At 39.7% G+C, this 288,358-nt stretch overlaps 2 protein-coding genes across 4 annotated transcripts; one reads left to right on the top strand and one right to left on the bottom strand.

The window, feature by feature from the left end:
- Nucleotides 1–88,973: 88,973 nt before the first annotated feature.
- Nucleotides 88,974–138,589, bottom strand: cerk (ceramide kinase). Its single transcript, XM_023952621.1, has 13 exons — nucleotides 138,303–138,589; nucleotides 121,930–122,061; nucleotides 119,288–119,410; nucleotides 115,731–115,856; nucleotides 113,654–113,720; nucleotides 112,824–112,969; nucleotides 107,983–108,057; nucleotides 107,627–107,779; nucleotides 103,857–103,962; nucleotides 103,302–103,378; nucleotides 98,809–99,014; nucleotides 92,701–92,915; nucleotides 88,974–90,063 (listed from the first exon to the last, which is right to left on the bottom strand). Exons 1-13 carry the CDS (start codon nucleotides 138,463–138,465, stop codon nucleotides 90,000–90,002), a joined length of 1,653 nt encoding a protein of 550 aa, XP_023808389.1. The 5' UTR covers nucleotides 138,466–138,589; the 3' UTR covers nucleotides 88,974–89,999.
- A 1,008-nt stretch (nucleotides 138,590–139,597) lies between these two features.
- tbc1d22a (TBC1 domain family member 22A) lies at nucleotides 139,598–282,720 on the top strand. 3 transcript variants are annotated; one of them, XM_023952361.1, is made up of 14 exons: nucleotides 139,598–139,851; nucleotides 140,287–140,343; nucleotides 151,440–151,623; nucleotides 151,786–152,032; nucleotides 157,301–157,483; nucleotides 178,036–178,106; nucleotides 197,276–197,404; nucleotides 199,992–200,054; nucleotides 201,006–201,071; nucleotides 207,720–207,834; nucleotides 237,467–237,573; nucleotides 253,082–253,157; nucleotides 263,150–263,277; nucleotides 282,463–282,720. In XM_023952361.1, the coding sequence occupies exons 1-14, from the start codon at nucleotides 139,790–139,792 to the stop codon at nucleotides 282,703–282,705; spliced, it is 1,731 nt and encodes a 576-aa protein (XP_023808129.1). In that variant the 5' UTR covers nucleotides 139,598–139,789; the 3' UTR covers nucleotides 282,706–282,720. The 3 variants fall into 3 exon arrangements, with proteins under 3 accessions (XP_023808129.1, XP_023808131.1, XP_023808130.1); XM_023952363.1 differs by lacking the exon at nucleotides 201,006–201,071; XM_023952362.1 differs by lacking the exon at nucleotides 199,992–200,054 and having other exon boundaries at nucleotides 139,605–139,851.
- The last annotated feature ends 5,638 nt before the right edge of the window (nucleotides 282,721–288,358 follow it).

Here is a 288,358-nt window from a genome sequence, read left to right as displayed (position 1 = left end):
CATCGTTCGCTCTCAGAGTGTAAAAACCGCCGCTGTGCTGAAGGCCAATGCTGCTGCTCACCCCCCCCGACCTCGACATTCCTCGGAACTCACCCCCCCACCCCCGAGTGAGCACTCCTGGAGGCGCGAGAGCCCGTGAGGAGCAGCTGCGACCGGAGTGTAACACAGGGGGGGCCCCACCCCCCTATCCAACCTTCCCAGTGATCCTTGTGTACTGCGTCGCTGTGAGAATATGTGCTTCTGTGTTCAGACGGTGTTTTTTTCTTGTATCTACACATTGTATCACAGTGTTGAGATACGACTTTTTTTGTCACCAATCATCACCCTACCCACCTATTGTAACCATCTTTACCCATCCTAAGAAAAAGGTGCGCAGTCGCTGCAGCTGCCTCAGTACAACTCGAACTGTATGTGTATTTGTTGTATGTCTGATCTTGTTCAGGTTGCACTGGAAGTAATTTCGTATGTCGGTGTAAAAGCTGTGCGTATGACAATAAAGGATTCTGAGATCTGAGACAACGTGAAAAACCCGTTGCTGATGAGACGGAGGAAAGTACAGCCCATCGGCCGGACAGGATGGTGGTGGAGCCTCAGCAGCGTTGTTTTCCATCAACTTTATCATTATTTCCCACTGTACAGTAACAGTAGCTACGATCAATGACTATGGCAATGGCAAGACGGGTTCTGGTTTCGTGCGCCGAAAAGTCATACGGATGAGACAGTACATCGGCCTTTCTGTTCTTGGAGCCAAGACGATATGTGATCTGGAAACGAAAGCGTGAGAAGAATAAGGACCAACGTGCCTGCTGTGGGTTTAACCGTTTGGCGGACTTTCTGTATTACAGGTTCTTGTTTTGAGAAAGAACCAGGAAGGGTTGAGCCGACCCTGGCCAGTGTCTACACTCAGAGAACGCCTCCTTCTTGGCCAGCAGTTTCTAGGGAAAAGTAGGCGCATGGGAACATCTTAGCTGGCCGGCCATGAAGTTGTGAGATGACGGCTCCGACCTCTGTGTTGGAGGCATCCAACTCCGCAATAAATTGCAAGGCTGGGTCTGGGTGATGGAGGATGGGTGCCTGGCTAAAGCGCTGTTTAAGCATCCAGAAAGCTTCTGTGGCTGCCAGAGTCCAGAGCAGGCGTTTGGGAGCGCCATTCAGAAGAAACGTTAGAGGAGCCCCCACCGCGCTGAAGCCACGAATGAAACAGCAGTAAAAATTGGCGAATCAGAGGAACCGCTGCAGCTCCTTCACTGTAGTCGGCTGCAGCACCGCCTCCACCTTGCCCTGGTCCATTGCCACGCCCCCCGCACTGAAAAGAGAACCCAGAAAAGAGACAGAGGTTTTGTGGACCTCACATTTCTCTCCTTTGGCATACAGATTATGTCAAATCAGCAGCTTTAACACCTGACATATGTGCAAAGTCCTCTTCCAATGTGTCCAAATAGATCAAGATGTCGTTGATGTAGATGACAGCGTAGCGCTGCATGTCATGGAAAATGTAGTTTACAAAGGCCCTGGAACACAGGCATGACCAAAGGGCATGACGAAAAACTCATAGTGTCAAGAGGTGGTTGAAAAGGCGGTTTTCTATCAATCCCCTTCTCGAATGCAGATGAGGTTGTAGGCACTCCTCAAATCCAGCTTCATGAAGAAGCGAGTTGTGCGGAGCTGCTCCAGAGCAGAGGGACACAGAGGTATGGGGTAACAGTAGTTAACAGTCATGTTATTAAGGCTGCAGTAATTAATACATTGCCCAAGACCACCATCTTTCTCCTTGACAAAGAAGAAGCAGAATCCAGGAGGGTGAGATAGTCAAATAGTCAGAAACATGGTGAGGAGATGGGAGATCAGGTCCAAATATGACACTCAGTAAGGAAGGCAGATTGGAACAAACAATACCTTGCACTGATCTTAGCTCGGTGCAGTGCTTAGGTATGCTTTGGTTGATTGAGTGAATGAGAGCCCGGTGTGCAGGATCCAGGTAGTGTGGTTAGAACTGGAGATGGTTCCCGCTGGTGACCAGAGGGGGAGACAAAGTTCTGACTTCTGACAGTCACCATGCAGTAAACAGACGGACACATTTGATTGTTTTTTTCTTGCAGCAGGCTGTGAGATCGGTTGCTCTGGATCTGCAGGAGTTCAGATGTTTGTTTCTACTTATTTTAAGCCATTCTAAAAAGGTACGTTTTTCATTGACACTTAAAGCTGGTCTGATAACATGCACAGTTCTGCAGGAATGTTATTCCTGTACTAAGGGCTGGCAATGGAAAAAGCGCGGTCACCCCAGTATTTCTGTTTTGCCCTGCAGGCACATCAAGCAGATATTGATTGGCCTTAAAGCTCTAGAATGGCTGCAGATAGTTAAAAGCTCAGTTAAGTAAACTGGTGCAAGACCATGAAGAGCTTTAAAAACAAACAGTAAAATTTCAACTGAATTCTAAAAGGAATAGGGAGCCAGTGAACTGAATAGTACCAGTGATGTGTGCTTGTCTAGATTTTCCAGTTAACAATTGTGCTGCTGCACTCTGGACCAACTGGAGACAATACAGTGACACTAAAGTACAGAGACTTACAGTAATCTATGCGAGAGGTAATCATGGCTTAGATTACTTTTTTAGATCACTGCGACTCAGGGAAGGTTTAGCTTAAGGTGAAGTATGGGCACTCCTGCTTTAAAAAAACTGTGATAAAAGGTAATTTTGAAGTGGTAAATCTTCATCACTTTTATCGAAACATTGTGACATTGATGTGTACTTTGTAGTACACATCATGCTATCAGGTTTAATGAGCGACTGGTGGACCCCGAAAACAGGCACTCAGAAACTAGAGGAGCTCAGTTGTAGACATCCTGACAGACTGGTGGCAGTAAGGATCACTCTGGGAGGGAGATGGAGATTAATGTCTTTGCTTAATAAGAGTAAAAAGTCTTTGCTGTAGGCAGAGTCTAATGGAGGGGTTCTGACTGTCTGACTTGAAACGTGATGGAAAAGAGATATTGGTCTGCACGCACCCACCTTTTGCAGCCAGGGATCGCAGAGACGGCCAAAGGTCAAAACCATGGAGGCATTCATCAAGGCGGAGAAACCAATAGGGCGAGACGAAAGCCGAGGGAGTGAAGACAGGTGAGGTCAAATCCAGATCAGACGAGTAGGCGAGGAGCCAGACAGGGATGAGACAAGAGCCGTAGAACCAAGGACGTAGCAAGGGTCCAATACCCAAACTAGATAGACCATGAACTGATTAGAGCACAGCTGGTTTGCAACAGAGTCCTTAAGTACTCAGGGCAACAGGTGAAAGCGATGATGAGTAAATCCAGAACCTGAAGAATGCCAGAACCTGACACAAGCAACCCTTTTTCAGGAAGGTGTGATGTAACTAACATCTGTTTCAGTAAGTCTCGACCCCTCAAAAGACCTTGCACTCAGAGAGCAGGAACAAAGGGCAGGAAGCGCCCATAATAATCCAGGCTTTGTAAATGTGCTGTACTGCATCTCTTAATAGGCTAGTGTGTTTGTTTAAACGCTAACAGGTCCACACACACACACACAAAAAGGAAAAAAATAACAGATAGAGGTGAGAGTCCACACATATACAGCCGCATTTCTTTATTAGCATAGACATCACAGCATTTATTTTTAAAATTAAATAACGCGCATAAATGTATCTACAGAACCCAGGGATGTTAGTAGGCAGGGGGTCTCTTCAGTTTCACACAGATGGTGCGATAAGTTTAGACAATTCAGGTCTTTGTAATTACTTTGTTGCTTTTGGGGGTGGGTTGGGGGTGTTGAAGCTCTTGTTGCCAAAGTAGACTCTCACACACGTTCCACTGAAGCTTGGCATTTGGCTTAGTCGCTCAGCAGGCTTTATTTTAGAGCATGCCCACCCGTGTGCCATTGTTCAAGGATTCATGTTAAGCGCTCAGTGCCAAATTCAAACCATAACACACAAAATGTTTCCAATTTGTCTACCATGGGATAAAAGAGTGGGAAGCCTGAGGCTAGGAGATCTGCTATGTTTGACAATTTTACAAGTCTCTGTCAGCCATTTCTGCTCCCTTACACTCCAACGACACTCCCCAACTCTCTTTGGAGGACTGCACTTTAAAGTGCCATCAAATTAAACAACACGTTAGCTTAAACCAAGGACATAATTACTGCTGAGTCACAAAAAGATCTGGTATTCAGATTTTACAGTAATAATTTGTTTTAGCTAACTTCTCGAATCTTTAATTCCTTCAGAACATGGACACAAAAGTAAGCAAAGAAACACTATACCCAAAGTTTCAGCACTAAATCCTCTTCAACTAACACACTAACAGCTACTAGATGCTACAAAACATTTTTACATTTACAAAATTACAAAAACTCTTATCCAGGTTGTACCTTGGTTTTCAACTGTAATAGAAGGATTAGTGATCTATCCCCCTGCATGTCAAGAGCCAGCACTTGTTTATGAACAACAGAGCTTAGACGTTCACGAACGAACCAAATCTTTTAAATGGCACATTAACATGAACGATGGGAACTGAGTCACAACTGGGTAAAAGTCATTCTTTTTTTTCTTCTCTTCCCTGACTTCACACCATTGACTGTAAATAAAGATGCACAAATGGATAATGTGTCAATCAAACATACGAGGTGGAGGACAGCAGGCACCACATGCTTCTATTGAGGTATCTGAGTGTCAGTTTATAACTTGAATAACTTAGAAAGGAAATATATCATAAAAAAATGTTTGGATTAGCAAGAATATATTAAAGACAGGTATCGTATCAAGAATGGTTATTCTGACCAATAGAATGACAAGGAGTTGATTGTACTCCAAAGATGGAGGTGCAGGTTGAACATGGGGTTGATAACCACATTAGAAATGTATGTTGTACCCTTTCTAATCAGTCTGTGTAAGTTGTAGCTGCTAAATTCCACACAACACTGCAGACTTTTAAAATAGACCTCACATTGGCACAGTATACAGCAATCAGAGCTTTGTAGTCAAACTTGGTCATGTGCCCAGATCGAAAGGTTCGCATTTTGACACCAAGAGCCCTATTGGCTCTGCAGAGAATGTAATTTATTATGATCTGAAAGGTAAGTTTACTCTCTAGGGTGACACCTAAATCTCTCAAGGGCTTTAAACAAACGCCTTTTGTTACAAAAGTCACTCTTATTTTCAACGTTTGGATTTCTACGCTTCTTATGGGAGGCAGCTTCTTTCTTTTGCAGAGCTTCGTACAGTTCTTTATCAAACCATGGCAGGTATTTTCATTAACTTTATTTACTTCATAAAGTTTACTTCATTTACTTTATTTGTAAAGTTTCATTAATAATAAAGAGAATAACGGTTTTGCTTTCAAATACGTAGATTACATTTTTTTTTCCAGAGAAATGTTTGGCTAGTAGAAATGTAATTTGGCCACCCTGGCTGGTAATAAAAAGACTTAATTTAGAGCGGTGCTTTTACACACATAAAGGTTGTATAAAGGGTACATTGGGTGACAAGAGTAATTGACAACTATCTTGTACTGAGAATGTTGTGGCAATGTCTTAAATAGCAGAGCAAACAGGTGATCTGCATCTGCTAATAGCTGCATGATGAGGGATGAATCCTGGCATTGACCCAAGTAATATCATAGTTCTTTGAAAACACTACTATATTCTTACACACATTTATATACTCTTACACAATAACCATTATACTATGAAAATATATATAATTATTCTCTTCCATACATGATAAGATACTCTTAATGATTTACAAGTACTATTATACTCTTACAGACCAATTTATGTACAGTGAGGTTTACAGGTAGTGATATACAAACCCAACATATTTGCCAACTACTGATTGTGTTTCATGTGTCATATCAGAATTCTTTTTATAAACATAAGATATACATATTGGGTCAGGGTAGAATGTAAGATGTAGAGTGGTTCAGTATGCCTTCCAAAAAACAACAAGGTGAAAGACATAGATAGAATGTAACAGACACAGGAGCACTGAAGATTAAGTTGAACAGACGTTGCATAGTGTTCTAACCTTTACTTGTAAATGAAGTCCATACTCCTCTCCTTCTTGACAAAAATATTGATGACTTTAGTTTAAAAGTTCTTATCCTCTTTTAGTTTCAGAAGTCTCTCAGTCTCATTACTTTACATTTTGATTGAAAGTACAAGTTCTCAATTTTTGCTATCAGTCAGAGCAAAACATAAAATAACAGACTTCTGTTAAACTTTATTCGCAACCACATAAGAAGAAGAACAAACTTTTCTGTCTGTTAGAGCAGTGCAGGACATGTATGAGGGCTGTAAGACAGTGGTGAGGTGTGCTGTAGGGGTGACAGGGGAGTTCAAGGTGGAGGTGGGATTACATCATGAATCAGCTCTGAACCCCTTCCTATTTGCAATGGTAATGGACAGGCTGACAGATGAGGTTAAACAGGAATCACCATAGACTACGATGTTTGTAGACAATTGTGTGATTTGTAGTGAAAGCTGGGAGCAGGTGGAAGAGAAGTTCGAGAGGTGGAGGTTTGCTCTGGAAAGGAGAAGAATGAAGGTTAGACGCAGCAAGATGAAGTACATGTGTGAGTGAGAGGAACCCAAGTGGAAGAGTACGGAGCCCTCCAGGTGCAAGTGGTAAAAAAAAGGAAAAAAAAAATCAAATAACCTGTGCGCACAGATTGCTAAACCGTGCGCACGGATTATTCAAACGTGCTAGTAATGTTGCGCAATCGTGAGCGCACATACATTGCATGTCATGTGCATGTCTTTGAGCAGAGCAGCTGGACTCATGGCTTCGTGTTTGCAGGCAGAGGAGGGTGCTTTGTTACGGCGTGCACAACGAAGGTGTCATGACTCTAGCGAGGCTAACAGACCCAGACGCTGGAACCCGGAAGGAGGACAGGAGATGAGTGAAAGTAAGTAATGGATTTAATGTTACAGGGAAATGAGCAGTCCTGTTGTGGCAGGGGATGGTGAGACCGACGACCCGTCGGCGATCCTGAAGACGAGTCTAGGAATCCTGTGACTGCTCCGGGCGAACCTTGGACGAGGCGGGTGATTCGGCTGTGGCCTGTGGCGTGGCTGGAGGTTCGGCTGTGGCTTGAGCTGAGGCCTGGAGTTCAGACGGCGCGCTGGAAGGAGGTAGGTTCTCTGGGGGTATCCTCCGCTTGGGTGGAAGTAGATTTGGACGTCCACTCGTGGGTTTAGATGATCCTGAAGACAAGACAAAGGTTCGTGAGGCGAGAGCAATAACATAGAGCGAGAAACTATGATGACCAGACTAAGCCCAATCAGGGGCAACGAACTGGCGATGAATGATGATCCTGGAGCTCCTTAAGTAGGTCTGGCAGGGTGATGAGTAGAGTGGACGCAGCTGGGAGCAATCAGAGGCCAAGCAGAGAGGAGAGGGGGAGGAGTCCGCCAGAGGCACCATGACAGAAGGAGCCTTTTCTTACTCCAGTCTGTCCGGCTGTTCTGCGTGAGCTTTCTGCCGGACTCAGAAGAACTGTGTCTCCCGAAAGATTTGTATCTCCAGTCAGAGGACGGACTTTGGGATGGGCGGAGGTGGCTTTTGAATGAACAGTCCTGAGAAACCGTGCAAAGAATGATGTGAATTTGTCAGGTCCAAACAAAATAAAGGCTGATGGTTATTTCAGTTTAAGTTCACGACTAAATATTGTTAGCACGTATTAACCTAATCCTAACCCTTCTTCCGGTTAGGATGGTCTCTTAACCAAGAGACCATGTCAGAGCCAACTATTTACACAAATTTGTTTGATAAGTCACTTATGATTTCATTGCACCATAATGTGAGTATTGAAGAAATGAGGGTTTATGTAGTCTAGTAATTGTTATTTAATTTCTGAAATTTGAACCGCAATTCATTACATTGCTCTGTTACTCACAAGTAATTATTATGAAATTCAAGGATTTTGTTTTTCTTCGTCCAGAGGGGTGACCGAATTTTTCACATACAAGGTCTTAAAAAGTCTTAAATTTAACTTAGAGCGTAGGAACCCTGTTTTTTCACAATTTGATAGGATGGTATTATATTGTTATAATTTGCTAACATGCAATAATGATGCCGATGTTGCATCGATTTGGCTTTCTTGTGCAACCAAAGCTTGAAAGCAGGCATGGTCACACTTATTCCATGCAATGCATACTATCACAGAATTATTATGGGTTTTAAAAAAGAGAACTCTGTATTTTTGGTTTGTACACTGATGTAATTATTAATATTTTTTTGGGTGATGCTGTAGGTTTTTTTTCTTTAAATGGAGTGGCACAAAACTAAGAGCTCTAGATTTCACCCTCTATACATGTTTACTTGTTAAATAATAAAGTCTTGTGAGGAAAGAAATAGAATTTTAGGAGTCAATATGGCTGAAATCAAAGAATAAAAATCAGAGAATTGGTCTGCAAGTGTTTCATCACATAACTATGTTGTTTTAAAAACAAAGAACATTACAATGGAGAGCTGGTTGTTGTTTTTCAAATGTCTTGTGCGTCTTGTTTGTGGTGTTTTAGAGATTAGAAAATTCCAAAAGTTGGTTAAATGAAAAACATAAAAAATGCATAATGTCAAAAAATCTAATTTTTTAGACCTTGAGTTTGTAGTAATACAATTCTATTCTAGCGATGAAATGAGAAAGCGGGTCATGTTTGTGCTTCTTTAGTGTGTCTTCTCAGTGTTGCTGTTTGTCTGTCTGTGAGCGTGTGACAGCCTTGAGTATTGAAACCAATTAAAGTCTATAAAGATTGGCCTGTCAAACACAACCCTCCAGAGCCCTACTGCAAAAAAAAAAAAAAAGTTGAATGACATTTCTGGAGCTCAGCTGACCCCAGGGTCCAAGTTTTAAACATCAATTAGCCTGTTTTGGTTCAAGGATAAGATTTGACCTTGTAAGGCTGATTCATACTCCACTAGAACCAAGATGTGTTTTTTGTGCAAACAGCTGATAACCTTTTCTTTTCTGGTTTCTGACTCTTTCCCCAAGTCAATATGACAGTGGGACCTGCAATTGAAGGTGGGAAAGACCATTCTACAACTTTTACGGTCTGAACAATAAATGGTTTAGGACAGCTACATGTATCTATAATTTTGATAGTGTTAAAAACTAAAACAGTAAAAGTGTCATTGTTGAAACTGTAAAACCTTGACAGTTCCTGTCCCTTCGCTGCCCTCTCCTGTTTCTTTTTAGTGTTTTTTTGGTTTTGTTGCTCACCCTCTCCCTGTCTCTCCTCCACAGGTGTCCTGAGGCAGGGCATCCTGACACACCTGCAACTCATCACCCCAGCAGCATTTAAGACCGGTTCCTCCAGCTTTTCCATGCCAGTCCATCTTCTTTCCTCAAGTAGTATTGAGCTCACATCAGCTCATCATCTCTATCAGAACTAAATGAAAGAGTTTAGGGAACAACAGTAACTCAGCCACTAAGTGGTAGGCCACATAAACTGAAGGAGAGGGGTCAGCGGATGCTGAAGCTCATAGTGCAAAGAGGTCGCCGACTTTCTGCACAGTCAATTGCTGCAGAGCTTAAAACTTCACGTGACCTTCAGATTAGCCCAAGTTCAGTACGCAGTGAGCTTCGTGGAATGGGTTTCCATGGCCGAGCAGCTGCATACAAGCCACACATCACCAAATGCAGTTCAAAGTGTCAGATGCAGCGGTCTATTCCTACGATCCAACCAGTTCGATCTGTATGAGGCAATTAGTTAATTACATAAAAACAGATCGACATTAAAAATTGTTTAAAACTAAATAAATCGCCTATATTGATCTTAGAAAATCCTATTTTAATTGAGGTTTGTTTTGTATAAGGTAAAAATGACCAAGTGTGTCACAGCGGACAATACACATGTGCTAGAATGTTCTAATAACGTTCTCTTTGGACTCTTTGGATTTGGAAAAACAATAGTCTGGTGATCCTTAGGAAAATAAAATGTGCATGGATTTGACAGTCATTATTGTTTGCTCGTTTGTATACATTTCATTTACACATGATAATCAAATATGTGTCCACCGTCTCTCTTTTGATGTGCGTCTAATTCACTGCCTGACTGTTGCTCAAAATGTGTTAATAAACTTGATAAATCTTATGTGTGTGGGAGGAGCTGCAGTCAAAAGTTTTCAGGCTCATCATCATGACTGTACATCTACAGTATAAATCTCATACGCAGTCAATGTATAGAAGACACAAATGACGTTGAGAGATCACACTTATTTATGTTGAAGTGCTCTACAGAGGCATTGATATTCATGTCTCCATGTCTGGGTTCATGACATCATTCAGAGTCTCTTCTGGTACAGTGAGCTTCACCACCTACTGTAGGGGCTACGTCTGAATGACAGAGCTTTCAGTGGTACTTCCCTCCCTCTGTGACCCAATTTGATAATCCAAAAAGGGAAGAAAAAGAAATAAAATTAGATGACCTTTTTCGTTATTGTCTCAATACAGATTTTAAAAACTAACCTGTAAAGTTCAGGGGGAGCACCAACGGCAACGATCTGCTTCTCCTTCAAGAACCGCTGACCATGTCATCAGCATGTCACGAACCGAAACTGAATCTATGATCGGTATGATTGATACGACGCGAATTCTACACCACAATTTGTGCCTGAATCATGCTGCTACTAGACCACCATGCCATGCCTGATGCTCAAAACGTGTAACAGGACCTCTATTTGCGTCTGTAAATTTTCCTAAGATTGAAACTGGATGCAACCCCAAGCAAATCAAGTTTAGTGTGAACGTAGCTTTGAATTTGAAAGCAGAACAAAATTTAAGGAATATTGGATATCAGTGAGAAGACTGTATTTTTCAAAGCAATTCAAAGATGTAAAAAACAAAATTGATTGTTACCTTGTGAAAAATAGTAACAAGGAAATAAGAACTGCCTTGAAAAATACAAAAAACAAAAACGTTTTCAAAAGAAAATTGGAATAGGCTGGCATTTATCTTTGTATTCACTAATTCTATTGTGGTCAGTTTTTGTAATTAGATGTTGTTTAACATAATAATAAACACATGAACAAATCATATAAAAATATTTAATTTCTATAAATATTGTATTCTTTCAGTTTTTGTCAAGTTTAAAGGAAATTGCACTTGTTTCAAATAGTTACGTTTGCGTAGATTGTGCCCTTTGTTTCTCTGTGCAGGTTGGCTGTGGCTATCCTGGAGGACTCCGCGCTCTTCCTGGTGGCCCTCCATGGAGTGGCACAAAGCTGCCAGCACTTTAGGTGAATTTGTTTGAGCTGTATTGAAGTGGTTCTGTTTCTGCACTCTGTATCGCTATGCAGCTTGTTCAATTCCAGCTCTAGCTTTTTGAGTTGATTTTGTAGTATGGGTTTTGTTATTAAATACTTTAGTTCTCACTGTGGCGTGTCTTCTGGTCCTGCATCTGGGTCATCCTGATAGCCCCGTGACACCCTTGGGTTGAGTTTTGGTCCATCCATCTATTTTCGGAACCTACTCAATCCCTTTTGGGGTCACAGGGTTGTTGAAGCCCATCCCAGCTACAGTAGGGGGGGGAAAGGCAGGGTAAAACCCTGGACAGGTTGCCAGTCCATCCCTAGTGCTTTGTTTTGGTTATGTTTCTTTTATGGGTTTTTCCGTGTCAGTCACATCAGGTTCAGATTGATGATCACCCACACCCAAAACTAACGGCAAAATCTGTACCACTTCCTGAATCATGCATGTGATAATCCCCGGCAGCGAAGCTTTGGACGCCATCATTTTAAGCTCCTCCCCTAAATGAAACAAGCCTAGATACATGCATTGGAGAATTGTTCCCTCTCCTCAACAAATGCTTCAAAGCCTTGATAAGGGATGTCACATCAAAATGTTTCGTCACTCTTTTGTCCTGCCTTAGTTTTTGTCAAGTTAGAGTCTAATATTATTAAATGTTTACCTTTCTACCACTAAGTCTGCTGTCCTACATTTTTACTAACAAAAACTAGAGCCACTAAGGGCAAGGAGCACCTCATCTAAGTATAATGGGTATTTCTTATTTTTATTAATTTGCATTTTTTCAGATGTAGAGAAGGGATAAGGAAAGATGGGTGACCGGTTTAGTAAACTTCCTTGCATATAATATCACACATTCTTTTATTCTGCCAGAGCTAAGGGGAATTTAAAATGTGGATCCCAAGAGATTATCAAAAGATCAAATAGAAGACAATTTATTCAAGACAGATATAAATATAACTTTATTCCCTGGATCTTCTCACATCCCCCATTCCATCTTTATGTCTATTCCATCCAACCTAAGGGATTCTGTCCTAATTAGAAATGTGTCCAAATCATCAAAACGAGAGAGGTGGGATCTTGCTGTATTAATAAATGGATCTCTCTTTCTTTGTCTCTTTCTATTTTATCCGTCCCCGTAACCAAGGCACCTCCCTTCTCATCTAACTTTGCTCTACCATTCCTTCTATGCCTCTATGCCTTCAGTATATACCATTTAATTTCTCTTTCCATGGTTGTAAGAAATGTTTTTTTTCTTTGTAATTTATTGTCATGTTTGGTTTGTTGTTTGGTGTGGTTTTGCTTTTCTTTTGCACTTTTTACCAAATATGGCCCACCATAGATAGGATTTATCCTCTCAGATTGGACAGACTGTTGTTTATGTATTGTGTTCACTAAAGCCAGGAAATAACAAAACTGCTTTCATTATTGTTATAGGCAATAATTAATAATAATAAGAATAATTGTTATTGTCATGTTATAGGCTAGTTCTGGGGTGAAAAAAAATTCGGAGTAACACTTTACAATTGGGCGGCCGTGGTGCAGCGGTAGGGCGGTCGACCCATGATCGTAATATTGCAGGTTCGATTCCCACCTTGCACGCCCATGAGTCGAAGTGTCCTTGGGCAAGACACTTAACCCCACCTTGCCTCTGGTGGGGTTAAGCCTGTGTTTGGCAGCGGAGCGGCCACCAGTGTGTGAATGTGTGTGTGTGACTGGGTGAATGGGTCCGGGACTGTAAAGTGCTTTGTCCTTGTAGGAAGAAAGGCGCTATATAAGTATACGCCATTTACCATTTACAATCAGTGTCACTTTATTAATATTAGTCCATGCATAGCTAAACATCAATTAACCATTAAATATTTATCTTCTGCAGAGGAGAATCCGTCTGATAGCCAAACCTCAGATCCATGAATAACAGTGCGGTTTCTGTCCTGTCATGGAACAGTGGACCAGCTATACACCCTCTTTAGAGTGCTGGAGGGTTCGTGGGAGTTCACTCATGCAGTGTAGATGTGTTTTGTGGATTTGGAAAAGATGTTTGTCCACATCCCCGTGGTGTCCTGTGGAGGGTGCTTGGAGAGTATGGGGTCCAGGAAGCTTCACTGAGGGTTTTATAGTCTCTGTATAACCCGAGCAGGAACTTGGTTTGCATAGCCGGCAGTAAGTTGGACATGCTTGCCGTGCATGTTGGACTCCAGCAGGGCTGCCCTTTGTTACCGGTTCTGTTCATAATCTTTATGGACATAATTCCTGGGTGCAGCCAGGGGCTGGAGAGGGTCTAGTTTCATTCTCTCTCTGCACTTTGAAGTTCATGTTGAAGATGATGTTGTGCTTTATAAAGCCAGGATCACCAGTATCCAGTGGGGCAGTTTATAGCTGAGTGTGAAGCAGCTGGGATGAGGGTCCGCAGAGCTAAGTCTGTGGTCAAGTTTCTTGACCAAGCAGGTCAAAGGTAATGTGCCCTCTCTGGGTGCATGGAGTGCTCCCCCAGGTGAAGGAGGGAGCGTGAGAGGGAAGTCTGGGCATATTTACTTATCCTGATGCCCCTGCAACCCGGACCCAGAGGAGCGGAAAAAGATGATGGATAGATGGATGGATGGATAGATAATGTGTTATCAGCCACTTTTATGCATTACTTTGCATTACTCATTGCATTACTTAGTGCATTTGTTAGCCGTTAACTGTTTATTACTGAACGTTACATAATTCATTTCAAAGCATTAATAAATGTTGCCTAAAGCAATTACATAGCATCACACAATAACCACATGATAGTTAAGATATTTGTAAACCTTTAATAATTTCCAAAGTAAAAATTGTTTCTATATATAAGTTCTATAAATAAATCGTGTTCTAAAACAAAATGCATGTAAGTTGGTTATTTACATACAGAATGGGGATTCTCTTTACATCCACTGCATACTGAATTACTTCAAATCCATCTAAAGGTCAAGGGAAAAAAGCCGGTGACCTTATTGCACAGGCCATCTTAGCACAACCTTCTCCTACATAAATATCCATAATTGGGATAAAAGAATAAATGTATGTGGGGGAAGCACATTGCCCTTCCAACCTTTTTGGATTTCATGTGACCTTTTCCCTAAATAGATTGTGGTCAGGGCAAAAAGAGAGGTTAGGGTTAGATTAAGCACAGGGGTTAAGGTCAGAAAATTGAGGGGGAGGGTGCATGGGGGTAGAAGAATTGTAGATGAAATATGAATTTGAATATTGAGGTCGTTAAAGACTCTTTGAGTCCTTTCAGATGAGTAGTTTCTATTTCTGTTATCCAAATTCGTACAGCTCTCCGTCTCTGAGCTTTCGTAAATCTGGGGTTGGTCTGGATTACTGACTCACTTAAACATTCCTTACCATTGGATATGAAGTGTGAGACAATGTGTACGTGGGTGTTTTTGTGGGTATGTTGTGTCTGTGTTGGATGAACCTGACAAATACGGTGTTTCCTGTTTCCCCCACATACTCCAACCCACAGGAGTGCCCCTCGTTGCTGAGGGGTAAACATTTTGGTTGTGAGAGCTGTAAAGCCACTTTTTTTGGGCTGAAAAATTGTGAGCGACCCCTGGATAGGGTTTAATTTCAGAAAGAGATTTTTTACCTTAATTGGTTCCAAAGATTTTTATTTTTTCTGAAAGTTCCAATGACTGTGTGGTCTCCTGAACGAGATTCTGATGACTTAACAGCTACAATGGAGAAAATGTTACTTGATAATAGGTGAAAGATTTGCATCCAGAAAGATCTGGCTTCAAGAAGAGAGTTTGAACACTTTCTTAAAAAAGATCGAGAGTGCCCCCTAGTGGCCAAGGTTGCAAACAATGTTTTTGTATATGGCCTGAAATAGAATTGCTGGTTGCTGATTCTGTAAAATCTTAAGACCTGCGATTTGATTAATCCAACCAAAGTATCTCTTGGATGAAAACTGGGTTTTATGTAAGAGAGCACACGTAACTGTAGGTTTGAAAAAAAAAATGTTGTCCAGTCGGTGAGTGTTGCGGAAAGTTTCTCCTTTAAATTTTGTGTCCAAAAAATCAAAAGAAAATTTGTAGCCACGGATTTTAATTTTATAGATGCATTGTGACTGTTAAGTGTCTTCAAAAACATCTCAAATCCCGCTCAGAATGGGTCCATACTCCCCAAATGTCTTCCAGGTATGTAACAAAATGGTATCAGTAAATATTTTTGCAGTGCTGAAGTTTCCCATTCTTCCATAAAAATATTTGCATACGCTAGAGCAAATTTCTTATCTGTTGCAGTCCCTTTAATTTGTAAGAAGACATCATAATTGATCTTGAAAAAAATTAGTTTGAGGTTCATTTCTAAAAGTTGTTGCTGCTCCTTGTCAGGTCTTTTATGATCAGGATATTTCAAAAACATACTTCTGATAGATTTTATTCCCTCCACTATATTTGTTTTGTGAACAGGCTGTTTATTTTTATTATGAATAAAATTGAATCTTTTGGAATGATGAGTCAGGGTTAGGATTGGGGTGGGGGGGGGGGGGGGGGGGGTTAAGGGAAAAAGGGTAAGAATAGAGGGGAGTGTTGTTAGTAGTCTGTGGGTTGGGTCGTGGATGGGTTGGGTTGTGGAAATTGATTGAAAATCACATTGCAGAAGGTGGCGTGATTTTGTTTTTCAGGCCATCTTGACACCCAGTCTACAGGTCATCCTCCCTCCTCGCAAATAAGTATCAATATTTGGGATAAAATAATACATGTATGTGGGGGAAGGGGAAGGGGAAGGGTTAGCGGTTAGGGTTAGGGAATTTAGAGCTCCATGGTGTGTCCACAGCTGAAATATGCATGGCTGTTTTTGTCTTACCCTCATCTCCTTTTATTTTAATTTTTTTCTTTGGTTAAATTTAGGGCTATATAATGGAGATGGTTAAGATTAGGACCAAATGAATAGATTGTTAAATTGAGGGTCAGATAAAAATGGTGCCGTTTAAATAAAATAACGTTTAGAATTAGAACATTTAAAGGTAGAATTTGGTTACTCATCACCTCCCTCTGCTGGACAGAAAGGGAGAAGGAGCTAAACCTCATGGAGAGGCACTTGGATTGTTCAATGTCTTCCTTGTTCCCTTTCAGTGGAATGAAGGTAAGTCTTCTGTTAAGCAGGAGGAGTTGTCCCAAAAAAAGAACCTCTGGTTTAGGTGAAGAGTTCATTTAACCCTTGTACTATCTTAGATGACCCCACCCTTACATTGACGTGTTATTACTACCATGACAAAGGTGGATAAAGGTGGATAGATTTCATGTAATCCATGGACACCAGTGAAGATCACAAATCATTGAAGAAAAAAGGTTCAGCGCACTGTCTAGTGGGTCTAGATGACCCAACTCCCGATGTTAAAGTGCCTAGGATAGCACAAGGGCTGCCCATGAGCTCCAGTGCCTTAGCATCTTCTTGGCTGTATCTGCAGTCTAGTGGCGCTTGTCCCTGTCTGTCTGAAAGAGGTTACTTAGAAGAGGGATGTGTGTTCCAATTCGTAGATATGATGGAGGGCGGCTTTTTCTTGTAGTGGGCTGACCATAGGGATGACGATTTTGGCTTCTGTAACCTCTTGCTGTGCCACAGTCAGGTTTTTTAACGTTTCTATCACTGGGACCTTTTTATCCAGGTGGCATTCTTATCTTTTCACAACTATAGTCAGACCTGTGTGTCACTGACAGCAGGTAAATATTGGCCAGTGGATTCTCTCAGTTATTGCAGATCAGTGATTGGATGCAAAACAACTTCCTCCAGCTAAACTTGGAGAAGACTGAAGTCATCGTCTTTAGTCCAAAGAAACGAAGAGATGATTTCAGGATTTACCTTCACTGTCTGTCTCTGAAACCTTCAAATCAAGTTAGAAACCTAGGAGTAATCCTTGACTTTGACCTGAACTTTAACAGCCATGTCAAGTCAGTAACATCAGCAGCATTTACCATCTAAAACACATTGCCAAAACAAAAAACATAGTGTCAATGCCAGACCTGGAGACACTTATTCATGCATTTGTCTCCAGCAGGTAGGATTACTGTAACGGCCTGCTCACTGGCTACCCCAAACAAGCTGTAAACCAGCTTCAGTGTATCCGTAACGCTGCTGCTCAAGTCCTGACTAGAACCAGGAAGTCAGGAACCAGGTCTCTGCACTGGGTTCCTGTAGCTCAAAGAATAGACTTTAAGGCAGATCTGCTTTTTTACAAGTCTCTCCATGGCCTTGCACCATCTCTGACATGTTATATGTATGTATGCTATATGAACCATTTCTAACCAAAACCTTAACCCTAATCAGACAGACGCAAAGTTCCACAAACACAACAAAGTCCCACTCTGATACAAACAAGATACCCAGAACAACAAGAAAGAACAAAACAAAATACAACCACAGTTGCAATAGAGGGTAAAACCATGAAGCAGCATTAAGCAACAAGTTGCTGGATGTTTATAATCATTACAGTTAGGTTCAGCTCTCATCTGTTTGCTCAGCTGTTGGATAGGACAAGTTTAAAAAAAAAGTCACAGCTGATATATTCCCCAGATGACAAAAGGACAAAGAAAAAGATGACCTATAGAGGAAAATGGTGGAAAAACAAACTTAAGAGGTTGGTACCATCTGGTGGCAGAGAAAGGGCAGTGCTCCCTCAAGGCAATTGGGTGTTTGTTCAGCAAAAGTCCAAAAGGGTGACTTGCAGAGGGTACCCGCATATGTGTCAGGGTTGAACAAAACAGACAAAAATGGTGCAGCTTGACGAACAGACTAACATCCCAGAGCAGTAAGAGAAAACAAACAGGAAAAGAAGAGCGATACTTTAAGAGAAGAACAACAGGACTACTTTAAACAGTGGAGTAAGGAAGAAAAGTAGGTAGACACAATAGATAGACACAGAGTCAGTGACAAACTGGTGCAGAAAGAGAAAACAATAAAAAATGAAAGCCGCAAGCAACGTTGTATGGCCCGCAGGCGCTACCCGCCCTCGCCACCCGCCTCTACTCACCACCGTCCTTCGCCGTCCGCCTCTAGGCACCACCGCCGCTCTCACCACTCTCACCACCCACCTTATCCATCCATCAATCCATCCATCCATCTTCCTCTGCTTATCTGGGACCGGGTCGGGGGCAGCAGTCTAAGCAGAGATGCCCAGACTTCCCTCGCCCCAGCCACTTCCTCCAGCTCCTCTGGGGGTACCCCTAGGCGTTCCCAGGCCAGCCAAGAGACATAGTCTCTCCAGCATGTCCTGGGTCTTCCCCGGGGGGCCTCCGCCCAGTGGGACATGCCCGCCACACCTCTCCAGGGAGGCGTCCAGGAGGCATCCAGACTAGATGCCCGAGCCACCTCAACTGGCTCCTTTCGATGTGGAGGAGAAGCGGTTCTACTCCGAGTTCTTCGCGGGTGACCGAGCTTCCCACCCTATCTCTAAGGGAGCACCTGGCCACCCTGCAGAGGAAGCTGCTTGTATTCGGGACCTCGTTCTTTTGGTCATGACCCATAGCTCATTACCATACGTGAGTATTGGAACGAAGTTTGACCGGTAAATTGAGCTCAGCTCTGTCTTCACCACAAAGGACCAATACAGCGACCGCATATCTACGGACGCCGCTCCTATCTTCCTGTCAATCTCACACTCCGGTCTTCCCTCACTCGTGAACAAGACCCCAAGGTATTTAAACTCCTCCACCTGGGGCAGGGACACTCCACCAACCGAGAGATGGCAAACTACCTTTCTCCTGTCGAGAACCAAGTCCTCAGATTTAGCGGTGCTGCTTCACACTCTGCCGCAAACCGCCCCAATGCATGCCGGAGGTCCTCGCTCCATGAAGCCAACAGGACAACATTATCTGCAAAAAGCAGAGAGGAAATCCTGTGGTCCCCAAACCAGACCCCCTCCGTCCCCTGGCTGCGCCTAGAAATTCTGTCCATAAAAACTATGTACAGAACCGGTGATAAAGGGCAGCCCTGCCAGAGTCCAACGTGGACTGGGAACAGGTCTAAAATACTGCCGGCTATGCGAACCAAGCTCCTACTCTGGTCATACAGAGACCGGACCCCATACACCCTGGGGCACCCTCCACAGGATACCACGGAGAACGCGGTCAAACGCCTTCTCCAAATCCACAAAACACATATGGACTGGATAAGCAAACTTCCACAATCCGTCCAGCACCTTAGATAGGGTGTAGAACTGGTCCACTGTTCCACGACCAGGACGGAAACCGCACTGTTGTTCCTGAATCTGAGGTTCGACTACCTCAGATTCAGGAACCACCCACCTTGAACCTTTCAAAATGAAGTGCCAGAACTTTAGTGAACTACAAGATGAATGCATGAATCTTGTGCTTGTGTTGGGTTTATAGTGTTAGGACAGAGTGTATTATTGTTTCTGCCCCGGTCATGAGCATGTACAATACTTTGTTTTAAACATTTTAATTGAAAAAAACAATGATTGACCTGAGAATGTGCTTTTTATGTTGCAGTCACATTTTTATTAATCAAGTGATTATTTTTTGGATTCTTTTTATTTTGATGCAAACATGAACATTCTTGATCTCAAGCTATTTTGTCTGTGCTTGAAGAGGAAAGCAAGTCCACGGCTGAAGCTCTGGGTAGAGGTCCATGTGCTGGTTTTCGATAATGGGAATCAAAGTTCATTTTTAGATCTACAGATCTGAAGAAAAAGAATGGCCAGAAATTACATTCATGTCCCAGGTCAATATTTCTGAAATGACAATCAAGAGTAGGTGGACTGGCAATTTCTAAAGAAAATACACAAGCGTTGAACAATTTACAGCAGTGAATGACATATTTAGCAAGTGTTTTAATGTAATGTTAGTAATATTGGGGAATGATGAATCTAAATTGTTCTTAAATCTTTACATGTCTAAATGAGGGAATGCAAAGTTTAAAGTTAATCCAACTCCTAATGACTAATCCTTGTAATACTGACACGAGAAAAACAGATATTCCAAAGTTTTATCAATGGAATTACAAGGTTCAACATGAAAATGGTATCTATTTTAAAAATTCAGCAAATTCATTTATTTTGATATCACAAATAGCAAAAAAAAAATTTTCCGAGCAAAACAAAAGTTTTTGAAAGAAAATATTTAATATTTACATTCGCTACTTAGAATGTTTTGTTTGCAAGGTGGTGGCATAGATATCACTTTATAGAGGAAGAGGAGGAGGAAGAGAAGCCAGAGAAGAAAATGGCCCATCAGAAGATACTTTCAACTTTAGATGAATCCACACGTCATGCACAATGCTGTTTCGCTGAACAAAGTTTCTATGGAGCGGCAAAAGTTTAAGAGAAATTCACCTCCAGGTTGTGGGCAGGACTGTTGGCACTGGGCAAGCCCGCACTCACTCCCCGTCATCCATCTGTTTGCTCTCTCTCCTGCTGGCTTACAGGCCCTCACAAACACATCTATTGTTATTCGTGCAACAAAAATGGCGAACAAATATTGGTGCTGTCCTGCTGTGCAGTTTTGAGCCAGTCGGGGAACACAAAGGCGTTCATGGATCTATGTGTCTGCAAGTGGATGCATCAGAATGTAGCGGAGCTTGTGCCCTGCTGATAGCTTCTACATAACAACTACAAGCTTTTTCTAACAGCATTCATTTAGCCTGTTCTTAATTTACAATCATTTAAATAAAGCAATCGTCCAAAACCCAATTGAATCAGTTAGTTCAAAAGGGGCCCAAGTCCACAATTTTTTAAAATAGAGATATTATATGTTCTATGGTCTTCAAGGGAAAAGCTATCTGATTGTGTGCAAAAAAGTCCCAAGTCCATTGTAATGTATTGACTATGCTTGACATTTAAAATGCATTAATACAAATTCCTGGACTTGTGCCTCTATTTCATGGGTTTTGCTTTATCCCATAGATGGCAGTTTTAGTTATCCAATATGGCAGCGCCCCTGTTTAAGTCAAGAAGGGCCCAAGTCCAGAGACTTTAGTTTGCTAGTCCTCTGAAATTATAAAAAAATTATGAAGGTAAAAATGCTCCAAAAAGAATGCACTTGTAGATTTGATTTGAGAACTTGTAATATAGAATGTGAATACTTGTGCATCAAAAATACGCATCAGTGTGTAAAAATCTTCTGCTGTGAACTGACAAATTTCCATTTGCATGTGTTCATTTAGAGTTACAACTTCAAATCTGTGATTCCAACTGCTCAAATGTGCTTCTGCGTGTGCTCGAATCTGCTGGCGCAAATCACAGGTGCGATACAACTGTGCTCTGAATTTTGACACATTCCTTGCGAGAAACTTGTGTCTAAACTGATCTGTGTCCGATAATGGGACTGGGGGGGAGGGAGGGTAAGAGGAGGCAGAGTCAACCAATCAGAGTGCAGAATTCGGAGAACTTGGTAAAGTTAGAAATATCTTCACAGATTCGGACTTCCTGCTTCAATAAAGCTTCTGATAAACGTTCAAATGTGACAGCAAGTTGCTCAATCATTTTGTATTAACACAGAGGGTGAACTAAAAATGGATTTCTAAAGAAAAAAGTCAGTTTTTTCCTGCATTTTAATGACAAATGATCTCTTCGTGCTTTAAATGCAGACATGCAGATAGACGGCTGCGAACGGACAGTGTCAGCAGGAAGATCATCTTTGTTGTAGCAGGACAACAGGGCCAGGGCTATTGAGCAGCTTTATTATAAGTCATATGGATTAACATTTGAAAAAAAAATGTATTAGATTAGATCAACACGTTCCCTGCGACGTTCCAGGCGACGGCATGGCGGAGCGCGGCTGTGGCGGACTAAGCTCACTGAGCGACGGTGGGTCTGCGCTAGCGACAGGCATGCTCCGCCGTCGGTAGTGCGGTGTCACACCGCTGCCAGCCGCCAAGCTCCGCGGAGGAAGGACAGGCCGAGGATCCCGCTGGCGTAGCGCGGTGTAGTCCAACCAGCATGCAACTTAAAATGATCAAATAAATTAGGAATAATTGTCAATCTATTAACTTTTAAAACTATCACACGTTACTAGGGGTGTGTATTGGCAAGAGTCTGGTGATACGATATGTATCCTGATACGTGCCCCGCGATACGATACATATCCCGATATTTTACTGAAACATATTTCCTTTCTGTTTTTTTAATTATGACTTTGAAAAAACTAAACCTGAACTTTAATGTCTTCCACTGTAATAAAATGGTCAAATTCAGTTTATTTAATGATCACAATGTTGAGCACTGCAATTGTATCTCATATATAAGTTGCGTTTACCAAAGCAAATTCATAGTGCTTTTATTTTGGTAAGATAAAATATAGAAAGGGAACAGTCAACATTATATATATTTTTCAGTGTAAGAAAAAACAAATAATGAATGAGCCTTAACCAATAAGTTTATTTTGGGAAAATAAAATGCTGTTTATTTTCAGCATTAATATAGCTTCTCTAGTGCTTTTAAACAGTTCAGGAGCCTGAATGGTGCTTCAAAAATAAAGGGTGGGGTGGGGGGGACACACTGATTTTTTCCAGAAACAATATGATGTGATGATGAGGCAGCATTACAGAACGAAGGAAAGTTGCTTTAATGTGACAAAAAAGGGGCTTTTTATGTTTACAATCTGCTCTGCTGCACCTGCTGCAGCCACGTTTCTCACACACAGAAATAACTGGTAACGCTCCTCGCCACGATCTGGCGATGTCGGCCTTTTTTCAGAGCGTAGTACACATCCCATTGATCCAACAGGTCGCTAAACTAGAATCTGTTGCTGGGAGGTTCTGCAGAACTTTGGCCCGCTTTGCCGATAGCATTTTAGCCGATGCTAAGCGCATTCAATGATGAAAGTCAGGCAAGGAAAAAATCCCTGAACTTTTCTTTGAGCGATATGGCGGGCACGGAGCGAAATTTTTGAAAAATCTTAGATGCATTCTGGTACATCTTAATCAAGAAACTAAGACTAATTGGAGCATCATGATTTAACATTCAAACTCCTAGTTTGACTTGCTGGTCCTGCAAAAGAATTTGGATAATTGCTAAAAGTAACACAATCCTACAATCTAAGCTTTTCCTAAAAACTACAAAACATACAATTGCTAAAATGCAGTAACATCAAAGCCCCAAATGGCAAAAAGAACACCAGTAACTATGATATTCTATGAAAGTCCCTTATTTATTTGAACGATTTCTGCTTTAGAAATACTGTTCCCTCAAACTATAATTACATCAAAATATGGGATCTGCTTTAAACTATCTTTCTATAACATAATACATCAATTCTTTAACACCAACACTTAGTAATCTGGGAAATATCAAAACAAACATACAAACAAAATTAAACATTGTAAACATTCTTTTTTAAGGGAGTGTGGGTCCAAACCACCAAATACTTATAATTATAATTACTGTCAATAATATGTTTTTGAGCAAAACTGAACTAAATATTGGTCATTAGGAAATACAAATAAATTAGATAGAGAAATGTATTCAAATGTTTCAGTTTTGATCAGTGTGGTCGGTTATTCTGCAGTCAGATCAAGAAAATCTACAAGGGGGGTTTCAAACAATGTATAAGCATGTTTCATACCGTGGTCCGGTTGAATACTCGATTCTGATTGGCTGCTGGGTGTGCATTAAAACCATATTCCGGTCACCTAGCTTAAATTATTGTATCACTGTGCCGGCTTCTTTAAAACAACCTTTTGCTTCATCATTTGGACAACAACAAGCAGTAAGAGGTAAACTTTCTCTCTGAACTGATGCTTTATTCAACCCATCGGGACGATCAGCATATATAGATATCGTTGAATCTTGACTACAGCGGTGGTGCTGTGCGACGGACTATGTGTTACGTGATGCGGCGCGATATAGTCCGCTTTTTGTGAAAAAAGCAATCCAAATCAAAAAAACAAAACAATTAAGGACTAAAAACTGGTTAATATGTATTGCTTTCGTAAGTGACCATGGTATAAGCGGGTTAATGGCCTAAGTGTGCGTTATTACTTTAACGCACTTCGCAGAGGCAACCGTCCGACGCGAAAAAAGTAATAACGCATACTTCATCAGCCATTACCCTTACTTAATCTATGCATAATTTCCACCGTAATTAATTGTATTAGAACGGAGAGTGAAATTCTGAAATTAAGAACATACGTTGAAAAGAAATCGCCACATTTGTCTTTTTCCTCCAGCCAAGACCACTTAAATTTGTTTTTATCTTCTTCTCACAACTGAGGTCATGACCGCGCTCAATAAGGACGATGCCCGCCATTATTTTAACACAAATTTAATCGCAAACTCTTCAGATTTGTTTGTGAAAGTTTAGCGTGGGTCCGCTGACCAAGTGGTACACACAGAGCCAATCAGAGCCATCGACGCATCCGAAATCAACTAAAACGTCCCGTCATTGGTCAATTAGGCTGGGAAGACAAGTTAGCCGCGCCCATAGAGAGAGCGATCCACGGAGTAATATATGGAAAATAAAGCAAAAATTCGCCAATGTCAGACAATTTTTTCATCCGGAAAGCGATTTGTCCATAGAGATCAGGGGCCTCATTCATAAACGTTGCGTACGCACAAAAGAAGGCGTACGCCACTCTCTACGCAATAGTTGAGATTTATAAAAAGCAAACTTGACGGGAAAATGTGCGGTCCTTCACGCAAGCTCTGACCCAGGCGTACGCACAAAAACGGGGGAAATGAGAAACGGCGACGCCGTCGGCAGATGGAAGAAACACGTGAATGTGAAAATGACCATTGTGCCTCTCATAAATAACATGAAGACTTCACAAAGCAAGTCTTACAATTAACAGCCTACATGAACACCCGTTTGATCGATAAGCAGTGAAACAAATAAAAAAAAAAACGAAAATTACAACAGAAATTCAAATGAACACACAAATCAAAAATTACGCAAAGTTTTATAAATGAGGCCCCAGGGGCCTCATTTATAAAACTTTGCGTAGGATTTGCGTCAGAAGTGGCGTACGGATGAAACGTAGGTCGTGCGTACGCACAGAAATATTCAGAGTTATAAAACCGTGCGCACGCACATCCTACGCATCTTTCCCTTAATAAATCACAACCAATTCTAAATGCAGCGCAGCTTTTGCGGCCTCATGACACGCCCATAGTTGCCCATAAATAGTCCGTGAAACGCCCACAAATGAATATACATTGATTGCGAAACCAAACACGGAGAGAAAATCAAAAAAACGTAACTTCACTCAATGTGAAGTAGAAGTTATCGTTGGCGAGGTGGAAAAGAGGAGAAAAATGTTGTTTGGAGGGCACAGTGTGGGCATTACTAATGCCAAAAAGGCACGTGAGTGGCAGACGGCGGCAGACGCCGAAAATGCTGTAGCCTCACAACCTCGGACCGTGGCCGAAATAAAAAAGAAAAGGTCGGACATCAAAGTCAAGGCAAAAAAACGTCTAGCGCTGAACCCCCCCCCCACACACACACACACCCGTGTCTGCCACGGGTGTGTGTGTGTGGGGGGGGGGGGGACACCCGAGCTGACCCCTCCTGATGAGAGACTGGCGGCAATAATTGGGGAATCCCTTTTAAGTGGAGTGGTGACTGAGGCGCAGGGGGACGCCGACGCGCCAGATGCACCGGGTGACACACCCCCAAAAGCCTGCAGAGGAAGTCGGAACCGGCTCATAAGCCACTCGTCCTCGTTTGCCAACAAGTCTCTTTGCTGTCTAAAGATGCGTTCACTCCGAATTCTTCCATTTGCCACATCTTCTAAGAGTGCAAGATCAGCCATTGTGCGTCATTACGCATTGTGATGGGGCATCTATTTAATTGCATCTGACAAGCTACAGATGTCGGTAATAATCGACATGGAAATGAGAAATTGTTCAGCGCAAATGTAATTTCTTGTTGCTTTCTGAATGGTCGAGACATACGTTGTTTTATCAAAAATAAAACAAACTAATTAATGCATCTCTCTCTATCTATCCATCTGTCTGTCTGATTGCACCTATATCTGCTCCGCCAGACGGACACATCGACGGGAATGTCAGTTTTGTAAATTATTTCGTTCTGTTAAATATATTATTTATGAGGATGAATTGCACAACATGCCAATATTGCAGAACATATTTCACTTTTCTTTTTGCAAATAAGTGTTCATTTGAATTTCTGTTGTAATTTTCGTTGGATTTTTTTTGTTTGTTTCACTGCTGATCGATCAAACGGGTGTTGGTGTAGGCTGTTAACTGTAAGACCTGCTTTGTGAAGTCTTCATGTTATTTCTGAGAGGCAGTATTGTCATTTTCACGTGTTTCTTCCATCTGCCGACGGCGTCGCCGTTTCTCATTTCACCTGTTTTTGTGCGTACGCCTGGGTCAGAGCTTGCGTGAAGGACCGCACATTTTCCCGTCAAGTTTGCTTTTTATAAATCTCAACTATTGCGTAGAGAATGGCGTACGCCTTCTTTTGTGCGTCATCATGTTTATAAATGAGGCCCCTGGTCTTTATTTCCCGGAAGATACGATCGATTTGCTCAAAAACCCGGATTTCCGGGAATTCCCAGAAGACTTTCATCACTGCGCATTAGCCTATTAGCCGCTGCCGTATTTATCTGAGCCGCTAAAAAGCACAGCAATCCACGTTTTATATCTTACTGGCAGCAACATGGCTCAGAGTTTCTGTTTGGTATCCATTTCAAGTAAAAACAAAGTAGTTCATGTTTCATAACAACAGAACAAGCTGCCTCTGGCTGCAGTCTTCCTGTTGTTTTATGTGGTGTAGAGCTCAAAGAGGCTCCATGTGCTCTCCTGCCAACTAGCGGTCGGAGGGTGAAGTGGACAACAAGAGTCAGACACTGAAGGACGCTCAGAAATAATTAAATAAATATCGTCCTGGCAGCATTTTGAATCGATACAAATATTGCCAAATGAAGTATTGTGAGATACTGCCGAATCGATTTTTTCTTACACCCCTACACGTTTCGTGTTTTTGTGTCACATGCTTGTTAAAATACTTATAAAACATATCTACAGTGTTTGCACATCTTACAAAAAACAAAGCTCAAATTCAAATAGTTCATGGAGTGGACTATGGGACACATACAACAAACCCACTGTTTTTAAAGTCGGGTTTATTGAAATTAGGGGATCTAGTGAAACTGAAGACAGCACTCATCATGTTTCAAGCCAGAAACAACTTACTTCCAATAAACATGCAGCAAAAGTTCAGAGACAGAGACGGGAGTCACGATCTAAGAATTTCAAAAAGCAGTCATTCGTACTACAAAAAAAGAAAATGTGTTCATCGAATTGTGGTGTGGATTTATGGAATGGATTGGATGAAGGTTTAAAACAAAGCAAAAGTTGAGATGTATTAAAAAAAAACCCTACGAGAATTCACTAATAGAACCTTATAAAGCCAGAAAGGTTTAATAAAACACTTTTACAGAGTTGTGATGCAGAATGTAATGTGAATGTTATGTACAAATCTGTAATTAGTATCACGCCCATTGTACATCTCTGTAAACGGAAATATGTGCATCATCAGGTGTTATAAAAAAGGGGTGGGATCACACAGGATTTCTCTTCAACCCACTCCTTTTCAAGCACACTGCATTACTTTATATGTCTCTTTTAAACTCCTGTGTTTATGTTTTCATTTATATTTGAAAAGAAGAAACTGAAACTGAAAATACAGTAAAAGAAACCAAACATCTTGTAAAAAAAATGAAAATTTACAAGGAAAGATGAACTTTTAAATTGAACACAAAAGAAAACCTATCCTAAGGGGGCAGATTTCATGAAGAACCCCCCACCCCCACCCCACCTTCACCAGAAAAAACAATTGTTTCTTTTCGAATGAAATCATTGCACAATTTACAAAGTATCTGTGTGGGGGAAAACCCCCAATTTTTCTTTTCACACAAAATTAAAATTTTACAGAATAGAAGAAGAAAAATGATGACCCTATAAACTTAAACTTTTTTTATTTTTTGTGATTGCTTAGTTGTTGGGTTTTTTTCGACAAAAACACACCTTAATCACTTCCAGAATCCATATTGAACTAATGTGCTACAAGAAAACGCAAACATTGCAGACCAATAGTATATACTTTTTAATCCAAACAAACATGTCTTTAATTTAAGGAAACAATAACCCTCACAAAAAACATCAGATTACAGTAGCTCATCATCTAATCTGCTGTGATCATTTGGTTAACCCAATTTAGAAAATCACTCTCACTAAAATCATCAACAAAAGAAGTTATCCAGTCTGGTTGTTCTTCTGGGAGTAATGTCTTGATGGTGGTCCAAAGAGGTCCAGAGTTTATTCATTCGAGCAGGATTTCCAAATCTCCAATTTCTTCTTGGGTTGATGAGGTATATAGCTATATTCATTTGAGGATACTTTTCTTTTAGAACCCTCAGCTTTCTGCCATCTGACTTGCAATCACCGTTGGAGGAATTGTTTCCAATTCATCACCTTTTCCTTGGAGATTGTTTGATTCTTTAGCAATGTCCTTCCAGCACAAGTGTTTATTTCCAATCCACTAAACGTTGCAGTTGAAATGAAGCTTTGCTTCTGAAATGTAATGTGAGCCAATGATCCAGACATCAGGTGCTCCTACTAAATGATGTGTTTTGGTTGTTGGTGAGCTGTCCCGTGTAATGCTAACTTGAGGGGAGCCAGATGTGTCCTCTTCCATCTGATCAGATTGGATCACAGTTTTTGGTAAACTGGCAAAAGGACAAATCCAGTTCCTCCTCAGAGACTAGAGCCAGATTTTGGCTGTTCCCAAGGTCAAAGGTCAACGAAACTTCCTCCATCTTTGGTGCAGGCAAGGAGCTTTCAGAGTCTGTTTCTGAAATGTGTTTCCTTTTTTAGACTACACTTTTTGTGCTTTAGCAAGGATGTCTCCACTCACTGTTGCAGACATTTCATTGACAAACTCTATTGAGGGGTTTTCTTTCTCTGGTTTTGTTACCTGCACCTTTGGAACGATGTGGACGTATGGGGTGCTGTCATTTGACTCAGGTTGGCCTCTTGAAAAAGTCGAGTTGAGAATTTGCTCAAGGGTGTCATAGATGGAGCTTACAAACATTTCAAGTCCTTCTATAGTAAGTTTTCTTCCATTTGGTTTAAACCTATGGCTAAACGGTCTCAGTTATGGATGCTCTATCACGAAACCATTGAATAATTCAAAGCTGCTTTGAACTTTTTTGTTGACCGTAATCCTGTCGTAATCTATTCCCCCTGTATCAAGATTCCGCCAGGAGTTATGAAGGAATACACAATTTTCATTCTGGGAAAAGTATCAGGCAGCCATTTCAAGTCCTTCACCATTTCACAGAGAAGATAAGATACATTTGTGTTCCCCAAGTCGTTGCTGCTTACATGGAGCATTAAATTGTCTGGAGAACTCCTTTGTCGGGAAACCTCACTATTGAAATGACGCAAGACATCCCTCCAGCGCATGTTTACTTTTCCAATCCAATTTACTTTTGAATCGAGTCCAAAGTTTTCTCTGTGGCATTCATTTGCTTTATTTTGTGCTCCATTGATGTAATATTCTGGTCCTATGATCCAGACAGTGAGCAGTTTTCTTTCTTTACCAGAATGGCACGGTATGTCTTTCACTTTTATCCTTTTTGATGAAGACAGATTTTGCTGGCCAGTAAAACTATTATTTCCTACAGAGCTTCTTGGGAGATCCATGTTACCTGCTACAAATGGATGTTGAAGCACCTAATGGTTTGGCGGATCCAATTACGCCATTCTCTCGAACAGTTCAATAAATTGTTCCAGCTTCATCTGTTTGGTCTCAGAACAGATTCCCGACTTCTGTTGGCGTTTTCTGAAATCATCTGGTGAAACAGACCTGACATCTTAAAGGATAGTTTGTATCTTCCTTTGGTGTCCTAAGAAGCCACTGCTTTTTCAAGGGTTTGAAGTAAAAATCTTTGGTTTTCGCTTGCAATAACAATTTGGACGTTTTTGCGGTGATGTTGTGTATGTCTGTGTTTTTTTTTTTTTTTTGCTGTGCTACACAGTTGTAATGTCGTTTTAGGCATTTGACAAATTTTGCCTTTTTGTTTTTTGGACGTTTTGACACGTATTTTTGACTTTCTAAACTTTTTTTAAGTGTTTGACCCTCGTTACGAAAAACAATATGGTCCTTGCAGTCAGTGACTGGTGCTGCGGGCCATAAAAAGAAGAAAAAGTAATATATTCCTCAGGTGAATGGGGGGAAGTCAAAAAAAGACTACCTCTGGTAAATAAGGGTGGAAAAGCGAACTGAGAAGGTGGTGCCATCTGGTGGAGGAAAGAATGCATTTACCCCCAGAATGCTGGGAAGACAGTAAAAAAATAAGTAGATAAAAATAGTCAAGGACTGAAGGTCAGATCTCAGTGCAGAAAGAAGGGTAAAAGAGCAAAGAGCTGAGATATTCCTCAGGTGAATGAGAAAAATGGGAAAAGGTGACCTTTGGGGGTGATGAACAAACTGAAAAGTTGGCACCATCTGGTGGCAGAGAGAATGCATGGCACCCTCTTGTGGAAGAAGACAAAAAAAAGACAAGAAAAAGAGATGAGGGGTCCTGAGTGCCCCCGGAGGCAGTGGGTGGAAGTAAAAAGGGCGAACAGGACTCCTGGTGGCCAAGAGGTCGTGGTGCTGAGTACTCCGCTAGCCCTGGGGTGGAAGTGAATGGGGTAAAACAAGACATCTGGTGGCAGAGAGGTGGAACAAGATTGACAAAAATGGCGCAGTCTTGTGGGCAAAGAAAAAAGACAAATAGACATGGGGTCCTGCGTATCACTGGAGGCAGGGCTGAGACTGAATGGGGGAACATGACTCCTGCTGGCCGAGAGGTGGAACATCCCTCTTGTGGATGAAGACAATAAATTGTTGTGGGGTCCTGAGTTCCCCTGGAGGTCAGGGGTGTAAGTGAACGGGATAAAGGGCACCCTCTGGCACAATGAAATTCTTACTTTGCTGTCTGCCCCGAATGCCAAAAAGTAGGAAACTGAAAATTTACCAATTTTCTCGTATGTTCCATTTTCCTTATGCAATGGTCACAAATAACAAATGCCTTTGCACCACGGGGAGGCATCAGCAGCTAGATTGCCGGCTGGCAGCAGCTCTGAGTGGAAGAGAGTAGCTGTCTCCAGATGACGGCTGTCCATATTAACCCTTGTGCTATCCTAGGCACTTTAACATTGGGAGTTGGGTCATCTAGACCCACTAGACAGTGCGCTGAACCTTTTTGTTTCAATGTGTGTACAATTTGTGATCTTCACTGGTGTCCATGGATTACATGAAATCTTTCCACCTTTATTCACCTTTGTCATGGTAGGGAGAACATGTCAAAGTAAGGGCAGCCCGGTAGCCTGAGGGTTTATAGGGTTTATACAAAGTAGATAATTCTGCACCACTGGGCACTCGCTTGTAAAAAAACGTCTCCTGATTACAAAGGGTGGTCAGGGTAGCCACCTCCCAAAATTGCTGAAAAACCTATCCCATGCATTTAGGTCGCTGCACTGTGGCATTTTGAGATGTGTGATAATAGACTTAAGATGAACTGCAAGACTGATAGAAATTTTAGAAATTGGTTTTATTTTTGGAGCATCTCCTCATCACCAGATCTCCCTCTGAGTAATTTTTTTTCTCATAATGGTGGACCTCAATGTTGGATCATAAGACGCCTTATCTTAACCTTTGTCTTTCTGAAAAGCTGCATGTTAAGGCAACAGTACATCAGTGTCCAAACCACGGCGTTCAGCACCTTTAGGTCTTCCTCTTTTTTGGAGGAAGGCAAGCACAGGACTCAGGATTTTTGCTGACTTAGGACTCAGCAGATGATGGCAGTAAATGATCTCATGCAGAAAAAAAATCAACAATCCACCACCAGCTTCTTTAGTTTGTGTTGCTGTTTTTCTCTTACATCATCTTCCTATTGTCTCTTCTTCCTCACACCAGCTGCTAGGATTCTCCATGACAAATCAACAGCAACTGATGTTTACGTTCTCATTCTAATCCTGACCGATATTATGTAACATAAAACACAAAAGCTGCAGGATTGATGCTCATTCCATCCAATGGATGGCAGTGTTGGAGCACAGAAAGACTTTGCTTCTCTGTCCAGCAAATGTGTAGCTAATGCATGCAGAGAATGCTCTGTGATGCCAACTAAGCTTTACATTTATTTAGTTTAATAAACAGTTATGGATAAAAGTTTAATTCTTAGCTCTATATGTCTTTTATTTGCATTCAAAAGTCGACATATGGAGCTAAGAACATCAACTGCAACCAGGACTGCAACTTTCTAATTTATTTATTTATTTATTTTTCACCTGCACGGTGGCGCAGTGGTTAGCGCTCTTGCCTCACAGCAAGAAGGCCCCCGGTTCAAGTCCCGGCTGGGGGACCTGAAAAACACATCAACAGGGGACCTTTCTGTGTGGAGTTTGCATGTTCTCCCCGTGCATGCGTGGGTTTTCTCCGGGATCTCCGGCTTCCTCCCACCGTCCAAAAACATGCTTCATAGGTTGATTGGCAACTCTAAATTGTCCATAGGTGTGAGTGTGAGAGTGAATGGATGTGTGATTGAGGATATTCTACCCTGCGACAGACTGGCGACCAGTCCAGGGCATCCCTTGCCTACGCCCAAGTGGCCGGGATAGGCTCCGGCAACCCCGTGACCCCGAAAGGGAATAAACGGTAAAAGAAGATGAATGAAAAAAAAAACTTTCTAATATCAAACCAAATCCCCTTTGGATGACCTTGTTCAGAAAATGAAGTTTGCCTAAAAATGAGCTCATTTCCCATGAAAGAATTCATGCTGCCAAATATGGCATCTGCTGATTAAAGATCCATACTTGTAGAAGTAAGGTTTGTCTGCTTACAGCTTTTGAAAGCATTATTTTTGTTTACCCATTATCCTGCTAAGAAAAGATTGAAAAGGTTGAGTTTGTAAAAAAAAACCAAAAGAAATAACATTTGATTTTTCTTTTATTTCTTTCTTATTTCTTTGCGTACCTTTAACGAGAAGTCCTGGTTTTACTCTTGGAAATTAAAGTTCTTAAGGATTTATAGTATCGTTGGACATCAGCTGCACTTTGCGTTAAAGAAGTTGTTCTCCAAAAAAGGTATTGACATCTTTGCTGCCAGATATTGGGACAAATAAAAAAAGCTGTCAGTGTGATGTCAAACAGGTCTAAACTGAGTTTTAAATTACTTTCTTACTTAATATTTATGAAAAATGTGTCAAAAGTTGCCGATCTTTTAGCTCAGTCAGAACTGCCCTTATGGGTGGATGTGGACAATCTGAGATGAAAAATGGGCAAACCTGTACAGGGCACACAGATGGTCCAGACAAAATTTTTAGATCGTAGATCACTCTGTGATCTTGTAAAGTGAAGATGTGCTCTTTTTTTTGTACGGGCACGCTGTGGAGGAAGATGGAGGAAGATGGATCCATATAGAGAGTTTAATGAATAAGGGGACTTGAGTAGATGAGACTGGTAGGTGTCGGTTTTGCACTTGGGCAGGAAACGGGGAAAGCGCCGAGTTTGAGCAGATGAAGGTGGCAGCCGTCTGCTTTGGGCTCAGACGAGGATGAGGCAGGTGAAAACAAGGCGGCAAACCGGGACTGAGGTCCAGTGAAGATCATTGACACAGCTGAGTAAACGTAGGGCATGAATATAAGGTTAGTAGATACGATGCTTCACACTGAGCAGAGCTCAGTGCCCTGAATATATAGAGGTTGTGTGATTGCAGATAAGAGACACGTGAGTAATGAATGAGTGGAAGCAGCTGGAGAACATCCTGATATTGAGGGCAAGGGCTGATAGGAAGTGCAGTATGGAAACGAGGAAGTGGTCAATAATACGCTGATTGTTCTCACTGATGACCAGAGGGGGAGGCATGGGACTGGTTCCTAACATAAGTTAAGTGTGACAAAATCTGGAAACTGGAGCAAGACAGTGTGATGTCAACCATAGAAAATGGCTTACTTTCAGCTCCAATGAAGTTAAGTGTTATGGATGTTGTCATGTTTGAACTAGACAAGATCAGTAAGCAGTGATTGGTCTGAGTCGGTCTAAGCCAACGTTTCTATGGCAACCACCATTGGAGCACTATTCAGGAGTGAGTAGGCAGACGGCTGGATCCAAGTGAAGCTGGACAGAAGGGTTGACAAGGTAGGAGTCAGACAAAACCATAAGTCAGTGAAGCTAAGGCAGGTTTGGGCAGACAGAGGTCAACAACTAGCATAGAAAATTCATGGATTAGACTTTGGATAACATAGTTCAGGCGTGGGTCGGGGCAGGCGGCAGACAGAGAGAGTCGGAACAAAATTTTAAAGTTGTCCAAGCACATAGAGATTTCCTCAGATGCTTAAACCTTTTTTTTCTGCACAAATCAAAATTTTCAGGCCTTTTTCAGTTTTCTATTTTAATCACAGTACTGTACTATAAAATCACCTTTATCACCATTTATATAAAAAAAAATGACATAGTGGCTGGATGGCTCAGGTAGCTGCATGTAGGACTAGTGTATGAAAAACCAGGGTTCATTGCCCAGGGTGCGCAATAAGTTTCATCCAGTGTGGGTCCTTAGGCAAGACCCTTCACGCTACTGCCTAACTATTTAGCTACAAGGGCGCCCAAGTCTGGGTCCCCCTGTGCCGGTCTCCAGCCCGGATAAAATACGGGCTGGAGACCGACCGGTACGCAAAGAAATAAGAGAGAAATAAAAGAAAAATCAAAGGGCATCCAGTGTTAAAATCTCTACCAAACCAAAATGTGTAGATCAGTGAAAGCTTAATCACTGTGGTGACCCCTCAAGGAATATGCTAAAAGGTGAACAACAACTATCTACATAAAAAAATGCAAACGCTGCCGTCTGTTTTTCCTAGGTCTAAAGGGGTTTTGTTGGGAAGTCTCTTTGCGGTAAAAAACATAATGTGAACAGATTTTGAAGGAAGTGTTTGAGGCTGCAGAGTGGAGCTGAAGTTTGAGGAGAAATTCCCTGCTGACAGGTGGGCTGGCTACTCGAGTGAAGCGTGGCTATGTGCTCTGAGAGCAGCTGGAGCAATGGGAACACAGTCACATATTTGTTTTTCACAGTTAAAGCTGAAGGTCTGTAAGGGTTTAGCATTTCAGCAAAGGTCTAGGATTGACAAAACGTTCAACAACCATACAAAAACTGTCAGTGAGTCTCAGAATTGTTCCTGAAATCCACCTTTTTCGGTTCCATTTTCTGACTCTGACTATTTTAAGCTAACCAAAAATTGTGCAACTGTTATAATCCCAGTAATAGAAAAGAAGAAAAAAAAGAAAAAAAAAGAAAATTATTGTCTCCATCACCTCTTTTGTTTCAAGTCAATTATTGGTGAAGCAATAATAACAATAATATAACAAGAACAACAACAATAGTTAACAATATCTGGATGAATTGTGTAATTTTGCTTTTTCTTTGCTTTAACACTGAAATGTAAAAAAACACCAAAGTTGTTAAACACAAACATTTAACAAGTGAGCAACTGTAACAAGTGTTAAGTTTCTGGTAATCTAATTCCACCAAATCCTGGTAAATTTTCTGTCCAAGGGTACTGAACTCACAATGCTCACTCAAGCAGGTGCTGTTCAACATGCACACTTAGACGGCTGCGAGCCGTGGCTCAGGTAGGACGTACACCAGGCGTGTCAATCTCATTTTCACCGAGGGCCACATCAGCATAGCGGCAGTCCTCAAAGGGCCAGATATAACTTATACATGTAACTAAAGATAATGAAAAATAAAAGTAACCCCTCCTAATGTTAAATAACTCATTATTTATTTATTAGTTACAGTTGCATAGAAAACACATGTTTGCTTGTTACTCTATCATAAATCCTTCAAAATTTGATTCAGTCAGGTTAGGTTACATGGACAGTGTTTAAGTCCTAATGTATAGTTGCCCAATCCGATATTTCAAGTCCGATTCCCCCTAGATATGAATAAATACACACCACTTTTTTATTTTATTTTAAGAAATTAATGTTTATGCTCTTGCAGGCCACATAAAATGACATGAAGGGCTGCATCTGGCCCCCGGGCCTTGAGTTTGACACATGTGACGTATACCATCCTGTGGCCACCCTTACTAGTTGTATTATTCATTACATTGGTTGTTAGTTTATTGCAATTACAACTTACAAAAGGAGGAATTGTGCGTTGTCAATTTTCCGTAGTTTGTGTTTTATTTATTTTCAGCCGCTCTAAACAAGTTATAGTGCACTGCTTCTTGAGAACTAGTTAAGGTTCGCGCCATTTTTTGTGGATTTTCATGCCAACTTTTCTTTCTTTTTGTGCATTTTTCAATTGTTAAGGGGGAAAAAACGGAGAAAGCTGGACAGCGTTGTAAATTTTGTTTTCTGTTAACCAGGCACAATTTGTCCCTTTCGGGGTCACGGGGCTGCCGGAGCCTATCCTTGTAGGCGAAGGCGGGGACACCCTGGACAGGTCGCCAGTCTGTCACAGGGCCGCACAAAAAACAGCTCAATAAATTTAAAAAACGCCTAATTTAAAGGCAAAATGTCAAATATTAAAAATATTTTTCAAAATGCTACAATTAGGTCTAAATGCTGAAAAAATGAAATCCTATTATAAACTAAACTAGATATATAGCATTACCTGCGATAACGCTAGAGTGAATGGTGTCATCTGAATATTAATGATGAAAACGCTTAAACTAATTGCTAAAAACACTAAAGCTGATAGATTGCTAAACTATAACCTAGCTTCTAGGTTACATCTCTGTAACCTAGCAGCATGGAAGAGCCACTGCTGGGAGACCGCAGCAGGTGGGTGTGGAGCTTCGCTGTGACTGTAGCATGTCTTCTTGTCGCCCTGACTTTCCTTGCGATGGAGAAACCAGGGGAAGGCGGTACCAACCTAGCCCGCAGGTCATTGGATCTGTATGAAAAGACAACACCCCTCAATGTTGCCGCCCACGATCATTCCTATACTATCAACCTCCCATGGCCTCTGCCCAGGCAAAATCACCAGGAGACAACAAGATTGCCTGTATGAACTCTGCACACATCCTGGCTACAACCGATCTAACGGAGACGCATCTTCATAAACATAGCTGTCCCTAACCCTCACCCCGCACAACGGAAAAATTCCACACAGGAGTTCCACATGAACACCCTACAAATGACCACCAATACTGGAGTCCCATGGGAGTTCCGCATCTGGGGTGGTGGAGCAAAATTCGGACAATCACTCTTTCCATGGATGGGAGTGACAGAGGTAAGGGACCACATCAAGATCAACAGGTAAGCATTGCTGAGACTCCTTAACACCACCTACAAGTTTTCCAATGTATCAGCAGCAGAGATGTCGGCCATAAGAACTATGGTTCTGCAAAACCGTCTCGGCTCAACCTCCTAACTGCATCATCGGGAGGCGTGTGCAAAATGGTTGGAGACACCTGCTGCACTTTCATCCTGGACGGCACCAATGATGGACAGGACATTTCTACCGCACTGCACGATTTAACGGAGCTGCAAGCCTACGTTGAGTCTGCGACTCGTGGTGCCAGTCCCATCAGTGACATCTGGCCCATTGTGGCACCACCTGCTGAAATTATTGACACCTATACTCATCGTTTTGTGCATGTTTTGTCTTTTTACAACGTGTGCTCTGCCTTGTGTCATGTCTATGATCACAAAGGCCACCATGCAGGCTTTCATTCGTTACCAGCTTGTCCAACAAGCTGAAGAGGACCCCTCCCCTTGTGAATACTCCTACTTCAGAGGCATCGTCTGAATCTCTCACTGAAAGTGCCTAAAGCAGGTGGTTAAATTATGTTTTGATGCCTTGTTACTATGATTAAATAGCCATGTTTCACATTTGTACCTTCCATTTATTTGTGTTTACTTATGACGTGTTTGAAATGATAAAAAGGGAGGCATTTTAGGGTCAGGTAATTATCATTTGCTTACATGCTAATATCACCTTAATATGATTGTCTCAGTTCTATCTTTCAGTAAGAAAACAATAGCGTGAAAAGTGCTGACTATACAAGAAATGATGAATGGAAGCGATTCTGTAGCATAATTAAAAATAAAAGCCACTTATGGGCAAAGGCAAGGGACACCCTGGACAGGTCGCCAGTCTGTTGCAGGGTCAAATTAGACATTTCTAAATGGATTTTGCTACACATTTACCAGAGAACTTTTGAAAATCCATCCATCCATCATCCATCTTCCTCCGGTCGCGGGGGCAGCAGTCTAAGCAGAGATGCCCAGACTTCCTTCGCCCCAGCCACTTCCTCCAGCTCCTGTGGGGGGACCCCGAGGCATTCCCAGGCCAGCCTAGAGACGTAGTCTCTCCAGCTTGTCCTCGGTCTTCCCCGGTGCCTCCGCCCAGTGGGACATGCCCAGAACACCTCTCCAGGGACTAGATGCCCGAGCCACCTCAACTGGGTCCTTCGATGTGGAGGAGAAGCGGTTCTACTCCGAGCTCGTCGCGGGTGACAGATCTTTTCACCCTATCTCTAAGGGAGCGCCCAGCCACCCTGCAGAGCAAGCTCATTTCAGCCACTTGTATTCGGGACCTCGTTTTTTCGGTCATGACCCATAGCGCATTATCATAGGTGAGTATTGGAACGAAGATCGACCGGTAAATTGAGAGCTTTGCTTTTTGGCTCAGCTCTCTTTTCACAACAATGGACTGATACAACGCCCACATAACTACGGACGCCGCTCCAATACGACTGTCAATCTCACACTCCTGTCTTCCCTCACTCGTGAACAAGACCCCAAGGTATTAAACTCCTCCACCTGGGGCAGGGACACTCCACCCATCGAGAGATGCCAAACTACCTTTCGAGTGATCCCAAGAGCTAAGCTGTCTGGGGCTTAAGCCCCTGGTGGGGTCTCCCATGGCAGACAGGTCCTGGGTGACGAGCCAGACAAAGAGCGGTTCAGAACCCCTTGAGGAAAGGAAAGAACAAGGACCCGATTACGTCGCCCAGATTGCCGTGACCGGGGCTCTTCCCACGTGCCCCGGTCGGGCCCAGCCCGAAGGAGCGACGTGGGACCACTGTCCTAGGGGCTTACCACCCGTAAGAGACCTCAAAAGAGGCCGGTGCAATGTGGTTTGGGTGGCAGTCGAGGGCAGGTGCCTCGGCGGCCAAAGCCCCGGCCATGGAACTTTTGAAAATGTAATGTCAAATACCACTTTCATTATCATTTTAATTCAGTGACAGAATAAGCACTGATGAAGGAGAAAATAAAAAAGAATTTTGGCGGATTGCTTTTCATTTTAATTTTGAGTCAAAAAATGCAGCTTCATTTTGAAAATGAAAAAGCATTTCTGGCATTGACTTCTATTTTTAATTTTGTTACAGAATCGCTTCCATAATGATGTTCCTGTACTGCTTGATTGAACGACCCACTTTTATGTTATCAACCCTGGCCACCAATACTGGATACACTAGGAAGGGAGAACTCCTCTGTGACAGTTCACGCTGTCACAGACCGATTCTCCTTCTGCAGAAGTCTAGCAAAATCTCTCATCTACTGTGTGGTTCTTCTCTTTATTAAGGAAAAAGTCAGAACCCTGACATCAGACAAAAAACTTGAAAAATGTCTGATTTAGCCAAAAAAACTAGCATACTTATAAAAGATGAGCTAAACTCAAAATTAGACAAAAAAAGTGTAATTTAAAACAGATAACATGAAGCAACAGCTAGCATGTTGCTAAAAAAATGCTTACTGCCAAATTTGCCTAAGAAAACAGCAGTGGTTACCAAATTACCAAAAAAAATAGATAGCAAGTAGGTATAATAATAGCTTATTGTGAAATTATCCTTAAGAAAACCCCAGTAGTACCAAATTACCAAGTAAATACTATTAATAGTAGCTGAGTGCCAAATCAGCCAAAAAACAGAGTTAATCGAATCAAACTTTATTTATAGGCTATCACCTTTTCCCTCTCGTGGCGGGCGCAAGCAAAGCAGTGGACGATCCAGGCAATTGGGCCGGCGCCGTGGTTCCAGGAAGATGCGGCGTCGGTCTTGCCAGTTCCAGCAAAGCAGGCCCTGTAGCAGCAGCAGACGCCACTGGACCCTGTAGAGGTGGAAACAGGAGTCGTCGCGTGGCTGAAACCAGCAGCGGAGCCAGATGTCACGGTAGCAGTTTCGCCAGATGTCAGCACCAGGGAACCCGCTGGAGTCGCTGACGCCGCGGTGAGGCTTTCAGCCAGCGGGGCAAAGCGGTTGGTCAGCGCTAGTTTCCCCGAGTTGGCAGTGTCGGGTTTGGATCCATAGTACCTCTGGCCGCGAACTGTCACCTCAGCCCACAACTGCTTGGGCGTAGAGCAGAGTGCTGGAGCCCTGGGTCCAGCACAGGTTTGGTCTTCATAGAGGTCCTGTGGACTCCTGTTCTCCACTGCAGAGCTGGTGTTGATGGTGCTCGGAGCCCCGTCCATCCGCTCCCACCAGTTGTTTTTAAGGCCACATATTTGGATGAAAGTACCCTCTGTGATGGTGGAATGGACTTCCACTGGAAGTTCACCAAACCACAGAATGGTTTGAGACAGGGATTGATTGGTGTTAATGGAATACTGCAGTTGTTGAATATACTTCGACTGGGATTCCGATACTGAGAGGATTTTCTGTATCAGGTGATGTTTTTCTCTGAGCTCCAGTCTAAGCTTCTGAACGGTTTTCCTGAAGTTGGCAGTGTCCAGGGTTGCAGCTTTCACACATAGGAGTGCAAAAAACTCTGTCTGGTGGAGCGGCAGCCATCTTGTTGGGGATGAGGACAATACACATCTTGTCCAACAAATAATGCCAAATTAAACGAAAGAGCTAGCATTATGCTAGTGTAACAGCTAAATGTCAAGTATGCTTTAAAAATGCATAAAATGTCATTTTAGTTCAAAAAACTAGAATGATGCTAATACAAAGGCTTATTTAATGTACTTAAATCAACTCATACAGAGTGAATTCAGGTCAGACATGTGGAATTAGGTGGATTTGTAATGAATTTAAAGCACACATTGAATAAAATAAAACCTTTCACAGAGTCTAAAAACCTTTGGACAGCTTTTGGAAACCTGGAGATGTTTGTGGATGGTGTGTCTATGCACCCCGTGTTTGAGATGGAATGTTCTGAGGTCGTCATAACAAGCAGGCAGAGGGAGCCGCGTGGTTGCGTCCTTCTTTAACCTTAAAAAATATAGCTGTGTACTTGGCTCAGTCAAAAGCTTGTATAACTCTTTTAAATCATTTTCCTCAAAGCAAAAGTAAAAACACCAACAGAATCCAGAGATGATGGACTATTTTGTGTGGGATTTTCACGTTTTTATACCGAGGTACATGCATATAACAGTAGTCGCAACTTAGCTTTTCACTGCCAAAAATGCATTGGGTCAAAGAGAGAACTTATCACCTTTTGCTGCTATTTAGGGCTACTGATAGTAAACTACATGCCTGAGTGATTTCAGTATTGAGACTGTTTAAAGGCCAAGTCAAGTCCAGGTCAAGAGCCCAAAGTCTACTGAAAAGCTCAAAAGTTGAATGGTTTCTATTGACCTTTTTTTTATTTTGTAGAGCTGAAATTTCTTGTTGAAAAAGGGGCATTTGAAGATTCCGTAAACCATTTTTAATGGAGCTAAAGAAAAAAGTGGTAGTAGGTACTTTCTAGCAATCATCTCCTAAAAGAGCTGAACGCTATGATAGTTTAATGAGCTGAATAGATGAAAGGATTGAAGAGTTAGGGATGTCTAAAAATGTACAGAAGAAAACAGGAACACTATTGTGTGAATGCTCTGCAGCATTTACACAGGGAGTTAAATAGTGGATAAAAAGACTGTAGGCTAAATAAGATTGAAAAAAAGGAGAAATGCTGAAGGTAGCTAAATTGTATTAATAGTAATAAATTAAACAAATGCTAAAGAAGAAAACGTCAGAAAGGCAAATATTATAAAAGTAATATTTGTTTTAAAAAATGTGATAAAAGCCAATATTAGTTAAATAACAAAACAAAAAATATCTGCTAAACTGTTGCACTTTGCTAAAGAAAATGGTTAAAAATCATTTATGTTTCATTTTGTCCTGTCCCTCATCTGAGTAAACAAATGTTAAAGATAATTACATTAGCTGTACATTAGTTTTCAAATTAGCCGAATACTTTTGAACCTTGCTAGTGTGTAAATAAGCTAAAAAATAAAATAAAAAATTATAAAAAATTTGATATTAAGACGTTATTGAAACGAGGTGTAAATTAGCTGAAGAAACTAATATTTGCTAAATAACAAAGAGCCAAACAAATAATAAAGCTAATTGTTACATTAGCTGAAGCGAGCAGGAGTTCTAAAATTAGCTAAACATTGTCAGTTGATATTAGCATTATAATCTTTAGCAATCTTACTGAAGCAAAGTGTTGAACTAACTGAGTAGATTGTTAATCGCTCAAAACTAGGTGGTTTATTTTAAAGTGTTCTTAATACAAGTTTGTAAATATGACTAAATTTGCTAGAGAATTAGACGTTGATAGAGCACAATAGATCAGGTCATCAAGGAGTGTGCATTGTGACTGCAGTATATTGACTGCATCCTGCACCTGCATGCCGCGTGGTGCAGCAGCCTCCTGCCATGCCACGCTTCGGTGCCCGCGTCCCCAGAGAGGTCAAGCTGAAGTGAAGTAGGGGAGCAGATGCAGCACCTCTACGCCAGCTGGGTGTTGAGTCCAAACAAGATTAGTCACTATTAAGGAAATTAGAGTGTGTAAATTTCTTAACAGGAGACAAAGGCAGTTGTTGTTTTTTCTGCTCCAAAGCTGTCCAAGACGGTTGTTTACAGTATAACTCTTGAAAGAATGATGCTTTGTGCTGAGTGTAACACTTACATTTAGCTGTTTGTTGCTGAGCAGCAGTATTTCCATACCTTTTTTAATAAACATTTGTGTGTGAGTTTACATTTGTCCTGAGATAATAATGAAACAATTACAGCTTGGGAAAAATCAGAGAGCCTACACAAAGAAATATTGAAGATGAGTTAATGAAATGCAGACCAAATAAACATAAATAGCAAATTAAGTGGATTAAGTTTTTATGTCTCAGTGTTTTTTATGTGACACAAAACATCAGTGTTGTTAGAAGTGTTTTTGGAAGTGTTTTAAGGCACACTGGACTATTAAATGAGATAAAAGAGGCAGAGATGAGTCCCTAAGTCAGTCTGACTTCCTTATCTGTGTTCACAGTAACTCTAGAGATTGTCACATGCAACATGTGAATGACTTTAGGATATTCACAACCTCTGTAACTCCTAACCTTGTTTGAAACACTAAAGATACAGTTTTTCTTTCTAGTAAACTAGTGAGACCTAAAAATCTTACTAGTTTACTATTTATTTGAAAAATGTTTTCTAGTTTGCTTTAAATGTGAACTTGTTAAGCCAAAAAAGCATACTAGATAACACGTCACTGCAAAATTGTGCACTTAGCAACTAGCTGCCCCATCTTAAGCATAACATGTTTACCAGTGAAGTGTGATTCGACCCACTAATAGACATCGGCATTGAACTAGTGAACTAATTGGATAAGTAATTGTTGGAGTCAAATTCAATGTTTATTATTAATTGTTATTGTTGGAGCCAGATTCACTGTTTACATTCAATAGTTCATTCATTCATTCATTCATTCATCTTCCAATCCGTTTGTTCCCTTTCGGGGTCACGGGGATGCTGGAGCCTATCCCGGCCACTTATGAGCGAAGGCAGGGGCCACAATCATACACCCATGCATAAATAATTAACCTATAAGGCATGTTTTTGGACGGTGGGAGGATGCCGGAGTCCCCGGAGGGAACCCACGCATGCACGGGGAGAACATGCAAACTCCACACAGTAAGGTCCCCCATTGGTGTTCTTTTTCAGGTTCCCCAGCCAGGACTTGAACCAGGGGCCTTCTTGCTGTGACCGTGCAGCCCATTCAGTAGTTGTTAAGTTAAAAACAATCCCTGTTTGAGCTTCCAATTAGATAACGCAACTTCACAGAGATGCTGGTAGCAAGACTGCATTGTTAGATTGAAGCCTGAGAAGTTGGAAGCAACATCGTTTTTGACCATGTGTTTGTGTAAATTTCAGTTTTGGAATAAAAAGTGTGAATGAAGAACACGTCTCACTCGCATTTCAAATAACAGCTGTCGGACAGACTTCAAACTGTGGTACAGGAGAAAGTCGCGCAGAGTGCCACTAAAGGGAATTTCTTATACTAGAAAACATGAAAGACTGCAGCATACAACTAGTTCACAAGTTCATTGTTGTTAGCAATGATTCTGTGATATATCCAGAACTTTACTGAGGTTTTGCACAGCTGTAATTCCTAAAATGGTCACTAGATTGACCACAACAGAGCGTAAGCACATGTACTCCAGAAAACCGCTGTCTTCATTACCTATGCAAAGGGTATTTTGTTTTTACCAGAGTCTGACTGTCTGTCTAACTTACAGCACATTGTCTCACAATCATTAGATCCCCGCTCCCCCCCAGCCAGCTGTCGTTGTGTCCTTGGGCAAGACACTTCACCCTCCCTGCCTCCACTGTGGCTCCACTGGTGTGTGAATGTCCTGGTGATGGTTAGAGGGGCTGTAGGCGCAAACTGGCGGCCACGCCTCTGTCAGTCTGCCCCAGGGCAGCTGTGGCTACATTAGTAGTTACCATCACCAAGTATGAATGACGAGTGAATGAATAATGGACAAATTGTAAGCACCAAGAAAAAGCGTAGATAAATCTAATTCCATTATTATTATTATTATTATTTCCATTAGTTTTTTTATGTGCCAAATAAGAACACTTTAGCTTACGCCTTTGTTTTGTTTGAGATTGAAGAATTACGCCTTAGTGGTACAGAAGTAAAGGTTGGAAAAGTCTGTTATAGTAAGAAAACCTCATAAAGCCCCCTCTTTAAATAGTATTTTACATTTCTTTTACAGTGCCACAATCTCGCAAATTTAAATTGATAAATAACCCCAAAATGAGGCTTTTCACAGCAAAAACAACCTGGAGGCTCAGTCCCTTGAACTCTGCAATGCAAAACATAGCCCTTCAATGTGCCTATGTTTTTATTTTACAAAACGACAGACATTTTAAAATCGCTTCAACATTAGTAAACACAATCAGAATGAATCCTGAAGCCCTCTGGATTACAAGATACAACGGAGTTTTAAGGCCAGTTTACAAATAGCTTTTAAAAAAATTTATTATGACTCTAAAGTTGTATATTTATAAGAAAAAAGTCCTAAATTTACTAGAAAAGGTAATAAATTAACAAGAAAAAACATCAAAGTTGTCTGAGCATTTTATGAAATGTTATTTCCGGAAGGGTTTGAAAAACAAAGAAATTCTCAACATTTGGGCAACTCAAAATCAAGTTACTGTTAGTGTAGGTAGCTTTTCAGGGTTTGGTGTTGGTAAAACTGAGTTTCATATGTTAAGGAGCTCAGAAACACGTTTGGGTGGAGAGCAGTGCTTTTTAACCTGTGTGCCGTGAGAGATGGTCAGGTGTGCCGGGGGAAATTCCCCTCTTTCATTGATCTAAAAACATTTACTATCACCAGGATATCAGCTCTGTGTTCATCCAAACAGGCCCTGATAAAACACTGAGTAGTTAGGAATACAAAAGATCATAAAATACTTTTTTCTTTGTGTTTATTTGATTCTATTAAAGACATTTTGATAAGAATGGAGGTACCGCGATTTAGCCGCAGCTGCAGCTCTGTTTTCGGAAAAGTCTCGCCCCTTTAACCGTCTTCAACAATCATTCTTGTACCCCTGATTATACGCCATCAGTCTGACCAATCAGAAGTGGTTAAAGTCTTCACTTCCTTGTTCCAATTTAGCTCGTAAAGTCTCTCAGTTCCAACAAAAATACAGCTAAAGCTTGTCTTTAGCGGTGTAGCTTTCCGCGGGATCCGGTATCAGACCGTGGAACAAGTAATCAAAATAATAAAGCTCAGAGACGCGAGTCTTCCTGAGTCTTTTGCACTACATCTCCCATGATGCATTGTGCCAAAGTGGCAGCATCTCTGCGCTACAATGAGTCTTCCCTATTAAATGTCTTGAATCTACAAGAAACACACATCAAACCGTTTTTAAATCTTCCTGATGAAGTTAAAGGTCAACAGTTTAGTTCTCCTTCAAGGTTTGTGTTTATTAACAGTCATCTTTCTAACCGAAACCCTTTTCTAATAATGTCTGAATTGAAGGACAAATTTAGTTTCAGACTTCAGTCACTTTTGAAAAATGGAAAGTTAAACTTAAACAGAAGTAATAAAAATCTTTTAAGAAACAGGATTAAGGTGAAGTGGCCAAAAGACACGATTAAACTTAATTGAAACAATTGAATTATCCAAAAAGAAATAAAACATTTTTGTTAAAGTTTTCGAAGACTTCATCTTTGATTAAGACAATAGAAAAACTAACAAAACTTCAACATGTTCACTTTTTGTGTAGCTACAATAAACATAAATATAAAGTTAGTTTTTGTGTGCAAAATTGATCAAAAATATAGTGATCATATTGTTCAAAATGATAGTTGCTTTTGCACCAACACTGAAAAAAAATATTTAAAAAATAAATCACTATTTAGAAAGAATATATTTGTTTTTTTGTGAGGTTACATAAAATTGCATGTTAATAAACTGGAGGAAAATACAACTACCAGGGTAAAATTTTAAATAAATTAGTTGAAAATAATTACTAAAAACTAACTTAACTTTTATTACATCTTTTAGAAAAAACAGCTGCAAATTCCAGCTTTTTCTGCCACAACTGTCAGGCCATACAGGCTGAGGCTGACGCCACACTCCTCCCTGCTCGCCTTTTTTTTCCTTTTCACCACCACCCTCCCCATACCCTCCTGCCTCCGGTGCTGATGTACTCATTCTATTGTTTTTTTTTTTGTTTTTTTTATTTAAATTGCGGATTTTACCTCCACCTCTGTCACCCCACCGACGTGTCAAAGCAGCCTTTTTTTTACCTGCTCCCTGCCAGGAGAGCCATGCCTGGAAATTATAGGAGGTGAGATTTTAATCACTGCCCTGTCGTAAAATGACTGTTACGTTAACAAGTAATAAAAGAAAAAATTGAAGTTTAAACATTTTCGAAGGCTGTGAGGTACTTTCAAAGTTATTTCTAGGCCTTTTTTAATAGCTTCTGAAAAATGTACATCTCCTGAAGGTCGGTACCTCACATGGGTTCTAAAGTTCATCATTGATGAATTCATAATTTATCAGTAATGGATCTCCGAAATTCAATCTGATATCAATGCCTACAAATGTTTAGATGTTTCTTGTTTGAAAACTGATTTTCTTTAAGGATTTACTCAAGTATTTTGAAAGTATTTTAATAAAGAAAACAAAATAACCATGTTTAAGATGCATTAAAAATGCATCTTAAATTGAAATTATTTTATTTTATTTTTTTAAGCAAAATTCATTTGCATTTTTTATTACTTATTAAGCCCCACTCTGATGAAAATGGTGTTGTGGTGTTTGTCATAAGTTCTTGTGTGGTATTTGTTGGATGATGGGCAACATACGTAAAATAAAATTAAGTTTAAAATTGCATTTTTTTATTTTTCTTCATTCAAATCATTGTGATCAGGAGGAGATGAAAAAAATGCTTTGGAAAAGAACATATTTGTGATGTAGAAAATACGATGGGCGGGGCCACAAGCTCCTTGACCTGACTAGATCCATGTACTTCTTTTTTTCACTCGTCTAAGCCGGTATCTGGCTCAAAACTCTGCAAATGTACAACTGCCGCTCTGCAGAAACTATATCCTAAGACACCACAGTTTTTGAAAAAGGTTTGCCTAAAAAGGGCATAAACAACTAGCGGGTTGCAAAAATAAATCTGTTCTGTATCTGTGGGCCGCGAGGTCCACGGGACCTGAATGTAGCCTCCCACCACTTGGTGGCTGTGATGCGTCAGTCAGGTGTTGTAGCATGCCCCATTATGTAGTGTAGACAAAAAAATATCTCTGATTTCCCACACACCCCTGCTGGATAATTTAAAAAAACCCAGAGAGAGCAGACAACCACAGTGCCTAAAGGCCTGTTCACACCGGGACGAATTTCGCCGGCGATTTTCGCCGACGTTAAACGCCTCGTGACTAAACAAAGGGCACCAACGAGAGTGTGCACACCGACGCGAAAAAACGGCACGCGTTAAAGCGTCAAAAAAAAAAACGCCTCGGGTTCGTTTTTTTTTTTCGACGCGTCGCGTCGAAATCTACTCGACCAATGAGAATGGCGCTTTTGCTCACGTGTCTGGAGCTTCTGAAGTTACAGTAAAACACAACTTGGGGGCGCTCAAACACAAAACTGCCTTGCTGAACACACATACCAGCGAAGAAGATAGACGCCAAGTAGCGTCTACACAGCCGCGAAGCAATAATGACGGACATTCTAAAATATCCCCGAACCAAGCACCAGTTGGAGCTACTGGTGCTTGAAATATTCATGTTTTCTTTGTTTGATTCTGACAACGAGTAAATACTTGCTCTCTTCTTCTGAGTGAAAAGCGACTTTAAGAAGCGTAAAGTTGCGCAGCGCCACCTTGTGTACAGGAGTATTTCTGTTTTACATTAAGCGCCATCTAATGTCAGGGAATCAAATTGCATGTTCACTCCACTCATCGTCAGCGAAAATCGCCTGGGTGTGAACACAAAAAACGTGGCGAAAAACGCTGGCGAATAATGCCTGGCGAATATTCGTCCCGGTGTGTACGGGCCTTAAGAGGTCGTGTTTTTTCATCTCTCCCCTTTTGCAAAAGGTTTAAAAAAAATTGTGCAGACTCTTGTGTGTATTTTCATTTCCCAACTGCACATTTCATTTTGTTTGGACGTCCTGAACCATCCGAATCTGCGAAGGCCAGACAATGCTGTCATAACTTTGACGTCTTAGTTCCTATCGAGCCGGTGTAGCGGAGAAAGGGGGGCAAACGCGCCATGAATTTCTGACTCACGACGTCTCGTGCTGCTGCAGTTTCCGGGGATAAGGCAAGGTGATCGAATTAATGGTAAGATGTTAAAATTTGCTCTCTGTTAATAACAGCAACGTTAACTAAAAGTGAGCCTTTCCCCCATTCCACCCAGACTGGATTTGATCATGTCGAGAAGACAGGCCCAAGTGTCTCATTAAGAGGTGAACATGAAATGGGATTTGTAGCAAAAAACAGACTGTTGTTAATTTGTGTCAGATTTGGAGAGTTAACATCTAGTACAAAAATTATGATTACTAATTTGTCTAGTTCATCAGTAGGTTATAAGGTAATATTTTAATTAACACTTTATTTAAATGTCATTTACAGTTTATTTAATTGGAACTTTGAAACTTTTATTTTTAAGTGTGCTTCTTTTGTTACCACAAAGAGTATTTTTGGAATTCTAATTTGTGTTAAGCATGATGACCCTGGTTTACCTGTTCTATGTAAAATAAATGTCTTTGAGATGATCACATTGTATCATATTTTTTGTTTTACTTTCATAAGCCATAAATGGACCTGATTCAATTATTAATACAAATCAAACAAGACATAGATCAATTTAAATCAACATGTGAATTTGAATGGGCCTCAAATCACTTTGTACTGGGAAAAATGGGCCCCGGGGTCAAAAAGTTTAAGAATCTCTGTTCTAACCCACACAGATGACCTTACTATATTGTTGAAACAAACCCTGTTTTATTTTTAACCTCACAATGCCTAAAGGTTTATGAACTCTGCAAACGTTTTGCTTAAATTTAACACTTCTGCATGAATTCCCAGAAAACTGTTTGTGCTTTTGCTCGCATTTGCAAAACAATGTAGAAAATTCATCAGGGTTCACAACCTGCCAGGCACTTATGTAAATGAACCCCCTCCAAAAAATATATTCTATTCTGCTCTTATACTCCTCTGACATTATTCCTGTGTATCCACAACATTCCTGCTTTTTTTTACTGCAAAAGTTACATTTATGCCCTCAGCCATGCTGTCTTTCTACTTTACTATCACATCACCGTGGAACTATTTCCCAGGCTGCATGCAGGCTTTGGCACAATGCTATTACTGAAGAGGCCCATAGGAAATAGAGTGAGTAGAGAGCTTATTGATTGTCTCTGTGTGAGAACTGGTTGATTTTACTTCTCACCTGTATCACCCCTATGATTGTGTTGGGGGTGAGGGATTGTCACAATGACCCTGAACTTGAACAAAGTCCTCAACTTCGCCACATCCTCCACTGGGGCCACTCTTAGTCCAACCACGGAGCTGGCCTTATGGGTTATTTGTTCAGCCGGGAGATCTTCACACCACAGCATAGAGGAGGGCACTTGCTACCACAGAAAACGTGCAGCAGTTTGGAGCAGCTGTTAAATGAGCACAGCCTGTTGAGAAAGTACAGCCTGGACTGGCTCTTCTTGTAAAGGTGGTCTGTATTGGTGGTCCAGTCCAGCTTGTTATCCAACATGACCCCCCAGGTGCTTGTAGGACTGGACCATCTCCACGTTGTCTCCCTCAATGTGGATGAGCTGGGGTGTTGGAGAATTTCTGTCGAAGTCAGGGACCATTGCCTTGGTCTGCTGGACATTCAGCTGCAGCTGATTCTTCCTGCTCCTAGGCCAACAAGTCCTCCACCAGCTGACTTTTCTTCCTCTCCTCTCCCCCTTTGATCCAGGCCACAATGGCTGTATCGTCTGAAAACCTTTGCATGTGGCAGGTTGAGGTGTTATGGCAGAAGTCAGACGTATACAGCGTGAACAGAGCAGGAGACTGTACAGTTCCCTCCGGTGCCCCGACACTGCAGCTGGATGGAAGGTTGTGTTAAGCCAGAAATGATGGCAAAGTGGAAGACGATAAACGGGCAAGGCGGATGCAGGGATCAGAGGAGCAGGTTTGAAGGAGGAGGAAAAATGTCATTGAAAGTAATCACAGGGATGGCATAGAGGTAATTCAGACAAGAAACAAAGAGGAAAATGAAATAGCAGGGATGTTGGCTCATATGAGGTGGAAAGAAAAACATAAAAGGAAACTAAGTCATATTTTAAAGGATATATATTTCAGTGAAATTGTTTATTTTGTTAAGTGTTCAGGTGCTTATACTGTTGTGTGGTGTTACTGAACTTTTAATTCGGTGTCTGTAATTGAAAAAGTGAAACATTAATGTGACGGGGTCCCGCCAGGAAAGGATGCAGAGGAGCCAAGGTGAGGAGGGTCGTTCTTTATTCAGAACCAGTTGACACCACAGTTTCTCAACGCAGGGCCACACAGCGCATGGCACCTCCGTCACTCCTCATTTCACTACCTGTGGTGCTCCCTTTTAAGCGCTAAGCCACGCCTGTTGGGCGTTGCTTTCAATTATTGTCCAGGTGGCACCACAGGTAGTAATTTTAAAACATAAAACACATAAATACACAAACAATAAAATACGGTGTGGCCCCCCCCTCGTCATCTGACGGTGCCACACCGTCACACCATCCCCCTCCTCTGAGGGATCAACGATGTGCGGCGATCCAAAAACAGCAGCCCGCCGCCGAACCACCAGACAGTTCTGCAGGCGCCCCTCGCCCAACGTAGAGGCCCTGCAGTCCAACCGCCAGGCATCAATCAGCGAGACCGTCCTCTGGCTCGTGCTCCTCCACCCACGTCCTTGCGTCGGATGGATGCACGGGCTGTGGCTGCTCCATGACGGCGACCCCTCCGATCCGCTCCTCGGTGCCCGCTCCGGTCGTTCCCAACCCCGGCAAAAGGCCCTTCCATCGGCCACACGCCCCCGCTGGTCTCCTTCCGGATGGCACCTTAGCTGATCGGAGCCGCTGACAGCAAGTTCCAGGCGAGATTTTGCGCCTCTACCGGAGTACTCCGCTGACGGCCCGGTAGACATGGGTCCGCCCCCTGTCCATCTCCGCGCAGGCCTCCAACGCCTGCGTAGGCGGCAGTGGAACCGGGCGGTGTGCCCATCCCGCCTCCGGCCGTCTCTGTACTCCGGCGGTCCGCCCTTGCTGTCCACGAGGTCCGCCGCTCGTCATGGGCGCTGAGCTGGACGCCGGGCCCCTGGCCAGGCATGAAGCACCGCCAAGGCCACCCGGATCCACCCCCTCTTCCATAGAGGACGGACTTCCCAACGGAGGAGCTGTGCCTGTAGGTCTTTCTCACCGCCTCTGCGTCCTCACCTTTTTGTGGCCCCCTCTGCGATCCCACTTCTGACACCATATGTTACGGGGTCCCGCCAGGAAAGGATGCAGAGGAGCCAAGGTGAGGAGGGTCGTTCTTTATTCAGAACCAGTTGACACCACAGTTTCTCAACGCAGGGCCACACAGCGCATGGCACCTCCGTCACTCCTCATTTCACTACCTGTGGTGCTCCCTTTTAAGCGCTAAGCCACGCCTGTTGGGCGCTGCTTTCAATTATTGTCCAGGTGGCACCACAGTTGTAATTTTAAAACACAAAACACATAAATACACAAACAATAAAACACGGTGTGGCCCCCCCTTCGTCATCTGACGGTGCCACACCGTCACACCGAACTCAAAAGGATCATGAATACAAAGAGTTCAATAGGAAAATACTAAAATGAACTAACAAACTGCCTAAGCTATACTGGCATCCCTGCCCTTAGACCCCCCTTCGCAGTAAGGAAAAACTCCTAAAAAAACGGATTCCGGAAAAAACGAAGAAACCTCAGGGGTGCCCACATGAAGGAGGGATCCTCCCCCAGGACTGACAGGCGATTTACCAGAACTCCTAGAAGCATTAACTTATCTAACTCTACAACTACATATTTAAAGTCCAGCAGACGAGCTTCATCCAGACGGAGTTGGGGGGACAGTCAGGGGCGCGAGTCGAGCCAGAGGCAGGATCCACAGCCAGGTATCAGAGCAGGAGCAGAGACGAGGTACACGGTCAAGAACAGGAGCACGGATGAGCCAACTGGAATCTGGAAGCACTCCCATTTCCCAGGAGGGGAGAGGAAAGAAGGACAATACATGAATCGCACTGCACCAAACAGAGGCATGGAGAACTAAATGATGAATAATGATCAAGAATAGAGAAGAGAGGAAGAGTAGAAGTAGATGAGAAAAGAGGACAGAACCCCAGTGCACCATAGTTACCCCAGCTTCAACTTCTAGCAGCCTTTTAAAACAAAAAGTTATTGTTATTAAGTTTAATTTAAACACATTAACATTAAGTAAAATAATCTCTGAATACTAGCTAGTCTGATAATAAGCCTGTCCAAAGAGGAATGTTTTCAGTCTAACTTTGAATGTAGAAACTGAATCGGTCTCTCTTACATGAGCTGCGAGTTTATTCCATAAGACAGGGGCTTGGTGGCTAAACGCTCTACCTCCAACCGTACTTTTACTAATTCTAGGAACCACAAGCAGTCCTGCATTTTGCTAGTGATGTGTTCTGTTTGGATGGTAAGGGACTATGAGGTCCTTAATATAGGCTGGGGCCATTCCATTTAAGGCCTTATAATTTAAAAGGAGAATGTTGAACTTGATTCTAGAATCAACTGGGAGCCAGTGAAGTGAAACTAACACAGGAGTGATGTGATCTCTTCTGCTAGTTCCTGCTAATAATCTAGCAGCTGCGTTCTGAACAAGCTGGAAACTTGTTAAGGAAATCTTAGGACACGCTGCTAACAAAGAGTTACAGTAATCCAGTCTAGACGTAACAAACGCATGGATGAGTTTTTCAGCATCACTCTTAGAAAGTATATTTCTGATCTTAGCAATATTCCGCAGGTGAAAAAAGGCAGTTCTACACGCCTGAGATATGTGAGCCTTAAATGATAAATCCTGGTCAAATAAAACCCCATGGTTTCTAACTGTGGAATTGGGGGCTATACTTATGCCATCCAGGGAGACTATCTGAGCAGACAGAGCATCTCTGAGGTTTTTAGGACCAAGTATAATGACCTCAGTTTTTAACTGGGTTCAAGAGGAGGTAATTAAAAAAAATGTTGTCCTGTAGGTGGCAGTGAAGCTGCTTAACTACAACTCTTTCTAGGATTTTAGAAATAAAAGGGAGGTTTGATATTGGTCTATAGTTGGCCAAGTTGCTAGGATCCAGGTTTAACAACTGCATATTTAAAAGACTGTGGCACGTAACCTGTTTCCAGAGAGGTATTTATCATTGTTAATATGGAATCATTAATTAGGGGAAAAGTTCCTTTAAAAAGTCCAGTGGGAATTGGGTCTAACAGACAGGTTGAGGATTTGGAGGACGTAATAATTGATGCTATTTCCGCTTGATCCACAATAGTGAAGCAGTCTAATGTTACAGAGATCTCTATGGAGGCCTCCACTTCTACCGCTTCAGCCTGCTCTGGGCTGATAGTAGGAATAACTTGATTTAACTTATGTCTAATATTTGAGATTTTACTATCGAAAAAAGTAAGAAAATCTTCAGAGCTGAGAGAAACAGGAACATGTGGTTCTACTGAGCTTTGACTGCGAGTTAATTTAGCAATAGTCCTAAAAAGAAATCTTGGATTATTTCCATTCTCTGATATTGAGGTTGAATAGTACTGGGTTCTAGCTCTACGCAGAGCTTTTTTATAATTTAATAGGCTATGTTTCCAGGTATTCAGAGACTGCTCTGAACCGGAGCGGCGCCATTCTCTTTCCAACTTACGGGTTTCTTGTTTAAGAGAACGTGTTTCAGCATTAAACCAGTGTGCTACTTGGTTATTTCTGACGAACTTAGGTTTCAGGGGGGCAACAACATTGAGTGAACTCCTGAGGGCTTGTAAGGCATCATTAACAAAATGGTCATTTACACTAGGACTAATGCTATGGGAGCTGGACTCAGAGTATTTTCTCGGAATGTCACTAAGTACTGGCTGAACTGTGAGTTTAAACTCATCTCTGATGAGATGGACAAAATAGTTGGGGCTCAGTTGCAGAAATAAGGCGTGATCGGAACAGATTGTGTTATGTACAGATAACGTACGGCAAAGAACGAGGCAGAGAATGAGGTTAGAAAGGAACAAGAAGTAAATAAGATGCAAAGTGAACTATTGAAGTAACTAAATTGAAGGATGAAAGGGAATAGGATGTTTTAGAGGTGGTTATTGATGCATTAAGCTGTATTGTTCAGATAAAAATGGCAACGGGGGTGGTCAGGCTGCTGCTCCCCCACATCCACTTTGAGATACAGACACATTCCAACAATCAGGAACTTAGTGAGAGGAAGGGTGGAGAATCAGAGCATCCTGGATTCCCGTATCCATGGTGGATACCAGGCACCGACTGGTTAATAGGTGTACTACACCCCTACTGGACATAAAGGGGGTAGCAGGGTTGTTTCCCTCCACTTCACACCAGCAGGAGGAAGGGGATGGTGAAATATGACCCATGTAGCTTTGGAGATGTGATGGCTCTGGTGGAGTGATGCTCCCTCTTCAGAGGGGGGTAGATTGTGGAGGAATGGGTTTAATGTGTCAGCACAGAGCCATAGGCTGACATTTGGAGTTTGGAGAACCAGAGGAAGAGGAAAGCTGTAAGGGGTAGAAAGCACAGCAGGCATTCCGCACAGACCAAATGTTGATCATTTTACCACACATCATGGGCAAATTTCTGTTGATTTGCCTGAGAGCGATTCAGTTGTCTCACACACCGCAGGAATTTGCGTAAAACTGAATTTGATAAACACAATGCTGAAGTCGATAACTTGAAGCTCCAGCTGTTTAAATTACTGTTGCATCATTGCGACTATAAAGTGCGTTTACCCAGACAATGCCTATGAGAGGAGGAAGGAAGCAGTTCAAGAATGGATGAGCAACAACTGTCGTCGTCCCAACTCAACTGCTTCCCACTTTCTGTATATGTAAAAGGAGCAGGTCTATGATTATTGTAAAGTTGGGATTTTATTTCCCAGAATTAATACTTCTTCTTACATATGTTCCACACCGTGCAGCGGTAGGGTGGTCGAGCCCTGATCAGCAGATTGCAGGTTCAATTCCCGCCCTGCCCACCCATGTGTCAAATTGTCCCTGGGCAAGACACTGAACCCCACTTTGCCTCTGGTGGAAGGTCGGCGCCAGTGTTGGGTAGCGGAGCCGTGTGTGTGAATGGGTGAATGAGTTTGTGACTGTAAAGCGCTTTGGGCCTTCAAGGAAGGTAGAAAGTGCTATAAGAGTTTACGCCATTTACCATTTACTAAGTCGCTCTGGAGTATAAGTTGCAGATGTCAAAAAATGCATAATAAAGAAGAAAAAATACATATAAGTCACACTGGAGTATAAAGCTACATTGACATTGGCCTCTACAACACACGTTCACGCATAGCTACACAAGTTTTTATGATTGTTTTTGGGCTCTACGTATAAAATGTGCAGCCATGGAAGATCCAAAAGGTAAACTGCGAAATAGCTGACTTCCTCCATCGAGGACAAATCCTAATACACTGACAACACACGCTGCCACATCTTTCCCCTGCTTCAGTGTGAGATGTTTTCCAACTTTTTCTTCATTTTTTCTACTTGAAATTTATGTCACTTCATGTCTTTGATCACTCAGTGGATCAATCACACTTCAGGCCAATCTGCTTTTGCTCAGTTTGCACCAGAGTTTAGATGAGCTGTCTGTTATGCCTTAACAAAACAGTAAAAAAAAAATGAATCCAGACTAGGCAGTTCATCCACCACCACCACCACCATTCTCAAAGGAGCGTCTTTTTATTATCTTAATAATCTATTAATAATTAAACAAATCCCTTTCAGAGCTTACCACCTCTTATTTTTTGGTAACAAGGAACCGTTTTAACGGAATGGGATCTTCTGATCTGATCTCCATTTTTGTGTCAAAACCATGACTCTTCATGACTCTTTGCTTTAAGCATTATCTGTATCTCTCTAGTGTGTGGTTCACCGAGTCATAAATTCAGTCTGCAGATACGGCTGGTGATGGGGGTACTTTTGCATCTCCTGAAGTGGCATCTGCCCTGCCTTTTATTGACCTGGTGCCTCCTTCAGGAGAATGCAGAGAAGGAGATTAGAAGCTGCAGAGCATCCAACATATGTGAATGCCAACAGCAGTAAATAACAAGGTCCTTGCGGAGCCTGGGAAGGAGCGCATGTCATCTGTAACACTTTGGGTGGAAGACGTGGATTTAGTGTTTGTCACTGCAGAACAGGAAATATGTGCATGTGCTATATCTGTGTTACTTGAGTGCAGGTTTGTGGGTATTTAGGGATGGGTCTTAAAGACCCACTCCAATGGTCTTTTGATCTATTTGATTCAAGTGTTCCCAATGGTCTTTTAAATATGAGCGTCGTTTTTAGCCAAAATCACACAACCTGTGTCGCTTTTTAGGACAAAGTTTCTGCAGGGCGGCAGGAGTTCATTAGAAATTATTGGTGGGCGGATTGATCTGAGTCTTGATAGAATTAATACCAAGGAGAAATATTGATACTAGCGTGATGAGATTTATACTTTCGGTGCAGTCAATCCACGGCAAACGTCTGTGCAGAACCAGGGTTGGTGATCGGTACGGATCACGGATCACCCGTGTGCCCCTAGTAGCTTCATATGGATCCAGTGTCAGACTGTGTAAAAAGTAAAAAAAAAATAAAGCTTAGAGACTCTCGAACAGTCTCTATTTCATTCACTTTGCATTTGTCCGGAATGGTACTAGTTCTTTCACTTCAACTCCCATGTCGCATTGGGTTAATCGAGAGAGTAACAAGGCAGGCTGTCCAATCTCCCCCCTTATGTTTGCGTTACATGTTGAACCCCTCGTTCAATTAAGTCAAAAGGGAACAAAAAGGGCCATTTTTGGAGATGAAACTCATGGAATTGATGATGTTGTTAAGCTGCGTTCACACTGAATGTGATTCACACGTCAACTTTGCGTTGACCGCCCTTCTGTGTATAGGAGGAGCTATTGCCAAATGTTTTTAGCTTGATTGTGATACATGGAGCAGTGTCTGTGTATGTCTCATTAACAATGCATGAAAGACCTAGATGATATTTAGAGCCCAGATTTATTTACTTTATTACGAAGAGCTCTACAAAACCATTGGTAATCATGTCTTCACATGAGATCTATCATCTCCCGTTATGGTGACCTTCATTCCTGCATCGCCCGCTTTCCGCAGCTACTTCCGTGTTTCTGTGATAACTTGCTGTCCCGTATTAACCGGGTTAACGAACACGATAAGCCCGGTAGCTCCACATTATTGTCAGGGCCCATCCAGCCCAGACCATGGTCTGGGCTGGATGGGCCTGTGGCTGGTGCAGGGCCAGCTGGTTTGACTGAGGGGATCCTGTAATCCTTATCTGCCAGCTCACTTTGGGTGAGGTGGGGGAGTCCATAGCATCTGAGCGGGGGGGGGGACCGTGTCCACGGAGCGTGGGCTTGGCCCCCTACCCAGCATGTTCTTTGTTCCTTTTGCCCCTCAGCCTCCCAGCATGACCTCCTGCTCCGTTCCCATAGTGCGGGTCTAGTCCCTGCTGTCACTGGAACATTCAATGTGATCAAGTAAACATCAGCGAACACACACTCATTTAATTTACCTGCTCATTACTTCTGTTTGAATATAGAGGATGTTTTGTTTGTTGGACGTGCAATCCCATGTATTCATGTATGTGTGCACGAGGAAGTGCCGGTCAGAGTGATGTGTATGGAGAGAAATTAGACTCAGTCGGATTTGTGCGTGCGTAATTCTTGATTTGTGTGTAAATTAGGATTTGTGTATGCATATTCTTGCTTTGTGCATGCGTAAATTAGGATTTGTACATAAATTTGGATTTGTGCGTGATTTATTACTCACATAATACGTTTTGTGTATAAGTTAAAAAATATAAAATGAAAAAAATACAAAATGCAATTTACGTATGCACAAATTAAGATTACAACAGCTTGAATCTACTTACACACACACATCTTTAAAAAACACGCACGAATCCCTTTTTACGCACACATGAAGCCAAAGTTACGCACGGACCTACCGTGAGACTGATTTCACGTCTCACAAATTCGTCCGTAAGTTCTGCGTTTAAATACCAGTGGAATGCTCGGTCATTAGAATTTTCCTATCAGCCTTCCCTTAACAAAAGAAAAAAGCAATATAAATCCACTTTCAACAAATATTTACTTTATTTTAGCGTGATATGACTGCCACTGGCATCGCCAAAAAGAAATTCGCATGCGTTGTGTGTCATCTCACTTTTTTCCTATCTTTGCTAAGTTAAGTTTCGGTATGACGTGACCAAGCTGCCATCAAACAGCTGCTGATTGGTCCAGATTCTAACCAATCAAATCGCCATATGAATTTAACATGGTGTCTGCTGCCGAGGCTCAGAGGCTGAACCAGCTCTTTTTACACTCATTTTTGGATGAAGACGTTTTCATTTTTTAAATAATTCATAATAATTCATACTTTCTTTTTTTTTAGCATTCGTTCATTTTTATGAAGTCAGATTTGTGAATTTATGGCTGAGGATCTCCTGAAACTGTAAAGTTTATCTGCTGACATTACATCAACAGGTCTGTTTATAGTGCTCTCATCAGGACGTGTGAATCCTTAGACTTAACACCAAGCTTAACTCCTTTCAAAGAATGAGATGAGTCGTCGTAGTAAAGTTTAGCCGTTTTACTGGACTCTTTCAGTGAACAGGGAGTAAAAACTAAAATACAAAGGAAATAATAAAAATCAATGTACAGATTCCAACTTCCTTGTAATAAGTAGCAATACTTCAATTTAACATGTAATCAAACAATAAATCACACTTACGACATTTGCGTGTCAATCTTAACTGCAGATGGCATTGGATGAAGAGAACCTGTGATCCATGTGCCTTTCCTTCCCTTTCTGGCTTCTACAGGAAGTGACCTCACTAACTTAAATTAACTTTATGAATTAACTTTATTAACAATGACAACATGTCTTTTCAAAGAGAAACACATAAGTGGGGCATAACACTGTTTGATCTGTGAATCCTGCAGAGCAAAATATTAGTGAAAAGTGTGATTTTCTTTAAGGTCTGTTTGTTAAAACAAAACAATAAAAAATTATAAGCACATATTATTTTATGCTGCACACGTGTTTGGGATCAGATGAACAGCAGTAATAAGCAGAAGAATGATGGCTCACCACAGGAGACTCAATGCATTTATCAGAAGAAGCATTTTTAACTTTTATGTAAATTTTCACCAGTGTCTCATGTTTTAGAACTTGTGAGCGTTTGTCCAAAGTTTAAAAATATTAGTCATCAAAAATGCTATTTTCTCTTAATATTTCAACAATTATTTATTAAAATAAAACAAAAGTTCAGATACAAATCTTAAAAAGTTTAACTTCTTCCGGCTGGATGGAGTCGGAGCTCGGACGTTTTTTTTGTTTTTGTTTTTTTTGCTGCAGACGTTTTAAACACGTTGGTCTCTACACAGACATGAATAAATACTAAACTCTGTTTTATTTTGTAACACTCAAAAAAACCATTTACAAGGTCTTCTGATGGTTACATTACCAAGGGGTTCCTCACCATGTAATGCAAGCCAACACACCCAGATACACACAAACAAAATAAACCAGCCACTACATCTGCTAGTCACAAAACGACGTTTTTATAATGACAGAAAACTGAAATTGTCTTTGACAATCCTTTGACCAAAAAAACCCAGAAGAAACACAAAATACTCCCACAGGAAAACCCCTAATAAATAAACATCCTTTTTCCCGCAACAAACGAACCCGTTGAAACAAGAAGAAAGAAAAAAAAACAGAAAGAGAGATCCACAGTCAATAGTTCTCCGTCCGCTCCTGGTATGATGCAAAACAAAAAAATATAGAATAATCCGGTGGAAAAAAAAAAAGTTCCTCCAAAACGGAAAAATGAAGTCTCAATCTTCACATGGTACCATGACTAAAAAAAAAGTACATCCAAAAAAAAATGAATATAGGGTCGATCTCACCGCTTCCCAGAGGGAATCCAGAACTGCTCCTTCGGGTACGCTCCTCCCGTCCAGAACGCCGCTTCCGGGACCCGGTCCTCCCGCAAGCGCTCCGCCAAGATGAAGGTTATATTTAATTAATCTCCCGCTATTCTTCCACTACTGTTGGATGAAAACGAAGGGATGACAAGCTGCGGCTGCAGACTTTCCGCGTCTGGCACCGCCACACCCCCCTCCTTCAGCGTCTGACGTCCCTCTTCAGCGTCTCCCGCTCCTCTTTTTTAAATCACCTCTGGTTTCCGCCTCTTATGAAGGTTCACCCAGTCAAAAGCCCCATAGTCAATGACGCCGATTTTCATATTCATAGGCAGTGTACACAGGATTTTTTTTGTTATAACTCCCACATTTTCTTTTCATATGCATTTTCCCTTTCGTTTCTCCTTATATTTTTCATTTTCATTCATCATACTTTTCATTACTTTTTTCAATGTGACGGTGTCACATATCCCCCCCCCCAGCCTTGGGTGAGAGAGGCTGCACACCATAATAAGGTTTCAAATTTACCACATTGACAGTATCCACTTTTTTATTTTGGTCTTTCCACTGCACCACATATGTAATGGGTCCTACTTGTCTCAACACCATAGCTGGTCCTGACCATTTAGGCGCAAGCTTAGCTGAGAAATTTTCTGATGCTTTAGATAGGGGATGAGACCGTACCCAGACCAAGTTCCCCGGTAGAAGCTGTACACCTCTCCTACGAGCATTATAATACTTGGCTTGTCTGGCCTGTCTCACTCCTACCCTCCTTCGCACTTGTTCGATCATTTCTGTCTGTCTTTCCATGAGTTTGTAATGAGGTTGGTGAGGGGAAGGGGAAACGCCGATAAGACGTTCAAGGGGCCCTTTCAACCCTCTACCCAACATAAGTTCAGCTGGTGACCGGCCCGTGGTTTCGTGTTGGGCCGCATTAATGGCGAATCGAAATTCTCTAATCCACAAATCCCAGTTTTTATGTTCAGAACCAACGTAAGACGCTATCATCGTCTTTATAGTTCGGTTGGACCTTTCCGTAAGATTAGCTTGTGGATGGTAACTGGTAGTAAAGCGCTGGATCACTCCCCATGTTTTACAAAGGTTCAGCATCTCGTGGCTAGTGAACTGTGGACCTCTGTCAGATACAAGCTCCCTAGGAACCCCATACCTCGTAAAGATGTCATCTCTCAGGAAAGTTACGATGCGGTGCACTTTACTGTCTTTAAGTGGAAATACCTCCACCCATTTCGTGAAGTAATCCACCAAGACCACCAAGTAAACATTCCCCTTCTTACTCCTGGGGAGAGGCCCTAGTAAATCAATCCCTAACTTCTCCCATGCAGCCTCGGCCACAGTTGACTGCATAAAACCTGCAGGCTTCTGGTTCTCGGCCTTGTGAGTTTGACACGTATGGCAGACTTTGACGTGGTTCCAGACATCTTTCCTCACTGACGGCCACCAGGCTACTTCCAGCACTCGTAAGAGGGTCTTGAGACTTCCTAGATGCCCACCCAGAGGATGATCATGGAAGTATTTCAGGAAAACAGGGATTAGGCTAGATGGTACAACCAACTGAAATTTATCACCACCATCTTTTACTGGAGACCGACGGTAGAGCAGACCCTGCAGTACCACCAAACCTATTCGGTCTGATCTTATGTCACTGGGATTGGTGGTGACCCCCTGAATTATACTAGAGAGGGATGAGTCTCTTTGTTGTGCCTCTTTGATTTCCACCAAAGAGCATGGTAGATCTGCAGAACATGGATGGACCTTGTAAGTTGCACAAGTGGCTATGTCTGAAGGTGAAACCATAGCTCTTGAGAGGGCATCAGGCACCACATTATGCAAGCCCTTTCGATACTGCACTTTGAATTGAAATCGTTGTAACCGTAGGGTCCAACGAGTCAGTCGAGACGAGGTCTTGGGGCAATTAAAAGCCCACGTAAGAGCAGCATGATCTGTGAACACAGTGAATTCTGCTCCTTTCAAATAATGCTGCCACTTTTCAACAGCCCATACCACCGCCAGACATTCCTTCTCAGATGTTGAGTAATTACGTTCTGCCCCCTTGAGCCCTCTAGAGGCATAGGCTATTACCCTTTCTCCTTCGCTGGTCATCTGTGCCAACACTGCGCCCAACCCCAGGTCACTGGCGTCAGTGTGCACCTCGAAAGGCAAAGAAAGGTCAGGCTGTACTAATATGGGAGCTTTAGCGAGAGCCTGTTTCAGCTGATTAAAGCTCCTCTGGCATTCTTCCGTCCATCTCCATTCTACACCCTTCTTCCTTAAATGGTTCAGGGGAGCGGCAAGGTCGGAGAACTGGGGAATAAACTTGTGGTACCAGCCCACCAAACCCAGGAACCGCTGGAGAGATGGTACATTCGTCGGCTCTGGATAGGTCATAACAGCCCGAGACTTATCAGGATCAACCTGCACCCCGGCTCCAGAGACAATATGACCAAGAAACCTTAACTGCCTCTGGAAAAACGTACATTTTTTCAGGTTGAGCACCAGGTTGGCTGAGTGCAGTTTTCCAAAAACAGCCTGTAAATCCTTCAGATGTTGTTCAGCTGATGGAGAGAAAATGATGACATCGTCGATGTAAACACAACACAGTCTCCCCCTTAGCTCTCCCAGTACCTCTTCCATTAACCGCTGGAAAGTGGCTCCCGCATTCTTTAATCCAAACGGCATGGATTTAAATTAATATAGGCCAACGGGGGTGATTACAGCAGTTTTAGCCTTGCTGTCTTCCGCCATCGCCACTTGCCAATACCCAGATTTTAGATCTAGGGTGCTGAAAAATTCAGCTCCGTGCATTGACTCCAGCAAATCATGGATCAGTGGCATGGGATAAGCGTCAGCCGTTGTTTTGGCATTCAACCGACGATAGTCCACGCAGAATCTCATGGACCCGTCTGGTTTAGGGACCAACACTACGGGTGCCCCCCATGCTGACTGAGAGGGTTCAATGATGCCATCCTTAAGCATTTGATCAATGTGTTCTGTTATAATCTTACGCTTGAATGGCGAAACCCGATAGGCTTTACACCTAACTGGTACCTCATCAGTGGTGAAAATGTGATGCTCTTCAGCTGAGGTTATCCCCAGTTTACTCGAGCATACTTTAGGCCAGGCTCGCAAGAGTTCGCGAACTTCCACTGGTTGGTCCATAAATGCAGGGGGTGCTACCTGCCAACCCGGATTTGTAACCGTTGGTGGAAGAGCCATATAAAGATGAACAGAACTGCTACTCTCCCCCTGTCCATGGTGGTTGTCTATGAAATGGTGGAAGGCATAACCAGAAAGGTTTTTGACACCATAGGTTTGATTACCCAAATTCAAAATGGTAGATGTTTTCCTCAAAAAATCCAAACCCAATATGATGGGGAATGCCAAATGAGCATCTGCCATGATGTAAGTGTCCAGGGACCACAACATGCCATGCCAGTTGTACAGTAATTGTACTTTCCCCAAAGCCCCATGGGTTTTCCCATCAGCCAGAGCAAATGTCTGGCTGTCACAGGTTTTCAACTGTTCCCCCTCGTGAGCGATTTCAGACCACTGGCTCTGTCTCATTAGGGAATATGTACACCCGGTATCAAACACTGCATGGCATATTTTTCCTCTTACTTCAATTGGTACATGAAGTAGGGTTGCTGGAAAAACCCTCTGTCCACCCTGGATGATGTTAACCACATCCATGTTCTTCCGCGGACCCTTATCATAAACTCGTCTTTGACCCTTCTCCTTGGCTTTCTGCTGGTCTACCTTACCCCAGTATTCTCTGGAGGAAGTGTAGTCCTTTTCTACAAGGGTGCCAATCCTCACCAACTGATCCACTGTGGTAACGGTACCTCTTAAGCAACCTGCTATCTTGGGATTACAGTTGTTTAGGATTTTCCGGACTAGCTCTGACTCGGTTATGTCAGGTTTCCACCTCAAACATAGGGCTCTATAGTCATAGGCAAAATCCCGGAGACACTGGTCAGGTAACTGAACCATATCCCTAAGCTTCTCCTCTACCTCCGTAAGATAATCCGGAGGGAGAAATGCAGTGTGGAAAGCCTCTTTGAATTCCTCCCAATTCCGAATATTGTTTTTTTCCACACACCACCAGCTGTGAGCTGGCCCTTTTAGAACCCCAGAGATAGCGCCAAGAAGCTCAGTGTCCGTCAACGGACGCACGGCCAGAAAAGTTTCACACTGATCCACAAAATTTAGGATATCTGAAACTTCTCTAGACCCACTAAACGATGGAAATTCCATTTGGACGGCTGGTTTAGAATATACTACTGATGGTCTTGCAGCAGGAGCACATGACATCTCAACCGGTGTTAAAAGGTTGGGAGTATTTGAGAAGACATGAGGTACAGACTGAGCCTGAGACAGGGGTTCAGGAGGAGGAAATCTATAACTCTGTGATTTAGCCATGACACCAGATTGTTCTATCACACGCTCTTCTGGGGAAAGACGAGAGCTTTGCGCTAAACCATCCCCTCCGGTGAATAAGTTCGATGAAGGCGTGGGAAGAGTTAGAGAATGTTGTAAATCATAGTCAACGGATGGAGCTGACCTTTGCATGGAAGTGCCAGGGAGGTCCTGGATTGACGTCTTGGGGTTTCTGAAACCCTGAATTGATCTGTCACCACCCTTAGCAACAGTTTCTGAGGCGAAGTGGACGCTTGACGGGCGACTCATGGTCTTAGTTCTGAAAGAATCTGGAATAGCAGAAAGGTTGGCGCGCTTCAACCTTTGAATTTCTGTTCTCCATTTTTCATCCCGTCTGTATAAACATCCAACTATCTGTTCTTCAAAATGCTTTAAACTGGACATCATGATATTCTCCATGGTTTTCATATTATTATCAATATAATTTCTGATCCCTTCTTCCCTATTCAGAGCACTGGTAATTGAGTCTCTAAAATCTGACTCAAGTGAATTTATTTTGTCCCTCAAATGCCCCAATTCGGTGTTGAGTGAGGCAAGAGCTGGCAGGGTTAAATAGGAAGTAGTCTCGTCTTCAGCCTCTGAATTCTCTTCCTCTGGGTCTGATATATAAAGTGAGCTAATTAAAGATGCGACTTCACCAATAGGATTTCTTCTGGTAACCCATGCATCTCCCCTTTCAGATCCCTGCTCACCACTCAGAGGTGTGGAGGAAGGAGATAAACCTCCGGTGGCTGGTTCTGAAACCCCTTCATCTTGCTCAAACCCATCTTCCAAACTCGGGATAATGCTCTCTGATGCCATGATTTATGGTTGATTGACTGATGAAATTCTGATTTGTTACCAACAAAGATTAAGCCAGGGGAACTTGTCATGAACAAAACACAGAAAAGAACCCTGATATCTTTAAGAGGCTGACCCCCGAGAAAAAACAAAAATGTCCAAATATATACAGAAAAACAAGAAGTTATATGTTACTCTCAAGAAAAGAAAACAGGTGTGTTTACTCCTAGATGATCCCCATACTGGCCACCAAAATGTAACACTCAAAAAAACCATTTACAAGGTCTTCTGATGGTTACATTACCAAGGGGTTCCTCACCATGTAATGCAAGCCAACACACCCAGATACACACAAACAAAATAAACCAGCCACTACATCTGCTAGTCACAAAACGACGTTTTTATAATGACAGAAAACTGAAATTGTCTTTGACAATCCTTTGACCAAAAAAACCCAGAAGAAACACAAAATACTCCCACAGGAAAACCCCTAATAAATAAACATCCTTTTTCCCGCAACAAACGAACCCGTTGAAACAAGAAGAAAGAAAAAAAAACAGAAAGAGAGATCCACAGTCAATAGTTCTCCGTCCGCTCCTGGTATGATGCAAAACAAAAAAATATAGAATAATCCGGTGGAAAAAAAAAGTTCCTCCAAAACGGAAAAATGAAGTATCAATCTTCACATGGTACCATGACTAAAAAAAAAAGTACATCCAAAAAAAAATGAATATAGGGTCGATCTCACCGCTTCCCAGAGGGAATCCAGAACTGCTCCTTCGGGTACGCTCCTCCCGTCCAGAACGCCGCTTCCGGGACCCGGTCCTCCCGCAAGCGCTCCGCCAAGATGAAGGTTATATTTAATTAATCTCCCGCTATTCTTCCACTACTGTTGGATGAAAACGAAGGGATGACAAGCTGCGGCTGCAGACTTTCCGCGTCTGGCACCGCCACACCCCCCTCCTTCAGCGTCTGACGTCCCTCTTCAGCGTCTCCCGCTCCTCTTTTTTAAATCACCTCTGGTTTCCGCCTCTTATGAAGGTTCACCCAGTCAAAAGCCCCATAGTCAATGACGCCGATTTTCATATTCATAGGCAGTGTACACAGGATTTTTTTTGTTATAATTCCCACATTTTCTTTTCATATGCATTTTCCCTTTCGTTTCTCCTTATATTTTTCATTTTCATTCATCATACTTTTCATTACTTTTTTCAATGTGACGGTGTCACAATTTTAGCTGCTTTGCTGCTCTTTCTGGGTTTTACTCTGAGACAAACGGGCCAGAGTGGTTGAAAACGACAGAACCCCGTACGAACAGAACCGACACAAAGTCCAAAGTCAATGTCTGCCTCGGAGTACCGTCAATATGAGACAGAGACACTTGATTGGTTAGAATCTGGACCAATCAGCAGCTGTTTGATGGCAGCTTGTCACATCAAACCGAAACTTAACTTAGCAAAGATAGGGAAAAAGTGAAATGACACACATTGCGAATTTCTTTTTGGCGATGCCAGTGGCAGTCATATCACGCTAAATTGCGCTCAAGGTAGTCAGCAAAATCAAAGATAATACAAAAGCGAGATTTGACACAATGCACCTAAAAAAAGGTGTTTTGCAAACGCAAAAAACGTTTTTGAAAGCAAAAAAAAAAAAAAAATTGAGCAAAAAAATGATTTTGAGCAAAACATTTAGAAAGTTTGGTGTTCAACTTAGAAAGTTTTGTGTGCAACATGGTGGCAGAAATATCACTCCATACTTGCAGTCCGCGTGCCCGTTTCATCCGGCAGACAGAGCCCACACCACCCCTCCCCTTTCTTTCTCACTCACGCAGCCGCGTGTGACACGAGACGGGAGCAGCTGCACGAACAAGGATTCAAAGGTTTCTGGCTGTTACAAACTATGATAGAACAGATAATGGGAACCGAATAGTGGACCAGATTTTTTTTCCAAGCACTGAGCCGCTGTCACCACCGCCCCCACGTTAAATTTGCGCACCGGACAATTGCCCGTATTACCTGTGATTAAGACCGCAACCACCGCGCGCCCCCCCTGACATCGCTTCGCGCCGCCTACAAATGGTATCAGAATAGAGAGGAGTAGGGAACTTGTGAGCCGACCAGCATGTTTTCTAGGTCAGAAATTTCTTTTTATTTTCAGTAATTTTGTATCTCTCCTGATAAAAAAACGATTTGAAAAAAGAAATGCACATATATGTCCTCCATCATCAGAAAAATGCCAAAAGAAACGTGTTAAAAACACCAAAAACACAATTTTCATTGGAGTGGGTCTTATGAGGCTGCATGCTTAAGTCCAGCCACCCCACTGAGGGCGAAAACTGCGGCAAAAACTACCCCTGACAAAGCCGGCAAGCCCTGGTACAAAGGTACCCGGCTAAAATCCTATTAAGAAAGAGGGTTAAATTAAATACGTAAAGTGTATGTAAATACATGAAATGGGCAATAAAAGTACTTGCAGACCACATTATATAATTATTATATATTACACCAGTTTTAAAATTGCTGCATTGGCTCCTTGTGCGTTTCAGGATTGATTTTAAAATTATTTTAATGGTTTATAAATGTTTTTATGGTCTTGGGCCTTCTTATTTAAATGATATTCTTTTAAAATTTGAGCCCTCGCGGACCCTGAGGTCCTCTGGTGCTGGCCTCTTAGTTGTTCCGAAGGTGAGGACCAAAACTTATGGTGAGGCTTCGTTCTGCCATTACGGTCCTCGCCTGTGGAACAGCCTGCTCAGCCTCAGGGCCGCAGAGACTGTAGAGGTTTTTAAGAAGAGGCTCAAGACCCACCTGTTTAATTTAGTTTTTAGTTGATTTTAACTGCTAATTTATTCAATAGTTTTAGTATAGGCTATTTTATGTGTTTATTTTCATTTTATGCATCTTATTTTCAATTTTATGTTTTTATATATATCTTGTGTTTTTAATTTTAGTAGCTTATCACGATTTTAGCCCCAGTGTTTCTTATGGGGATCTTTTCCTCCAGGGCTTGCCGGCTTGGTCAGTGGTCATTGCTGCAGTTCTTGCCCTTGCTGGGGCAGCTGGGGTCTAATTTTGCAGCTTCACGGCTGTGAAGTGGACCCCAGTGTTGTCCCAGTCTGGGTGGGTGCTGTGGCGATGCTCCCATGGCCTGGCTGGCTCCTGGTATGAAAGGATTCCCAAATACTGTTTCCTCACAGCAGAGCCAGGCCATACTTGTTTGTTTGTTTGCTTATGTATTTATTTTATTTATTTATTTAAAGTTACATAGTCATTATTCTTGTACGTGGGGGCCATGGGTCATGTGTTTTAACGGAGGGGAGTGGGAAGGGTGAAGGGTGGGTTGGGTTTTTACTGTAATATTGTGTACTGTTTTTAATGTTAAAGCACTTCGAGCTGCACAAAATGCATGAGAAGTGCTATTTTATAAATAAAGTTTAATTTGATTTGATAATAGAACTACAAAAAAATTATTAAACAAGCAGATAAGATTATCTGAAAGCAAAATCAAAAAGGTAGGTCTTGAGGCTTTTTTGAAAAACCTATGTTCTCTGCAGCCCAGAGGCTCTCCGGCAGGCTGTTCCACAGGCGAGGACTGTGATGGCAGAACGAGGCCTCGCCATACGTTTTGGTCATCACCTTAAGAAAAACTAAAAGGCTGGCGCCAAGGGACCTCAGGATCTGCGAGGGCTCATACTTTAAAAGAACGTAACTGAGATAAAAAAGGCCCAAGACCATTAACCCTTGTGCTATCCTAGGCACTTTACCATTGGGAGTTGGGTCATCTAGACCCACTAGACAGTGCGCTGAACCTTTTATCTTCAATGATTTGTGATCTTTACTGGTGTCCATGGGTTACATGAAATCTTTCTACCTTTATCCACCTTTGTCATGGTAGGAATAACAGGTCAAAGTAAGGGTGGGGTCATCTAAGACAGCACAAGGGTTAAGACATTTATAAACCATTAGAAAAATCTTAAAATCAATCCAAAAATACACAGGAAGTCAATGGAGCAATTTCAAAACAGGTGTAAGGTGTTCCCGCCCCCTGGTCCTTGTCAAAACCTATGCCACAGATTTCTGTCATGGTTGGCCTACATAATTACGAGCCTTCTATCTGATTCCCTCCATTTTCCCATCGCCGTAGCTTTCCTGGATCTCCTCGATTCCTCACAGAAACTCTGTGGCTTTGAGGGAGAGCCTGAAAGTGATGAAGGACAGAGGGAACACGGACTCGACAAACCCAGAGAAGAGGGCAGCAGACGAGCTTTGGATGGCGCTCATGGAGCATCAAGTCTTGAGCTACTAGTCCAGTGCAGGAAAATAGCGTTTGTCCTTAAATGAAACTGTTAAATATCTGAGATGGATATTTGATTGGCTAACGCTTAGAGGGGGGTTTCAGCCCCCCCTCCACCCTTTCTTTTCTCCTTCGTCTCAGTCTTCCTCAGCCTTGATGGAACCAGACCACCCATCGGGGACGCCTCTGATCAATGCAGTCATTATCTTTGCAGTGCACGCTCACACAGGCGTGGGGGACAAATGAGGGAGAGATGTGCTATGACTGGGTCAGAGCGGTGGCAAATGTAAATGCGTCTGCTGAAATATGCTGTGAATGTCGCACCATTAGCCAGGCTGCGGAGCAAGCCGACTCTCTGGCCCTAGGTACAATAACAAATTCTCCTCTCTCTCTTTACTTTTTCTTCTCATTTGCTTTCGGAAAAAATAAAAGCTTAATAACTCCCACTGAGAGACAATCCTGTACCTGCACAGACTTTCTTGTTTTTGTGTTTGTTTTGTTTTGTCTGGTACCTAAGGGTGCATATTCATGCACGGTGGGTCTCAGTGGAAGGGCAGCAATCTGAGACGGCCGCCATAACGATTCCTGTCTGTTCGCTCTGCACCACCTGTGTTTGCCCAAGCATTGTTTCAGTTTGCTGTTTGTGATGGCTTCAAGTCACAGTGAGGTGGGAGGTGGAGAGATGGGAAGTGTTTGTTGCAGCAACATAGAAAGAGCCAAATTAAAAAACACAAGAAATGGGAAATCAAATGACAGAGGGGTGGGAGTTCAGCAAAGTTCCTGATGGGGGCGCTGGAGTATCTACCACGCCTGAGCTGCATCTGCAGGAGCGGGACGGGGCGCCGGATCACATGTCCAAAAGTTCTATTTGTGTGCATGGGATGGGTGAGGCTCGCAGGAGCTACAATTTTGATCTAAAATGTGTTTTTTTACTCTGTGTGTGTTAGATAAATTCATCTAGACAATAAAGGAAAACACAGTAAGAGACCACACCAACAAGCAAAGTTTCTTGTCCACAAGGGAGAAAAACAAGGACTCCATCACCCTTGTCTCCCTCAAAGGAATGCTTCTCTACATGCTCCTTTTATTGAGAATAAAAGTAGGAGGTTACAATTTACAAGCAGAGAAACAAAGTTGAAAGGCTCATTAGGTTGCCGTATTTTTGGGCATGTTTTCAGCTCAGACAGCAGCTGAAAAAGGTACAAAGGTCATCTGTAAACTACAGCTCGAGTTAACATTTAAAAACACATGTGAACAATCAAAATAAAAACAATTTCGTTCTTGCTTTGTGAAAGAAGGTTGCTCTTTTATGAATACCCAAGAAGTGGTTGAAATGTTTCCCTGTTTTCTGAGATGCGCTGTCAGACATAATGACCTCCTGAAGGAACAAGCTGCTCAAGGAGGAATAAGCCCAGCAGGTTTGAGGCTGTTTGCTTACACGTAATATCATCTCAAGAAATAAAAAAGAGCAAGGCAAAAGCAACTTTAAACAGACCAAAAGGCTCAGAAAGCGACTCCAGTCTGTCATATTTTAGTCCAGAGGGTTGACGCAAACAGGTGACCAGAAATATGGAACATAAAATAAATCTTTACGCAGATGATATTTTTGTATTTACTCCAAATTCACAATCTTCCATTTGCAAAACTACCACCCTAATTAATACATTCTCCCCGGTTTCGGAATACTCCATAAACTGGTCTAAAAGCACAATTCTGCCAATAAATTGCAACCATCTAAACCCATCATCTATCAAATTACAAACAGGCAACATAAGTTACCTTTTAGATCTATTCAAGCTAAACCACACCCAACTCCTTAAAACAATTGAGGCTGAACTCATTAGGTGGAAAACTCTTCCCGTTTTCCTAATAGGGAGAGTTGCGACCACAAAAATGAGGATTCTTGTGTTTTAAATGATTCCTTCCAAACCTCTAACCACTTGGTTCAAATCATTAGACCTATATATCTCCAAATTCCTTTGGAAAGATAGAACACCACGGATCAGTCTGAAAACTATTTAAAAATCTAAAGACAGAGGAGGACTAGGCCTACCAAACTTTCAGGATTACTACTCCGCAAACAGATTACTTTATGTCCTAAAATGACTTAGACCTGGTCTGTTGTATGAATCTTGGCTAGATATAGAGCACACTCTCTGTGATAACCTAGATATTTCTAATTTGCCTTTTTTCAGTTCTAAAATAAAACGTCAAAAGTGACCTTGGGGTCTGGGGCCTGGCTGCTCTTGGCTGGTGTTTTGCCCGACCCCCAGGGCGCTTGCCCTGGTGCCCTGGGGGGTCAATAATGCATCCACAGTAGAGGGCTAAAGGGTTTATTTATGTTTTTATTTCATTTTACCTATTCATCTTTTTTTTTTTTTGGGGGGGGGGGGGGGGGGTTATGCTAGTCCCTCAGGAATGTCAGGGGCATGAGTGATGGTGGTGGACCTCCTGCCCTTCTGGTGCAGCGCTAGGCCCCTCCCTAGCTGAGTGTCTTTCTGGCTCGGCCTCCGTCTGCGGCTGGCTGGCCGCCGCCTGGCCGCCCAATTGCTCTGGGATGTGAGGTGCATACGGTGGCTGGCTGGAGGGCCAGTCCGTCGGGGGAGCCCTGCTCCCCCAGTTATGCCCGTCCGCCTGCTCCTTCCCACTCCCACCCCAACAAATCATGCATACACGCACATAGGGCTCCGGGAATTGGATGGGTGGGATATGCTGGCGGGGTTCACAGGGGGTGACGTCGGCACCCACCCTCCTATCCTGGGGTGGTGGAGGGGGGGGCACGGTGAAACATCTGGGTTCATCTTTCACTGGTCCGCCCCCCAATTTAACTTTAACTTAAACTTCAGAGACCACAAACTGCATGTTGGCACCACACACAGCAAATACAGACTACACACAGAGGGACTCCGGGGTGAGGGGGCTCTGCTGTTCTGCAGCAGTAGGGCCCGCCACCCCATTTCACCTACAACACACTCCGCACTCCCACACCACAATACATATGTGGGATTGGGGAGGGGCGGCCAGTATTCACCCCCCTGGTTCTTCTCAGGGTGGCTTGACCTGGATACAGTTGGGAGGGGCAGTGGTCAGGAGTCAAAAGGGGGTTTATCCAAATAAACACCCTGGCTATCTGAAGATACATGACCCATTATTGTAATATTAAAACCTGTCCAACACGCAGAAGCACATTTGAGCAGTTGCAATCACGGATTTGACGTTGTAACTCTAAATGAACACACAGATGCAGATTTTTGGTGCACAAGTTTTCACATTATGTTTTAGAAGTTCTCACACACACATTATCACCTTCATAGCCTTCAGCTCTCATCTGTTTGCTCGGTTGTTGGACAGGACAAGTTAAAAAGAAAAGAGACAAAAAAAGGGAAGAAAAAAAAAACAAGAACTAATGTTCTTGTGTACGTAGCTTTAGTGTTCACTATGAGCTGTCACTTAAAATATACCAGTAGCAAAAAGTGCGTATACCTATTTTTTTCTCTAGGGCTCACAGAGTGCTCTACAACCTTAATATTTTGTGCACCTGCATGCCCTGTACAGACAGCCTGTGACTAAAGCATAAAGCCACCAAATTTTCTTATGATAATTTCATATTTAGGTCAGACCAGGTTCCTGTCTTCCTCTTTGCCCTCGTCTTAACCCTTGTGCCATCTTAGATGACCCCACCCTTACATTGTCGTGTTCTCCCTACCATGACAAAGGTGGATAAAGGTGGAAAGATTTCATGTAATCCGTGGACACCAGTGAAGATCAAAAATCATTGAAAAAAAAGGTTCAGAGCACTGTCTAGTGGGTCTAGATGACCCAACTCCAAATGTTAAAGTGCCTAGGATAGCACAAGGGTTAACAGGATGGACCGTTTGGTGGCAGGTCACTCTCTAAGCCAAAATAATACAATTAAAGGATAAACTTTGCAAGAGAAAGTGTGTTGTGTGAAAACAGCTCAAGTCAAGCTGCTGTGCAGTAATGTGGACTCATGAAGCCGTCACTCTGCTCCAAATGCAGCATTTGCTAAATGACAACACTGCGAGTGCTCACACTGCTCAAAGCTGGCTTCCAGCTGTGCAGAGACGAGGATGTAAGCGAGCTTTGTATTCCTTTTTGTCTGGCTGTATGCATGTTCAAAGACATTCGTCCTCGCTGCCGCACCTCGCCGTGACAGCTCCACCTACCTTTTTGAGTGGATCCCAGATGAACTGTGACAAAAACTCTCTTCAGTGTTAAGTGACAGATGGAACAGACTAATCTGGAGTTATGCAGCTTCAGTTTCTTTTGGTCTGCTCTGATCAAGTGTGCCAACACTTTTTAATTGTGCTCTGCCGCAGACGCGACTCCTTGAGACAAAACACAGGAATGTGCATCTCCAGAAGCAATTTGCTCAGACATCTCTGGAAAAATACAAACAGAAAATCTTCTGTCCCAAACATCATGCAGTCCAGTTTTTTTGCATGTCATCTATTATCATAGATGTTTGTGCAAAGGGCCACTCTTTGACTTCCAGATTGAAGCCAGTTAAAAAGCTGAAGTAACTAAAACCTGGGGCAATATAGCAAGTTATCCCAAGAAACTTGTTGCACAACTGATCTTACCACCCTCCGTGACTAGAACTGGTTACCATGACAACTGCTTTAAGTGTAAATGTTTATGAATCTCACTTTGTTCTATGAACACATTTTACCATGAAAAGAGGTGTGGCCTTTTAATGGACAGATGAAACCTCCTCAGACCTTTTGGGCCAGTTTTGACATTTTTTGCCAGCTTTTTTTTTTTTAAAGCAAAATTTGATGATGACAAATCCTGATATCACAAATGATGACAACCATGAAATCCAAAAATATAATACAGACATATCAATTTTATATTGACTTCTTTGCTGATCTGTGTAAAAATGTTCACCAACTAGGGATATGACCAGTGATTGTGACCACTGACTATGAGAACTGGAGCGAGTGAGTGTGACATCACCGATTAAAAATGACTTGCTTCCGCCTCCAGCCAAATGTCTCTTTTTTTTTTTTGGAGCCAGAAGAAGTCAGTAAATTGTGATTTTAAAAAAAAAAGGTTATTCTGCAGATTATCCTCAGCTAATCATAGGTGGAGAAAAGGCGCCAAGATGCGTCTGTCAGGCCACACCTCCCACAGGTGGGTGGTACCAGCTGTAGTGAATTATAAAAGAAAAAAAAAACATCAAATTGCATTTGGGAGAGTTTCATATGTGGCTACAATTAGGAAAAACCCACTCGTCTTTTTTTTTTGCAATAATGTTTGTAAACAGAGGCTTGACATTATCAGAAGTTCTGTCTGTTGTACAAATGGTTTCCATCAAAATGATCTTAACCCTTTAACACTGGAGCTTTGGCTTCAATGTTGACATTCTTTCGACTATTGTAACTCTTCAACCGTTTACGTTTATATCGGCGCAAAGCCACCTTTTTCCGCGTCAGTGTCCTTTGGAATTACGTTCATTGCCTAAATGGTTTAAGAGTTATGGTAGATCAAGGACTGTGTGTTATTTGTGTTTAATTGGGGACATCTCCAGTGTTAAAGGGTTAAACACGAACCATCCATTAAAAACTTCTTGACCTTTAGGCTCCTCCTCTATAGGTTTGTAATCCTGACAACTCTGCCTTGGCCTAAACTTGGAACAAGGACGCCAAAGCCCTGGATGTTGCTCCCTTATGGTAGCATTCCAGCATCCATCCATTATAATGTCATACCCTTGTGTGAATGTATGCCATAAAGGCATTCATTGCTGCTGGTGTACACGGTAATTTATTTTGTCTGCACCGGCAGTCCAAATCCCAACCCTGATCAGCATAATTAGAAGTGCAGTTGCAGAGAAACATCTTCAAGCTGCTTATTTTTACATTCCTGCAACACATCTGACAAAAACCAACAAACCTTTGAGGTTGCATTTTCACATTTTCGTGTCAATACTCTCTTTTCTGGTTTGACTTTCCCTCCCATAAGGTCCCTCCCCTCAGTTTTCACCTCTGACGGACCCGAACAGAGATGACTGGTTGCACAATAGCACTGGGAGACCTTTGGTCTGTTCCCTACGGGTAAATCAGAAGGTCTCAGTGTCTGTTCTCGCCCACAGCACATCTCTTCACTGACATATTGGCCTGTTTTTCTCCTAGACAATGCAGAGATAAGATGTCTCCCCCCAGGGGGGATGGCGCGTGCACACACACACACACACACACACACAGCCGCACCAATCAGACAAACACACTCATCCAGCAATGTCAGTCGAAACCCCTCATAGAGTGATAGTTTTTGTTTGTCTGTGTCCTGCTGCGCTCTCCCCCGGAGCAGAGCTGCCACCGGAGCATCCAGCCTCAATCATCTAAACCCATAAATGGAAAAGGATGGCATCAAATGGATAAGGAAGAGGATGGGAGGAAGAGCCGTAGACACAGGAAGAAATGACTTTAACAAAATACCCCTCGGGGGGCTTGGAGACTTGGGTCGGAAAAGGGCGATTGGAGGCTGCAGAGAGGAGTTATCAGTAAAGAAATTCTGGAGGGCAGAGAGCCGTACAGCTGCTGTCTCCGTCACACCGCCTGAGATGAATTCATGTTGGATTTTGTTGATTCTTTCTCAGCATAAACAAATAGCATAAACTGAAGGTAGATTGCATGAAAAAGAAATGAAGCAACAGGGGGATTTTTTTTTACCAGCTTTGAAATCACTACAGTAAAATATGTGCAAATATTAGCATTGTTTAGTTGTTGTTTTTTTTATTTCAGGATAAGGAACCCAACAAATGTCTCTGGTCTTTGTCCCGCCCATTTTCCAGCTTTTTTTTTTTTTAAAGTGGGAATGAACCCACTCACCATTTTTTTCTCTTCAAACTCTTCCTGGTGACCTGAAGTGTAAATCACACCAACAGAAGACTCAATGCAAAAGCATATTAATGATTATAGTATGGTCAATGTTCCTAAATTATCGCGAGACAGACTGAGTTAGAGAGCGGGAAAGAAGAGAAGAACAGGAGACGAGCTGGCTGGAAGATTGAATTAGTTGTGTGTCAAATAAAGAAAGATCAAACTGCACTAAAGGACTGTTTATTTGAACAATGCAACACACATCACAATGACAATTTAGAAGGAAAACTAACATAAAATAACGTTACACAATACCCCAAAAATTGTAAAGTTACAAAAAACAAAACCAATTTCTTGAAATTAATATGAACTGTTAAAAAAATGCCAGAAAAACCAGAGAAGGTCATTGCTAACTGGATGATGAAAACATTCTATTTTTATTTTGGTTCATTTCTTAAAAACTGTATTTTAAATTCTAAAATGTAATGTTTTGTCACTGTGTGTTTTCTTTTTTGCTTTATTACTTGTCATTGTGCTCTTTAATGTGTTTTTGTGTTATGTGATTTGTTGGTGTGATTTGCACATCAGGGCCACCGTACCTCAGAGATGACCTGTTCGGTGTTTCCATGTTTGTCATCAAATTTTAAATAAAATTTGAATTCCGGTTTACACATATTTATTTTATGGATAATCAGTTTGTCTTTACCTCTGCATGAAAAACTGCATGCGGATAGTTAAAAGCCCGACTAAGTCTCCAGGAAAAGCAGCTGCTGAAGCCTTCTGGTTAATGGAGTCATTTAGGAGAGAGTGGTGGATTGTGTGCGGTACTTCTGAGATCCCACGCTGTGGCCTGCAGGAGACGGCTTGACGGCAAGTAGCATTAAAGGGTGTAATTACTTCAAGCACCATTAGAAATGCAATAATGTCTTGCGCTCAGCGGAACAGCGCAGTCCAGCGTGCGTGCAGAAATGGGTTTGTGCCATTCGCTTTGTGTCTGCCTTCAAACGAGTACTCAAGTGATTAGCAAGTAATGAGTATATCGCTCCAAACAACAGCTTTGCTGTTTGCTAACAACGCGCCAGCTGAGGTAATGACTTGTCACCAGATAGCACTTTGCAGCAACGCAGAATCACTTTGGATTAAGCGCCAGTCTTTGGTCTGTAATCCCACTTTGACCTTAAGGATGGACTTTTGGAAAAGACTCACCTAGAAAATTAACTGTTAACATATCTCCATCTAAATAGCTCTGTGTTTCCAAGAGTTGAAGTTTACAGGTTGGTGCTCTTTTGGCAATAAAGCACATTCCCACAGTTTACCATGACTTTTCTTGTTTCATTGGTTTAGAAAAGAGCACATTTTACTGGAGGTCAGTGGCAGCAATTAAGTTAGTATTGCTAGCTAACAAAACACAGTTTACCAAACCTTCATGTACTGACCTAAACCAGGGGGGTATTCCAGAAAGCAGGTTATGCTAGCTCCCACAGTAAGTTTGAGGCTAACGAATTTGAAAACCTCAGCTTTCGGTTCCAGAAATGGAGGTATGGTTCAGGGTATGTCAAGTTGCCATGGCAACTCATGCTCTGAACATAACCTGGTCCGAAGCAGGTTTAGTTGAAGGTTGGTTTGTTTACAGAGAGGTGAAGCAGCATTCGTGTCCATTTGAAGATGATTTAGTGGATGAAGAAGCTCAGATAATACTTTTTCCACCATGAGAGGGTGATAAGACCACGTTTGGATGTTGGAAAGATAAACTTTTTACTTTGATCTAACTTAATTATTTGCTTCAGTTAAGATAATTAAAAATCTTTTTTTTGTTAAGTCAGTTTAAAAATAACAAGTAGTTTTCAGACAGTTATTTTGCTTTCATTCAAATTCATTCAATTAAGTAGATGTAACTTTGGTGCTGCTGTTAGATCGGCACCGCAAGGGATTGTGGGATACCATTCCCTTTGCCGGTCTGGACGGATTTTGGTTTAAGTGTGGGTTTTTGACCGAATGTGTTTAGTTGTTTAGCTGTTTTACTGAGTTTTACCGTGTTTCGCCGAGTTATTTTATCCTACTTTGCTCAAGTCTCTGCACCATGAGTGAGAGAGAGGGAGTGGATGATGAGTTTATATAGCACCCTTACAGTCTTATAGCATATTGACAGTAGCTATTGCATAACATAGAAAACTGACTTGTGCGAATTTTGCAGGGAACTCAATTTGACTTAGGCAGTTTTTATAATAAAGTAAAAACCATCAAACTTGTTTCTTGCCTTAACATAACCTGGTTATTTAACTATTTCCTTAACCAATGTTAAGACCTAACATTAACTAACGTGAAACGATGTTTCACTTGCCTAACCCAGATTGTTTCATTTGCCTTGGTGAGGCAGGTTGTTATAGTAGTCATGGACCACTCTTGGTAGTACCAGTTTCATTGACTGGAATTTCCTCAGAGTAAGTGGCAATTGGGTAGGAAAGAGTGGGACCCAGGGGAATGATTCTCTGGGGATGGTCACTCGCTGAAGTAGGCCCTCCCAGTCTGACTCAAACGCTAACTTATAGCGAATCCATCTGCCAAGTACTGGAAAGCCTGAAGGTCATGGACTGTGGGATCACCTGGTTTTCCACCTGGCCGGATGGTTTTGACGTAGGCCCCAGATAACTTCATGAAGTTGTTGTGGTACAACTGGGTGACCTTGTACGGGGATGGGTTCAAACGTGCAGTTTCAAAAATGATGATGTAATCACGCAGAGTGTAAATGTCTTTCCTGATACGGCGTTCAATGCAGCTATGCATGGAGTCACACTCCATTTGTGTGTGCCCTGCAACCAGAAATTTTTGTACAATTATGACATCATGCTTCATGGCCAGATCAAGGTACGCATTTGCAATGGTGCAACACCGATTCTGATAGCCGCAGCCATCACTCCAGACTATGACTTTTTAATATTTGGGTTGGCCTCTAAAGGGCCGTACACACCGGGACGAATATCGGCGCACGTTATTCGCCAGCGTTTTTCGACACGTTTTTTTGTGTTCACACCCAGGCGATTTTCGCCTAACGATGAGCCGAGTGAACATGCAAATTCATTCCCTGACATTAGATGGCGCTTAACGTAAAACAGAAATACCCCTGTACACAAGGTGGCGCTGCGCAACTTTACGCTTCTTAAAGTCGCTTTTCACTCAGAAGAAGAGAGCAAGTTTACGCGCTTGTCAGAATCATACAAAGAAAACATGAATATTTCAAGCACCAGTAGCTCCAGTTCCAGCGATGAAGAAATTATTGTTCTGTTGAATGATGAAAGACGCCGGAAAAGACGCCGATGTACATCCCATAGTTATGAGAAGAGAAGAACATGGGGAGTTTTATCGACTGGTACATGAGCTGAAAATGTATCATGAGCGTTTTCGGGGATATCTTAGAATGTCTGTCATTGAGTGCATCTTCTTCGTCTTATTTCTTCGTGGCAGTGTAGACGCTACTTGGCGTATATCTTCTTTGCTGTTATGTATGTGTGCTCAGCAAGACAGTTTTTTGTTTGAGCGCCCCCAAGTTGTGTTTTACTGTAACTTCAGAAGCTCCAGACACGTGTGCAAAAGCACCATTCTCATTGGTCGTATAGTTTTTGACGCGGCGCGTCAAAACAAAAAAACAAACCCAAGGCGTTTTTTGAAAAATGACGCTTTTACGTGTAGCGTTTTTTGCGTCGGTGTGCACACTCAAATTGGTGCCCTTTGTTTAGTCACGAGGCGTTAAACGTCGGCGAATATCGCGCGCGAAATTCGTCCCAGTGTGAACAGGCCTTAAGACTGACTCAAAGTGTTTGAACTGCAGATGGGCAAAAACCTCGCTGCTGAGGGAGCCCTCGTGCTCCTCCCAGGGGTAACAATAGCTATCTTTTTTACCCAGGTTGAAGCAAATAAAGTAGTGTATCTGCAGTTTAGTTTTATAATACATTGGGCTCGCTTGGGTCTTGGGGCACAAAAGAACACGATGCAGGTCTATTGTCCACACTGAGAGTTTGTCACTGGATTCCTGTTTATCCTTAGCTTTTTCAGCCTGAGCTTCAGCCTTTAATTTCAAATGAGCATTAAGGGTATCCTGATCTACATTTCCTGCCTTGGCACCAACACATACATCACACTGGTCTTTCCGTGTTATGAACACAGAGTATTTCAACTAACGGAACACTTTGCGGAAATACCCCTCACTCACAACCCGTGCTCCATTCTCACCAACAGCTTTACAGTATTCTTTGTACAGGTCACAAATAACTGTTCCAGGCTCCAGAATGAATGAATAAGCTTACCTGATGAATCAAAGTTAAGATCTAATGCTTCATTTATGCTAAGACGAGCCTTGTTCTTCATAGGGCAGCCATTGTTGTGTAGCGCCAAAACTGCCCAAGTCAATTAGATGACTAAAGCAGATAGTGTTTTTGGAATGATGGAAGCCTTCTGATTGGCTGAGAACATAGGCAGTTATACAGGGTGGTGCAGCAGTGAAAGGAGAGTAGAGTTAGGCCAATATCTCAATTTGGCAAAAAAATGAGTTAGGCAGAAATGCTATTAGGCTGACGATATGAGAGTTCAAGAATTTTAATTCATTACGATGGAAAAAAGATTACTTCAATTGGAGTAATATGACATTTAGTTAAATAAATATGTAAATCTGAGTTGTATTAACAACTAATGAGTTTTATAGACGTAAGAAATTAGGTTGAATAAATTTAACTCATTTACTTGTTACCAATAGAAGTAATTCATTTAAGTTAGAAAATTGGATAAGTTATATATATATATATAAATATATATATATGTCACATGAAAATAGAAATAAGATCAGAAACTCGTGCATTTACTTTGTCTGATCTTCTACTACAAGCAGAAAATCTTTCTTTTGCTGATGATGCAGCCGTATTACTTTATTGATGAACATATAATCTTCATACGCCGTCATTAAAACCTCAGACTCCGTCTCACTGAAGTATAGCGCTTTCTTTTTTTCTCCATGCGTTTCCATGGTGACTCCGGAAATCGGCGATCTATTGAGAATGTCTTTATGTACTTGACGCGCACGTGCATTAACCCAGGGTTACCAAGTCGAGCGCAATTACGCCAACTCCTACCCGGTCTTTTGGAACCGACATACCCAGAGTAAGCAAGTTCAGGCGGATTTCAGCCATAGTTCAGGCTTAAAGTCAGGCTAGTTTAAACATGCTTCCTGAAGCTTGTGCAGTAATTCAAAACAGAACAAACATCTTCAGATGCCAAACTATACATGATGATGGAATATTTATTCCCTTGGTGATGGGGGAGGAGTCAGACCTGAAACTGGAGGTATTGTCCACTTAGCCTACATGGTTTCGGGTCGTTAATAGTCCTTTGTCCTCAGCTGGGGGTTGGAGAGCCAGTGACTCGCTCTCCACATTGGTCCTCTCTTTCAGCGGTTAACGACTCAGGTGGAACTGGTTTGGTTTGTGTAGGTTTCAAGACACTGCCGTAGATGGCTGCCATCTGTCTGACTCCTCCCCCATGGACGCATATATATACCAGCTCTTAGACCAGCTAATTCAGAATTGACAAAGCCCCTCGGATAAACGTCTTCTAACTTTAAAAACCAAGTCCAGATGACATCCCCTAAACCTACTACAAAGGTTTGTTTAGGTTTTTGACCAAATGTGTTTAGTTGTTTAGCTGTTTTACTGTGTTTTCTTGAAGTATTTTGTCCTACTTTGCTTCAGTCTGTGCACCATGAGGGAGAGGGAGGGAGACGATGATAAGTAATTACACTAACTCATATCCGGTCTTTTGGAACCGACATACCCAGAGTAAGCAAGTTCAGGCGGATTTCAGCCACCGTTCAGGCTTAAAGTCAGGGTAGTCTAAAAATGCTTCCTGGAAGAGCCCCCTGTGCTGGTCCATACATCCCTATCCCCTGTTTGTATCATGCTATGTGTCAGCTTGCCAGCTCTGCAGTGGTTTTTGTTTTTTATGAAGAATGAACACTTTGGTTGACTCCTGCCTCCTCATCCCTGCGTTTGGTTGGGCGGTTGGGTCATCCCTCAACCCCCCCCCCGGCGTGATGTATTGTGGATCTAAAAGTAATGCATTTTTGCCAAAAACTGCTAGCTCTGCAGAACAAAATACCGCTTTGGATTTGGTTGTTGTTGTGTGGAATCAACATTCTAGTACCCTAAAAAGCTCCAAAAGTTGATTTTATTTTTTTTCAATTTAAAGAAAAGAGTACAAATAAACCCCACAGAGCAAACAAAAAACAAACACAAAAAAATGAAAAAATTGGAAAAGTAAAAATAAAAGAAGACGAACTGTTAGGCTGGATAGACAGACATAAAAATAATAATGAATGCAGCTTCAACAGGACACAAATCAGTTTCCACTTATGTCTGTCCCAAGGCCGTTAAATGCAGTGGGTATTTTTAGGAAGAGTTATTAAATGTATACGAAATATCAAATAAATCAAATGACAAGATAGATAAACAAGTAGATGAACTGATACGATCATGGTATGGTTTTTATGCATTTTAGGGGATCAAAGGGACGCCCAATTTTGCCCCCCCTATCCTATTATTCTACTTTCACCCCATAGTGGGGCTGGCTAAAACCAGGCCTGCTGGTATCTGTAGGTAAAGCTTCCAAAACTAGATCTAAAAAATGATTCCAACCAGAATCAGACTTTTTTAAACCTTTTTTAAGATGAAAACAGCACCAAATCCTAAAGTTACTGGAGTCCATTGTTTAGCATTTGTCCTAGACTTACCTAAAACAACTTTTTTCTTTTCTTTTCCTATCTTCACTGTAGATTTCAGTTTTTGACCAGCTTAGCTGCTTTGAAGTCAACCTCTGTACATTTTCTGGTTTTCAGTTGATCATGGCTAGATTTTGTGGTCTTCCCCTTTCTGTCACTTCCTGTTTCATGCTTTTATTTTGTCACTTTTTTGTTTTGTTTGCTTTTTGTCTTGTTTTAGTTTGTTTGTGAAATGTGGTTTTTGGTCACAAGCCTTAACCCTTGTGCTATCTTTGATGACCTCACCCTTACATTGACGCGTTCTCCCTACCATGACAAAGGTGGAAAGACTTCATGTAATCCATGGACACCAGTGAAGATCACAGATCATTGAAGAAAAAAGTTTTAATCCACTGTCTAGTGGGTCTAGATGACCCAATTCCCAATGTTAAAGGGCCTAGGATAGCACAAGGGTTACCTCCTGTATTTAGATCTTCCAGAGCCACTTTTAAATGAGAGACTCTTAAAATGGAATTAACACAAATATAGAGTAAAATGGGTTTGATAGACTTTGCTGGTAATCCCAGTTTTGCAGAAACTTTAATTAATGTTCTTAAAAAACAACATAAGACATTTAACCCATATTCATTTCTGACCTTTTTTCCACTTTTATGTTTATTATTTAATTTCATAATTTTAATGACTCATAATTTTTCACATTAGCATTATTTAATGTATTGAATTGTCTAACAAAAAGCTGATATTAGCCATGATAAATGGTATTTGAGAGTCATCTAAGAGCGGCGGGAACTCCCATCAACATCCTGCCTAGACCTCACCAGTCAGTTTAACAGCACATCAGTGGGAGAAAGCGTGATGGCAGCAGTGTTTGCTCATTAGGGATCAAACATTGTTCACTAAAGCTGCCAGAAGTGAAGCCCAGTGCATTGCACTGCAGAAAAAGAAAAAAGAAAAAAGTGTGCCGCCTTTGCGCATTTAGAATGAAATGCTTTGTGAGGTAAAATTAGCTCTGCTTTAAGAGGATTACTGCAGAACAAAAGATGAAAAAGATGCTGAGTTTGGACTTGTTAATTGCAGATTCAATGGCCTCTAACTGAACCTTTTCTGCTAAAACTGATGGACAGAAAACTCTTTTAAAAAAGATTTGTTTGTTTCTTGCTTTTATTATTAGTCTCCTTACTCTGGTTTAATAACATGGGATTTGTAAATGCTTTTAACTAGACATCCATGTGGAGGGCAGAGTAAATAGCAGGTTAGTGGTAGCTAATACTAAATGATGCAGACAAAAACTCAGTCTAAAAATGGTCAGAAACACAAGAACCTGGGATCTATACTGTGGAGCAGAAACTACAGCTCAGAAAACCGGACTGAAGTGAACTGCATGACACCACCTGCAGGACGTGGAAGTACGGAAAGCCAACATTCTTAACCCTTGTGCTATCTTAGATGACCCCCAACCTTACATTGACGTGTTCTCCCTACCATGACAAAGGTGGATAAAGGTGGACAGATTTCATGTAATCCATGGACACCAGTGAAGATCCCAAATTATTGAAGACAAAAAGGTTCAGTGTCTAGTGGGTCTAGATGACCCTACTCCCAATGTTAAAGTGCCTAGGATAGCACAAGGGTTACAAAAACAAAACAAAAAAGACACAACCACTTTTTTCTAACAGTCTGCTGGTCATTCATCCAGGATAGTTTCATAGCAGAAAAACGTTTTAAAAGCTCATCTGGACTATACTCTAAGTCGCATACACCTATAGAGGGGATTGACATGTACAGGTGCTGTGGATTTTTGGGTCATCCGGGCCCGTGGAGGGTAGTAATATCTAGCAAATGCATCTTCATCTTGAAGGGATTGTGTTTGTGTTGCATTTCTCGTGAGGCTCAAGGGACATCACGAAAATGGAACATATCATTGTCTTGCCTGTGATAAGTGTATTGTGAAGCATTTCTAAGGCATTTCTAAGTAAGTTGCATACACTTATGACCTACAGTATGTGTGAGGCTGTTGTACAGTGTCCTAACGCTACTCTCTGGTTGTAAGGTGCGAGTTGTGGTCCCTTTACTGACCCCAGATCAATGCTGCATGCATGGAATGTGCTAGTGCTCGTAGGACGCTGGTAGGATGACCACACAAACCACATTCTGACAGTCTCATTTCCTCATTTCTAAGAGTCAGGCTGCATGAAAGGAGCGCACGCTTATGATGTGAACACTGTCTGCAGTTTTACTGGATGTTTTGCAAAGTGAAAGGAAAAAAAAGTGGTCTGCATCCAACGTTCACACTGCAGGCTGAAACGACCCAATTCTGAATTTTTTGCCCCTAAGCGGTCCAATTCCGATCTTTTCATGACAGTCTGAATGACACAGATCCGATCTTTTCAATTGCGACCCAGGCCCCGTGGGTTTGCCGGCCTGATTCCGAATTGTAGCCGTTCTTTTCAATTGCGACCGCCGTCTGACCGGCCAGGCGACTTGATTCCGAACCGTACGTCATCGACACGCAACAAACGTCATCATTTTGCGTTGAAGTAGGCGGGAACGAGAACGTAAACATCAACCATGGTGGACGATGCTGCTTAGACCAGTCAGTGGAAGAGAAGCGAGGTCACTGATTGGATTAATATTTGGGCTGATCGCTCTTTTCAGGCCAAACTCCAGGGCTCTGATCGCAACTGGGCGGTTTTTGAAAAAGATTCCACCTAAATGGCAGAGCTTGGTGTTGAACCTTTCCCGCGATAAATTTTTTTTCTTTCTCCCCTTTGACCGTGCTCAAGCGCGGGGGACCCGAGGCGATCCTCCTCCTCCTCCCTGTTCTGATCCTTAGATTCTCCAGAACGGGTTAATAAAGAGTCCATAGCATTTATTCTGGGGGAAACCTTCTTTTATTACCGTCCTCCGTAACACACAACATGAATGCGCGCCCACACTGCCCCCCCACCTATTCTCTATCGCGGCACGCGCTTGCACACACGGGGGGGCGCGGCCCCAACACATACACATTCCTCTTCCACAACAGTGGGTACAGACGATCCCGACTCCAATGCCTTCTTAAAATGAGAAGATTGTAATTGTGCTGCTCCTTCGTGAAAATAAATTTAATATTACAAAAAGAGCTTTTGACAACACTGTTGTTGACATCCATTGTTAACGTTTGCTCCGCAAACAACGAGTGACGTCGTTCACCGTTGAGTATTCTTCTGGCTTCTGCGCATGCGGGTCTCGTTTGGGTCGTGTCACGGTCACACTGGAGATCACAAAAGTTCGGATTTACTTGGAAATGTGAACGGTCTAGCAAACAATTCGGATTTTTAAAAAAAATCCGAATTGAGCATTAAGCCCTGCAGTGTGAACGTAGCCCAAGTGAATTTGTTTTCCTCATCTCATTCATCTAAACTCTGGGTTTCTGACAGACGGGAAAGTCTATTCAAGGTTGTGGAAAATGGTCAAAAGATCAAAGGAAACACCAGGTGCTCATTTTAGAAATAAAGAAGAGAAGAAGAAAAACAAGGATGAAGGAATACAGACAGTGTCCTAAATTAGCACTCGCTAGGGGCCATCCAGTGTTTGGTCCAGTGCATCAAACTAGCCAGGACCACGTTAGTGTGTCGTGTATGTCAGCCGTGTGGGTTTGTTGTTCACATGACAGAATCTTGATGTCCTGCAGGCCTCCTCATCCACAGTCTTGATTTGAGGTTCAAAATGGCGGCCTTTTCCCGAGGTCAAAGGCTGACAAAATAACAGGGGTCATTGTAGACTTGAGTTAAGGGTGTGAAATTTTGTGAAAATCACTTGAAAAAAGTTAGCAAATGATTAATATGTCCACAAATTTGTTTATATGAATATGTTTCTTATTGACAGTTTCCTTACCACATATGTTGCTTGCATGTATTTTCTTTATGACCAGCCCCTTAAAAAATACAAGGAAGAGAAGTAACGAATTATATAATATTTATTGTACAAAATAAACCTTAAAATGTGTCATTCTAGTATTACTTTACGCAGATGATGGTATAAGGATTATTGAACAGTGGTAGCTCTTAAAAGGGATTATATTTAAAGGAAAAAATATATAAATACCTACATATAGAACTCTTTCTGTTCTAGCAATACACTTATTATAAGACATTATATTTTCAGTTACCAGAGCAATCGATCTAAATATGAGTATTTATTGCTAATTTTACGATTTAATATCTTCTTAAAAAGACAAAATCTTACCAGGATCAATTCCATCAACTACCAATTGATCGTTTTTTTCACTCAGGTGAATTCTCTCACAGTTCACAAATAAAAAATATATACAGTAAAAAAAAGCTATTGCTTTAATGACATTTTTTAAGATCAAATGACTCAACAAGATATTTAACATTTCAAGACATTTAACATTGAATGTCTTGAAAGGACGTACTTTTCCAGTGTGAAAAGATAGTGAGTGAATCCATTTGAATTTATAAACATCAACTTTAATCCACATGTTTCTCATTATCCTTTTTTTAAGCATTTTTTGAAATGATTCATTTTTACATCGATTCAAGATGTGAGAAAAATGGGTCTTTCCTGTCGAACTGCACCTCTAGCTGCAGACGTCAAAGGTTTTTCCCAAACTGAGCAACAAATATGAAGTGAAATGTGTGAATGGAAAAACACAAAAACATGAAATTGTTTTCCTACATTTTCTTTATTTGGATTCCTATTTCTCTTCTTCATCAATCTAAAAATACAACAGAGAAATGTCTTTGCTTTGGTCACCTCCAAATATTATTGTTCACATCTGCGCCTTCATGCTTCATGAACACAAACATGTCATACAAAGATTGTGGAGAACACCAGGAGGAAACAGGAAGTAGCGAGTTATCCTGATGAAGAAGGATCTTTGTAATCTATGGAACAGCGACACAACAATTGATAATGAACACTGCAAAAGAAAACGTACTATTTTTATTCTTTCTAAACACTGATCTATAACCACAGCTTCACTCTTGACGTGTAATGCTAGAAGTGATGGTTGCTAAAGGTTGCTACATGTTTTTAATGCTAATTTAAATGTCTTTTTTTCAGCACCTTTCTCTTGCAAAGTCTGGGTCGCTTTTTCTCCTGCTTATAGTTTCACTCCTGCTGAAAACTGCCCCCCTCAAAAAAAACACAACACAAAAACAAACAAAAGTCAGTTTATCAAAAGCTTTGCTTGTGCTACATCAAGACCAGCTTGACCTCTAGCTACAGAGCTAAATCCGGCTCGGTTACGTCCTACAGCACGCCACAGGATTGAGCCTTCTCACGGGTGCGGGTTGAACTCTGTGCTGCCTCTTTGGACGCAGCAAAGCCAGGAGTTACAGGTGCAGCAGCTACTGGGCTTCACCAACCAGCAGAACATCAGGGGTCTGTTAGCGGGGGCCCCCAGCTGATTTCTTAAGAGCTGATATCTTCAGGGTTTTTTTACATTTTTGGTCAGAATGATCAGATGTGTTTCTGAGAAACTACAGCTGGTTGATGAACTTCAGGAGTGTTTGCCTTATGGAAGCTTCTCATGATTGTTTGAGTCTAGCTCTGTTTCTCTGCGTCCATCTTAAGAATGCCTTTACTTCTAAACCAAAGACGCTTTGAGGAATTGAAAGGAATATTTTTTTTTCTATGCAGCACTTTTGTTTTTTTGGTTTGGTTCACATAAAAGGTGCAGGAAGGTCTTCAAACCCGCTGCTGCTGCTCCTCGATGCCGCGGGCAAACAGCCGGATCAGCTGGCGGTGGACGCTGAGGAGAAACACACAACATGTCACTTAGCTCAAATAACAAGTCATCATCAGCTAAACATCCACCATCGCCTGCGGTGAGGCTTTACTGCCCAGTATGGGGCAGATTCTGAAGAGGAGCAATGGCAGCCCTGACTGCACATGCCACACTGAGGGTTGAGGGTCTGTGTTCTGTAATCCAGAGGCCATCAAGGTTGGAATAGATGTGAAGAAAAATGGAGGAAGTGTGTGGAGAGGAAAAAAGAACACAAAAACAAACAGAAAAATGTTCATTAAAGTAGGGGGGGGCAACAGATCATAGAGCAAATCTCGTGTGCAGCGGATCCCCCCACCCCCCAGCACCATGCCCATGTGTCATTTAAATCAACTCTCAGCGTACACAGTCTTTGTTTTAACCTGCGTCGTGCGATCCTCTGCTTTTCTCGCTTTTCTTTTTAAATATATATTATTTTTCTAGATACAATGTGTGATATATGTGTGACAGATAACGGACTAAAAACAAAGTAGAAACTCAACAAAAAATGCAAAACAATTGGGGGCAAAAACAGACAAATGAAAACAGGTAACAAAAAATGTTACCGTATTTTTTATTTTACCTTTTTTAAATTTTTTTAAAACGCAACAGTGCATTTTTTAATCCGTTGGATTATTACATTAATCCTGGTTGTGTTTACTGACCTGGAACGATTTTGGGGGGGGGGGGGGGGGGGGGCTCTCAAAAATTATTCATCTTTCTTAAACAACAAACCCACAACGCTTGATGGATTGTTGGAGAATTAAGGCTACTGTAGTGAGGAAGTGAAACATTCTGTTCTTTAGCATTAAAATAGAGATCTGTTTTTTATGTGATTTGTTACAACTGAACTACGTTGAGAGTTATTCTCAATAAAGTTAGAATTGTTTTTGAATGTTGTTTTCTCTGCAAGTACTGAGTATTGCAGATAAAAGAGGCAGGTGACCAATAACCTGATTCTTGGCTCTAGGTGTTCTGGGTAGTGTTACCACATCATTTTATATAACAGTTTTGTTTCACCTAATGAACTCTATGATCTTATGGTCCAAAGTATATAAAAATAAATATAGTACGTGAAATGTAGTACGGTAAAATGATAAAGTATTTTCAAAATAGCAGACACAAAGCGTCTTCTGTGGCTTTTTGCTCATCACACTTTGAGTTTCCCTTTTTTCCCCCAAAGCTGCGGCTCTAGCTTCTATCTTGTCATCGTCTTTCTTTTACCTGAGCTCCTGCCATTAATTATCAGAACGGCCCTCTGCTTGGCTCACTCCAAGAACGATTACCGGCGAGGAAGAGGCAATAAATGGATGGACTTCAGCTTTAATTAAAGGGGAGTCGCCTTTTAACAAGGGGAGAGCCATTAAATTAGCAACTTTACACCACCATGCATCATTGGCAGAGTACAGTGGGGCATGAAAAAAAAAGATGCATCAAGACGGATGGGCGAGCGCACAGAGTTGGGATCATGCTTGAAGTGTGGAGCACATCAGAATAATGACAAGACGAAGTCCAGGGCTCTGGAGATGCGCTTCATTCAGCCGGCCCACACAGCAAGTAAACTTTAACCCTTGTGCTATCTTAGATGACCCCACCCTTACAGTGATGTGTTATCCCTACCGTGACAAAGGTGGAGAGGATTTCATGTAATCCATGGACACCAGTGAAGATCACAAATCATTGAAGAAAAAAGGTTCAGCACACTATCTAATGGGTCTAGATGACCCCACTCCCAATGTTAAAGTGCCTAGGATAGCACAAGTGTTAACGCTTCTTGAAACATCATTTGAGGGGTAACAACAGAATACTGGAACCGTGGCTAATGTTCAGAAGCTATTAGGGGTCCTGCAATGCAATTTGGGCGGCAAATCGCGTCAACCATTTAGAGATTTTTTCCGTGGGTTAACAAAAAGATCCAATATGGCTGCTCAATGAAAGGATTTCTGTCCTGAACTCCCCGGCAGACAGAGATGCCATTTTAGCAGCATTTTTAAACAGCAAATTGAACCTTTTTTTAAAAATAAATGGGAAAAATAACTTCAACTTTTCAAACTTGAAAAACTGCATCCTCTTTGCATTACAAATTTTTGCCAAAAACGGCTGCATCTTCAAGATAAAAATCTTTTCAGCACTTAAGTAGAGAGTTGTGAGTCATCAGCGCAGAATCGGTTTTCCCCAAAGCTTTGAGACATGAAACCTTTGCTGTTATCAGATGTAATCGCAGCTTAATTTTTCTTTTTCTGTCTCTGCAATATTATGGATCTCCAGTCTAGTAATTGTCGGTGCTCAATTTTGCTGACTCATCTTTATCATGTAAAAAAAAAAAAATCTTTAAAATTACATTTTTCTTCTCTTATATTGCAGCAGAGGAAATAACATTTTAGTTCCTTTAGGAAAGTTGCAGAGCCAAAAAGAATTGAATCAACATAATAAAATAGTTTATAAAATAATCCAAAAGAAGTTTATAAAAATAAACTCCTTGTTTGTCAAAGGAGTAGATCAAACAAACCCTAGTTGTAAATATAAAATGTGCTTTACGTAAGAGGCACTTATTTTGTGTTTGCTCAGCTGCTGGACAGGACAAGTAATGAAATAGAACAAGGAGGCCGTGTTCGAAGTGTTTACCTGACTTGAATGGCGGCGTGATGCAGGATCTCGCCATCGCAGTTCCAGCTGCTGTGCGCTGCGCTGGGGATGCATGTTGTCTGTGCCGAGCCCAAGGGGCAAAAGCCCGGCTTCTTTGGAAGCTCACTCTGGTTTTCCAGCAAAAGAGGTTGAGGGTCTAACGGCTCGAAGTGGAACTTCCTCACACGGTGAACCTCAACGAACGAGTGGTCAAACTGGGAAGGGAAGCAGAAAGGAAAACAAAGATTTTACAAGTAGATTTGCTTTAAAAAAAAATGACTTGAGTAGACGTAAAAAGCATTCATCCATTATGTTACTGGAGTAAAAGTAAAAGGTAAAATGGTTAAATGTTGAGTGCAGTTTAAACAATTTATAGTCTAAAACAGATAAACAAAAATTAGTTGAAAATTCTGAGATTGATCGTTTTCACTGATATATGGAGAAGGGATGTGTGATACTGAATTTTCAAAAGCATTTTAGTAGATTCCAACAATGTCAACTTTATACATATCTTACATTACACATCCTTATGTATATGTTATTTATAGTCAATTCTAAAAGAAAAGCCTAGAAGTCATGTGTGGTGTTGCAGTTTGGAGCATTTATTGACTACACATCTGTCAGTGAGTGACCCTGTTAACATAAAGTTTACCAATTGATCCTAAACTTTTATTTAGCATAAATGTAAAAGAATGTCTTTATTAAAAACTATTAATGGTTATATGTCATTTGATGCATATTGGATAGACATACTTTGAAAAATGAACAATATTTATTACTCATAATATTAAAGCTCTGAGCAGTGTTGAATGCAACAGGGTTAGGTCTTTCGGGCTCCACGTCAATCTCCCGTGCTGATTCTCCTTCTCTGGCCCCGCCCATCGTCAGCCTGTGAGGGAATGATGCCCACCCGCTTCCATTCCTAATGAAGCTCATCCCTCGTGACCAGAGAAGCTCTTTACATTGTCTACTCCAACTCTTGGGTAACTCCCACGATCAGTGGGAACAGTGCCACACTATGCAGTTCGCATTTTACAATTTAATACTAAAAAATGACTTTTCAATACGTGGTTGTCTTTTAATTCATTTTAAAGAAACTTAAAATTGATTGATTGATTTCATTTTAATTTGCCGTAGTGTTTTTGTTTAGAAACTAAATGTTTTTCTTGTTTCCTACGCATCAGGTAGTGAGCAAGCATGTTTGAGCATAGTGTAGAAAGATATTTATAATGCACCTCCAGAATATATCCATCTAGATTTAAACTCATTTTCTGCATTCATCAACTCTTCAAAGTATTCTTTCCATCTTTCCATCAAACTACTGACACCTGCCAATACATTACCATCCCCATCCTTAATCACCCTAACCTGCTGCATGTCCTTCCCATCTCGGTCTCTCTGCCTTACTAAGCTGTATAGGTCAGTCTCTCCCTCTTTACTACCCTAACTAGCATACAAGTCAGCATAAGCCCCTTGTTTGGCCTTTGACCTTTCACCTTATGCTGCATCTCCCTGTAGTCCTGTAGAGGGATGTGTCTCATTAAGCGTTCATCGATACTTGCTTATCAATCCGGTAGGTATATCAAATAGACTAAGAAAAGTGGAAATAAAAAGGCACAATGTTGTATTTGCCACAACAGCCGTGTCCTCGCTGTTCCAAAGCCACCACGGCTGAAACTTCTCGGTCCAGTAAAAAGGTAGGTTTGTAGGTTTAGACTCAAGAAAAAAGTACCTGGCAAAAAAGAACAGGAGACACAGGAAGTGTGACCACAGAGAGAAGAAAGACGGAGGACAAATCATTTCCTCCAAATCCTTTCATCTCTCAGCATGGCAGAAAAAAGGCTCAGCTGTGTCCACCACACTCTTTTCTACAACTTCACAGAGAGCCACTTATTCTCCCCGTTTACAGTTCTCTATCTCATGATCTCATCTTGAAAGCAGAGCGACAGCCATTTATTTCACACGGGGCCCGTTTTATGACTGCAGCCACTTTTTATTCATGCAGGACGATGCGCCTAAAAGCCTTTCTGACAAGACCATGAATACGCTTAGTGCCGTCGCCACTCCTCATCCTGATTTGCTTGGTTGAACAGAGATCCTGATATCAACCCAACTTTGATGCAAACTCTCCCTCTTCATAGTTGTTTACCTTCCTGGGATGTAAGCGTAGCACCGGCCAGCAGTCGAACCTTAAGATGAACCATGCCATCGCCGTCACCGCTTTACAGGCGGTGAAATCCTCCGTTTGTTAGACAATGAGATGCCGTAATGACATTTTTCTCTATCGGAGGAATCGATTGTCGAAAAAGAAAGATACCAGGTGAATGCTAGCTTGTTATGACTGTGTTTGAGTATAGCTACCATGTGAAAAATCATGTCCAATCTATATGCTAATGCCCGCTTTGTACAATGTTTACAAAACAGCGTGAATCTGTGCATCACTCCACGTCTGGCAAAGCTTGTAAAGTCCAATCACTGCTGTCTTTGAAGCACTTCAAACAAATGATCAAAGCAGAAGCCACAACCAGGGAGGGAGAGCAGCATCTGTTCATGGAAAGGAAATATTAAGTCCTTTTGCTGATCAAAAACAATCAGAGATGTGGAGGAACCTGACCTTAATGTGAAGCAACTTTGAATAATTGTTTTATCTTATAAACTCTGTAGTTTTATAAAAACTGTAAAAGAGGAAAAAACACTATAAAAGAATGCAGACAGTTAACCATGTTTATTTAAAATTCACTTTTCCATTGCTACTAAACTGAGGGTGATTTCAGATTGTAATGGCAGCAGTTTATTCCACCTTACAGAGATAAAAAAGGAGGTAATGAGATAAACTTCCTCAGTTTAAACGGCGAAAATGGTGATGAACAATGGCAGCCTCTGCTGGTTAAAGTTTGTGTTTAGAAAGAGGATTTCAGGTTTTTAGGGCCAACATTCCTCACATATCTGAACCATGTTTCTTTTTAAGTTATCCAGGGGGGTATTCCAGGAAGCAGGTTATGCTAGCTCCCACGGTAAGTTTGAGGCTAAGGAAGTTGATAACCTCAGCTTTCGGTTCCAAAAATGGAGGTATGTTACAGGGTATGTCAAGTTGCCATAGCAACTCATGCTCTGAACATAACCTGGTCGGGAGCAGGTTTAGTTGAAGGTTAGTTTGTTTTCAGAGAGGTGAAGGAGCATGGTGTGTCCATTTGAAGATGATTTAGTGGATGAAGAAGCTCAGATAATACTTTTCCACCATGAGAGGGTGATAAGATCACATATGGATGTTGGAAAAATAAACTTTTTCACTTTGATCTAACTTAGTTATTTAGTTCAGTTAAGATAAATCATTTGTTTGTTAAGTCAGTTTAAAAATAACACTTAGTTTTCAGACAGTTATTTTACTTTCATTCAAAGGAATTCAATTAAGTAGGTATAACGTTGGTCCTGCTGTTAGATCGGCACCGCAAGGGATTGTGGGATACCATTCCCTTTGTCTGTTTGGATGGATTTGGGTTTAAGTGTGGGTTTTTGACCAAATGTGTTTAGTTGTTTAGCTGTTTTACTGTGTTTTGCTGAGTTATTTTGCCCTACTTTGCTTAAGTCTGTGCACCATGAGTAAGAGTGAAGGAGAGGATGATGAGTTTATATGGCACCCCTACCGGTTACTACTTTAATGACAATGACGGAAAATTCTTTAATGAATTTGTGTGCAACGTGCATTTTTCCGGTCCTTTTAATTGTTATAAAAATGAGCATATCTGCCGGCTCAAACTTAGACATATGAGAGATCAAGAAATATAATTAATTAAGATGGATAAAATATTAATTGAATTGGAGTAATATGACATTTAGTTAGATAAATACATAAATTTGAGTTGTATAAACAATTATTGATTTTTATAGACGTAAGAAATTAGGTTGATTATATTTAACTCAATTATTTGTTACCAATAGAAGTAATTCATTTAAGGTGGCAAAATTGGATAAGTTACATATATATGCGTCACAAGGAAAATGGAAATAAGATAAGAAACTCTTGCGTTTAGTTTGTTCTTACTACAAGCAGAAACTCTTTTGATGATGCAGCCATATTACTTTTTTGATGGACGTATAATCTTCATACGCCATCATTAAAACCTCAGACTCCGTCTCACCGAAGTATAGCGCTTTCCTTTTTTTCATCACGTGTTTCCATGGTGACTCCAGAAATCGGCGATCCATTGAGAATGTCTTTATGTGCATGACGCGCACGTGCATTAACCCAGGGTTACCAAGTCGAGCGTAATTACGCCAACTCATACCCGGTCTTTTGGAACCGACATACCCCGAGTAAGCAAGTTCAGGCGGATTTCAGCCAGAGTTCAGGCTTAAAGTCAGGGTAGTTTAAACATGCTTCCTGGAATACCCCCCTGGTAGGGCTCGGTTTGTTTGTTTTAACTATGGGTGTTTATCTTTCCCTGTCATATGATTCAACACGCATCTTGATACATGGTCCATGAATTGATACATAAAAGAGTTCATAACCTTTGTGGCGATACAATAAGCACCAACATTTTATAGAGTTCTGCACAAATAATAATGACGATAATTCTCTTTGTTATTTTTTTTTATTATAAGGAAGCTGGGGCGCAGAGGTGGAGTGTTCAAACTCTTATTAAAGGATCACAGGTTCAGCTCCAAACGTGTCCGCCCATGTGTGGAAGTGTTTTTGGCAAAGACACTGAACCACTCAGTCATTGCTCCTGGTGGTTACAGGTTGGCAAGCGCTACATAGGTATACGCCATTCATCATTTTTAAAATAGACTTACTTTCCTTCAAGCTTTTCCTTTCATTCTTATTTCATACATTGGAATGTTTCCTTAGTCCTTTGTTTTTCATTCAATCAATCAATTCAGTTGATTTCATTTGCCTTTTTTTGGTTATTTTGGGTGTATTTTGCTTTCCTCACCACTAGACTGCAGGGTGCAGAGGTGTCCTGAAGTGTGGCAGGAGGGAGGTTCCAAATGAAAGCACTGCTGCCTTCAGGAACCACTTTTATTTAACCAGAAAGGAAATAAAGCAGAAACTAATATCTAATGACCACATGAAGAGAACACTATCGCTGTTAAAAGTGTTAACACCGTGGAAACGCAAACAACAGGGGCAGGAGCAGATGGGAGGAAATAAATGAGTAAATATTTGAGGGATAGTCGAGTTGTTATTGGTTACCAACAGCCAAGCAGTATAAAGATAAGAAAGATAAGGGAAAGTGTTGATGGAGAAAAAATATTTTGACTGGATACTAAAAAATGATATTAGAAAATAAAGAAAACCAAATGTAAATGGTTGCAAAATTCCAGATGCCAGAAAATCTCAAAGATTTGCAGAGGCCTTCCCTCTAGTAAATCTCAAAGATGTCGGCAGAATGTAGTGACCATCAGATTCAGTAACTGCTACCATGTTGTCACGTGCATCATATTTCACATCTACACACATCCCTGCTGCAAAAGCACAGTGCGACAACAGTACATATAGAAAGGTGCCAAAGAAAAAGCTTATACAACAAATAAAGTGACACATTAAATAGAGAAGCTTCTTAGAAAAAAACTCTCACCTCAGGAAACTAAAATTTTCTAAGTTTAACCAAAGCAGCTGCTGCAGATGAAACTCCTAGAAGAAATCATTTCTACCAGACTCATCTTGGCGTTGGTTCTACTTTCTGGTGTGAACATTAGTTTTGTTGAGGCCTGACCCCTCCCTATCTGGCATATCCATGATGCAGCGATTACTGGAGCCTCTCCAGGATCAAGATGGAGGTTTTTCATAAAATGTGGGAAGGCACGGGGGGAATGTGGAATTTGAACTCAGCCGAACCGTAGGTAGAAAGCAAAGCGGAGTCAGCAGAGGCAGGTCCCAACACAGCAGGAGTAAACCTGCAAGCTTTAAATTCCTCTACATACTGATTGATAATCAAATGTTAAGCAGAACCTTCATTAGCAGCAAAACCATAAACTTCTGGAGATCGACTTATTTATCCTGCTAAATCACTTCCATTTTTCCTGATTGCTCAAGTTCTGCTAAAAGGTTTTTGAGACTTTGAGGCATAATACTGCTGCGTCACAGCAGCTAAGCTGCAGGCCTACCTGATCGTCTGTGTTGGTGTGTCGGAGAAGGTGCCTGAAGAAGTCCAGACGGGAACACTTCCGAACCAGGATCAGGTCTGCAGTGCCGTCGGCAAGGTGAGCAGAGGGCGACAGGCCTTTGGGACTGCGGGGGCATGCGCAGCTCATGTTGGCTGCGTTGATGGCGATAAACTTCCCGCAGATCACCTTCCAGCTGCTGCTGCTGACTGCAACACAGGAGTGAAACCACTTAGACACAAGTAAACAAAGAACTGCCTGAGGTTGGGGGGATGCTTAGAACTCCTGGGACATGGTGGGGTGCTGTCTGTGGCTGGCTCTCTGCGGTGGGGACCTGTGCTGGGCCCCCTGGTGTGGTGGGAGGGCTATTCTTCTGGCTTGCCCTCTTCGTGCTCCTGTGCCCCCTTGCTCTCTGGCGTTGGGGGCCCCTGTGGCAGTCCTGCTGGCCCTGGTCTGGGTGGCTGGCATGTTTGCCCGATGGGCGATTTTCTCTATCTGCTACACCACGTAGGTGTCTGGGGGGCCCTGGCTGCCACCACGGCTTCAGCGGGGGTTCGCTGTGGGGGTGACAGGGCACTTCCCTTCTTTTTACATTCCATCATCCACCTCCATAGAGGAAAAACACTCACATAAGCACAGATGTCAATTCAACTTTGAACAAATAATATGCAGAATGAAATGCTTTACATATGTGTTTGTATGCAAAAGTATGTGTGTGTGTGTGTGTGCTGTAGTTGGATTGTGTACGTGTTGACATGTTTGTCTGTGAGGCCAACAGGTATGCTTGTAACATTTGAGTGTGTGTGGACAGACCCGCTCCTTTTGACTGACGTCTACACCTAACAGTGATAATGATTAACCTCCAGAAACTTGTTGCGTTATGCTTCTCTCTCCCGCTTTTCTTTGATCATCCTCCAACTTCCTTATCCCCCGTCTCTAACATCCACTCTCTTCTTCTCTCTTCTTATTTTCTTCCGATCCAACAAAAAAAATCAATACAAAAAAAACTTTTATTTAAGCAGAAATACTAGTTAAAGTGTTCATCTGCTAACAATTGAAGTGAGCTCCTCAGTGAATGAATGTAGATGGCTGTAATATGGAGGAATGCTGAGCAAGTTCATCCAGCAGCCAGGAGTGAGTGAAGCTTCATTGGTCACACCTGTGTCTTTGCTTTAAACTTCATTTGACATCCACTGAAAACACTGATCATTGAAGTGTGATTTTTGGAATAAACTGGCCTTTGGCTGCTACATGATTGAATTCAGCTTTTTTGCTCAGTGTTTAGCTTCTGTAAAAGTCCTGGGATTACATTTTCAGCTGGTCACAGATCGGCAGTGATGCTGATGAAGGTCCTTTGAGATTAAGACGCAGGAAACTGAGAAAGTTTCTTGCTGTGTTGCCCTTTTTTGACGGAACTTTCCGACAGGTTTATCCTGATCTTATTCACATAAAAGCACCAACTCTAGAGTGACAGTTTTGCTTCGTTAACCGTGACTTGTTATTGGCAAAGTCCCGCTCGGGACCGCAGCTGCGCGTCTCACAGGGTGATGGTTATTGGGGATAAGCTGTAGCAGCGATCATGGAAGTCCAAATTAACAACGAGTTGGTTGTGAGCACCTCAAAGGGAATATTATGTGATCTCAAAGAGCAAACATACATGACTTTTCCCTCAATGATTTGGCAAAGCAAACTTGGAGAGGATAACAAGGGACGACAAACCAACAAAATTGCAATTGGTGAGTGGTGATTAAGGCGCTTTTTGGAATAAATAAAAGCAGAAAGAACGACTGTGGAGTGTCTGCTCTGCGGCAGGAAGATTTCTCCAAATGACTGTTTGCTTTTGCTGAACGGAACGGCTCATTTGTGGAGATGGAGAGTGTTGTGCCTCATTGATTTAGCAGTAGTCTGCCATTTCCCTCAGCAGACAAAAAGACACACATGCACAAACGCGTGAGAAAATTAGCATGAGTCTGTCATGCTGCATTCACACACAAACAGGTTCTGCTTGCTTTTATCTTCATAAAAAGAGAAAAAGAAATATGAGACTGGAACACCCTGATATCCAGACGATGTTGGACAGACGGGAATTAAAAACAGGATACAAATTAAAGAGGGAATGAAAACAAACAGATCGTCTGCAGCTCAGAGATGACCTAACAGGAGTGGGGGGTCGCTGTGATCCAAGATATTAAGGGTCTGATGGATCAGGAGGTAAACTGAAGCTTGAAGGAAAGCCAGGATCTCCAAAAACGCAGAGGTTTTCAAAAGCTGGTAGGGGTTTAATTAAAATTTTTCCCATCATACCATCCTCCAATCACACCTGCTGAATGTTTTGCAGTCACTGGGTTGCTGGAGTCTATCCCAGCTACTGTTGGGTGGAGGTTGCCAGTCGGTCGCAGTGACACACAATCACATTAACATCTAGGGATAATTTAAAGTCATCAGTTAACTTATGAATCATGTTTTTGGACCACTACACGTCTATGCAGCCCATCCATTGACTGTATAAAAGAACTGGACTCACTAAGTGTGACATCAACCATAAAAAATGGCTCGAAAACTTCTGGCTCATGCAAAATGAAGTCAATTCAGTCGCCATTTTTTCATGATATGAATGCTGCCATGTTGGAGCCAGACGCTATTAGTACACAATGATTAGTTAGAGTCATTCTGAGTCAATGTTTATTTGGCAACCATTCTCACCAATCAGGAGTGAGCTTGTTGGAAGTCCAGAACCCTAAGACTGTCACGGTTTAAGTTTCTTTGCCTATGTGTTTTGGTTCTTTGTTGTTCTGTATTGGTTTGAGTTCACTTCCTGTTTTATTTTGTAAGGTTTCCTGTTTTGTTCTCTCGAGTTTAGCTTTTGGTTCCCATCTGTGCTGAGTATTTCCACCTCTGTCTCGTTTGTCTATATATCTTGTCTTTCCCTTCCTCCTGTGCTGCTCCATAGGTTAATGTTCCCTTGTTTCAAGTGTGGATAAGATTTCGAGTTTGCCTGCCTGATGCAGTGGTTTTGGTTTGTAGTTTTTGTTTTGTAATTAATATATATATATAATACTTTATTTATCCCACAATTATTATTTATCCCACAGTTCTTCTCCGCATTTTGACCCATCCCCTGGGGGGAGTGGTGAGCTGCAGACTAGCCACACTTGGGGGGTGGGGGATGGCGTACAGCGGGGATTGATCCGCTAACCCCTTTGGTTGTTGGACGACCTGCCCTACTGCCTGAGCTAAACTGCCGGCCAAAAGCCCCTGTTTCTCTGAAAAACTTCTGCCTCCTCCACCCCTCTGTGCTTCCCTCATTCCTCTTTTGTAACAAAGACTTGAAAGCGGGCTTGGAAGAATCTGTCAATCAAACATTTTAAATGTTCGACGTGAGACCACATACTTTTATTGAGGCAACTGATTGGCCAGTTTGTAATCTTAAATAACTTGCCATAAAGAAAGAAAAATATCATGGACAAAAATAGGAATTATTATTTAAAAAAAAGATAGCAGAGTAAGAAGGGTTTTTCTGACAAATATAATGGGTAATAGCTGGTTGTTACATAATAGAATTGTCTGTGGCTTTGTCCGAATTCCCACCCTAAACACTAACAATTAAAAAAACGACATAGTGTGAGACTATCTAGTGCTGTGCATTTTAAAAACAATTCAAAACCTTGCTCACTTCTTTTTTCTTCTTTTTTTAAGGCGAATATGACGTCACCGAATTCATGAAGTGAAAATGTAATATATCATATAAGCGTTTTACAACAACTATTTATGAATCCACTGTCTTCTGATGATATAAACTTTGATAGTTTATTTAAAAAAATACATTTAAATACTTTCTTTTCTCGCAAAAATTGGTCAAACGCAATGCATTGTGGTGTATTTTCGCAAATCTAATGAGCATCAATGCACACTGGTCTTTCGCAGAGACTACTGGAAAATTTCTAGGTCACTTGATTTTGGAAATTTAGATTAAGACAGCACTACAAAATGGTTAAAACACCATATAGTGCACTACGTAGTGAGTAGTAAAGGAATTCGTAGATAGCGTGTGTGATTTTGGCTTCTTGGAGCCAGCAGGTATTTCCTGTTTGGAATGTGAGGGGGGAGGGGCCAATCAGTCGTCAGTTCTCATTTTCATGCATTTTCTAAAAAATACATCTCATTAAGAATTTTCTGCCTCAAATAAAAAAACGCTATTGACATTAGCAAAAAAAGCAAACTTTGAAAAGTGCATTATGATGGTTTGTTTGTTCACTCTCCTTCTTTCTCAGACATTCAACAAAAAATATGAGAAAAATGCAAATCGATTGTTGAAGTGTTTTTTTTCTTGTCGACATTCTCAGACTCCACTCTAAAAATGATCATTTCCACACTTCCTAAAAGTGTGGCACGGTTTTCAGAAGAGAAAAATGAGCAGATAACAAAGCAATGAAAGGAGAGAATGTCTCTCCCTCTGATTAAGGGGGGATTTTTAAATAACGAAGCCAGACTCGTACCTTCGGCAGCCGTCTCCTCGTCTGCTGTCTCCCTGAGCTTGTCCTTTGATGACTGCTTGTGCTGACAGATGCTGCACCTGAAATACCAGCAATAACCTTTTTTTTCATTGTTTTTTTTTGGTTTAACTATCACTGAATCACAAGCCTTGCTGACATCCTAGATGTTAACAAGCTGAAATCCTTCATTAGGATGAAAATGTTCAGTTTATCTTAAACTGGCCTGAAGGCTGTTTCCAGCCATTTCCATATTTGTAGTGGTTTTTTTTTTTCTTGTGGAGAAGTTGGCAGCTAAAAAGGTCTTTTGGCGCATTATTATTTGCTGTGCTAAAATAAGCTGCCATTTTAAAGAATAATAGTTTCCAGCTCCGGTAAAAAAAAAAAAAACATTTTGGAGCTGGAACGTCAAGAACACCAAATCTTTTGCTTTTTCAGAAAGGAGTTGACTTTCAGACCTTTAGACAAACAACCTTTTTGAGTTAGGACAGTGTACATCTGTCAATTGAGGTAGAATTTTGCTAGAAAAGCTGAAAAAACACTTGAATTTTTTTTTTTTACCCAAATCGACACTGCAGCTTGTCCCTCGGATGCCCCAAGTTGTCCTCAGCGGGCAGGAAGGAGACGGTGCCCTTATAGTAATTGTGACACAGGAAAGCTTTTACCCCTGCAACCAAAAACACGGCTTATGAAGACAGAAAGAAGATAGAGATGAACTAATTGACAGACAAACATGCTATGTTATCTGAGCAAACCTACAATTTATCTTAGTGCAAAAATAGCACTTTAAAATTATTAATGTATCTAGATTATGTAAGATTTATATAGTGGGAGACAAAACTATTCACAGAGAATTTTTCTGCGCTCCAATGTTTTCTAGAAGGTTATTTTTCACAAACATGACTTTGGCTTTACATATATATATATATATATATATATATATATATATATATATATATATATATATATATATATATATATATATATATATATATATATATATATATATATATATATATATATATATATAAAACTTTAAAGTTACATCATTACCATCAATTGATCTGCAATTTACACACAAGACACACAAGAAAAGTGGATTTCATGGTCATAGTTTTTTTGTGGAGCGCGTCGCAAACAGGACCTGCTGCAGCCTCTCTAGCGGCTCATAAGCCTGCAGCCGCTACAGGAAGTGTTGGTTGATTTATGCTAACTCTTAACCTTTAAACATCAGAGCTTTAGCTTTAGTGTTGAATTTATTTAAAACTCCCTCAACTCTTCAACTTTTTTTCCGCAATTAATGTTAATTTCAACAGATTCTGAAGTGGAGAAAAGAAGCTTTGTGCTACTATGCATCACTTTACTGAAGTAACTTTACCTTACTGTGTGAAGTAGCAACTTTACATTACTTTACAGTAGTATAGTTTTTGTACAATTACTGTAAACCAGCTGAAATTGACACGGAAAAAAGCAGCTTTGCGCTGATATGCTTCACTTTACTGAAGTGACTTCATTATTGTGCAAAGCAGTAACTTAAACTACTTTCCAATGGTAAGTAAAATGCTTATGTAATTAACATAAACAAGCTGTATTTTACACAGAGATGTGTTGATTTATATCGGCTCAAAGGAAATGCGGTAATTGCATAAACCAGGGATGGTTAACCTGGGGCATGGATGTTAGCACATGGAGGGAAAGACAGTTTCACGAGGGGGTGTGACAACAATAAACACTTCATCTGTCATCTGTTTGTATTTTTGGGATTTGAAAAAAAATTGAGTTTGAGTGACAACCCCTTCTCACAACGAGCTTTTTTCACCTATGAGGTCATTAAAATGGGTCCATTTATGCAGCGCTGTTACTGTGATCCCGCCCACCTATATAAATACTTTTCCGTGAACGGGTACTTTAAATGAATGTGCCTTGTAGGAAAAAACAAACATGTTTGCCGGTGTAAATAAAATGTAACAATTACCCTGTGTTTTTAAACTGTTGGTGGTGACAGGCAGAGTGATATGAGCAAGTGTCTGTGGATGGAAGCTTAGCGTGTGTGGGAAAAACGTGAAGCTGATACGCGAGCTGTTGCACACGTTTATGACTGCACGGCTGTTATTTTTTTGGTCATAATTGTGGTGTCACAGCGGCTGAAATTAGTGGACATTAAGAGTTATAAGGTCAGTTCGTTGAATCATAACCAAGCAAGGTCAGAACATACCTAGACTTACTTTCTGTTTTGCCACATGTCAATATGAAATGTGAACAACTTTTAAAATGAATGCTACAGCCTACTGCCTCTCTATTTACTGATTATGAATTTTTTAACCAAAAGCCCACAACCTAAACCGGAGCTGGCCAGTAGTATAGACAAAATAGGAAAATGGTAAGGGCGCTGCGCATCCTGGGAGCGCCAAAAATGGAGGAGGAGAAAAAAAGGAGCAAACTGCTCATTGACTGTATCAATGCCTCAGTTATCCTTCAAACTAGTTGGTCATTATTATGTTTTGATATGAAACATAGAAGAGGAGAAAAGTGACAAAGACAGAGGTACCTAAAGTAAAGATAATTTCAATCAGGCAAACGTCAGTTCATGCTACGGTAGGTCCTTTTGTTATGGTTAATAGTCACCTAATAACCCCTATCTTCCCTTCCCCAGACAAATGTTAATATATTAGATCCGGTGTTGTAATGCTAATTGCTTGGATGTTGTTTTCTCACATTTTCCCAGCTTGTAACAGTCAATCATAATGCTATTCAAGTTCAGCTGCATGTATCTTTTTTTTGAGTATTTCTTTAATTCTTTCTAATGATTTTGATATGCAATTACATTGTTTAAATACAAAAAATTGCAAACTTAATAGCTTCACAAGAGCCTATTAAGTTTCTTGTGATTATATGTACACTAGCAGTGAAATATACTGTGATGCAAGGGGGTGCCACCAAAAATCTTGCCTAGGGCACCAAATTGGCCAGGGCCAGCCGAAATGTCTTAATAAGATCTATTTTATGTTTATCTGAAGAAACTGTTTCCAAAATCTCCTCTATACGGGTGTGGCCGTTGGTGCTGAGCTGAGTAGCCCTGCCCTTTATCCCCCCTTTCTGCAGGCTGCGTCTTTCATGAGTGAAGAGCTTGACACAAGGGGGGGCCACTGACAGTCTCTATTCTGCAAAGTTTCTCTTTAGCGAATAGGAAATTGTAAAAAGTGACATGTTTTTGGTAACAAATCAACATTTTTCAAACAATGTGCGGAATGACAAAGCAAATGTGTGTACCAGATCCTGCTGTATTGTTAAATTACACACCAAAAAGAACTTTGATAAGAACATGAAACATGCTTTTAATTACATTATAATTTAGGCTACCCTGCACCAGTGCCTCATTTATGCTAGACGTGCAGATTGTTGATTTAACTTGTACAGCAAATAAAATGAAATGCCAAAAAGAAAGTTACTATTCGAACATCATTTTCCAAATACGTGCGGCCAGTGCTAAACTTTTATTTTGGCCGCGCGGACCCAGAAGACGGGTTAGGTGTAGGATTATGGGTTAGGGTTAAACCACCAAATGGTTCCTGTGTGCGGCTTTCCTCCGCTCCTCTGGATCGGATGCAGAGAACACATTTCACGCACCTAGCTATGTGAAAGCTAATGGGACTTTAACTTTAAGTTGAATTGTATAAATTGTGCGACCAACAACAAAATCCAGCCTTGTGCACACTTAAACATTTGGACACACTGGCGTGAACAGTAAGGAGTTATGCTAGTTCAAAGAATGTGTGTTATTTCATTTTGCCAGGCATGGCACTAGTATTAAAGAGTTAAATTCCTTCCTATCAGCAGGTAAGAAAGGGCCATAAGTTTTAAAAAATTGAATAATTAATAAATAGAGATAAATTACAGGGTTTACTTTTCCTGTGTTGGTAGACAAGTTTTAAAGAAAAGGCTCCCTATTTGATAGTGAGTTATCTTCTGCTGTAATGTTGGCCCCAGTTTAATTTAACCTGATTTAACACCTCATATCCAGGGCCAGAATACTGGCTCCTTTAAACAGCTTATGAGAGCAAATATTTATGAGTTGGAAAAAGGAAAACGTGTAAGTGAACTTGTTGGTCTGAAATCTACAAGCCCAAGGCTGTAAGTTCAATTTATATCTTTAATCCTCCCAAGTATGAGCCCCGAATGGGAGCACAAAGCTCCATAATGAACTGCAGCCGAGCTCACATTAAATAAAGGCTGTGAGAGGCCAGTAACATTGAAACTTAGTTAGCTTAGCATTGAGGGAAAGGGTTAAAAAAGTCTATGTGGATGTCTTCTTTAAATATTAGCTGTCATACCTGATAAGTCATATCGAGCAGGACCAAGCCATCTCTTCTTCTCGCTGTCTGCCAGTACGTCTCCATAGAAACCGTACCCAAGCAATGAGACTGAGTATCTGAGAAAGACGTCATTGTGGTGAACAGAACACACATCCATAGGCTGGGAATCACCTGTTAAAGTGAAAGGGGAAGTTATTGTTCTGATTTTATCATTATTGTTATTTTTGTGTTATTGTGGTGAGCAAAAACCTGCTGTGATACAAAAAAAGTTCAATGCTCCCTTATGCAATGCCGTTCAAATCAGATAAAAGATGTTTGAGCTCTCAGATAAAAGAGCACATGCTGGAAGTTATTTTTTTCTGTCTTCCACTCACCAATGATAATGTGTAAAGCAGACGTGACTGGATCATTTGTTCCTACAGTGGCAAAGCAGATGCAATCAGTTGACCCTGCGGGAGAAAAAAACCCAGAGCATGGGTCAGACATTTACAAACGTGTCAGGAAACTTATTTCCAAAAATATCTGTTTGGAAACTGTGACAAATGAGCCCAAAATAGGGCCACCAATGTGAACTTTTGAACCTTTAACATTGTAGTTGTGCTTTTAAACTATAGCAACATTGTTAACATTTTTAAAATGTTAAAAAGCATGATAAGACTTCACCTTCACTTTGTGTGCTTGGAGGCATGAGTGCCATTGAAGTAGTACCTATCATTTTCATGTATTTATTTTTATGTATTTAGCCAAAAAAAACTGTTTTACTAAACTGAAAAAACACAGAAAAAAATGTAATATAAGTCAATACAGGAATCTGCTGTTGGTTCATTTCAGTTTGGAAAAATGTCAGGAGGTCAACTAACTTGGAAAGAATACAATCTCTCTGATTCCCCTATAGCTAACTTCATGACTGGGGCGGGGAGCCTGGGCATCTCCGCTCCTTTTTCATCTGCCGGGGTTTGGGGGCTCGTCATGGGAGCCGCTGGTGTTAGAAGGGGGGCAGGGAGGCACCATTAGTCCGGGGGGTCTGGTTCCAGGCTCCTGGGTGGAGCACATGATCTGGACAGTGCGACAGGGTGGGGGTCTGGCCTGGCCTGTGGATTGGAATTCTTGCTTGTGCTGGGGGGCCTAGATCACTCCTTTACTGACGCTAGAATGGGGTGGGCCAACCCTCCTAAGAGCCATGTTTGCTCAGGGTGACACCCACCACAGCTGCTGGCTCTGACGGGGGCTCTGCCCTGTCGGGACCTCAGGGGTTTGTCAGGTTGGGCCCTTCACTGTAACAATTATGGGTGGGCCAACTGATCAACTGACTCTGTCCCATCAGTGCCTGACCAGAGCTTTTACAAATTTTCCTCGATTGTCTCGTAACTTCCTGGGAATCAATGCATCAAAATGTTGCAATTAGAAGGTCTAGATGTTGAACGGCAAGCTCGCAAAAGTGGCACACTCTTATTACTTGCATGTTTTTCAATGGAGTACTGTGAAAATTGAATGCGTGCATCAATGGCTGGAACTGAACATATTGATATACTTTGGATATGAACATATAATGAATGTGGGCGTAGTTGGCAAAAAACCTCCGTTACTGCAGAAATCCAAAAGTTTACTTTTTCGTCTGAACTGGTGTTAAACTGTTCGTTACCCCCAGGCGACCAAAACATAAAATGGTTGCTATAGAGATAAAATCAACAGAAAAGCTGCCATTTTTATTTTGTCACATGAAGCTTTGACTATCCTTGGTCAAAGGTGGGCAGCGAGAGCGGCGGTGGTGCGTAAAGGCGGGCAGCGAGGGTGGGTAGCACCTGCGGGCTATACGACGCCACTCGCTGTTTTAATTTGTTTAGGGTTTTAAAATGAGAAATAACACGCTAGATGTGATATGAGCTAGCATGTTTTATGTTTGCTAGCAACAAATTCAATGTCGAAATGTCTGTTTTCTTTAAAAAGAAAAGATGTGATTTTAGTTTTTCTATATTGTTTTTCTATAAGTGGGGAACTCTCAAATATGAAACTAAAAACAAAGTAATAAAATATACTTTAAATTGTATCTGACTCTACAGTTTTTAGGTAGCATACTAGCAAGTTTAGGAAAGCAAAAACTAATCTGGAACTAAGATGTTATCATTTTCATTTAATTTTAAAAACATGAAATGTATATAGTTTGGGCTAAAAAACCCTGTCTATGTTTGAATTCCCTCACTACTCCCAAACCCCAAAGGTCTGTCTGGTGCAGGACTATCTAATGCCCTGAATTCTAATGCAATTCCGATGCGTGCTCACTACGTTTTTTTGTTAAAACAACCAGTATGACATCAACCCATTTGCTGAAGTACATTTATAATAACCTCCCTTGAGCAACTTGTTTTCGACATTGACTGCTTCAATAATTACTGGACACCTGGATCAGATGGGTTCAGTAAATCTAAACTTATACTTATACTCATTCGAGCCAGCTAATCAGAAATGACTGAATAGGGGTTAGCAGCAAAACAGGTCCGGCAGTAGCTCACAAGGAACAGGGTTGGAGACGCCTGCAGTCTACAGTGCACGAACAGGGAGCGAGTGAATTTAGACTAACCTATTGGTTAGGTCACAAGAAAATCAGGTGAAAGGTTGAAAAACCATTTGAATACTTAGAACTAAAGCCAAACATTTGGAAACAAACACTTCCAAGAAATTGAGGCTTGCACTGTACGTTGATGCCTTGTCATACTTGTCATATTTTGGTGTATCAGCACTGGTTTGGCAGGTTTTAGCTGCCATCCTTTATGCTTTCCTGGGTGCTTCTGTACAAAGAAAGTTTATCAACTGTCCACAGTCTTCAAATCTCTCTTTTTTAATTGGAAAACTCATTAAACGCAAACAAAAAGACAATAGCCTATACTGTGGACGCAATGAATCTAATAACTTATTTGCAAACAAAGCCCTTTTATAACTCTGGCAACGCAAAGGGGAAGTGTCTTTTAAAATTAATAAATGAAATGATTTTCTAAAGCTGAAGCTAAGGAGGGTGTGGTCGTAAAGCTAAGTATTCGCTTTGAACCCCTGGATCTGCTTTCTTCGGTTAACAGATGAAGGATAAGAGGCATCCCGGCTTTGTGAAAAATGTTTGATATTGAGTTTGATATTAAATTTCTCAACTTGAAAGGTAATAAGGCTCCATCTCTCTTTCTGTGGCCCTGGCGGTGTGATCTCAGACCTATCTGCTCAACTCTGATCACCTTCAAGCGGCAATGCAGAGCTCCTGCCCTGATAAAAGACCGAGAAAGGGGGGAGAGAGAAGAGCTGGAGGAATCTAAGCAGTTATGTTTTGAGCCGCACAGAGAAGCGTGACAGGAGAGAACAGGCCTGTCACTCGGAGATGGACACTTTGAAGTATATGAAGATGAGCTTCCTAACGTGCTTTCTTCAGCTTATGTGGCCTTTGCTTCCACTCCTTTATGCCTCATAATTCCATCTGAACTCCTTACGATAGTTCTCGACAGCCCTGCAGAGGCAACTCCTCTGCTGACCCTATAACACGGTGACATTACGCCACTTTCTAATTCCTCTCAAGCCTCTCTGTACAAGCAAGTCCACTTTAAAAGGTTAAAACTAGCACGCACAGATGCTCAAAAATGTTAAGTGGCTTAATGCTACATGTTTTTTCCCCCTTAAGTAACTCGTGTGCTGTAGCCTGATGGCAAATTCAGAGGAGAAAACGCTTACAAAGCTTATTCTCTGCAGAGCAGCTTCAGTTTTTCATCCAGATTTCCCTCAAAATGTTTTGCCTGTGAGAGCGCCCTGTCAGTTAGATCATCTACACTACCTCAATGACAAAGGACCTCCAGTGCTTTATATAGTAGCTCTGTTTCAAAACTGTTATTTGAATAATTGATAAAAAAAAAAAAAAAAATCCAATTGAATCTGACAGCAGGCAGGGGTTTGATCAACACCATTTTCGATTTGACCTAATCTACTTTCAGTATTTCAATGTGCTGGTATTTGCTGACATTCCTGCTCAGATTATGAGCTAAAAGTATTAAAAAAAGGACTTGTCAAACAAACAAGACCAACTAATGAGTTACATCTGAAGCTTGGCACACAACGTCCCGGTGTGGGGAGGTGGAGAAACACGAGGCTTTAAAGGAAATTCACTGATTACATTTCAGTAATTGAGAGGCACAGTTTTTAAGCAAAAAAAAAGAAAAGAAAAAAGAAACCATTTTAGCTGAACAAGAAGAAAACAAAAAAATAGGACAATACCTTTTTTATATTGCCAAGTGGCTTACAGAAAATATACTGCATAATAAAGCTATGATAACATAAAAAACACTAATACCTTTATTTTCTTTCAAAACAGTGACAAAAACTGCCAAATGTGAAATGGGAAAGTAAACTTAAATCAGATTTGACAAACAGGGAATTTTCATTTAGAGGTTCTAAATATTAGAAACTAGACACTTAACCTTAAACAGGCAAATGGGCTCAAGAGTCCTGGAGGGACTTGACTTGCTGTTTTCAGAAACTTCAGACTTGAAACCATAGACCAGACTTGAAACTCAACCTGTAAGGCTTTTAAACCTACCTTCAGAGACGTGACATGACAAGACACTCATAATCTCAAGATAAAGGGACAGATTTAGAGACTTTTTTACTTGAAACTCATTCTCTAGAGACTTGAAGACTTAGTACCTATTCCATAGACTTATAGACTAGGTGGTCATTTAATTGAGACTTAGAGACTTGGTACTCATTCCATAAAGGCTTAAAGATTTGTTCCATAAAGATGAAAAGACTTGGTATTCATTTCATAAAGACTTGGAAACGTGACTTTTAGAGATGTTGATTTTAAAAATCTAAACTGAGACGCTTAAGGCTTGAGAGTGGACATGACTTTTTCTTCAGTGGCTCAGGCGGTTGAGCAGGTTTTAAATATGCCTTTTTGAAAAAAATAAACTGCATACAATAAATGTATAAGGAAACAGGCATGAAATAATTTAATATGATGGATCAACAAGTTCCAAAATTAAAAAGCTAACTTTTTTTTGTTGTTAAGATGTTTTTTTAGTAGAAAAAGAAACAATAATATGGTGGAATGTGAGCTTTCTTGTTGTTTATCTGAGGGTTCCTTTACATGTGACATGTAGCGTGGGTTCCTTAAATGTCTGTGGTGACCAGACAACAGACTTCCTCGTAGTTCGCAGTGTGTTTTGAGGAACACAGACTGGCCCACCTGCAGGAATGATCCCTATGCGTAGCATGCACGGCTTCAGTTCAGCATCCGGTCGGTTCTGGTCCACCTTGTTGTCGTTTTGGGTCCTGGCTACCAACCCATGCAGGATTTCACTGAACATCCCGTCTCCACCCACACAAACCACTCTGCAGACATACAATAAATCAACACAAGTCAGTTTGTTGAGGATAATTCCAAGTTTAAAAAAAAAGAAAGAAAGAAAGAAAGCCCTGCTTGGTTGGACTGGTTACACCTTGAGGGGAGCCAGGTGTGTCTTGCAGTTTCCTTGAAGTTCGTACAGCCATCTCAAGAGACATCATAAAAATTGAACATACAATTGTAGTGCGTGCGGCAAGTGTATCGTGAAGTATTTGAGAGGAAAAGCTAAGTTGCACGTGCCGAACAGATTCAGAATTTATCCCAGAGGGAATTTAAAGTGATTAACGTGACAAATTGGGTGATGCTGCTATACAGTGGCATTACATCACACCCTAGTTGTAAGCAAGGTACGCGCACTGACTCCTTACTGACCATTTGCAAATGCATGGGGTGTCCAGGTGATACGTAAGTGCCTGTAAAATGTCCACACACTTATGACCAAGACTTAACTTGACCGTCGCAGAATTGTGCCTATTTTTCTTTTTTACTGCCTTACATTTCCTCATAGGCTGCTAAAATAAACAGGCAAATACTCATCTGTCAGCAGGATAATCCCAAGATTACAATTTGACGTATGAGGATTCAGATTTATAACAACATGACAAAACAAATCAACAAAATGTCAGAAGTTTGAAGGTTTAAAGCACCAGCCGCCACGCTAAAGCGCTCACCCGTCATACTGTTGGAGATTGGCCTCCGTCGTCAAGTGGTCTCTGGCATGATTGGCACGCTCTGTAACTGTGGAAGCCCATACAATGGCAAAACATTAGTGCAGGAAAAATGAAAGGGAATACGCAGCGGGAAAAAAAGGTGGACCTATTGTGGCTTGACTGAACGAACAAGTGTTTTATTTGAAGCCTTTAATAAGTACAAGAGGAGGGGAAAAAGCAGTGCACACATCACATGTTTGCTGCACCCCAGTGAGTGGATGGATGTGAGGAAAACGGCGAAGGCACCGTGTTACAAACCACTTCATTTTGCTTTTGGATATTAACGTGCAAAATGCACCCCAGCTCAAATGTGATATTTTGGCTGTAACTCTGTTGTAAAACTGCAGCAAAAAAAACAACAAAAAAATCCAATCCTGCAGCTCACAACTGGACAGCCCGGATTGAGCGATCTCCATTCTGCAGGACCATCAATACTCCTGGCTAAGTGTTACTGCAGCAAATGCTTACTAAAGAATAGAATAGAATGGAATAGAATTCAACTTTGTCATTGCAAATATCTCAAGTACACAGCAACAAAATGCAGTTTGCATCCGTCCAGTGCTTTCGCTGTATAAATATATATACTAATGCATATTGTGGGATAAATAGTAATGGCAGGTAGTAACAAGTATTTACAGTGTGAATAATTAACAGTTTAAAATTCAACAGATAAAGTGCAGGTAGTGTAAATGGTGACTCAGTCAATGTGTTAGTGATGTGTGTGAAAATCCAGTCCATTGTTGATATTGACTGTTGTTTGAGTATTCTTTCCAGTGTGATTCAGTTGTCAGGAGTCCTGCGGCAGTTGAAGAAAGCCAGGCTGCCTGCCCAGATGATGGTGCAGTTCTACATTATAGAATCCATCATCACCTCCTCCATCACAGTGTAGTACGCTGGAGCTACAACCAGGGACACGGCTGCAGCCTTCCATCTGTCCAAGACCTCTAGAACCCGGGGACGTGCAGGTTGGATGGCAGCCGACCCTTCTCACCCTGGACATGGTCTACTTGAACTACTACCTTCGGACAGGAGGCTAAGGTCCATCAGGACCAGAACATCACGACACAAGAACAGTTTCTTTCCCTCATTAGTCCGACTCATGAAAACTTTTTAACTCCTCCCCCCTTAAACCTTTTCACCTATATGTTCAGTTACCAGTCCACTACCTGCAACTCAGTTTGCACTGTTACACAATTTATTTCTATTTATTGTTCTGACCATTGTCATGTTTTAATTTTATTTTTATTTTGCTTACTGTTGTTCATTTTTTTCTATTCTTAAGTGTTTTATGTCGCACATTAGCACCGCAGCAAATTCCTATTCTGTGAAACTGCTCTATTCACTGAAAATGAAAATAAATACACCTTGAATCCTTGAAGGAGGCAGAGTTCAGACGTGTGACAGCTGTGGGGAAGAAGCTTTTCCGGAATCTGGTGGTTTTAGTTTGGAGACTCCTATAACGTCTCCCAGAGGGATCAGGGGGTCAAGAGTCGGTGTGCTGGGCTGGAGGCTTTGAGGATTTTCCCTGCCCTTTTCAGAAATCGCTTCCTGTAGATGTCCTTTATGGCAGGAAGTGGCGCTCCGGTGATGTGCTGGGCAATTTTACACACCCTCTGCAGTGTCCACCCGGCCTGCAGAACAGCAGCTCCCAAACCGGGATGCTCTCGATGGTGCAGCGGCAAAAGTTCACCAGGATGTTTGAGGACAGGTGGTTCTTCCTCAGAGTCTTCAGGAAGAAGAGGCGTTAATGAGCCTTCTCTACCAGCTTGGACCGTCCTGTTGTTCAGTGAGATCCTTGGAGATGTGGACTCCACAAAGACATGAGACGTGGAAATGTGTTTGGATACCCAAGCTTATCAAGAATCCCAGTTTGCATTAGGAGGGTGGCATGGTAAACGGACATTAACAGTAAAATCATACCCTGGCCAGTGTCCACAGTTGCTGCGAAAGGCCAACGTGGCAACAGAGATCTATATGGCGGTCTCAGAGGTGCATTCATTATTTAAAGTGGTGGAGAGTGCTACAGGTGAAAACTCACCAATCACGTCGGCGGAGATGCCGGCTTGCTGAAACACGGGAGCCACCTTCTCCTCATAAATACGCTTCCCGCGCCTCTTTCCCCCAAACGGGTTGATATAGACCAGCAGTCGTTTTGGTCGGTTCGCTGAAAAAAAAAAAAGAGGACCACAAAGATTTAAAAAGCTTTTCACTTAAACATAAAGATGCTTGATGATGTTTTCATTAGCTAAATCCTTCAAATTGAGTGGTTACAAAGAAAAAAACAAAACAAGACAGAATGTGGCAAAAAGGGCCCTTCTTCCTGCTGCATAGAGTGGTGTGGTATCTTTTCAGATATGATACAGATGTTTATCTGGAGAATCCTAAATGGTTTATGTAACCCTTGTGCTATCTTAGATGACCCCACCCTTACATTCACATGTTCTCCCTACCATGACAAAGGTGGATAAAGGTGGAAAGATCTCATGTAATCCATGAACACCAGTGAAGATCACAAATCATTGAAGAAAAAAGGTTCAGCGCACTGTCTAGTGGGTCTAGATGACCCAACTCCCAATGGTAAAGTGCCTAGGATAGCACAAGGGTTAAGAGTAAGACAGACACAGCTAATTGAATGGGGGGGGGGGGGGGGGGGGGGAATCAAATGCAAAAGAGGTGTGAAAAATAGGGAGGTGTATATAGTTTTGCAATAAGCCAAAATTCCATATACAGGTATATATTTTTATATTTTATTTATCTATTTATTCTTAACCAAGATTGGTTTAACCCACCTTCCATCGTTTTTTTGGCTTGTGCAGTGGGGGCACCATTGTATTCAGATTTTACGTAAAACTTTGGGCGCGTTGCTGCTAAAGGCTACACTGAGCATTCCACCCCGATCTTCTTAAATCTACCAAGCTGCCTGATTGGTCAGAGAAGTTCCTCTCCCTTTAGATCCCTGGTCAATTATTGAAGTGTTTTGCTCTCTGAAGCTGCAGACACATTGGGCATGGGACGCGGGTTCTTGAAGGCGCAAAACCCAGGTTGTTGAACACGGATTTAGTCCACAGTGTTTACGCTTGATGACCAGAGAGGGGCATTGTCCTTTTTTTTCTTTTTTCAGTATTTAGTAGCACATGTCAGTTACAAAAGGCTTGATGCAAAATATCCATGAAGTACAATCTTGCTCCAGGGTTTTTCTTTAACAGCTCTATATATCGATATATCAAAGACTTTGTGTCATATAATTCCGCCCGGGTACAAACCGCAATAATTCATTTGTCCTCCATCTTCAATTTTTATATAGTTGGCCCTTCTGACCAAAGGAGTCATAGAAAAAATTTTTAAATTTGTGTTTACAGACTTTTATTGGAAGTGGTCGCTTGAACGCATGTTGCTGAGGACGATATTAACGTAGATTAACGCATGAACAACCCTGTTACATTCAAGTAGCTAACATTTCTGTTAGATCCTTGTGTTTTATGAAATACAAAATTTCATTTTACATTAAATATTTACCCCACAACCCTTAAACACCAGAGCTTTAGGTCCAGTGTCAATTCTTTTGACTGCTGCATCTTTTTAACCATTTATGCCATTTATGTAATTAACGTAATTCCTGTGGGGTTCTGAAGCAGAAAAAAACAGCTTTTAGCTGACATGGAACTCTTTACAGTAGTGAAGTGCTTATGCAATTAATGTAAATCAGCTGATTCTCCTATGGAGAAAAGCAGCTTCACGCTGTTATGCAACACATAACGCTTTCGATTCTAACTATCAAAGACGAGCTGATATGAAAAGCTGCTTTTCTCTGTGTCAGAATCTGCTGATTCATGTTGATTCCGTAAAAGGCCGAAGAGTTATGGTTGGTCAAAGAATGCGAGTCATGTGGGTGTCGCTGGAGACATCTCAAGTGTTCTAATGCTTCTTTTTTTGCTACTTCTATTCTATATCAATTATCGTAAATAGAAAAGGTTGTAATTTTGTCTCTTACTGTCTAGATTCATTGCTTCAGTAAATATTCCAGTCATTCATTCACTTCATTAATGTTTTAATGTTAAAGTGCTTCATTATCTTCTCACTTCTCAACACACTTATGGTTGTTCATACCTCTTATACTTTGATAGCATAGAGAGCTGCGCAGTTGATCAGTGGTTAGCCTTCCCGGTTCACAACCCATTATTGAATCACGGCTGGGTCCTATCTGTGTGGAGTTTGCATGTTCTCTACGAGCATGCGTGGGTTTTCTCTGGTTTCCTCCCACAAACATGCTTCATATGTTGATTATTATCTCTAAATTGCCCTTAGGTGTAAATGAGAGAGTGTGTGTTTGTGTTGCCCTGTGCCAGAATGACAACCTGTCCAAGGGGTACCCACCCAGGTTTCACCTAACTGGATAGACTGCAGCAACACTGTGACCCCGAAACAGATTAAGGAGGTTCAGAAGATGGGTGTATTATTGTCAGAAATGTGTGTAGTAATCATAAATATAAATGCAAGTATGCTTTGTCATATTTGCAAGTAAAAATATATATTTTTACATGTACACTTTTTAATAATTTCTTTCTGTTTATTGATTTTGTGTACCAATTTTCTGTAAGTAGTAGGAATTTCCACAAATAAAAAAAGTAAAACATAAATGCTCAAAAAACGAGACCCGGGTAAAATTGGAAGAAGAAACGACCAACTTTCTTACAATCTATCAGGGAATCTCCTTCTTCTCTGACTGCCGGAATGGCCATTCTTCTGATCAATTATAGACTTGGCAGGCATACTGCAGGGGGACTTAAGTGAGTGCAGTGTCAAATCAGGGGCCTTTCCTCTGAGGGATGGACTCATTTTATAGGTTAAGGTTAGGGCGCCATCTAACTTAATAGTCTCGATCTCTGAGTCCTTGGGGAGCGCTGCATTTAAAAACAAGCACGTTTCCACTGTGGAAACAACTGCGTGGTTACCAGAGCCCCATTAGAAGGCATCGTCAGAGAAAACAGTCAGTTTTACCCTCAATTTAGAAGTAAAAAGGAGGGAAAATAGCACAAAAAGGAAAAACCCATAAAAATATATAAGATGTCTTTTTTTCATGTCACTTTTAGCTGAAGATGAAAGATTTTCTCAATTTCCCAACAAGGGCAAAAAACAACCAAAGCATTTGTTTGTTGACCTAATGAACCATTAAGCCAAGGGCAGATCTCCCAAACATTATTTCCGTGGTTGTTACTAAACCTGCTACATTTTTCAGGTTTCCATTCAAACAAAATCTAAACTATTAATATTGATTTGATAAAACACCTTATTGTATTGTTAAACATTCCACTCTATATCGATAAATCAAAGTTTAAAGTTATCAAAAAAGGGAACATGGAGGTTCCTATTCTAGTTTCCTCAGGTTCATAAAAAACTGATTACCTCCGACTCTGGCACAATGTTGTACAAAAGAACCTCTTACGAAAGTCTTCTCTTGTAAGCTGAATGTATTTTACTTTGAGTTACAGCCTTGTGTCTTTTATGATTCATGGCCACTAAACATATTTTGAAAAAGATGTCGCTCAGCCCAAAGGGCATCACATAATTCACCAGAGTAGAGAGGAGAACACCCACTGAGTAATGACAGCTGTTCCCTTGTAACTTGGATCCACTGCTCACAAAGTTCCGCACTAGAGCAGGAAAAGGTTGCTTCATTGCAGCGCCACCGGTGATTCTTTGTCCGCTTCACATAGAAAACTGGAAAACAAAACAATTCATTAAAAATGTAACATAGGATCTAACTGCATTAGGCATAACTGTGAAAGCTATGTAACTTTGTTAAGTTAACAAATACTTAAATGTCATGCTAATGTTATTTAACCTTTAATATTATCAAGCAAAGTCAATTAACGTAATAATGTGCTGATAGATTGTCAGTTAGTTGGTTGTATTGTTTATTGTTCATAGATACAGTAACTACATATAGGCTGCACGGTGGGACAGTGGTTAGCGCTCTTGCCTCACAGCAAGAAGGCCCCCGGTTCAAGTCCAAGAAACAAGAACACCATTAAGGGATCTTTCTGTGTGGAGTTTGCATGTTCTCCCCGTGCATTCGTGGGTTTTCTCTGGGGACTCCTTCTTCTTCCCACTTGGTTACTCTAAATTGTCCCTAGGTGTGAATGGGTGTGTGATTTGTGGCCCTGCGACAGACTGGCGACCTGTCCAGGATGTCCTTGCCTTCGCTCCCACAAGTGGCCGGGACCGGCCGGCAGCCCCGTGACCCCAAAAGGGACAAAAGGGGGTTTCGAAGATGAATAAATGAATGAATGATAACTACACAACCTGTCAAGATAATTTAGTGTGCCAGTAAACAAGGAGCTAACACTAAAAGGTAATGTTAATGCTTTTAGCTGTCTTGTGTGTACTGCTTGTCATGCGTTATTGTCTTAGATTTCATTTAACATGCAAATTCAAATGTAAGCAGTGACATATACTGACATTGATCGTACTTAGCATGCTAATTCTAACATAAGCATTGTTGACATTGATAGTACTTAGCACAATTATTCTAGTGTTAATGTTACCATTTTTTCACATTGATAGAACTAGGCACGTATATTCTAATGTTAGCACTGTTGACATTGATAGTACTTAAAGTAATTCTAATTCTAGCATTGACAATCTTGAAATTAATAGCACTCAGCATAGTAATTCTTATGTTAGCACTGACAGTAAATATACTACATAGCATGAAATTGATACTACATAGCATGGTAATTCTAATGTTAGCATTACTTATTAACATCGATAGGACAGTGTTTTGTGGACTTTTTACAGTGAAAATTTGCATGTTTTTTTTTTGTTGGAGAGTCCATTGTGTTCTGTGTACTGATTGGCTGTAGACAATTGTCATTCTCCTCTGTGTCTCTTTTACAAGAAGCGTTCAGCTTGCCAAATTTACGTAAATCTTCGATCACTGGAAGTCTTTGATTTAATTCTAAAACACTGGACTTCTTTTTCTATGAAGGTTTGAACTTTAAGAGTTTAAACAAGAGAGAAGCGTGTGAAAATGTCCACGACTGTCTGAGAAAAGTGGATAAAATTTGTAGTGAGAGGTTTTACAGCTTTATAATGATTTTAAGTCCGGCTTTTAGTGCTGAAATGATGGTATATTTTGCTAGGGGATTGCCTTGGATACATATTACTATGCACAGATACTTGATATATGCCTTGAAGTATTGGCTTATTGGTGAAAAATATAAATGCTAACCTTATAATTTTGTCTACATGTTACCAAAAAAGTCTGATGTCTGAAGAAATCCGATTATGATTGGTTCTTTGGTGTGCATGTAAACAGGCCTAGTTATGTAGATAGTAATCATTTAAGTTTAAGACTACGACTTAGATTTAGTAAGACTGGCCGTGGAGCAGCAGTAGATTGCAGGTTCGATTCCCGCCCACAGGTCGAAGTGTCCTGGGGCAAGCCTCTGGTGGAAGGTTGGTGCCAGTGTTTGGCAGTGGACCCGCCAGTGTGTGAATGGGGGAATGGACTGTGACTGTCAAGCACTTTGGGCTTTTGAGGAAGGTAGAAAAGCTTTATACAAGTATACGCCATTTACCAATTTGATCTTTTTGGTAGAGGCTTTGCCCTGAAAATCAACTTATTCTTGAGTGAGTTGAATTGAATGCTTAAAAAAAGTTTAAGTCTAGTAGGTTAAGTGAAGCAGCTCTTTACAAAAACATGGATCTGAATTGGAGAATTGCTGTAATACCTGCAGTGAGGTATGAAAAATACCTCCCTGGGGACTCTGGCAAGCAAAATCCCTCACTAAGCATTTTGGACAAATTATCACTCCGAGCATTTTCTTTTTTCATTTAATAAGAACGTTTTTCATTAAGCTACATTCCACATGTAGTGGAGCAGAGAAACTCAAATTGGATATAAAATTATCTTCCACTCGGTTACATAATCAGCTTAGAAATTAAGGGGCATACTTGAAGATGTCTTGTCAGACTCAGAACGCTCTAATGACAGTAAGAGCTCACATTAGCTGATCATGTTTTTAACTGAAGTCATAAATAATGGAAACGTATTCATCTTTCAATGGACATTCTAAGAAGTTCAAAATTAGTCCCAACATTTAAACTTTTTCTTCATGATGGCTTGATTTATACAGATGGGGTGCAAATTTTCCTAATTAGCTCTATTTGTTTATGGATTGTAAAAGTAAATATGTTACAGCACAATGAATAACATCGACTATGCATTTGTGTACCTGTGAAGGCATTGGGAAACAGCTGGGAGAACTGTAGCGTCTTCTTCTGGTCCCACTTGGACTTTGTGTGGTCCTCGTCTTCTACCTTGTGGATGCCTACAATTTCGCTTACTTGAACGATGTGACTGCGAGCTGCAAGAAAGATTCCCAAGTTAATAAACACACTCCAAAGTAACTAAAGATCAGTTTTTTTTTCTGTAAGAGCAGTAATGGTAAACCTTACCTTTACCTACAGGTAAACACGTGCTGGACAGTTTGTTTAATTATTAATTTATTCCATAGTTAAAATATTTTAAAGTTCTAGTGATCTTTAAAAATTCTTCCATGTGCCTCCTCCCCTGGATCGATGTTTTTGTTTCAACTTTTTATGAATAGCACCGCCACGCTGTTTTTTTCTTTCCTGTTTTGATTGATGATAGATAAGCGATGGTAGATGAAGCAGTTAAAGCATCATGAAGCAGATGAAGCAATGTGAAGTAATGAGGCTTTGTTCTAGAACAGATTTCGAATTTAGGGGGTTTAAATGTCACCAAAAATATTGACACCAAGTGACCAGCAACTTCTCAAGGTGCAAAGAGACTCAGGATCGAACAAAAATAAAATGCAGTAATGTGTTTTCAAAAAAACGTGTCATTTTGGTTATTCTTATTGAATTATTATTTATTAATTGAGTAAAAAATATATTTGGGCTGGGCTGATAAAATCGTTTAATCGAGCTTAATAAATCAATAATCAATCCAGTTTTTTCCTCAACTCTTCTGGAATGAAGCTATAGCGTGAGCTTCATCAAGTGGCCAAATCAAAACGCATCTTTTTTTAAAAACAATTTGCAATATTTTTGTTATAGCTTCTCCGTTTGAGAAACCATGCAACCATGCAACATTTGATAGTTTGTGAACTGTATCAGATTGATATGAATATCTTAAAAATAATTATAGATTACAAATTGTAATTGTATATTTAGACATATACAAATCTCTAAATGTGTAAAAATTGTAAATTTAATCTATTTACATGCTTGATGCTGTGGCCGTTAAGAACAAGATAAAAACAAAAACAAATCCCTCGCCGTGCTCCGAGTCAAAAGCATCAAAGAAAGCTTCAAGCTTTTAAGAAAATAAGGGGTTTAGATAAACAAACCTCTGGATTTCCCATGAAGGAGTTCACAAACTCTAATTACAGTAAAAGAAAATGTATATGTGCCAAAATATGCATGGTTTTAGAAGACGAAACAAATACGAGACCCACTAAACTGTTTTCTACAAACATTTTTAAGCATGTGTTAAAGTGTTAGTTTCAGTTTACTTTTTTAGCTTGTTTCCTTAACTATTTCTATTGTCACATGTCAATTGTTTTTATTCAAAAAGGCAACATATAATTTCAACAAAGAAAAAAGATTACAATGAATGGGTTTAAGAAATCCTAAACAAGTTTTTATTAACAGAAACTAATCAAAAAAGTGGACTTCTAAAGTTATAAATGTGACTGGTATTTATTTAATTTACCTCTTAGACTGCATCGCACACAGTACTTTCTCTGCTTCCAAATATAGTCAGCGACAATAGTGGGATGGATAGGAAGAAGCCTTTACATATCTCCTGGGAGTCTGACAAAAAAGGATTTCATTTTTTCCTCAAATAAAGTTGATAGGGCATACAGTAATGAATAATTTTAGGGCCATCGATATTCACATTTTGACATGTAGGTAATAGTCTTTCTGGCATCTGGGTAATAGCTTGAGTTAGGAAAAGGGAGATAGTTTTATTTTAAAAAGTTTTATTTAAAACCCCTTCAAGTAAATTACTTTTTGTGACACAATAAGTCAGTGACCAGCAGATTCTAACAAATATATTAAGCTGTTATTGTCAACCCTATTTCTCAATAGAAAAAACAATACAATCTTTTTTTTACTGTAAAATGTCAATCATGAAGTATTTTTCAGTCTTACTGTCCACAAGCAGGGAATTATTATGGCAGGTTATTACTATTTTATTTTTCAAAAGAAGGTTTGTCAGCTCAAATAAAACAAAACAAAAAGAAAGTGTCAAAAAAGACATTGAAACCAGTGGTGTTAACAATAAAAAAAAAATACTGTCTGAAGTTTGGCTCTTGGTTTTACAATTGATATATGACCAAAACAATACTTTTGTAAACCATAAAATGTATGAATAATTTAGGTTTGAATTTGGCATAAAATGTTAGGTTTATTAAACTGACCTACATAGGTCCTTGTCTAGGACTCTGGCTTTATAAGAAAACACTTGAACTTCCTGGTTGAAGCTTGTTTACAAACAGATGTAATGGTAAGCTGTCAAGCCATCAAAACAGTTTTTGTTTACTCAAGTAAAAAAAAAAGTTCCACTTTTAAAAAGAGGAAAATATACCTCTCTATATCTTTTAAAAAAAACAACAGTCATTTCAATGACAAATTGTTTGAGGTTGAGCTATGATTGACGTAATCAACTTTAATATTTACCCAATGGACTGTACATGGGAACTAGGCCATGTGAGTGTGACATCAACCAAAAATGAAATGAACTCAGTTCAGTCGCCATTTTTTTCAGATACTGCCGTCACCATGTTAAGTCAGGACATCGTCAATAAGCAGAAAAGGTCTAAGTCACTCTGAAGGCACGTTCACACCGGGATGAATTTCGCCGGCGATTAACGCCTCGTGACTAAACAAAGGGCACCAATGTGAGTGTGCACACCGACGCGAAAAAACGCCACGCGTCAAAGCGTAAAAAAAAAAAAAACGCCTCTGGTTCGTTTTTTTTTTTTTTTTGACGCCTCGCGTCGAAATCTATTCGACCAATGAGAATGGCGCTTTTGCACACGTGTCTGGAGCTTCTGAAGCTACAGTAAAACACAACTTGGGGGCGCTCAAACACAAAACTGCCTTGCTGAGCACACATACCAGCGAAGAAGATAGACGCCAAGTAGCGTCTACACTGCCGCGAAGAAACAATGACGGACATTCTAAAATATCCCCGAACAAAGCACCAGTTGGAGCAACTGATGCTTGAAATATTCATGTTTTCTTTGTATTATTCTGACAAGCGCGTAAATACTTGCTCTCTTCTTCTGAGTGAAAAGCAACTTTAAGAAGCGTAAAGTTGCGCAGCGCCACCTTGTGTACAGGAGTATTTCTGTTTACATTAAGCGCCATCTAATGTCAGGGAATGAAATTGCATGTTCGCTTGGCTCATCGTCAGCGAAAATCGCCTGGGTGTGAACACAAAAAACGTGGCGAAAAACGCTGGCGAATAACGCCTGGCGAATATTCGTCCCGGTGTGTACGGGCCTTGAGTCATTATATCTATAGAAACCACTATAGCCAATCCTGAGTGACCTTGTTAAAAGTCCACACCCCTACAACTTGAAAGAGGGCTCAGGAGAATCTATCAATCAAATGTTTTGAACGTTCAACGCGAGACTGCAAACTTTCAGTGAGACATCTGATTCACCAATTTATAACTCGAATAACTTTCAATACAGAAAAAATATTGTGAAAAAAAATTATAATTAGCAAAAACATGGTAATTATCAGAGCAAGAATGGTTAATCTGACAAATATAATGACTGAGTAATAGCTGTTTATTTCTCAATAGAAGTCTATATGGTTTTGGCTTATTGGAGCCAGCAGATACTTCCTGTTTGGAACACAATGAAGAGAGAAAGTTCAGTTCTTAATGGTTTACTCCTTAAAAGTTTTCCTTTTCTTTACTCTTTTTTTCTTTAAAAGTTTTTTTTTAATGTGATTAAAAAACAAAAACAAAACAAAAAAAGTTTTCTCAACAGGTTGCTCATAATAGTCCAATATATACTTACAGTATTATACTGATGATGATATTTTCACTTAAAACATTTTTTTTTACCACTTGTTTTGTAAAGGGTCAAAATGCTTGAGTAAAAAAGTTAAGCCACTGGTTAACTCTAAGTTAATTTATCTGGATTACTGTCATTATATTATTCATATGAGAATTGATATATTGGTCTTTGTCATGTTGGTATTTTTCCAGTTAACCCATTTCTTTACACACTTGAAGTGAATTGGAAAGTTTAACGACTGTTGAATGTTCTTAGACAATGTATACTCTACTTTATGTAGAAGAAATAGGTGTCATTTAGTGTTAATGCTTTAATGTGTTTCTTTTTTTGGGGGGCCAAGAAAAGTGTAAGAATTCTGGTCTCTGAAAACTGTTGGTTAAAATGTATTTCACTTAAAGGTTTTGCTTGACTGTTATTCGTTCTTTGCAAAAGCATAGTAATTAAAAAAAAGCATTTAGGTTTCAAAGAAAACTAATAGGGCATGAGGGAATTCCCTGAAGCATATTTGCCATGATTGAAGCTGAAATTTAAAGCTGAAACGCAGATCGACTTTGCAGTTCCAGCTCTTGTGCAACAGGCTCTGCTGATGATAACGCTGAGCTGCACAGACAAAGCAGTCAGGGTGCATGGAAGATGTGCAGACCTGTCAGGAAAATCCTTTCAAGAAAACGCAAACAGATAAGCAAAGGCAGATTAAGCTTTTTGGAAGAAAGCCTACATGTTTCCGGTGAAAACAAGATAAAGTTGCAGTTGCTGGATTTAGATAATTCATCTCCACATTTTAAAGTTGTTAGCTTCTAAGAAATAAATCTGCATTTTTCTTTGTTAAAACCTATAAAAAAATGTACCTGTCCTCTTTTATAGTCTCTTATAGAAGGGTTCTATTAGGCCAAAATTGTTCAAATGCACCACAACAAAATGAATCTTATTTTGAGGAAGGGAGACATTTGCTTTTTGCTAAAGTAACCCACACACACTCACTGAGGTACAGACACATAATCCTGTCACTACACAGAACTTTTTCCCCATTGCAGTCCCTAAGCTACATGCTAAGCCCCCGGCCATACAAACCAGATCCTCTCTGCTCTGACATACTTTCCTTTGTGCTTAAAAAGAATCGTAGCGCTCACAGTGCTGCCTATTTACACCACAGGGCTCAGCGTACAGCTGTGAGCCCGATAGGTCTGATATCTGCAAAAAAGTCCGCTCTGTGGTAACTGTGGGGGAAAAGCCTCTTTTCATTTCTGGAACTTGTTCATGAATTTTAATGTTTGGTGGCAACAAATGAAATGCTTTACAGCTGACGGAGAACCCTCAAAAGCGTAGTCTGGTGTCATAAAGGTCATAAGAGATTTTGGAATAGTGAGTATCATTTTAGGGAAATACGCTTATAATTTACTGGTTTGGACCTTGGGGCAGCATGATAGTAGTTGGATAGGCTCCAGCAACCTTGTGACCCTGAACCGGACCAAGTGGAAAATGCTTTGATGGATGGACCTCTGGGCTTGCACTTGGCTGCAGTAGGAGGTATTTACACAACTGACTTTCTAAATTTTCTAAATGAAAGATTTTCATTTAGCTTCCCTCTTATTGCTTTTCAGGCAGTTTCGGGGTTTAGTTATTGACTAGATCATTTCAATTCAGACATTTTTCATTTTGAAATTGTAAATCAATCTTCCAATCAACAGGGCTTTAGGGAAAGTCATCTAAACATAAACAAGATTCAAGAAGAACATAGTGATCTAGCCAGTATAGTGTTCCCTTGCTATATTCCAATCTTTCATGCTTTTTTTTTTTTACTACAACGGTGGGTTCTGCATCCTGACTGGATGTTGACCGTGTCTCCTGTACAGAATCCATTCAGTTTGAAAAATTTACAAAAATCTACAATAGCAAGCAGACTTGTTTTTCTATGACGGTTTGAATCATGAGAGCTTAAAAAAGAGAGAAAATTCTATAAATTTTAAATATAATAGTGTGGTAAAATGCAATTCAGGCAAAATGTATTTATTGCTTTAAATGCAAAATAGTGTTAGATTTTAAGTTTACAAACAAAGAAAAATTGACTGTGCAGCGCTACTGTCACTAGAAGTAAACAAATCTTCAAAATAAAGTCGGTGAAGCTTCCAATTTTCAAAGTAAAACTGTCAGGTGTTTTCTGTGGTTGAAAAAATGAAACTGAAATTCTGCTTATTGAAATAAGTTCTGAAAAAAGGAATTTACTTTAACACCAAACCTTTAGCTCCAGTGTTTACATTCTTTTAATTACGGTAACTCTTCAACCATTGATGCAAATAATGTCACTCCAGCGGATTCTACAATGCAGAAAAGCAGCCTTGCACAGCTCTGCACAGTAGTGATTACGTAATCAACATGAGTTGGATGATTGACGAGCGGCTTCTCATACTAGATTTGCACCAATATGCAATGTTTTAGAATGTAAAGTGTTGCAGAACTTTGAGGATGGAAAAACTGGGGCGAACATTTTCAGGACTTGTTATTCAACGATCCAATACAACAGTGATGTTTCTTTTTTTGCTGTTTTTGTTGCTGCTGAATTTTACAAGGTTGACTAAAAAAACTTGTTTAAAGTGACAAACAACATTTCTTTCCAGTGAAATCTTTGTGTTTTAATCAGTTTTGTTAATTTTTATCTCTTTTTCTATATAAAGGTATAAATGATGTTCATTTAATATATATAATCAAAATAATACATCCAGTAAAAAGACAGCAACTGTAGAAACACATTATATAAAATAAATATATGAAAGAATCGGGGTTTGATCTGTGAATCGTAAAGCTTGTTTGGTGAATCGAATCGGATCGCAACCTAAGTAACAATCCACAACCCTAGTTCACTGTTCTTGGAAAGGGATCAAGCAGTAAAAAACAATAATGTGAAACCAAAACTGAGAAAAACATAAACAATAGCACATCAACCCTGTCGACTGTAACTCTACTCCTTGTGCTCTATCTAATGCTATTGTACTCTTTTGCCTAAAGTGTGGATCCAATCTCTGCTGACCCAGAAAGAAGCACCTTCTCTAAGATCAGGGTACCAATTTATTCCATTGAAACCTGATAAATGAACGAGTACCTGTGCAGATGAAGCCTCTGTGGGTACGAATAAGAAGCTTAGTCAGACTTAGAAAGTGCTAACATCTTGTACGTGTGGCATTTCATATAGCAGGTGTTATCTTTAGAAGTGTGTCAAAGGTTGCATTTATTTCACTATTGATGTTCTTTATCAGAATCCTGAGAAGCAAAGTAGAACAATAAAGCATTCTATTATTTAATTTTTAGCATTCATTCTTTATCCTAATGGGAATTTCCTCCCAACATCTTACAAACATCAAACAAGTACGAGCAATTAAGTAGCTTCTGTTCTACAAGTATAGACATGTTTCCCATTATCATATTCAACTTTTGTTTTCAGGTTAATGATTTTTCACTAAAAGCGTGGCTCAGACTCTGACCTATAGTCATTTCTAAGAATAGTGAAACAAAAAGCAGTCTGTTTTAAAAATAAACCTTGGAATTCTTCACACCTTGGACTCTGGTGAGTACGAGGAGTTTATAATATGGAAGTCTAAAATAAATGTCTGCAACCAGTACCCAGTGGTCTTTTAAAGAATTGCAACGCTTGATACTTCTAGGTTTGCATCCAATTCAGGAAGGTCCAAACACGTGACAAAAATTCCTGGACTACGTCCACACTAAGGTACATTTTTGAAACGGAAATGGATAAACCTTTTCCACAATGTGACATCTTTTATGGCAAAAATGGTCTCGACCCCTGCTTTTTATTTATATACAGCTTACAGTGTTCTGTGTCCTGACTGGCTGTTAACTGTCAGTCAATCTCCCGCACAGAATAAGTTCAGCTTGCCAGAGTGACATAATTATTTGGTTGCAAGCAGATCTTTGCTTTCATTCTATATTAAGTGTGTAATCAGTGTTTTACAGCCTTAAAACATCTATATTTTATTGTAAAAAATAAAACAGAACGTGACTCCTGCAATTAACAAGGGACCACTTTTATTAGTTCTGTTTATTACAATTAAACAACATATAAATTAGATGGACTAGTGTAGTGGTTCACATTCCAGCTGTGTCTTTACTTCGTGGGGTTTGAAATGTTCTCCCTGTGTATGTATGAGTTTTATCTGGGAGTTCTGGTTTCCTTCCACAGTTCAAAAATATCTTTCGTAGGTTGATGGTACTGTATCTCTACATTGTCCCTAGGTGTAAAGGTGAGTATGTGTGGTTGAGCAGCCCTGCGCCAGAGTGGCATCCTGTCCTGCATGTACCCTGTCTCTGCCCAACAGTAGCTGAGTTAGGCTCCAGCAGAGATTTGACTCTGTCTTCTGAAACGCAGTGTCAGACTGGCCTCTCTAGAGTGTCAGGCTCATAACCTCTTAATCCTGTACATCCTGCTTTGCCTAAATCACGTTGGAGAAAGCAGGATTTTTTACTGATGACTTAAACACACAGTGCTTTACTGTACATCGTCGTACAACCTAGATTCTGTCCCTCTTACAATTTTAGTGATCAAACATCAGTCCGAGAGCTTATCAAAGTGCACAATAGATCTGCAACAGCTGCAATCACGCTGTCGTGACACGACATACCTTGTGTTTGTTTGCACGGTAGAGTTAGTGTTTGTGTGCATCTGTGACAACACAAAGCCAGGCTTCTTCCGCTGACAACCGGCTGTCATCATGCTCCTATTTTGCTTTTTTCTCCTCCCAGTACACAGTGGATCAGTTCTGATACTTTTACTGTGGTGGTGCTTTGGCACTGACAATTCAGCAGAGAACAAACTGCTGTACATCTGAGGAAGGCTTCGTTCATTCTCTGTTGGCTGCCACAGATTTTTTGTTAGCTTTACATTACTCTTACTGTTGTTATCTTTTGCAGTGAGGAATCTGTACTATCACCTTAAAACAAAGGTGGAACTTTCTTAACTAAAATTATGAATTTTTCCTTAAAAAATAACAGAAAATTTATTTTACCTGACAAAACAAAAGAAATCGCTTTAATCGCTGTGATCATCTTTTTTTCTTTTGTAAAAGTGTTCCCAGAGGTCTTTAAATCATGATGATGCCGTTTTTAGCTAAAATAAAAGAAAACTGTGACCATTTCATGCAGAGCAGCTGCAGTGCATTAGAAATTCACATCTGAGTTGTGAGCGTCAGAAATGCAATTTTAAGCTTAAGTCCTCCATTATGAGAAAAATGCCAAAAGAACATGCAAAAAAACACCAAAAACACGATTTTCATTGGAGTGGGTCTTCAAAAGAAATTCAGTTCATTGATTTGATGAATCAATATTGCATTTTCTAATTGAAGATTGATTCCATAGCAGTTATTCAACAATTTAAAACAGTCCAAACTCTAGAACCACTGTAAAAAAAACAAAAAAACAATTTATGTCGGTCTACAATGTATTGAAATAGAAGAGCTACATTTTAAACAAAACAAGGCTTGCGGGTGTAATTAGCTTTAGAGGTCCTATCTTATTGCCCCAACCTAAAGTAAATAATTGCAATCAAGGGCCAGTGGGACCAGTGATGCAGCAAAACTTTAACAGTTTACTCCAGCTATCGTGCTCTGGCAATGTTTGTTTATCTGTGTTTGTCTCCCTCCCTGTGCAGCAGTCTCTCAGAGCTGAGACAGGCCTGTGCATTGAGGACCAGCTTTAGATTACAAAGCGCAGATCTGCCTGGGTACACATGGTGGTAAGCTGTCAGACAAGACGTAGATTTCTCTCAGGCACACTAGTGTTTGTCGAGCGAATGCTTAAGCAAACAGATAAAGAAAGAAAACAAAACAAAACAATGGAAGTGTAAAGAATGGCAGGAGAAGAGTAGGGGTGTAATAAAATGGCTAGTTCCATTTGCCTAAAGTTATAACACTGGAGTTAAAACTTGTACTCACAACTAAGGTTAATATGTCATAAATTACTTTAAAAAATCTTCTGAACTTCTGGATTTTTTGTAGTTTTTAATCAATGTCACATAACATATTAAATTATCTTTTGAAATACCATATATTTAGTAGTGGCCCATCTTTTATTGATCCCCATTTCTGATAAATGACGGCTTTGACGAGATGTCAAGACAAATGGACGCCAGTCTCCAATAGCAGCCAATCTCTTTTGAATTACCATAACTCTTTGACTTTCTGTGCAATTAACCCTTGTGCTATCCTAGGCACTTTAACATTGGGAGTTGGGTCATCTGGACCCACTAGACAGTGCGCTGAACCTTTTTTCTTCAATGATTTGTGATCTTCACTGGTGTCCATGGATTGCATGAAATCCTCTTCACCTTTATCCACCTTTGTCGTGGTAGGGAGAACACGTCAATGTAAGGGTGGGGTCATAGGATAGCACAAGGGTTAACATAATTCCAATGCATGCTGAAAGCGGAGAAAAACTGTTTTGTGCTGATATTCAACACTTCACAGAAGTAAAGGAACCTTGGAAGTAAAGTGCTGCATATCAGGGCATAGCTGCTTTCCCCAGCTTTCAAAATATGTTGGAATTACTGTATGTTAATTGCAAAACCTGTTAAAGAGCTACAATAATTCAAATTGTGTTATCTCCTGTCGCCAGCTCCGGTGTTAAAGGGTTAAGCACCGATCTGTAATAACGCAGTCGAAAAGTCTCCAAGGACCCATTGCGCAAAGGTGGGTGGAAGAGGTTGAGAAGTGCATGAAAGTGCTATCCCCGATATGTTAATCCTCTCCTTTGACAAGGAAAGAAAGAGCAGAACTGTGGCCGGACAGAGGGTACATGGTCATATGAAACAATTTTGTGCTCTGCTCCTGAAAGTGCGGTACCATACCATATTTTACTGCCAAATAAAACCCGTTTACCCATCATCTTTCTAGTCATCAGCTTCATCAGCTTTCTTTTTAGTTTTTAATAAACTATTGGAAGATATATGGTGTTCAAGTGTATCCAAGATGAGTTGGGATATGTTTTGTAGTTATTCATGATATTGCTAATGTTTTGTCTTTTCCTTTGGTTTAATAAAATGACGGCACTGAGGGTTTAAACAGTGATCAGCAGCAGCTTAACTATTATTTGCATTGAATCAATTTATAACAGTAGCTACAATTTGTAGGCTTGGAAAAAAAAACAACTTTATTTACCGGTATCAAGTTTTTCATTACGTCTTGCAACACGTTCAGAAAGTCAAGTCACTTTTTTAGATTTTTCAGGACACTGATGTGAACCACCCATTATTCCCAACCTATTCCCAGCAGCAGGTGCTACTGCAGGACCCTCCCAGAAAGCAAAGGACTGACAGAGGATTTACAGAATGCACAAACTAACTTTGATTATTTCCATTTTGTTTATTTTCTGATACTAAAGGAAGTTTTATTTTGAAAAACTACCGGATTATGTTCACCACATTCGTCTGTCTTGTCACATCACGTGACGTTAAGCAGTTGTTCAGATCGCTAAGTTAGCACTCCAAAGTTAAAAAGCTAATGAAATAAAAAGAAAACGTATTTGGAACGTTTCTTTGGGGAGAAAAAGCCAGTGAAGAACCCGAACAGGGGTCTCTGACTTCAAAGAAAAATAAAACTGATGTTTACAGACAAAACAAGGAGTCTTCCTCGATATATGGATTTATTGAGACAGTTGTTCTCCTGTACCAGAAGCTGCTCTGCTTGATATGCGATGCCTGATTCTCAATATTTCACATATGCAAATAATAACAATGGTGAATTAACGTCTATTAACGTCTATTATTATATTTAGAAAATACCAGTTTTATGGCGGTTGAGGCATTTTTTTGTGCTTTATTTATCCATCACACTTTGAAAGTTGGACGCGGCTAAAGTTAACGTCTGGTTGTTAGCGTCCACAATAATGTCTTCATCTTCATCAAAAGTCTAGGTCTAAAACAGCTGCAAACATTTTAAAGAGAATGAAGATTAAATCAAATAAAGTTGCCAACAGAAGTTTTTTCTGATCTGAGGGAACTTGTATAAAGGAGAAAAGGGTGAATTAGGAAGGCAGCTGTTAAGATACTTTAGTACAGTTTAATCTGTGTTAAAAAAAATACATATTGAATCAGGATTTATGTAAAAACAAAATATGAAAAATCTTTTTTCTCTGAAAGATTATCTGAGACTGGGTTGAGTTTCAGTGTTATGATGGCATTTAATGAAAAAAAAAATGTACCACTAAGGTCGCTTTTATTGAATTTTTACAAATCCGAAACAACTGCTACAAATCAACAATTTTCCTTCATAGAATCTTCGTCATCTGCAAAAGAAAAAAAAAAACAGTAGCATTTTAACCTGGAAGCTGAAAAATATTAAACGTCAACATATGCTCCGTTCGGACCTGTCCATGAAAATACTGTCTGACATTAAACTGGTCCACTGCCTGAAAAAGGTTAGGGACCACTGCTCTGCTCTAATGCGGACCGTGGAATAGCCTGACTGAGAAGGGTTTTAAGAAAAGTGAGTTGATTTCATGGACTGATTCTTTTTTTTAATTATTATTATCATTTTTTTTCCGCGTTTCGTTGTGTTTTATGTAAAGTACTTTGAGGCGTTGTATAATAGGAAAGGTGATCTCTGAATAAAGTTGAACTGGAATTCAAATTAAGGCAATATGTGCCATTCAAGTTGTGTTTGTGCTGAATTTTGCATTTTACCGGTGTTTTACAGTATCAGACTAGAAAAAAACGTGAGGAACAAAACAAGAGCGAAGGGAATGTTTGTGAAGAGCACTAGAAGGTCCTTATTTGGGAAGGTGGGAATCAGCCAAACAAACTCTCTTCTCACCACTCTGATCTCCATTAAAGTTACAGTGTAACTAAAGTGCACCACATACAACTAGTAGTACAGGATTGTTCAAAGGTCTGAAAGGAAAGTGATTTAGAGTTCAAGTCCCACTGATTTTCACACACCTGGTGTGTAAAATTTCTTGGACAAACTCCCTGGGGGAATGCACTCCGGAATCAATGTGCTTCTTTAACTCTCTAACCCAACCCGCTTAATATTGAGTGTCAAGCAAGGACAGATTGGGTCCTATTTTTAGTCTTTGGTATGACCACAAGCATAGATTTGAACCCATGACCTCATAGGTTCAGGGTGTACACCCCTCCACTAGGCCACTGAGCTAATTTATTCAATTAGCCATCTACATTGAGTGCCGTTTAATGAAATGTGAGATAGCATGTTTTTCTTTAAAGCAGCTTTAAAACTTTCATAACCGTACTGGTAACAACTCACTTTAGTTAACTGAACTACTTCTGTCACAACAATCACAAGGAGGAAGTTGACTCAATAAGTGGAAATCTTTCTGGCAGGTTCTTACAGGACACTAGATTGCACTTCTGAGAAGGTCAGTGGGCAGGTTTTTCCTGAAGCATGCAGAGCCAGTTGTAATCACTCCGCTCAGTGTGGTGAAGTAAATGCAGGGCCCATCTAGCCAAACAAACATTACCTCAACTAAACCTAAGCACCTTTAGATTGAGTGGGAGCTGTTAGATGTAAATAGTGGAAACATTCAGAGGGCTATTCTTGATAGAGCTGCATCCTCATCTTGGTCAGTTTATAACTCGAATTACTTGCACTACAGAAAAATATAATTTAAAGAAATCGGATTGTCAAGAACATGTTAAAAACAGTGCTGAGTAAGAATGGTTATTCTGAAAAATACACTGACTGAGTAATAGCTGTTTCTTTTCAACAGAGGTCTATGAGATTTTGGCTTCTTGGAGCCAGTGGGTACTTCCTACTTGGAACACGAGATGTAAGGGGTTATAGAAAATAAATGTTCTGCAAACACAGAGGACAATCCTTTTTCTCAAATGCGCATGCCTATATGCAAAACATTAACTACCAAAACACAACTTTTGATGTTTATTTTTGTTGTAAAGTTGAATCATTTTATTTTGGAATAAAGATTACCTAACCTTCTCTCCAGTATTTGGTTTGTATACTGCAATTGGCTATTTTTACTTTTCAAATGTGTTTCAATATAGAAGTTAAAAAAAAATTTCTCCTTGTGCTAAACAACCTTTTCATGGAAAAACTGGCAGTTTAGACATAAAATGTGGATTGTAATATAAAACTATGATTTTACTATCTGCAGAATCAGTCTGTATGCACTTGTGAGGGTTAAAACAAGGCCATAACGTTAAGTGGAAAAGAAAAATACCTTTTTGTTTGTCCTTAGTTAATTGTTCACAGTGACTAATGCAGAGCCATGTTTCGACCTCTTAAGACCTGAGCTAATATTTGAGCTAACCATCTACACACGGAAAGGTTAAGACAAAAATTTTCAATACATCTTTGAGTGGGGATTTGCTTTATCAACAAGTTTGGCATGGACGAAAGTATCTAAGTTTGTTCAGGAACCAGCATGATTTCATGAGTTCTTTAAGTACAAAAAAAGGTTTTTTTTAACCTTGTTTGAATACGACTGTTCACAGAATCCGGTTTATATTTATTAGAACAAGTCCGCCTTTTATCCTCTGTGGGTTGTGCCTCTTCAAAAGTGTTGCAGCAGCTTTACACCTGTTCAGTGTTGCAACAGCAACAGTGAGACTTGAATATCTCACTGAACAACATATTTTCAAACAAAGGTAGCCTAAAACAAAATTAATTTGCAAAGTAGTTGTTAGGTTGATATTACTTTGGAATAGAAACAAAGTTTTCATTCATCCATCCATTTTCTAGACCCCGTTTAGCCCTTTCGGGGTCCTGGGGTTGCCCAAACCTGTCCCAGCTACTGCTAGGCAAAGACGACCCTGGACAGGTCGCCAGCCAGTCACAGGGCTTAAACGTTTTTAAATAATTAAACATAAAATAAATATAAAGTCATTGAGATGAAAACCTAACAAATATGAACATTGCACAAAGACTTTACGAATCAGCTGTGTTCTGAGGATGACAATTTTGATGATTATAAAAATTAATTTACATACACTTTTTTAAACGACAAACTGCTCAAACACAATGCATTGTGGTCTATATTCAACAATCTAGAGAGCTTTGGAGACCTTTTGAAATTTTAGATTTGTATACCTTGGCAAATTGGCAAATGCTCTATTTAGTGCACTCATTGACTATATATGAGAACTGAACTGAGTCACCCCTCCCCTCTAACGTTGCAAACAGGAAGTACCCACTGGCTCCAAGAAACCAAAAAGGCTATGTCCGAAATCCTTCACTGCTCACTACATAGCTTTTTTAGTAGAAAAATAAAACAGCTATTGCTCAGTCATTGTAGTTTTCAAAATACCCATTCTTGCTCAGAACCTTTGTTAGGATGTTTGTGAAAATCCTATTTTTATTTCATTATGTTTTTTCTGCAGTACAAGTTATTCAAGTTATAAACGGGGCAATCTTGATGCCTTATTAAAAGTATGTGCTCTCACGTCCAACGTTCGATACCTTTGACAGATTTAGTGTAGCTTGCTTTCAAGTGGCAAGGGTTTGGCCTTCCAAAAAGTCCATTCCTGATTGGCGAGATTCCCCATGAAAACAGTGACTCAGACCAATCACTGCTTACTCACGTCGTCAGCGCCAACAAACTGCGACTCAATGGACTTAATTTTGTTGGACATGTTGGACATGTCTTTTTCAATACCACATCTTCCCTATTTGTCACAGGACATTATTAAAGTGATTCCACAATTTTTAATATTTTTCAGAAGATCGTTCAATTTGTGTTGTTGCATGCTTTATGTCTGCCTAGTGCAGTTTATTATTCTGTATTAAGGGCTTGAACTTGTGACCGTACTTTAATGCACTCATTAACAAAAAAAATAGAATATGGATTTAATCTAGTTAGAAACTGAAGTAAGCCATTTTCTACATCCCACTGACTCTGTCCAGTTCCCACATACAGTCAATGACTTTAAAACTAAGATGTTTTTTTTATATTTGTTAGCCTATGCTCTATTGTGCATTGGTATTGTGAGTTATAGATAAAAGTAGCTATAAATTGCTTAATATATACTGATGACACAATACTGTCATTGAAGTTCAATAGGAGGTGTAAAAGCATTTTACAATAAAGAAACTGTCATATGCAATACAAAGCCTACTTTAAATAAAGATTTTACTTAATTGTTTTAATTTGACTAATTTGTTGTTATTTAACCAAAGAAGCTAGCATACAGGATATGCACGTGCCCAGTGGAAAATGGGGAATCATGTTTGGCTATATGAATAATGTAAATACTGAACTTTATCCCAGGGTACACATTAACAGGCGACCTTGCCAAGCGCTTATAACAGGGTTGTAAGAACTTGTGACCGAAAACTTCCTTTGTCCCGCTCTTGACCATGAGCAGACTAGAACTTACAGCTACTACTGTTTCCTTTAGCACGGTCAAAAACATAATACATCGACTTTATGCTAGTAGCACGGCGGCTGCTCGTGATATCCCTTTAGATGCATGCAAAAGGTGTTTGTGTGTTGTGGTTACACTTTTCCTTCCTCCTAATCACGAGTAGTTAGCTTTCAACAGACAAGACTCCTGGTAAAGCTTTACTTACATGTTTTAGAAATGCCAGAGCTTCTTTTTTGGCTTTTCTCTTCTATTTCCTTCCACACAAAGACATGACGATTTAAAGCCGCTTCCACCGCTTGGTGTTGATGAAGAAGCTTCGACGACAGCAATGTCAATTGACTCTTGGTATCCTCGGCTGGACCGGTCATTGTCAACGGTGTTTCGGTGTCCTCATCCCAATTTTGGTACGACCAGCGTCACAAAACTCGCTTTCTGGACGAATCGCTTTACCTTCGACTGGTGCTAGCGGAGGAACAGGCGCTTCAACAAAGATCGTGCATGAAAACGATGGTTTCCTCTGTCGCGGAAAACGAACATTGACCCAGTTTTTGCGGTGTGAGAAAACTCAGCTCTTACACTAAAAACACATGTATATATATTTTTTATAACTAGACACTTTCTATTTGTTTGATGATTAAGATCTGTATTTCAAACATTTCTGGGCAATTCTGCCAGAGTTCACTTTCCAGTCATAACTTCCGATGTCTACTTTCTTAAAATAAAGGTTTTTCAGAAAATTCCTAGCGAAATTTTGATTAATTCGTTTAAAACAATCATGAATAAATAATTAGTAACTTATATCAGCCACCTTCATTGTTTAATTAAAAAAGAAGAAAACAAACGCGGTCACGCACATTTCTGACAGAGTGAGATGTCTTCATTTTGGGAATGCTGTTTGTGCTTTGCTGCTTGTTATAATCCAGTTACGAAACGCAGCATCAGCAGACGAGACCATTTATTCGAAATTCTTAAAAACAACCTTTATAACTCTTTGTTTTTAGTTATTTATTCTTGCTTTCTGTCGTACATTTTTATATAACCTAGAGTTGAAATTGTCCATGATTCTGTGTTTTTATGTTTCAGAACATGCATATTCTTATTTTATTATTTAAATCGTCACATTTCTGTATGTGCAAACATAATAATAATAATAATAATAATAATAATAATAATAATAATAATAAAAAGGTTTGTTGGTGAAAGAGGAAGCTTTTATGAGACAAATTCTACAAACATTTCAGGGATTCTCCTTTTTATTTAAAAAAAGTTCATTAAAAGTCTGTTTTTCCTTGATGCTCAGGCGTCCAGAACGTGTAGTGATCTAACAGTAGCAATACTTTCAGCTACATTTTGTAATTTTATATGAAACAAAATGATTGCAATATGTTTTTCTGATTCTATAAATAGTGCTGGTCCTGATGCTAGTGACTGACAGACGGGAAATTCTGTCAATACAGCAAAGACCACGGATCAATCACGTCAACAGCTTCTGTAACAGATCTCACTTGTAATTGGTCCATCTGGTCTCAGCCAATCACGGCCGCGTTTACTTGCCTATCCGGCAGTATCAACATGGCAGCTTTCTGAGTTCAGGAGGGGATCTGGCGTAAATAAAGACCGATTAAACACTTCAGAGACAGCGACAGCGTTCGGGTTTCGAAGTTGGGGACTTTCTGGAGTGTGGGGGGGAAGATGTCGAGTGACGGAAATAAAAAACAGTTCTGGAAAAGAAACGCAGAGAAGCTTCCTGGCAGGTATGTGACGTGTTCCCAGGCTCTTCTGCTTAGCTGTGTGTGCAGCTAGTTTCACTCAGCTGACGCCGCATTCTTCAGCTTCCCTTGCAACTTTGTTTTCGTAATAATTTCTACCAACTCGGGGGAGTGCTGACTTTTTTTAGTATTCTAATTTTTAAGCTAAATAGCTATAAACAGAAAGTACACGTTGCTAATTTAGCCTAAAAAGCTATGCTAACATAGCTATGTATAGTACTAGTTGTAACTTGTGTGTTTTTGTAGCCGTTATTTGTTAGTTTAGTTCAAATAATAAATCGAATTTAAACTTCTTTCCTTAATATAAATCCTTTATTTGCAGTTTTCCCCGTGTTGGTTCCTCTTTTAGCAGTTGCTAACTAAGCTAACTTTGGCAGCCTGTCACAGATTTCTTCATTCATTTTCGGTGTTCCTCCTCAGCATCCAGCATGTGTACGGGGCGCAGCATCCACCCTTCGACCCACGACTCCATGCAAAGTAAGTTCAGTGTCTTTTGTTGCTCTAATTGAACGCCAACAGATTTTTTAAAGGAAAGTCTGCTGTTATCTAAACTTCTGAGCCACCATGTTTGATTTCATTCCAAAAAATTTGCTTATGTGATTTAGATCTCCGTGGCGCCAGGTGTGAATACCTAAAGGGCCTATCTCATGTAAAATGAACTTTTTGAGCTTTGAAGTTAATGTTAATTACTCACAAAGAAACCCCCAAAGCGGCATTTTGCTCTGTTCATGCATTTCGGAGTATTCCTCTAAAAACGTGAACACCAGCCCCTCCCAATCCAGCGAAAAAAAGTGAATTTTTCACATTGTGACATCACAAAGTGAGAACAGCCCCTTCCAGGAAGAGTCTGCACTGTCAGCTCCGCCCCAGGCTAACAAACACACTCACTTTCTCTGCGCAGTGATAGGCAAAAACGCTGTCATTTTAAATGCACAATGTGCACGTCCCTTTTTTGCAAAAGTTTGGATTTTGCTTGTTTCGTGGGCGAAACGCAGAGGCCGCTGCTAAGGCCGACTCTAGGTTGACGCCATGAAAATGGGCGCCACCCACAATGAGAGACAGGCGGAGCCTCAGAGTTCGAGTTGTCTTTCTTCTGGGAATGAAAATGAGCTGTGAAAATAACTAATATTTCATAATAAATGGTTCTTTAGTGTGCCAAAGGTAATATTTCATCATATATATGGACATAGTTTACTCTGAAAGGCTTAAGTAAAGTGTGATGTAGACCAACTCTGATAAAAAGTTGTGTTTTTGGTGTATATAAGCTGTTATTTAACGGGAGAGCATGTAAATAGAGAGACCTCAGGGAGGGGAGTTGGGTTCGGTTCGGGCCAACTAAAGCTGGGGGATATGACCAAAAAATAAATTCTCTGATTTTTCTCAAACTAAATTTGATTTTTGCTTCATTTTAATCATTTTTTTCCCTCTATACCTGTAATTTCTTTAACTGAAAGTAAAAAAATGCGGCAGGTGATTTATCAGTTGTTGCTATGTTAAGCATGGAGAAATTACGGTATGGGCATGGGAATACTGCTTTGTTTTTTTGTCTGTCCACATTCAAATGAATTCATTCAGTTATTTATTCAAACACGTCTTGCTTTCATCAGAGTGTCTCAGTTTCGGGCGTTGAAACAAAATGGTTGAACTCCCATTTTAGGTATCATCAGCCTTCAAACAGCAGCAGACATTACCGAAGCAGCTTCATTCAACTGAAGGAACTGTTCCTGTTTTGGTAACAAGCTCCTATTGGCTAGCTGCCATTTCAACGTCTGTCCCTAGCGAGAAACGGCTGACCTTAGTCCACACAACTGAAGCACAAGAAAGCAAAACAAATCCTGATTTTTGCCAGAAATAAATCTTCTTAAAGGGCAGATCATGCTATTCCTAGGCCTTGCAGAGTAAACTAAATCCATATACTGTATATGATGATTTATTACCTTTTGGCATATTAAAGATTGTATGAAATATGAGCAATGGTTGGTAAATTACTTCTAGTTAATTACTATTTAGTGGATACTTAGTTACATGATCAAAATTATAATTAAATTACTTAACCTATTAGAAAAAGTAATCCACTACTTTTTATTCACTTTATCTACTTTCATATATAAATTCTTAAGGGAAAAACAGCACAAACAAGATCCTCATATCTTCATTTAACATTATTTTAAAGCAATGACCTCATGGAAAGTATGAATCTGCTTCAAGACGTTCCCTGGTTTTATATTAGAATTCAGACAGCAATGTGAAAAATGACACAAAAATAAGTTACAACACGTGTGGTCTATGCCACTGCTCAAAGTGAGATGTGGAAAAAACGGTTCTGCCTTTATTCATATCTATCATGTCTGAAAAGAAGCCACTCTGTTAAAAACACAAAGAACTGTTTTATGCCTCCCTGTTCATTTTTGCTGACTTTAGGTTTTCCATTACAATGAGTTGCACCTGTACCTCGCTGCATCTGCCTTTAATGTAAAGTTCTGCACTGCTGGGAGTCAACTGTACGCCCCCCCCCCCTGCAGAATGCATTGAGCACTGACCCATATTGTCCACAGATGCCGTCACGTGCAGCTTTAGAGAGAGAAATAAAGTAAGAAAGGGTGAATTAATACAGAAAAGGAAGGGGTCGGCTCTTGTCTTTCACACTAAAGAGCCGACTTTAGAGTTGTTTCATCCTCAGCCGACACATCTATCTGTACTCGGGGTGGGTCTCTGCTCTGCTGCTCACCTGCTGCTCCTCTGGGATGAGAAGACTCCTTCAGCATCTCTTTGTGTCTCATCTTTGAGCCAGTTTGGAAAACAAAGTGACTGCAGTAATGAGGACATGTCTGTACTTTATCCGATCCCCAATTCTGGAAATAACTGGCGTGTATGCGCCAGTTATTTCTTTTTCTTTTTTAAATTAACTTCCGTTTCATTTAACAGAGAGAAAATGTCAGAGCCTGCAAAACCTAAGTAATGAAGTAATGAGGGTTCCTGTAGTCCAGTAATTATAATTCATTAGCAAAATTTGAACTGTAATTCGTTACGTTCCTCAGTTACTGACAAAATAAATTAAATGACAGTAATTTGTTACTTTGTAATCTGTTACCCTCAACAATGAATGAGTTATTTTTGTGAGCTAATTTTCTTATTCGGAAGTAATATGACTATATCTCTGAGGCGCCGCCTTTCGCTCCTTCTGGGTGCCGCCGATTTCCTGACGTTAATATAGAGCCGGCCTCGGCAGCGCGTCTGCATTTCGCCCACAAAAACCGAGAACATCTAAACTTTTGCAAAGGTGGATGTGCATATTGTGCATATGAAGTGAAAGTGCTTTGCTGAACACCGCCAGCTCTGCGGAGAAAGTGGGTGTTTGTTAGCCTGAGGACCCACTTGTTGTGGTGGGAGGTATCGTCGCTCAGGGAGCAGGGTTTGAGAGGAACACTCAGAGATGCGTGAATGGCTCAAAGTACTGCTTCTGAGTGTTTTTTTTTTTGAGGAATTATTATAATACACTTAAAAACTAAAAGAAAAGTTGATTTTACCTGATATAGGCCCTCTTTATTTCCTTGCACACCTGACATGTTTGCACACAATTTTGTATGCAATTTTGGACGTCTCTTTATTTCAGTTTGTACGTGTACACTTGTACATGTTGGACATACTAATATATTTGATATTATATTTCCTTATTTTCGTCTTGCACTGAAATGGTGATGCTTCAATTTCATTGTATAATGGACAATGACAATGAAAGCCTGTCTATATATCTATCTCTTTTAAACAACAACTTTGAATTCATCGCTGAAATCGAATTATCGCCCAGCCCTAGTGCCATTGGTCCCCTTCACACCTTCTAGGTGAATTCCTGATGGACCACTGCCACACTGCAGAAACTGTTTTGGAAAACGACACAGGTTTTATGAGATTGTCTAAAATACATCATAATCAGAAGGCCTCTAGGAATGCCTGGAAAATAGATCAAAAGATGATCAGAGTGGGTTTTTAATGAGGCTGTATTTGTGGAAAAAAAGCTCAACCTTCTTAATTTCCTTTAGTAAGTGGCTTACTGCAGGAATCTGGACGTTTGTTTTGGTGGTTCACAGCTCACAATAGTGAGACATCCTGGGTTGAGATGTGGCTGTTTGAAGAAGGGAGAACCGACTTTTTCCTGTGAGTCCAGCCAGTGGAATTCTGGGAACTTTTTGACTAGACTGTGTGGCGCTTCCTGTTCTGCAGCGTTAAGAGGAAGTGACTTGACCAGAAATTCCTGCTGTGGGATGTTTATCGCAGGCTGAGTGAAGACGATCTTTTGTCTTCTATTCATTTTGTTGTTGTTTGCATTGACTGTAGAAACAATGAACAAAGTGAGGTGTGACGTCACCAACAGAAAACGCCTTACCTCCGGCTCTCGCAAAAATCAGGCCAAAAACCGTCACCATTGTTTCCTGATACGACTGCCGCCATTTTGGAACCCGTGGACTGTGATTGATTTGAGTCAGGTTTTTAGGGGAGCTACAGTCGCCAATCATAAGTGAGCTTGTCTAAAGTCCACACCCCTTCCACCGAAAGCGGGCTCAGGAGAAGCTGTCAATCAAACGTTAGAAGTGGGGGCCAGCGGGCGCCACCTCCTTTTACTGAGTCATCTGATTGGTCAGTTTAAACCTCGAATAACTGGCAATAAAGAAAAATTATCTTTAAAAAAATTAGGATTAGAAAGAACATGTTAAGAAAAAAAGTATCAGAGTCAGATTCTGAGAAATTTAAATGACTTTTCTCAATAACAGTCCATGGGATTTTGGCGTCTTGGAACCTGCAGGTACTTCCTATTGGGGAACACAAGGGGAGAGTGGTTGACCTCTCCATTTTTTCTACAGTCAATGGTGACTTAAAAAGTTAATTTCTGTCTACAAAGATATACGTTCAATTTGACACCATTCTTTTTCTTTATTTTAGAAAAAAGTTTTTTCCCAATTTGATATTTCGCATCTGTTGGAATTATTCAAAAATTGGCAGAATTTTCTGTATTCTTTTTATTTTTTCTCCCTTTTTTTAAATTGTAGTTGCAGTTAAAAATGACTTTTGAAGTAAGAAGGCAATATCTTTAAAAAAAAAATAACATGGCTAAGTTAGGGTTGTCGCGATGTTATTTTCTGTCTTTATTTTGAATACTTTCACATAAAAACACTTATAAATGGTTTTATGTTTTTGATTCTTTTGAAGTATAGAAGGAAAAACAAAGAGTAGTTTGAGCATATACAGCAGGTTTTCATCTTATTGTACTACAAGGCAGCGAAACAACGCATTCTATCAGTGGTCCTCCACCCCTGGGCCATGAACCGGTACCGGTCCGTACAATAGGTACCGGACTGCAGAGGGAAAAAAACAAGACCTTCATTTTTTCAGTTTTATGTATAACCTGATCCTGGAAAACTATTGGATTCTCTTTTCCACTAAATGTCAGACAGTCTTTGTTATGAGGGGCCGTATAAGACATTATTTATTCTGAACCATTCACATTCATACATTCTTGCTCTCACAGTCATATATACTCTCCTTCGCATACATATATTCTCTTACGCATCCATATATTCTCTCTCTCACATTCATACATTCTTGCTCTCACAGTCATATATACTCTCTTTCGCATACATATATTCTCACTTGCACATCCATATATTCTCTCTCTCGCATGCATATATATTACTTTACACATACATACATTCTCACTCTCATTGTCACTCTTAAAAAAGAATGTATGTATGTGAAAGACAAGTATATATGAACGTGTGAGGAAGAGTTTATATGTGTGTGTGAGAGAGGAGTATGCATGAAACGGAAGTGACTTTGGATGAAAAGGAAGGCACTTTGAATGAAAAGGAAGGCACTTTGCATGAAACGGAAGGCAGATGATTTCTCGTGCTCTGATTGGACGAGAGGCCGCCACCTCCCATTTTGAACAGACGCTAACACGAACCAATAAGAAGGCCATCGGAACCTTAAGAAATATTTTATCTTCACCTCAAGTGGTCACAAATCTGTCTGCATCTCTAGAGACACAAAGGAATGTCTCAAATACCAATAATGGTAATAGAAGTGCCACCGAAACAGAGAATCCGTATCCACCTTCTTCCTAGCCCCCATGAGCCTTTGCGTGAATTATGGGCGACACTTCCTGTAGACGCTGGAACACGCATTTACATTAAAACAAATTCCTCTTGTTTTCGATCCATAACTACATATAAATGTGGGAAAACCAGCTGTCATTTCTTAAAAAAGGCAACGGTGAGGTGGAGATGAAATATTTGTTAAGGTTCCGATGGCTTCAGGACCCCCGTGGCTACTTCTTGCCGGTTCGTTTTTAAAAAAAAAAAAAACTTTATTAACAATATCTTGCACATACAAAATACCAAACACAAAACTCCACTGTGTGCAAAATACAATCTTCACGTTCGCCATGAGAATGAACAAAAAAAACATAATGATAACCATGTAAAACAGGTTATGCAAAAAGAAAACAAAAATAATAAGGCAAAGGAATCTGTTAAAGTTTCAGGAGAGACCATGTTTCAACTGTTCTGACAGCTTTTTTGTTAGTGGAAGATTTAATACTGTTCACATACAAAACCATTTCTTTCTGAAAAACATAAAACACGTTTTTTTTGTTGGCATATTTACACTTGTGTATAAAGTATTTAGCCATAATTATAAGTAAATTAACTACATATATTTTTTCTGCATTAAGTCTTTCTTGTGTAAAATATCCAAAAATAATATGCTCGTAAAATAATCTATAATCTTCACATGGATGAGTTCTTATAAAATGTATCACATCTTTCCAAAATAGTTGAGTGAAAGAGCAAAACCAAAAAAGATGAGGCACAGTTTCTGGTGAGGAATGACAGAATGAACAGTTTATGTCCAGATCTTTTTTAAACTTAGTAAAGAAATGTTTCACTGGATAAAATCTGTGAAGAATTTTGAAAGAAATTTCTCTGATTTTATTGGTGATGAAATACTTTTGTGGCAGGGTCCAAACCTTTTCCCACTGAATTCTACATCCAAAGCTGTTCCAGTATGAGATAACATACGGTTTTGTGGCAATCTCATTTTGAAACAGAGAACGGATACTTTGATTATTCCTGCTAGCTGAAAAACATACCTTTCCACACCACAAGTCTGTTAATTTGGGATTTCTTGCTGGTTCATGTTAGCGTCTGCACTGTAATCCCTAGCGAGTTGACTGAACTTTAAAATTATTGTGTAACAGATTACGCAACAGTTAAGTTATATTATTAAAACTTTTAAGTTAACATTTATTAAAATTCATATTGTCAGTTGGCTTACATTTGTATTATTTCATATAAAAAATATTAAGATTCCTCAACTTATAAAAGAGAGATTATTTACTTAAAGTTTTTAATATTTTCCAACTAAAAAACGCTTTAACTAACTATATTTTTATATTACTCAACTCATAAAATATGTAAAATTCACTCAAATGCTTTATAAATTCTTTAACTCATTAAATGTGTAGCATTGAAAATATTTAAAATTCTTCAGCTTAAAATGTATTCTAAACAGAGATAGAGATGATACTGCCCCACTACATTTTAAAGGCTAACATTGATAAAAACCAACAAACGTGAAGGCCACACAATAGTGATTGCATAATACACTTTTTTTAATTGCTCTTTAAAAAAAAGCACAAATATCAAGAGGATGAAGAAACAATAAGTGCAATAAAACTGCATTATAAGAGTGCCACACAACATATTGACAAAAAGAGTTGGTTTTGTATTGTACGGCAGAAAAAGCATATGATCACAACAAAACACATTAGTTACATAACACTTAAACCAACAAATAGTCCATTCTGGAAGACTCACTCAACGAAACATTCTTCAGCGTCAATAAATGTCCTTTCAGTGGTTTGCTGTCCTCAAGGCTCAAGACAGCATTCTGAATAAATATGAAGGCAAGTTCAAGTTTTTTGGGGTGCTGTAGGTCCAGAGCATAGATGTCCCGAAGAGTTAGAAGAGATTAGTCAGCCAGATGTGTGGGACCACTGACGGCAGCATCAGGAGCATCACCACGACAACTGAGAAGATACCCACAGCAGTGTCTGTGAGGTCTGGTATTCTGGAAAATACAAAACAAAAAACACAGATGAGTTCAGACCCTCAAAGATATTCATCACACTAATGTCCAAAACTGACATTCCTGCCATCTGTCAATGGGAATCTTTTCATGCTAACATTCTGTTAGCTTTTAATCAACTGGCTATGATGTTTTAAGGACCAACTCCAATTAAAATTGTGTTTTTAAAAAGTTCTTTAGCATTTTTCTGAAGGAGGACATTTATAAAATAATTTAAGACTAAAGCTTCATTTTTCTTTATTCAAATAATGATGGATCAGGAGCAGAAAAAGGTAAACGAAAATGTTCCCACTCCTTCCAATCAGGAGTCCCTGATGTTCGTCTCATCTTCCATCTCATTTTTAAAACCATTTAAAAATATCACTCAGTTTACAAACTACAAACAATTGCCCTATTTATTATGTCACTCAATAAAATCTCAATCAATATTAAAGGATTAGTGAAAACCATTGACAGGGAGTCGTTTGCACTTACTGTACAGGTCTTGAAGAAGTTGGAGGCATCTTCATGCAGATAAACAGGAAGTGCAAGGAGGACAAGTGCCCGTCTCATGTTCACGTCACGCTGGTCCTAAAAGAATAAAAAGAAATATCCATTACCTTTGAAGCAAATGCAGAGCAAACACTTCCATTATTTATTTAAGGAACTTTAAGAAATAATAAAATGATACCTTTTCTAGATGTCTATTTCTAGTGAGAGTACAATACAGTGTTTATGTCATGATCCACTTCAGGTCAAAGACCCAAAGTCATTTTTAAGGCAAGTTACACCTTGGCTTCTTACAGCTGTTATCCGTTTTTGAATTATGCACATTAGAAATTCACCTGGAGGTCATAAATCCTAACCAAGCTGGCCAGTTCCTGTCTGTTTTGGTGGACTTAGTCTCAGAAAAGGGCAGCTTTAAGTTACACAAACATGTAAAAACTGCACAATTTCCTCTGACTGCATCTACTCTACATAAATCCATTTCAGATCTTGACAGATGAGTTTTCATGGTTTCAAATGATGGAATGGTGCTAATGCAACATCATTTTATTATTGTAATATACTGTCATAAAGACATGACAATATTCCAAAGTGTCTCCACATACATGGCAGTGGAAACACTTTGGAATATTTGCTATGTAGTACTGCAGTATTATATGTAGTACTGCATAGTGCCAAAGTAACAGAACACAACTTGCACCTTCATTCCATTGTGCCACCTTCAGCCTGCAATCTAAATATGTTTAGTTCAAATGTAAATAATTTCAGCTCTATTTAGACCTTTGGCTAGTTAAAATGTGCATAAATGTTTCCATGCTGCCGTATAAATCTAATAATGGTAATAGTTCAGGATGAATATATTAAATAAGTATAAAACTCACCCACAGACACCTCTTTTCTGGTGAAATGGTGACTTTCTGGTGAACTTTCTGAAGTTCAGTTTCTGAAGTTCAGTATCTGAAAAAGTCCAAAAGAGATTTTTCAATGTTAAAAAATGTTTCAATTATATTCTGATCAAAAAACATTTATTGCACTACACAACCTATTGCATTTTTTGTTTTTTTAAAATAGCTCTAGACAAATAACTGATCAGGAGACAAGTTACCTGGCTGGCCTTGGCGTCTACCTGAGGTGAAACACTGAACACTCTGTAGTTCGGTACCTGAACACAACACGAGCACGTTGATTAATTTATTTTTACAAAAACCTTTTTTTATAACGGAGATCAGTGATTTATAAAAGCTTAAAGCTGCATTCAAAACCCAATGCTTCCATGTAGCAACCAGGCTTAAAACTGTTGGCGGTAGCTCCTCCCACACAACCGTTAGAGGCTTTGAGTGACATTTTTGGACAAATGTCCAGCAGCAAACTTTAGCCACAGACAGAGGCCTCCAACGCGAATTTCACACGCGGATCATGTTTAGTGTGATTGCAGCATAACAGATCATTTCTACCTCTGAAAAAAAAAAAAAACCTCATCACTGTCGTAACTTACGGGCAGAAATGCATTTTGGGTTTGGCTCGCCATACGTCTGCTAATATGACAAACTAATCATGTATGCATTGCCACATTAAGCTCTAAAACAATCGTAACACACATATGTTTAAACAACAGTAAACCACATTTACGGTAGTATAAGAGCATTCTTAAAGCATTCATTCAAAATAAACCATGAACGATACTTACCAAATTAAATCAGGGCTGAAGACAAGACGGCACCATCAGCGATGAGGCGGATGAAAAAAAAAAACCCGAGGTTGGGGCGTCTTGAAGCGGGACGAAATCGCAACGCTTTGCAGAAAAATAAAATGCTCGACTTTCAATTTCAAACGTCGCTTACTCGCATTCGGCAAATCCAACATGGCCACCTGAGCTAACGTAGAGAAAACGAAAGACCCTCCCACCAGTACGTGATGACGTCATGACGCTACTTCAGGGATCTTAAAATTTTTGAGTGCTAGATACAAATAAGCTTTAAAATATTTAGCACTGTTAAGTTAAATTTGAAAAAATCTTGATAGAGCTTAATACTTTATAGTTGAATCAACTACAAAATGACATTTAAGTTGTGTAACCTTAATAGTTATGAGTCAGTACAAGTGATAGGGTTTAGAGCAGAGGTGGGCACTGAGGGCCGCATTCCTGCATGTTTTCCAGCATACCCTGCTCTGGCATGTTCTAATTGGCTGGACACACCTGAACCAGGTAATCAGCCATGAGTAGGGCAAGATTATTGGCTGGACACACCTGAACCAGGTAATCAGCCATGAGTAGGGGAAGAGTATCTGGAAATCATGCAGACACACCGGCCCTCGAGGCCTGGAATTGCCCACCCCTGGTTTAGAGGGTGTTCAAAATGGGAGGTGGCGGCCTCTCGTCCAATCAGAGCACGAGAAATCATCTGCCTTCCGTTTCATGCAAAGTGCCTTCCTTTTCATTCAAAGTGCCTTCCTTTTCATCCAAAGTCACTTCCGTTTCATGCATACTCCTCTCTCACACACACATATAAACTCTTCCTCACACGTTCATATATACTTGTCTTTCACATACATACATTCTTTTTTAAGAGTGACAATGAGAGTGAGAATGTATGTATGTGTAAAGTAATATATATGCATGCGAGAGAGAGAATATATGAATGTGCAAGTGAGAATATATGTATGCGAAAGAGAGTATATATGACTGTGAGAGAAAGAATGTATGAATGTGAGAGAGAGAATATATGGATGCGTAAGAGAATATATGTATGCGAAAGAGAGTATATATGACTGTGAGAGCAAGAATGTATGAATGTGAATGGTTCAGAATAAATAATGTCTTATACGGCCCCTCATACTTTGTACTTTTTTGTGTGCTTTCTGTTTCACATATGCTCCAATCATCCACGCTTGCATTTTTGTTTATCTTTCTCGTTGCTCACGCTCACTCTTTGACCCTCTCTTAGCCTCATGAAAGTGGGCTCCAGGCCCCCTCCGGCCACACCAGGCAAGCCCAAAAAGGCCACCACCTTCCAGGAGTTTGAGAGCATCACCAGCGACGCCTGGGATGTCAAAGACGACGACGATGAGCTGCTGGCCATGGCCGCACAGAACCTAAACATTGAAGTTGTCATGGAGACGGCAAATAAGGTAGACCGTTTTTTTATTTAAATTAAATTAAATTTTAAGCTAGCACTTGGTTTGGAAACATTTTCCGTACTGAACTAAAATCCTTTGTTTTGTAAATAAAGCTTTACAAAAAACCCACATTTCTGAGCCACATGATTCCTCAGCCTTCTGTGAACTTCACAGGTGATTGAGAATCACAGCAAACAGCAGGAGAGGCAGAGGCAAGACGACACGGGAGAGCTGGATCAAAGAGAAGAGGAGGAGGACGACGAGGAGGCAGAAGAGGAGGAGGACGAGGGACCAGAGGTGTGCAGGGTGGACCTCGGAGATGCCATCAGCCCCGACGCGTCATTTGGCTCCCAGAGCAGCCCCGACACAGAGGGCCGCCTCGTCAAGTCCCACAGTGAAGCTCCCATTGGGTCACCGAGAGGTCAGTGAGGAGGCATTATGTATGCATTTCTATTCATGTTTCTGTTTATTATTTAAGTCTTAGTAGAAAGGGGGGAGCTGATGGAGTCTGCAGAGATGAGCTTCAAATGTTCTTTGATAGAATCTGCTGCTCGCATCCAAACAGATCTGTTTGTTCTGCAAAGGAATCCATTTAAAAACAACAACAAAAGATTTCTTTCTACTGAGGAGCAGCTTGAAGAGGAATATTCTACTCTGTCTCTGTTAGGTTCTTGGTAATTAATGTTTTGTAACCAAATGAAGAAAACAAAAGTTGTTTTGCAATCCATTAAAAAAAAGACCAAAAAACACTAATACATGGAAGAAAAAAACAAAGCTTAAAGGTGAAAAAACTACAAGTTCAAATCAAAGTAAAATGAAAGAATACACGAAAATACATACTAATAATAAAATAAATGTTTTAAATTGAAGAATAAATATAAAGTACCTTCTGGCCAACCTGCGGGGGCAACGTCAGCACCTGCCCTCCATTCCACTTCTTATTGCATCTTTGACACCTTCAGTCATGTGGCCCTGCCGCCCCACTGGAGACCCCATATTTTACCTGCAGCACATACACTGCACACCCACACCACGCTACATAGGTGGTGCACAGCACATACATGGGGGGGCCTCCTATGCGCTTGGCTGGGCGGTCTTCCTCGCTCGGGCTGCGTAAGTACCTTTGACGGGGGTGTTCTGGGGTCTGTAGAGTCTCCTCCCTCCCTCTCTCGGTCTGGCCGTTCGAGCTGGGGAGGATCTGAACCCCCTAATGAGTACATTGTAGACTTTGGCCGCATGCTTATATCTCCACCCCCCACTTGCACGTTCACACTCATTCTGCTTCCTGTCTGCTATATCCTTCGCTTCCAGTATGATCCATGTCAGTTAAAAATGCTCGTCTTAGTGTGAGTTTCGCTCTTGGATGTCATGTTTTTCTTTCCAGCTGATCTAACACAAATGTTGTGAAGGTCAAAACCATGACCTTCTGAAATTACAGCAGCTTGGCACTCGTATCCTCTCACGTCCTCACGCTCTTTCTTTTTCTCCTACCCCCCCCCCCTTTCCCCCCCACACTATTCCCTTTCTGTCTTCCCTCTGGGAAAAAAATTAAATAAAAAAAACAAATATATGTATATATACAGTAAACCCTTGTTTTTCGCGGGGGTTATATTCCAAAAAGAACCCGTGATAAGCAAAATCCGTGAAGTAGAAACCTTTTTTTTTAAACAATTATTACAGAATTAAATACTCTATTATACATTGAAAAGAAAGAACAAACCATTTTACAGGCTCAAGCATTTGTTTCACAAATAAAAGTACTTTAGAAACGTTTCTTTCAACAAATAACTTCTGTACTGTACTGTCAAATAACTTTAATCATCAATGTGAACACAAGGCTTCAAATTGCAGAGATTAGCCCCGCCCACCGCGACCCGAGTAATTGGATTAAACGGGAGAACATTTAAAATGATTATGAAAAAAATACAAAGTACATTCGGATAAATAGTGACTCCGGTGTATTTCACTGCTCTTCAGTCTGAGCCGCTGCATCCTGACTCCGATCTGCAGTGTTTTCTTCTTTTGAAGCCCGCGGTGCAGGTGTGTTTGTTTGGGAGAAGAACATAGTGATTGGCAGTTGTTGTCGCTCTTTTTCTATGGGTTTTAGAGAAACTCAAAATTGCAAGAGAATTTGCAGGTACGTGTTGTAAATTTGGCAAGCTGTTTTTTACGTATGTGTACATATTAAACTGCAGCGTTATTGACCCACAGGTAGAGAAGAAGCGGAGTGACTTTTTAGCCAATCAGAATGCAGAACACAATGCACGATGCAAATCCGTGAAGTAGCGAAACTGTGAAAAGTAAACCGCGTTATAGCGAGGGATTACTGTGTGTGTGTGTGTGTGTGTGTGTATGTATGTATATGTATATATATATATATATATACATATACACACACAGTTTGTAAAAAGAAAAAACAACAAACGTATAAAACACACTTATCTTACAGAAACGGAAAAAGATACAATAGTACAAACAATCAGGAACTAAAAATAAAATAAAAATACAAGTTGGAGGAAAAAACTCAAGGAAGATTAAAGAGTAAAAATACATAAAAAAAGGAAGTTCAAACCAAAATAAATTAAACACTGTGTACATGTACAAATCTTCTATAAAAAATGCAAATAAAATAAAATCGTTAAATAAAAATTAAGACAAAATAAAGCAAAAGCAATAGTGAACCATAAAAAGAATAAATGAAAAAAGACTTCTAATAATTAAGAGGACAGAATAATAAAAAAAGGAAAATGAAAAGGTAAATTAAACAGTAAAATATAGGTAGAATATGTACGTGAGAGTGACACATATTAGGTAAATTAGGTCTCTCCTGGGACAAACCTACAGAGTTTTTGTCCCACAGTGCTATTGTGCTTCATATAATAATAAAAATGACAACAAAGTTATGGATAATAATTTCCTTATATGTCAAAAGTAGTTTCCATTGCAGACTCAGCAGGTTTTGCTTCCTCATATCTTTCTTCCTTATACCTTTTATACCAAAACATCAAATACAAAGGAAGGTTCCTCTAACGTCCTAAAGGAGAAGACTGGTTCCTTCTGGTGCCTTTTTTTTTGTTTTTAAATCTCAGTAAAAGCTGAAGGTGTTTTGGTTTCTCCAAAGCATTTTCCCCAGATGCAGTGTTTGTTGTTATCAATTAATTATTTTTGACAAACATTGACAAAAAATGCTTTGCTGACACTATTGTCATGTGTCTGCAAAGCAACACATATTCAAGATATACAGCTGAAATTCAAAGATTACTTCTTTATTTTTTACCGGTATGTTTAAAATATAGATTGGGTCCATCTTTTTTTTTTTTTCCTGACAGTCCACTTTCGGTGATAGTTTGTTGTTGTAAAAAGGACTAGGTGTTACAATCCCTAAAATTTTACCACTTTAACTTCAGAACTTCTTGAGATTGCTGCGAGACATATCATCTGTTGTGTACCTCGACATCTTAGGGTGTTTCTGCCAATTATCACAATACACCCTTTGCTGAGGCAGGCCCCCGCTATAGATTGATCAAGCCTGGGTGTGTGTCTCACTGTTATTTAGTCATGTTTGTCCATGTGATGTCACTTCTCACATGGACAAAGACTTAAATAAACTGTTTATGGCAGGAGAAAGTTTTTCATTTAAGTTCTTGACGGTGTCTGTTTTGTTCTTTCCCCATTATTTTAATTTAATGTGTTGTGTGAGGGGAATCTTACCCTCTTCACCCCCAGGGCTAATTTGAAAAAGACATTTATAATCTCAAAAGGACTTCCCTGGTTAAATAACATTGAATTAAAAATAAACAAATCGCACCTTTTATTTATTATATTTATATTACTATTAATAAAGGTTAACTCATTTGATCTACTTCATAAAGGGCTTTATTGTTCGAGAAACACAAAAGCTTCCATTACAGAGATGCTGCTACGCATCTTAACAATCCATTCCATTTTTTTAAAGTGCAAATTAAACGCTCGGGATCAGATTGTCGTCTTTTTATTCCCACCTTTTAGAAGCCCAAATAGGATATTAAAATAGGCTTGCAGCCAGTTTCTGTAATTGCATGGTTATGTTGGTGCACCACGCTGTTGCTGACAGATTATTCCCTGAACTTCCAGCATACGTCCTGACATTTCAGACTGGATTTGTGGGTTTTGTTTATTTAATCATTTTTGGCACATCTGGAGGAACATGAGGCGCCTAAAGGGCCATGTTGATGGTTTTTTTTTTTTTTACCTCCTGCATCTACAACTGTTCTTTACCTTGATGTTTCATTTAAAACATTGACTGAATATGAGAACTGAACTAACCCCTCCCTCATCACATTCCAAACAGGAGGTACTGGGTGGCTCCAAGAACCCAAAATCCCATTAACTTCTGTTGAAAAATAAACGGCTATTACTCAATCATTATATTTGTCAGAATAACCATTCTTACTCTGCTACCTTTTTTTAATATTCTTGCTAATCCTAACTTTTTTCACATTTCTTCTTTATTACAAGTTATTCGAGTTATAAACTGACCAATCATATGCCTAAATAAATGTGTCTGACGTTTGAAATGTTTTAGATCGCTGCCATTAAAGATCTCTGATTATACTTATTTTTTTCAAAGAAGTAATTTTTTTAAAGTGCTGTATAATGTTTAACGTTTGAAATGTTGTGTGAAAGCCAATGACAAGTGTTCTTTGAGGTGCTTTAAAGTGTTAGGGGTGTGGACTTCCAATAAGCTCACTTCTTATTGGCTAGAGTGGTTGCCATTGAAACAATTACTCGGACTAATCACTGCCTACTGACATCCTCTGGTTCCAGCATGGCAGCCTCTGTTTCACAGAAAAAAATTGGCCACTGAATGAATTAATCTCATTACATTGGAGCCGCAAGTGAGTCATTTTCAATGGGTGACGTCACACTCACTTAGTCCAGTTCTCATATGCAGTCAATTGTGAGCCCAAATATTTTTATTGAGGCATCTTATTGGTCAGTTTATAACTTGAAAACTTTAACTACAGAAAAAAATTTAATAAAAAAATGAGCAAATTAGCAAGAACATGTTAAACATTGGCAGCAGAGCAGGAATGGTCGTTCTGACAAATATAATGACTGAGTAGTAGCTGTTTTTTGGCTTCTTGGAACCAGTGGTTACCGGTAATTCCTGTTTGGAACGCGAGGGCGAGGGGTCACTCATTAAAAGTTCCTATATTTAGTCATGAGGAGCCCTATTGTTGAACTTTCAAAATTTTTGACAGATTTTCTGAGCCCATTTTCAAGTGGTAGGGGGTGTGGGCTTCCAACAAGCTCACTCCCGATTGGCGCCAGTGGTTACCAAATTGATGATTTCTTGTTCCAATGTAGCGACATCTTTACTTAGAATAATGTATTACTGAAGTGGTTTCCTTTTGTAGGTACTGGATTGAAGCCATTTTCTTTGGGTGATGTCACACTCACTCTCATTCTCCTATACAGCCATAGATTTAAAACAAGCAGTCAATGTTTGCTGTCACCTCCATTGATGAATATTTGTTAAGTCTAACAAATATTTTATGCGCTCATATACTAAATATGGGTTCAAATTTTTTAGCTGGTAACTTTTGAATAAATGAGTGCCTCCTCGTTTTAATAACAGATCACTGAGTGGGATGAGTAATTTTAGTAGGTATCATCATCTGTATTCCCCCGTCTAATATTTCACCAGATGCAGCAAGTGAGCATGCGGCCCTCCACAGACAGCGGTCTCTGCCCCACCGGCCCCCCATCATCCCGCTGGTGGCTCGCATGGCTGATCAGAACACATCTGGCACCCTGGCCATGACCGAGAGGGAGGCGTCCCGTCTGGACAAGTTCAAGCAGCTGCTGGCAGGGCCCAACACAGATCTGGGTAAGGAGGCCTGTGCCCTCATTCTACCCCTTATCTATCTGTCTGAGTTAGTGGTCTGAAACGCTTCCACCCCCCTCTCAGAATTTCTCAGTTTCTCTTGTTTTTTTCTTTTCTTTTTTAACGTTGCATGTTCTCTTTCTTGTTTTGGTTTCCTGAACTCTGTTGCGTCTAACTTTCTCTCTAAACTGATGCTTTATTCAACCCATCGGAAAGCTCAACATATATATATCGCCGAATCTTGACTGCAGCGGTGGTGCTGCGCGAGGCGGGCTATATGTTACGTGATGACGTAACAAAGTAACGCTTTTTTGTAAGGAGAAGCGATCCAAATCTGAAAAAAAAACAAGAATTAAGGACTAAAAACTGGTTAATATGTATTGCTTTGGTAAGTGACCATGGTATAAGCGTGTTAATGGCCTTCGAAGTGTGTTATTACTTTTTAACGCACTTTGCGAAAGCAACCATTCAGGCTTGCACGGCGTGCGTTAAAAAGTAATAACGCACACTTCGTCGGGCATTAACCCTTACGTATTTTACAGACATTAAGAGACACTGGATTACGGGGCATTAATGGAAGCAAAAACTGGGAAATAGTGTGATATGACTACTCTATCCCGTATGGCTAGAGTTGCCAAGAGGCAAGCAATTGGTCAGAGGTGTTGAATGGAAGTTTTTACAGTGAACTGTGTTAATCTTCATGTTTAATCAGCCTTTGCAGAGAGAACAACATGACAAATAAGTCAAATTTTACTAACAAGAACTCAAAATTATTCAGTTGTATCAAAACAGTTATACCGGGGCTGGTTTAGCTCGTGCTGGTTTGCGGCGCCTTCTGTCCGTGAAACCAGGGTTCGATTCCAGGCTGCTCCCTATTCCCTTCTCTGCTGCTGTGCCGGTCCCAAGCCCGGTTGGATTGAGAGGGTTGCGTCAGGAAGGGCATCCGGCGTAAAACATTGCCAAGTTACCCATGCAACTCATCCTCGAGGGGAGGGTTGTTTCGCTGTGGCGACCCCTGATGGGAAAAGCCGAAAGTGACAGATCAAAACTGTTATACCATGGGCCGGGTGAATACTCGATTCTGATTGGCTGCTGGAAAAAAGAAATTCCGGTCACATAGCTTAAATGTTCGATATCACTGCATTGGCTTTAGCTTCATCATCTGGACAAAAACAAGCGGTAAGAGGTGAATTTTGGTAAGAGGTGAATTTTCTCTCTGATCTGATGCTTAATTCAACACCATCATGACGATCAGCGTACATATCGCTGTCCTTTGCAGCTGCAGGCGAGGCCCATGCCGGCTGAGCCGGCTAAGCAACACCACCTAGCAAATTGTCTGCTTTTTGTGAAAAAAGCAATCCAAACCAAATAATAAGAATAAAGTTCCACCTGATTAAATATTTCTTTCTTTTAAAAGTAACCATGGTCGGGCTAATGGCCTTCAAAGTCCTCCGCTTCGCGTCGGACGGTTCAGGCTTCCACGGCTTGCGTTAATTTCTGATAATATACACTTCATCGGACATTAACCCTTACATAAAAAACAATACTCCCACCTTTTCTCTTCATCATGTTAAAGCACAACATACATGACTACAGTATCCATAATGCTACAACAACCCATCATGCTATGTAGTCAACAAAAGTCGTCAAATCTTATTTGGGACTGTTGCCTGTATCTATTCATGCTTATGTAGCTTTTGACCATGTTGTGGTGTTTTTCGATTAAATATGTGTGAAATCCTTCACACATCTCTAAAAAAATGTGTTTTTATTGTGCAGTTACAATTTATAAAAGTGTAAATAATTCTCCTACAACCCTAAATGTCTCCTAACCTTGTCCAGTCTTTTCAAAATTTCTATGTAATTGTAATCATATTTTACTTTTATTTATTATTTGAGTGCTATTTTTAAAATAAAGCGGCATTCCAAATGGGAAACACAATCTTAATGATCTACATCTTTACAGCTGTATTGTGTTTGGATATATTTAAATGACGGTTTGGCTTTTTATTTTGTCAAACACATTTTTTAGGACTTTATGGGGAATTCTCTCAGCTTTTAACCCTTTAAGCCTCGAGGGGTTGCTGGCAAAAGCTAAATAACACACACACTTTGATGTACTGTAACCCCTTTGCATTTTGGGCTTTTGTGCTCTAAACCCTTACGTTGATGTGTAGCTACTCAGGTTTTTACGACTTTTTTCTAGACATTACATGTCTGTTTCGTCCACAGTTTGAGCCCTTCGATGGGAATAGTAACCATGTTCTTTGAAGGCCAATTAGAGAGGAAACTAACAAATACAGTGGAAAAGTGATGCTTCTATTGCAAGGCACTCTGAAAATCCACTATCTTTTTGATTCAGTTACATTATCTTAACCAAAATATACCATCCCAGACCTAAAGGTACAGCTTGTCATGTGCATGGTGCACGTTACCTTGAAGCTCATCTTTCTGAGAGGCATGCACTTTTGATTTAATGACCTGATAATTAGGTTTTCTGGAAGGCTTTTCTCATGAAATATTCATGAAGTGGCCTGACTGATTTTGACTTTCATTGATATTGGTATTGACTCGGTACCAATATATCATTTAATTTATTCACAGAAGCTCCTGACATGAGTATTGTGACCCCGGCCTTATATTTAGTTCTTTTAGAGCTGGAAACAGTTGGAAGTGCGAAGTGGGGCACTTTTAACAGGATCAGAAAGAAACAAATGAACCATCAAATTCCGTAAAGTACAAGTATTCCATTGTATATTTGTGAAAAGTATTAAAGACTATTTATAAAATTAGAACGTTTTCAAGAAAAATGCAGAAAAGAACATTACTTTTATTGCAAACTGAGAGTCAAGGAAATGAAAGTTAAATGGTTTGTCCAACCATCAACAACGCTACCACTAGTTTCTTTATTGTTCCCAAAATACCAGTTATTCTGAGAACTTATGCTGCTAGACAGTCTCCTATTGCTCAGATAAATCATGTTAGTGATGGAGTTTTATGTATCGTTACAGCTCTCTAGAAGTGTGGTGTGATTGACAGGAGATCCATCAAAGTTCAAGCAATGATCCGACACAAACATCAATAAATTAATCCAACAGCATTTTAATCAATAGGAGGTCCAAACCTTTTTTGCTTTGCTTTTTTATATTTTTATTTTTTGCTATTGAATTGAATTGGTGGTTGAGTCAAGATAAATGCAAGTGTCCATGTAAAAGGCTTTTATTTCAGAAACTGTCTGCATGCACACCATTCTGAAAAAGGACCAGTAGCAGATGGAACACATTGATTTGTTTCTTGATTTGTAAATGAGAAAAATAAAAGCAGTTAAAATGTACCATATAGTAAGATGTGAATCAAAAAGAAGCAAAGGAAAGATAATATCCGTTATCAATTATTACTGTTGACACTGGTTGACATGCTTAGTTTGTCTAGCCTAACATCACAAAACAATTTCTGTTTCATGTATTGTAAAAACTGAGAAACTGACAAGAATTGTTATTGTTCCTTTAAGAATTTTCCAGAAATGGACTACCATCTCATTACTTTTAGTTTTTTTTCCTTTTAAGGTTGTTGTAACTTACTGATACAAAATCACGTTTAATACATTTAAAAAGAAACTTTTATTTCTAAGTTCTATATCATTTATAAAATACAAAAGTCTATAAAACCATAACATTTCAGTAACCTTACAAGGATGCCATATGCTAGAATAAAACGAAAACACCGGACAGATCTCATAAGTCCAACACCATCAGATATGAAACAGAAATGAGCCATAAGTATGACTATTGCACACTTTTACATTTTGCTTAGGGTTAAAGAGATCACAGTCAGGATCATAGATGAGAAATTCAAATTTTTATTCAAGGTAGAGTTTGCAGTTGAAGATTTATGTAGATTTGTGTCTTTCTAGAAGACACAACATGGAGGAGATTGGGGGACGAAAGTCTACAGCTAATCACGACACTTCACAGAAGTGCTCGGTTTAGGTGTTAAATGATAAAAGAAGGTCCATAAAAGAAAAATAGTTTATTAAATTTGTTCATTTTGAAAATGTTTTCCAAAACTACTGGATCGGGACTCTATATCAACAGATACTCAAAATCAAATGATTCGGAATCGGATCGAGCCCAAAAAACCCCGATCAGGACATCCCTAGCAATGATGAAACAGTCATTTCTCAACGTGGATTAAGAATTGTTTCACGCCTGACGACATCTTCCTCTAATGTTGCCTGATGGGGAACATGCTTGGGAACATTACATCATCCCGAACCTGAATGTAATCTGTGTTTTAAACGCCTTAATGATTTTTCTTGCCTAGGGAAGCAGGTTAAGCTATTCTGCGCGACACTCCAGTGAGTTCCTCTGTGCAATTAAGCTTCAAGTGCTTCACTTCGAGAGGGAACTTTATCCACCAAACTTGGAGGTATGCCGGTTGAATAAAAGTCTGTTCATTTGTATTACTTCCACCACTTAACTGCTACTTTACTTTCCACTGATGGACCACTCAAAGACGAGGAGCAATAGTTAAGATCCCTAACTGCAAACTCTGGATTTGATTAAAGTTGAATGGGCTTCATCAGCACCCTGCCGTACTGTGTGAGAACTTCACGAGCAACACATAGTGGTTCACAAGTCATCAATGTTAGTCAACGGTGTTTGCGGCTGGCTCGGGCAAAGTGTATCTTGTACATCAGCGGAGTGTCTTGAGATGTCAGCCCCCATTAGGCTCTGCCAGGCGTCACATGCTGACTGTCTAAATTTAGTTTAGTCTCAGCGCCATGATTAGATAGCCCAGAACAGGCCAGCCACGCTGCTGGCAGCATGAAAGATGAACTTCATTCACAGGACATAATTAAGTGAGGGATTGGAGGAGGAGGGGTGCTGAGAGGTGATACAGACGGGGGGAAAAGATGGGACTGATAAGATGAAAGTTTAGTGATTGCCGTGGGGAGATTAAGCCATTGCAGTGGGCATGTCATACGCGTTCAAGAACGCGGTACAGGCACATTCTTGAACAGGCTTTCAGTATATGGTGTTCACACTTTCCTACAGTTTCTAGCTCAGGTCTGCCGCCTACAGTTGGAAGAGGCTTTGTGCGAAATGTCGAAGCAGTGCAAATCTTGGTAATCCTGCTCCAGGCTTTTTCTTTCACAGTTCTGTTCTGATAAATGAAAGGCCTGTTGTCATATAATTCCAGCCAGGCACAAACAGCAATTATTGATTCCTCCTCCATGATCAATTTGTAAACCGTTAGCACTTCTGTGAATCAAAAGAGGTGCTATTCATACGTCACTACCAAATGCAAGTCCCTGATTGGTTGAAGTTTGTCCTGGTTTAACTTTCAACATGCGTTCAATTGCCACACGTTTTGTATGTAGAGCTCTAGAACAGTCGTTAAAAACTTGTGTAGCATGAGAGTTTTGAATGTGGAAGCTCAAAATGGGCCTTTATTTGCGTTTACAAAGTGGTGGCTTGAATGTGTGTTGCAGAGACTGGTGTGACTGTAGCATGAAACCCATTGTATATAACTTGATCCAGGGCTTTTGCTGCTCATTTCAAAATGGCTGCTTACATGTTGTTCACCTTTCGGCACATCTCTTCATGGGTTGCCACAGCGAATCAAGTTTCTCTGATTCGCACAGGTTGTTTGTCTGATGCCCTTCTTGACACACAACCCTGTGGGCTGGGGACAGGCCCCAGGAGACCCAGACTTATCTCAAAAACAATTTTGGCTTGAAAAATCTTGCTTATTTCCCAAACTTTAATATTAGAACAACTCGTATATTGTTTTTTTTTTTTTTTTTAAAGACTACTCGCTGTGTTAAGAGAATGCAAAATTAGTTTATAATAATTGGGTAAATAACTCAGGTCAATATTTTTGCGTCATTAATGAAGAAAAAAATGTACCAAATCATCCAGTGTGTCATAATTAATACTATTTAAAGCTCATGAAAAATGATATTGCAATGTTTTTGTGGATTTCATCTAAAAGTTTAAAAATACATCTTAAGTCCCAAAAAAAAAAAAATCAGTCAAATCTTTAATGTAGTTGGCTTTACAGGATAAAAACATCCAAAAATGTAGGAAACTTAACACATTTTCAGAGCTAGCTTATGTTAGGAAACATGCCAAGATGATTCAGTGGATTTCAGGCTTAATTCTTTACATATTTTTTTATTCTGATGCACACACACACCAGCAGACACCGTTGACAGTTATAACGCCCCCTTGAGTAAAAGAAAATTTTGATCGACTGTCTTTGAACTCAACGAACGAGGACCAGAGTGATCCATTAGCCGGTTCCTGACTTGAACTAATTGCACAGTAAGCCATCTTTATGTCTGAGCTGTTTGCAGCGCTTACTATCTCTCGCTGACCTTCCCAAGTAGTCTTTTAATTGGCTTACTGTTCAAAGGTGGAAGCTACCTTCTTCTCAATGCTAAAACCATGAACAGATGAAAGGATTTCTAAACTGACCCTGGATCGACACTGGTCCGTCTATGCTGCATCTCAGTTTCATTGCGCGGGGAGTCCGCTTTACGACCGTCGGTTAGTTTCTGTTGTCTCTGTTGCGTCTCCGGTCGGTCCCCTCTCCCACCTGGCTTCTGGAGGAGTAGTTTTCCAGCCCTGTGTAGAGTACTTCGTCCCGTTCTCTTTGCTCATCCTAAATTTTAGCAATCATGCCCTCTCCTTCCTCACTGAGTCCTGGTTAAAAAAAGGTTAATGGAAAGAAAAAGAAAACTGGCGTTATCCCATGGGCACCTCACCTTAAATATGATATATTTGTAGGAATATTTATTTTGAAAATACAATGAAGGCTTTTATCTTGAAACCTGGACCAGTTTCCCATTTCTCCGGCTTTTTGCAGCAAAATTGACGCGTCAACGGACTGGAACTGGAATGAACCCCTAAGCGTAAAGCTGGCGTTGCATTACAGAGGCAGTGTAAACATTCTGATCTATAAATAAACGTTCTATTTTTTGTATTAACACAACTCAATGGAGACGCACTGCAGACAGACCTGTGGAAGAGAGCCTTGACAGTTGGAGGCTGGGATTTGTGAAGTCAAACTATAGGAAATGTTAAATTTCTTTATACTTCACACTCAGGTATTGGTTAAAAGCAGGTTTAGACAATATGAAAGAGTTCCAAGTTAGTAGAATTGCAATAAATTAATGTAGTTAACCTGTAGAGGGCTTTAAAATAAGAAAACATCATAACGTATAAGTTCCTGTGAAAATTTAGTCAAAACAGCAAAATTAAACTGGGTTTCTATTAGGGCTGCACGATATGAGGAAAACTTGCGATATGCGATATTAGTGATCAATATTGCGATAACGATATATTTGCGGTAAATAAACAAATAGAAAAATAAACAAAAACATCATTCCCATTTCATTGCAACAGTTTAGAAATTATACTCCAAATGACCCTCATTGACATGGGGGACAAACGTCAGGGTGGCTAACCCTGGTCCTCAAGAGCCTCAACCCTGTCTGTTTTCCAATTCTCCCTAGACTGCTCGATAATGATAACCAAAATCAGGTGTGTTCAGTCAATCAGGATGTGAAATCACTTGAGTCAGCCAATCAACAGCAAGCTGGTTAAGGAGAGCTGGAAAACAGGCAGGGTTGAGGCTCTTCAGGACCATGGTTAACATAATAGGCCTCCATCTGATTGGTCAACAATGGGAAGGCGTCCATCTGATTGGTCAAAGCATAAAGGGATTTATTTGATGTGTTAAATGCTTCAAGCTGCTAGAAGATTGTTTTAACACATTTTGGGTTTGCGATTTATTGCAATATTCACCGTCTTTTGCGATATGCATATTGCAGAGCTGGATATTGCGATAACGATAAATTTGCGGTATATTGTGCAGGCCTAGTTTCTATATATTTGGATTGTACACTGTGCAATCCAGTACAATTTTCTTTTTTTCTTGAATTCATTGATATGTTGTATTTTAAAGAATGTAGCATATTCAGAAATTCTATTTTTATTTGAAATAAAACAAAATCAAATAAATGAAAAGGTATTTTTGTAATATTTGGTGCATTGACATGATTTTACAGTGTTTTGTTTTCTGTGTTTAAAGCTTTCATAAGCCATCTGCTCAAGTCATATTTTAAGCACCATTTGCATTTATTTTTATTCCTTTTAATAGATTTCAAGACCAAGAGTTGGCATCTGACATCAAGCAGTTGATATGCTGCTGTTGCTATGGCGATGGTCCCTTGGCCTCTCTTCTTTTCTTCCAATTTATCCTGACTTTCTGTTTCACTTTGCCCTTTTCACTAGTTCCTCAGCTTTGACTTTCTTTCCCCCTCCTTTTTTTTCTCATTCTCCTTATGTGTTCATTATACAAGGCAAAGTCTGCTTCACACATACTCCCACACACGTTTATGAACACATATCCAACATCTGCGGGTCGCCTGCACCATAAATAACACACAAGAACACCAAGGCACTGTTAACCAACATGAAGAAAACAAGAGAAACACGGTCAAATCTGGTCACATGCACGCAGAGGCCGGTTTTCCTCTTGGTTTTCTTGCTGCCCGTCAGTGTGTCTCAACTCTCTGTTGGGGGTGCTGCAGCTCTTTGTTACAGCTCTAGCACTGCAGCGCACTTCTCCCAAACTGCCAGCACCCTCCCCTGCTGCAACACTGGCATGAATGCCTCCTGCTTTGAGCCACAGTTTTTGCCCCACTCTCTGCAGAGCTACAGCCTGCAATCCTGTTACACAGCACTCACCACATGACAGGCTTAGCATCAGTGCTGTTTGCAAAGTTAATAGACACCATCAAAGTATGAAGTGGCGATGTAATTCAATTTAACTTTGTCCTAATGGCTCGCCTTCGAGCGCTGTCTGCGCTTGTGATAATTTCAGCAGTGTTGCTCGGAGGGTATAAGAAGATGATGCAGCATTAGCTGTCGAAGCTTTTTCCTGAAAAATGTCAAAGCCTCAACAAGAAGGTTCCCTTAGAGACGATTCGGATGTCTGTCTTTGTAGCAGGAATGTAAGAACTAATGTACTTTTTTGGTTTTTCTTTTGCACCAACAAATTTTAATTGACATTTTTGTAGTCCTTTCCTAAATATATATATTTAGTGCACATATTTGCAGATTTCTTGTAGCAGTGCCCTAGGTGGTTCTACTACCAGTTATCTTAAGTGTCAGTACATCTAAACGTGTGGCCTTTGAGGGAGATTCATTTACCCGTTCCCTCTTTAATCCGCTTGACTAAGCAGATTTGAATCTTAAGGGGTTTTTTATCTGACAAAAAAAGAAAGGTCTAATTGAGATTTAGTCACATGCACCCGCATGGAGGATCTATCCGTTTGGGTTTCTGGGTTGTCCAGGCCCGTCCAGTCATAGACCAGAGCGCCCACGTCTTACAAAGAGTGTAGGTGTGTCTTGCAGTTTTCTCGATACTTAATGAAAATGGAATTTGCGATTGTGCGGTAAGTCTCTTCTAAAGTATTTGTAAGGCTTAAGTACACTATGTTACCAAAATTATTGGCTCACCTGCCTTCACTAACATATGAACTGAAGTGCCATCCCATTCCTAACCCAGAGAGTTCAATTATGACGTCGGTCCACCTTTTGCAGCTCTTGGAGCTTAAACTCTTCTGGGAAGGCTATCCACAAGGTTGAGGAGTGTGTTTGTAGGATCTTTTGACCATTCTTCCAAAAGCGCATTGGTGAGGTCACACACTTTTGTTGGTGGAGAAGGCCTGGCTCTCAGTCTCTGCTCTAATTCATCCCAAAGGTGTTCTGTTCAGGCCAGTCAAGTTCATCCACACCAGACTCTGTCATCCATGTCTTAATGGACCTTGCTTTGTGCACTGGTCATGTTGGAAAAGGAAGAGGCCTGCTCCAAACTGTTCCCAGTTGCTGTTGTTCCCAAACTCTTTCATTTTGTTCTGATAGAGCTGACGGTTGACTGTGGGGAGGACATTTCACCACTGGATTTGTTGCACAGGTGGCGTCCTATGACAGTTCCACTCTGGATTTCACTGAGCTCCTGAGAGCCGCCCATTCTTTCACAAATGTTTGTAAAGTCAGTCTGCATGCCTGAGTGATGATTTTATACACCTGTGGCCAGGCCAAGTGATTAGGACACCTGATTTTGATCATTTGGATAGGTGAGCCATTACTTTTGGGGAATATAGTATATACTATGAGGTATGGGGGATGCTATTGGATGGTACCCTTGCACTACACCCTATTGGTTAGCAAGGTGCGAGTACTAGCCCGTTACTGATGGTGCGCGATTATCACACCCATGGGGTATGCACATAATACAGGAAAGTGCCCTTAGGACAGCCCTAGAATGCCTACACAAACAATGTATATTTTCTTAATTCCCAACAGTCGGGCTGCACGCAAGGATCCTGCAAGGACCGTGCGCTTATCATGTGAACAGCACTTGCGGGTCCTGTGTGCAGTCTGCAGAATTGGGGGTAGGGGTCAAAAAAAAGAAAAATCTGTTCAACACACCTGCGTCTCACCTATTTCATGCTTACTTTACCCTTTTATGTTGTATAAGTTCTAACCACGCCTGTACACTCATCTCTGTTCAATATCCTCTTAGGGATATCCATCCAGTTTCCTGAGGACATATAATCCTTGTAGTCAAGTTTTTTTTCTTGTCGTTTTAACAAGCTTTAAATGAGTTTATGAGCCGTCTGCTCCCTCCTGGGTGTACTGCTTTGTCCTTTAAATGAGTCGGACTGTTCTAGACTGACAATGCATTCAAGAGTTATAGATGGATGATCTTAACTTTTAAGCACTTGGCATGAATAGGTTTCTTTACTGGTATCTGTTTTCTGCACAGCAATGACCAAATGACTTTGGAAGACCATCCAATGGCATTTTTAGTTTTTTTTTTTGCTTCTACGGTTCATCAGCAAGTTCTTATCAGTGAGTCAAAAATAAAAAAGATTATCCCTTTAGGCTTTAGTGCCACATGGGAGTGTCTACCTGCCAGCTGTGTTTGCAAAGGAAGCGCTTGCTGCATAATGCAGGTCTTCCACAGATGTGCGCGACTCCCCCATGCGTAGAGGTGGCCGTTGTTGCGTACCTTGTGGTGTTTTAGCCCACTGGTTGCGCTCCCTATGAATGATGCTTGAAGAGTGGATGGCTCCGGCCTGCCAACCAACTTCCCTGGCACTCCCATCAGCTCCCTGCTCAGCCAGCACTGACTGACAGCACTTCCTCCTTTTTTGGCTCTCTTTCTGTTCTTCATAGCAACCTTCACAGAAGCGTGCACACGGGCAGGTAGGCTGACTGACAGGCAGGCATGGAGCAAACGTAAATTCACGCTTAGACATGCACACTTACAGTCACCCAAATACACAGCTCCTTATATGAGCCTCACTCAGCCACCTGGCTCCATTGTTTTTGTCAGATCATGAAGTGTGGAGTCCTTTATCTGTGCAAGCAAAATTCTGATCATGGCCCTTATCCTTGTATTTAATGCACAATTGAAACTGAAATCAAAATTTGATATAACTTCATATAACCTTGAAAACATAAAAAAAAAAAAAAAGAACTGTGATGTTTTTCCATTTGAAAAAAATTGAAAACAATCCTAGAATCTCTAAAAGTTTCATTAAACTTAAAACCTTTTGAAATTCCTTTATTTCTCCCTACAGAGTGCACTATTAAAGGTGTTCGCCATTTTGTAGTGCTGTCAAAATCTACAATTCCAAAATCCAGTTCTCTTTATCCAAAACCAGTGTGCATCAATGCACACTATATTGGCAAATATAGACCACAATGCACCTGCTCCTGATTCACAACAATTTCAATAAATAATAAATACATGAAATCCAATTACAAGCATACTTTCTTTGTCTATGTTCTCCATCATGAGAAAAACACCAAAACAAAGGACTATAAAAAACAAAAACAAGGACTATAAAAATACCTTTAAGTTAATAAAGAACAGCTGCTTTGTGCCAATATCAATGAACACTTTGTTGCACATGCAAAACTTAACATTAGTAAACTTTTAGTTGGTAAAGTGTTAATTATCGGCGCAAAGTTCCTTTTCTCGTGACATAATCAGCTGATTTGCATCAATCGCATACCGTAAATATTTCACTACTTTAAAGTTTTGCGTATCTGCGTCATGCAACTTTTGTTCCGCTTTAGAATCTGCTAGAATACGTTAATTGCATAAGCAGTTTGAGTTTTGGTAGTCGAAAAAATTTCAACATTGGAGCTAAAGCTCTGCTGTTAAAGGGCTAAACTGTCTCTGGATCTTTATTCCTTGACATTCTCCCTTTTTTTAAGACAGGAAAAGCATTTTTTTTTAAAGAACAAAAAACCTTTTCCTGTCAGAAATCTTTATACTGTTCCAGCAGAGTCAGACAGATTGTAACTTAAGCCCATTTGATTTTGAATGAAATTGTCATGGTTGCTACAGAAGCGGAAGATCTTACTTCCTTTGAAATGCTCGACCTTTGCAAATGTGCTCTGTAGTCAACTGTTAAGGAAATGGTTTTGTGACCCACATGCAAGTGGTTCAAATCCCCACGCTTGCTCGTAAAAATCTGGGCCAGACATTCAAATAAGACAGTGTCTCCTCTTTCAGCAGTTCCAGTTTAGGTGGCCTTTATCGAAGCATCCAACCACATCTGCTTCACTGGAGCTGCTGCTGGCAAAAAGCACGGTAGCGACTACACTGGGGGACTCCATGTTGTGTTCATTTGATGTGACCTTTACGTCCCCCTTCCAGCTACTCTCAGGGCACTCTTCCATTGGTTATCTTGGCTGGTTATCTATATTTTAATGACAAACAAACACTAATAGTTAGTTTTTTTACTCAGTTAGTCCCCCCCCACTCCAAATGTCACTGCACCTTCTCTCCATCGGATGGTCCCACATCAGAGCAGCTGTTGTGGGTGTTTGACATCAGGTACATGGTGTTTTAATCACCCCCCTGTGGTCGTCCTGCTTCACTCCAGCCAAGACAAAGTGCACCTCTGTAAGTTCATGCATAATGGAATACAGTCACAGAGAAAAATAAAAAAAAGAAAAAGCTTGCAGCATTTGCCCTTGAGTTGAACATTGCTGTTGGTACAAGTGTTTTTCATGCCAGAGAGGAGCACTTTCCTACAGGGTTGAATCGTTCTCTCCTGACCGAGTCCCCTGAGATTTTGCCTTAGAATTCTAAACACCCACAACACACATCATTCTTTTATCTAAAGTATATATATAAACCAATAATCAGATGCTTTACTGGCCCCTTCTGGGAGATTTAATGTTCCTTTTCCTAGCTTTTCTGTGTGCCTCATAACAATTGCCTGTGGGGTGAATTGACTGTAAGTTGCATCTTCACTTAATGAGTTTGCCAGCTTTTTTTCTGTACAAGAAATGTCTTTGCACCTGCAATTAGGAGGATTTATTTTGCACACATCAGGGTGTATAAATGGGAGTGACACGTTTGTGGGGGAGAGATAGCAGGCTTGTGTCGTTAGCTTCAGATCACGAAAAAACTGACAGCACCAGCTAAGTTCCCGGTCACCTCTGGGATGGCCCCAGAGGCTCCTTTTGCCCTGGATGTGACGAGTGTCCGCCCAGCAAAAGCAACAGATTAATTTTTAAAATGTCACGAAACGCCTTTAATTTATTCCAGCGAACATGGAGCTCAGCTGTCTCATTTACGGACACACCGTGCCTCAACTATGCTCAAGTCACCCTCCGTCTATGCCCCCTTTGGAAAATTTAATATTATTCCTCAAAAAACTCTGGAGGGATTTGGCCATATAATAGGGAAAATGGCAGATTGCATTGTTTCTCTTTAGGTGTTTCCCTAAAAACTAAAACATTTTATTTTGCCAAGAAGATTAAAGTATATACTTATTGATCTACAAGCTGTATATGATGTAAAATGATCAAGCAGCTGAATGGTTCAGTTGGCTGCGCGTAGGACTGGTGCATGGGAAATCAGGGTTTGATTCCCAGAGGGCGTGATGTGCTTCCTCTTGTGTGGGTCCTTAGGCAAGACCCTTCACTACTGCCTACCTATGTATCCACAAGGGGGCCCGAGTCTGGGTCCCCTGTGTCGGTCCCCAGCCTAGACAAAATACAGGGTTGTGTCAGGGAGGGCATCCAGCGTAAAAATCTCTGCAGAACTACCTGTGGGAATCAGTGAAAGCTGATTGTGGCGACCCCTGACGGTATATGCTGACATGTGTACAACAAGGCGTACTTATTGATCTAACTCTTAAACGTCTGGCTACTTAGAAAAATTCACTGTGATGCTGATGGTTGTAGCATTACCTTTGGTAGGGCAGGAGCTAATATGTCTGCCAAATTAATTCGACTTCTCTGTTCGTACTTCATGATAAAGAAACAACTTCCTGGATACGCAATATTACTTATCTCACATCTTCATGAAGTGATTTCTAATTCCTGCGTTTTTGCTTACACATGTGCCAATTTAAAACGAGAGATTATTGAAATAATGTGGAAACAAGCAGGGAAAAGTACATTCGTTCATTCAATATATATCATATGATCATTGGTTTTAGATATAGGAGATGGGATTGGATTATCTGGCCTACATGTCATTTGGAAAAAGTCAAATAACTTAAGAAATAGTTCATGATTGTGGATCATAATAACAAAACATTAGAGCGAACGAAACCCCTCTTGGGTTTTGATAGACTTTGTCATTGGTTACGTTGACAAAAGGATTTTCTTTAAAAACTCAACCTGTTTGATGATGAATTACTTTTCTTTTATGTGCTTTACCACTAATACCTATCTGTACTCAACAGTACAGTGGAGTGTTGACAGATGTTTTTTATAACAATCCTTTCCTACAATTATTGCAGCATCATGTAAAGACTGCCGGTCAACTGATTTTTCATCCCTCCCCCCTTCCTCCTTCTTCTCTTTACCGCTATATATGGTACGATAAATGCCAGGCAGGTGAAATTCAACATGGTTTAATTAAACTCCAACCACCAAGATTCATGGACTAATTTCTATGTCTGACAGTAAAAATAAAGCTTTAACGGGAGCAATCCAAGAAGAGAGACATCCTTGACAAACTATTAGGGGCATAATAAATGTGGGGAACATCACTTCCACCTTTAAAGACCTTTCCAAAGTTTTCCTATATACGGTAAGTTTAAATGTAGACCAAAATTAAATCCAACACCATAAGAAATGGTGACAGAAATTAATTTGCCTCTTTTCGAGTAGGGAGTTATTTCAAAGTCATGCAGAAAAAGAAAATTCCCTTGATACGCAGAGTTGGCAGACGGTGATCGCTTTATTTTTTTTTTCTTGCAAGGCAGAATGTTTCCTAAGCAAAACACATTGAAGTGTCGAGGCAGGGCTGTAAGCCAAATCCATCCTGCCCCTGCTGGTGTAATTATTGTTTTATGTCACTCCAGTAGCATGACATTATTATTAGTTGTTTCCCAAACTGTAAAATGGTTCTAAATCAAGGCTTGTAGAAATGTCTTCCACAAATAAAAAAGCTTCTTGGTGTATTAGATTTTGAGTGAATCTTTGTCAGAAAAATATTTTTGAAACCCAGAGTTGACAGATCAAGAATCTAATTCTAGAGAGTTCCTTTTCTTTTTCCATTTTAAAGAAGAACATATTAATCTACTGGGTGTTGTATCTGGAAAATACTTAATGTATGTCAAAATATTTGACGCATGGGAGAGAAAAAAAAGAATACTGTAAACATTGCGCATAAACTGTCACAGGAAAACATCTAAACCCAATGTTTTGTTTTTTCATTCTTCTCCTGCCCCGATCTCACGATCAGACAATGTACCCCCCCCCCCCCCCCCCCCCCCCTCCAGAAAACTCTTTTGCACATGACTGATTGATGTTCCATTTGGGGAAAGCTAATTTATGTGTTTTAAAAGATTGTGACGGATGATTTGACTGAAAGAAATGGGATCTGTTACACAGCGATGGTTTTGTACAGACGATGAGAAAATACAGTTTGGTTATCTGCAAAATATGCTGTAAAAATGTTGCACCAAAGGCATCATTACTGCAGATTAACCAGCTGAAGTGTTAAGTCCTACAGCACCACGAAATGCCTAAAAGTCTCTGTGGCCAAATCTCCACAAACACAATAACCCTTAAAATGAGCTGGTCACAAAACAAACATTTCTCACCTTTTCTTTGCTAAGTCAACCCCTAATGAAAAAAAAAACAATCAACAAATGTATAATATTTTACTTTTATTTGCTGTTATCAAGTTCTTCTGGTTTCAAACAAGATCAAGAAAATTGCTCCTTGACTTACATTCTCAGGAATTTGTGGGATTACATTTTTCTTTGATTTCAGTAATTTTTCATTACTTCCTTTGTGATCAAATAATTTATTTTATAGCTTATCATCACCAACATTTATGCACTGAGAATGCAATTTATTTTTCACGAATTTTCTAGCAGACACAGCTAGAAAAACACAGCTAGATTTTCTAGCAGCTTTTTTTTTGTTTCAAATCTTAGAATGCTAGGGTAGATGAAGTTAAGATGCGAGATTGTTCAAAGCATTTTCTCAATATATGGGATTTGATAAAATCAATTTGTCATTTTCTCCAATTAGGCCCTTTTTTTTTCTTTTGGTTATTTTTTATGTTATTTTTTTAGAAATTAACAGGACCAATCAGCAGCTGTTTGATGGCAGCTTCGTCACGTCAAACTGAAACTTAACTCAGCAAAATCAAAGATAAGAAAAAAGTGAGATGACACAGAACGCACGCGAAAACGTTTTTGCCGCTGGCAGTGGCAGTCTTATCACGCTAAGTCGCGCTCAAAGTGGTCAGCAAAATCAAAGATAGGAAAAAAAGCGAGATTTGCCACAACGCATGCAAAAATATGTGTTTTGCAAACCCCCAAAAAGTTTTTGAAAGCAAAAAAAATTGAAAGCAGAAAAAAAAGTTAGAAAGTTTTGTGTGTATATATCGACAAACCTATGTTGTTTTCTTGGACAGAGTTTCTGCAGAGCAGCAGGAGTTCTTCAGAAATTCACCTCTGAGTTTTGGGTGGGATTGTTGTCATGGAGCAAGCCCTGCCTCACTTCCACATGCTCTACTGCTAGCTGACAACCCCTCCCACCCCAACCTAACATTACTGGTGCAAAATAAAATGTCGAGCAATATTGGAGCCATCCAGCCATACAGTTTTAATCCAGATACCAGCTCATGTACGGAAAATGAAGACGTACGTGGATCTATTGGTCTGCGTGGATGCAGCAGAGAGCTTGTGGCCCGAAACAAATATGACTTTTTTCAATCCGCTTTCGATTTGAATAAAGAAATACTTAGAAATGAAATTTAAGTCTAATTTTCTTAATCTGTAGCCTCCATAATTAGAAAAATACCACAAGAACATGTCAAAAAACACTATTAGAATGGGCCTTTAGGCAAGCCAAAAGCCCTACAGATGTGCTGCACATAATAGAACCACATTCTGCTTTAGGAGTTCAAGTCTTTAAACCTTTTTTTCATCTCTCATAAGTTTTTGTATACAGAAGTAAAACTTTTTAATAGTCTCTAACTCTTTAAGAAATGAAAAAAGTAAATTTTCAGTAGTTGTCTTACCCTAATTGGTAGCAGTATATAGTAGTCTTATTTGTTGCTTTGAAGAGTAGGAGGGAGGGCGATGCATCTAGATTTAATGGAGAACTGCTTTTATGGTCCATGTCATGTCTTGGAATTTCTTTATTTTGATTTTTTTGTCTAAATCTGTTTTTAATGTGACTTGTGTAGCAACGCAGCCTTGGGGTGATTGAAACCTTCCCACACCTCGGAGCTCTGACAGTATCATGCTGTTCACTAGATCACCTTATTGAACTCCCGTGTAATTAAAGTCACTAGAGGCAAGGTAAGGGGGAAATTTTAAGTGGAAGATGTGCGGGAACTATAGTAAATAAATAGGTACTCTCATCAGTTGAACAAGGGCTAATGCTTTTCACTAAATTGAGCGCATGGACTTAGCCTATTGTTATTTCCTATTCCTTTATCTTTTACTGGCTCTGCATTGCATTTGCCTTAAAGAACAGACGAGAGTCATTTGGCAGCAGCAATCAATAATGTTCTGTTTGTGTGAAGGGCTTATCAATTTCCAGCTAGTGCCTTCAGTAAGAGTTGAAGAGGAATTTGCTGTATTCATTTGATGCATTTGTTTCTTTCTGTTTTTTTTTCTTACAGCAGAACTATTTCATTTGCAGGAAAAATCTTTTTTTTCTCTCTTTCCGCTCTCTAGCCAAAAAAGTAAAATAAAAGATCACCAGTGCAATTACAAGCGAGGAGATTCACTCGTTTTAATGTTTGTCCCAGTTTGGCTGTGGCGACTTCTCTTGGTGGATGCTAATGGGACTTTGTAGGCTTGGAGGCCGGGGGCAGAGGAAGATTTGTGTGAATAATGGATGAGTCACTGTTGGCAGAACTCATCCAGGAACCTCCTGCTTTTTAAGAAATACAGCTAAAACGCACATAATCATAAGTCTTCAATATCCTAAACTGCCTGATGCTGGTAGAAGAGGTTACTCAGCATTTTTAGTTCCCTCTAGGGCAGAAGTCTTAAACTCAATTTACCTTGGGGCCACAGAAAAGGCAGAGTCTGGCTGAGGCTGGGCCGCAACTTCAGAGCGCATACATGCGCGCATTTCCTGGGTGTCTGGAAGCCAATGCCAATTTGAATCATTAAACAAAAAAAAAAAAAACTATTCAACTTTTATTCTTATTTTATAACACGAAATGAGATGAAAAAAGGAACTTGTTTGTAATGGTATTCAAGGCAGGATTTTGCTCCTTTTCTTTTGATGGTACTGTAGATGGATAGAAAGAAAGCAGCCGGACGTCCTACTGTAAAAATATTTGACAGTATTTCACAGTATTTGACACTCCAGTTATTAAAATCTGATTTGTGACCCTATTTATGCAAAAAAAAAAAAAAAAATCAAATACACTGGAAAGAAAATCAATTTACAAAGTAAAGCCCAATTTTTTTAATAGGACTCATTTGGGGCAGAATAGATCAGTTGCAAATCACAACTATACTCCTGTCAACTTCAAAACTCAGGAAAAAAAGGTGCTGGTTTCTAATCAACTAATACAAAGCACCTTCTCTTCAGTCAATGTTAAGGCCAAACTCCATCACCCGGTACTTTCCATTGAGCCCTACAGAGGACAGAAAGCATATGGCCTAGCTTGCATTAATCCATATTTTCAGGGTCTTCATGAACCCAAAGGGGATTACTCTCCACCAATTTAAAAGTTCAATTTGCACCTCACTGTCAGATTCATTTTACATTATAGACTGCTGGCTCTTCTGGCCAGTCTGGGGAAAATGTAGTTAATAATCCACTTCGAATCTTCATATATTTCCAGTGCAGGAAGGACAGGAGCTGATCTTTGGACAGCGATGATACAATTGATTTGAAATGTGGATGTTGGCTGGCTTCAGCACTCCACCTTACTGGACAAAGATAGTCAAGAACGGAGGAGGATGGTGTTCATTTTAGCCCCAAACCAGATGTTTCCTGATGCTGCTGTTATGCACCACTGAAACTGTGCAAGGACTGCAGTTACGACATAAACAACACAAACAACACAAATTTCTAACATTAACCAGTATCCTGGTCATTGTGTTTAATGATTGTTTTGCCAGGGCATAATGGTTCATATTTGTAGTACTTGGCATTTAAAAACTAGCTATTTTAAAATAACTTTTTCTTGATGGTGTAGAAAAGACACATCTGTGAGGTGGCTACCTCTGTCCATTGGGTCACGGTGTTACCAAAAAAAAGGAAAGCTGTCAGTAGGAAATACAGCTTAATGAACCCCAGCCCATCAATCTGTTGAGAATGTAACTAGTACTACTAACATTGGTTCTGTAAAGGTGCTCTGATGGGTTTTCTTCTCGTTTTGGGTTCTTTACTTTGTCAATGTCTTTTTTTTTTTTTTTTTTTTTTTTTTTTTTTTTTTTGGTAACCGTAGCCAAATTTTACTTTATCCATTGTTTTTCAAGCTTAGTTAATACCTTTTAGGGTCAGGAGGTTGCTGGAGCCTATCCCAGTAGGGGGCAAGCAGGCTCCACGCTGAACTGGTTGCCAGTCTATATAAGGGGTGCCTTCCAGAAGCCATCATTCTGACCAAATTGGATTCATCTTTCATTCATTTTCTGCCATTTTATCCTTTTCGGGGTCACGGGGCTGCTGGAGCCTATCCCAGCCACTTCTGTTCTGTTTCTGGGGGTCCTGAAACAGAACACCAATGGGGGACCTTTCCTGTGTGGAGTTTGCATGTTCTCCCCGTAATCCACGAGTCTCCAGGGACTCCGGCTTCCTCCCACTGTCCAAAAACATGCTTTATAGGTCAATTGGCAACTCTAAATTGTCCATAGGTGTGAGTGTGGATGGGTGTGTGATTGCGGCCCTGTGACAGACTGGCGAACTGACCAAGATGTCCCCTGCCTTCGCCCACAAGTGGCCGGGAAGTGGTGGACCAAATTGGATAGTATTGAAATTTTCCTGCTTTTATATGTCTTACAGATGAACTTCGGAAACTAAGCTGGTCGGGAATTCCACGACAGGTTCGCCCGATAACCTGGAAGCTTCTGTCTGTAAGTTGACTAACCGTACACAAACACTCACACAGGTGTCGAACGTGAACAAAACGCTCACACTAGCTGTGTTTTCATTGATAATGAAATTGGGCTAATTGGATTTTGGATTATAAATTTGCCGTTTGGAAACACAACCATTTCAAAGAAACTTGCATTTGGGGAAAAACGTTTTTGCGCTTGGAGGAGGTGGTTTTCGAAGTTGACATATTTCTCAAAACTGCAGCAATATCACTATTTTTCAAAATGAATGAGTCAGATGGTGATGCGCTGCTTGGTAAGACCTGACTGCCTTGGACAATGCACAGCAGGCGCCACATGACGTCCTACACTATCAAAGAGTTCATCAAAATTTAAGCATGTCATGCGAAATTGTTGGATCCACAGTTCTTGTAGTTATTGTTGGATCCTCTGTAAAATCATTGACCACGATTTCCCAAAATGGCTTCATCCATAGCGCTCTCACGTGTAAGGAGCTTGGCACTCCGTGGCCTGACTAAGACACCAACGTCTCCTTTGATAGATGATGATGAGCGCTAGTGCTGTGGCAGAAGTTTGAAAGTATCTGCTCTAAATTAAAGTATCGTTCACATCCGTCACCATGTTTTTGAATGAATGAGTCGCGTGAGTTGGTTTGTGTTTATTTGCATAGTTATGATTAAATGGAAACAGTGAAATTGCGAATTTTGTTGTTGACATTTCTAGAGGTTATGCGCATATGTGTAATGGAAAAATCAGCTATTGAAACACTTTTGTAACCCTCATAAACAGTCAAGGTTGCACTTCTGCTGTCACAAATGAATACCAGTCTCACTAGTGATAAGCAAATGCTCTCAGGAACTTACAAAGTTGCTGTCATGTACTTTCTTTCCTCTCTTTTTTGATTTATAAAGCCTGATACCCGTCTCTGATTTTTTTGTTTTGTTAAACTTCAATGGGGAAAATTAATTGCAAGGCACAAATAATTTATTCATGAGACGCACCGTGTGTTTACTCATTAAGTCATTGTGGTGGTGTACGGTCCTTAGTCTGCAGAGAGAAGACTAGCTTTTAAACGCCACGACTCTCCCATTCATTACAGCACAATAGCTAATGTGCAGCTGAAAATATGTCATTAGGGGTGGTTGTTTGTGTGTCTGTTTGTGTCTTTTGGTGGTGGGAGGTTACCAACTGGGCGCGTTAGCCATTAACTGCTGCTTTGTTTGGTGCGCAGCTGAAATAGAGCAGCGTGTGGAGTCCAACTGTAACGCTGGCTTTGGTCTGGTCCGTTACTGCAGAAGAGGAGATGCAGTTCTTTAGAGGGTCATGTGCTGCATGTGTGCGCCAGAAAAAAATGCCTCAGTATCCGTATTTCCATTTATGTTTGACTCTACTTATAGATTTAAAGGTCCACTCTGAAGATAATTGTGTTTTGCTGTTTTTGTGGCATGTCCCTGTGGCTTTTTTCTGATGATTGAGGAGATGTGCAAAGAAAATTAAGCTTACAATTGCATTTATGATTATTTATTTATTTACATCATCATGATTTGGAGCAGACAAAAAAATGCAATTAGGTAAAAAAGCTTATTTGTGATGTAGAAATACACTAGGTGTGCCACAAGCTCCCACTTGCGGGCTAAGGCTGGGGACACCCTGGACAGGTTGCCAGTCTGTCCCCCAACCGGGACTTGAACCAGGGGCCTTCTTTCTGTGAGGCAAGAGCGCTTCCCACCGCCCCACAGATGTTGTTTTCTTTTTGAGGGCGAAACGCAGACACGTTGCCGAGGCCGGCTCTAGGTTCATGTCATGAAATGGGCGGCACCCACAAGGAATGAAAGCCGGTGCCTCTGAGATCGTCTTACTTCCGGGTAGCAAAATGAGCTGCGAAAATAACTTGTATCATGAAAAAAAATCATTCATTAGTGTGCCAAAGGTAATATATTATCATATATATGAATTTAGTTTACTCTCAAAGGCTTAAAAAAATGATGATATATGCCATTTTAAAGACCACTTGGAAAACGTTTTAAATACATCAAAAGTTGATCCGAGAGGTTCTTAATTTAATGTGTAGAATCGGAGAAGTGAGAAATATGTAGCATACCATTTGATGGATTGTCACTCTCGTTTCTGACCTGCATGTACATCCAGAACGCCTATATATAAATGTATATGGACATGAAGTGTGTCCTCGTAAAGTACTGCTCTTTGCAAATGATGGCCAAACCGCCTTTGATTCCCTGGGGAGAAGGTAAAGGTATAACGTAATAACAAAAATATGTGTTTATGAAGGAATGAGAAACCAAAAACATTCTGGGGATGAACTTGGGAGGGAAAAGGAACAACACTTTTGGAATTTACAATAATTAGAAACAAACTGTGGAATGATCCCTCCTCTGCAGGTTTCAGCAGCTTAAAACAGCTTACTGCCTTGAGGGAAAATGTCACAGGAGAAAAGTGGAATTACAGGTTGGCTAATTAGTACCACTAGTGTTCAAATGATGTAGTACAGTATGGTCAGTACAGTAACCAATTCCTTTGCTTTAGCTTCATTTTATAGAAACTTAAGGTGTTGAGTTCATTGTTTTGTGTAAATTAAAAGAACTAAATCAAAATGCATAGAGTATAAAAAATAAGAAAGTATGAACTTTATACTATAAAGTTTTGTCACCAAAAAAAAAAATATTATAAAAAAAAAAATATATATATATATATACACAGTCAAGACCAGTGGTCCCCAACCTTTTTGTCACCGCGGACCGGCAAGACACGTTTACCGTGGACCGGTGGGGTGGTGGTGGGGGGGTTTGAGGTGCAACGCAAGGCACGTTTACCATGGACTGGGGGTGGAATTTTCTCTTTAGTAATAATAATAACAATAATAATAATGAACGTAAATCCACTCTGTAATCATGTGCAACTTTATTAGCGGTGTCTTCGTAATGTCACACCGACAACAGAACATCACACGAGCAACATCGTTTCTACCGCGACACACTCTGGTTGCTATGGTAAGTGTGACGGATGTAACAGAGAGAATCCGGTCACTTTTCAAAATAAAACGTTTATATCGGAAAAAACCCCCAATAAAAATCGAAATTATTTTTTCTTTACGTGCGTCCCGGTGCCAAAATTTCCCGCGGCCCGGCACCGGGGACCACTTGTCAAGACCATAAATATTTGGACAGAGACACTTTGTTTCACAGTGAATTTTAAATTTTAAATAAAACAACTCAGATGCCATTGAAGTGCAGACTTTCAGCTTTTATTCCATGGGTTGAACAAAAATATTGCATAAAAATGTGAAAAACTAAAGCATTTTCTAAGCACAATCCCTTCATTTCATGGACTCGTAAGTAACTGGACAAATGACTTCCATGCTATTAGATGGGCAGGTGTGGGCAATTCCCTTGTTATGTCATTATGAGTGAAGCACATAAAGGCCAAGAGTTGATTAGAGGACTTGGGCTTGCATTTTGAAGATTATGCTGTGAACAGACACGCAGTCAAAGGAGCTCTCCATGAAGGTGAAAAGAGCCATCATCAGGCTGAGAAAACAGAAAAAAAACATGCCAGAAATTGCTACAGTATTAGGAGTGGCAAAATCAACAGTGTGGTACATCCTGAGAAAGAAAGAAAGCACTGGTGAACTCAGCAACGCAAAAAGACCTGGCCTTCCACGGAAGACGACAGTGGTGGATGATTGCAGAATCATTTCCATGGTGAAGAGGAACCCGTTCACAACAGCCAACCAAGTGAACAACACTCTCCAGGAGGTAGGCGAATCAATATCCAAGTCTACCATAAAAAGAAGATTCTATAAAAGTGGATACAGATGGTACACTGCAAGATGAAAGCCACTCATAAGCCTCAAGAACAGGAAGGCTAGATTGGACTTTGCTAAAAAAGCATCTAAAAAAGCCAGCACAGTTCTGGAAAAACATTCTTTGGACAGATGAAACCAAAATCAACCTCTACCAGAATGATGGCAAGAGAAAAGTATGGAGAAGCTCTTTCTTTTAAGCTGTACGTTTACAAAGCATTTACCGTATTTATGTTTTTTAGCTCAAAATAGTTCCATCAGCCAACCATAATTGACCTTTTGGCATTATGAGATTTATCCCAGAGTTGGACCCAATCAAAGTAAAATCTAAAACCAGTGTGGAAAGAACATCTATCGTCTCAAGTGCCATAACGCTTTACTGCCTCTTCTGTTGAGCCTGCGATCCTCAGGAGAGACTGGAAGATTGGAGGGATCAGGCAGGATAAAACTTTTGTGTTGGGCGTGCGCGCATACACCCTTATCTTCAGACTTGCAGCCCACACAGGATTTCATAAACATGGCAGAGGCACCTAATAAAACTTCACTCTAGTGGTGTCCCATGTGCCCTTATCCTGCTCACCAGCATGAAACAACTTATTTGAACCAACCCCTGCTCTTTAGCAGGTTCAGTCCTGTCCTTTATTTGAAAATAAGAATAAAGTTTCCTGCTATGAAAAAAAACTTGCTATTTCATCCCCAATATCAGAAAGTGTCTTCCTGTTAGCAGATAGCTTAAAAAGAGGGGAAAAAAGAGAAAATAAGAACTTTAAGTCTCTAAACAACCTTCTCTGTTTGAGTGAGCCCTTGCTTGCGGCCTGAAAAACACACCCGCTTAAACTCCCCATTATTTCAGAAATAATACCGCCTTGTTTCATTTGTTTAAAGAGCACTTGGTGTCCAAGCCTGAAGGAGAAAGGAAGAAATTAAATGGCTTTTCTACTTTGTGAAAGAATGTCAGCCTGTGGCAAATTTTACATTTACTAATGGAGCGTGGCTCTTAAATGTGAAGTGGCGGGAGAGGAGAAAACTAACAGGCTGTGGAAATATTGATTAAGCTGAAAGGCTGTATGAACTACATCAGGGAGCAGCAGTAGAGGAGACAAATATCTAAATAAATATGTTAAGTTGTTACCTTACAACAGTGGATGCAATTACATTATCTGACAGAAGAGGAAAATATATTTTCTCCTTCATTTTGTTCTGTAGAGTTGCCATCTTAAAGCTTTCTCTTGCCCCTTTTACTGTTACTTTTTTCAATTTATCACCTAAACAGGCAGTTTTTTTTTCTAGATAAATTAAAGTTCAGAAAAGGAAAATGTTGCTTTTTGGCTATCCAACCTGTTGGGATTTCATGTACTTTTATTTTTAATCACCGCTGGCCTATACATAGGAAAAGATGCCTCTTAAAGAAGCAAAACAAATTCAGGGGTTGTCTGGACAACCAGAAGAGACAAATTGAAATAGATATATAAGCCATTAAATTATTAAATCAATTTGTCATTAATTATCAAATATTGTCATTAAATAAATACAATAAAATTTTTTAAAATATGTTTGAATATATGCGGCATTAAAATATTAAAATAGCCATTAAAAGCACATTTAAATATTTCATGACATTAAATTATTTAATGGTCCAGTGTGAGCTGGAAGGGACAAATTGAAATTAAAGGTTCAAGAGGCGTTGTATGGCTCGCAAAGTTTTCTTTTTAGCTGAGTCGGCACTTTTTTTTGCAACGTTTTTTTGTTTATTATGCCCACAATTTTATCACTGTCGTATCTTATGTTACATCGTTTTGTTCAGCATGGGCCAGGAAATCACATATTATTTTTTTACGACATTCAAATAAAAAAATGTGTGAGCTAGCTAAGATCCCAACAGTTGCAAATTCGCCACTCGCACACATTCCGTTAAAAATCTACAACTTCTAATTCCAACATTTTTTCCACAGTAGCGTGCCATTGATGCCTAGAAGTTAAGAGATGATCGATTAGAAATCTCTAGGACGAGTTTTCGTTTGCATCTTGAAGTAAAGTGTATTTTTTTAAATTATTAAAATTAATTTTAAAAATATTTAATTAATATTTAAATGATTTAAGAAACATTTGCCTATATTTATTCATCCATTTTATGTTTTACCTAATAATTTGATGATTTCATGAATAATTTCATTATATAGTTTGTAGCATTTCTGTCAAACTGTTCCATCAAACCCAATGGTCGGGCCTTACTTGGATCATTTCTACTCCATTGATCTGGCCAGGTCTAAACCTCATCACTGCGGCTTTATTGACCGGGATCTTTATGATCTTCTTTGTGGACATAAACAGCATGTGAGAGCACGAAACAGAAAGGAATTTATTAAAGTTTTGAAGGTTTTTTCTGGCACCTCACACACATATATGCTGTAAACATTGTTTTGGTGAAATGTGGAACTTTTGTGTGGGTCACTTAGTCAAAGCTCCTTCTCCGTCCACATCTGTGGGAACTTTGCTGGTGAGCGAAAAGATTCACAAATCTGAAAAATATATTGTTGTGTAAATCTGACAAAGTTGACTGTTCCCTTTTAGGAAATATTTGTTCTTTGTGATCATTAAATAAAATCACTTTTACAATTTTGCTATAATGAAATGCGTATTGATATTCAGGTAGAGCTTTTTTCCAAGTCATACTCTTTATTGCTCTAAAGCAGGGTTCGGGAACCTTTTTGGCCGAGAGTGCCATGAACACCACATTTTTAAATGTAAATTCGTGAGAGCCATACAATATTAAAACACAGGTGCAGGTGTGCATTTTATGTAATTTCAACGCTTTTAAAGTACAATAAGTGGATTCTTTTTAGAAACATTGTTATTGTAGCGGTCTGAGTTGGATTGAGTGGCTGTTGGTCGCGTTCCAAGTTGCGGAGTTCATTGAACGCATCAAGCAGAGATGCTGGTTGGCCTTCAGTTCTGTCGCTCAGTCGTTGGGTAGTTTGGACCAATGGGGTTCAGCTATGGGCCGAATAAGGAAAATAGAAGGGCTGGACTCGGCAGTAAGGGAATAAAAAGTTGGGAGAAGCGCTCTCGGTGGGAGAGATTGAGGAGTTGCTGAATAAGTTGTTACGGTCTACAGTAACCAGAATAAAGAACCTTAAAAGAGGTTAAGTCTCCGTGCGTCAGTGTGGGAAAGGGAGGCTACATTGTGCTGTTCCTAATAGATGATGAGTATTTCTTACCATTAATGCGACTTCTGGTGCTGCAAGGCTTTCCAGACTTGTCTGATTACGTGGGGCCAAACATCGTCAGTACAGCAATATTCACACGCTGCAGTGTGTGGTATGTGACGGGCAGCGTGTTCTGAGTTTTGACAATCAGTGCACCGTTTTCACCTCGCTGCCTACGCCCACTACCCCTCCCCTTTTCCTTCTTACACATTTGATGCTCCTTCTCAGAGACGGGAGCGTGCATCTGCAGGGACGGCAATTCGCAGGGTTCAGGCTGTTACAAACTCTTGGAAATAACAGATAATAGTAAACTGATAGTGGCGCAGCTTTTTTTTCTCCAAGCACCGCTACTACTGCACCCCCCCCCCCCCCCCTGGCATCGCATCACACCCGAGAAGGACTGGTCTAGTTAAACTTTTTTTAATAATATATATATATATATATATATATATATATATATATATATATATATATATATATATATAATATAATATGATATAAAGATTTTGGAATCTTTAATAACCTTTTTTAGTTGAAAATATCTCATCAAATAACTTGGGCATGCAGAACTACAACTTTTAGAAGTGGCTGCTTTAATTTTTAAATGTTTCCCTTGAAGGGCTGTGCAACACTTCCACCAACACTACCTACTCTCATGTTGTGATGCCCCTACCAAACCAAAATATGACAAGGGATAACGACTGAAATTAACAGTAATTCTTGTGTCCGACAGGAAATTTGTTCTTTAAAAATGAAAAAATTGAAGTTTTTTTTAATTTCCTTTTTGGTTAAACTTCTGTTGTGGTCATAGTGGGATGGTCGTAACGCTGCCTTCATGATAATGCGTTTTTGCTAAGTAAAAACCAATTTAGTATCATGAATTGCAGGAAAACAATTTCATGTGAATTCCCAAAATTAATTCCCAGAGCACATTTTCTAGGTTTTTGTCGAGTTAACTGGATTGGAGCCTTCTTAAAAGTGAGGGATAATTGATGCATGAAAGATTGAAGAGATGAAGTGTATGCAGACTGATTAACAGAGCTAGAAGAAAGTACTACGCAGCCACAATTTTCACGACCGGCAGGCGCTGTTAGGCTCTTAGGCACTTAAAGAAGACAAGACTCAAGCATATGCACATAGACAGCGATTTTAGTAATTGATGAATAAAAGGAAAAATGAATAATTAACAGAACTTATCTTAACTTAAAACTTAAAAAAATAACAATAATCAAACATTTGCTTAAAATTATCCAATAAAAATCAAACATTGCTTTTGAATCATACCGCAGCATCATTTTAAAGTTTTACTCTGATCATCTATTGATTTATTGTAAGAACGTTCCCAGTGGTCTTTTAATAATTATTAAGTATGTGCTTTTTTTTTTAAGCTAAAATCAAAAATTCAGTTGTTTTCTAGGACATATTTTCTGCAGAGCGGCGGGGCTTCATTCAAAATTTGGCTCTGAGTGGTTGGCACTGAATAAGCCCATCACCGTTCTCAGTATTCCTTCGATAACACTATCTCCTGCTTGCTTACAGCTTCTTACAACCCCAACACAACATTACCAGTGAAGCAAAAAATGTGAGCATTATTGGGACTATCCAGATATATAGTTTTGAGCCAGATGCCAGTTCGGACGAGAAAAACAAAGATGTAGATGGATTTAGTCATTTACATTACAAGTGGATGCATCAGAATGGAGTGTAGCAGGGAGCTTGTGACCTGCCGATTGTAGCTTCTCCATCACCGCTGCAACCTCTTTCAATTGCATTTTTCCTTTGTTACTGATGCACAATCTTTTGAATAAAGAAGTACTCTGAAATACATTTAAACATAATTTTCTTAATATGTGTCATCTATCATTAGAAAAATGCCACAATAACTTGTTAAAGGCAGTTAACACATTTAACAGCAAAAGCACTTTTTTTTAAAGGTATACTTCAATGAGTATTGTCAGAGAAAGTAAGAGCAGCTTGTTCTGAGCAAGAAAACAGTAGAAAATTGACCTGGATCCGAGGTGGAATAGAGAAGGAACTAAATGTTAATGTTGTTTTAAGCATCACAGCGGGGCCAAATTACAGAATGGAGGGTCTGCATGGCTTAAGGCAGTGTTTTTCAACCAGTGTTGGAGATTGTCAGATGTGCCGTGGGAAATTGCCCTCATTAACTGATCTAAAAACATTTCCCATCTCCAGGACATCAGCTCTGTGTTCATCCAAACAGGTCCTGATAAAACACTGAGTAGTTAGGAACATGAAAGGTCGTAAAGTACTTTTTTCTTTGTGTTTATTTGATTCTATTTAAGACATTTTGATAAGAATGACGGTACCACGATTTAGCCGTAGCGTCAGCCATTTTTGGAAAAGTCCTGCCCCTTTAACTGTCTCCACCAATCATTCTTGGAGGCTTAATCATACGTCATCAGTCTAACCAATCAGAAGTGGTTAAAGTCTTCACTTCCTTGTTCCGATTTAGCTCGTAAAGTCACTCAGTTTTAACAAAAATACCAGCTAAAGCTCGTCTTTAGCGGTATAGCTTTCCGCGGGATCCGGTGTCAGACCGTGGAAAAAGTGAACAAAACAATGAAGCTCAGAGACGCGAGTCTGTCGGGCGTTCGGCGGGTGTTTGCACTACATCTCCCATGAGGCATTGGGTTAAAGTTACAGCGTCTCAGCGCACAATGAGTCTTCCTTTGACGTCTTGAAACCACAACGAACACACATCAGACAGTTTTTAAGTCTTCTAACTTAAGTTTTATTACATCTTTTAGAAAAAACAGCTGCAACTTCCAGCTTTTTCTGCCACAATTATCACAAAAATGCATGTGAGATTGTGGGGGGGCTGTAGATCAATAAGATCAATAAGTTTCTCTGTACCCTCAAATTGGTTTGTCAGTTTTGGGGGTGATGTAGTTTATACTGCACTGAACGTGGACCACAGAAAATGAAAGAGAGAATTGTTAGGAAATTAAAAAGATAGAGACCACCATGTCAGTCCTTAATGAACGGGGTCTCTACAGATTTTTTAAGAGTAAGAGGTAAAATATATATTATTATATTACATTAAATTAGTAAAGTTATAATTATGGTATTTTTCAAGATGTATTTAATTATCTATTTATCTAATTTTGTAATGATTTTTACAGGTATATTTTGATGTGATTCTGCCTTAGACAGATCGATCTTGTTAGACCGTCGGAATAAAAATCAATTAATCGTTCCACCTCTAGCTTTCACTGATTCGCATAGGTGGTTTGGCAGAGATTCTTATCTAAATGTCCTTCCTGACACAACCCTGTGTTTAAATTGTTTTTTTATGGGGCAGCAGCCAGATGTAATTCAAATGTTTAAGGTCCCCTGGACTGGAGTTAACTAACCCAGACATGGATGCAGGAAAACCGAAAACAACCTTTAATGAAAATAAAAGTGAACTAAAAGTTCAAAGTACGTCAGTTCCAGATTTCACCATCTATGGTTGTTTGAACCACAAGGAGTTAATCTCACAGAAGTTACAAAATAGCTGAAATTTTTAATTAATATTGACTTAACACAAAGCCTCTTTGATGATCTCCTTTGGATTGGTGAAATTTGGGGGTGTCAACCCTTTGGAACTGACACAGATATAGTTAAAGACCAAAAAAGCTAATCCAAAAATCAAACTTACTCATTCAAGACCAAATGCGCTCGTTCAAGATCAAATACATGGGTCCAAGACCAAATAAACTTGTCAGGTACAAAGCAAGCTGAAATTTTTCACAATGAACATTGACAAACCACAAAGCCTCTTAGACGATCTCCTTTGGATTGGTGACATTTGGACAGGGGTGTCAACCCTTTGGAACTGACACAGATATAGTTTGTGTTCAGACCTAAAGACCTGGGGCCTCATTTATAAACGTAGCTCGCACAAAAGAAGGCGTACGCCACTCTCTACGCAATAGTTGAGATTTATAAAAAGCAAACTTGACGGGAAAATGTGCGGTCCTTCACGCAAGCTCTGACCCAGGCGTACGCACAAAAACGGATGAAATGAGAAACGGCGACACCGTCGGCAGATGGAAGAAACACGTGAAAGTGAAAATGACAATACTGCCTCTCAGAAATAACATGAAGACTTCACAAAGCAAGTCTTACAATTAACAGCCTACACGAACACCCGTTTGCTCGATCAGCAGTGAAACAAATAAAAAAAAATCAAACGAAAATTACAACAGAAATTCAAATGAACACTTATTTGCAAAAAGAAAAGTGAAATATGTTCTGCAATATTGGCATGTTGTGCAATTCATCCTCATAAATAATATAGTTAACAGAACGAAATAATGTACAAAACTGATATTCTCGTCAGTGTGTCCGTCTGGCGGAGCAGATATAGGTGCAATTAGACAGATAGATAGATAGAGAGAGATGCATTAATTGTCCACTGGGGAAAGTTGTTTCATAGTAAAACATTTCTTCATAAACTATGGAATTATGGTATTCATGCATATGCCTTTAGTTTGTTTTATTTTTGATAAAACAATGTATGGCGTATGTCTCAACCATTCAGAAAGCAACAAGAAATTACATTTGCGCTGAACACTTTCCCATTTCCACGTCGATTATTACCGACATCTGTAGCTTGTCAGATGTAATTAAATAGATGGAAATAAAATGCCCCATCACAATGCGTAATGACGCACAATGGCTGATCTTGCGCTCTTAAAAGATGTGGCAAATGGAAGAATTCGGAGTGAATGCATCTTTAGACAAGAAGACTTGCTGGCAAACGAGGACGAGTGGCTTATGAGCCGGTTCCGACTTCCTCTGCGGGCTTTTGGGGGTGTGTCACCCGGTGCATCTGGCGGGTCGGCGTCCCCCTGCGCCTCAGTCACCACTCCACTAAGGGATTCCCCAATTCTTGCCGCTTGTCTCTCATCAAGAGGGGTCAGCTCCGGTGCCCCCCCCCCCCACCCCCCGTGGCAGGCACACTCTGGCGATGCAGCGCCAGACGTGTTTTTGCCTCGACTTTGATGTCCGACCATTTCTTTTTTATTTAACCACGGTCCGAGGTTGTGAGGCTACAGCATTAACGGCGTCTGCCACTCACGTGCCTTTTTGGCATTAGTAATGCCCACACTGTGCCCTCCAAACAACACTTTTCTCCTCTTTTCCACCTCGCCAACGATAAATTCTACTTCACATTGAGTGAAGTTACGTTTTTTTCATTTCCTCTCGGTGTGTGCCATGGTTTCGCAATCAATGAATATTCATTTGTGGGCGTTTCACTGACTATTTTAGGGCTACTATGAGCGTGTCATAAAGCCGCAAAAGCTGCGCTGCATTTAGAATTGGTTGTGATTTATTAAGGGAAAGATGCGTAGGATGTGCGTGCGCACGGTTTTATAAATCCGAATATTTCTGTGCGTACGCACGTCCTATGTTTCATCCGTAGCGCACTTCTGACGCAGATCCTACGCAAAATTTTATAAATGAGGCCCCTGGTGTCTACATACGAGAACATCACCTTGTGGCTTTTATTTCCACTGTTGTTAACTTTGATTACCTGGGGCCCTGTGACTACGAAAGAGAAAAAGGAATATCAAACAAGACCTCGAGTCTGAAGAGGTTAAATATACTATAAAATATGTTCAGGCCTGTCTAATTGATTTGTTTTTCAATACAATCTGTTCACTATCAACAGAAAGTGTTGCTTGATTGACATTAGTTTGTATAATTAATACTTTAGCCAGTATCAGGTCATTTCAATGACGATTAGGGTTTTAGTTCACAACAATGAAACCGTTTGTGTGTGATCAACTTTTATTTTCGGTTTCCCTCCATAAGCTAACTCTGTTTTCTGCTGTACTGTTAAGCAGTAGAAAAGTGGACGGTGGAAATGACCTCTGCTAAGCTGTCTATTAATCTTCAGCACACATACACCATCTTCTTTCCCTCATTTGGCAGTGCTTGCCTCTCACTGAAGCCTGCTGCTTTGTAGCCGGACTGCAGTGTTTTGTCTTCATGTGCTCGCTGGCATATGGAGCTATTTGAACATGTGACACTGAAATTTTTGGCAGAGGGTGAAACATCATCAGCGTTTGGTCTAATTTTTGCAGACACAAATGCAGTCGTCTGGCTTCATTGTAGCTAAAGGCTTGAATGTGTACAAATGGTAAGAGAGCTGTGGACTGGTTAGAAACTTGCCGTCCTTGTGTAATATTTTATGTTGTTAAACTGAATTTGGATGTGTTTTTTATTGATATATGTGGAAACAATCATTAACATGGCAAAAGGGCTGGCATAAAACAATCATAGAAAAAAACTGTTTCTTTTTCCTTAATGAATGTGTCCAATAAATTGTTACATAATCGACTATGATCTATCTTAACCACAGTGTATACTCTTAGATCTGTTAAAACAAATGGGGCAGGAAGTGACAAATTTTTTGGACATCTTCTCAACTCGCTTCTAGGGCTTAAGTTATACTTCTGCCCCCACACACAAATATTATGGTTTTATTTGTTTGTTTTGAAATGCTTCTTTGCATATTTCCATTGTTTACCTGCTGTGCAAAGCCACTATAACAAAATATTTTTGCAGTTCAATCTTTTTCAAAATTTGAACTTCTGAATTCCATTTATCTTCTAAACCCGCTCAATTTTTGTGACAATTCTTTCAAATTAGAGCAAATATGCTAATTTAAAAGATGCTCCAAGACCAGTACCTGAGTCACAGACTAGATTTACTGGTCCAACACCAGTCAAAAGCACTGCTCCAAGACCACATAAAACAGTCCAAGACCAAATGCGCTGGTTCAAAACCAAATATATAATTCCAAGACTAAATATATTAGTGAAAGACCAAACAAAAGCTAGTCCAAAATCAAATGCACTGATTCAAGACCAGATGCGCTGATTCAGGATCAAATATATGGGTCCAAGACTAAATTAACTAGTTAAAGACCAAGAAACTAGTCCAAAATCGGATGCACTGATTCAAGACCAAATGCGCACTGGTTCAAGATCACATACACTGGTCCGTGGCCAAACAAACTAATCCAGGACCAAATAAGATAGTCAAAGACCCAACACACTGATCCAAGACCAAATCTGCTGGTTCAAGATCAAATATGTTAGTTGAAAAATGCTGGTCCTAGACCAAATATACCATTCCATGAATAAAAATTCAATCCAAGTATGAACTGACTGAACAAAGACCAATCACATTTTTGCATTGTGTCTTCAATATAAAAGCTTGCTTCTTTTGACCTGACTTAAAATCCTTTACAAGTAACAGGCTATGAAATTGTTGACTTCCTCCAGTAGAAATTTGTACAAACACGTTCTCCAAATAATCATTTCATTAACCATGTGAATATGTATTTGTTTTCCCCCTTCAGCTGAACCAGGGTGTTATTGAGAGGCTGATTGTTGAGTGGTGATTCGGTGTTAATGTTGATCTTTGTTTTGCTAGGGATCAGTCTCTGTCTTCAAGTTACGGGTAGAAAATGAATAACAATAACAATGAAAGAGCAACTTTCTGTTTTTGCTGACTGTCCTCCAGACTTTTACGTAATTGATAGTGTATCTGTGGTAGTTGTTGGCTAAAATGGAAAAAAGAAATAAATGCTTCCCCAAACAAAAGCAAAAGACAAAAATGCAGCATAGTTCACTCAGTGAAAATCATCCCTTTGAGGTCCCTGTAGATCAGTTTAGTGTGTTGGTGATTCCACAAAAGCCATTCCAAGTCACAGTTGCCAGGATGTGTCTGAACAGCAGCCAAATGTCTTTTGAAAAATCCTCAATTTGAGTTAGAAGTCATGATAATTGCATTTAAGAGACAGACTGAGGGACGAGGAGAGCATCTGCTTGCTACATTTTTTACAATGAATATTTTATGTCATTAAATCAAATTGAGATTTCTTTGTCTTAAACTATGCAAGAAGAAGGGAAATAAAATCCAGTCTGCACGACAAAAGGAAACCACAAATTGACTGAGTTGCTTTCAGAAGCATGACATCTTGGAGTTTTTGTCTTTCTGATGAAAGAAATAGAAGTGCTGAATAAACACTGAATTAACGTGATGTAGCCTTTTTTTTATTTCAGTAGCAGACATTCATTAGAAATTCTTTTTTTTTTTCTTGGCTTAGAAACACTTTGTTGTATATGGACTGAAATATTAGAGAGCCACACCATTTTTCTTATTATTAGTATATTATTTGGTCTTAGAAGCCTTTAAAAACAGATGTCAAAAATATTTTCAATCTTTGATTTAAAAATATTCTCTAATTTCCTGATTAAATATTTTTGTATGTGTTTTTTTATGATGTGATGTATGGCTTTGACTTCTCAAGACCAAATAGTCTTTAAAAAAAGAGGCCTGTTGCTTTTCTTCTTGCAGTATTTTTTGGAATTGTAGTGGTGTTTCTTTTGCATAGCATGTCCGGGTTTGCGACTTTTACTCAGGGGCGAAAAAAAAAAAGGCTCATGTGTTATTTTTACCACTAACAACCACTAGAGGCCACTGTAGGCGTTTGTATCAGTATTTGCCACTGACAGCAATGCAGCGGAAGAAGCGCCGGCTTTTGCAGAGTAGTTCAAAAGTGACACAGATGATGAAGAATTCAACAGATTTAAAGATTTGAAGTTATATAAAGAGTTTGGTCAACTTGTTAATGGAATGATTATCTTAATTAGTGGTAATTTAGTAGATTTCTCCTATGTTTTGTGAAGCTAAATATGGTTCCCGTAGTGACACGTTCATATTTTCAGGCTATTGTTGTTATATATCCTGTTATTATGATTTGCCTTTCATAAAAAAGATCCGTTCTTGTTCTCATATTTTGTTCCATTTCTTGTTCTCATATTTTGTTCCCAGAAGTGTGACTGAAGTCACATTAAAATGTGACTTCAGTGAGACTTCTATTCTTTATGATTTTTCTTTTTCTTTATTATGCATTTTGTTGCATCTGCGACGTATGCTACGGAGCAACTTTTTTCTAAGCATCAGCATTAGATTTTTGGGTCAAGCCACCCAATGGTTCCCATACTTTGGGGGATGGGTAAATATGGAGAACACATTTTTCACACTCAGTTATGTGACAACTAGTATCACTTGAGGTGGCGCACATTATTTCTTCTCATTTCTTTGGCTCTGCGATTGATGACCACCATCTCTTCTCATTTTTTTTTTTTTTTTTTTTTGGCTTTCGGCTCTCTTTCTTCCATTTTCTTTAATTTTATGACACCAAATTGACAACATTATAGTCACATGTAGCTTTGGAGGTTTTTCTCCTTTCTTAAACTCCGGGAATGTGTTATAATATTGATCAAAGTAGATTAAATGAGGCTTTAAATAAAAAACAAATTAAGTTTCTTGATATCCTCAAATAATTTCAGCTGCAGCCCTTGGTAGCTGACAGTGTGGTGTGCAATCTGAAAATGGTAACAGCAAATGCAACAATCCTCTGCAAAATTCACTGTACTCTTCTTTTAAAGGAAAGATTTTACATCACTTTGGTATCCTTTGAATAACTGTCCCTATCCCCTTTTGTTTTATTTCTAGTAGCAGTTTGCAATTAAATTCCTTTTTACGTTTTAGCTCAGTATTTATGGAAGCGATTCTGTAGCATAATTAAAAACAAAAGTCAAAACCAGAAATGCTTTTTTCATTTTCAAAATGAAAAAGCAATCTGTCTAAATGCGTTTTCATTTTCTTCTTCAACACCGCTTATTCTGTCACTGAATTAAAATTATAATGAAAATGGTATTTGACATTTCATTTTCAAAACTTTCTCTTGTAAATGTGTAGCAAAATTCATTTAGAAATGTCTAATTTGAACATTAAACTGGATTAACAGAAATGCTTTTTAATTTTCTAAATGAAGCTGCATCAAATGACTCAAAATCAAAATGAAAATTCAATACTTCAAAATGCTTTTTCATTTTCTACCTTACTGCAATTACTGCAATTTTTCCTCCATCCAGTCATCTTCAGAACCCACTGAACTCATTTTGGGGAAATAGGTTGGTTCCACCCAGTGAACTACACCCTAATCCGGTTGCCAGTTTGTCACAGGGCCACACAGGAGCAATGTGCAGACAGCTGTTAACCTGTTAGTGAAAATTCACACCTGTAGAGAACATGCAAACTTTACACAGAAAGGTCCCAGACGGGATTTGTACGAGGTTCTTCATGCTGGAAGGTGAAATAAATAACCACTGTGTAGCCTTTTTGGTGACAACTTGTAATCACAAATTTTTCAGAACACTATTGGTAGACCTCTGATAGAGTAACAAAACACATTTGTGTTAGATGTCCTGTAGAAATCTAAAACAGATGTCTCTTAGTTGTCTAATAGACGTCTCAGCGTATCCAAAGGTTAGATCTCTACAGGTAGATGTGTAGGAGACTTCTATATGCAGAACATTATTAATAGACATCTAGTAGAGTAACAAAATAGTTGTCTGAGAAGTCCAGTATAATTTTCTTATTTTATATAATTTTTTTCTTGTTTTTGTTTTATTTCGTTATTTTAAACTTGTTTTCACTCGTCCAAAATTAAAAGGTTACTTACTTACTTAAAGTCCTAGATGTGTTTTGAGTCACACTTTGTAGTCTAGACTAAAAGGAGACAAACACTCACCTTGAGAGTAGCACCATTTTTTTAAAGGATTAACAATACAGCTCATATCTGGGTTCTAAGGTTTTAATTAAATCAAGACACCCAGTCTTCTACACGGAGAAGAGGATGAAGCAGCAGAAGTGCGGTCACCCCCCCCCCCCCCCCCCGCCTCTGAACAAAAAAATCCTCCGCCGGACAAGTAATAATTACAACGCAGTATTCTTTATTGACAAAAAACAGTAAAAACTAATGAACTAACTATATAGGCGTAATGAGTATGTGTGTCAGGGCGCTGCGTGTGTCAGAGGACTGAGCGCGTTCCACGTGAGAATGAGTGAGAGCCCTTGACTGCGGTGGGCTTTAGGCAAATGTTGCAGCGTGGGGTCTCTTCCTCCACGTCTGTGGCAGTAAACCCATAAACCAGTTCCAAACAACAGATGATTTTATTCCTTTCCTGGGAACAAACTTTCCACTCTCACCGGTAGCCATGTTGTCGCTTGGTGTTTCGTGTGTGCTATGATGTTGTTGTTTGTCGCTTGCCATACCGCCGTATGAAACTAGCGCTACGGAAGCTCTGGGGAGACAAAAATGCGCCATTACACAAAAACTCGATTTAGTTATTTTTGAAATCGCCCGTAACAAAAAATTTGAATTAATTCATTCAATCGATTTTTCGTCCAGGCCTACTTGCCGTATGCCCGTATAATGTACACGAGCATATTTGTTCTATGGATCCACAGAATGGTCTATGACCTTGGTATATCGTACCTGTGTGCCATGTACTTTTTGCCCATTTTATGCCTGCAGAAGACCCATATTCTCCAATAAGGGAAGTTGTGACCAAGGCTTTAGTTATTTAGTAGAGCACTGTTAGAAATTGTTCATTCTGAAATCAACAGAAGCTTTTTAAAATTATCAGAGGACTATGCCTCCATTGCCTGCAGTCATCTGTGCAGTTCAGCTTTAAAAATTTTAGGTCTGTAAATATTTGAGGACGTCTGGTCTGAGACTTTGCTTTTAAGAAAATCATGTTTGTTTTTTACTTGGATTTGGCTTTCTTCTTATTGCATACGCCTGACTGCACGTTCACTTTAAATGAAGCTTATTCACAGACTTTTAGATAGTCATTGGTCAAGAATAGATGGGCTACTGGAGGAGGCAAACAAAACTGGCAAGACACACAAAGTTGACTTCCACAAAACATCAGCTTGTGAAAAAAAATTGTGAAAGGTCAAAAGTATTGACTCACATTCACATTTTATTTTTATTTCTATTCAGAGTTGGAGAACATTGATAATTTGTCTTTTACATTTTAATTAGTTAATTAAAAAAATGGATCATAGTTGATTGGCTCAGCACAAAAACTTGGAAATTGCTACATAATCAAACCTTCAAATGAACTCCCACATCTTCAAATCTGACCCAAAATATTGTTGTGGTATGATGCTATGCATATCAAACGGATCCTATGTGATATTAACATAAAAGTTGTCTTTTTGTCTACTTGGTTTGTATTTTCTATAGTTTATGCTCTGTTTTTGGTTCTCCTCTTCAGGGTTACCTGCCAGCCAATGCAGAGAGGCGGGAAAGTGTTCTACAGAGGAAAAGACAGGAGTACTTTGGCTTCATTGAACAGTACTATGACTCCCGTAACGACGAACACCATCAGGACACATACAGACAGGTCTGTACTTGACGACACACATTAACACGACAGCTCGGTTGTACTTTTTATGAAATTTTGTGCGTGTACCTTTCTTAACTTCTGTTTAAACCCCGGAACTGGAAAGACAGAATAAGAGATGGACTAGACGAGCCCATGTTCAATTATAGGAACAACCTCCATGCGGCAGATACAGTGTATATGACCTGTGAAGTTTGTGTGGGAAAAGATTGTTTTTTTGACCAGAATGGATTGGCAATCAGGATTGACTAACCCACTCATTTGGCAAAGAAGTGTCCTCTTTTTTTCAATTTATCTTTGCCTTTTTTCTTTTCTTATATTGTCTGTTCATGTGTTTGTCCAGCTGGCAAGACTGGATGAGCTGTACTTGGAGTAGAATAAACCAGTTCGAAAGAGCTGCTTTGGGCTTTACAAACATGTCCTCTCCAACCATCTCTCCTTTTTTTCCAGCTTCTCTAACTTGTAACTCTCCTTTTTTAACCCCTGACAATTCTTCATTCATTTTCCATTTGGTACCAGACATCAAAGTGGGTTTGTTGATCACAAACTAAAAAAAAGTGTCTCACACTGAAATTCTGCAGGCTGGAGAGCCGGCACACTTTTTTGAAGTGTTTGGATCATGTCTGAAAGCCTTCTATTTTGCCAAGCTCTGGTTTGAGCAGTCGTTTCTACCAATGTTTTATTGTCTTGATATTTCTCTGCCTGATTGTGTTTGTGCATGTGGCGTGTTGGCGCTGGCACCATGTGTGACAGACGGTTTGGGATTTTGGTTTTTGAAGATATTATATATGTTCGTTTAATTGGCTGTAGATGTTTGAATATCCATGTGCTGTTGTGCCTTGTGTTTGTATTTGTATCTGTCTCTGCTCTAATGGGATGGTTCATCATCTATTTTGAACATCCATCTGTCTCTGTAGTTAGCCCTCTTATGTATCTGTCCATCTGTATTTTATAGATTTAATTACGCTGCTGGATTGTGTTCATGTACATGGATGTCGTCATTGTAGAAGTCTTTACTTTTTTTAAAGAGTTTGAAAGCACTGCATTAGTTTTAATAATCCCATGGAAATGTAAGTGCTCCCATCAATCAATGTTAATCAAGATTTGGGTTAAGGAACCTTGTTTGATTGATTGGCATGCCGGCTCCAAACTGTTCCCACAAGGTTGGGAGCATGGAATTGTCCAAAATGTTTTGGCATCTTGAAGCATTCAGAGTTCCTTTCACTGGAACTAAGGGGCCAATGAAAAACAAGCCCACACCATAATTTCTCCTTCACCAAATTTCACACTAGGAAAAATACAGTCCCTAATGTACTGTTCACCTGGTAACTTCCAAACACTCGTCCATCAGATTGATTGCCAGATGGAAAAGCGTTATTCATCACTCCAAAGAAGGCGTTTCCACTGCTCTAGAGTCCGACGCTTTGCGTTTGACTTGGTGATGTGTGGCTTGGATGCAGCTGCTTGGCCATGGAAACCCATTCCATGAAACTCACGGCGTACTGTAGTTGGTCTAATCTTAAGGTCAAATGAAGTTTGGATCTCTGTAGCAATTAGAGTAGAGGATCTTTTTGGACTATGTGCTTCAGCATCCGCTGACCCCTCTTTGTTGGTTTACGGGCCTTCCTCGGAGGCAAAAGTCTCATACAAGTGTCTTGATTTGTCTGAGCTTTTATGATAAACCGGAAGAGTCAAATGACTGAGGAAAAATCAGCGAATACGTGAAACCGCAAATATTGAAACGTAAATACGCGGGGAAACACGCTACTCATAAATGACATTTTGAGCTTAATTTTCTCTATATATGTCCCATCATCAGAAAAATGCCACGAGAACATGTTAAAAACCCAATCTTCATCAGAGTGAGTCTGTAAGTGTTAATGGAGTGTAAAATGTATTGTTAGTAAATAGAGATGGAGTGAAGACTTGGAGAACGACTTGTTTTTGTCTTGTCTGGCTTCTGGTTAGAGCTTGTTTTAGGCGATGTTGCCCCCAAATGGGCAGCTGTTGTAACTGTAGCGTTTTCAGGTGCATTAGTCCCGTCCTGGAAGTGTAGCGTGAAAGCAAATCCTAGTAAAAATGGATTTGCTGTTTCCCTTTAACTTATGGGAGATTATCAAAGTAATCCGTTGGAGGAACCCAGAATTTGACTGTATGTGTGTAGTACGAAAAATATCAATATTTTTCTTTTATTTTGGATATTTAATCGTTTTTTTTTTTTAACTTAGTGAATTTTCTGTAAGAACAGTTTTAAATACAGACCTTTAAATCTTTAGTACTGGAGGTACTGGTGACAGGAAATAACACTTACTGTAACTCTTTGACTGTTTGCACAATTAACGTAATTTTGACAGAGTCTGAATGAAAGCAGCTCCAGAATCCATTGAAATGAATGTAATCGCATAAACGGTTGAAGAGTTATGGCAATTCAAAAAGCGTCTACACCGGAACTACAGCTCTTGTTTATTAAAGGGTAAAAGAGATGTATCTATTGCAGATTTATGTAAAGCGAGTGTGAATGCGTGTGAATGCCTTAACACCTTAACACATTCCTCTTCATTTCTTCACATTTCCATGTTGCTGTCAGATCCACATAGACATTCCTAGGATGCATCCTGAATCTTTGGTGCTGCAGCCAAAGGTGACAGAGGTAAGGCGTTCCGGAGTAGACTCCTTGGTCCGGTCAGTCACAAGCTTCACATGCTTACAGATAATCTGGACATTTTCGGCTGCCCTGGCTCCGTCTGCCGCCCTGCACCCGTCTGACTCCTTTTTGACGAGTCTGCCTGTCTGTTGTATTACTCGTCTGCAGGGGAAGACACTCTGAAATGGTGTAAATGTGGTCTTGCAAGAGCAGGAACTGACACACACAACTTTACAATCTGTTAAAGACCCGCTCCGATAATTTCTCTAATCGATTTTCAAAGTGTTGCTAGTGGTTAGGGTTAGTAGTCAGTAGTTTATTAAAACATTCACCTCTGAGTTGTCACGGTTGCAAAGTAAGCCTGTCCTCATTTCCCATCATCCCTTTGTCCCGTTGCTGGAAGCTCTCTGTTTACACTCTCTCTAGCTAGCTTACAGCCCCTCACACCCCACCTAACATTACCAGTGCAATAAAAATGGCGAGCAATTTTGGAGCTGTCCAGTTTTGAGCCAGGTGCCAGCTCAGACGAAGAAAACAAAGACCCACATGAATCTAGTCATCTACATGTGGATGCACCAAAATGGAGCCAAGCATCGAGCTAACAAATAAGATTTTTTTCAAAACTGCATTTTTTTTCGTCTATGCATAAGTGATTTAAATAAAGAAATACTTCATTACAAGAACATGTTAAAAACATCATTTTCATCAGAATGGGTCTTTAAAGATGTATTTTTTTTTCGACGCAGAGATAACCATCTGTACCTTCACATTCCAGACCACAGCTGCTGTCCATTTCAGAGCCCCGAATTCCCAGTCTGCCCGCAATGAAGGATACCAGTCTACTAACTGTTGCTCCCGCTCTCTTGTATCTGTCAGTCTGTGATGGCCAGGATCTGAGCTAACCTGCCTGTTGCTTCTGTGTTTCTCTTTTTTTTGTCTCCCTCCCTCTCTCTGCAGATTCACATTGACATACCGAGAACTAATCCTCTTATTCCTCTCTTTCAACAAGCTTCTGTACAAGAGGTGAGACCCCCCACTGCAGGAGCACACCACACAACACAAAGCAGGGTTTTCCCTTCCGCTTTTAGATGAACTCTGTTACTCTAAAAGGAAGACACACTAGGGAGGAAGAGCTTACTACTACACAAAATCACATTTAAATGACTGATTTTGTGTAAATGTAGCAGATTAGAATAAAAAGATCAGGATTTTGAACTGTTTCTTTATATGTTTTCTTTCATTGGTTCCTAAAATGGGGAAAACCTTTGGTTAATAAACAATAGATAAACTTAGATGAGTTTTAATATTAAAACAAAACATCTAAGGGGCTGGTTCAGACTTCACAAGGCACATCTCATGTGCTTATCAGCTCATACTCCAAAACATTGCTGGAATAACAACAGTGTCAAAAAACAAAGCATTTTCCTCAGCAGACGAAATTTAGACATTATTCCTTCACAATTTACTGGATTTTTTGAAAAAAAATGAAGACTTGTCTCTTTATGGTAATAATAAAGTGAATTAAACTGTAACATTAATGAGAATATTATATTTTGGTCATGCAGTAGTTAACAAGAGCAGTGTTTGACATAGGTCTGGGGTCTACTACCTCTAAGCCCAATGAGAGCAGTAAAGTTCCACCTCACTGTTCAGAAAAACACTTCATTTATATTTCCGTGGCCAATAACTTATTCATTTATAAAATGTATCTGTTAAGTATTTACAACAATCACGAGTGTTATATTTTTCTATACATATTAATTTTAATTTCTGTTACTTTTGACTGTTGCACCATATTACAAGTTCTTTTCAAAATAAAATACTCCCTGTGTCATATAAGATCATGCTGCAACAGATTCAATTGGAAATGGAAGAAAGTCAAACATAACATTTTCTATTATAAGACTTTTTACTGTTGAATATAAACATAGCAACACTGGTGTAGAATCCAATTTTATACTTTAAGAACATCTCTGAACAGTAACTAGACTGTTGTGCAGCAGAACATTAAAAAAAAGTGCTTTAAGTTTATTCTAGTATTAAACCACTCTGACAGTCAATTAAACCTCTTACCATCATTTAGCTCAGTTAGCTGACATGTTAAAACTAAATGTTAGGCTTAGTCACATGCACCGCACAGGTGTGAGCCCATGGAGAGTTGTACACAGGTGTGGCCACATCCAGTTTCCTTGTGGCTTGTGCATTCACCTTAACCCAGAAGACCCTTGACCCCTTTTTTCCCCCCAAAAAGAAATATATGTGGGATATGCCACAGACGAAGTGGATAGCAGAAGACATTTCTGATGTTCGTCTGCTATTCTGGTATATGGTTTTTTTTATGGGTTAAGTGAAATCATAAAAAATTGAACGTACCATTGTTGTGCATGTGGTCACCTAATTATTCCTTATTTACCATTATCCTTATTGAGGTGTTTGCCCTGAGCCGTAACCCGCAGCATGCCCTTAAAAAAATCCATCAACACGTTTCGCTCTATGGACTCACAGGGTCGTGTACGATCCTAAAATTTTGTCCAGGCCACCCGTACAGGTTTGATCATTTTTTGCCCGCACACAGTCCACCCATAAGCGCAGTTGGGACTAAGGGATAACTAAAACAAAACCACAGAGTCATTGTTTATTCAAATTGTTTGAATGGTCTTCAAAGCCAAAAAGCCACAATGGAGAAATAAAAGAGCTGCATGTGGATCCAGAACCTCTGGTTGTAGTCTTCTAACCAAGCTGATGTGTCAAAAAAGTGGTTATCAAAACCTCTGAATTTGGAACCACAAGACAGAAAAAGAGGTGGCGCCAGCTGCTGTCTACCGTGCACCTTATTGCACTAAAGACTACAAGCTGTCTTTTCTCTTGTGGAGTATGAATCAGCCTTTACTGTCATGCATGGGATGAGATGCTCCCTAAACTTTCTACCTGCATGACTTGCACTCTCATTTCTCTTTGTCCTGCTTTTTTTCTGCTTTTCAATAAAACAAATCTTGTTACTGCTGCTCTGTTGTTGGGGATGCAAGGAGTAATTATTTTAAAAGCTTCTTTTTTGTCCTTAAATAACATTATAATATCAGAAGCAGTGTGTGCATGTTTAAAAATAAAAGCATTTGGCCATGCACATATAAATATTTATCTATGAGGTCACAGTTCTGAATAGACATACTTTGAAGAAGAAAGCGGGATCAAAAAATAACTTCCAAATGCAGGCTAGTAAAGACAATATACAATATTCATATTGGAGGGTTGTGGTACAAAAATAAGTTGTGAAACAAAATAAAAATATTTAGCAAAATACTAATGAATACAGTAGCAAGTGTATGATTAAAAAAAAAGATTTATCCCTAAGAAGTGTTTTTTTCATTTGTTTTTTGTTATTTCCTATTGTACTATGAAGTACAAGAAGTACAAAAGTGGTATCTTTACAAAAAGTAAATTATAGCAGACAGCAGTGGATGCAGTTTGTTTTTCCAAAACAGAAAGAGGACCGTTACTTTTTTTTTTTAAACTGCCTTAACAAGAACTAAATTTAAGAAACATAGAGAAAAAAAAGTTGTTTTTTTTGATAAATTGCATTTTTAAATGCGTTTGGCCAAAGTTAAGCAAAATTCCAGAAAACAATCATAAAACAGCGGAAAAATCTATCGAAACTCTGTTTCCAAATCCCCTCATACTCTCCACACATATGCAAATATAAAAAACACTAGAGCCTAGTTTTTAACCAGTTTGCCAATCGAAAAATATCCACCCTAATCGTTCACCAAACTCAAAAGACAGCAGGAGCAAGGCATCACCCTGATCTATTTACTTACATAGAGGCTAAACATTACCAGACCAAACTAAATCTGTTTACAAAAAATATTGAAACAAAAAAATGCTGTTATAAAAGACTAAAAGCTAGACTAAGCCTTAAAACAACATATGGCATATCATACAGGTAAGCCATCAAGCAGGGTCCATACCGTTACATTCTGTAATACAGTGTTTAGAAACGATACAATCCCCACTTAAATTGAGCTCATGGGGGTCAGGAGAGCTTAACTGTTGTGCTTACCTTTTGTAGGTAGACCTTAAACACATTTTTCTCAGTGTGTGTAACACAAGTGTTTAAGACACAATCTTTTTGCCCCAATAAAGCTCCCTTTTAGCACTTCTACTCCAGCCCAAATTTTTGATTAATTTAGTAGCCGTTTGAATCTTTTGATAGGTGTTTCACTCTGGAGTTCACTTAGCAAAGACATCAGTAGAGGATTTTCCCACTTTTTCATGTAACAATGACCCCCCTGTCTTATGAGATTAGCTCTATCTTTTTTTAAAAATGTTTTGCTTTTACACTAATGGACCCGGATGACCTGGGAGATGCAGGAAAACTGATTTCCTTATTGATTCACTTATTGTTCGGAGAATCTCATGTTAATAGAGATTTACCAAATTTGCAGTTTGATGTCTCTCCATCATTTTTATATTTTTCCTATTTTTCCTTTGTAAATGCCGAAAATAGGACGAGGCTTCTTTTTTCTCTCCTCCCAGTTAAAAAATATTGTAGCTCCCCAGCTCTGTGGGTAGTTGCAGTGTGCATGTCAGCTTTTGAGGTTACATGAAAAGAAAGAGCCATCACCTATACACCTTAACCAGCACCTCCCCAGGTTTGATGGATGCAGCTTTGATAAGAAAAGAGGAGGTAACGGCTGTGCAGGAGAAGTAGAGAGATATCTCAACCCCCTCCTCTTCTGACTGACATTAACACTGACATGTAACATTCCATAAAACAATGAGCTATGAGGTTATTTAAAAAATGACAGAAGCATGACTTATACCCAAAAAACAAGACAGGCTTCTTTTTTCTTCTGCACACCAGCAAAACAAGCTTTCACATCAAGCCTCGTTTAATTCAGCAGAGCTGACGCCATTTAACAGCTACCCATAACAAAGATGGAAGCGTTTGCCCTGCAAAAAAAAAGAGAAGTTAAGAAAGAGATGGATACTCTCTCTGTGAGGAGTAAAGGATTAAGAAGAAAAGTATTTTCCGCATCATATGGGGCACTGAATTATAATGCACACCGTCAATGAATGGTCTATTTTCTAACTTATGTCATATGTGAGGCGCACCGAACTGTAAGGTGAGACAAAGGAGTCTGGGATAAGTCTGTCATTCAGTCAAATTATATTAACTGCATTCACAGTAACTCCAGAACTAGTTAGAAGTTCTATGTTAGAAGTGTTTGCCGCATTAACAAATTCACAATATCAGCAACTTCCAGCCTTGTTTGGAACACGTAAAAAATCAGACTGATACCGTTAAAACAAACAGAACTGTGTGCATGCTAACTCCCAACTTTATGGTAACATGTAAAAGAAAACAGTCCAGCATTGCTATACGTTAGCTGCGTTAGCGTATTTACAAAAACACCCTACCAAGTTTGCAACATGTAGAAGATAGAATAACACCACGAAAACAAACAATACTAAACTTTTTATAACACACAAAAAAAAAAACCACAGGCCGAAACTGCTATACATTAGCCACGTTAGCATATTTACAATAACAACCAAACTCGTGGAAAAACAGACGAACTTTTTGACAGAGCGCTGTGTACCTCTCTGAATCGCCTCCACATCGGTAAGCACAACCAGAATTAATCCATTTACAGGGCGCTCTGGATTATAAGGTACGCTGTCATATATTCTATGGGCAATAGAATTGTAGTGCACTTAAAAACACTACAAGGTGCTTTTAAGTGCACCTTGTAGTGTATAAAATACTGATATAAATGTATATACATTTTACAATTTTAGCAAACATCAACCAGTGTAAAACTACAAATATCATTTTCTGACCAGTAACTAATGAATTTGTCATCTTACATTCAAATAATTGTCATTCATATCCTTAAAACCTCTTTTTATTGTATTGGTTTAAGTTTTAACTTTTTTGTAAGGTGCCCTGCCTTACCGTCATACCTAGAAAGACGCCTGAATTCTGACTAAAAGAAGAGTGTAAAAAGTGGCTAAATTCTCATAATCTTGTTTCTATGAGTACAATGGTCCCTCATTTATTGCATAAGTCATATCCTAAAAATAATACAAGATTGTTGAAATCTGCGAAGTAGGCTTTTAGGTATTTTAATGTTGTGAATCCCCGCACTACACACCTATGGACTTTTCTCAGACAATTATATTTTCATACACTTCTTCCTTGTTTAGCCCTTTAACATCAGAGGTATCACTGGCGACACCTAAATAACAAACGGTCTTTGATATACTGTAGCTCCTAAACCGTTTATGCGATTACCGTGAGTCAGTTCATTCTGAAGCAAAGGAAAGTGGCTTTTCATATTGACTTTGCACCAATATCATTATAGTAAAGTGTTGACAAAATCAGCAGATGTACATATCACTGCTGTTAAATGTTGCATATAATCACAATGCATCTGTTCTATGCTTTAGAATCTGCTTGAATTACGTTAATTGCATAAAAAGTTGAAGAGGTATGGTTATTTAGGCATTAAACCTGGACCTAAAGCTCGTAAAGAGTTAAACTCTCAAATAAAGTACAGTACAATAGAATAAAACCAAAGATCTGATTGCGATAGATTTATGTAAATCTGAAATCCTGAATGCATTCTGTACAGAAGACACGGCATAAAGTAGATTGGTGGACAATGCTCTACAGCCAATCAGGATGCAGAACACAATACACTATAAAAAACAAAAACAAAAAAACATGCAGAATTATACTGAATAAAAATCTGTGAAACAGTAAAACCACCAAAGGTGAATTGTAATATAGCTAGGGAACACTGTTTGGGATTAACTATTTCAATTACCCTCAACGTATTTTTATTTTAGTTTTTAAATAGGAGCCATAAAAAGAAAGAAAAATAAGGATAAAGACGATCCTCTGCTCACACAAATACAAGTAAAACTACTGAATGTTTTTCGACACCACATCTGACTGTTAACAAAACACTTTCTGTTCACTCTCTAAATGGAGAGATGCCAGGTTCTTTGACAGCTCTTGTCAAGCTATTGCCATCTAATCGCTCCACTCAAAGAGCTCCAGTTGCCGCCGTATAACATTTTTTCTCTTAGTCTTTGAAAATGTAACTTTGCATGCTTCAGCTGTTTTGTTTTTTTTCTTATGTCCACACGTCTTTCACTAAAATCTAAGCTTTGGTAAAACTCTTCCTCTCCAGTGTTTCCCCTAGAATGACTCTGCAGGTCTGGTGTTGCGCACAGATTTACTGACAATGAACTCCGCACTGTTGTTCACCTTTCAGGTTATCCCGTTATGTGTTGGCACAGCCGCGGTCAATAAAACCTATTAAAACTGTTGCCTAATGTTCCCGACACAAGTGGAAATTTTCCCTCGCTGTTTGAGTCTCTTTTGCCCGTCGGACCTGCACAGTTTTAGGGGAAACACTGCATTTTATTGTTCTTTGTTTGGGATTGAAAGTGACACGTGAGACTCTGAAAGAATTTCTAAATACAAACCAACAGATCTACAAATGTTTGCAGTAAAAAGATCTGTCTATACCCGAGTGGTTTGTTTTTCAAAGTCTCATACAAAGTGACCAAATCTCCTCGCCTTGCATTAGATTGCTGAAGGTTTCAGTTTTTTCCTGTGCTGAAATTGCTCCTCTTACACCATTTCTGTGTATGTTTAAGATTTTTGAGAGAATCCTTTTCATCTGGGCCATACGCCATCCAGCCAGCGGCTATGTGCAAGGCATCAACGACCTGGTCACGCCGTTTTTTGTGGTGTTTCTCTTTGAGTACATTGGTGAGTAAACCCGCTACATTTTTTCTCATTATTTTAGTAACTTATAAACTGTGATGTTTCCAATTTTGACACCTAGTGTCCACTAGAGTAGCGGTCCTCAACCTTTGTTGTACCGCAGACTGGTTTAATGTTAGACAATGTTATTACAGGCTGACATGTACGACTGTATGTTTATGATTAATATCCGTGCAAGTAGTGTCTCCATATTGACTGCGCCAATGCTGCATGGACTGGGTGTGTAGGTGATAGTGCGTGATCGTAGCATGCCCACACAAACTACACTCTGATTATTTGATTTCCTATATTTTAACAATCAGGCTAGATTCAAAGAGTGTGCACCTATTACTTGAATAGCTCTAAAGGACCCCTTGCAAAGTGCGCTGGCATTTGGGGGAGATTGGAAAATATAAAAACCTGTACGATGTGTTTGTGTCTCACCTCACGTTTTAAGTGTTTGCTTCGATTGGTCGCTCTCAGCATGCCTGTAGAAAAATGTGCATGAACCTTTTGGCCCTACGGGCTCACAGAATGGTCTACAACTTTCATATTTTGTGCTGGCCACCTGCGCGCCCCGTACAGGTTTGCCCGTTTTTGCCCACAGACAGCTGTTATCCACCCACATAGGCAGTTGTGATGAAAGCTTTGATTTACCCTAACCGTCAAAGTGGAAACTGTTATGGTTAACTCTGAAAACACAAGACAGAAGCACAGTTAACATGGGGTTAATACATATGTTATTCTTTGCTTGGGCTGTTGTTTAGCAAGGCCAACACTGGGTCACTGCTAAATAATGTTTTAAACTATTGTCAACTTCAATTACGACTACACTTCATATGATTCCTGTGCCATCCTTTCTCAGTACAACGCTTGGAAAGATGTCGGAGTGGTGCGTGGGAATTTTTGTGTGTTTCTTTAGACTCGGTATATAGTTCAAACAGAATATAAAAGAACAAGTAGTTAAAATGATAATAAAGCATGTAATTAAGTGGCAGGGAAATTATTCCAAAAGGTGGAATAATATCCTTGCTTAATACTTTAGCTACTGCAGGTATTCTGTCTTCTGTCATTTGGGTGGATGACCCAGGATTTTTACTTTCCATGTAGGCCCTTTTTGTGATTATTGTTTTATGGTGGATCCCCTTTTTTTGTTTTGTGTTTCCCTTTTTTGGTTACTACTGCACTATCGCACCTATTGGGTCTCATAACAAAACTGATAAAATTGGTTCTTAATGGGAAATGTCCTTTTTTTTTTTTTTTTACATTTTTTTAATGCACATTTTACTCGCCTCTCCTTTCCGTTCTTTGGAATCCATCAACCTTTGGGTTCCCAGTTGGCGAGAGGAGTCCTGCCCCAGAAAGGGTCTCAAGTGGCCGCTAACTAAAACGCACCGACCGTGGCCACGGTCTTCACGAGGTCTGCTCCCCGACTGGAAATCCTTGGGTGTCTTGGAATCTGGCTCGAAAGGACCAAATTTGTCTAGGTTAACTCTGAAAACACAAGGCAGAGTGTTCATAACGAGACAGGAGTCGAAGCACAAATTTTTCTGGAGGAAAGCCAATACAGATGACACGCCCGTTAAGCAGCTCAGAGTATTGCCTGCAACGACTGCCTCTTTTTATTCAGTTTTGGGAAGCCCTTAAATACTAAAGGAAGGGTTACATCTAAGGTTTAGTTAGAATAATAATAAAGTAAATAATTTCTCTAACAAAATCAAAAAAAATGTACAGCTTCAGACTCAACAAACAAGATGTGGTGGATAAATACAACAAAAATAAAATAATACAACCATCACAAATACTGGTATTTTCTAATTTTAATAATTAACATTCAACTTTATTAGCATCTTTTTAAAATTTACAGTCACCAAGTGTCATGCTGAGTTGGCTCTGTTTGTGAGAACAGTCATAATGAATCCATATTTCAAGTGAAGACTCCTAGTTTTGTCTTATAAAAAGCAGATGTTTTATACTTGGAAGTTAAAGGTTCTTGTGTTTGCTCGTGGACTCCTTTCTTGCCAGAAAAAACTATGTATATAGTTTCATAAATAAATATATAGATACAAATAAAAAAAATGGAGAGAGAGAATATAGAAAGTATATACTCAAATTATGTATTTACAACAGTCTCTCTGAGTGATGTGGCTCAAAGATTTCATTATATTTATGCCTTTAAAGTTCATGTTTGTGGTTCAGAGCGACTCTCTCAGCCCCCTCTGGCACAAGCTTACCTCTTGATGTGCTATCCAGCGCAACAGGGAGTCATCAGCATAAATGTCTTAAGTCATTTTTAGTGTCATGTGACTCTCCTTGGCTGATGTGTTGTTGTTTTTTGTTTTTGTTTTGTTTTAACCATGTTAGTATGTTTTTATTTCTCTTATCCTTTGCATTGCTGTATTAAAGTTAGTTTTAAATTATGGCACCTTGTTTGATTGCGGTCATGTTAAGCTGCCAAACAAAGAAACTAATTGATGCAGAAATTAGGCCAAAACTACAAAATAACCTTCTCCGTGTGTCCTTCATTTAATCTTTAGGGTCATATTTTTCTGCTCTCAAACATGCATAGTAGAACCCTTTGTAGTTGCTATTGTTCCCTTTTTCGCCGCTTCTTCATCAGCACAGACTGTCCGTCTTTTCACATTTCTGGTCTGTGATCTCCTGATTCTTTGCAAACTAATTAAAAAAAATGTTTTTCCCTCCATCTGTTCTTTGTTCTGTTTTTTTTTTTTTTTGTAGGCACAGATTCAGTCTCACTCTTTGCTTTTAATTTACTTTTAAGCCATCGGTTATCAACACTTTGTGGTTAACACTTCTGAATAGAATGTATGTGCGGTGAGAATGAGCGTGACATGTAGGCGACTGTGTGCGTGTTTGCACGGCCCCGTGTTCTCTCTGGGACCTCCTGCTGTTTGCGTTTATGTTCTGCCGCATTAAGGCAGATGAATGTTTTATTTTACTCTCACACTTCCTCCCTCTGACAGTGTAAACACTCCTCCTTCACAACACAAATGGCCGTTGGAGGAGATAGAAAAATTGCCAGTAAAGCCTGGGATGAAAATGTTATCATTTCACTTTGTGATGACTATAAAAAAAAAAAAAAAATTGCTTGCCACATTATATAGTTTTGTCTTTTTTTTTGGTGACAGTTTTGGCTCAATTACTGAAAATAGACTAATCCATTCATGAAATAGATGCCATTATACTGCTGGATGCTTGTGGTTTTGTATTCTTTCTTTATGTGCCAGGCCCTTCTCATTGGCTGCATGTGATAAATTGAAAAGAACTCGATGTATTTCAAAATGTTTTACGTAAAATTCACAGATATGGCTGCGTATACTTGCAGGGTTCCCTGTCAAATGCAAGGTTTCAACATTCACGCCGGCCGTGACAACTCGTGTTGAAGCGTCCACTTTCAATGAAAAGGGTATGAAATATTCCATGTTAAACTCCCTCGCATCCAAGTCTGTTCTTAGGCTAACTAGCAAACCGGTTGTTCGCTGAGTGCATGCTTAAGGTTCAACAGCTGAACTTTTGACTGCGTGAATGTTGAACTTTGACCTATCAGGGACTCTGCTTTAGTAGTGGCGTATGAGTAGTGTCCTTTTCAAAACACGGAAGTGCCAACTGTTTGCAAAGTAATCATGGAGGATAATTTTATAATTAATATATATATATATATATATATATATATATATATATATATATATATATATATATTATTTGACATCAAGTCTTTCATATATCGGGATAGAGCTGTGAATGTAGCAATACAGTTCCCTTGGGATCGCCACCTTATTACTTATTACATTATGAAAATGTAATGTTCGATGGAATTCCCAATACTCTTTGGAACAACTTGCATTCTTCACCCCTTGTGGTCACAGAGACACAATTAGGAGGCAATAGTTAACCATCTTGACTTTTCTCTTTGTTTGTGTCTAAAATATGATAATAGGGTGTAGCTGAAACACAAAATAAATGGAATCTTCATAAATGACCTTTTCTATAAGTGAGTTTTATCTGTTTTAGGGTACAAACTAATTCAAGAAAGTGTAGTTTGTTCTGAATTTCAAGTTCAGCACAAACATTTGTCAATAATTAAAAAAAGTCATGCAAGACATCATTATGGATGAATAAATCATGAGTTCAATTTTTACAGTTTTTGCTTTACAGCTAAAACAGCATAAGAGACGCCAAAAAAATCTTAGTGTGTCTCCCCTCCTGTTACATTCTTTTCTTGTTTCAATCTAAACCTTTCTTTCTGTCCTGCTTCATTTTTATTCTTCTTCTATCTTTGTCAGATCTTTAGAGCATCACCTCCCGCTGTGTACCTCCTTATACTGATGAACTTTGAATAAGACACAGCCAACAAACCTTCAAACATGCTTGGCTGCTGCCTTCCATGGTGGCTTGATGCGTCATGTATTTCCTAATAGGCGCTCTTGTCTTTCATGCAGGGAGAAAGCCAAAGCAGAGGGATGTTTGTCACCTTTTAAGTTCTGCCTAATTCTGTTCCTCTTTTGGAGGGGTGAAAGGGTAGGATATGCTGTCTTATCCTGCTGTGCTGCTTTGTAGCCCTCGTGTGTTGCCTTTTATGTTTCTCTCAATACAAATCTCATATTTCTTTTTATTTCTGCACCTATACTAAACATTTCAAGTTTATTTTTTCCTAACCGCTAATTATTACCTAAAGTAAAATCCTTTTAACTTGATATAATATGACATTGAAACAACAGTTTTTATCTTAAATTATTGATATGTTGGCAACATCTAAGTTGAATCACATAAGAAAAATCTACCTAGATACCGGTAGTCACTTTTAGAAAAGCGTTGCTGTTTTTACATTTGCCTGCTTTTTTCAGTAAGAGTATTTTGTAACAAAAACCTTTCTGGATGGGTTTACTTCTGTGCTTTTATTATCTTTTTAAAGGACCTTTTATTAACCTTTCCCAGTTGAAACGACTCAACTCAACTCCCTTCATGTGCTTTGTCATGAGTTCAATCACCTTTCCATTTTCAGTGACATTTTAAGGCAATAATGTTGCATCTTTGTCGGACCTTGTCTTTTTAACAATTAGCTACTCACATAGAGAATCAAAGAAATAAAGGAGAATATAAAAGATAAAAAAGAAAAAAAGGAAAATATAAAATATAAGAAAAAGACAGACAAAACCACAGACTGGGTGTATAGACTCTCAAGTCTTATGTCTAAACCAAGACTAATTAAAGATGTTTTGAAATTTAAAAAAGGCTACTACTTTCCATCTTTTTCTTCTATTTTTATTTCTCAATCTAGCTGTAGGGCTGTATATCGTTACTTAGGTGGCGATCTGTTTTGATTCACAAATTAAGCTCAATGATTCACAGATCAAACCACGATTCTTACCTTTTACAGTTCCTGTATGTCTGTCTTTTACTGGTTGTATGGAAATTAAAATTAGATATATTAAATTCCAATCATTTAGAAAAGGTGACTCTACAAAACTGATCAAACAAAAACGTCCCTGTGGTAGAGTCTAGCATTAATTAGTTATCTGGTGGGGAAAAAAAAGTTGGCAATAAATATCATTCACAACTAAAGGGGAAGGCTTTACAGGGTACAACACAAGCGACACCAAATAAACCAAACCCTCTAACTCAGTCCACTAACAATACTACAAGAGAGAGGCTCACCTCAAAGACGATTAAAGGTTGGGATACAGAGGGCTGGCTGCCCGATAAATTTAGTGAAACAAAAACACGACACCTTTGCAGGGCAGTTCTTTTATGCAACCTTGGATCCATCAGCATTGGTAAGGTGTAGGAGGTAGGTCTAAATGCAGCTGCAGCTCCCAGCTGAGATACCCACAGATACTTTTCATTCAATGTAGCTAAGCACTACGCCTAATCGCAAATTTATCGTTATCGCGGTATCAAGCTGTGCAATTCGCATATCGCAAAAGTTATAAATTGTTACCTTAAATGTGCTTAAACAGTCTAATGGCAACTTGAAGTATTCAACAAATCCAATGCATACCTTTATGTATTTTGACCAATCGGATGGAGCCCTTTACATCATTGAACAATCGGGTGAAGCCCTATGTAGACAAGGGTCATTGGAGCCTAACATGAGTTATGGTGACACTTTTTAAATTAAACTGTTGCAGTGAAATGGAAATTATGATTTTGGTTGTTTTGCTATTTGTTCATGTATCGCAAGTTATATCGTCATCGCAATATTGGTCCCTATTATCGCATATCACGAGTTTTCCTCATATCAAACAGCCATACTTAGCACTCTCCCACACATAAACTCATACTCACACACGGAGGAGCTAGGGCCGTAACTCTTGTAGATAAGTGAACGCAATTAGATTTTCTACCTCAGAATTAAACACTCATAAAATCTTGCAAACATTTTTATACAAGTTTTATTTTTCAGTCATCATAAAACATTAGCCCCTATTCCTACTTATTCTTCAATTTAGTATAGTTCTTATCAAGACTTCTCAGATTTGTTGATGTTTTCGGGTTTTTAGTCTATAAATAAGTTTTTCTAGTCTTCTTAACCACCCAGTTAACCTTCAAAGGTTATTTGTGACAGGTAGTAAAACCTGTAATTATGCCAAAATCTAGCCTGTGGTTGATCTCTTATCATAAGACTGCAGATTTGGTTCTTGCCTTGCCTGCCCATGTGTCAAAGTGTCCTTGAGCAAGACCCTGAACCCCGTATTACTCCTAGTGGTTATAAGTTGCGCCAGTGTAGGGCAGCGGAGCTGCTATTAGTGTTTGAATATGCGTGTGCATGGGTGAATCAGACTGTAATTTTAAACCACTTTAGAAAGGCAGAAAAGTGCTGCATAAGTACACAACATTTACAATTTTATTTAGCGTATTTTCCACACTGTAAGGCCCACTTAAAAGCCTTTTTCAAAAGAAGACTGTGTAGCATTTTTTTTTTTTTAATTTCATGTATGAATTAATTCAGGTTATGTTTACTGATGTTGAATGATTTTGAGAGGTACACGGCACCCTGTCAAAATGTTTGGTTAGATGTTATTGTGAATACGCTAACGCGGCTAAAGTGTAGCAGAATTGGGCTTTGTTTGTTTTTTTACGTGTAATATTAATAAAGTCGGGAATTAGTGTAGCCACAGTAATGTTTGTATCAGTCTGTTGTTTTTATTTTTGCAAACAAGGTAGGGGGTAATATTGTAATTGTGGGTATTGTGTAGTGTGTTACAAACTAGTTCTAATAAAGTCTGAATGACGGATTTATCTCTGACTCTCGTCCTATTCAATGCTGCTTATCTGAACGCCTTATGTATGACATAAGTTAAATAGGTCATTCATTGACAATCCGCCCTAAAAGCTGGTGCACCCTAGTGCGGAAAATACGGTAGTTGTGAGTTTCTTGTGCTACTTTTGTTATAGTTTTTCTTTCTTTTCCCAACCTCTTTAAGTCCCAGTTCTAGACTAAGTCTGATGGGGTGTTAGTGATCAGTTGCCATACACTCCATTTACCATTTGATGATGCATTCAAGTTACCCACTCTGCTTCCTTTGCTGCTGAGTCTTTACTTTTTCCTCTGTCAACTCTGTTTATTAGGACCAGACTTAACACAAGTTGAAAAGTTCCAGTTAATGATTTAGTGATATGGTAGAAGTTTCTGTGTACCCACTTGGACTAATGTTTAACGCCTATTTATTTCCTGTTAAAGTAGAAATAGATCTTCACAGTACGGTATTTGATCTTCGCCGGCTTTGAGCCATTTGTCTGCAAGAGAAGCCATTTAACTGAGACCGTAATGGGTTCAGAGACAGGTCTATGTTTTTTTCTTTAGATGTAACTATATGTATTGACATATGGATCGGTAATATGTTCTACATGGTCTTGTCTCCATATGGATCTGCTGAAGAAAAGGATCAAATTTAGGGAGTTTCTTAAAGAAGTGGGGGAAATGCAGAAGGTTATGAATTTGATGGCCAAGAGGAAGAAAGACAAAGCAGCAGACCATCGCCAGTGTTTTTGGATGGTATCTGAAATAGATTTGGGAGTTGTGAGAGTAAACCTAACCCACAGGAAGCTGGAAAGATGGAACAAGGAAAATAGTCACCATGTTTTAAAATAGGATTTAGCCATAAAAGCATTTTCTAACGTAAGATTTATCAAAGGACACGTTTCAGGTTAGAATTTTTTCTCTCAGATCATCTACTTTGTGTTGGTTGATGGTCATCTAAACACTGTTTGGAACAAATAAAAATCCTGGTTTGTCCGAAAACGAGGATTTTTGTCCACTTGCAGGTGACCTGTAGGATGGTCCACCTACAAACTTATTACATAATCCCAATCAAGAAATTGTACAAACAGTTCTTGAAAAGTGCTGGGTGTCTCTTTTTATTGATTTTATGACAGGAGCCTGCAAGCCATTGGAAATCTTTGGCCGGACAGGCATGTGCCTGGTTTAACACTTGTGCAATCCTAGGCACTTTAATGTTGGGAGTTGGGTCATCTAGACCCAATAGACAGTGCTCTGAACCTTTTTTTTTTTCAATGATTTGTGATCTTCACTGGTGTCCATGGATAACATGAAATCTTTCCACCTTTATCCACCTTTGTCATGGTAGGAATAACACGTCAGTGTAAGGATGGGGTCATCTAAGATAGCACAAGGGTTAAAACTCTTTTTTATGGAGCAAATTTTGGTGGTTCAACAGCAATAGCTATGTGCAGGAACTGTATGCTTCACATCGGAGTAATGGTTAATAAGTAGGAAAAACAAGTGTAGCTTAATAAGGTTGTTTTTGTGAAGGTTAGCTTATGTGCTGTAAGAGCACAGATTCACTGTGAAAGGATGATGACAGAGCACTTGGAGAGCTTTTTTTTTTTTTTTTAATAAATTTTTTTTTTTTTTTATCTTGATCCCTTTTTTACTGCAAAAGGGCTTCATCTTCAAGTGGCAAAGCGGAGTCCTAAAAATAAGAAGCCTTGGAAAGAAAAGCCAACTTTTACCACAACAAATTAAGGTACAAAGACAAAAAAGTCTAGCCAACATGAATCATCCATGAAAATAGAAGTATTTCATAGCTTTGCTCCCCTGGGTATTAGAAAAATATGAGAAGAGAGGAAAACAAAACAAAAAAAGGGTGTCCTGATTCAGCGGTGGAGTCTGCGTTACGCATTTGTGCATTTGACCAGATTTTTAAACACATGCTCTTTCCACATCCTCAAATGCTCACTTTCTTTCTGGAGAAGCTACTTAAAGCTTTCACAAATGAGCCGAGCGATTTATGCTCTTTCTCACTTTCTAATGCAGAGCAATCGCTGTCTGCCAGGGGGCACATTTGAGAATTATAAAATCATTCTGGAGCTGGTTTTCAAGAGAACAGAGCTTCACATCAACCCATTTTCTCTTTTGACATTTTTTAATGCTTAGAAAAAAAACCTCATCTCATTGGTGTGCTTGTAAAACATGAAGAACGACTAAGAAAAAAGAAAATCCAGTTAAAAAACGATTTAATTTAATGTAGGACATAAAAAAATAGCCTTTTCTCTTCAAGATTGATAGGTTTGTGACATGCGGACAGATTATGTAATTTAAATATATTAATATACTTCCTGTTCAGTGCTGGAGAGTTGGCATTCATTATTATTCACTGACCACCCTATGTACAGTGCTTTAGAACACAGAAGGCTCTGCTGGATATCCTTTTAAATGGTAATGTGTAGCCATTACACAAATGCAAGTACTTACTCAGCTCAGGCTTGTGTATGTGCAGCATTGCTAGTAGAGCTGGTGAGGTAAAGCATTAGAGGGGACAAAACGGCAGGGATGGGAACATAATGTCAGTCAGCTGCTTTCAAGTGCCTGCAGGCGTGTGGCACACGACAGCAAAGCTTCGGCGCCACACATTTAAACACAAATCTTTAGATTTGGTTTAAAAAAAAAAAGAGTGTTACAAATAGTTTTGTAAATTCTAGGAAAAGCTAGTAACCCTGCAGAATGAGTGCAACAAGTTCTGTTTGGAAAATATAGAACTACAAGCTTTTTGAGATAAGATGGAGCTTATCCATTTGAAGCTTTATTAGTAAAATGATTTTATAATCTATTCTGTTAATGAAAGAATGCAAAATTTGTTACAGTATGGGACCTTTTCCACAAAATTGAACTTACTCCACAGAATTTAGAGCAGCCTCAGTAAAAAAAAAAATAGAACAGTCTAATCTTAAGGTAAGATAAGCATGAACAACTTTTTTTTACTTCCGATTTAACCTTTTCCCTAATAACAAAGTTATAATATAGCGTTTTAATCATAAAAGTTATAATACGCTGTTTTTAGTCAGAGCGCCCCCAGTTTGGTACTGGTATTGATCCAAACTGTACTGAACAAAGAAAGACAAATGAAAATAAAATATTTGGCTATTTGATTTGCAAATTTAATTTTGCCAATAGATGAGTTTTTACCTTTAATTTTAATTTATGTCCATGTTTTAGTCACTAAAAAAAAATAGGGTCATATAATCTGACTAGATAACCACTTTCCTCTCTTCAATGAAACTTAAATGGTTCCTGGCCGGCAGGCAGTCAACTATTATCGTTTTTTTTCTCTTTCAATGTTCCTGCCACTGTTGGTGGGGTCTTCTTTTTTTTTTTTTTTTTCTAAAGTCTTCCTCTGATTAACGTTGGTTATTAGCTCTAATGAGCTGCTTAGCGATTGCCCGAGCAAAGCTGCTGACATTTAGCAGCAGCACTGTCTTTTTCTGCTTCATTCCTTTATCTGCTTTTGCTTTTTCTAATTCCTTTTACTTTAACCATCGGGTGGGATTATTGACTTAGTGTAGCCATTATTTTTCCCCAGACGCTTTGAGATCTGTTCTTCAATTTTCCTTCGCCGCGTCTCCCTTTTGTCTCTCCATTGGCTGGAGGATTGCAGCAGTATTCATTCTGGAGCACAATCACCATGTTTCTGGAGTTAGAAATAGCTTTGGACCGGCAGAAATTGAATCAGCCGTGTGATTGTGACCCTCTGTCTCTATCTCCAGCTCCTCCATACAAATATCTCTTTCTCATTCCACCATAAAATGTTATTTGACATTTGATGGTTGCCACTATACATTTGCTTTGTGTCTTTTTTTGCTTTAAGTAGCACGTCCACCATTTGTCTCTTTGGTTTTTTTCCTTCTTTTTTTTTTTTTCCTTTATGTTTTGCTTAATGAAACGCAACAAAAATAATTTTTCTTACATTAAACTTAAAACCCCAATGACATTTTTTTCTTTTCAATAAAGCCTAAGCATCTTGGTAAAAAGGCATTAAAATATTTAACATATTCCATCATCTCTCTCTGTATGTCTTAAGCATGTAAAACACTAACATCTGTGTTTATTACTTTATTAAAAGGTTAACCTGTTAATTTGTTACATTTGTTTACATTTTACTTTAAGGCCTGCGCAAATACTTAAATATTTACTGCCCACATCTTCAGTCAGTGCTACCTGCTGGATGTGTGGAGGGATACATTAATAAAGAGAAGAAAGTTATACTATCACTAATCTGGAGGTCGGGGATCTGCAACCTGTGGCTCCAGCTCCACATCCATCCATCCATCCATCCATCTTCTTCCGCTCATCTGGGACCTGGTTGCAGGGGCAGTTGTCTAAGCAAAGTTGCACAGACTTCCCTCTCTCCGGCCACTTCCTCCAGCTCCTATGGGGTGACCCCAAGACGTTCCCAGGCCAGGCAACATACGTAGTCTCTCCAGCTTGTCCTGAGTCTTTCCTTGGACTTCCCTCCAGTGGGACCTCCCCAGGGAGGTGTCAAGGAGGCATCCGGACGAGATGCCAAACCATTTCAAGTGGCTTCTCTTGATGCGGAGGAACAGCAGTTCTACTCTGAGCTCTCTCTGGGTTCCGAGCTTCTCACCCTATCTCCAAGGGAGCGCCCAGCCACCCTACGGAGAAAGCTCATTTCAGCCGCTTGTATTCTGGAGCTTGTTCTTTATCGGTCATGACCCAGAGCTCATGACCATAGGTGAGTACTGGAATATAGATTGACTGGTAAATTGAGCTTTGCTTTCTGGCTCAGCTCTCTCTTCACCACAACAGATCAGTATAGTGACCGCATCAAGGCGGACGCTCCACCACTCTGCCTGTCAATCTCACGCTCCGGTCTTCCCTCACTCATAAACAAGACCCCAAGATATTTAAACTCCTCCACCTGGGACAGGAGCACTCCACCCACCCAGAGAGGACAAACTACCTTCCTCTGGTCAAGAACCATTGCCTCTGATTTATCGGTGCTGACCCTTATCCCAGCCTCATCACACTTGGCCGCCACACAATGCATGCTGGAGGTCTTGATTTGATTAAGCCAACAGGACATCATCTGTAAATCCTGTGGTCCCCAAACTAGACACCCTCCAGACCCTGGTTGTGTCTAAAAATTCTTTCCACAAAGACTATAAATAGATTCGGTGATAAAGGGCAGCCCTGCCAGAGTCCAATGTGCACCAGGAACTGTCGGACTCTTCTATGCGAACCAAGCTCCTGCTCCTGTCATACAGGGACTGGATAGCTCTCAGTAAGGTTCTCAGGACCCCATACTCTCAGAACACCCTCTACAGGACACCGTGGGGGATGTGGATGAACGCCTTCTCCAAATCTACAAAACACGTATGGACTGGATCGGCGATCTCCCATGAATCCTCTAGCACCTTAAAGAGGGAGTAGAGCGGGTTTACTGTTCCATGTCCAGGACGGAAACCGCACTGTTGTTCCTGAGATTCAACTATCAGACGGACTCTCCTCTCCAGTACCCTGGTGTAGACTTTCATAGACTTTCCCAGTCTTGAAAAGGGGAATCACCAAAGGGGGACTGTTTTTTTATTTAAGCTTTATTTATCCAGGCAAGACAGATTAGAAAAAAATTCTAATCTGCCCCTTGCCCTCCTTGTTGCTGAGAGCTCTCTGTATACAGATCTAGTCTTCTACAAGAATGGAACAGAGCAGGGAGCCAGTGGGCGTCCAGTGTATTTTCAACGTAACATGTACAATCTTTTTCAAACTGCATATTTTTTAGTCTGCTCCTAACTCACTATGATTTGAATAAGAAAATATTCAGAAATGCAATTTTAAGCTTCCCATATGTCCTCCATCATCACAAAAATGCAGCAAGAACATGTTAAAACCACCAAAAGTACAATTTTCATCAGAGTGGGTCTTTAATATATATGGTACCTTTAAAAAAAAAAAAAGTTTTTTGTCCCTTGCAGTATTGATATGTTTTCTTTTTCTGAATTAGTGGTGCGTTGGGTGGTTGTTGCTCCACCATCAGACGTTGCCCATCAATAGCTGTGCTCTATTTGCATCAATCTTATTATCTGGAGGTTTCTGTGATTCCATCATTGCTGCAGATAAAAAGCAATAGAGCTCCCAAATGATCCAGAGAAATAGTTCTATCAAAGGATAAAAAATACTTTTGTGAATAATAGCAGGGGTTATTTAAAATTTTTAGATTAACTTAATTACGTGACTATAAAAAGCCTTTAATTGAATCTCTCTCCAGCAAGGCTTTTTCAGTTTTTCCCTTCCTCTCAGACTCAAATTCTCATGTCTAATGGGGGGGAGAAAGGGCAGGAAAATAGTTTTATCATGGTGTCATTGGCAAGACGTGCCCCACTTGACCTGATGCAATTGGAAGCAATTGAAACGCTCATCTTATCACAGGGCTGCTGTGTTTTGGATTGCATCACAAGCATGCTCCCTCACACACATACACCCACACCCCTCTATATATACAGTATGAATGAAAGCAGATCACCAGTTTCCACAGAAGATAAACAAACACACCACAAGCTCTTCTCCTGTCCACCACCTGCGTCCTTGAAATGGATTTCCCATTGCTAATGATCCCTGCTTATTACTGCTCCCCTTGCGCTGTGTCTCCTCTATTAACACTCATGACTTAATGGGATGTCTGAGAAGCACTCACAGCTCCAAAGATTGATTTTTTTTTTTTTGCAGTTTTGAAAAATTACTTCTTCATGAACAAAATCCAGATTTTGTGTAGGTACAAAATTAGGTATGCCACAATTCTCTGCTTAAGACCAAACCATATGTTGCAGCATTGAAGGGAAAATGAATTGTTGCATTGGTGCTGCATACCACTATATTAACAGTAAAGTGTCAAACATCTGTGTTGTGGTAGAATTAAGAATGGTATATCATTTATTGTTTTATGCGTCAACTGAAAGGTTTTTCTTCATTGTTATGTACTAGGGGTGTAACAATTCATTTTAACAATAATTAGATAACGTTTTTATTGTTGCCGATTCGATTCCCTTTCGATTTTGGTTCATTTTAAAAGATCTGATTTGATTTAATTCACTGACCTAAGATTGATTCAGGACATCTTTAGTCAAAGTTCAACCAGTATGACTCAGGGATAAATTCCTGAGTACTGAACAGTGTATAGGTCGATTGGGTTCTATTCAGCCTTAGACATATCAATCTGGTTCAATCCTTGGACTGTAAATCAATTCATTTGGGGTGGCAGTGGCTCAGGAGATTGAGCAGGTCGTCCAGTGATTGAAGGGTCGACGGTTCGATCCCCGCTCCCAGTCAACTCTCGTTGTGTCCTTGGGCAAGACACTTCACCCTCCCTGCCTCCAGTGTGGCTCCACTGGTGTGTGAATGCGTATGAATGTCCCGGTGATGGTCAGAGGGACCGTAGGCAGGAACTGGCAGCCACGCCTCTACCATCACCAAGTATACATGAGGAGTGAATGAATAATGGACGCATTGTGAGCGCTTTGAGCATCTGGAAAAGCGCAGATAAATCAAATCCATTATTATTATTATTATTTTCAAAGATCAATCAATTGATTGTTACACCATTATTGCTTACTGATAGAGTACAAAAAATAAATCTTTGGTTTTTTGTATGTTGTTTTGTAATGAACAAATCAAATATTGAACTGAAACAAAACCATGACCCAAAAATCAAGGTTTGAATCAAGGTGAAACTGAATCGTTGCATCTCTAGTACAATTACCCCTTAACACCGGAGATACTAAATAAACTAAATAACACGTGCTGTTTGACTTACCGTAACTCGTCCGCCTTTTACACAGTCAGCATTACTCAGCTGATGCACACTCAAAAAAAGGAAATTACCAGCCAATTAAGTTAACGAAAAAGTAACTTGTCATTTCAACCGGAAAATTTTATGTATGTAAATCTTACGTGAATGAATCATGTCGATTGTACATAAAAATAATCCATTTAAAAGTTACTAATTTCAATCATGTTAATCCAACATGATACCATTAAATTGGATTCATTAGTAATCGCAAGGAATTGTGGGATACCATTTTCTTTGTCTATCTGGGCAGATTGGGGTCTAAGTGTGAGTTTTTGTCCATGGGTTTTATTGTCTAGCTGTTTTACTCTGTTTTAACTAGTGATTTAAACCGTTAAGTTTATTTTTTTTTGCACCATGAGTTAAAGTTTGGTAGAGGATGATGACCAACCCCCTTGTGTGGCAAACTGTTAATGTTCCAATACTTAACACAGAGTTCGCAGAATCTGAGCTCCTGTCTTGTGATGTGGGACTTTGCTGGGTAATTCATGTCTTTGATGTGAAAATTAAAAGACCCATTGGTTGTAACTTTGGAACAACATATCAATTACAGATGAATAAATAGAATTAAAGAAATAAATGGAAATTCAAGTTAAATAAACTGAATTTATTTAGGTGTGACAGATTAAAGTGATTCAATTAAATTGGATCAATTTTTTTCTTTTTGGAGTGAGCAACAATATCAATTTAAAGTTGGGTGCAACTGCTGTATTTAAATTGAATCAACTTAAATTTATTAGTTTGAACCTAAATACATTAAGTTGACCCAACCTAAATACATTAAGTTGAGCCAACCTAAATAAATTAAGTAGGACCAACATGATTCATTTTTGTTCAAGTAACGCAATCTAATCATGTGGAAATCCTTTCCATAATTTTTTTATGTTCATTCAAAGTGAACGTTTTTTGAGTGCAGAAAAAAACGACTTTTTATATCAGTTTTGCGCTGATCATGAAACAGTGAAGTGTTGCTTATCAGCACAAAGCAGAATTATGTTAATTGTTTAAACAGTTGAAGAGTCATGATTGTCGAAAGAATGTCAACGTAGGAGCTAAAGTTCTGGTGTTAAAGGGTTAGGAGATTGTTTGTACGAAGAGGTACTCTGTTCTTTGAAGCTACATACACACAGGACATGTGATGTGCATTCACAAACGTCCTGAATGCTCGTTAAGCATATGGTGTTCACACATGCGTGTTCCTACCCGATACTAGTGCATGTACTGGTTGCAAATCTTGTTCCTGGCTTTTTCTTTCACTTGTTTATTTCAATTTACAAAAAAACTTGATGTCATATAATTTCGGTCAGGCACAAACAGCAATTATTACTCCTTCTTGATCAATTTTCAAACAGTTGACACCTCCGTGTTTTGAAAAAGAAGCTACCCAAATGTCACTGCTAAATTCGAGTTCATGATTGATCAAAGTTCAACTTGTTAAACTTTCAGCGCACCTTTAATTGCCAATATCCACTTGCTTAGCAACAAATAAATACAAGAGTTTTTAACGCAGTATTTGGAAACGCACATTCACTCAAATGCGTGGTTCCGAGCCCTGTCTGAACCTTTTTTCTATTTGATTTGATTTGAAATGGTTTATTTCAAACAATCAAATGAGAATGATACACAAACACAATACAGTCATCAGTTATACATTCATACAATGACGAATCAAACTTAGGAGCAGGGCTCCAGACTGTGCCCAATTGGTCGCATTTTGCGACCAAAATTTGAGAGTGTGCGACTGAATTTTACATCCAGTCGCACATGTGCGACCAGTAAATTTGCCTCCCCGACCCTACGTATTTTTTTATACATTAAACCTAGAAGGGGCACGTCAATGATCAATGAAATAATCAATGAGACGCGAGCGCACACGCACGCAGGCAGACACACACACTCGCGCACATACTCATGAAACGCTAGCACACACTCTCGCGTGATGCCTGTGTGTGAGGCGGCCACTGCGTGTGAGAAGAATAGGGAAAGCCACTGAGTGGCTAAAATGCGTGTAGGGGGAGGGGCCTAGAGATAATCGCACGCGCGTAAACATCTGTGGGAAGGAAACGGAGACAAATATCATCACAACCTGATATGTGCGTCTGAGCTATGAGCAAGCGAACTAGTGATTCGTTCTTCCGACCTGCGGCTAGTGTACCAGTGCCAGAGTGTACAGCAGGGGTCTCATACTCGCGGTCCGCGGGCTATTTGCGGCCCCCAAGATGATATTTTGCGGTCCCCGCCTTAATATGAAGGTTTAATGTTGCTGCAGCCCGCCAGTTTGTATGAATGACATGACGTGTTTGAGATGAACCAGCGGCTCGCCTGGATCGTTGGGGACACCAGGCGGGGGGGCTGTGAGATGAAGGTGAATCTGCAGCAAGACTGAAGGACAACAGTTGGAGTTGTCCTTAACATTCAATTTAGTTTTAATATTCTTTTCCCCCTTAGTGTGATCTGTGTTATTATATATTTTATGATTATTTTAATGTTTTGTGATGTATGTAGCCTTTTTTAATGAATGAAATGTATTTTAAATTATTTTAATTAATCACTCCACTACAAAAACCATCCCATAATGCATTGTTTTGTAGTCTGTAGGGCAGCTTTCAGTCAGTTCAGTTTCCAGCTGTGTCTGGGTAGGTTTGCCCCTTGCTCCCACCCCTTTCTCGCGATATTTTTGTGTTGATTGACAGTTGATGTTGGAGCAAAAACAAAAATATATGTCACACACCAGGTGACATCTTGGCTGCACCTATTTGGTGTCACAAAGATAAATTTCCATCCGTTTTCCTTACTTATTTGTACTGTCATGACAGCGATGGTGCTGTCAGTTTACCTTCTTGTTGCATCTTCAAAAGTGCAGAATAAAATGTGACACTGAATTTGAAACAGCACATTGTAATTTCTGCATCTATTATTAAAGTATTTATTAGTAATACAGTGGAAATTATTAGATTTGGTTAGAATGTTGATTTACGGTATGTGCCCCCAAATTTTCTGGTTGTGCCCCTAAAATTTTCAGTTAGGGGCCACTGTGCTCCTAGTGAAAAAAGTTAGTCTGGAGCCCTGCTTAAGATAATTAGACATATTCATAAATACTGCTTGAAAGGGAGCAAACTTATATAATCCCACCCCTGTTCTACCGTAACCATTTTATTACATGTTTTTTTATTATCCGGTTCCTAGGATTAAGGATCCTGAAGTATCAAAAAAGCACATGACAAAGATGAATTACTTAAATTATGTAAAAAAAATAACTTTTTAAAAATCAATATGGCAATTTATTCAAAATATTCTCAGATTATGTTTCTTATAAAAGTCATGATTAATAAAAATAATACTATATCAGTAAAATAGACATTACACAAGATATTAAGTCATGGGAATGTGCACTTCAAAACAATTCTTTGTTTACTCAGCACAAACAGTGTGAAATGTTTTTTAAAATTATACAAGTTCCTATGTTTTGGTACTGATTGACCTATTAATTTGTGCAGTGATGTGTTCCATTTATTAATTTGTTTACGTAATACAATCAAACTATTGTTCATCTGTTTTCCTCAATTTTCTTGGTACATCCTTGCCTTTCCTCTTTCAGTACCCCTTTTCTGCCATTTATATACAATACAATTAGTACTGCATTTTCTTTTTGCAACATATTGTTTTTATGCAATTAAACAACATTTTCTGCATAACAGTGTAAATGCTCTTCTGCAGCTTTGCTCTCAAAGCTTATGCGAGTTTATGCAAAAGGCTTCAGCAATTTGTTCAACCTCTTTCCTTTCAATAAACTTCAACTTCTTCTGCTAAAAGTTATACAATTAAGCAATTAAAAGCAACCACCTTTAGCAATTATGCAATCAAACCTATTTCCACCGGAAATGCAACTTTTCTAGTTTATTGTTTTTTTTTTTTTTTTTTTTCAAAAACCACTTCGTCCAAGTGCAAAACTTTTCTTTCAGTAAAGGTGACATTTTTTTTTTAATGGACGTGTTTCCATTAAGCAAATTTAGTATTGCAAATCCAATTTGCGCAATTTTATAGGCAATGGAAACACAGCTGCTGTTGTGCAGCAAAACAGAATATGTGCTGTAAGTGTATTCTACCTGACAAAAGATTGTCATTTACCATCTTTTTCCTCAGTTATCTGACATTTTAAAATATCTAAATATAAATGAAAAAAACAAAATTAATTTAAACAAATTAACCAAAATTACAACTCCATTATTTATTCAAATTGTGAACATTTGTCTTTAAAGCCAAAGAGCCCTAATGGAGGGGAAAAAGGGGCGTCATGTTTATGTTTATCTGGAACCACAGTTTGCAGATCCAGGATTCTATTTATGTATTTATGCTTTGTGCTGTGAAGATCAACATTAGCTGATTCACGGTGATCATGTAAACGGTGGAAGAGTTCCGGTATTGCCGGCACCATCTCTGGTGTTAAAAGCTTGAAGGTCAAATAATCAGCTGTCTTTGCCACCATTATTTAGGGCAATTTGGTTAATATTATAGGCATAGGCAGTGATTTTACTGAATGTTGACATTCATATTGGTTCCAAGCTTTCTGAGTTTGAAAACGCTGCACTTAAAAGTAATTTGAGGATTTACAAATGAATATTTTACTTCATTTAGCAAAAGATTACCCTCAGATACCATTAAAATGAATTTTCACAATCTTGAAAATGTATTCAAAGGAAGAACATCTCCACCAAAGACCTTATCTCCAATACCTTTAGCTTCCTTATTCTACACCTTTACACCTTGCGTCTTATCTCACCATCATTCCGTCCTCGTTGTGTTCTTATTCCTTGTCATTTTTGCACATGTCTGTTACATCAAGCCTGCACTGTTGACTTTGCCGTTAATTATCCGCCAGCGTGGAGGTTACCCCTGCAGAAAATGTTCTCTCTCGTTAACAATGTAACGGTGTGCTCATGCTAATGGTGCCGCCGAGAGGAAATCACATATTTTGTTCCTGTTTCCCCGCTGCGATGTGTGAAGTCAGGTTGGAGGTATTACCAATCTCACTAGCATCTACCGTGTGTGACATTTTTAAGTGTCAAGCCTTGGGCTGTGTTACTTCTGTGGGGGAAAAGTAGATTGTGGCGTGTTTGGATTTGGCACCTGAGCTGAGTCATTAGATTCATTAGATTTAAGCGGAGCCACTGCTGTAAATTATAAGTAACGACTGCATTACTGTGCGGGAAATCTTGTTAAAGCCAATTCGCCGCTATCTCTCCTTGGCAGTCTACAGCTCAGGTTTGCTTGTGATTAATCTGAACTAGCAGAAGGTTGTCAAACTGAAATGCCTCCTTTTTTTTGTTTATTGCCAGTTGCTGCCTTCGCAGGAACACTTTATGATTACATCAGGCTAAACAAGCTCGTTCATCATCTTACATCATGGTACCTTGTGGCCCGCAGTTGTACAAGGGCAGATGGCAGCACTGGCGCAAATGCATGTTTGTGTGTGCATTCAGGCACGTGCCAGCACTCCGTCTCTGGAGGTGTGACCTGACTCTGTGTGCCAAGCTGTGCCAAGTGCTCACAGCTGGCAGCAACCAAGCAATTGGTCTCTCTAGACAAGTTGCCCTCTGAGCCAGGACAAACAGGAAATGATCCCTGGGGCCTTGCAGGAATTTGGCCAATTGCAGGAGGGAAGCAGCTTTGTGAAGAGAGATTTACATGGGCAACACTTTCAATTCATATTCAATAAGCTGGTTTGAAACCTTAAGTGAGAGGAGCTCAAGTTTTAAATAAACACTTGGCAGCTTATTGTAAAATCAGGCCATTCGTCCAAAGTAAATCAGTTAAACTTTATGACAAACATATACACATTCAGCACAAACACACTTATTATCTTTTCGATTTCATTTAATATCTTGATTTTACTTTTTGCAAGCACAGTCATTATAGATAGATAGATAGATAGATAGATAGATAGATAGATAGATACGCTTTTATTGTCATTGTCCATTGTACAATGAAATTGAAGCATCACTATTTCAGTGCAAGACGAAAATAAGGTTATATAAAATTAAGCAGTCTATAAAACATGTACAAGTGTACAAATATAAACTTTAATAAAGAATTGTGTGCAAACGTGTCAGATGTGCAAGAGGTAGCAATGAGGTAGAGTGTTGAAGTTGGGTAAATACTTAAGTGGACAGAACTATGGATAAATATATATACATATAAACACGTACATATGGATGGGCTATTACAAGTTTTATCTGTGCATTTCAGAATTGAACATGGTTATTGCCTTGGGAAAGAAGCTGTTTTTGAGTATTCATTTTGGTTCTTATGCCTCTGTAGCGCCTCGCAGAGGGGACTAGGCCGAACAGGTCTGAGCCGTTTTATTTTAAACTTTTTAATCAAAGTTGTGCTTTTAGACTAGCGACCATTGGATTTTCAGTTCCAGAACGAGCTTTAAAGACATTTTTTAAAACCTACAGATTGTTTTGGGTGTTAACCCCACCCATATTCCCTTTTTTTAAAACATTATGGTTCAGTGATGTAGCGGCTGGATGGCTCAGTTGGCTTGGAAACCAGGGTTCATTTCCCAGGGGGGCGCAACCTCTCCTTGGGTAAGACCTTTCACACTACTGCCCCACTATGTAGCAACAAGCGGCTACACAGTGGCTTTGAATCAGCCCAATACTTCCCACCCTGTGTCCATCCTTAGTCATTGCTGACAATTAAAGAAATGTCCAATGGCTGATCCTAGTGTAAGTAAGTTTAGCTCTGTTTCATCCGCATCAGTCACTTTCATTACTATCCAATTGTAATGCTCAAAGAGGCTCAGTGTGCTGGGATGCCAACTAGCGGTCGGGGGTTTAAGTGAAAAACAAGAGTTTTTGAAGACTGCTCATAAATGATTAAAACATTATCGTCTTTAAGGATTTTTTGATAATCGCATTACCATAGTCAATCCAAACATCCGGTAACCCCAAGATATTGCATTTTCTGTGTCCAACAGGCTAATTGATCGCCAACTAGTTACTTACATCTTTGTCGTCAAAGAAAGAACTAATGTTAAAGCTAACAATACAGTATTTGAACTTTATTGTTACACAAACAAACTGAAGGACAGTCTAAATGCTTATTTGTCTGGCCAATCCAGACAACACATGCTGTAATAATCTGTTCTTGATCATTTATAAATTTCTCAATTTGAGACTCAAAATTCCCTCCACTAATAAATAGAACCATAACAGCTTTGCAGACTTGATATTTTCCTTTCTGACCTAATCTCTCTGGAGTTGTTAACCTTTTTATTCGTAAGACTGCAGTTTTAGCCAAGACATCACTTTAAATTGTGAAGTTTCTTTTCTTTTAGGTCTGATCATTATCAGGTTTTACCTTCTTAAGATTCAAATACAGCTTTTCCTCCTACTTGCAGGGGTAAGGGACTAGAGACACCCGCAAATACGCAGAATCTGTGATACGGAGAACTACCCTCCACCCCCGCAGCCAATGATTTGTAAAACATTTACTAAAGAACATTGGAATATTTTCATTCAGTCATCTTCTACCGTTTATTCCCTTTCTTGGTCACGGAGCCCATCCCGGCCACTTGTGGGCGAAGGCAGGGGGCACCCTGGACAGGTCGCCAGTCTGTCGCAGGGTAGAGTGTTCGCAATCACACACCCATGCACTCTTATATTCACACCTAACACCTTTTTGGACGGTGGGAAGCCGGAGTCCCCGGAGAAAACCCACGCATGCACGGGGTGAACATGCAAACTCCACACAGAAAGGTCCCCCAGCCGGGACTTGAACTGGGGCCTTCTTGCTGTGAGGCAAGAGCGCTAACCACTACGCCACCATGCAGCCCACATTGGAAAATCTCTTAACATAAATACCTACTACCTACTACCACTGTCTGTATTCCGCTTCTGCCAGTTTGATCACAAATTTTCATATGTGCAACGGTCTGCTTCTTAACGACTTGGCTGTGTTGAGTTCTCATCTCCTACCAAAGTAAATGTCAGAACCTGCTCTCTCAACAGTTTGCACTTTCCCTCTGAGCAAGTATTATTTGGCAGAAGATTATTACAGAGGCACAGAACTCAAGCCGCTGAGACTCCCATTAATCAATGTGAAGCTCATTGAAGCTTGAACTTCCTAAAAATTCCCCCCGGTTCTCATTTTTAAAGCATTTCCTTTGGGACTCGGATCATGTCCCAGAGATGTATTGTCAGCCGGTCCTTTCTGTAAAGTCGGAGCGCCAAAAGTAATTACCAAGAGAATTTTCTGGACGAAACAAAAAAAAAGAAAAACCTCTACAGAGGCTTGGAAAGTAATTAGCAATCTTTCCCTTCAATGACAGGTCAGCCATTACAGTGTGTTGTCTCTGAAAGGCGGCAGTCATTCTGTTTTGTGTTTTGTAATGCTGCCAAAACACACTGCTGCTTGAATGAAGATGGGTGGAAAAAAAAAAGCAGCCACAGGTTGGCATCATCAGACTGTCACCGCTCAGCGTTGATTATTGTATTCTTAAATTAAGGAAGGTTCTAGACTCATCACTACAATGACTAATTATCTAAGAAACACTTTCCATGTTAATGTAAATAATGCCATCAGGTTTAGTTCCCTAGTTGATCATTGCGATTTACCAATCAATAATTAACAAGCTACGTGAAGAAAACTGTTTTTTGTTTACTCAAAACAACAAAACAAATTAAATTAACAAAATATTCAACCCATTAAAAGAGTCGGCTGTGGATGTTTGACAGCAAAGTTAACCTAATATGCAAATTATACTGACTGAGACACAAATCAAAACTAACCAGACTGAATTGAAGACAAAACAGAAGGGTTGTATAGTGGCTGATCAAATTATTGACACAAATGGGAGTGACCTACATAATGCCACATACAACATAGTATTAAATAAACACCAAATGAAATCACTAACTTCACAAAGGTTATATTTACTGAAAAGAAATTAACCAATAAACAATTTGGTAAAGGTTAGCTCCATAAATTACAAAATACTTAAATTGACGGTCCCAGTTCCCCTTTTTCCTCTATCAACAGGGACTGGGTTCTGCCAATAAACTTTGGCATAAAAATTATACTCCACTCTTAGCCAGCATTTGGACTAGGGTGAAGCTATTAGGTAAGAAATTAGGATGCCAAACTCCACAAATACCACAAAGAGAAAAAAAAAGAATATTACCATAGATAACAGAACCAAAGAGCGGCTGCATCTTAAAGGGAGCACAGTTGTGTCTTCCAGTTCCATACGGCTTGTGCGGCCATCCTTTAAGGTAGCCGCACAAGTGAATTGTAAATGAATTGTACGATTGTCGTGTGTGTGGTGAATATATCATGAAGTATTTGTATTTGCACACGCTTATGGCATATGGGTTAAGCTGTCATGTGGTGTCTTCACATCACACTCTAGTCGTTAGTATGGTGCCGGTACTGGACCAGTCACAACATATTGACGCACAATTGACTATAATGTACTTAATCACATTTTGCACTCAAAGCATAATGGTAGCGTATCGGGGAATAAAACAATTACATTTCTGAAAGCAGGTCAAAAAAAATGTCACAAACCAACGAAATTGTACTTTAGGGTCAGATGTACTTTGGCATGAAATGAATAGTATGCCATGAGTAGCATGGCAATAGATTATTTAATGCTGTCAGCTGTGCTCAGATGTGCTCCATCTCATGGAGAAGTCTTGCATTCATTCAACATCATTGTACTCAACAAGGCCACAGAGGAACTATTAAATTAAATGGTCTAAATTGGTCAGATGGTAGAAGTTTTTGTTTCTATGTTTTAAGAACAGCTGCCCCAACTCCACGTTGAGATTACCCTGATTGTCCTTGACTCAAACGGGTGCCTAAAGAGTTTTCATTAATCAGCTTTCTCTGACAGATGCGTTTCTTTCCATTAGGATGAATTTAGCTGTTTTGAAGGGTATGAATTTCAAAATTGTGGAATATGAGAACACACTGTCTGAGCAAAAAGCCATCAGCTATCCCCTACTTTTTTGGGCTTCCAAGGAGTCAGACCTTGTAATCTTTTAAAGTGGTGTCAACTCAAATATTTTCAGGTTTTCTAAAAGCCTTTCCAAGGTTTCTCTTCAAACTTTGGCTGCTCTTTCCTCGCTTTTAACAGTTTTTGTTCAAGTTCTTTTTTAGTGTGAATAATGTTCAAGAGTATTACGGCTGATCACAACCCCTTTGGTAATGTTCAAGCGACCACTTCCAATTAATAGTCGACCGTGTTCAAATCTCACCTCCCATGTTCATCTGTAGCTACACAAGTTTCCTCAACCTTTTTCGGGCTCTACATACAAAATGCGCGGCCCTTAAATGGACGTTGAACGTCAAACCATGTTGAACTTTGAATTTGTTTGATGTATAGATGGCGTCCCAATTAAATCACGGAAGTGCCAACCATTTGAAAAGTGATCATGAAGGAGAAATTGATACTTGCGGTTTGTGTCGGGCTGGAATTAAATGACACCCAAGTCTTTCCTATATCGGTATAGAGCTGTGAAAGAAGAAGCCTGAAGCAGTATTCTCTTGATTTGCCTTGCTTCAACCTTTCGCACCAAGCCTTTTCGAATTGTAGCTGGCTCTGCCTGGACTGCTTAAATCTGACTACCTAAACTAGGTGTGTTCTGTCAATCAGGATTTGAAATTACTTGAGTCAACCAATCAGCAGAAAGATGTTCAAGGAGAGCTGGAGACCAGGCAGGACTGCAGCTCTTGAAGACCAGGGTTGGCCACCCCTGGGCTAAATTATAGAGAGTATATGTCACTGGACATACTGACCTCTCTTCCCTCACGTTCCAAATTGGAAGTACCTGCTGGCTCCAATAAGCCGAAATCCCAATTGAGAAATAAATAGCTATTACTCAGTCATTCTACTTGTCAGAATAACCATTTTTGCTCTATTTTTTTCTTAACCTCTTCTTGCTAATTCTATTATTTTCATGATATTTTTATTTATCGCAAATTATTCAAGTTATAAACTGACCAATCAGATGCCTCAATCAAAGCATGTGGTGCCCCCCTGGCCGCCACTTTAAATGTTTAACAGATTCTCCCAAGCCACTTTCAATGGAAAGGGTGTGGACTTCGAACAAGCTTACTCAGGATTAGCGACAGTAGTTGTCCTAGAAACGTGGTTCAGACCGACTTAGACCAATCACTGTCGACTGGCACCAAATGGCAGCGCCTGTATCACGGAAAAATGGTGTCTGAAATTGGCTTCATTTTGCCGGAATCTGAGGTAAAGCATTTTCCATGGGTGACATCACTCCCAGTTTTTCCAGTGAAATATACTGTCTATGGGCTGAATTTGCGATCAAGAACTCAGGTATAGAGCGTTCAAGAACGTGTGTCGCACGCCAATCATGTTTATCATTACAATTGCAAATCGATCCTATGCAGCAACAGGTCAACATGGGTTGTCAGAGCACATTTTTCTAAAATCTGGACATGGCAATAATAAACAGGCTTAAATGTAGTACATCCATAAAGACCATTCCCAAACTAGGGATTTAAATGTCATATGTAAAACAAAGACCATACCCTCTTTTTAGCACAATTTCAAGGTAAACTACAAATTCACCCCATCTATTGTTGTCCAAGAAGCACAGAAACATTTTATAATCAAATCACAAATTAAAGGCTGAAGATGGCATCTATCCTGTGAGTAATGCATTACCAACGACTGTGGTGTAAGGGGTCTGACAGTAGCACCATTACGTCTTAAAGCCACTTACACAAGCCTTCCAAATACTTCACAATACACTTACCACATGCACGAGAATCACACGTTTTATTATCAACAAGCTTCAAGAGAACTGCAAGACACACCTGCGCTCCAATGAAGATGCACCTTGAACTGACTTTCTTTCTACGACCCGGCGCGAACAACCCAAAAACCCCGCACCTTAAATTATTGCAGGTGAAAAGTAATCAACTTTATTCTCTGATTCAAACCATGTAGTCTTTCCTGTAGTGATACTCCTGTTAGTGTCTCTAAAGTTGTGACCTGCTGGCCAGATGTCCAGCAGCTATCTGTCATTCCATTCAAGGATGCTCTTTACAGTCTTGTCAGCGTTTCACATGTTGAAATGGATACTAGACAGAGCTGCCATATCTTACATGTGTGCACAAGTGTCTAATAGGAATTCTAAGTGGGTTAAACTTTTGTTGTTAAGTCTGCATGACCACATATACAAAAGCATACACACACACACATTTGCTCTTTTTCTCTTTCATGCTTGCTCTTTTCCCCCCCTTTTCTCTCCAGATCATTGTTAATCAGTCTCATCCTGTCTTCCCTCCATTGGCTGTCAGTTGCTTGTCAAGAGCTCGTCAGAGCCCCCGTGGTCCGTCACACACTGTTGCTCTTAATGACATCTGATGACACCCTTTGTTGAAGTCACTCTGGGGACGAATCTTTGTGATGCCACTTTGAAAGATGCTTTTTTTCAGTCGCCAAGATGTGTTAAAGCCTAACTACATATTTACACGCAGTTTATCTTACAGCTCAAGTGACATGTGTCACCTCCCACCAACAGACTGCTTTTGCTCTAATTTTTTTACTGCAGTGTACAGGTGCCGTAAACATTCAAATGAACACAGAAGTCAACATTTAGACAAATTATCCAATGTGAAAGTAGGGAAATGATAAATATAGGCTTATAAAAACTTCATGGTGGAATACATCAAGGCAGCTCTTTAAAGTTAATGATGTGTTTTCTGCTATTAATATCTGTACAAATGCAAAACAAAGTAGCATCGTTTTATCTTATCCTTTGAAATATATGTTAAGTATGTTCACAACCCTAAATAGAAAATGTACTGACTATTTTTCATGTACAAACACTTTGACATTTTCTTGATGCTCAAAGAAGCGTAACCATTGTTCTTTGTTATTTTATGATGATGAAGATGGTATTTGGGCGGGCAAGTTGTCCATTAGTTGCTTTCTTCCTGCACGATCAACTGCCAGATGATCATGGAGTGTTTTGTGCCAGTATTCCAAGTGCAATGCTCACTGTTGCTGAAGGTTGATGCTGATTGGTCAGACATTTTTCCAATTAGCTCGTAGACTTGAGGGCTGTTGATGGAAGTGAACGTTGGTAATCTCGACAATGGTCTAACCTTCTATAGACTTTTTTTTTACACTAAGTATCATTTATATCTATGGTCCCAAGCCCGGTTGCTTTGAGAAGGTTGCGTCAGGAAGGGCATCCGGCGTAAAACATTGCCAAGTTTACCATGCGACTCGTTCACTGTGGCGACCCCTGATGGGAAAAGCCGAAAGAGAAAGGAAGGATTATTTATATCTATAATCTATCACAATTACAAAAGCAAGTTTATGGTGGATGAGGCTTAGCTAGAAAACAATCTTCTAGAATATTAAATCTGAAAAAGAGACAGCAGATGTAAGTTAGCCTGTAAGATCTAAAGGTATAGTCACATGCAACTGTACAGGGGTTAATCAATACCGACACTGCAGGGTTTTTTAGGTTGTTTTTTTGGCATGGAGGGTCAAAGAGAGGAGCAGCCGGTTCAAGACAAACTTTAATCTCCTTAAGATGCACAGGTGTGTCTTGCAGTTTCTTTTAGGCTCATTGAAAAGTGTATTTTGACATATTTGTGAGGAGTCGCATACACCAATGATGAATGAATGGGTGACCCTGTTGTACAGTGCCTTATGCCACACTCTAGTTGTTGGTAAAGCATTAGTCACAACTGTCCTTGCAGCTAGATATGGACTGTCTGCAGACAAAAAATAGGCAAACCTGTACAGGCAAGGAGCACGCACTTATCACTTGAACAGCACTTAGTGTCTCATTGCACAGTCTGCAGTATTTGCAGGGTCGCCAAAATAAAACATCTGTACTACGTACCCTTACTTGATCTTTGCATGTGTCACAAGTGTTCCTTACAAACTATTGCTCTACATTGCGAGATATGAATTATTGTGAATAAGGCATAAGCGCAGTTGAAAGATGTTTGTGGTTGTTTAAAGGGTGCCTTTCATGAAGAAATTTACAACAGGAAATGCTGGTTGCTATAGTAATTAATAGCCCAAGGTTATGTCTAGTTACCAGTACAGTTGGACTAGATTCCTTTTTTACATCTCATGCATGTTTCTAGATACAGTCAATAATATAATCCATGTAGTATATTGATAAGTATCTCTAGCAATTTTGTAATGTTTAAATCTATTACTTTTTCTTTTCTTTTTGTCCTTTACTCCCTGTTGTTTGACACCAGAAAGACAGGCAAACATGACATCACAGTTTTAAAAAATCATGAAGGTTGTCACAATTCTTTTGACAGCTCTTGACACTTTAAAAACTCTCTGTCCTTGTTTGTTCTTTCTCTTACAGCCTTTCTGGAACTGTCTGTACCATTTTACCTTTCTGTTTTTGTTTCCATATATCCCTTTTCATTCATCTGTTCCTTTGTGCACAGCAAATTCCTCACTCTGCTATTGTTTTTCCTTTTCTCATCTCTAGAGGAGGAAGTGGAAAACTTTGACGTGTCGAGCCTCCAGGAAGAGGCTCTGAGGAACATTGAGGCTGACAGCTTCTGGTGCATGAGCAAACTGCTGGACGGCATCCAGGTATCCATGTGCTTATGTTTGTGTCTAACAGATAAACTTTTGTATAAATTATGTCACTTTGAAGCCAAATATTTAAATTTATTCACAGTTTTTCATCAATGACGATGTTGCACAACTGGATTATTTTGCGAAGATGCGTCAGTTTGATTGGGGTAATCTTTCTTAGCTGAAAAAAATACAGGTCTTTGAAATTTGAGAGAATAATGAACATAACAAACATTTTGTTTTTAAGAAGACTGTCAGGAATAAAGCTTTATGACTCATTATATCCAACATGCAGCACTGAACAGCCATAAGGTGGCCTTAACAACCCACTGCTTTTGCTTTCACAAGTTTTAGACCAAATGAGCTGTCCGTGGGTCATTTGGTACCGGGCCACACAGAAAGAATAAATAACTTTCATGACTTCCATTTTAATTACTTCGGAATCTGAAAGTTGTTTTATTTTGAAAAATTGCTCAATTTTCTGTTAAATCTGTCTATGACACTCATGATGCAAGCCAAGGCGCTCTTCTTGATCAAGTGATATGGTATTGCTAAAATAAAAAATTAGTAAAAAACAAACGTCTCTGGAAAGTTTCTTTGCCAAGAGGAATAGGCCCAGCCAGGGGACAGAAGAGGAGCCTTCGACTTCCAAAAAAAAAGAAACTCTTTTTTGCACCATGAGTGTGGGAAGGGGAGAGGTTGATGACACCTGTGCGATGTACAAAGACATGCTTTCCCAAATAAAAGCTCAGAGTTTGTCTCTTCATGTCGCTGCTCCTCCTTCATCGTAGCGTTGCTTCAATAATCGCCCACCACATCTTTAAGACCGGTCCGTGAAAACTTTGTATGACATCATACCGGCCCACGGCGTTAAAAAGGTTGGGGGCCAATGTTTTAGACCATCACTATAGGAGCTAATGACGCTACATCCTCTGTTTTACTCACATACCACTGTCCATTCCTCTTCAATGAATGTGCATTTATCAGAAAATCCCCTATAGGCCCAGCATTTATGATTTGGAGTGGTCTAAATTCAGGTGAACGTCTTCCGTTATTTTGTCAAAACTGTCTTGCATATTTTTGAAGCCGGACTATGTGGAGGTGCAAATAATTGCATACAGACTGGAGCACAGGGCTCCGTTTAGCTTTATTGTTTCTGTTGCTGGGTACACCCCATCTGTCAGTTCTAAATGTGCATGATGGAGGATTTAGCAAAACTGTTGTCCAGCTACCTAAACTCACTTGTGCTAAGATATTTTTCCATTTATATTCTTTCTTACAGTATCACCTATTATCGCGTACGCTAACATCATATGATATGTCAACTTTTTTACCACATTTTACCGTTTACGACTTGATACGGGCTGTTTGAAGGCAAATAATAGGCAAATCTGTATGGGGCTCGCAGGTGGCCGGCGTGAAATGTCAAGTTTGTGGATAGCTCAGTGAGACCGTAGAGCAAAAATGTTGGTGCACACTTTTTTCCTCATCTGCATTACCCTCCATGGGCCTGGATAACCCAAAACCAGCAGAACCCATATGAATCAACCCTCATACAGATGCATGTAAGGATTGAGGTTTATCTACAACCAAATTTGGAAACCAATCAATACCAGCTGTGATATTTTTGGCATTGTGTTTATAGTTGAACCTCTATCCAAATTTTACAATTGGATGATTGATGATGAACTGTTCTGCTTCTTTCTGACACCATTATTGCAGCTTTTGATTAACGAGAATACCCCAATCCAGGTATTGTAGGGCGAAAGTGGGGTACACCCTGAGCTGGCGCCAGTCCATTGCACTGCCACAATCACACACCCATGCACTCACAAATTCACACATTTTAGTTATCAATTGCAACTAAAGTGTGATTTTTGTTGTTTGTTTTTGAAGACAGTATCAGTAACTGCTTTTGACAGCAACTGAGAAGAAGAGCCACTGGTCAGTTATATGCCGGGCTTAAATATTTCAGACCTGGACTTTAAACCCGAAACCATGAAGACGGCACTCGTTCGTACACACAGACACATTGATACAGGCTATGCAAACTCCAGGGGACCTTTGACGCTTTCAGTATTTTTTATTCACAGTTTGCTAATATATCCAAAACAGATCCACTTCATTACACGTGTTTGGAATAAATTCTGTTTGTATGAGTATTTTTAACTAGATTAGATTAAACCTTTATATCAGCATCATGCTAGCTTTAGGTGCTAATTTGGACAACCCTTTGAATTTTAATGCTAATTTATTATGTAACTGTTATATTTACATGATGCTAATTCACTTAGCTAATTTGGCATTTACTGAGGTTTTTAAAGCTTATTAAAACATATTTGAGTACCATGCTAGCTCATCCTCATCCTTGCATTTCCTCTTTCAGTATCCCATGTTTGCCATTCATGTACAATTTAGCTTACTTCTGCAATTATTTCTGCAATTTACGTTTTACATAATTGGAGCATTACAATGGTAAGGCTTTACACTTATAGCTCCAAAAACTTCAGCAAATTTTACAAAAACAGCTTTAGCAAAGCAATCCAACCTTTTTCATTTAAATAAATTCAGCTTCTTCTGCTAAAAGTTACGCAATTAAGCAAATAAAAGCAACCACCTTTAGCAATTACACAATCAAACGTATTTCCACAGGAAATGCAACTTTTTTTAGTTGTTTATATGTTACGCTAATATACTAGATTCCTTGTTTGTTTCATGAAGCTAAAAACTGTTACGGTAGTGAAGCATGAATATAATCAGTCAATTATTGTTATTGTAATTTGCATTTAAAGATGAAATATCAGTTCTTGTCAAGAAATTTCTCCCAAAAGTGTGACTTATACTCCAGTTCAACTTATGTATGATTTTTTTTTTCTTTATTATGCATTTCTCTGCTGCTGTAACTTGAAAAACAATAGCAGAGCGACTTATAGTCCAAAAAACCCGGTACTCAAAAATTGGTTGGGCAATGATAACTTTATATTTAAGAAGGTTAAATATTTTTTTAATGAATGAGTAGTTTTAAAAAAATGAATTCTCATTTGTGTTGTATTGAAGATGTGGTTTTACCAGAGTAATTAAACAGAAGCATTCTCTCCATTGATGGCACTTTAATAGATAAAATATATCCATTCTTTTAGAAATGTACTTAATTCTTCCCAGTCTTACTCTGCAGATAATTAATAGTAGCAAGCATGTGTTGTGCATAAAATGTTGCTATCCATAAATAACTATCAGCCCATAGAGGGTTCATTCAGGAAATTAATAGAAGCTGTGCCTTGTTGCCCCTGAGAGAGCAAGATGGCACGTAGGAACGCTTGAGAGAGAAAAAAAAAGAAAAAAACTCATGGGGAACAATGGATGGTGTGCTTTTATTTGTATGCTCGTCCCCCTGCTTGTGTTTGTTTGTGACCTTGACTTCCAACTAATTATGTGCAATGCACGAGAGACGACCCCCTCCCCCCTTCTATATTACTGCTTTCTAAACTGTCTGATGGAGACTGGATGCCTCAGCACTGTAATTAATCGATGATCCTGGTTGTGACCTGAGCTACTTCCCGCCCACATCGGCTGTACACCATTGCACTTAATTGAGGGCACGAGGGTGGGGGTCTGCAGTTTGCCCAATTACATGCAGCCAGTGCCTTTTAAATACCTCCTATGTCCGGTGTCGTCTCGTCTGAGTGGTCTCTCAACAGGGTCCATTTATTTGGACCTCTCGTAAGTTTAATTTAGCTAAACAAAGTTTTCCACTAAGATGTTTTGTTATCACTAAATGGTTGGCAGCCTAATGAACCAGGTGTGCAGTGGAGTCATATTTCCGGTTTCCTTTAATTTTCTATTAGGAGAAAAGGCTCATTAGCTCGGACTTAGTTTTTTAATAGCCAGGCATCTCTTTTTTTTCCTAAAAATTAATGCATTTTGGCTGTTGGTTAACTTAGGCAGTGTCTTTAATGAGCTGTAGCTTTAATTGGCAGCTCCTTCCTCTAAAGCTAAAACCAAAGATCCCAAGGAGTTCTAATCCCTCCAGTTATAAATTAAGACTAACTGGATAGTTTTTTACCAAAAAATAAGAGACTTTTTAATGTAAAGCTGCATTCACATGCATAATGCACGGTTCTGAACGCAGAAGCCCAACACTCAGATATACGCACACTAACATGGACTGTCCATCAGAAGTGGCCGCTTGAACATGCATTGCCGAGGGCAGTGAGACCGTAGCTTTAGCCATACATCCCCGTTCTTGAACAGGGAAATATCTCGAACTCCACATGCAGGGAGAAACCGTTTTAGAGCTAAATAGATGAAGACAGACATCTTGCTGACCAGGCAGGGCCTTTTTTTGTTTGTAAAGTGGTTGTGTGTATTGGTGTGTGGTTGCAAAACAGCATCAGAACCATAATGTCACATAGGCCTTTACAGACCATTTCCACATCAAACGGACAAAACATTATGAAAAAACATTGCTCTACTGCCAGCGATTTTGTGCTGGAAGGGTCACTTAGTCATGCTAAAATGGCCACTTTTTATTATTATCCAGGCATGTGACCAATTAAAGTGCTTTTAAGCATGACTCCCTCTAAAATTGTATATAAATCAATGACTCTCCCCAAAACTTGAATATGAATAAAAATGGAAAAGTAAATGCAGTTTCAACATATCCCCGCATTCGCCCAATTGAGTCACGACTTTAAGTTGACCCCACGGTGCCCCAGTCTCTCCAGCTGCCAATTAGTCTTGTATTGTGCTAATTTGGACAGCGCCTCTGGCTAACTTGACTAATTTTAGTACTTAAAATGGTCTTACATCAGCTGTTTGAATGAATTTAAATTAAATTGTCATCATTGACTTGTTGATTTAAGCGTCTCTTGTTAATTTCAGCTTATAATGTATTATGAATGCAAAAATAAAAGCAATCACTCAAAGACTTAATTATTTAATCCAGGTCATATTTTACAGAAGGTTCCTGTCCTGTCTTCTGTGCTCCCTCTGTGTGTATGCCTTCCCTACACAGCCAGTGAGCTCTGGTTTAAGCTTGCCATGCTCTAAATAGAGCCAGAAAGCTTCCCAAAGTCCATTATTCCAGCAACACACCCCCGAGGGCTGCAAATTTTTTATGCCAGCAGATGAAATCCAGCCTTTTATGCAAATTTCGTAGATATTCCTTGTACAACAGGGGCTCCTAAAGTATTTTTCCTGCCAAGGACCCAACTTTGATCCATGTATCTTTGCTCTGATGTCAAAAGAGTTTTTTCTTAGTAATTTTGACGAATCGAGCTTTAACCAAGCCCCCATATTCAGTTAACACATTTAAAGCCAACCATTAAAACAAATGTTTCAGTTCATCCAATGTCAACTAGAAGTGGGTTACAGATAAGAGCAATTTTCCGTTTGAATTTGAGTTTAGGTCCAAGCTTACACCAAATATTGGCAGTTTTCACAAGCTTTTTCATTTTATTCAAACTAAAGTTTTGACATAAATAGGGACATGATTTTTGTATTTGTAGTTGATGGACCTATAGTTGACCTTAACAAAGCATAATATATGTGAATGATTGTGCCAAATGCAGTGTTTCCAGGTTAAATCTTTTGGCTATGTATGATAACTGGACTGAGTGCGTGTGACATCACTCCCAGGAAATGGCTTACTTCCGACCCAAACGAAATGAAGCCAATTCAGTTCCTGTTTTCCTGCTAACGTATGCTGACATATTGGAGCCAGAAGTCATCACTAACATTTACTGGTTCAAATCGGTCTAAGGCAGGGGTGTCAGACTCATTTTCACTGAGGGCCACATCAGCATAGTGGTTGTCCTTAAAGGGCCAGATATAACTTATACATGTAACTAAGTGTAATGAAAAATAAATGTAACTACTCCTTAATGTTAAATAACTCATTATTTATTTACTATAACTTTTTAAAGTGACAATTAAAGTTGCATAGAAAACATATGTTTGCTTGTTACTCTTGCATAAATCCTTTTAAATTTGGTTCTGTCAGGTTGTGTCATATTGACAGTGTTTAAGTCCCAATACATAGTTGCCCAATCCTATATTTCAAGTCCATTTCCCACTAAATATAAATAAATACACACCAATTTTTATTTTAAGAAATTAAAAACTTTTATGCTCACGTGGGCCACATAGAATGACAGGGAGAGCCACATTTGGCCCGCGGGCCTTGAGTTTGACACATGTGGTCTAAGGCAACCACTTGCATACAGGAGTGAGTTTGTTGGAGGTCCACACCTCAACTACTTGAAAGAGAGCTCGGGAAAATCTATAAAACCATTCAAACATTTGACGTGAGACCACTTTTATAGAGGCATCTGATTGGTCAGTTTATAACTGGAATAATTTGCACTACAAAAAAAAAAAAATTAGGATTATCAAGAACATGGTAAAAAAGAAAATGAAGGAGAGCAAGAATGGTTGTTCTGACAAATGATTAATGATAATAGATGTTTTTGTTTTTCAATTAAAGTCCATGGGATTTTGGCCTCTTGGAGCCAGCGAGTACTTCCTGTTTGGAACGCCAGGAAGGAGGGGGTCACTAGGCATAAGTTCACCCTGCAGGGCTCAATTCCGATTTTTTGAAAAATTTCGATTTTTTTTTTTTTTTTTTTTTTTTTTTTTTTTTTTTTTTTTTTTTTTTGCAAGGCCATTCACAATTAAATGCGAACTTTTGTGTTAATGGGAAATGACCCAGAAGTGACCCGCATGCGCAGAAGAGTACTCAACGGTGAACGACGTCACTCGTTTTTTGTGGAAGTAGCTAACGTTAACAATGGATGTCAACAACAGTGTTGTCAACAGCAGAGCTCTTTTTGCATTATTAAATTTATTTTCACAAAAGAGCCAGCACAATTACAATCTTCTCATTTTAAGAAGAAAATTAATTTCTTCTTGGCATGATGTCAATCTGCTTAAAAAACAGATTCTGTTTTATTTGCATGTTGTTGATATTTATGGTCAATAGTAACTATTTTTTGTGGAGCTGTAAAGCATTAAAAACATATCTTTTAAGAGGGCAACTGAAATCAGGTGAATCTCTTATCTAAACACTGATACACTTAGATATTCGCCACCATTTTATTAGCCTTTCATGCTTTCAAGTTTTACAGCAAAATGGATTTCAATTTGCAATTCTTCCAGGAGGATCTGCTGAAAACAGACAGAATAAAACACATCAGATTTGTCAAGAATTAGGCAATCGTTCAAAGACTTAAAAAGAAGAATTGGAATTGACCACACTGCAATCCTTCGACACAATTCAATTGATACTTCACAAATAAGAAAACCATGTGTTGATTTATGGCAGAGTACAGAGGGATCTTGAGAAAAAAAACGAGCTTCATTAGCACCAAGGATAGCATGTTTTTGCATCAAGGTAATTTGATTCTGTGATATGTAATTTTCAGCGTTCTCTCTTATTAACTGAACACTTAGTAACCTGAGATAAACGGATTTTTGAAGAAAAAATGCTTCATGCTATCAATTAGCTCACATAAAAGACATATCAAAAGAAAAAGAAGACAATTATAAAGATTAATGCTTCCGATTTCGTCATTTTACTTGTAAGGAACAGAAAGAAGCACAACAACAGCAAAAACTATCATTTTCTATCATAGTAGTAGGTTTAAAGGTTGTCATCTGGACTTGGTTTTTAAAGTTGAAGACATTTCACCTCTTATCCAAAAGGCTTTGTCAATTCTGAAATAGTTGATAAAAGAGCTGGTTTTTATGTGCTCATGGGGGAGGAGTCAGACCTGCAACTGGATAACATTTTCTACTTAGACTGCATGTTTTTGGGTCGTACGGAGTCCTTTGTCCGCAGCTGGGGTTGGGGCGACATATCTACCCTCCCCAACCTGGTCATCTCTTTCAACTGTTAATGACCTAGGTGAAACTGGTTCGGTTTGTTTGGTTTTCAGAAAACTGCTGTAGATAGTTAAAAGAATAAACCTGAGTAAAATAAGAATAAACCTCTTATTAAGAGAAGGTTTATCTTTCTTGACAAAGATGGCTTCTCTCACTCCTCGCTTAAACCATCCTTTCTCTCTGGCTAAAATTCAGACTTTACTGTCCTCAAACGAGTGGTTTGTGGCCTTCAGGTGGTGTACTGCAGACTCAGGTCCGCTTGAGTTGGCTCTGGGATGTTGGTAAAGCTGCTTGTGTAGAGGTTGTTTGATTTCTCCTATGTATTGGTCATTGCAGTTCTCTTTGCAGTGGATAGAGCATACAACGTTGCTCTGTTTGTAGCTGGGAATTTTGTCCTTAGGATGAACCAGTTTTGTCTGAGAGTATTAACAGGTTTGAGATGAACTGGGATGTTATCTTGTCTGAAAATCCTTTTTAGTTTTCAGACATGCCTGAGATATGAGGAATTGAAACACTGTTCCCTTAAGGCTCTTGTTCCTTCTTGTCTTGTTTTCTTGTATGTTGGGATTTGGTGAATGCCCAGTTGGGATATCCACAGGTTTGGAGGGCTCGTCGGATATGTCTTCTTTCTTCTTTCCGTCAGAGCTTCTGGGCACTTCCTGGGCTCTGTGTTGTAAAGTCCTGATAAACAGTTTGTGCTGTAAAGGGTGGTTTGAATAAAATAACAGGTACTGATCAGTCTGAGTAGGCTTCCCGTACACTTCAACCCTGGAGCTGTCTGTCATCTCCAATGATCACAGCACAGTCTAGAAAGGCTAGACTGTTCTCCTTTGCGTCTCTCCTGGTGAACTTTATGTTTTTCTCGGCCGCATTGATATGATCTGTAAACGCCTCCACTTCCTGGATTTTGATCTCTACCCAAGTTTCGTCCACGTATCTGAACCAGTGACTTGGAGTAGTACCTCGGAACGAGTCCAGGGCTCTCCTTTCGACTTCTTCCATGTACAAGTTGGCCACAATGGGCGAGATAGGCTAACCCATAGCACAGCAGTCTACTATTAAAAAACTATATAAAAAAAAAACTCTTAAAATAACTTTTGTGTAAAAAAACAAACAAAACCCATTTGGATATTTTCGGCTGCTCATAAATTTTTCTGTCATATAACATTCACATTTTAAAAGACAAAGCTGAAATGTTCAACAGTTTCCTCTCCTTTCTATAAATTTTGTCCAAGCATGAACCAATCAGACTGCCAGACTATTGTTAACACAACCATCTGTTCCCATGGTGGCAGCTACAGATGGGGTTTCCCTGGAGTAGGTGTAGGGGTACAAGGGACGACGGCTAGCAGACGGTAGACAGACCAAACCAGACGCCGTGTCCTGTTCTGGTTTTCCCGAGGGCCCTTCACCATCACCTTGGCCTGTCACTCACTCAAGCAAACTCTCACACAAAGACACAGAGGAAAAAGCAGCTGGTGTCTTTGACAAGCCGTTGGTGCTTTTATTGTTGATTTCGGAAGCTTTCATGTACTTACATACTGAAAAAAGCAAGCTATAAATCATATCCTAGCTCTATCTTTTTTCTGTTTTCATTTGTATTCTCCCATCTTGTGCTGGTCATGATGCAGCAAATCTTTCTATTCCAAATATTTAATAACATCAAGTTTACTTTGATGCACCAACACACAGATCAGGGGGTAACCTTTGACTGTAAAGGTGAGTTGGACTGATGAGGTTAACCTTTACGTAGTAACCACACCTTTAAATACCCAACATGCCTTGTTCCTCTGGTGGAGAAACGTTTCTGCTAGAAGTTGGCTTTGGTAGAATTGCTTCTGGGTAATGAGCTGCATTAGATTCTTCCAGATTCTGATTTACTGAACACATCTAGATCCACACAAATGAGGGGAAAAGGGCATAATACCTCACTTTTTGTTCCCCACAACAAAAGTTTTTGAGTTTTTCCTTTTTAGAAGCCATCATTACCAGAATTTGCCATTATGGCTCTGACCCTATGCTAATCTAAATTTTCCCCTTATTTGAAAGCTTCTAACAATAGGAATAAAGTGAAAATATAATAACATGTTAAATGTGATGTTTTCATAACCTTTTTGAGAACACAGTGGCGTTTATACCGAGGACTTTAAAACACTAGCCTCAAAAACTATACTTAAATGTATACAAGCCTGTGTGTTATTTTTTAGACTCCAAGAAAATGTACTAATGGAAAATAATCAAACTTTTGGTGTATTAACAAACATCATTAATGCTAGATAGAGACTCAAATCACTGCAAGACTTCTGGAACAGTGTCCTGTGGGCAGATGAAGGTAAAATAACTTAACCTTCTTTCATAACAAAAAAAACTAATTACAGCACAAGCTGTTTTTAAGATGTTTACAAAGATCAGTCAGGGTTTTTTTCCGTTTTTGAAAAGTTATGAAAGCTTCTTTGAATTCTAATTCAACTCAAAAGTTTTGTCAACATTTTTTTAGCTGCAGGGTTCACTTGCAAGTGAATCCTGGTGTGGTGTGCCACAGTGTGAATGCAGATAAACCAAATAGAAAGCAAAACAAAAGAGACAAAGTAACGTAAGCTCAATGTAATATGACTAGAAGATGCAAACACAGGTCTGTATGCAGTCTAAAGCTACGTTCACACCAAACGCTATTTCGTGCTGCAGGAGCATCCGGTTTCAATGTTAACTCAATGTAAAGGCACAATCAGACTTGTGCAGCGATGTTTCCAGAGTTTAAATAACTGAACTTTGGAATAAAATTTGCAAAGCATCAACCAATAAGGGACTCATCTTTGGACCGTGATGTGTGATAATATTAACAGCAGGTGAAGTCCAAAAGTAACATGGAGAATCTGATTGTTCTCGTTCTGAACTTTAATATATGTGTCTTATTTTTATTGAGGCAATAATAAAAAGATCCTCTAATTTTGTTGTTATTTTTATTTTTCCCCTCCTTGCCATAATGCAGTAGAGTTCGTCATCAAATGGGTCACAGAGAAACAGAAGTACCGCTGAAAGTGGCAGTTCATTCTGACACGGCTCCTCTAATAGATGCTGAACCCCACCATACTGGGAGAGTGTCATGCTTACACTACATACATGTAGATTACATGGCCGATACAACTACCCTATATATGTTTTGGTTAACATCAGCCTCAAAGAAGCCTCTGTTGTGACTTCGCAGTGTTGTTTTAAGAGAAAAGTTCCCCTAAAAAATGTTATAAAGGCTAACCAGACCTAACAAAGGTGACTTTTTTTAGCATCCCTCCCCTGTTAATACTGATACTTTCCAAGTCTCTCCTAGTCAATTAAGATCTCTTAAAATATCAAAGTCCTCTTGAGATAGTTCGAACTGTCTGTTTACATTAGCTAATAGCTGTCACTTTATGTTTCTTCTTTGTAGAATGGTAGACTTTGTAGTTTATCCGAGAATGAATGAAATCTTTAACAAATGAATCTTAATTAAATCAGATTTTGGAGACCAGTGAAGAGTCCCACCTCTAATGGATGATTGTCCTGTCCTTCAACCATCCCCACACCCCTCCTTCCATTATTATCTTGCCTTTATCTCCACCTGTCATCTCTTTATTCCTCCTTCTTTTCTGTCCTTACCTTTCTTCTTCCTCACAAACATCCACCTCCTCTTGCACTTTGTGTTGTGTTGGTTGTGTCCAACTTGCTGATAGACATCCAGTGCCACAAAAGAAGGCAATTTCAGTCCAGTGTGGAGCCATTGTAGTCCCTAATAGAACGGACAGGGAGGTGAAGAAGATCTATTGATTCAACTGACTGAGAGAAACGAGAGAGGGATAAGGAGATTGAACAAAGAAAAAGGCACACAAAAAGGGGAAAACAGGAGCTTTCTGATTTGGTGATGTGTGTCCACAGAGCAGTGCCACTTCCATGCTGGAATGGTGGATGGACACATGGCGGAAGAATGGGAGTGTTTAGATAATAAAGTTGAAATGGTTGATTTCCTACCGTTGCCTCAACTGATCAAGGACACAATGTGTTAGGTTAGACAAGAAAGGAAGTGAGCAGAAGGAGAATAGGAATAAAAAAGGATCCCAAAAATAATAATAACGTTCAAAGACAGTTGGAGAAAATAAATAAGGGGGAGAAAAAGTGAAAACAATTTTTTAAGGCCTCGTATATTTGTGTTTTGTTGTAAAGCAAATTAATAAGTAGGTGTGTCAGAGAAAAGTAAGTAAATGTCATTAATGTTTGTTGGGTAAAGTGTGTTGTCTGGCACATAAAGGGACATAAAATCCCCGTTGAGCCCAACAGATAAACTGAAAAGTTCCCTCTTGATTCAGTTATCTCTTATGTTAGCACAGAGATGCTAATGCATGCTTTAATTTTCGGTCGTTAAGGTTATTGATCTAAACAAAAAGTCTCTTTCAAACCTTACATTATTATAGAACTCTACAGTTCGAGTTCTGATGTCGACCAGGGGAGAGGAGCATATTACAGTAGTTTAAAAAAAAAATCACTTCACCGTGTCTGAGTTGACCAGATCATTCAGAGTCTCACCCAGTGCAATTTAATCCTAAAGTGAGCACTGCGCCTTGGTTACGGCTGTTTTAACACTTGTGCTATCCTAGGCATTTTAACTGTGGGAGTGGGGTCATCTAGACCCACTAGACAGTGCTCTAAACCTTTTTTCTTCAATGATTTGTGTTCTTCACTGGTGTCCATGGATTACGTGAAATCCTCCACACCTTTATCCACCTTTGTCATGCTAGGGATAGCACGTCAATGTAAGGTTCGGGTCATCTGGACCCCATAGGATAGCACAAGGGTTACTTCCGTCTGTCTGTGACCAAGTTTGAGCATTAACCCAAGAGGGGGAAGATAAAAATAACACTTTTTATTATTGTCTCGATGAAAATAAGGCAAACATCATAAGGCAATGGAGCTGTAGCTATCGCGGCTGCTATGACAGCACACGCTCTCCGTCTGTCAGGCAGACGACCGCCCGCGGGGCAGCAAAGCAATCCCAGCTGCTTAGGGTCCCACGTTCCGACCCTGAGCAGCGGCGCCTGCTCTATCCTTTTCCTCTGCTCGCTCGCTCACTTTTCAGAGTTGCAGGACATCATCACAGAACCCTGACGCCCCTGATCCGCGAATTGCGTTCGGTGTGAATGCAGCATAAGGAACAAAAAGCTCCTTATGCTGCTTCTTTCTATTTTTCTGTCATGAATTGTAATGGTAACTAGGGTTTGTCCTTAATTGTTTGGTTTATCAGGGGGTGAAAATATGGGTACATCCTCTTTTAGGAAGACTGACTCATGTCTATGTTCTCTGGTGGAATTAAAATCACAATTTAGGATTGAAAGATTCACTCCAAAATGTTGGAAAATGTTCCTTCAATGTCTAAAGCCTGATAAAATTAATGCTTCTGTAAATTTGTGTTTTTTTACCCTTTGGCATGGATTTTTTCGTTTGGATATTGAAAAGAACTAAAAAGGGAAAAGTTGGATTTTTCCAAAGGCCTGGACACCTTATGGAAATCAATTCATCAAGGGCATTTAATTAAGTGTAACTGACCGCAACTTAGCCTCCGAGTGCCTTGGAAAAAGTAGAGATTTGTTTGTATTTTAAGCATCTTACTTTACGTTAGCCATGAAAAAACATGACATCATATACTACAGTCCACTATGAGATCTTTGTCAGATCTTTAGTGTTTCATATTATTGTATTGAGCAAAAATAAACCCTTGCAACAAACTATTTTTATAAGTTAAACAAACACAGTAAGACATGAAAGGATGATGTAAGAGTTATAGAACTAACACACAAATTTGCAAGCTATTGAAAGGAACAAAAACTAGAGTAAACTGGGGGAAATGGGTGAAGCCAGGGACAGGAAAATGCAGCTAGTTGGTTTTTTAGTGAATATGTAGAAGCCAGAGAGTTAGAGAGAGATAGAGAAAGGCAGTTGATTAAAGGCTGCAGCTTCAATAATGCAAATGTAATTACTTGCACTGGTCTTCACTCTAGCTTTGCTTCTAACTGCATTAATGCTTGAGTGGAGTGGTAGTAAAAGAAAAAGCCAGAAAGACTCCAGGTAGAAAATTAAGTTGGAGGACAAGTGTAGAATGAAAGAAAACACAAAATTATGAAGCACATGTTTATTAAAAACAAAAAGATAAATTGAGTGTGAAAGAATGGTAAAATTTGAGGGGAGGTGGTATATTAAAAAATTCAAATAATGAAAACCTATGATAAGTGAAATATGATGATGTAAAATATAATAAAATGTCAAAAAAGTTTCTTCATTTAGTTAAGACTTGCTATAAAGTATGTCTGCAAACACAAGGGAGATAAAAAGGGTCTTAAAATGAGGCCCAGGACTTGTATTGAGACTAACTAATATTTTCCATATATATATTTAAACGATTTACTGTTTTCTGGACCACAAAGAACAACAGAATATATGGTGCATGAAGCGAAACAAAACGGTTGTGACTACATTACCCACAATGCCTAGAGGGGCCAAGAGGCAGGTTATTAGTCAGAGGGATTGATGGGAAGTGTTTCGAGTGAACTTTGTTCTTCATGTTTGCCTCTTAGTACTCTCAGCTGACAGTGAGAAGGCCCTGGTTCAATTCCTGGCTGAGACACTTTTGTGTAGAGTTGGCATGTTCTCCCTGGCACAAATGGCTTTTCTCCGGTTTCTTCCCAGTCAACATGCTTTATAGATTAATTGGTAGTGTATCTCTAAATTGTCCCTAGGTGTGAGTTGGTATGGCCCTGCAACAGTTGCTGGAATAGGCTCCAGCAACCCTGTGACCCCAAAAGGGATAGACGGATGGACATATATATTTAGATATTTACCAAATGGCACAAAATTTTGCTAAAGTGGTTTCTCTACGAGATTTATAAATGGAGTCTGCAATGAATAAATTAAAGATTAAATTTTGAGCTGAGCATATTTTGTCCCTCCCCTTTTTCAAAGCGTTTATTTGTGGATATAGTTAAAGCTGCCATTTCACTGTAAATCTGGACTTTTCTCACTTGACATGAGTAAATGAAACCCTGTAAGTGGAAGATTTCCACTTACAGAACATGTGGATGACTGAAGGCCTTCCCTTCAACACACTGATATGGCAATTAGCATTAGCTACCACAAGTTTAAAGAGGGCCAAGCTTTCACTAATATCATGACACGATATGGATGGGGGGGGGAGTACAGCACAGTCTGCTCAGTTCTGCTGCGCCTGAAGGACGTCTGGAGGTATTTATTCCTCGAAGACGCCTCCACCATATCTCTCCTCCTTGGTTTGCGGGGTAGTTTGCCACATCAGCTGTTCTTCATCAGCAACGAAATGACCCCTCAAGGAAACGTCATCCTTGTTGCTTTCTGTGTGTTTGGGTGCACACACACATATACGCACACATACACACAAAATGCTTGTGCGAAGAACTCGCTGGGATGCTGTTCTGCAAGCTCGAACAACCAAAAGCGCCGACTACTTAAATTAGGATTAGCCGCTCCTTTTATCCCTGTTTTATCTCTGTTGTTCTTATTTAACCAAAAAGCTTGAGTAAACATCAACAAAACCGGAACATTGAACTGATTCGATGCCACGCCCCACCCCCACTTTTGTTCTCCTCAGGACAATTATACGTTTGCTCAGCCGGGCATTCAGAGGAAAGTCAAGGCCCTGGAGGAACTGGTCAGCAGGATTGATGGTGAGTCCTCTGCCTTGCTTGCTTTCATCCATCCCCCACCCACCCATCTCCAAACTCCCTTTTTCCACAGTTCTTCCGCTTTGACAAGACTTCTTCACATCTGTCTTCGATCTTTCTCTTCTTTTTTGTGGTCTCTGCACCAAACAGAGTGCCAGCCCATAACGCAGCCGTGCAAGAGCTATAAATAAAAGTTGTGATCTGAAATAATAGTTTTTCATAATAAAAGGACATAGATTATTTCCCCCCCAGATAAACTTCTATTTATGTCTTGTTTATCAGCTTTATAATCCTCATCTGGTATTCAGTTTTTTAAAACCATTCAGAAATTTACAGTCCAATACAACTTTTATCTGTTCATGGAAAAAAAATGCTAAATGAGGCTGTCCTGTCTCTGGTTTTCCTGCATAAATTATCATTTTTAATAGCACAAGCATTTCCACAGGTATTTAAATCATTTAAATTCATTTCTTTGCAAATGACAAGTCGTTCTAATTCAATGCATACTGTTCTACGTTAACCAATTTAGTGAGCATCAATGCACACTGGTTTTTTTCGCAGAGACTTCTGGGAAATTACCAGAGCACTGGATATGATCATTTTGAAGATTCAGATACCCTAAAAAAAAAAAAAAGTTACACACCCTATAAAGTGCACTAAGTAGTGAATAGTGAGGGAGTTTCAGACACTACCTACAATCTTAAAGTCTTATGTCGTTGGCAAAAAACTAGTGTGCATTGTGGCAACACAATAAGTACAGGGAACCTGATCAAATCGCAATAGCAAATAGCAAATCCTATTTCACACGGTGGTGCAGCGGCAGGGCGGCAGACCCCTGATTGGAAGATTGCAGGCTCAATCCCTCCACGTGTCGAAGTGTCCTTGGGGAAGACACAGCATTTGCCATTTACCACTTCCTCCTTTTGCCAACATTGCTACAATCAAGCACTTTAAATTAGATTAGCTCCTGGTAGCATTTCCCAAACGTTTTGTCTCCCTTACAACTGTACAAGACATTTATTCACTGGATACTTATGTGATCACAAAAAAATGATGCATTGCTCAACAACTGAGAGTTTCCCCCGACTGAATAACAGCGCCGTAAAATGAGACTGTTGTACAAATACAACTTGGAGTCAATCTTTCTGTTTGATTGTTTTTAATCTTTATATGTTGTCAAAAGAGAGAGAACCGAGGGCATTTTACTCTGAAAGGATGTTTGCATCACTGCAGTCACTAATGCAACCAAGTTAACCCTTATTAACATGTCTGTGTTAACTGAGTTAATAGTGTGTCTGTTAAGTGTACACTGGAGAGTAAACTGTCATTAAACAAACCAGAAAAAGAAAAAAACATTTGGACATTTGCAGTACGTTTTCATGATTTAAATCATTTTTAAAAGGTTATTATTATTCTAAACATCTCAAGAGGTACTCTGCGCCCTAGAATGCTTTCGCCAAAATAGACATATTTGCGCATGCGGGGACCAATTGGGTAGGTGTTACAGATCGGGTAGTGATTAATTTGGCTAATATAATGCACAATGCATTGCATTTGAATGATTCGTCATTTGAAATAAAATGATTCCATTTTTCATTATCAGAACACAGTGGATTCATAGATAGTCTTCGAAAAGGATGTTCATATTTATTAGGTCTTTACTTCCTGTTCCACTCTGATCATCTTTTGATCTATTATAGGACCGTTCTCAGTTGCCTTTTTAATATGATTATGTCGTTTCAGCCAAAATCAAAAATTCTTAAGCAGACGCATGAGACCTTTTCCACTCACAATTAAAGTTCACTTAAACTTCCTTCAATCATTATCTTCAAAAAGCGTCATTTACTGTACACACACTTCATATGTAATACAACAAGGGCTCATCACAGAAGGCTTTTGTTGGACCGCCAGCATTGTGGCCTAACCTCTGTGCCCTCTGCTGTGATGACTCTCCTGTCACCCTCCCTGGAAGCAGACGGAGGGAGCACTTCCTGGCTTTATTCCGACGGATGGGGGGAAAGGGTCTGCGTACATGTGCAGCTGTATGATTGTCAGCAAAAGTTACCAAGTAAACACAATGCTGGCTGACATGCACACACCGCTGTCTGGACATTTTTCTGACACTACCCGCAGGAGCTGTAAGTCCAAATCAGTCATAGCTGACGTGTTGGACCTTATTCTGCCTGGTCCCCGCAACAAAGCAGGTGTTCGTGTAAGAAAACAGAGGCGCCGGCGTTCGGTGCAAAACAGACGGACCCCCCCCCCCAAAAAAGGTTTGTCTTTCTGTTCCATTCGACCTCCACTACGCTGCAGCAGTGCCACAAAAGAGATGACTTGACATTTTCGCTGGATCTTATGCCATAATTGCCCTGTCATCACTGTCAGGCCGGACACTTTATACCTCGCCAGCTCGACATAACCAGTTCTAATGACATCAGAGATAACTCTTATCTCGCGTTACAGGATTGTTTTCCGTTAAGCTGTTGACGTCGCATCTTTCCTGGAAACAATGGCCTCTCATCTTTTCCTAAATTATCTACCAGCACCTATCAGATCCAGAGTTCTTTAGACTGGGGGTCTTTTGATAAAGGTTTGGGGTCTGCCATCCTACAGCAAAAGGAATGGCCTCAGTTAACAGACTAAAAGACACAAATCATTCCTAAATCCAGATACAACACCAAGCTATGCTCTTTAAATCATTGGTGTTTGTTTTCTTCTACTTGTTCTAATATTGAGCTCTATGTGTTTGGTTATATCTAAAATATCTAAAACAGTTCCAGAAAATCTCAGATTTTATCTCAGAGTTGATGTCTTTGACTTTTAAATGAACTTGCGTCATTAAAGTAATTTTGTAACATTATCAAAAAAAACACTATCGCACTAGCGCTATGGGTGCCTGAGAGGCAACGATGTAACAACGGCCAGTTTGACTAAGACTTTTTAATAATCTTTTTGTTTTTACTCTTGAAACATTCATTTTTAGATATAGAAATTAAAATTGTGTGAGGTTAAAACCAGCATGCAAAGTAAATAACTGCATGTTTGTTTTTTTCAAAGAAAAAGGTTAGTCAAAAATTTGATAGTAATAATGTAAAAAAAAAAAACAAGCTTTATTACTTTTGGTCAGATCTCAATGTTTTCTTAAATTTCAATTTTGTTCATCAAAATATGACTGATTTGTTTTTTAATTGTGCTATTGGCTTGCATCTTTATGGCAATTTTAACAAGAAGGAAATTCATTGCTTCTGTGGCAACTATTTGACTTCCTGGTTGAAGCCAATCTGAAAAAGAAAGTAATTATGGCTCAAATATTTCTAAACCAAAAAATACATTTAAAATGAAGATGCCAGAAACAGTGTGCAGGGCTTTGTTTTGGACAATGATGATGATACATCTTTGGCCAAAGCCGAGTTCCTAGTTGGTTAACGCGACTTGAATATTTCCACTAACGTTCAGATATTTAGAAATATTGTACCGCCACGCCCAAGATGCACTTCTATTAGACTCCTGTGCCACACCTGGTGCTCAAAACGTGCCCCAGGGCCTGTGATCACGTTTGCACATTGACTCAACATTGAAACCGGACGCCCCTGACATACAAATTGCGTTAAGAGAACATAGCTTTACAATGCAATGCAGTCCAGATAGTTCCATTAAGGCTAGATTGTCTTAAATGCATTTTATTCATAGTAATATTTGAACATGAATCGACCAACAGACTACATCAAATGTTTTTTTGTATAGTCCACCATACTGGAAAATCTATGGGTGTGAACAGAAACAGAAACAGATTTCGGAAAGATTTATATTGGACAGTCAGTCACATCACACCATTGGTTTGTGCTGGCCCTTACTGGCTGGCCCTTACTGGCTGGCCCACTTTCCTATCTAGAAAGGTGATGGACAAGTCTGAGTTTGCAGGGTTGCCAGTACATTTGGGACTGCATTGTGCAGACTGGAAATTATGTGGAGGAGGAATTATGGTGTGGGGTAGTTTTTTTAGGACTTTTTAGCTCCAGTGACAGGAACTCTGAATGCTTTAAGATACCAAAACATTTTGGACAATTCTATGCTCCCAACCTTGCGGGAACAGTTTAGAGCGGCCCCCTCTTCTTCCAACATGACTGTAGGTCGACATCACATGAAACTCTATGGGTTAGGAATGGTGTTTTCAGCAAATTATTTTCAATGTCCTTACACTTATAATGAAAAAATTGCTAAAAGGATTTCCATATTTGTGAAACCTGTGCCAAAGTAACCGCTTACAATGTGCTCTACGTCTCTCATACCGAAACACAATGTCGGTTCTTTTTTTTTCTTCTATTTTTCATAGTAAACAGATTTTGCCTCAGAAATTTATGGGTTTATTCTCATAAATCCTTAATGTATGATTATCGTTATTATCGTAAAATTTTGACCCATAATCCTACAAGTTTACTCTCGTAATGTTTTGACTTTATTCCTCATAATTTTACAACTTTATTTTCGTAAATGTATTTATATATATATTTATTTTTTTTAATTTATGGTGGCCCTTATACTCTGCTGTAATTTTGGCATTAGGATTTGTAAAAAATTTATTCCACCACTTCTTTTATGTGGTAGCTCTTAAAATAATATCTTTTACTTTGACATTTTTTTTCTTTGTTTCTTCTTTTGCTTTCAAATCCCCCTTTTGTAATTATCTACTTGTAATGATAACAGTAACACCCATTAGTGCTGCTGGATGCTGGCAGATGCACCCCCTCAAAAGACAACAACCACTTTGTCAGCATGTCATGTTCCTTTGATGTCTTTAATCTTCCTTTTATCTTTGTCTTTATTTGTTGCATGGAAGGGCATTGGTTCAATTCCATTAACATGCAAAAGAGCCTAAAGGTGAATTTATTTATTGAAATCAGAAGGCACATTTGCAGCACACTCGTCCAGCCAAAAAGACAAAGAAATGGGATTCTGAAAATTGCATAATCAGAAGTATATTTTTTTGGCTTTTTGTTTTGCTTTGATTAAATGTCCTAAATCAATTTTTTCCTCTGAAAGATTTGGTGTTGCTTTTTGATCTGGGTTATGCTGTTTTTCTCTCTGTGGTTCCAACAGAGTTTTTCTGTTTGCTTCTGAATAGTTTCCTAAAAAGCTTCATTCAAGAGCTGCTTTGGCATCTTTTAATTCGACCTGAAGTCAGTTACACAAGTTTTTCCCTTCCCTTCCCACACACTTCTCCTTCAGATCACCCTCTGCTCGGCCTTCTGGGTTTTGCATGTTTTTTTTTTTCATTTATTCAGAGACTCACAGATTTCTTTATAGCTCATTTTCCTTTATCTTAACCAAAATGTCAGTTGTCATTTTTTGTCTCTTTTTGAAAAATCCTAAAATGAACTGAAATATTTTTTAATTAATTTCTAATTACATTAATAGACTGTAAAATATTTTTTACATTTTAAACCCCATTGTATTTGTTTAGTTTATACACACATTTATTTACAATGGAAGGATATTGCATTCAATAAAATAAAATGAAAAAAAAGTTATTTCGATTCTATTTTTTTCCTGTTTTATAGCTTTCTTTTGAACAATGAGGGACCTTCTAATTTGATACCTTTCTATTTCTGTTTTGATCGTAGACATTGGGAAATACTTCAGACTTTGAGCAACATTAATCATATTGTTCTGAGTTTGCCTAGTTTGCGCAGGGATCTCGAGATGTTACGGTTTCTACGACGGAGAGAACCCTCTGATCTGCTGATGTATATGAAGTATATGTTCTAGATCAGCTTGACAAAAATTGGACGTTGCATGGATACAAAATGAGCATCTGAAGTGCTTTCAGGCTGGATTTGTGGTCCCCCAGGAAAAAATCAGGAACTTGCTGAAAATTAGTGAATCCATCAGAGTTATATCTGAATCCAGGCCCAAATTTTATAGTACTTGCTTATAGAATCAAACGATAAATAGAAGCCCTATAGGATATGCATTAAGGGTGCCATTGATGGATTTCCACGAATTATGATATAGCTGCATGTATACTACATAAACAGTGATCCAAAGGTTATTGGATATCACAGAGGTGTCATCAAGGAATGGAACTCCTACCAGGATATGATCCGATCACGAGACAGAGAACTGTTATGTGCAACAAATGCAGATGTTCCTCAGACATGACCACACAGACAACTCCTCGCAGAGTTGCTATTTGTTGGATGCCAGCAATCACAACCAATGCGTAGACTTTGGTTGTGAATAGGCAAAGAATAGGCAAACCTATATGGGGCACGCAAGGAGCACCCAGCTGTTATGGTTAACGGGCCCCTTGCCCAATCAGCTGATTTTAGGAGGATCAAACAAGGGAACAATCTGTATGACATGCCTGCCTTATCCTGACTTACCCATCCTTTTTGTGCAAGTGTTCACTACGACCTGTCGGCCAAGAAAACAATTTCCCTCTACTGGCTCACATAGCGGTCCACAATCTTGATATTTTGTACAGCCCACCAGTGTGTCCCGTACAGGTCTGCCCATTGCCCATTTATCTAGTCAGGATTTCAAATATTCCTGAGAATTTCTGGTGAACTTATTTCCTTCTTTTTTTTTTTGAAAAAATCATCTAGATTGAGCTGCTTTTTTTCTCTCTGGAGTGAATGAAAGCATAATCTATAAAAAAAAAAAATCCAATTTCACATTGTATGAAGTCAAACGAATTTGGCATCATCAGCAGATTTCTGGGAAATGCTCACTCGTCACTGTATGACCCCGCCCTCCTACACCATTGTGTCCAGCAGCTAAAAGTGAAGAGCAAAAGGACAAGAGCCAGCACAGCAGCCTCTAATCTGACTTGTAACCAGCAGTGGGCAAGAGGACAGGACTCATCAGTCAATCAGCGTCTATGAGACATGTCATCTTCCCCCATCCGCTGCCCTGATTATAACCCCACCCAGCGTGCTCAGCACTGTGCCAGCCAGAAGAAAAAAACCTTCCTTTATTCCCATGTAGATCCTTTTTAACTTCTTTGCTACAAAGCGTCAGCACCCCAATGCCTACCCCACCTCCTCTTCCCATGTGTTTGGTGAAGGCGCTAATATTAGGCAGAGCAAGTTCATTAGTATAATTTAACATTGTCTAAGGTTGTTCCACTCTCTTCCCCTCTGTTTGGCAGTAAGCTTAGATCTGTCACCGTGATGCATGCACTGTTAATGAGCTTCCCTTGTTTATGCTTTTACAGCAGCATGTGATAATTAAACAGCAGAGACAAGTGTGAAATAATAGCTTTGTGTTTGCTTTGCACCCTGCTCTTGTGCTGGAGTGTGTGTGGAGTTGCAGATAGGTGCCATTCAGGTGTTCTCTTTGAAGAATGCTGGACACGGGGGTGGAAATATCTTGCTTTTTATATTACTCATAAACTTGTCATGAATATCTCTTTTTCTATTTCATTTTTCTAGTAAAGTTTGTGCGAATCGTCTGTCAGCCGAGATTACGAGAACCCACCCAACTGGCTGTTTTTCATAGATTCCCTGACAGCTTCATAATTACAGCCCCATTATGAGATGTGTGTGTTGGAAAGAGATTGGGTGACTCGGGTTAGATGACAATAGAATTGGGGAGTTGCTAAATGCCGAGAGGTATTTTTAATCTTTTGTTATGTAAAGATGAAGAAAACAAACATTTATCAAGAACAGAGAAAATGAACAGACTCTAGGCCCTCGCAGTGTCACAGCCCCGTTTGTAGCCTGCTTTCCTCTGACTGACGCACCTCTGATCCTATCTTCTCGGGGAGTCTTCTGCCAGAGCGCCACGACGCTGACATTTGAGTCCCACACTGAGACCATATTGAGACCGTGTCCCTTAGGAAAGGCAGCTGCGGGTGAAAAGAGACGGACAAGGACATCCAATGGCTCATGAAGCAAAAAGCGCAACATAAGTTGACCTGTAAGCTGTACATCGCAGTGATATGTAGTGCGCGTTTGTTTGAGGTCTCAGGCCCCGTGGGGGAACGGCTGGGTCAGTGTCTCTGTCTCGTTTCCAATAGAGGAGGCAGGCATGCCAGCCCGGGCCTCAATAAATGCTCCTGTGGGCCGAAGTGGCCCTCCATCGGAAAACCAACGCTGAAAGTCTCTCTGATGGAAGACAGACTGCACTCAGTGTAGTTAAACACGCATTTGCAGTAGCGATGTTCAATTGGCAGTTCTGCATGTCAATCAAATAACGTACTTCACGGCAAGGATGATGATCCCCTGATGACAATTTTTTTTTAAATATATTTTTAATGTTTATTTATTGCTTTAAGGAATTTATGTGGACAAGCTGATTTTGATGCAGAGAAAAGTGGCTTTTTTATATCAGTCTTTCACCGATATGCAACAAATTACTAGTGTAAAGTGTTGTCTATCGGCGCAAAGCTGCTCATCTGCATCAAAATCCGCTGGAATTACAATAGTGGTAGAGTTATGCTAGTCAAAAGACTGTAAACACTGAACCTATGGCTCTGGTGTGAAAGAGATAAAACACTTCATGCATCCACTGCAACACAAAAAGTGGAAAAAAATCTCTGAACCTCTTAAATAGACATTAATACACAGTCAAAAGAAAAGTGGCTCAGATTATGCACACATATTTCAAGGGTTCTTTTCTAGATTAGGATTGTTTCTATGTGGAGATGAAGTTGTCTTAGCCTACTCCGTGTTCTGTAGTGATCAGATTCAAGAAAGGAGTGAAAAACACATATTATTTTTTGCAAAGGGGGTATTAAATTCAATGGGCTGCACGGTGGTGTAGTGGTCAGCACTCTCGCCTTTCAACAAAAAGGCCTAAGTTTGAATCCCAGCTGGGTCCCACAGTCCGAAAACATGCTTTGGTCAATCCTTGATTGCAATTGACCAGTTGATCGAGGAAGTGTGGGTAGATCGTGGGCCATTGAATATAAATAAACGACTAATAAAAAACCTTATAAAGACTTCACAATAGATTTACATGTACGAAAATGGTGTGTTCCATTTTCACGACGTCCCTTGAGGTGGCCAGACGAGCCTGAAGGGAACTGTGAGGCACGCCTGTGCTCCCTTTAAGATGCCGCCACTTCTCTTTAATCCACTCCACGGGCCTGGACTGGCCGGAAACCCGCAGCACCTGTACAGGTGTATGTGACTAAGGCACAGATAAAAGCCAATGTGTTAATCCATAGACTACGCTTGTGTAAACTTGTGATTTCCAAATGGATGCCAAATTCACAATGCAACTGATGGTTTTTTTTACAGGCTGAGGAAAAAAAAGCGCACTTTACAGTAGAAACTGCCCTCACCCAGGAAAAATACAGTTTTTCATGGGTAATTAATTTATTGTAAGTCAAGTTTTTAAACAAAATTTTGTAATCGATATGTCCTGTTTGGCTCTATTGGCTTATATGTATTATTTTTACTTTTATGTTTAAAATATTTAGCAGTTCACCAGTCAAAAGCCTAAACATCATGTATCGAGATGCAGAGATCCTCACTGGATTACACCTTAAAGCAGCTTTTGAATAAAAGATAATGAACATGTTTTCTGTACTTTTGATTTAAAATGGCGCTCCGTTTTCACCTCTGGATGCCATTGACCCACTTTACATGCACTTAAACCTTCAGTGGGGCGACACACAATTTCTCTGGAGTATTGGTTAACATTACAATTACATTTTCCTTTCCCATCTCAGTTTGCTGTGAAGCTTTTCTGAGACAATTTGGATGGCTCTGTAATTACATTTCAATTATGAGGCAATGGATGAGCGTGTGACACCAATGACAGCAGCTATTAATGGTGAAGGGAGTCTGAAACCAATCTGTCTATCTTTTTTCGAGTTACTGTCAGCGCTGCCATAACAGTTTTCTCCTGATTCCCTGATATTTGCATCTCTGCCATTTTCTTTCCTTCTTTTTAATTAATTTTTTTTCATGCACAAACTAGGTAGACGAGTAGAGCCTTAATCTTTTTTAGTGTTAACATTACCAATTGTTTTCTGTTCCCGATAGAGTCTGTGCACTGCCACATGCAGCAGTATGAGGTGGAGTACCTGCAGTTTGCCTTTCGTTGGATGAACAACCTCCTGATGAGGGAGCTGCCGCTACGCTGCACCATCAGGCTGTGGGACACCTATCAGGTATGCGCTGTTAATGTCATCTAGTCTCACTGACCAAAAATGACCTTTTGATGGTTTATAAGTGGCTGAAATCGTTGAACACACCATATAGATTTTGTCCTGCAACTCTCTTGTTTTCACTTTTGACACAACTTTAACATTTGTACTTGCTCCTTAATGTTTGGAATCCCAGAGGTGAAGAAACATACAGGTTAAACACTCAATGGGTATGAAAATTTTGTTCTTGGTGTTTTGTTCTTGTGGCATTTTTCTAAAGGACATAGATTAGGGAAGTTATACTTAAAAGTACATTTCTACGCATTTTTTAATTCAAATCATTCTGAACCAGGAGCGGACGAAAAAGAAAATACGCTGGGTGGGCCACATGCTCCCTGCTCCCCTCCATTGTGGTGCATCCATTTGCAGACAAATAGATATAAGCACGTTTTTGTTATTTTCTCGTCTGAGCTGGCATCTGGCACAAAAGTGAATGGCTGGACGTCTTCCGTCTTTGTCACGAGACGGAAGACGTCCATCGAAACATGTAAGGTATGTCAAAGAAAACACAACCATGTCTGATAATAGAATAAACTAAGATGTCATGAACAGCAGTACTTGGAATTTATTTGTGCGACTGGCATTGTTTAGACCTGAGTATCCGTAGGATGTAATCAGTACTCTACAAACCTGCCCTTTAAAAGGGGGTAGTAACTTACTCTGCTTAACCCTTGTGCTATCCTAGGCACTTTAACATTGGGAGTTGGGTCATCTAGACCCACTAGACAGTGCTCTGAACCTTTTTCTTTTAATGACTTGTGATCCTCACTGGTGTCCATGGATTACATGAAATCTTTCCACCTTTATCCACCTTTGTCATGGTAGGTAGAGCATGTTAAAGTAAGGGTGGGGTCATCTAAGATAGCACAAAAGGAAAAGCATGATTTCTGTTAGCTTTGTTTTTTTTTTAATTGAAAAATTTGACTGGAAGCTACAGCTTTAACCTGCAGTGAAATCGATACAGTCAAAAGAGAGCAGGATATTTGCACAAATCAAACCAGTTTGGAAGTCTTGATCCCACTATGGCATTTACACAGAGCTTAATAGGCAGAGCCTCCAGTTTGGTCAGATTGTTAACCTTAGAAGACATTGTCAATAGTACCTAATGTTTGTTATTGATTTTAGGGTGTGTGCATGTGTTGGAATGTGCATGTTGGGCTTGAACTGAGTGCATGCCATTGATTTTCTAGTTGATCCAGAGGTTGAGAGTGTAAGACATGTCTACACATCAGATTGTTTGATCAGAAAGGGCGCTTTGATTTAAAAAAAAAAAAGGTAGTCTTGCTTTTTTGTCTTGTAGGACTAGATTTACCAAATATATTTGTAATATTTCTGTTATCCTTTGCACATTTTTCCCCACTTTTGATTGATATAAAATGGGGCTAAGTGCAGATTTCAGTGACCTGTGGATAAAAAAGTGGGTAAAAACGCCAAAACACATATTTAGCAGTTCATAGCTTCTTTAAAAGCATCAAACCATAACTCAAATTATGAAACAGTAAATGAAGTCCATCTATATTTCATGAACTCTCTGTGAACTTTCAGCTGCATGATAGACATCGTATGTGACAGGGAAAGGCCAGGTAGTAGCCTGGCTTGGAACAAACACCTTTAGGTTACTTTAAGTTCAGCATGTTGAGGTTCTGTCCCTCTCTATGGACACACCAGGTTTACTTTTTCAGTTGGCAAAACGTAATGAAGACCCCTGAAGATTATTCAAGTTCTGGAACTCTTAAGTTGCAGAGATGTGTGTCAAATACATAAACAAAAATTTAACTTAAAAAATGATATATTCCTGATTTATAGTGATACATTTGTTTCACTATGGCATAATCAAACATATACATCTGTACTGAAATGGTCCATTTTTGGATTTACCAAGACTCATTGTCTACATTGAAATAAGGCATCTCTTCAGCTTTAGCTTAATATATATCACATTCACTCTAAAAAGAAAAAAGGTGATCCAACTTAATTGAATCACTTTAATTGGTAACACCTAATTAAACTAAGTTTATTCAACTTAATTTTTATGGCTATCCAACCTAATTTGATAAATTGATCTAACTAAAAAAAATTGTTTTTAATTTTGTTTATAAAATTTAAATTGATACATTTTTCTAAAGTTTCAACCAGTGGGTCTTGTAATTTTCATATCAAAGACATGAATGACCCAGCAATGTCTCGCATTACAGGGCAGGAACTCACATGTCATGAGCTCTGTCTTTAATATTGGGACATACGATTTTCTCCGCACAAGGGGGTTGGTGATCATCCTCTACCAAACTCTAACCTATGGTGCAGAAAGAAATAAACAGAACAGTTTAAATTACTAGTTCAAACAGAGTAAAACAGATAGACAACAAAACCCATGGACAAAAACTCACACTTAAACCCCAATCTGCCCAGGTAGGCAAAGAAAATGGTATCCCATAATTCCTTGCGCTGCCTTACGTTATGACGTCATGACACATTGACAGCGTTACACCAAAGTTACACCAGCTTAATTGAATTAAGTTGATTGAAAGTAAAATAACTATGTCAGACAACTACGTGTTGTTTTTTAATTTGAATGAACTAAAAAAAAGATGTATTTTGACCAAACTAAATAATTAAGTTAGAATAATGTAAAAAAGTGCATCTTTCCAACTACAACCCAAATACTCTTTCAGAGTGTACCTTAGTCCCAACTTCCCTTAAGGGTGGAAACAGGCTTTTCGGGCAAATCTGTACAGGGCATGCCGGTGGCCTAATGAAAATTTTTAGATTGCAGACAATCTGGTGAGCCTGTAAGGTGAACATTTTTAGGCACATTTTTTTCTACCGGGCGCAACAGATTGGAGTGAACACATACAACACAAAAGGGTAAGTAAGGGGGAAGAAGGTGAGACCCAGGTGTGTTGAACGGGCTTTTCCTTTTCCTTTTTAACCCCTCAAATCTTGTGCACTGCGAAGGGGGCCTGTAAGAGCTGTTCAGGTGAAACGTGAGCTCTCCTTGTGTGCATCCTGACTGTTAGAAAAGAGGAGATTAGACAAAGTGTAATTTGTGCGGGCATCCTATTGGCATCGCAATGGCACTTGCGTATCACATGCACACTCAGTGCATGCAGCATTGCATGTAGTAAGTAAGTAAGGACCCATTCTGTGCAAGTACTACCTGGAAGGATTTACAAATAAAAATAAGTTGTAAATTGATAGATAACAACTTAAGAACAACTTTTAGAGGAGTTAAAAAAAATCAAGATGGCAAAAAAGTTTCAAATCTATAGCTTAAAGACAAACCTTTTCAAAGAAACAAACTGTAAATGCAGGTAAAACATTAAAAATAAAACTTTGCCATTATTTTTTTCGTGTGTTAAAAGACAGATAAATTAGAGCCCCAAGATTCCTAGTGTTTTTATCCAATCCTCAAAGGAAATGTGTATTTTAGTCAAAAAAGCTGCTGAGTCACTGCATGTATTGAAAAACTCAATAAGATTTATCAATAGCATTTAGTTCCAACATGAACATTACAAATGGATCATTTTTAAAACTTTTTAGGTACATATTGGGACTCTCCCAAGCCGTGAATACAATAAAAATGGCTGTCAATAGGCAAAAATTGGGAAATTTGTTGGGTTGTCCCTCCAGTTCCTTTTTTCCTTATTTTCTCTTTTAAAACTACTATTAACGGTTGTAATGATGCACATTGCAAATAAGTTGTGTAACACACTAGTTAAACAACAACTTATAAACAAGTAAAAGTGATTCTATTATGGACAGAAGAGAAAATGTGTTATGGCATCTATCAATAAATCACACGTTTGCATTACCTTGTAGATCGGACTGAAAAACCCCTGGAAAATTTCAGTGATGTCTTGCCTGAAAAGGATTGATTTAATTTGAAATAAAAAAATCCTGAACTTGGAACAAATTAAGCACCTCTGCTTTTAAAAATATTTCCTGTGAGAGTTTCTAAAATATCTTAACTGAAACCAATTAGTATCCGGACAATTGAATCCAATTCGGCTTGAACTGGTTGCCTTTCAAATAGCTGACTAATTAGAAGACGAGCTAGTTTAAAAGGGATGATCTGTGGTTGAAAATCCAAAAACTGCCTTCACTGCAGGGTGTAAGGTAGACCAGAGTCCACCTCAAAGACATAAACAGGAACTTTGAATGAATAATTGAGAAGTGTCGTTCTTTTGTCGGGACTTGACAGCATTGCGAATACACTTTGTACTTGTAATCCATCCGCTAAATATTTGATGCTCTACAATGTTGTTTGGATTGTAGCCTCAACACACACACACACACACACACACACACTCACAAGCCGCCTTTTTTTTTTGGCAGCCTCTTTCACAGTCCTTCACCTCCACTCCTAACCTGGTGGGGGAATTGGGCCATTTCCACTCATGAAACTTTTAACAGAGCTGACAGCAAAGCAGCTCTGCCCTTGTGTTGCTTCGCCATGCGAGCATTCTTCCACAGGCCCCATATGTCCCCTCTTCTCATCTCAGAGTCCCTTCCTTGTCTACAGCACAGAACCAGGTGATTTACACTGTTGAGATGAAGCTTTTTAGCTCTCCCATCTGTTTCTCTGTGTTCAACATGTTTTACTGACATTAGAGGCCACGATGCGCCTTGTTTATAAGATTAGTTTTGGGATCCATGGCACTTTATTAATTCAGCACACAGATATTAGGATACCGATTCAAAAGGAAAGGACTGTGGCCTTTAGCGCTTAGTTTGGACGCCCTTCTGAGGGTTTCTGTGGTGTGTGTCTTCCAGGGGAGGCTTTAACCTGAGTGTTGTAAAGGCTTTGTGGTGGTTTTCCCTCTGCAGTGTGGCCATCTGCTCGGAAGTCTGATCCAACACAGAACAACCCTTCATCCTGTGTGCCGTCATCTCTGTGCACAGACTTTCCTCCACATCCTTTATTCCATTTTTTGCTCTCGAATTTTGTATTTTATTTATTTTCCCTTCCTCCTTTCCTTCTTAACTCCCTGACAGCTTGTTAAAAAAAGGAAAGGCAGGCAAAAAATGAAGGAAAGAAGAATTTAGAGCAAAAAAAAAAAGAAATAGACAGACAGAGACTGAATTTGATCCCTGTTGCGTGGAGCATGAAATTAGCAAGACGCTGACTGTGGCAGCATTAGCACGGCTGTTAAAAGAATGCTGTGACAATTCGACGTTCTGAAACATGATTTTTCTTTGATGTGGTCACTTCTATTTAGCAACCGGGGGGCTGTTCACTATTGTTAGTGACCATATTTGTAATTGGACATGTGTTGTGATTAAATGTACAGATTCCTAGTGGAAAAGCCAAGCCTTTCATTGAAACATAGGCTTCTTTGAAGCTTTGTTTCTTTTTTTCAAGCTGGGTCCATCATGTTTTTTTCTTTAACTGGTATGTTATCTTAAACTGTTGTCCTTTAGCACCAGCGTACATTTTTTATTTTAGTTCAAAGGAGTTGTAGGCTTTTTGATAGAAGGCTATCCTTTTTGATCCCTGTTTTTCCTGTCTGTTACTGTTTGGGGTGATGGACCGCCTACCGTCTGATTGGAACGTCTTCTTTAGGTGTTGGCTGAAGCCTTAGTCACAACTGCCTTTACGGCTATATAGAGGGGAAACTTGTACTGGGCACCCTTGGGGGGCTACACAAAATATCGAGGTCGTAGCCCTTATAGGGGAAAGTGTTCATGCACATTTTTCCTTCGGCCATGCTTAAGGAAAAATTGCACACATAGGTAAAGTTAGGGTGACGTAGACACAGGTGTGTCGTGCAGAATGTTCATTTTTTCTTGGACCTTCCCCAAATCCTGCACACTGCAGAAGGAAGTGGGGTTTATGTAATAATTACATGTTCCTTGCGTGCAGCCTGACTGATAGATGTTAAGACAATCAGAGCATAGTTTGTATGGAGATCCTGGCACTTGCATTTAACATGCATTGCTTGTGCTCTGAAGCACAAACGTTTACCTGTAAGTGTAAGAAAAGACTTTTTGTAAAACCGATGTTGTTATGCATTTTCCAAACGTTGACAGCTACTCGCCAACGTGGATGACCTGCGACTATTGATAACGTCATCGAGGGGGATTAACATCCGAATTAGAAGATACTATTTTTCTATAAGTCTCCGTTTGGAGGGCTAAATGTAGGGGTTAGGAGAAGCCGTAGGGGTGATAGAAGAGTTCGGATTAGGCCCAATACACACCTGAAACCTCTTAAGATAATCCAAAACCCAAAGCACTTTTAGCATATCATACGGTGGCTACAATTTTAACAGCAAGGCGGACAAACTTGGATGCACCAATATGTGTCATGCTTTGATTTATCGGCACAGACTACAATAGTCTGGATGAAATGTGTTTATTTTTAGTTTTGGAAACTGAGTGACAGGTTATGGAAAAGTTATGGAAAACCATTGCTAAAAAAAAAGCCGGCAAAGATCAAGATGTAGGATCCTCCAGAGACTTGCTGTTGTACATAAATCCTCTATTCGGCCTCCCCTAAGCAACACTCACAAGCAGAAACGGCTGCAGTGGGCCCAGACAAACATGAAGATTCATTTTCAAACAGTCCTGTTCAATGATGAGTGTGGTGCAACCCTGGATGATCCAGATGGATGGAGTAATGGGTGGTTTGTGGATGGCAACTATGTTCTAACAAGGCTGAGACGTCAGCATAGAGGCGGTGGAGTCATGTTTTTGGCCGGAATCGTGGGGAGAGAGCCCCTGACGTCAACACCACTGAGAACCTTTTGAGTATCCTCAAGCAAAATATTGCAAGCAGAAACTCTAAAAACTCACAAGTTCAATGGATGCAAGAATGGTGAAGCTGCTACAAAATAATGATTGGAGGACAACAGATCCTCTAACTGAAGAAGCTACAGGTCTGTTAGCCAGAAATCTTGCTTTTTTGTAGGTGACCAAACACTTATTTCCACCATAGTTAGCAAATAAATTCTTTAAAAATCAAACAATGGGATTTTATGTCTTCTTCTCATTTTGGCTCTCATAATTGAGGTACACTCATGATGAAAATTACATTCCTCCTATCCTTTTACGTGAGAGAACTAGCCCAATTGGTAGCTGACTAAATAATTTTTTGCCCCATTGTAGCTTCGGACACACAAAGTGTATATTTGTATAAAACCTTTTTATATTCCATGAAAAACTGTATGTTTCGCTGCAAGGATCACAGTATTTGTGCAATTTTTATATTCTTACCTGCGTGTTTTTAGGAAAAATTTTGCCACAACCACATACTCAAGAAAATATTCCATAATCCTCTGACAAATCACACATGTCTGGGATATCCCAAGGAAGCGTATTTTGGATTAGTCATCTTTTGTTACAATATGAGACAGGCCCTGAGTGAATTAATACTGTGATGGTGCTTTGATTGCATGTAGAATGTAATGTTTTTACTTTTTTGTTAGTTTGCTTATTATTAATATACATTTTTTCACCCCAGTAAATTGAGTGGTAATCAGCCATGGGATTCATTTTGAAACTTTTTCACATTTCATACTGACATATGTCTTGCCCAAGGACACTTCGACACAAGCCAAGGGCAAGAATCAAACCTGCAATCTTTCAATCAGTGGTTGGCCGTTCTTTTTTTTTTTTTTTTTTTTTTTTTTTTTTTTTTTCTTAAACTTGTTCTGTCCAACAGCTGAGCAAACAGATTAGAGCTGAAGGCTTTTTGTGTTGGACAGGTTTTACTATCACAAAAAGAGGTTATATAGCTTCAAGAAACTAGAGTGTAGATTTGTATAAACCCCTTTTTGTCGTATTATTTTTTATTTATTTGTTACATTTAGTGTGTGTGGGGAGGGAGAGGGGAAGAATGTGAGGGGAGGGTGGAAGAGAGTAAAAGGAAGAAAGGTGAAAAGGTGGGGGATACAAGCACTGATTTGACTAAGTTATTAATTTAAGCTGTAACAATTATACCAGATCTGCTGGAAAGACGAATGTTACATCAAAGGTGAAAATCTGACACTAAGATGAGCGAGAAAAAAAAACTGTCCATCAATACACTGTAGGTAAGGAGGAGGGATGAAGCAGACAGGGAGCAGTGTGGAGTGTGCACGTGGGGGTGGAGATACATGCATGCTGCCGACGTGAACCGTGTGTTCATAAAGGGAGCCAGATCCTACCCAGCCAGACCAGCCAGACCAGGAGAGGGGAGGAGAGCCCCCCAGGCCAGAAGCCCCCCCAGCATCCGGACCCAGGCAGCCCGGGAGGGGAGGAGGAGGGGACCGCCCACCCCACCAGCCAGGCACAGAGAGGGCCCCCCTACAGGGGCAGTGGTTGGCCGTTCTACCGCTGCACCACGGCAGCCCACAGTACCATTGAGCTTTAGGCATTTCTATTTTTTCTCCTGATACAATCTCACAATCCCTGTTCAGGCATTCTGCATGTCACAAACAATAATCCACTCAGGCAGAAATGACATTTACAGAATTCCCTGTAAATCATATTTGTGCATTTATTCAAAACATTTTTCCCTCTTTGGATTCATGAAAATACAAAGGTTTACCAGAGACAGCAGTAAACTGGAATGGACCTAATCCACAGCATTGCCTCTTTTTTTGTTTGTTGCCTTTTTTCCGCCTCTGGTTACCTTTGGTGCTCAGTAGTTATAATGTTGCCTAAAGCAAGAGACCTGAACAATGGTTCAATTCTGACTCTGTGCACAGTTAATCTGAAAAACTTGACCAGCTTTTTTCTGTAATGCGTTGCATCATGACTTTGTCATCAAAGCTTTTCTCTTTTTTAAAAGTTTTACACTTTAATTTAAATCCTTTAAGGACTCACTCTGATGAAAATTGTTCTTGTGGTGTTTCTCTAAGATGGAAAACAAGAAAATTAAGCTTAAAATTGCATTTCTGAGTACCCTATCTTCCGCACTAAAAGGTGCACTTAAAAGTCTTAATCTAAAAAAAACAACAACAGTGAACCTTGCAATCCAGTACACGCTTTACATGGATTAATTATTGTTGCGCTTACCAATGGTAAAGCAATTTTGAGAGGTTCATGGTGCTCCTTCAAAATGTCTGCCTGTTGGGGTTTTCTTTTTAGTTCCAAGCAAGGTTTTTTGTTATTGTAAATACCCTTATTTCTAATTGAGTTTGAGTAGTAACATTTGTTTAGGGTTTTTAGTCTGGCTTTTTTCTTTTAAATTTTAAATTTATTTTTTAAGTGTACACAATATCTGGTGCAAAATTCCCATGCTAAAACAACATTTTTGTCAGCATATTTGAACAACTTCATCAAAAATTAGGAAAGGAGGAAAGTGCAAACAAAAGTAAGGAAAGTTGAAAAAGGGGCATGCAATAGGGAAGAATATATAAATCAAGGTATCATTTATATCATTTATCTTGTAAAACCTTTAAGAATGGCCAAATCTTACTAACCAGTGCTGGATTATTTTTCCTATCAAATCTTATTTGCTCTACTTTAGCCACAAACACCGTTTCATTCAACCGCCTCTTAACACATGGGGCAGAGTAAGACTTCCATTGTAACAGGATGAGTTTCTTTGCAGCTGGATAAACCCTTTTTTGAGTAGTTTTTACTGGGGAAAAGAAAACTATTTTAAAGAAGAAGGTGATCCAAGTACTGCCAGTGTACTCTCCAGGGGCACATTCTTCCCAAATTGAATTGTAAACCAATTAAGTATTTGGAGCCAAAAAGCTGGACAACGCCAAAATGCATTTGCAATCTTTCATGAGGGGGTCACAGAGTCATACATTCAGGTCAGTCTAAGTTTGGAAAAATGTAATCTGCGTATAACTTTGAATTGAATCCATTTGTATCTGGCATTTATTGAGCATGTCTGTATACTGGCCAGGCTGTTCGACCATTGGGATCAGATAAGGTAACACAGAGGCATTCCGGATTTGATCAATTGCGAAACGTTTAAGAAACTGGGAGAGCAAACATTTTGGATTTGTTTTCAAGTGTGTTAAGCGTGTTTGTGTGCTACAAATGTGGTTTCAGAGGAAAATCAGAGGAATTTCTATGAACTAAGTTTCTGTCACTTTGTTGGAGGATTTTGTGTCAGAAAACAATTAGTTTCAGAAATTAATGCTGATTCTTCTTATAACTACTAGCCGGAGTGGGAGGTCCTGTAGGTGGGAGTTTCCTGGGAAACCCCACTGCTACAGTGAAAGGGCTCTTGAGTTAGCTTCCCAGTAGTAGTCTAAACCAGGGGTGTCAAACTCAGTTTGACTCGGGGGCCAGATTCAACTCGTCTGATCTCAAGTGGGCCGAACCAGTAACCTATGTTCAGCTTGTTATCTGTAGCTTTGTTTTTGTTTATTTCCCTGTTGGAAAAAATGCCTCAACCAACATAGGAGCATAATCACTTATTATCACACATTCATTCACATAGGCCAATGAATCTCAAATAAAATGCATTTTATAAAAAAAAAATGTTTTATTCAATATTAAACACTGAATTCTTTACATCTGACACTGGAGAATGTATTAAAGTCAAGAAGTCAAAAGGTCAAGTAGGGAAAACAATGAAACACCTTGCCTAAAATGTAAATGTGCAAATCAATGAAAAATTAAACTAAATTAAACTTGCAAACATTTGTGAACATCAGAATTTGGAGTTAACCTCTCATTCTCTCCTGAAACTTCACCCTGCCATCAACATCAGGATTCAGATCCTGTGCAGCAACACATTTCACTGTCATTCAAGTGTGCAAAACACAATGAAATCTCCAAGAATCTTTTCCTTGTTGGCTGCCTGAATTTTGTGGCAACACCGTCCTTCGTCCTGACCTTTGATGGGGCGCCATCAGTGACCAGACTGACATCACATGACCAGTTCAATCCAACATTGTCCAGTGCAGTAACTAGAGAGCTGACTATGTCATCAGCTGTTTTTGTGTCCATCATAGGAACCAACTCAAGAAACTCTGCTGTGACATCTCTTCAACACCTCTAATAAATATGGATAGTTGTGCAAAATCTGTGCTGTCGGAGCTTTCATCAATAGACCGAAAATGCAATAAATGACTGGAATTTTTTGTTGTATCTGCAATCGTGATCCTTGACAGACTTACAAAGGTGCAACTTTTGACTTTTGCAAAGGTGCAAAGGTTGACTGCCTTTTGGGGCACAGGTCTTCTGCAGCCCTCAGCATTTTTTTTTTTAAGTTCACCATCCGAAAATGGTTTGTATGTTTGCACCAACTTGTTTGCAATAAGATAGCTGTCACTAATTAATTTATCCTTTTAATTAAGTGACAGAAAAAGCTGTGTTGAGGTATAAAATGAAAAAGCATTTTGAAGTATTGCTTTTTCTTTTTAATTTTGAGTCAAACAATGCAGCTTCATTTTGAAAATTAAAAAGCATTTTTATTAATCCATTTTAATTGTCAAATCAGACATTTTAAATGAATTATGCTACACATTTACCAGAGAACGTCTTGAAAATAAAATGTCAAATACCATTTTCATTTTAATTTTAATTAAGTGACAGAATAAGCTGTGTTGAGGAAGGAAATGAAAAAGCATTTTGGTGGATTGCTTTTTCATTATATTTTTGAGTCAAAAAATGCTTTTTCATTTTGAAAATGAAAAAGCATTTCTGGTTTTGACTTTGCTTTTTATTTATGCTACAGAATCGCTTCCATAGTTTCAGGGCACCATGCGTGTCCTCTTCCTTCTCCTTTGCCTACCCCCTAATGCACATTCCCCCTTCCCGTATCACCTTTTGCCCGGGCACACCTCCTTTACCCAGTCTCAACCAATATGGCTGCTGTGACAAAAGAGGGGGAAACTGAGCTCAACAGTGGAGGAGAAGTTTGACAGTCACCTACGGTTTACAAATGATGATTTGAAGAAGGCCTGGAGCTGCAGTGGTGGATGAGCGGCTGGAGCAGAAAACAAGTGCTAATGGAGAGCAGAGAGGTGGGGGCATGTTGAGGTTCCAGGCCAGCTATTTGCATTTTATAATAACATTTGCTAAATTATTTGCATTTCAGTTTATCTTTCAGCATGACAGAATAAATATTTGTTATCATGGGGGCTAGAACTACTCCATGTTTTAGTCATAAGATTTTTATTTAAATATCTTAGCATTAAAAGCTCCAGTTTTTGTTCAGTAGAGTAAAGTTTATTTATTTATTTTTAATTTTTTTGCCAGTTTACACTTTCCTGGCTTTAACTTGAATATTACATAAAAAAAAACTTCTTTTTTTTTTTGCCTTTGTCACAGTCGGGCAAGAAAGAGGAAACCCAAATGCAGGATCGAACCACAAACACTTACAGTAGCAAGGTCCAAAGATTTATTTTACAAAATACGTAATCAAACAAAGAAAGGAGGCAGAACGAACACAGCTCCGCTCCCATGCGCTTCCGGCATTCAGCAGAGAAGAGACGTCCTAATCCCTGCAGCATGAGTTTGGAGGAAGAAGTAGAATCCAGAGATGGGGCTTGAGAGTCAGATTGCACCGACGGAGAACACACAAGAACAATGGAGAGAAGTCTGTAGAGTGATGTTCTACTCGCTCTCATCCTCCGATTGATGCGGGCGGCCAGATCGGTCAGCTTCTCCAGCTCATCCGGAAACCTCCCTTGCAGCTAGCTCGTCCTTGAGTATTCTGGATTGGCCTTGAAGAAAGACGTCTATTAGTGCCTCGTCTGGCCAGCAGGTGCTGGCAGCCAAATTTCAAAACTCTGCGTAATCCTAGACACTGTGTGCTGCTCGCTGGAGATGAAGGAGCTCCAAAGCAGCCGCTCTGTGGGGCGTGGTTGGATCAAACACCATGAGGAGCTGAGTGGAAAAGCTCGGAAAGAGCAACAGATCTCTGCTTCTCTGTCCCACTACCCCAAACCCCTGCGCTTGGCCCGGCCCGTCATCAAACTTGGAGAACTTGGAGGTGGTGTTGGGAAGGAAAAATTCGATGCGGACGCCATAGCGGAGCAAGTCAAATGTGTGACCACCAGCGTTATCCACAAGAAGGACAAAGCACTGAGAGGAGCCGTTAAATGTCAGGACTTTTGTAAATCTATATGAAACATGGTTTCTGTTCCTCTATCTTCTGACATCATGGTAGATTGAGCAGCTTCTCAGAATCTTCATTTAAAATTCTTGGTCAAACAAGTGATTGAGCTGCACTAAAACATAGTAAACAGGGTGTTGATAGGCAAACAGGCTACCTGTAGACAGGACAGATCCCAAGTTAATGGTGGAGTTATCTATACACCAAGATTTTTAATACAGTGGAATTCCTCCCTACTCTGTGGAATATTTTTCAGTTATATTAACGAGGAACAAACAGGGAAGCCAGTGGCAGATTTTTGTTTAATGAGAGTAAAAGAGGTGATGGATCAAGAGAGCGGAGGACAAATGGCAATGGAAATAGATGGAGGTTCACTTCAAACCAAAGAAAGTTAAACTTTTAAGATCTCCGGGCACTGATAAATAGTCTTTTTTTAGTGCCACTCATATACCTACTCGTCCGTGTTGTATGTGTTTCACTGACCCTTCATTTATCATTTACTCTCATGCCACGGCAAGCAGCTAAACTAGAGCAAATGCTCCTAAACAAGGCAGCAGAAACGAAAAAAATGAATGAGTGTAGTTGAAAGTAGATCTTGCATCCTCTAATGTTTTATTTTTTAACTTTTCAAATACATTTTATTGTTTGGTTTGTATTTGCTTTTGAGCTTTGGCCTACTAACTTAGTGGTCTGAGCGGCTGCTTCAAGTCATGTGACACATACAGACAGACAAATGAGGTGAATGGAATTCTTTAGTTTTCCAAAATAAAAGTACCTTCAGTATCGAAAAATAAAAAAATCTGAAATAATTTAAGTTAACGTAGGTTATTTTTCTGTCGGTGGCCCAGTACCATGTGGCCCAGGGACTGGTAGCGGGGGGGTTTGGGGACCCCTGCACTAACATTTACTCATTCCTGATTCTATCCATCCTGGTCACTCCCGGAGAGAACCTCAGCATCTTCATCTCTGCTACCTCCAGATCTGCTTTCTGTCTTTTCCTCAGTGCCTCTAGGCCTAACAACATGGCTGCTCTCACCTTTGCTTTCTTTTGAGCTGAAACACTTCTATCACACATCACACCTGATACTTTTCTCCATTCACTCCAATGTACCTGCACTCACTTTTTCACACTCTCCATTACTCAGCACTGTTGACCCTAGATCCTTCAAATCCTCCTTTGTCTTTATCACTTCTCCCTGTTACCTCACTCTTCTACTTGGGTCCCTTTCATTCACACACATGTACTCCATCTTACTGTGGCTAGCCTTCGTTTCTCTCCTTTTTTTAGGGCAAACATCCACCTCTCTGACTTCTCCTCCACCTGTCCTGTGCTCTCGCTACAAATCCCAATATTGTTTTCAAACATTATAGTCCTTAGTGATTTCTGTTTAACCTCATCTATCAGTCTGTCCATCACTATTGCAAACAGGAAGAAGCTCAGAGCTGATCCCTAGTGTGATCCAACCTTGAGCTGGTGGTGGAGGTCCTAAAATGGAAGAGACCAGGCATGGTGACAGAAAATAAAACATTTAAGAAACAAACTGAAACATTGTGGGGCGGCCGTGGTGTAGCAGTAAGGCGGTCGACCCATGATCGTAAGATTGCAGGTTCGATTCCCGCCTTGCACGCCCATGAGTCAATGCGTCCTTGGGCAAGACACTGAACCCCACCTGGGTGGTAGGCGGGTGCCTGTGTTCAGCAGCGGAGCCGCCACCAGTGTGTGAACGTGTGAGTGGGTGAATGGGTCTGTGACTGTAAAGCGCTTCGGGCCTTGTAGGTAGAAAAGCGCTATATAAGTATACGCCATTTACCATTTACCATGACAAAACCATGGGAGCAACAAAAAGGTGGCAGAGTAGATGACCTGACACTGAGGAACTAAAAACCAGACACCTTTATACACTGAGGCTAATTAACTAAATGAAGACCAGCTGTGGATGAACTACCTGAATCTGGTGTGACAGACGGGGCAACTCAGAACATGACCAAAACAGCATAAAAAACAAACTAAACAACAGAAACCTCACAGATTTGCGTATTTGCTTTGGCAATGGTTTATGTCAGATGCCTTTCCTGACTCAACCCTCTGTATTTATCCAGTCTTGGGCCCCCTTGTGGCTGTAGTTTTGAGATGTACACGGCGCTCTGAAAAAATGTTAGCCTTTTTTTTATTTTTACGCAAATTCCAAACAAAATTGGGTGTTATTGTGAAAATGTTTTTTTTTTTTGCATGTTACCAACAAGCTATTAAGTTGGTGTAGTCACTGTAATGTTTGTTTTAGCGGTACATATGTGTTTTTTGTGTGTTACAAACACGGTTGGGAGTTACAGGTATTGTGAATATCCTAACGCTTCAATGTGTCTAATGTGTAGCACGTTGTAAACACGTTCTACAGTTACTGTGAACACAGTCAAGAAAGACTGACTGAGTTATCTCAAACTCTTTTGTCTCGCTTAACGCGCCTTGTAATTGTGTGCGTCTTATAAATGACATAAGTTCTAAGAGGACCATTTGTAGGTCTTCCTCATGCTTGGCTTTGCCTTATGTTACATTTACACCGGGCCTAAGCGCATTCCTGAACACTCATCGTGTGTTTTTAGCTTTAGATCTTTCATTTTTTAATATCACATTACAATATTTTAGTTTTGGTCAGTCTCTGCAGATCAATATTGAAAAGGTAGTTACATTTAAAGTGTATTTGGTGTTATTTTTTTCCCACTGACACACACCATTAACACAAAAAAACACAGCTACACAATAATTGATGAAACATTGCTTTCTGAGAGCATTTTCCTCTCTACTCCTGTACATATATGTGCCAGACAGATAATAATTTCAGGATTTACAAAACAAACTCGTCTTCCTTTATGTATTTTGCAGCAGCAAACCCAACCAGGAAAAGGCACCATGGCTGCTAATTAAAGGGTTGTTTATGGAGCAGTCTCTCAAATTCATCTTGTTTTTAGTGGTAAACATCCTTAAATATAATTCTCAAACCTCCAAGTTTCTTGTTGTTTGCACTGCAAGGCAACCTTGACATGAAAGGCTTTGAGAGATGTCAGTCAGGAGTTTATCTTTTCTAAATCCTGACAAGTCATAAGACTGGAAAAAAAGAAAAAATCCAAGATTGTTGTCAATCTCAAGAACATAGGAAAGCAATGTGTTTTGATCCATAATATTATTAAAACTGTCTGTTGGAGCAGATAAGGTTACATGGGCTCACTTGAACAAACTTGCGTTTCTTTTTCCCCCTCCAAACTATCTGTCACAGATTCCCTTTTGTTTGACCTCTGCACATTTCTATTTTTTACATTCATGTTTTTTCATTATGTCCTCTTTTTGCCAGCAGTCATCTCTCAAACATCAACATTACTTTCAAAGAAGCCATCAGATGTAATCTTCCTTTGACTTTAGCTTTCTGTCACCATATTTACGGGAATGGCTGTTTTCCTGTAATTGTTTCTGTCAGCCAACACACACATTTGCACACACATAGGGGGGAAAAAAAACAACAGTTAAACAACTCTTTCCAAATTTCCAAATGACATTAGAGTGAGCTGGTTATCCGTTTACAGACCCCTATCTGTAATTAGACCACTGCATTAAAAGTTAACTCTTAATGTTAATGCTCTAATCATTTATATGTAATGAGATATAAAAACCCTACTTTTATCACAAAAAAAGTCTGCCTAGTTAAAACGGTTAATTGCCTATTAACGGATTATTGGTCTCCATAAAGAGTTTTTATTTGGATTTAGACTGTGCCATCACACTGTGTTAACTTAAAGAAGAAATTACCTCCCTTTGCTTGAGATTTATTGCCCCTTGGTGGATTGAAGTACCGGATTTTCCACACCACCAATTCCTGTATCTAAACAAATAGGTGTTGAATGATATGAACTCTCTATGACTGGGGATGCCACAATTCTTGATTGAAAACCGAACCGTATGAGACACCATTGAACCGACCGCATTGTTGGGAAAATGAATCGTTGCATCTCTACTGCATTTCCCTATGTTTATAATGAAAGTGTCAAATACACGGTGGACTACATTTTGGAAGGATTTAGTATTCATTGTCTTGTAACATTACACCAGACTTTGTATGAGCCAACAGAAAGATTTTTCTTCATTGTTACTTGCTTATTAAAGAAACTTAAAAAAAAAAGGATTTGTTTCTGAATTTTTAGTTTTTTGTTGTTGTTTTGTAATACACACATCTAACCAAAACAAAACTGTGACCCAAAAAGAAAGATTTAAACCGAATCAAGTGGAAAGCGAATTGTTGTTTCCTCAGCTCTGATCTGTTTTTTGGATATTTTTTATTTTGCCATATATTACAAAGTTATTATGTTGCCTAGATAAAGATGGGTTTATAAAGATCAGCAAATTTGGAGCATTTCTTTACAATGGTAATGCAAAACAGATTGATCAAAATCACAAGAACATAATATTCTTTAAAAGAATTTATAGATAATTTTATGGGAAACAGGTGGAAAGCTCCTCATCAGCATTTTCCCTGACGGTCTCCGGGAATGTAAGGGTATTTTTGAAAATACCTTTTTAACTTGTTTTTTGTGCTTATCTTCAATTGTTGCTTTATAATTTTAAAGCACTCCAATTTGTATTTTTAAGCATAGCTACAAATATATTTATACAGCTGCATACATGTGAGGAAGCATTTTGAAGAATCACATACTTGGATATTTCTTGCCCTCAAATGGGCACACTCATAAGTGACTTTTATTCATCAGAACTGTAATTATCTCCTCTCTTATTGGACTCCAGCATGAAATTAATAAAAGAGAGAACATCTCATCCTTTGTCTTTTTTTTTACCCTCCCTAATTCCCCCGCTCATTGCACAGTCATAAGAAAGATTCCGGGAAATGTGGCAAGGGGCTGAAATAAAAGGTGCCGCAAACGATTCATCTCCTTTTTCTTTGTCACTCAGCAAATGCACATTTCATGGCTCCAACAGAAGATTGCGTTTGGTGTTTAGTTGTGTTTTTTGCTAATTTCATCATATAAACCTGTTTAAAATGGGATCTAGGCCTTTCTGAATGTCATATGAGGTGTGGCGCTGTGTAAACAAAGTTATTTAAAAATAAAAGGTGTTAGCATTTAGCATTGACACCTCTGTACTTTTTTACAGCTCTGTGGGTTAATTTGGCAGTTGGATGTAAAGATGGCTTATACAGCACAAGATGCTTTAGTGCTTTGGTCATACTATATGTTCAGATAAACATCAATCCATTTTCCAAACCAGCTGAATCCCACTTTTGGGGTCACTGGGTTCCTGAAGCCTATCCCAGCTACTGTTGGGTGAAGGCGGGTTACACCCTGGATAGGTCGCTGCTCCGCACAGGGTCACGCAACCATTCACACCTAAAGCCAAATTATAATTATAAATTAACCCAAGAAGGATGATTTTTGTAAGAGGAAACAGGATTTCCTGGAGAAAACTCACACATACACAAAAAAAAAATTCAAAATCCACAATAAAAGAACCCAGTTGGAATTCGAACCAGTGACCTTTTCGCTGTGAGACGAGATTTTTTTATAAAACTCTTTAATAAAAACATAATAGTACTGCTGTTGAATATTGACCATTTGAATATTTTGGTCTTCTGTTATCTTCACCTATTTATTCTTTTAAACAGCTTGTAAATGATAAATGGCCTATACTTGTGTAGCACGTTTCTACCTTACTTAAAGGCCCAAAACGCTTCACAGTCTCAGTCACCAATGCACACATACACTGACACAATGATATCACTATGAAGTTAGCAGTTTATGTAAACCTGGTAACGGCATCTTTAAAAACACTAAACAAAAGAAGGGACGAAAGGAGTTTCAAAGTTCAAGTCAATAGAGCCAAATGGAGACTAAAGTAAGTGAACCATAATCATACTGGAGCCCTGACTTTTGCTTTTGATATACATGTCTGTAGGTAGAGTCTCGTTCAATTTTTATATTGCACCTTGACCTGTTTTTTTTTTTTCCAAAGACATGAAAACCTCCACAGCTGGAGACCTTCAAGCTTTCATTTACACAGCCAAGCAAAGCTTTGATGGCAGCTTTTTTTAGTTTCAAGGCTCTGAAATGTAAAACTTTGTTTCTTCGTTCTTTGCCAGGCGGAACCAGAGGGCTTTTCCCACTTCCACCTGTACGTGTGTGCTGCCTTCCTGGTGAAGTGGAGGAAAGAGATCCTGGAGGAGAGGGATTTTCAGGTAATCCGGACTCAACAAACATCCCCCAAACTCGACACTAGCTCTAGTGAACTCAATAGCACATGTTCACTTGCAGAATTTTTCGGCAGATCTACAAAAAGTGTTGAAAAAAAAAACTGTAGAACACCTCAGACAGTTCAGGTCTGATAAGTAGCTTCAAAATTAAAGGGGATTGATGGGAAGAGATAAGGAAGTCGCAAGTGACCCCTTAATAACGCACACTCTTAGAAATAATTTAACTCTTCGACCCTTTAATCGAACAACGGTAATCAGCTTCTTCTGACGTCTTTTTATACCGGCTTTGCACCGATATGTTAGTATCATGATGCAACGCTTTACGTTAGTAACGTGTACACATAACACTGCAAAGCCACTTTTCTTTGTGACAGAAACAACAATTTTACGCTGATTGCGTAAACACTTCACTTTTATAAACTGTTGCAAGGCTGCTATTCTGCGCTTCAGAGCCTGCAAGAACTATGAACTGTTAATTGCGTAAACGGTAAATGTGATCTATTGCTCATATGTGATATCGTCCTGTTTTTTTTTACCTTTTGATATCTTCTTGACTTCTTTTTGCTCCATGTATTGCTCTGTTGTACCTTTTTTTTCTGTGCCTTCTTCAGGTGTTTGTAAAAACTGTTTGCTCTAATAGTTTTTATTCATACTATCAATATATTCTTTAATAACATCAGTGCCTTACAGGGACACATCTATGAACACAGAAAGGAATTTAAGATTTTTTTCTTTCCCTCCCTAACTCTCAATGTTTCTACTTCCCGTCTGGCTTTCCATACAGACTACCAAGTGGTGTGCCAAGGGCAAACAGTCCATCTTCATAAAAATGAGATGGAAAAGACGAGGAGTAGATGGGGAAGAACGGATTAAACTTCAGAACGAAGGGATGAGAAGGGAAAAAGTTCACGTGTGGCATACTTTTTTTGCGAATTGGAACACCTTGGTGCTATTGTTCCAAAGACAAAGTTGTTTCCAAGGCAGTGTTCAGACATGATTAATTAGACCTGACTGCAGTGGACAACTGTGTTTACACTGGAGGCTTTAAGGCGATTACTAACTGAAAAAATGGACAAGGTAAACAGAAGGACTTTTATTGATGGCTTCCACATAAATGTAGCAGCCCCATTTCCCAGACTTTTCTTAAAAAACAGTAAATGTGAATTGAGAATGAATTCCTTTAAATCTCCACACCTGCCTTGTTTACAGACACTTAAGCTAAAAGTTCAGGTTCTTCCCTTTTTTATTTTTGATTAAGCGTTTTTTAGACCGGTCTTATAAATGTTAAATGACTAAATTTCCTGCACACTTGTCCTAAGTTGTGATATGTTGTTCCAATCTTAACTTTTTTATATATATATATATATATATATATATATACACGTTTTTAACAGTTCAAGTTCAGTGTTTTTAAATTAAACAGTGAATTTCAATTTATTTTAATTTAGTTGATGCTGAAAATCAACTAAATTCACGTGTGTCCAAGTCACATGATTTGGACTCGAGTCAGGAATTTGATGACTTTGGACTTGACTTGGACTTTCACAGCTGTAACTTGATACTTGACTTGGTCTTTAACATCAATAAAATTTGTCTTGACTTGGACTTTAGCCAGCCCCCTTGTTCATAAAGACTTGCTATTTTCCCCAAAATCCAAAGACTATAGTGACGAAGCCCGCACCACGGTGCGGCCTCTGTCTCTGTGTTTGCTTACGTCCATGTGTGATGTCTGCATGACATCCAATCAAATTAGGTCCATGTTGGTTTGATCTGACAATGGAACCAATTAAAGTGGAGAAAAACATTGGCACAGGCCGGCGTGCTCTTCATCTCCATTCCTTCCCCGCATCCCCTCAATTGGACGAAAAAGTCTCACACAAGTGTCTTGAGCTGAAACTTTGTCATGAACCGGAGGAGTCACATGACGTGAAAGGGTGAATAAGCGGGGGAACTCTGTATATACTGTTACAAACTTAACTGAAAATAAAGCAAAAGCTTTCAAGTTACGAAAGAGAATATAAATGAAACGGAATGCTAAACTTCTTCATCAGGTCAATTTAAAAACAAAACATTAATTCTCCAAATAAATTCTAACTCTTTCAAGTTTTACAGAACAGAAAGATAAAATCGACAAACATTTTTGTCAACATTCTGTGAATAAGCTAGGAAACTAAAAGCAAATTCTCAGAATTTCTTCTGGTGGTTTCGACTGTTGCTGCTGCGCAGGGCTTACCTTTGTTGTTTTTGCTGGAGATTCATCGTTTGTTTCAGTCTGAGATTGAACATGCTTGATGGCTCTGCTTCAGGTAATGAAAAAGGTTGGTGGTATATCCAGTTTTAGAAGTAACATGCCTTCTCCACTATTTGCAGTGCATGTTACTTTGTTTTTTGTCAGATTTTAAATAACTGTAATACCTCCACACAGGAGTGTTCATTTTTTTTAGGGATGCACCGAATATCCGGGAACCGAAGGTATTCATTTGCAGCGGCTGGAGAACTAAAATGTCGCAGGGTGGTTCATTGGCCAAAGCTTTCACCACATCTGTGTTGATCGGACATTTAAAAGCTCAACACCATGGAACGGCATGAGGAATATGAGAATAGACAGCTGCGTGGGCTAAAATGAAGGCTAAGCGGTGTTAGCGGCACTCCTTTCGTGTCTGACGTGTTTGAAAAGATGACAAAATTTGCAAGGGATAGATGTGTTGTGTAAAGGCATCGCCTTGTACAGTATAAATGAAATGCACTAGAACTCTTACCGGAAAGGCTTGAATAATACAATATAAATAAACGTTTGTTGTGTAAAATGGATTCTGGGCTATTAATGCATTATTTTAAAAATAAAGAAAAAACCCAACATCCTCATTTGATATTCGGTCACTATTCAACATTAGGCCAAGCCTTTTAATTATTATTCCGTTTTAGCCAAAAGTTTTCACTTCGGTGCATCCTTACGTTTTTCTTTTTTGTATGAATTGTCAGTTTCAGTTTCTTAATGCTATTTCAAGGCTTTTAAGATTGGAGTTTACAAGCACTTAAGAAAAATGCTTTTTTGAGCGACTTCTTTGGTGTGTAGTAAGCTTGCCCAGGGCATGTAACAGTGTTACTTCAGTCCTGTTTTCTTGTTTGTTTGTTTTTTGTTTTTAAAGGTTTCAAATTGAAGGGAAAAACAAAGCTAACATTTGCTGAACAACCTCATGTAAGGCAGATGTAGACTTTAGATCAAAGGTTCATACCCCTGTTAAAAACTGTTTTTATTTTACTATTAATTAAAATTTTATGGGCAGCATATTTGCGTAGTGGTTAGCACTCCTCCTAGCCCACCTTTTTGTGTGGAGTTTGCATGTTCTCCTTGGTATGTGTGGGTTTTTTTTCTGGGCACCACGGTTTCTTTCCACACTTCCAAAAACAGGTTAATTGATTTTTCTTTAAACGTCAAATCGTCTTTAAGTGTCAATGTGAGTGTGTGCGATTGTGTGGCCCTGCAACAGAATGTCAATCTGTCCAAGGTATACCCCGCCTTCATTAAACAGTTACGGGGATAGGCTTCAGCAACACGTGACCCTAAAAGGGACGTAAAGTGTTGCATGTCAGTGTGAGGCTGCTTTTCTCCGCTTCCGAATCAGCTGGAATTATATTCATTGCTCAAACTGTTAAAGTTTTAGTGTTGTGGATGTGTGTGTGAAAGGGTGAATGGGACTGTGACTGTAAAGCACTTTGGGCCTTAGAGGAAGGTAGAAAAGGGCTAAGTATACATGATTAACCATTTAAAAGAGTTACAGTAGTGGAGAGAATTTAAACACTGGAGATAAAGCTCTGGTGTTAGAGGGTTAAACCGTAAATGCTAAAATGGCTCTTCTCTTGTTTTATTGATCAGTCAGAACACTTTTACACTGCTGGCCATATTGACCTGTTTTTTTACGCACGTACAGACACACGCACAGACTAACGAGCAGTTCACAGTGAATATCAAGAGTAAAAGCATTGACTTTAAAGTTAAGACAGAGCTACTGAACCTCAGTTAACCCCCACATGAGCCCTCCCAGGCAGATCTGCATTACTGTGTCTTTATGAAGCTTTTCCTTCTTGGCATCGTGCTGTTCTATTCAGATGTAAACTACCAACTGCTTATTTATCATTTTATTCAATTAATTTACAGACTCACTTAATTACAAATGTTACTGTAGGGATGTTTTTGTTTCATACAGAATTATAGTGTTTTATGAGTCATGAGTTTATCTGAGGTTATCTTTTACCTTATTTTAAGACCTGGTAATGTACTCTTGCTAATTATTTTTATTTGCCGTTGTTGATTAATTTAGCATTACAAAAAGTCATGTTTTCCTTTGTGTAAAAACACAGTCATTAGAAAGTAAATGGCTCTAAACTTACATCTGCCAGAGATGGGGTATTGGACTCATATCACACTACTGTCTCACACTTGCAGCATGTGCCTGTATGAGGTTTGACCCGGATGAGTGCTGCAGGTTATTGGGTTGTCCTTGCCCTTTGAAGGTCAACGAAATATGCATGTTAATGGGAGCGCAGGTGTGTTTTGCCATTACTCCATGGGATCAGAGTGGTCTACAGTATTTTGCGCAGGCCACCACATCTTACCTACTTCACCCCACTTTTTTTTTTTTCATTTAACCTTTATTTACCCAGGAATTGTCCCATTGAGATTAAGAATCTCTTTTTCGAGGGAGTCCTGGCTAGAGGGGAAACAATAAATTACATTTACAATAAAAATTTCAACATTAAAAACAAATAAAAATTAGAACTCATGTAAAACAGGTACAGTTAAAAGTGACTTTCTCCTCAAATTTCAGCTTGGATTTAAAAATATTCAGAGGAATGAGTTCTTTTAATTCACTACACTTAGCTTTGTGATGTACAAAATGTTCACTACAACCTGTCACTCGCAGCATGCCGGTAGAATATAATTTTCATGAACATTTTCGCTCTACGGCTCATCTTGCAGTCTATGACCTTTCTATTTCATGCAGGCCACCTATGTGCTCCGTACAGGTGTTCCAGTTTTTCACCTGCAGTCAGCTAGTATCTTGCTGTAAGAGGTAGTTGTGACTAAAGCTTATTAATTAGGTTTGGGACTTTTGAAATGTTAAAGTTCTGATGTACTAAGGCAAGCTCGAGATCAATTTGAGATGCCTTTGAGACAGATTTGGCACATCATGTTTTTAGACAATTTTTTTGTGTTTTCAAAACTTTGTTCTCGGAACATCGAAACAGATTGTCTCTGACAGCAAAATTCCTGCTAAACGCTGTTGCCAGAAGGGCAGAATACAACCTTATTGGCCAATACTTAAACTTAAACTTCTTCAGATTTGCAAATAATTCATCTGGTTTCATAGCACCGCAGTGTCTTCTTTGTCTCTTTTAAAGAAAGACTTTCATTAATTGAAATGAACTTTTTCTTTCTTATAGGGCTGTTGAACAGAACTATAGGGGTTTGTCCACCAGCATACATTTTTATTGTTTTATAGAGATTCCACAGTTCTCTGTTAAGAACCAAACCATATGTTACACCACTGAAATAAATTGTAGGAAAGTGAATTGTTGCATCCCTACTGCAAACCAGTATGGTTACATTCAAAGAATCAATCATGTGTTGTGTAGGGGTTAATAGCAGACGAAGTGTGCATTATTACTTTTTAAAGCATGCCGTGGAAGCTTAAACTGTCCTCCGCTTCGCATCGGATGGTTGCTTCCGCGAAGTGCGTTAAAAAGTAATAATGCACAATTCGAAGGCCATTAACCCGCTTAT

The sequence above is a fragment of the Oryzias latipes genome, chromosome 23, assembly GCF_002234675.1.
Source record: "Oryzias latipes chromosome 23, ASM223467v1".
NCBI lineage: Eukaryota > Metazoa > Chordata > Actinopteri > Beloniformes > Adrianichthyidae > Oryzias > Oryzias latipes.
Note: the sequence above shows the minus strand (reverse complement) of the source record. Positions and strands in the feature narration are given on the sequence as shown.

Excerpts from the sequence above, each read along its gene's own strand:
- tbc1d22a (XM_023952361.1), top strand. The coding sequence starts at position 139,790 with ATGTCGAGTGACGGAAATAAAAAACAGTTCTGGAAAAGAAACGCAGAG. Across the intron at positions 151,624-151,785 it reads TCATGGAGACGGCAAATAAG|GTGATTGAGAATCACAGCAA; the intron begins GTAGACCGTTTT and ends TGAACTTCACAG. Across the intron at positions 263,278-282,462 it reads GGCTGTGGGACACCTATCAG|GCGGAACCAGAGGGCTTTTC; the intron begins GTATGCGCTGTT and ends GTTCTTTGCCAG.
- cerk (XM_023952621.1), bottom strand. The coding sequence starts at position 138,465 with ATGACCGGTCCAGCCGAGGATACCAAGAGTCAATTGACATTGCTGTCG. Across the intron at positions 113,721-115,730 it reads CATCTCCGCCGACGTGATTG|TTACAGAGCGTGCCAATCAT; the intron begins GTGAGTTTTCAC and ends GGGCTTCCACAG. Across the intron at positions 107,780-107,982 it reads TGCTTTACACATTATCATTG|GTGATTCCCAGCCTATGGAT; the intron begins GTGAGTGGAAGA and ends TCACTTTAACAG.